Source organism: Calypte anna, chromosome 12, assembly GCF_003957555.1.
Source record: "Calypte anna isolate BGI_N300 chromosome 12, bCalAnn1_v1.p, whole genome shotgun sequence".
Lineage (NCBI taxonomy): Eukaryota > Metazoa > Chordata > Aves > Apodiformes > Trochilidae > Calypte > Calypte anna.
In genome coordinates this window covers 15,456,723-15,735,794 of record NC_044258.1, presented here as the reverse complement: position 1 = coordinate 15,735,794, position 279,072 = coordinate 15,456,723, and the positions used below count along the sequence as shown (strand labels likewise).

Below are 279,072 nucleotides of genomic sequence, written 5' to 3'. Positions count from 1 at the left end.
CTTGCCTTGCAAGGGCACAGTCAGGGGCAAGGCAGCATCTGGACACAAGGCCCTGAGCTGTGCGAGGCTGAATGGGCCTTTATCAAAAGTCCACCTCATCAGCTACTTAATCTGCAAGCTCGACATGCCAGGGGTCTTTCTGCTTTTCCCAGTGTTTGTACTCCCCAGAACTCTCCCAGATCTCCCAGTAGCAGTCCTGCCTGGAAAGCAGCTGAACAGCTCCAGCAGACAAGCAACTGGTTTGTTGCAAATGACCTTTTAAGATCAACAAAGAATGTTTTGCTCTCCATCCCAGAGATGAAGTGGCTGATAGCCACTGGCTTTTCCAGCTTTCTGCAGGAACTACCCCCTGGTTTCATTCCTGGGAACTGAGTCATGAGCAGAGGTTTGCTGTGGAAGAGTTGTTTTGGTCTTTGTGAAACACAATGAAAGAAGAATTAATAATGGGAGGATTCTGAAGTCCATCCTTTTTTTCTGGGTTTGTTGTGGGTTTTCTTCGCTCCTATTTTTCTTCATCAAATCAGCTTTAAATACAACTTTTCAGCTTTTAGATGGGTCGTTCCATCCAGAAAATAGAATGCAGTGTTTTAAAAAATACATTTCCTTCTAGCTCTCAGAAATAACGTGGCATATGTACATAAACAATACTGGATAGCAGATGAATTTAAAGGCAAGAATAGTACCATCCAGTGCCACCTGACTGCTGCTGCTGTGGTTTTGCTCTCACTTGAAAGGCACAGCTCTTCCCTAGCTGAGCAATTATCAGTGGCATCCAGGCTGCTGTCGATAGTAATGCCACAACGATACAGGAATGATGGAGCCCCTGATGAAGGAGGTGTAAAAGAAAATAGAACTTCACGTCTGCAAATCGATTCTGCAGTTTTCCAATCTCCCCATTCAGCGATGTGAAATTGTCCCCAGGAATGTAAAACGAAGGGAAGGAGAATCTCTCCACTCTTACCTTTTAGCAAATGGCACTGCCTGATGCAGTTCATTTCCTTTGGTGTGGGCACTTGGCCCCGGTTGGATTAGTGTTCAGGTACAGAAGTGAAATGAGGAATGTTTTTAAATAGAGATTCCACGTTGAAACAGTCTTCTGGAACACAAGCTTGTCTTGAAAGAGCTTAGCTCTGTCAGGTTTTTGGTGAAGCAAACAAATTACCACACAAACAGGTTTGAATTCTCTTTAAAAGTCATTTATAGCAGCACTATTTCTTAGTCTGAAGTCTTTCTCAGGTGAAATACTTCACATCCCCCATTGCCCTCTCTGGAAACCTTCCTGCACTGCCCATGGGGAAGCCCAGGGACTTGGCTTTTTCATATAATTTGTTGGATCTCTCAGGTGCAAAATAAAAACCCCACTGCCTGTGCAAGCTGCTCCAAAATCTGTAGCAGTCACCCAGCACGTCAAAGTGAGGTGTTATAAATGGCATTTTCATTGCACACAAACATTAGGACAAATTATTTCAGCAACTGCAAGACGCTTAGTGAGTTCCAGCTCCCTTTCCTTCTGCCACATCCTTTCTCCTGTTGTTGTTTTGCCTGGAAAGAGGAGCAGGCCCAGTATTTTGTGCAGAGAAATACAAGTCAGAATACAAGTCAGAAATACATGTCAGAGAAATACAAGTCTTGGCTTGATGCTTCCAATAGTTCATAGAATCATAGAATTAGCCGGCTTGGAAGGGACCTCAGAGATCATCTAGTCCAACCCTTGACCCACCGGAGCAGTTGCTAGACCATGGCACTGAGTGCCACATCCAGTCTTTTTTTAAATGTCTCCAGGGACGGAGAATCTACCACCTCCCCGGGCAGTCCATTCCATAGCCTGATCACCCTCTCCGTGAAGAAATTCTTTCTAATATCTAACCTAAACCTCCCCTGGCACAACTTAAGACTGTGTCCTCTTGTCTTGTTGAAGGTCGTCTGTGAAAAGAGTCCAGTTCCCACCTCGCTACAGCCTCCTTTCAGGTAGTTGTAGACAGCAATGAGGTCTCCCCTGAGCCTCCTCTTCTTCAGGCTGAACAGCCCCAGCTCTCTCAGCCTCTCCTCATAGGGCCTGTGCTCGAGTCCCTTCACCAGCCTGGTTGCCCTCCTTTGGACCTGTTCCAGGACCTCTACATCCTTCTTAAACTGATCAGATAATTTGGTTTCATGGATTTTGCCTTCCCAGGAGACAATGAGGAGGTGTAAAGCCCTTAGAGATACATTGATACAAATCTCTTTATCAATATACTAATAAGTTTTGGCTGCATGTTTTTTTTTTATTCTTTTTGCCAGCAATGCTTCTGACACTGGTGATACCATTTTAAAATTTTGCAAGACTCTGAAATGTCCTGGTTATTGAGGGACCAGAATGCTTTCACTTGTGCTTTAATTTCACACCTACTTCATAATTTCTGCAGATACAGCTTGAAAACACACAGCTGAAAACACTTGATGGAGAAAATTTTTTTTTCCCCATTTGATATTCCAAAGGTTCAAAAACAAAGACAAAATAATATCAACTGAGAAGGAACACAGAGTCCATGTTTGTCTTTTATAAGTGATTAGAAACATTGCCCCCCCTTTTGAACTCAAAACTGGCACTGTTTGTTCTGGGATTCTTGCCTTCAGAGTCAAGATTGTCTTAGTCATAAATCAAGAAGAGGGGAAGGAAAAAGCTTCAGGAGAAAATTAACAAAATGCACACTTTTTCAGATAATTGAGGACTTAGAAAATAGCACAAAAAATGTTTGAACAAGCAATGAAGCTCCTGAAAGAGTTTACCTTCATTACACTTAGAGAACAAGTTAATTAGGAAACTTTAACTCATCTGCCTTCAATACAGGGACAAACAGAGCATCAAATCTTCAGCAAATTTTTGTTTTTGAGTCTTCTGGTAGGGAACTGCCCAAACCACCCCCAGTGCTTTTGCTGCACAGGAGATGGTGGAGGGAGAACTTCTGAAGGATCCAATTCCTACTACAGAATGCTGGGAAAGACTTCCCATGTTATCTCCTGCTGGCAAAAGGAAGATAATGAAAGGGACTGAAGCAAAATTTAAAGAAAAATATGAACAAGGGGCTGTTCAAACAGCTTTAAAAGGGAACAATTTTTAATCCCTGTAAATATTTCTATTTTAATTTTCTATGTCATAGCAAGGAGGGCATCACTGGAGGCTCTTCTTTTTTTTCTTGGACATTTTGTTCTTTCTCTGAAAAGTGGAGGGCATCATGAAAGGAAGGGCCATTCTAAGCCCCAACAAACCACACCCTTCCAAGGAAAGAAGTAAATTTACAGAAACTTGAAAAGCCTTTTCAGTTTTCCAGAGCAACGTTTTGAATGGTCTCTGTTTCAATGGATCTCTTCAATTAAAAAACAAACAAACAAACCAACACTTATTTCCAGCAAAACTGTTTAACTGTAAAATTTAAATACAAAACTAATAAAAAATATTACTTGCTCTCACCCAAATGTGTCTCAATTACTATAATTTACAATTATTCTGTTATTTGTATGTGTAAGTTCATACAGGGAATCTCTGAGAAGTGATACAGCCCATACAACTGCACCCTGAAAACCCCTCGTAGTTTAATTGGAAAGCTCTTGATGCTCACTGTGGAACAATCTAACCTTGGAAAAACAATTTTTTACCAGTTTGTCTTTAATGCATAAAACACTGCTCATTTTCTGCAGTTCTGTCACCAAGGGGCACATTCATTTAGTTGCACAATAATTTAATACATCGATACATCGACTGAAACAAAGAGGGTTTTTTTTTCTCTGTGTGTGTGTCAGCTCCAAGAAATCACACATTTCTTGCAGAAGCTTTAAAAAAAAAAAAAATAAAAAAAAAAAGAGAGTTCTTGCAGCACTTTAAGTAGGGGGAATTGTGGATCATTAGGGGAAGTTGCCCTTCAAAGCTTATTGATCCTGCCCTACTGAGCACAGTGGGCATTACATCAGAAGAAAGGGAAGGCTGGCAGGGGGCAATTAATGGGGCAGGTATTGGAGTGCCTGTTCTGATTACCCCATACTGGACAGTGGATTTGGCCTTGCTGAGCCAGGCTGGTAGAATCAAGAACCCTGATGAGATGTGGCTCTGCTAATGTCAAGAAGTGCCACTTCCTAGCAGCAGGAGCAACTTTATTGAAACCATCTGTTGTTTTGGAAGACACGTGTGCCTACAGACACACAGGCTTCCTCCTCCCAAAGTGTTTAACCTTTCTTTTTAAGCTTGACTGAAACTGCATGGCTAATCCCTCCTTAATCTCAGAATGACACAAGCTCTACTTGTTTCCAGCAAGTCCCAACAGCTGGGTCCCAAAAATCTGGGTGACTGACACTGTGTAGGTGATGTGACAGTGATCAACTCGGGAGCAGTCACTGTAGAACAAAATGCCCATTCATCCACTGTCAACATCAAGTTTCTTCAGAGCAATCTGCAGTTACTAGGAGCTGACAGAGGAGTCTGAAGACCACTGGATCCTCTTTGCACAGGAAGAGGAGATTGTGAGTTTGGTCCCAGTGAAACCTCATTTTTCAGCAATCTCAAAGGAAATGGTTCTGTTTGGCTTACAGCAGACTCAGAATATGAGCCCTGTTACAGTTTCCCAAGGCTCTGATCATATTTTTATGATGATTCTTCCTCAGCACACCAGGACCCTCAAGCTTCTCCTGGCTGTGTTCCAGAGGTGGCAGCAGAGCCCCAGTTGCCAGCAGAAAACGTGGCACTGCCAGAGCATTCACTGAGACTGAATTTACTCCAGCCTCTCTGCAGCTAAAGAATTTCTGTGGGTATTTCATGCACAGCTGGGCATTTAATTTCTTATTCCTAAATGCCACGTTTAAAAGCACCACTTAAAAAGGAACTCCCCAGTTAATCTGGAACAAACACTAAATACCAAACCTGGAATCTTCAAAACCCCTCTTGCCAGCAAACATGACCCATATTCACCCAGGTTTCTTGGCCCCTGTGGAAAATGAACCACACAGAAAGGGGAAAGGTGCCCATTTTAGCAGAGAGAAGCATATTTCTGACCTTGTCTCCAGAGCTGCATTCCAACAAGTAGTTTATCTCTTCTCCAAACCCTTCTGCCTACCTCATCCCTAGTTCCAGAGAGCCCAGATCAAACAGACCTTTGCAGTGGTGGGAGAGGTAACAGAATAATGACTTCTTGCTGTCCTTTCTCCATCCATTTTTGTTTCTACCTATGTCATTAAAACTCTGCATCTTCTATAGAAAAACCCATCCTGACCTCCAAAGAAATTGGTCACTCACTGTTGGTCTGGCCAGGTCTGCCAGTTAAGAGCTGGGACTTCAATGAATCAGTGTAGAAGGAAACCAAGCCTGCCACAAATTGTGATTTAGTCAGACTGCAGTCCCACTGCAGGAAAAGTGCAAACACTTCCCCAAGAACAAGGGGGAAAAAAAAATAGTGTTTCTTCTGCTTGGAACAAGCAAAGAAAGTTGGGAGAAGCTCATTTTCCTTCTTACCTGGGAGAGCTGGCATAGCTGCAGCCACATTTGTTTCTTTCCAGGGAGAGTACAGTAAACTTGAATTACTCAACACCATCCTATATCCCTGGGCCAGTCTGAAGTCATCACTCAGAGCTGCTGTGTCTTTCAGTTCTCTCTTCTGTAACTTTTTGTCTTTTAAAGAACTTGAATATGTAGCAGACACTCCCTGGAGGCACACCAAGAAGGGAAGAACCTCTCCTCGTCGTACTTCAGCCTGAAGAACATTGGAAACTTAATACACTGGAGTTATTTTCATAACTCAGATAGCCTGTTGCTTAAAAAAAAAAAAATTAAAAGTGTCTCAGACATCTAACTTCCAATGGCTGTTTTTTAGTCACCACTATCTGACAAGATGGGGCAGCATGGTGTTAGACCTACTCATCACTCAGTGCAGAAAGGTAACCACCATAAAGTCTTAACATCCTCAAAGGAGTAATGGATATCGTGGTTATTTTTAGAAGTACCCCTGTATTTTTATATAAGGAAAAGCCCCAAGTGTCAGCTTTCATAGGGAAATAAGTTTAAAACACAGTATTTGTTTTTTTTTAACTATTGGGCTGCAACACAGACATCTAATTACCTGCCTGTATCTACTTGGCCCACCCAAATCCAATAGCAAAACCTCTATTTTATGGATTGGATTCAATTTGGAATATTTGACTGTTTATAAAAATTTCCCTGTACATCTTTCTGAACACTGGCAATTTTTATTTTCAGTTTGTGGTCTTAGACCCTTTTCTCATCCTGGTCAATAGCTTTGTTATTGAATGGAAGGACACTGAGCTGAAGCCCAGGTCTTCTGCTCCTGACTTTAAAAGTGTATTTATTGGTTGTGTATTAAAAAGACTGCAAAGTTATTTCCTCTAAAATGTCTGAAGAGAATAAATCAGATAACTGGAGGCCAGACAACAGGTGGATTCCTAGAAATTATTAGCAAACACTAGGTTAGAAAATACATAAAGGAAGATCACTCGCACTGGAGTCCAAAGCAGTAAAATGGACAAGAGGGCTTTTTCTCCTCCCCCATTTGACCCCCACCTTCCAAAGTAAGGCCAAACAGGTTTTGCTCAGTCATTTTTTTTGCCAAGTAAGACTGTCCAAGTGCTGTCACTCAGCTTTAATATTTCTCCTCTGAAAGTTTGTCTTGGTGATATATCAGAAATAACTGCCAGCTTAAAAGGCCATTTTTAGACCTGCCTTTTTTGAAATCCTGGCACGTGGTACAGCTTTAAAGCCTGGAACTGGGTTCCTTATACAAGAGGCCCTAAACTCTCCCTGAGCAGACCACTTTCATATCCTCTTGGATGGAACACTTTCATATCCTCTAAGCTCACATCTCTCATGGCAATAAGCTCTGAGATTTAACTGTGCTAAGAACATGCCTGCTCTAACCTAGTAGAACCAAGATATTCCCAAGCAAAAATGGAAAAGATAAAACAGCTCTTATGATACTTGGAGTGAGCAGGGCATTCACTTTTTGCTGTTGGGTGGGAAGGGGGAAGGGTTACCAAGGTTTCAAATCTGATCATTTAAGAGTTCCACTGATATTACTATCTTGACTACTGAGCATTCCTAGGTTTGTTTGATAAAAAGATGATAAACTCACATATAAACTAAAGTAGAAGTTAATACATAGATATCTATTATCTTGCCATAACATCTCTTCACATTTTAACTTAATTCTTCTGGTCTGTTACACAAATAAGTACCAAAGGCCACATTAGAGTCAAACCCCAGGGTTCTTATTTGCCAGGCTCAGGATTGGACCCTGCAGCTCTGAAATGCAGAAACTTCCAGCTGTTCAGCTCCCCAGCCCCTCATTCTGCATTTAGCACTCATCTGAGCTTCACACAACCATTTCTGTTTCAACCACATGAGTTTTCACACTCAGCCCTCCTTAGGAGGAAAAAAAGAAGCAAATGAGAGGTCAGCCATCTGGAATGAGCTACATCTTGGAGAGGTTGTGAGCAGCACATGGTAAAAGACCCTTCCAAAATCCATGGATTGAGTAAGGAAGGGAACTGCAGGGTCTGCCAAGAGACTGCCCAGCTGGTGAGCCAAGACAGAGATCTGGCATCTGGGGCTCACTTTGAGGCCACATCTCACACACAGAATTTTAAGAAGCACTTTGGCACATGGGCAGATGCACAGCTGAAGTCCAACCTCCTAAACTGGGGCTCTCTCTTGGTTTTTTGTTTTATGTATAATTGGGATTACCAAGTATTTTGCATAGCATATGCCCACCAGCACACAGAAGCTTTCCCTGCCTCACCCCAGGACAGGGCATTCGTTCCCAGTGGAAAGAAGTAGAGGGCCTGATTTCCTATCATTTTTCATAGAATCATAGAATTGGCTGGGTTGGAAGGGACCTCAGAGATCATCAAGTCCAACCCTTGATCCACTACTGCTGCAGTTCCCAGCCCATGGCACTGAGTGCCACATCCAGTCTCTTTTTAAATATCTCCAGACACGGAGAATCCACTACTTCCCTGGGCAGCCCATTCCAATGTCTGATCACCCTCTCCATAAAGAAATTCTTTCTAATCTCCAACCTAAACCTCCTGGCACAACTTGAGACCGTGCCCTCTTGTCTTGCTGAGAGTTTCCTGGGAAAAGAGACCAACCCCCCCTGGCTCCAACCTCCTTTCAGGGAGTTGTAGAGAGTGATGAGGTCTCCCCTGAGCCTCCTCTTCTTTAGGCTGAACACCCTCAGCTTCCTCAGCCTCTCCACATAGGGTCTGTGCTCGAGTCCCTTCACCAGCCTGGTTGCCCTCCTTTGGACCCGCTCCAGGACCTCAATCTCCTTCCTGAGCTGAGGGGCCCCCACCCTTTGCATGCACTTCCCACAAAACAAAAGGCTTTGCCCCAAGTCACATGCCCAGCAAGCATAGGAATAGAGTTCCTATGGAAAACCCAAGCCAGCCACCCTGGAGACTGGGAAAGAACTCACCCTGGAGGATCCCTCACTGCCACATCTGCACTTCTTAAATAGCCTGAACGTGCCTCCCAGACTAAACTACAAGCCTAGAAATGTGACTGCAGGTATGGCTGGGCCAGCTCAGGTCCTGCATGCCCTTCATCTCCTGGTGCAATCTTCAGGGTATCCAAAACACCTCCTCAGCAGGCTCAGCAGTCTTGGGAAGTGCTCCTCCTGCTCCTGAGGATCCCTCACTCCTCCTGTCCCAAACCAGAGGGCAGAGATGGCCAGCAACACCAGGAGTATGGGGCTGAAGGGCAGAGGAGTTCATTCCTTTTTCAGATTGATTGTGCTTGCTTATCAGAGGCATGAAGAACACTCAGAGCTCAGTTCTTTCCCTAATCATAGCAGTAGTAAAAATGCTGAAAGGAAAGGAAAGTCATTTTAATGCCACTTTCTTCTTGCAGAGTCTGTTCTCATTTCTAGCAGCCAAGATCTCAGGGTAGTCACTCTTATTCACTACTCTTTTTACACTTCAAATGAGGGGAAATTAAAATTTTCCTCTATTTGCCAAAGAAAATAGCAAGTGCTCTCTGGGGACAAGATAAGACAATTAAGTGCCATTTTTAGCAGCTAGCATATCAGTTCATTTCAGCTAAAAGATTCTAATTTTATAAATAAGGATCTTATAAATTCATACCTGAATAAAAATTCATCTTTTTATTATTAAAAACATTTAAATCTCATTCTCTCAGTCAATATAAATGTCTCTTGGAGGCCCAGGGAATGCTGGCAGAAAACTCAACCTGAGCCAGTCACTTCTGCTCTGAGTAGTGGAAGTGAAACTTGGGGGCAGAATTTAATTCTTTCAGTGACAGAAAGATCAACAGTTGGGAAGGAAAAAAACATGTGTTTGCTGAGGTTGGCTCCTGTCTTCTAATAGCAATAGTTTTCTATAGCTTCCTGAATTTATATCCAGACTATTGATCCTGGCATTACAGCTTTTCTGTCAAGAGTAATGAACCAAAACTTACACACACTAAACAGAATACAGAAAATTTAGACATCCAGGTAGTACACTGTGTATTGCACAGACTTTGCCTCAAATATGTAGCCCTGGCATTCAGCTCAACAGAGGTACAGCTGGTATTAAATACAACACACATGCTTAAGCTTAGGGCATCTGTTTCCTTTAATGTATTGAAAACTTTAGCTTTGAGGCAGAGGCCAAGCTAAGCTCCCCATCTCATTGTTCTCTTCTATCTAAAGCTGAAATGTGGGATTAGTTCCAGTCTCTGAGTTCAATAGACAGCTAAGTTTACCTGATGTGGCTGGAGGAGAGCTCAGCAGGGAGGTTGGAAACTTCCCAGTGGAACAGGAACACAGAAAACTCCCCAGCAACTCCAGGGCAAGTGAAAGCTGGAGCTGTCATTTCTACCTCATGGCAGCCTGGGAGCTGTGGACTGGCTCTTGGCAACCAGATGAGAATGAGATGCAGCTCCAGGAGAAGAGGCTCTTTGGAAAATTAGCTGGATTTTTGGAAAACTGGTGGCAAAGTCTGGGATAGAACACAGCAGTTGCTTTTAAACTCCCTTTGGTTTTTCAAGAGCATCCTGGTTTTGTTTCCCAAACGTTAGGGCAGAGAGAGGGGAAGAAAAGAAGAAACAATGGTAAAGAGGAGAGAAGCCAGTTCTAAGTGCCAGAAGAAGCTGTGAATGTCACACCAAGTGCTCCATGCACTGCCTTGGGTAAGCCCAGACTGCCAGACCTCACCTGGTGTGTCAGAGGAAATATCAGAGTGAAAGAAAGAGCACGGAAAATAAATAAAGACCACAAGAGTGGGGAACTGTCTGGAGATGCCTTGTAGACACAGGGAATTGGTTTCCCATAGTGGTGATCTCACTCCAACCTCTCCTTCTCCAAATATGTCCACAGAGCTCTCTGTACACATCAACATTTCTGTTCAATCTTTCAGGCTGACAACCCAAACACACTCCCCTTCAGTGCCAGACTCCTGCCAACAAGACTTGGCTGATGCTGCCTGCCAGCAATTGCAGTTTGCTCAAACATTAAGGGCTGGTGTGGATGCACAGACAGTCAGAGGAGTTCTGTCACTGGGCTAGTGACCAGAAGGAGCTCCTAGCCAAGGTGCCAGACTGGGTTCAGGGGGCTGCCTCCTATGGTCATCCCACCAAACCCCTTGTCTTAACTCTGTTGTCCTCTTGCCCTCCGGGATACAGGATGGATGCTTAATGGGATTGTTAAAGCAACCTTTTCACTTTTAATTTCAACAAAACCAACCAAAAAAAGCAACCCCAAACATTGCTTTGCAAGACCCCAGGAGAAAAGCAGAGGAAGGAGACCCCCAGCCCTACATTTGCCAAGATTGGCACTGCCTTCTCTCTCTGCTTTGAGCCAGAGCTTTGGCTTTTGCCCCCATCTGTTGCTTTTGAGGCTAAGTATTCCTAATAACTGGGGTTGTGTCACTCAGCATCACTTCAGAAGCCCAGCAGAGCTTTGCTGTTTCACAGCAGTGAAGCATCCCTACATGAAGCCAAAGTTCAGGAGACCTCCAGTAGGTAATGAATTCAGTCCAATTTCCAACCAACAATATTAATTTCAAGGCCAGGATTTTTCAAGCTCCCTGTGCTGCCACACATTACCTGCCAAACCTTCCCACACTCACAGACTGGAATAATACCAGAAGAGTTGATTAGTAAGTAACATGGGATAAAAACAAATTAGGTAGTAAAAGGACCTTTGAGAAATTAGGAAAAAGGCTGCACAGCCTTTGAACTTATTCATGATTTACTAGAAAGCTGTATAATGTAGCAGGCCTAAGATGCTAAAATGCTTCTTAGGCCAAAATAGCCTCATTTGAATAGCTAAGTTATGTACTGAAAGCCTGGGGAAAGAAAACTAATACTCTCCCTCTCCTCTACCCCAAACCTTTGATTAAAAAGGCAACAAAAATGCTGATCTTCTGTGGTTAAGCAGAAAGGCTTAAAAATTGGCTAACATAGGACATGAATTATTCAGGAACAGGGTTAGTGATATTCTCCACACATCATTCCAGAATGTGGGTGCAAAGCCACACAAGCACATTATTTCTATCAGTGTTACAGTAGCAAAGTAGTCTCAAATAACTTCCATTAATTGCATCAATCTAATTTAGCCCTTCTGGATTTTTTAGGATCCATAAGAGAGTCTCTAAAATGGAGAGCCTGTTCCAAATCTGAACAGGTTTTATATATAATGAGACTTCAGTGAGAGAAGGATTGCTTTATGTTGGATACGGTCAGAAGCAGCCCCATTCTTGAATCTGATGTTGGGTAAGCATCCAGGAGGGTTGAAGATTAATAATCAGATGAACTGTTTAGCATTCACAATCATCATCTTCCCTAAATCCAGAAGAAACCTTGTCTCCTTGCAGGCTGGTGCTGGATACACATGTGCATAGTCACACTTCTTCAAGAAGAAAAGGAAAGGAGGGAGAAGCAGGGCTGCTTCAGAGCTGAGGGATCAGAGCAGTCACCCAGATTGATGCCCACAAAAGGGAACCTGTGCATTAAACTCACTGCATTTGGCTGGAAACAGAGAAGGCTTTAGTAGCCTCCAAAAGCCTCCCCTTGACCCTGATTCCAATCAAGATGTCTTGGGGTCTTGTTTATAAGCATGGGTATTCCTTTGGCTGGGCTGTATCTTACTTTGCCACTCACCTGCAGGTCCCCTGCTTCTATTCTGCAAACCTTTTGGCTTCCTGGACAGCAGAGCTCAGCCTGACAGAGGGAAAGAAAGACAAGAGATTAATCAATAAGCTTTTCCAAGATGGTTTCATATGACCCAGCATCTCAGAAGCACAAGGTTTGGGAAGGGCAGCAAATCCCTGTAAGTATTTATGACCATACACCCAAGGAACCAGGGGCCACACAGAGCCACATCACACAAGTTCTGTGCTGCTGGAAGTCAGCAGCCCCAGAAACAACCAGAGATGCGAGTAACTCTGCAAGGAACTGGCTCTTTTCCCAAAATACATAAGACAGTCCTAGAACTTACCTTGAATTTCTCTACCCCCATTGTACTGCAAGAATTGCAGTCCAGCTGAAAAGCTTTTTGGCCAAAAAAGCCCTTTTATTGCCACTGATACTGACACAGCTGTGACTACAACCTCAAGAGATACAACCTGGGGCTGGTCTCACAAGGAGAATCACCTGATGCTGCAGCACCTCAGGTTGATGAAGAAGCTGACTTGGTAGCAAAGAGCAATGCTGTTAACTGCACAGCTGTATGCAGTTAGTTGTTTACTGCCAGTGGCTTTTGGGAGGGGATGGGAAGTAGAAAAGGAAAAAAAATCAGTCACAGAGAAGTTCAGTTATGAAAAACCAAAGGTAAAACTTCCAATTAAACACATAGCAGTCAAGTTAAAATTATAGGTGACAATTACTGTAACTTGATTAGGCACAATAGCAAATTCACTTCCCTAAATCACTTTCACAACTCTCCTAGGAGGTCTGAAAGATGTAGTATATGAGGTTCATTTAATTTCTAATGTAGTAATTATCACTACTGAATATAAAAAAAATAGTGGTGACAGACCCAGCAAATAAATTTAACACTTGAGGTTTTAATAAAATTTTTATGTGCAACCCTGTTGGTTAGAAATTGTTTAATCAATCTTATCTGGTTCACAGACTTTCTGCTGAGCTTTTGCTTCATGTTATTACAAGGCAATATGCTGCAGCACCTCCTTAGCATCCCAAGCTGCAAAACCTCAGTTCTGTTGCTATCCAAGGCTTGTGCAAGCTCCTCTTTCAGATGGGAACACCCACAGCTTTGCTCAGGTGCTGCTGGTTGTTTCCCAGGTTTTACAGCCAGTCCTAAACTCTGGGAACTCATAAACAGGGTCCAGCCCCCTCTGCCTGGTTGCCATAATGTGGTCTCTTCTCTAAACTTATTTCTCTGGCAGTTACCCAGTGAGCTTCATTAGGTTTTCAAGATATGAGGTGTAGGAGATGCTGCCAGCCTTTTCTAGAGGGGCTCCATGTTCCAGGCTTTAGTATAATACTTCTAGAAGTATCCATCCCAACCTCTCCTGGCCCTTCCAGACTCATCCCCACTGCAGTCAGGACACCAGGAGACCATTCCAGCACAGGGGGAGTGGAGGCAGATGAAGAAATTAAATCCAGGATCCACAACTACTGGCATTTCTAAGATTTTCCTGACTCCAGAGGTTTTGCTTGAAATTTGAATTTTCCCAAGCTCCTGGGCACATGTAGAGCTCAAGCTGAACCCAGATCTCTGTTCCTTCTACTCACAAGGCCACTACCCTGCATAAATCAAGCTGAAATGGTTGATTTCTGTTTGCAAACCAGGTTAGTGGGAGTAGCAGAGAAGTTGAAATGCAGATGTTAGGATCTAAAAGAAAAAAAGACAGGAATATTAGCAGGAATCCTGGCCTGTTTCTTTATTTTGCTTATTTAACCTAAAAAAGTCCATCTCCAGTGTTAAACAAAATTACTCTCACTGCCAGGCTGCTTAAATTACTGTTTTAAAATGTGCCAATATGGGTTGCTTGGTGCCATTTTAATTGGTGACTCAGAAACCCTCAGGAGGAGCATGGCCAGGCAGCACCCATTTGCCTTTCTCCATTTCTGGCCATCAGAATCAGGTCCTCCCACCACCAAGGGGATTTTGGTCCATTCTTTCTCTTTGCTGACATTCTGCCCAAATACACAGAGCAATCAATCATCCACATTGGGTTGGGGTTTTTTTTTCCTTTTTCTCTTTGCACTTAGTACACTAATAATTCCTGGGGTGACCCGGTGGCTAACAGGCAAATTGATAGCCCCCAAATCAATAAGAAAATCAATAAATATTTGGAGGTCATCATAAGCAAAACTGATTCAGGAGATGAAAACACTACAACATGGTAATTTGAAGTAAGAGAATAAACTGCTGCCAGGAGAATGAATGTAACTTTCTTCAGTCGATTCATTTCAAGGAAAATAAAAGAGTGGAGTAAGCAATATTTTGCCCTGCTGCATCTTGGTATGGATCATAACACGTCCTGAAAATCTTCTGAGAGTCAGGCAATCAAATCAAGCCATCTCCCTTTGACTTGTGAGGATTTTTTCCTCTGCTTTGCTGCTTTGTAATTCCCCTCCTGTGCGACTCAGACCCTGCACCCCATCTCCCACTGGGGTGCTGGTGGCTGAGGTGGCTTCTGCCTGGGGAGCACTGTACAGAGTCCCATATTCCCCACCTGCAAAGAAAGTCTGATGGTCAAAAATCCACTTTTGGATGCAGGTGTGTCCTCCTGATCCAGCTTTTGGTGTCTCTGCAAAGGTTTTAATGCAAACCCCCCAGAAAGACTTGGCAGGCAGGACATGCACCATGGCACAGTGGGCAGGAGGCTCTGTCATGGTGCAACCAGGACTGATCAACACCTTCCAAAGCTTCTTGAGACCAAGATGTGGGATGCCATAAGTCCTGAGTGATCAACCAGCTCCTTAGAGATGCTCAGAGTGAACAATCACTTTCAGCAAGTACCCAAAACTCTCCACGACCTTCAAAAATCTCTGCTTTCACCTGTCAATGCAGCACCGCAGCTGCATCAAAGCCATAACAAAATGATTCATTAAAGCAGAACTGAAGGGAGGAATTTTCTTTCCTGACTTTCCAACTTGGAGTCTGTGTCATTTTGACACACTGGCCAACTCCAGCCTATAGATACTGGGTGCAATTAGATTTTTGACAGCCCATATAGGGGGGATGCTGCTTGAACCCTAGTGAAGGAGAGCACAGGGGTGTCCTCGAAATTCCCGGGGATGCAGGAAACTCCTCGCCCTCCTCCTCTAGTACTGCTGGGATCTGAAGGCCACTGCTGCCACCTGGTGTCACTGTCACCCGGTGGAGGAGAGCTGGGACTGAGCAGGCTGGGGATGTGTTCGTTCAGACTGGATAAATGAGAGGTGACTTGGTCCCAGACACTGAATGAGGACAAAAAGCTTCCCTGGCAAAGGACAGCTCTGCACTGACACCTGAGCTGCCTGGTGTCCAGCTCTATCTAAAAGGACTCAGTTTGTGTGCTTGAAGATAACAGAGAGAGATGTAAGAAAGGAGAAGAAAAGATGCTTAAAAGGTTTTCCTGCTAAGAGGAGATGCAATCTAGCAGCAGTGTGAGTTACAGATCAGCAGCTGAGGTTGTCCTGCTCCAGCAGAGCCACAGGGCAATGCTCATGGAAGGGGAAGGTTTGCAAAACTGGGGAGTGAAGGGGCAAGTTTCTCCCCCATGTCCATTTCTCCAGGGAATTACCCCTGAATCAACTCACAAAACATTACAGACCCCAGACACAGATTTGCAGGAGGAGAGATGCTTCAGGTTCTCTCCTGAGGAGTAGTGATAAAGCTAAGTTTAAGGATATTTCCTTATTCTCCAGGATTCTGATTTTTCTGCTCACTCCAGGGCACAGCTGGTCCTGGCAGCTTCACAGGGAAAGTCCCAGTTATTGAGCCTGTGTCCATCTCAGTCTCTCACCTAAGACCACTTTTCCCACAGGCACCCTGATACCCAATGATGCCACCTTATTCATCAGATATGCTTATGGCTCCAGTTCTTTTTTTTGGTTTTTTTTTTGCATAGCAATCATGGTGCAACCTAAGAAAAACACCAAAGGGGCTGTGGGCTTCAGACCTCATCAACAGGCAGGGACCCCAAAAGTGGCTTTAGGTTTAGACAGCTGTCCAGTAATCATAATCTGGGTTTTTGTCCTCAAATCTCACATACCCCCAGGTTTTTGTCAGCCCAATAACCACACAGACCCATCTGTGCACTTGCATAGGTGTAAATGAAAGGAAACAGTAGCACTGGTTTAATCCTACAAGGACTTAGACATGGGCTTGACTTTACACATTGTAAAGAGCTCTGGAAAAATTGTGGGAGGAAGATAAATGGGATTAGGATGTTGGCCAGGGGTGTGGGAAGAGCTGTGGACAATTCCCTGCTTTGGCAAAAAAACCCCTTTGCTGTTGTGATTAAATCACAGAGGTCCAGTTGCTCAAAGCCTTGTGGGATTCACTCTTTTACATCCCCAGAGACTTAGCCTGAGGGCCACAGCTGTAAAATGAAATTCCTGTGCCTCTCAAAGGTGCTTCCATGTTTCATCTCATCATGGGATTCAGGTGCAAAGGTAATAGGGCAAGAGGGATCTTAAGTCAGGGAACAGATAGTCTTAAGGGACACTGGAAAGGCAAACAGCCTGGACGATCTGGTTTAGGCTATTTAATCATGGAGAAAAGAAGAAAATATCTCCCAGGGGAGTTGGTGTGGGTAGAAATGGGGATTTGCATTCAGTTCCAGATGCTTTCTGCATCATCCCAAGTCTCAGTGTGGACAGAACCCCAAAGCATCCCCCAGCTCAGGGGTCCAAGAGAGCTCCAGTGCCTCAGCTGTGGAGGTCTCCACACTTCTTTGGATCCAGCAGAGCCAAGGAACCCCAAGAAGTAAACACAATAATTTTCAAAACCTTCAATTTGCTGCAATTTCTGTTCTTCAGACAGTGCCCCATAAAAAGCAATCCATAGTTAAGCATGAAATAAAGGCAGCAGTAAGGGAATAATAATTATTTGATCAGCTCCCAGAGTATCAAATAGCAGTAAGCTGAGCTTCAGTTTAAAAAGCAGACAATTTTCAGTGTCATATCACTACATTTTCAAAGTTAATTTACCTATTCCATTAAAAAACAAAAACATATTCAGATTAAAGCACTCATAAGATATGAAAGTGGCAAAAAAAGCCTCATTGTAGAGAGGACATGAAATGCATCAGTAATTTCCCATCAGGCTCCAGTTCCCTTAACTGACCATGACAGTCAAAGATGAAATAGAAATTTCTATATCAAACAAGAACACAAAGGAGAGCTGACCTTTGATCAGTTGTCTGGTTGGAGCTTTGACAGGGAAATTTGCATTAAAAAAAATTTATGCTGGACACTTACAGGAGAACTAAACTCCCAGCATTTAAAGGAAGAGAGAGGTCAAACCATCCTTAACCAGTCTGTCAGATGAAAGCCACACTCTCCTTGCTGCAGAGCGAGGTGAAGTTTTGAGCTGTTCAGGCTCTTTTTCTAAAAACCCAACACTGCAGGTTTTGCAATGTGATTTTTCAAAGCAGTGTTTATGCAGGAGTGGGGAGAACCTGTTTCAGGCAAACAAAGGCTTTCTCACACAAAGAAAACCAACTCCCAATAGAGCAGCAGAAGGTATATTTAAAACACAAACCAAAACAAAATGCATTCATTAATTCTAATATTTAAGCTGCAGATTTAGCTGATCCTCCTTTATTTCCAGGAAGAAGAGAGGATTGAGAAGGGAGGTCTGGGTCTGTTTGGGTCTGAGTACTGAGGTTTTGTTTTTATCTTGTCAGGAAATTATTTCTGCTTATATGGACTCACTACAAACTGCACAGTGACATTTTTATACAGGTAATTTTATATTATTATATAATATAATTGTATAATTATATGGTATAATTTTTATACAGATTTTTACAAAAGGTTTCATACTGTGCATCTAAGAGATCTACCAGATTCCTTCAGCAGAAGATGCCCTTCTCAATGAATGTTTTAATCTTTTGGATTATTTCTTTATTTCTTTAATATTTCCAAGGTCACCCAGTTTCCTTACAGACCTGACTTTGAAGCCCTTATTTTCACTCTGAGTTTTTCTCCAGTAAGGATTGTGGGATTGGGATGGATTTTTGGATCCTTCAAGGTCTCTCTTGTCTGAGATCCTCTACTGTGATTTATTACTGCACAGGCACAGTAATTTGTTAATTAAAGATATCAATGAAGATCTGGATTTCCCCAAAGGGCTGCCTTGCCCCTTCTCTAACTCTCTCTTTTTTCTTTTTTCTTTTTTTTTTTTTTTTCTTTCTTCTTTTTTTTTTTTCCTTTTTTTTCCCTTTAAAGTTAAGCCTCTTCCCACGGGAATGCTTCCCCAGGAAAGTGTTCAGGGCTCCTGTTTTTCCAGCCAGCTGAGAGATGCCTGGTGCAGCCCAGCCGAGCATCCTGGATCTGGCCAGGAGAGGTCAGTGAACACACACCGAGCCCACAATCTACCAGTCTGGCAAGAAAACTCTTGCATTTAATGAAAATAAGCGTTTGGAGTTTCAGACTTCAGAAAGAGGAGGCATCATCCCCAAGTACCAGAGGCTGGTACCAGAATCAGTGCAAGATTCTCTTTAGGGGATGCACCAGGGCAACAGCATGGCCTAAACCAGGAAGACCTTTCAGGGGAGACCTCATCGCTGTCTACAGCTCCCTGAAAGGAGGTTGTAACTGGGTGGGGGTTGGTCTCTTTTGCCAGATGACTTTCAACAAGACAAGAGGGCACGGTCTTAAGTTGTGCCAGGGGAAATTTAGGTTAGATATTAGAAAGAATTTCTTTACAGAGAGAGTGATCAGACATTGGAATGGGCTGCCCAGGGAAGTAGTGGATTCTCCATCCCTGGAGATATTTCAAAAGAGCCTGGATGTGGCACTCAGTGCCATGGTCTAGCAACCGCAACGGTGGTTCAAGGGTTGGACTCGATGATCTCTGAGGTCCCTTCCAACCCAGACAATTCTATGGTTCTTGATTCTATGACGAGCTGGCAGCAGCTCAGGCTACCAAGCCCCCCAGATATGCTCCCCAGCCCAGCAAAACCAAAAAATTTCTCCTGGAAACATGCAGGAACCAGGCTATAATATTTAAGTGCAGAGTCCTGCTAGGGCTGCCAGCAGTGGTGGTGAAAATCTCACCCAGGGTCTTCAGGTGCCCCTGGAGAGAAAAGCACTGAACACTTTGTGTTTGGATTGCAAGGCAGACATCTCAAACTGACTCCTTTTCCACTGGGCTGTTTTTCTGCTTCCCTCCCTACCTCCCAATTAATTAATTTGCAAGAGCCCCAACATCCAATGCTTGGGAAGGGTAAATGGTGTCCTCCAGGCAAGAGGGACATGGTGACACCAGAAGGTTTCCTCTAGAGAGTAGTGGGAATGGGAAGAGAAACTGGAGTTTGAATGCAGCTAAATACCCAAGATGGCTAAAACTTGTCCATAATAAATGCATTTTCACCCTAGTTCTTGACTGTGGCCTAAAAGAAACCAAAACCAGCCTCTGAATTGCTACTTCTTCTCCTTTGTGACCAAAGATCTTGCTGTTGCTGGAAAGCAAAACCATCTGGAGCAGAAGGCTGGGAATGGTAAAGCTAGCCAGGGCCAGGGCATCTTTCTGAACCAAATCCCACAGAGCCACAGAAAAAGAGTTGGTCTGCTTAAGGAAATCAACCAAACAACCCCAAAAAACAGAAAAATCAACACTGCATTGAAGAAGCCATTGACCAAGCTATGTTTATGACACAGAGCAAAATATTTCATCTTAGTAAGTAGGTGGAGTTCAAAGCAGGCTTTGCCTGAAGAGCTCTGGGGGCAATGAACAATGTCACAAGCAAGAGTGGGTGGTGGCCACAGTGGCCACTAGTTGCCCTTGTTGGAGGTTGCCACACAGGCTGCATTACATTGCTGTTAATTAGAAAAGAGGATGCCAAGTCAGATGGTCAAGACAGAGGCAGAACCCCAGGCACTAACATCTTACAAACTGAGGAGAGCAGCAAAAGGAAAAGACTTCTGGCAGGAGCAGCTGGTCTGGAATGGGAGAGCAAATTGCTCAGACAATTTGTGCTGGAGTTAAAAGTGAAGTCACCCAAACACCAGGTTACAGCTGAGCTGTCATTGCTGCAAACACAGTGGATGGAGCTGATGGGGAAGCAAAGGAAAAGTGAGAAATACTTAGAGGAGGATTTCTAACTTCAGATTTATCAAAGGTGTCTTAAGCTGGCAGCCAGAAAACCCCACACCTCCCCTTTTAGACTCTCCCTGCAGGTCTGGGGGAGGGGGGAGAAAGAAACTCCAGCTCCCCAGATAACCAAACCCTTAGAGCCATCCCCAAAATCCCTCATGCACACCACAAGGTCCCACAGCTTGGGCACAGACAGCCCAGCTCCATTTGCTGGAGCAAGCTCAGAGCAGTTTATTTTTGGGGTTGAGCTGACCTAGCTCCCAATATCCAAATGTATCACTCTAGGGAGGTGCTGCCTGCTCTTTTCTAATGCCCTACATACTCCCTGTGGCTTGTTTGCCACCCAAAGCTACAGAAGGTCTGAGTGAGGACAGAGGGATGTGCCCATCTTATTCCAAGGGCACCCTTCTGCCCTCCCAAGAGGCACATCATGAATCCTTTCAGCACTGAGAAAAAAAAAAAACAAATGAAGTTCACAGGAGGTGAAAGGAAGCAGGTGGCTTTCTGGCCTGGCCATCCCTCCCTCCTCCACCACCATGACAGGGACACCAAAAGCCAAGGAAGTGTCAGAGCCACTTTCATGTCCTGCCAGCCCACTCCTCATGGGCTCAGCTCCCTCAGGGGAAGAGGTGGGGGGTGGAGGGGCCCTTTTTGCTCCAGCACCATTCCTGGAGACAGGACTGGGGCTCAGCACCCCTTGGCAGGGCTGTTTACCTACTGGTGGGACTTGTCCCCACTCCATCCCTTTTTGCAACCTCTGAAAGCATTTTATTTTCCTCCCCTGGATGGTCCTTGGCTGCCTCATCTCTTTTCCTTGCACGGTTAGGAAGTCAGCCAGAGGCCATCATCACATAGAAGAGGTTCCAAATAACCTCAAAAATAAAAGATTTTCAGCACACACACCCATAAGAACCAGTTGGGAAGAACTTCATTATCCCAGAAACTATTCAAGAACACACTTAAGCCCCACTGAAGCTTGTGTTCCCCTGCAGAGAGGCCACACTCCTGGATAAAAAGGTGGAAAGATATCACCTGGCCCATGGACTGTATTTCCAGCTTTTTTTTTCAGTTTTTATTTGTTCCATTTCACCATCATTCCCTTGGTACCAAATTGTGCTGAGCTCAACCAACCCTCAGTCTCTCACCTCAGTCCCATTCAGAGCTTGGCTGGGGCTGCCACAGGCATCACCTGGGTCATCTGGAGAGGAGGGAAAGCATCAAAAACCCCCAAATAAATGCATTTTGTAAGAAAAACCAGCATGTTCCTTGTGCTTTGTGAGAAGTGGCTTCACCTGGAGGAGCACAGAAAGCTGAACCTCTGCCAGAGGAATAATCTGGTAAACTTCATAATGAATATTTCTGCAACACAAAGTCTCCTGGCGGATTTCAATTAATCTAAAACACATTCATTAATTCATAGCTAAGAATTGAATTATATTTCCTTGCTGACCTCCATGTTGTTTGTCTGTAACTAGATTTCCCCTAAAAGGCAGCAGCTCTATTTAATCATCGTGCCAACCTTTGGATCTACTTCAGCAGCAATTACCCTGAGCTTTGACTTTGATATAATTTATATTTCAGAACACATCATAAATAACTCTTTCTTCTCCTTTCAGTAGGGCTGTGTGAATGTGTGCAAACCCATGGAAATATGAACCTCTGCCTTTTTCATCCCATTCAGGCTGTGTGAGTGAATGTTGCTGCCTCTGTCACACATCCTTGGCCACCCCAGTCTGCCCCGTGGGGACACTTTCATGTTCCTCTGGTGTGAGTTGAGCATCGTGTGGGCTCATCGTGGAGCTCCAGCTGCAAAACCACTGGGCAGAGCACTCCCAGACGTCCCATAAGTTGGGACTGTTCCAGCCTCTGGACCACAGATGAGAACCTCCTGACCTAGGACATGTCACTTTACTTTCCTGGGACTCAGTGCTCAAATATATTTTTAAAAGGAGGAAACTTTAAGGAATATTTAGTATCCTAACTGATTGTTAGGATATCCATAGCCCTTAGGCTTCCTGGGGTACAGCCAGTCATCTCCTGTTCTGTTACTAGTAGCAAATCCTCCTGCCTCTTTTCTGTTCCTTTCAGTAAAATAATAATATTTATTTATTTAATGGAGAGCAGTTCAGCCCCTTGCTAAGCTGCAGAAGATGAGTGCAGGTTTCACTTAAGAAGAGCCCAAAGACAAAGTCCAAAAGCCAACAGTATTAGAATCCCAACCACCCTAATAAATTTAACACAAACCATCAAAATTCCATGAGATTTCTGCCATTTTGGGTCCAAGAAAACACCTTTAAGTAGGTTTGCTCAGCTACAACCCTGGTAGCCACAAAGGTGCTGTTAGAGCAAAGCTGGTGGCAATGGGCACTTGCAGATACCATGTGTTTGCACCAGCAAGGAAGTGTGAACCCTGAACACCCTGAGAAACACCCCATGCATGGTGGCAACACCATCTGAATGCTCCCATCCCTGGGAAAACTCAACCAGGGACTTCTGCATCATGTTGAGCATTCCAGCTGGTGGATCAGGAACTGACCCTGAAGGCTCCAAGCATGAGAGAAGCTACTAATGTTGATCCCTTCAAATTAAAATTCCTGTTCAAGCAAAACTCCTGCTTCTCAGTCTGAACACGGCTCCACATCCCCACTGGGACATCAGTCCTGCCAGGTGACCCTTTGGTGGCCACCTTGGGCAAGTTGCCTGTTGGCTGATACCACTGCATCCCACTGTCTGTAGGCACAGCCCTCAAGAACTTTTCCCTCTGTCTCTCAGTAAAAAGCCTTCGAGTTAACAACCTGCATTTTTTTCCATCTGATTATTCTTCACAGGGACCCCTGCAAGTGAAGTACCAACCAGAGATAGTGGCCATGGCCCACAAATTTAATTACTAACCTTTAATTCATAGGTGGCAGCAACAGTTCTTCAAGCCTCTGAGTTAATCAGGCTTTGCTGACAGTGGCAATCAATTGTTCAGTGGTCTACTTTTTGCTTAATTACTCTTGGACTCCATTGCATTTTCAAAATGTCAAGCATCCTCTTTTAGAAATGCAATAAATCATTTCTACACAGCGTGCAAGACTGAAGTAGGAGACTATTATTCTCTCTCACCTGACCTTGGCTACAAGGAGCAGAAACTGATCATTTACTGCAGCAGTGAAATATCATTTAGAGAAAAATGAGTCTTAACTAAGAACTTTAGCTCACTGAAAGGAAGGAGAGTTACTTTCTGGCTGTGTAAGGAAGATGCTGGCATGGGGATGTGGATGTCTTAAAACTCTTCTGTTAAGAGGCAACATCTACACTGGGGTCAGGTTTTGGAGTATCAGTTGCAGCAGGAATTCACTTTCCCACAGGTTTGCACCGTGTCCCAGGGAGGGATACCCTGATTCTTGCTCCTCCAGTATAAGAAAAAATATTTATGTCAGCCAGGGGGTCATTTAGTCCTCTTGGTTTCAGAAGAGGGTATCTTGGTGGAGGCAATGTAGTCAGCCAGAACTTGGACAAGACAAAAGACTTGACCATTGCATGAAGTCAGAAGAATTAAGGAACTTCTCAGAGGATGGCTTTTCCAAGAAGAACATCTCTGGGGCCCACCAGCCCCACCTCTGCCCTCTCACCAGTGCCAGATGGATGGGGATCTGAGTGGGAACAGGTGAAGGGGACATTTTCTGTAGCTGTGGCCTTCATGGTGCCTGAAGCTGAGATGGACAGAGGTGTCCTCTCCATGGCACAGCTCCACTGCCACCTCATCTGTCCCTTACTCTGCCCTGAGGGACTTCTGCAAAGGGTAAGCCCATTCACATGCATCCCCATCTTTAAGAAAATTTGTTAACTGTGTGCATTTACAGCAGCTTACACAGAAGCATCCTGCTCTCTGCTCAGTCCCCAGAAAGTAATGGGGTAGAAGCAATAAGTGGCACCTTCCTTGCTGAGAAAAGAGAGGCAAATTCAGCAGCAAATCTGTGCTCAAGTCTGTGTTGAGTGTGGTGCATGGATTGTGGCTGGTGTCAGCCAAGATGATAGGAACATAAAAGACATCCTCTGAGGATGCTGCCAGAAGTAAGAAAGAAGAGGCTGTGGGGTGAATCATATGGATTGAATTTCCTCCCTCATTGTGAGGAAAAAGCTTTTCATCTGCTCCTGAGGGTACTCATGAAAATTTCATTCTAACCAAGAGTAGGATGGGGAGTTTTTGGGATTTTTTTTCTCTTCAGCATTTCCAGCGATGTCCAAAGGCAGCAGCACTAGAGGGCAGTGCCTGCCCGCACTGAGGAAGGGGGATGGAGGGACACCCAATTTCCACTTTTTCCTGGCCCCTTCCCTCCTCACCTGTGTCCTTCTGTAGGGAAAGAAATGGTCCCGGTGGGGCCATGAATTTTGTTGGCTGCAAATGGGGTTGGCAGGAGAAAGATGATGTGCAAGATGACTCCCAACAAAAGGTTCTGGAAAAATGGAGTGAAGCATTATCAGGCTTGTTTGTTACAGGCACAAACAGTGAGACAACTGCACTGATTTTTAGGCCAAAAGATGAACTCATGCTGGGAGGTGTCCAGCAGCACAGGGCAGGCAGAGCCCTGCCAGGATCTTCCCCTGGGATGGTGCAGGATCTGCACCCATCCACACTGAGGGCATCTCACTGCTTCATCTCTATTCCAAACCTGTCCTGTGGACAGAAATTCCCTTCTGGGCTCAGTCACACTGATGAATACTGCTCCTCACCCCGTGTTCATCCTCCTGCTGCATCAGAAAAGCCCACGGACTCGTGGCAAGAGAAAGCAGTGGAATTAATTCAGATTAACCCAAACTGTGTGAGCTGAAGCCTTCAAGCAGGGGAGACTTCCACGGGGCTGGCCTGGGCTCATATCAGTCTGGGCTACAGGTGACAGGGGAACTGACCCCATTCCTTTGCCAAAAGCAGCTCACACAGCCCAGAAGCAGCTGTGCTCCAGCTGCCTGGCTTGGCACATGTCATGAGTTGAAAGTCCTCAGCACTTCAGCTTCTTTTTCTCTGTGCCTCACCTCTCCAACAACCTCACCTTTCACTGGGTACCTTTCAGAGGTTCCCTGGATAACACCCTCCTCACCAAAAAGCCATCATCCCTGGACACTTTGCAGTGTTAGATAAAGCCCAGACTGAATCAAACTCCTCTGAGCTTTCCTCTGGGCCCCTGTGCAGCTGAATTGACACTCCTGTGACTGATTTCTTCCAGCCTAAAGTATTTCCCTTGATGATCTGCCCTAGTGGAAAAACAGCTTTTCCACCTTTCAAATGCAAGCAAGATAAAAAATGCCTTCCTGGTTCAAAAAACACATGGAAGCACTGCCAAAGAATATGCATGTTAATAACACATCCTTTGTGTGAGAAGATGGCACAGAAATTTCAAGTGATTTCCCCAGAATACTGACAATACCCAGAGTATGGCAAGGAGATTAAAACAATCCATGGGTCACCTTTCAGCTTTCATGCCTTTTGTAAAATAAGTAAATAAGTACAAATTAGCAGTGTATTACAGTTTCTCAAAAGCTCTTGTTTTCACCCCCTAGGATTCCTGCTCTGCAGTTAATAAAAACCAGTTGCCTAGATAACAGTTCCCTGAGGCTGAGGTGTTATTTCCAAAATAAATTGCTTATTTGAAAAAAAAAAAAAAAATTGCAGGGAAACCATTGCCTCTGGGAAGTTTGAAGGCTTCTCTAATTAATCTGGGAGCACGAGGGATCCTGCTTAGCAAGCTGGTATCCTGAAACTTCTGCACTCCAGAGGGGCTGCTGGCAGGGCGTGAAACCGAGCCTGCAATCCAGAGGCTGATTTGCTTCAGAGGATGCTGGTGATGTCAAGCTACTTTTTCACCAATATGTAATCAACCAAATCAACCAGCTGGTTGTTCTGCTGGAATCGAGATCAGGGATGCAGCTGCCTTCCAAAAAAAAGAAAAAAAAAAAGAAAAAAAATTAAAATAAAAAGCTATGTCTGTGCAGAGGTGGCCAAACCTCTCTTTTCTGGAGAGGTGCAAGGGCTCTGTCACAACAGCTTCAGAAATCTGCACATGCTTTACACTGAAGCTTTCTTTTTCTTTCTTTCTTTCTTTCTTTCTTTCTTTCTTTCTTCTTTCTTTCTTTCTTTCTTTCTTTCTTTCTTTCTTTCTTTCTTTCTTTCTTTCTTTCTTTCTTTCTTTCTTTCTTTCTTTCTTTCTTTCTTTCTTTCTTTCTTCTTTCTTTCTTTCTCTTTCCCTTCCTTCCTTCCTTCCTTCCTTCCTTCCTTCCTTCCTTCCTTCCTTCCTTCCTTCCTTCCTTCCTTCCTTCCTTCCTTCCTTCCTTCCTTCCTTCCTTCCCTTCCCTTCCCTTCCCTTCCCTTCCCTTCCCTTCCCTTCCCTTCCCTTCCCTTTCCTTCCCTTCCCTTCCCTTCCCTTCCCTTCCCTTCCCTTCCCTTCCCTTCCCTTCCCTTCCCTTCCCTTCCCTTCCCTTCCCTTCCCTTCCCTTCCCTTCCCTTCCCTTCCCTTCCCTCCCTTCCCTTCCCTTCCCTTCCCTTCCCTTTCTTTTTTCTCTAAAAAGGATTTTTTTTTTTTAATTTAAAAAACCACCACACACTGGCATTGCCCAGATGAGGAGGTGCCATCCTCTCTCAGCAGACTCCTCCACTGTGCTTTGTGACATCCCAGTGCTCCCCTGTGAATTTCCCCCATGGTGTTTGCAGCTCTGTGCCCAGCTCAACCCTATAGAAGGTCCTCAGGGCTGTGGCACTTCTATAGAGCACCGAGCCACACAGCCAGATGAAAACTGAGGGAAGGGAGCCCTGCAGCCCCCCTGAGACAGGGCTGTTCCTTCAGGCACTGAGCCACAATGCAAAGGCCCAGGACATCCTTTTGGCTTCACTTCATTGAAAGGAGAACATTCTGAGCTAATTAAAACTAAAAAGCAATAGTCTGTGGTGGGACTGCCATAAGATATTCCCCAGGATGCTTTTGCTGCAATGGGCAGATTTGAGGATCAGTGAAGTCCACACAGAAGGACAATGTCCCCCTTTGGCCTGGAAATGGCCACGTTCCCAACATCCAGCCCTTTATCTGCTGGAGTGAGGCTTCCTTTGGGATTTTGGCCTCGCTGGGCCAAGTGGCTATGAAGGAGAAAACTCTACCATGAAATACAAGGCTGCATCTGGAGACCCCCCGTGTTCCCATGCAGCTCCTGTGGGTACAGGTTCTCCCTGGCAGGAACTACCTCTCTGGTCCCTCCACCACCTCCTCCTACCTGTGAACTCAGCCACCTGGAAAGCAAGCTAAAAATGATGTGGTAACACTTGAAAACTTCTGCAAAATGGTAATTTCAGAATTCAGAGATGTGGAAATCACTGTGAACTCAACTGCATTTATTTTTCAAAACATAAAATCAAGTTCCCCTTCCTTAAAGCAAATCTAATGAAAAAATATCTATGGGGCCTTGCTTTGAAAATGTAAATTTATAAAGACCATCCTCTCATCTTTGCCAGACTAAAGGAGCTGCTTTAACTTCTTCTCTGACAGACACCCCATTGCCTTACAACCTTCCTGTGCATCCATTTCAGCTCCAAGTCTCTGAACATGAGTGACCACAACCATATGCACTCCTCTGGATGGTGCCTCAGCTTCTACAAGCTCAGAACACATCCCTGCTCCTCCTGCAAACACTTCACCTCCATCATTTTCAGAGCACGTTTTGTGCATCATAGACTCAAACTTTTCCTCAAAAGTTTTTCCAACACTTTGGCAACTGAAAAGGACATGAAGGGCTTTGGTTTGCATCTTTCCCATCCTCTTGGTATCCTTCTGGTGCCCATTCCCCTTTCATACTGGTGACAGCTACAAACAGCTCATCACAGGCAGAGGTGCAATAGTAGAGTGCACCTGGGTGTGTTGATCTTCCAGGCCCTGGTGTTTCTACCCAGCTGATGAAGGTAGGCAGAGAGAGCCCACCTTGGTCTGCCATGGATATATATCATGGGAGAGGTACAAATGGACAGATGATGATCTCAGACTTGTCTGTATTAGATGGAAATCCCACTGCTTTGCCAGTGCATCTTCTATCCCAGACTCCAGGTCTTGTCATCATTTTCCTGGCTGGCTGGACCCAGCCATGGACAGAACCAAGTACTTAAACCACCACCTTTCACTCATCCTGATAACACTGGCTGTACTGGGATTTCTCAAAATGTTTTTAAATAAGGGAGAGAAGACACTGTATGTGTCTTACTGTATGCAGTAGGTCCATGGCCTCCTTTGTTTCATGGCCCTTGCAGTAGGCAGCACAGTATATTTTTACTCACTAAATCAAAGTGGCTGCTCCTTGCCCTTCAAGTCCCCAGAGAGCAACCATTCTCGATAACATCCACTCCCCACAGACTCATTAAGCTTGCTTGAAGCTGTTTGCAGAGGCAGGGTGCTAATCTATGAAGATAAGAAGTCAAACCTTTCACTATGAGGACATTTTTTATTACTTGTCTCGTGCTCTCCCTTGTAATTTCATCAAAGGCCCAAACTAAAAACCTATCTAATCTGTCAGAAGGGCCAATCTAATCGATCATTATTAAACACTTTCATGGAGAAAAATGGATTGCAACATTACAGGGCTTGTGATTTTGCACATGAAAGAGGTAGAAAAACGTCTCTGAAATGACAAACAATACCAAATCTGCTTTCCTAACAGAAGAGATTAGCTGGTGGCACAAATAAATAAGTAAATACAGTTAAAACTGCTTAGATTTATATCAAGAGGTGTAGAAAAGGCCTGGGGCTTGCCAGTGATAGCCTTTTATGGCAAAAGAAAATTTTAGTGCACATGTATGGAAATGAACCTTCACCTACTCTGCAACTTTCAGGACTTAGAGCCAGGAGAGCAAACCCTGCAAGGTCTGTCACAGAGAGACATTGCAAAGTGATGGGTGCAGAGGGGGTTGGTGTTTAATGTAGGAGATGTGATGGTGAGAAGATCAGAAGCATAGTCAGTGGAGACAATAGTCAGGCTTTTCCAGGAAATAATCAAAGGCAGGGACCAAATCTAGCCAAAAAATGTCCTTGTGGAGCAACCCTCAACCCTTCTCTCTCCAGGCAAAGACATAGGAGAGGTGAGGCTTTTCCCTCCGGACACAGAAGCAGCAGCAGAACAATTTTTGCTCCATGATTTACATCTGGACAGGGAAAGCAATGGTCTGGATTCAGGAGCTTCAGCAGCTTAAAGAGTGGGGATTTCAGTCAGTGAGATGCAGAGCTGCTCACAGCCAGCAGAAGGGCTGAAGGACTCTGGATGCCATTCTGAGCTCAGGACTTTCTACTAGAAAAAAAAAAGAAGTCTGATTTCAACATGAAGAAACTTCCCATCATCCCAAACAGATTCATCAGGCTTGGCAGATTTCTCAGTAATTGGAAACGAGATCAGTTGCCATGAAAATGCAGGGGGAAAAAAGAGATACTGGATGATTTGTACAGGGTTTATATTTGTATATATATATTTGCATGACTCCAGCAGGGTGCCAAGGACAGGACAGGAGCTGAAAGTTAAGTGATCAACTATCCCTTGCACTGCTTCACCATGTGCTCAGCAGATTAACCCAAGCTCTGCCTCATGTTGGCTGCCAGGCCACCAAACTGTGGCAAGAGCCACAGCATCATCTCACTGCAGAGCAAATGCCCTAACAACAGGGAAGGGATGCAGAGCCTGGCTGTGCCTGGAAAACCCCAAAAAGATGGACATCCCACCTGCAGAGCAGGATATGTGCCCCAACCCCTCCACTGACATCCAGGCTCAAAAGCTGCTCTTCAGCTGTGCTGAACACTTCCAGATTTCCAGCATTTCAAGGGAGATTTGGCAGGGTTTTCTTGGGCTTGATTTTATTTCAGATGCCATAACATTTGGGCCTTTTTATGCAGCTTTTGGCTGGTGTTGAAGACATTTCTGTCTGTTTCTTCTTTCTCTTCCCCCACCCCTTTGCCATCCATGGTGGGAGGCTGACAAAAGTCAGTGACTCAGCCCTAGAAGAGAATGGAAAACTCCAACAGGGCTTTGAATTGAAATGCGGGCAAGGAAGGATGGATGCAAGGGGAGGCTGGAGAAAGGGAAGGAATGGGAATGAGAAAAAAAGCCAAGGGAGCAAATAAGCCCTCTGCATTGAACAAGCAGGCAAGAATACATTCATATAGGAAAGTCACACTCCACAGACTGGGTAAAGGTAGATCTGCACACAAGCAAATCCCAGACTACTTGAACAAATGAGGAATTTCAGGAATTGTTGAACAATAGCCTGATTAAGCACAAATTTGTGTCTTCTGTCCCCTGTACTCTCACACGTCTCAGTACCTCCTCTCTCCCTCTGTCTCTTATGGCCTCTCACCAAGCAAGCAAGAGACTGTCTTGGCAATAAAAAGGTGAGCAGAGGGAGAAGCTGGCAAGAAAAGGAGTGCTGAAAAAATTCATGGTGTGCAGGAGACATAATACTAAAAGGCAGCATCAGGCTTTTATCCCAGCCCAAGTGGCAGCACAGTTCTCCAGCAAAGCTGAGGACCCCCCTGATCCCAGCCTTCCCCAGCCTGCCTGTTCTCTTCCCCAGGAGTGAGGGCAAAGACCACCAAGCTGGGAAGGTATCTTCCAGCACCCACAGACATGGGTTTGTCCTGAGGACAGCAAAGGACCACACACAGGGTAGTGCCTCTGGTTTCTCTGCAGCCACGGGGATTTATAGCCTCCTTTCCAAAACTGGAGCTGGCCCTATAGCAGTAACAGGGAACTCCTCCAGAAAGCCAAGTGTTGTCCTGCTGTCAGACCTGCACATTTCACACAAGGACTTCCCAGGTCTTTCAGCCTCTGGACAACAAGCACACTGCCCCATGGGCTTGTAAGGAAGATGTGATGGATGCAAAGATACCCATATACTGTCAGGCTGCCCAAGCACCAAATCAGCCATTTTCTCTTCTGGGTCCTTGACACGTTTGTGCAACACACCGTGGAAGCATTTCAAAGGCAAAAATCTGCCATTTTGGGGTTGGGATTCTCCTTCAATGCCTCATTGTGGCGAGAGCCAACGCATTGTGCTGGGAAGCGTTTCCCATCTCACCCAGGCCCTGGGTAAGCTGGGTCCAGTCTAAAGAGCTGTTGTCTTTTGCCTGCTACCACAGCAGCACAACAGATCTCACACATCCATGGCAGCCTACTCACTTCCCATTCACAAATTCCTCCACTGAATAACACCAAAGAGTTAAGGCTCCGTCAAAAGGTTGCGTTATGGGAAGGGAAACTGAAGGGGGAAAAAATGGCTTTCAATGCGACGCGAGCACAAACAATGCTGTTTTGTAACCGCTCCGTTTGATGTGCAGTGACAGGAATTAATCATTTCACTTAACAGAATTACTCTTTGTTATGTAAACTTTGTAAAGTCAGTCTCATGTGACCCCTCTCAATTAGGAACAAATTGTTTAAAACTGTCGTCTCGCTGAAGGCGCAGCATTCGTAGGAGCGACCTCAGGGATGGGTTGTCATTTCACCCTGGAGGACTCACAGCTGTGCAGTTTGACACCAAAGGGAGACTAAAATGTGCAGAATTACTCTTCTTATTTTATTTTTTTATTATTATTCAACGGAACGATCAACCCTTTTGCACTTATCTGGGGTAAACATTTGTTTCCCATTTCGTTTCTGTCAGTTCTGAGAGAGCTGGATTTGCTTTTGTAGATTCCTCATCATCTTGATCTGTCAACTTCAGTGGTGGAGAACAGACATGCTCCCTGTGAACCCCTTAGAGAAAAGGAAGCATTTTCCACCTACCAAGAGACAACCCAAACCAGAAAAGATGAAGGCCCCATCCTCAGTGAATGAAAATCACTTGCTTTAGTATAAAAAAGTAGAGGGGATATCACATGGAAAGTCAGTAGCAGAGCCAAGAAGATTCTCCAAAGGTCCAGAGTTTCACCCCAACATCTCACAGAGTCACAGAATCACAGAAAGTTAGGGGTTGGAAGGGACCTCACAAGATCCTTGAGTCCAACCCTCCTGCCAGAGCAGGGTCACCTACAGGAGGTCACATTGGTGACCAAAAACCTCCAGACAGGTTTTTAATGTCTCCAGAGGAGACTCCACAACCTCCCTGGGTCTCCTGTGCCCGTGCTCTGTCACCCTAACAGTAAAAAAAATATTTATATGGAACCTCCAATGCTAAAGCTTATATCCATTGCCTCTTGTCCTGTCATTGGGCATAATTGAGGAGAGCCTGGCACCATCCTCCTGGGTCTCTCCTTTATGAATTTATAAACATTAATGACATTTATAAACATCTCAGCCTTCTCTCCTGATTCTCATAGCCTCCAGAGCTGCTACGGCTCCTTTTTGCTGCCAAATTGTTTCATGCAAACTCTTTGACCTGCAAAGGGCTGGAATCCTCCTGTTACGTACAGAAGTGCTCAGAGTCTGCTGCTTTTTGCTGGAGTGAGACTGGGGTTAGCACTACACTTTCCTTTTCCAAGCTGCTTGCAGAAACAGGGCAGCAGCAGCAGCCTCAGGTTGTGAGTGCCCTGAGAGTGCTGGGGATAAGTGAGCCACAGGGATGGGGCAGTGCATCCCAGCTCTCTTTGGAGATTTCATTTCACCTTTGCTGCCCAAGGAGGAGGAAAACTCATTACACCTCATAACCTCTCTCAACTGCATCAACAAGTCCAGTTTTGTCCTTGTAGTGCCACAGTTAAGCTCATAGCCAACCCTGATTGCTCTGGCTGATAAAAGCATTTGCTCTCCATGTTTCCCATGCATGATGCAAGGTTTAGGCTCAGGTCCATGCACTTTCAAAGAGTGGTTGTGGGGCTTTTATTTAAGAGCCCAATCAGAAGATAGGGCACTCAGCTTGGAAAGGCATCAAGTGAACTTTGATCTCATTTCCCTGCCTGCCCTGCCCAGCCCCATTGGCAGCATTAAGGAAAATGAACCAACCTTGGCCAGAGGAGAAGCCTGATGATCCCACATCCAGGAGTTTTGAGTCAAACTGAGCCATTATGTCCATCCCTCCTTTTCAGGACCACAATATAAAGTGGGGAAACTATAGATCTGCAAAAGCAGAATAAACAGCTGGGGGCACAGTCATGCTAAACAGCAGCCCAGGTTTGCCTGAGGAATGAAACCACTGCAGTAGGTTTTTCTCAACATCTTCCCTTAGGGGTCCTTAGCTGTCCATAACTCCCAGTCCCAATAGTGCCAAGTGAAAAAGCTGAAAGAAGAAACTCAAGGTGATTAAGTGGGTGCAGGATGGTATCCAGGGAGCCTGCAGCACTGTTGATGTCACAGCTGACATCCCCCAGGATGCCAGCCTGGGATTTGTAGAATGGCATCATGACATGGAAACCATGTGGGCCCCGTGCTCTGCCATAAACCAAACCCTATGAGCAGGATTTCTTTGAACAAGGTGGGCTGCAAGTATCTGCAGGCCCTAAAAACAGTGTCTTCTAACAAGCTCATTAGATTCTGGACCAGTGAAATAATCTCTGGAATATTCCTCATTATTGCTGTGTCTATAGGTAGGCTTTCTATCAAGGCATTTCTAATAGCTAATATTCACTCAATGTGGCATCTCAATATGGAATTTACTCCACTTTCTGCAAAATAGCCCTGTTCAGCCCCAGGAAATAAAACCAGCTATCAACACTGTTAAGCAGCTGAGAATTTTTCTCATCTGGTTGTGCCAGTCTTTGACATAATTTAACCAGTTCTTTGTAAAAAGGAGCCCTTCCTTGTTCCCCAGGACAAAGCCAGTGTGTGCTGAGGCAGCATCACCATCCCAGGGGAGCTCACACCAGGCTCAGCTCAGAGTCTCAGCTTCATCTGAAAGGAAAGCTCCTTGAATGCACTGTTGGTGGAAAGAGGCTTTTAGCTGGCACTACCATGAATATATCCCTGGAAGCAACAGTCAGTGCTCTTCAGCCTTGTGGACCAAGGAAATCATCCTCATGGCAGGGGACTGAGTGGTGATCCAACCAGTGAGACCAAACTACCTTGCAACTGAAGCAGACAAGAAGATGCTCAATCTGCAAAACCACTCCTCAGCCTTCCAGATCTTTTCTCAGTCCTTCCCTGGTCTCTTTATCTGATATTTATATATCAAATACAGGCTCCATGTCAAATACCCACAAGTCCTGACATTTTCCTGGGGAGTAGTAGGCAACTGAGCCAGCACTGCAGTGCCTCTTCTCAAGTCTCTGCTTTGTATCCCTGGAAAAGCACTCTGTGTAATGACAGTTTTCTTAAACATGTAAAACCCAACAAAAGAATTTCTAGCAGCAACTTCTGCTGAGCACCAATGTCCTACCACCATCAACAGGTGCTGCCAACAGCAGCAATCCAGCTCAGCCTTCAATAGATACAGATAAAGGTAATGAAATGGAAAGATTGGATGTTAAGAAAAAAAAAAAAAAAAAGGGTAATTGCTGCAAACTATATTACTTTTTTTTTCCTGAAATTCCACCTGATTCTGTTACATCCTCACTCAATAGCAATAAAGTTTGAAGAGAGGACACCAATCCCTGTATCACTCAAGTCTAAAGGATGGGGCAAGCCAGGAAAAATTAGCAGGTAGAGTACATTTTCTCCCCCTTGGTTTTTCCATGAAAGCCCAGGAATTTTGACACCCAAAGATAATGCCTGAAGTTTGGTTCTGTTTGAAAAAAACAACATCAGCAATGCATGGGCCAGGCTTTAGGAGCAACCTGACCAAAAACTGACCCTGGGGTTGTTCTGGGAAGATGTGCCCTACAGCTTGTCTTGGCTATGAAAGAAGCTGGAGCTCCATCTGCAGCCCAAAATGACTTCCTGGGACAGAACCAAAGGCAAAAGTCCAGTTGATCCCATGCAGGGTACTATTGCAGAACATGGAGCATGCATTTCACTCAGTGGAAGCCACCAGTGTTGCTCAGAAGTTACAGCAGGACCATATACACTGCAACATATGACAATACTTTTATTGCCTTCATCCTGCAGCACGATTCAGTGACATTGACAGAAATTGTGGATGCTCCCCAGCCCCAAAATGGACTCTGTGGATGAAGCCACCAGTGGAGCCTGTCATTGTCCCAGCCTTCTGCCCTGTTTTCTGTAACGAGCTCCATTCCTCCAGAGTTTTATTTTCACTAAGAATTCTTCATAACTTGTATTTATTTGCTCAGCGTCAGTTAGATGTCTGCCTTTCCGCCTGAACTATCTTTAGCTTCCAAAATATTTTGCATTTCAGGGAAGTATTTGAGCAACTTTTCTGAGAAGAAAGAACACAGAGCATCAGAGCAGAGACACCATGGGCAGAGGCACCCTCAGCAGCTTGAGCATTGCTCTGTCACCTTGGAAACTGTCCTGGTTGCTTTTTCCTTGTCTTTACCAGGGGATCCACAACCTAAGGAGAAATGACTGAGATTTGAAGGATTCATGGAAATAGGAGGATGGGCCCCAGGGTGGAGAGCAGGGTGCCCAGAGCTGCACGAGCACACAGCCTTGCTCAATGCCTGCTGCAATGAGGGGCTGGGAGAAGTTTTTAATTAAAGAAGGATTTCCATCTAATGCCCAGGGAAGGAATGTGAATAAAAAATGATCTCCCAGAAAACCTGCAGGATTAGTTTTCTCTTTTTTGTTGACACTGGGAGTGCTGTTTGCCTGTAATACCTGCCTCAAGGTTTGGGTCCTGGCTTTCCCTCTCAAGCATTTTCCTGTAAGAACCAGAGCTTGCACCATTCCCAGGTAACCATTAGCATGTTGATCTTCTCCTTGCATATGCATATAAGAGCTATTTGCCTTCCAGCTTTTAAGTTTAGCAGGTAAAAACAAAAGGAAAAGAGAATAATAGGAAAAACACTATGGGATATTTTGGGAAGTGTTCTGTACATGCAGGTGTGCCAGGTAGCATTAATTGTAGAGAGTTTCCCTTGAGAGAAGTGAGCTGGAGAGATTTGACAGGATTGGCCCAGGACTGGGATGGTCCCCAGTCACCCTTCCATGCAGAGCAGTTTTGGTGACTGCAAACTGGGGTCTATTTAGAGGAATTCTGCCCCAGGAAGGGGGTCAGCCCTGTGTTTTCCACAGGGTTATGCAACCGGTTTGCTCCCAAGTAATCTGAGCAGTGTTCTGTTTAAATTCATCCCAAATCTTGTTGATCTTCCTTCAGTTTTGCAGAGAAACCCCCAGTGTGACATTTTGCTGGGGTCTGACAACCAATGGCCATGGTGTCTCCTCTCAGGTATTTGGGGGATGTCACAGCCCTCCAGCCCCACACTCGGGAGGGTTTTTTTTCCCCTTTGTGGATATGGTCTCTCAGGTGACCACAGCTTGGGCTGTCTCAGGAAAGGATGCAGAGCTTTGTTGGGCTTGTTCAGCTGAAGGGGCTACAGGAATTCCTTCGTGGAATTCCTTCCTTCCTTCCTGTAGAAGGAATTCCTTCTCCTGGAGAAGGAATTTTTTACTGGGGTGTGTAGCAACAGGTAGAGGGGGAATGTTTTTAAGATGAAAGAACCTAGATTTAGGTTGGATATTAGGAAGAAAGTCTTTGCTGGGATGGTGGTGAGGCACTGGAACAGGTTGCTCAGAGAAGCTGTAGATGCCCCATTGCTGGAAGTATTCAAAGCCAGGTTGGATGGGGCTTGGAGAAACCTGGTCTGGTGAAAGAGGTCCCTGACCATGGCATGGGGGATGGGATGAGATGAACTTTAAGGTCCCTGCCTACCCAAACCATTCTATGATTCTGTGAATCATAGCAGCTCTCCCTTGACAAAACTCCATTGCCTGACCTACAGCAGCATGGAGCATGGATTGTGGTCTGATGGAAGGACTCCTCCAACAAGTCCTAGCAGGAAGACCCAATGCCCAAACTACAGAACATTCCTCAACCTATAAGAGACTTTCACCTCCTGTTAAGCCCTAAAGTAAGCAATATACCTACCACTACCTGATCTCATCAAGCAGCTACATTTCTTTTTTTTTTTTTTCTACAAAAATACAGTAAAATGCCACTACCCAGCTTTCAGAGAAGAAAAGAAGGTTCATGTAACCTCTCTGTGCTCTTGCTGCAACAAAACCCATGCTCCTGTTAAACACAGGTACAAATCCAATGCCTGCAGCATGGCTGGAGGGTGCAAGCAGCATCCCTGCATGGTCACATATTTTCACAACTGTGTTTTAAAAGTCTGAGCCCAACTGTTCAACTACATATTTAGGACAAAACTGCAATAACCAGAGAGGCTTTTGAACTTGGGAACAATAGGAGCTATTTTCAATGGGTGAATAATGTTGAAAATCTGTCCCTTAACGTCAGCACGCCGAATCATCATTTTTCCCAGTAAATAATATAAAAGTTTAATTTTTTTCTCAGTGGATTTCAACGCAACATTTACTTTGAGACTGTTTATTCCTTGTCCAAGAATAGCAGGGAGACAGGCTGTAAAAGAACAAGATGATCTTTATCATTTCAAACTGAGTGATTCCAATATTTTGTTTAACCATCTGGCTGGAGTTTTCCTCGTTTATATCGATCCCATGAAAACAATTTAGGAAATCCCTCATTTTCGTGTTTACATCATGTTTCTTTGATGAGGAGAAATAAAAGTTAAACCCACACAGATATTGCTACTGTTGGTGTTAAAAAAAAAGCAAACAGTTTTCTGTAAAAGAGCAAGGCATGTCCAGAACACTGCAGTTCAGGAGGGTACATTGAAAGGAAATGGAAGCATTATTCACTTGGATTCTTTTTCATTGGAATAATTTCTAAATGCTCATCAATGGCTTACATATTGTGGGAGCTACATATTTTGAATTGCATAATGTTTTCACACTACTAAAAAAAAAAACCTCTGAATAGACATGCTTTAGAAATTCAACTTGGAACAAAACCTAATTTTGAAATATTGGAATCGCTCCGATTTCAGTGTAGGTCTCTTCATTACTCAGTACAAGTATCTCTTCTTAATTAAAAGAATGGAAGCATTTTTTGTAGCCTGGCAGCAGTGTGCTGGGCAAATAATTAATCTTGTATTGTCTTTTTGGCAGCACAGCACTTTCCTGCAACACTACTTGTGCAGTAGTTTATCCCTGTATGAACCAGGAGCAGGCTATGCTAAAATAAGGTTCTGATTCAGATGTATAACAACGACTGAGATTTTATAGCTGTGAAAGCAGCTGTGCACAACACTTAAAAAATAGCAGTTTATCTAATCCTGTGTTTTATGAACGTGAGTCTTTTATTATTTCAACTCAAAGGTAGCTTTTTCATGTCAGACTCTGTACTTGCAGCATTTTGTTGTTGCGCTTTTCTTGTTGTGTACTTGCAGCTTTTTTGTTGTTGTTTTCTTGTCGTGCACATTTAAACATCTATTTTCCACAATTAACCCTCTGAAACATGGCTTGCCACTCTAGGGCAGGCAAAAGCACTGAGGATGGTCATGAAAAGCTTTTGTTCAGAGCAGAGTTGCCAGATAAGATTGTTTGAGCTGACAGAAAACCAAAACAACCTCAGGGTCACCAAACGTTGGCATTCTGGCCACTTCTCTTTATTAGATAATTTTGGCTAATGGGCTTTGATTGATCTTGATGCTGTTGTAACCTCCTGCCCAGTGATGATTTCATCTTCCTCTTGTCACCATTCTTCTGTGATTAGAAATGATCCTCTCTGACAACATGTCTGAACCAGAGAGGAGGAGGACAGGGTTTCCAGACACAATTAAATGAGTGGTCAGCACACAACGTGCTGTGACATCTATTTCTGTGCCAGCATCCTCTGACACCAATTTGGCAAGTGGAACAGGAGCGTCCTCGTGCTCGTGCCATGGTGTGCCACTGTGCATCACCCTCACCTTACTGGTGAAAAGAGGTTATTGCCAATCTGAGTTAGGAGGAGGAGGTGGCAGCAAGGAAACTAAGGATGTTCTTCAGTGATCTGCTGTGGGATGGAAATCCTTTAAGTTGAAGCAAAAGATGAGGATGATAAGCAAAAAAAAAAAAAAAAAAAAGATGAGGAGATAAGCAAAGCAGAGCTGGAGGAAACTACATTTTCCCCAGAGCAATGAAGGCAGCTGCTTCCCAAACTCAGCTTCTGGATGACTGCTGTCCTTGAAAGCCACCTGCTCTCCTGGACCAGGGCTCACAGCATGTCTGACTTACCCACACATGAAGTAATTTCCTGCCAGATTTCCACTGCCATAAGAGAAGGTCATAAATGATGCTCAAATAGCTGCTGTTCTGCATTAATTAACACCGTAACTCTATATAGTCCTATTTTGGGCCAGAAGTTTCCCAGGCTTTATAGTCCAAACTCTCCCCTGCCTGTTCCTGCACTTCCTTCCCCTCCATGGGGACAGGGGCTGAGTCCAGTGAGCAGTTTCCACCTCCCCTCTCAAGGCACTGACACACTGGCAAGCAGACACAAGGTCCCTTGAGTTTAAACTTGAACAAAACTGAGTGAATGAGGGCTGGCTTTTACCATGAGTTCAAGAACATGGAAATTTTTAATGCATGTTTTGATATGTCCTGGGATAATCTATGACCTTTTGAGTCCTTTTTTATCCAAAAGCAAACTTCAGAACATAATCCTGGCAGATTTCTTGGAATCGTGACGCTGAATGATTCTACAGATATCCCAAGTGATGCTCTGAGAGGAATGAAAATATCTTCAAATTACCTCCTATTTACCAAGGGATGAAAGTGGACAGTAAATGTGGAGTGCTTATTGCATGGGGGGCTGTCAGAGGAGTCAGTCTCTATGTCTATATTGTGTGTCCTGGCCCCTAAGAAATTCCTTGCATATTTTTGTAATATTAAAATAATTCTCACTCCTTGGAAAACAAACTGTTTCAGTCTTTCATCAGCTTTTCACAGCATTTTGGGGATAACTTCATCTCTTTCTCAGAGTTGCACAGTTTACCAAATTTGCCCATTTCACCATCATTCTGGGTGCACAGCTGAGGCACAGCTCACTCAGCACATCACAGCCCTTCCATGACTTCATTCCCATGGCCAGAGCCACAGGGCCAAGCACCCTCCTGTACTGTGTCCTTCACCCAGATGAGATGGGATTTTTCTTGAAAACAGCCATGGCTGAGAAGGTTTTGCTCAAGGACACCAGAACAATAAATTACCCTTGAAAAGTTGAGTTGTTCACTGTGCGTGCAGAGCATTATTATAAAAGCCAAGAATTATTTTCCCTCCCAAGTTACAGCCTGTCTAAACTCCTTGAGGAATTCCTCCTGCAACATTTAACATGGAGCAGAGAGTACTTGGTAATGAGCCTCCCAAGAAGACACCTTAAATATCCTTGCTCTCTTGCACCAGGAGCAGAGTTTCACCCCTAAATGGGTAAACATTATGGTGTGGTTGCACCTAATCCTACTGATGGCCAAGGCCAGATCAGTCAGAGTTTCTTCTAATGCCAACTACCTATTTAACATGTTCAATTTTAATTCCACTCTCTTTAGCAACTCTTCAAACACCAGCCACATAGTGATCTACCACCTGAAAGCTCCCTGATTTTAAACAGAAATGTGCATTTATGTATAGACACAGCTCAGCACTTTTCTCATTGATCATGTTTCTGGAGTGTTTAAAGGATTAAGATGGATCTCTCCTAGATAGCTGCTAGCTAATAGTTTGGGCCAAAGCTTTATTTAGCTGTTCCCTTCATCATTACTAAGGGATGTTCACAGGTATTTTGCCACAAAGAGCAGGAAAGGAAAGCAATTTGAAACGACATAATTGAGATGTATAAATGCAGCAACATCCATGAGATGTTGTCTTAGGAAAGGCAAGGTTTATGTGTTTGTTTACTTCAAAATTACTTTGTTTAGCTGCCAAGAGGACATCTCATGAGGAACTTCCTTTCCAAACATTGTGCATATGCCATTACCCTCCACTATTTCCTACTCCAGACAAACTTTTTGCATGTGTTTTCCAAACAGAACGACTCGTTGAACCTCTGTCTAACTCCTTCTCTTTCCCATGATAAAAAACATGTGGTCTTGATTCTAGAGAGGACAGCAGCATGTGTGAAAGTCCATCCTTGTTCATCAAAACACTTAAGCTCATGCTTAAAGCTAGGAAAACACTTAAGTGCTTTGATAAAAAGGGAAGATCCACTGAATTGGGACCAAAGAGATGCTACAGTTAATTGATTTCCTTTGAGAACAGCCTGTATTTTCCCCAAAGGGCTAATACTGTAATTCTTCTATTCAACTCAAAAGCTGCTGCAAAGCTGCAGCAAGTTTGATAGGGTTGGCATTTCTTAGAAGCTATTTATTCACCCATGACCAAAGTATTAAGACTGGAGCTCTGTAGTAAATATGCACAAGTGGACACACACTGGGAAATTCTTTGTCTTGTCCCATTCTGCTGCTGAAGGAAGACACATGGTTTCAATGATGTCTTTGTTATCTGATCAAGCATCCAGTCCAATTTGCAATTTTAATGAAAATCAGACACCTGCACTGCAACTGATCCCCACTCCCAGGATTAACAACAACAAGAAAGAGAAGCATTCCCCCTTATCGGAAGAACTGAAGCCACCAGTATCCTGTTACCCAGACTGTGATTTCAGATGTTACCCAGAAGAAAGGAAGCCTTTATCCCTCTTTGGACAGTGAACTTCTTAGAAAGAGAACCCAACCCAAATGACTGGCTGTGGTAACATTAGCTCAAATGAAGAAGCACAAGCTGGGGATGCCACACCACATCTCTGCAAGCTTCAGGGCTAAGCTGAGGCAGCACAAGTATTGCACTGACCCCACAGCCAGCTCTTATACACATAATTTTACCCAGAATCTTTTGGTGTTGATTCAAGTTTTTTTCCTCTTTTTAAATCTGTAGAAGGTCATTTTTAAAGTGGCCTGTCTTGGACCTGAAGATGTCCTACTCTGTAGCACTGAACAAAATACTGATGTGGTATGTGCAAAAAGTGGGAAACCATTTAATACTGCATATCAAAGCAACTTGCTTCACTCCAAGATGCAAAGAAACCCACTTCCTCAGTGTTTTAGCTAATATTTACTGAAGTACATTCCAAAATGTTTCATGATTTCTCCTCTAGCCTGAAGCCCATTTCTTTCCATCAGCTGGATTGGTGTGTGTTGGTGTTTCTCATGGAGGGGGAGACGGATAAGAGAAGGAAAGGAAGAAATAAAAATATTTGTGAATATCTTCAATGAATAAACTTCAAAGACTACCCCAAATCAAGAACTTCTTGAAAAACTGGAAATTTTTCACACAGCCTTTGGTTGTTGCAAGAAATGTGTTTCAGTGGAAAGCCCCCCAGCTGTGGAGATGCTCAGGTAGCTCTGCCCAGACCAGGGAAGCTTCAGGTGCCAGATTGGAATCTTCTGAGAAGCAATTCTTAACTATTACATAGTTTGTCTTCTTGTCGTAGCATGAGCTCCCTCTTTTGCCCTTTGGAAGGTAAATCAGGCAGCTCTACAGAAAGGGCTTGTCAAATAGTTTCAAGCCGTGCTTCTCTTCCTGTCCTAGAGCAAGGCAAACAGTTTGGAGACCCCAGGTCAGCAAAGCATCACAAGTATTGCTGAATCGAGCTCTTTATGTGCAGGGAATTATGTTCCAGAGAGAGGCAATGGTGTTTTTGATAGCAGGACTCTTTTCTCTTCAATTCTGAGCTGAGGTTTGCTTTCCCAAAAAGGATTTTTCACCCCATTTTGCAAAGGAAATTGTATTGTTGTGAAACTACACCCAGCCACCCCAACAAAATGTTCTTGAAAACATTGTGTGCTTGAACCTACCACCCATGAAATAACTGGGGGAGCTTCTTCCTCAGGCTGTTTCTCTTTCCATGTTGTTTAGGGGCAGCTTCTTTACCCCATGGCTAGTGGATCATGTCCCGTTGTAACAGCCCCAAGCTCAGTGGGCTGGGGCTGCTGCTGAGGACGTGCACACTCGTGATTCAGGGCTCTTGTAGGTTGATGGAAAAAGTCTTCTGTTGATTCCAGGAGAGATGAACACTTCTGTGATGTCCCTGCATGGCATTTGGACATATCTGTACAAGGGCTGCAGCAGATGTAACTTGAAACAGCTCCTTAACAAATCACCTGTTCATCTGAATTACATCCACAGCTCTTATCTCTCCCATCTTTTATCTTCTTGCCCCCTTTAAATCAGAAGAAGCTGTAAAACAACCATAACAAATGCTTAAAGGCCATGTTCAGGTCCATGTTAACTCTCACAACTCTTCTTCATGTCCCACCATTCCTGTGTACTTTGGTCAAGGAGCAATTGGGGGATGACAGTCACAAGCATGGGATGTAACCAGGCAGTTTAAAGATGGTGTTTGCCAGGGCACCTCCAGGTGAGGTTACATGAGTAAGTGGTGAAAACTGAATGCTTGAGTTGTGTGCTAAAGCTCAGGGCTGTGATTAGCCCAGTGAGAATGTCTACAGTGCACAACTCTCCCAAGAGGGCTCTTGGAAGCAGCTCAACTGCATTAGCTATTTATCCAGCCAGGAGCCATTCTGCTGCAGTTTTCCTAGCCCTGAAGCTTGATCTTTGAGAGCTTCCAAGAGGATCTGTGCCTGTGATGTGGTGCAGAGGTACCTATATCAGCTGCTTCTGCCTAACTTATTTCAGTGCTCAAAGTTCACATGGTAATTAAAGTTTTAGGAAAAATATATGCAAAAATCATGGGGAGGTGCAGGGGATGGCACAGGGCTGAACACAGCTCCTGTGGTTGTTCTGCTCTGGGGAGGGTCAAAGCAGAAGGGACTTGATCCAAGAGCTGTGCACACATCCTGGGTACCACCTCTGCTTCCTGCTCACTTGTCACTGGACGTGCCTGACATGTCCCTGCAGGCACAATGGGCCATCTGGGCATCTTCTTTCCACCAGAACCTCTGGGGACCATCACAGTCCAAAATCCAATCAGCAACAACAGCTCTGCCTCCATCCAAGTCTTCTAACAGTTGTGGTTTAACAGTCAAGGGAAGGGGGAAATTTAAAGTTTTGTTTTCATCTTCCTCTCTCTTTGCTTCTTTTCTTTTTTTTTTTTTTCTTTTCTTTTGTTTTTTAAGCAGGCAAACATCTGTGGAGCACTAGAAGATAACCATAGCAATGACATGAGGACAATTGGCAGGCACTCTCTGTGCTCCTCAGCTGCATGCTGTGATTCACTGGTCCAGAGCCCGGAGCTGCTTCCAAGAAGTCCAACAAGGAGGGACCTCTTCACATCATGACCTTGTCCTGGGGTCAGAGATAGAGCATGTGAGAGCTTTTATTGGAGAGGAACAAGGGGGAATGCAGATATCAGGGGATTTTCAATGGAAATCACAGGTGTTTCTTCCCTGCCTCCTCCCTGCGAGAGGCCCCTCTGTGTTCTGTTACAATTTGTTTTTCTGGCAACCAGCGTGCTCTATTTTTCTTGCCTGTGTATTTATGAGTTATGTTTGGTTTCTGCTAAAACAACAGAAAACAGCACAGGGCTGGTTTTTGTTTTCTTTGGGTTTTTTTTTTCAGTGGGTTGCTTTTTGGGGTGGTTTTTCTTTTCGGTTGCATTTTGGTGTTTTGTTGTTTTTTTTTTCTTTTCCTTTTAGGAACCATGCAAAGGGTCATTTGGAAGCCCTGATTCCAGTAAAAGTTTTCAGAAGGATTGATGGAGGTTTCGGATCAGCTGAAGGTCACAGGTCAAATGTTTTAACCCCCCAGGAGGGCGAGAAGATGAGATTAGCAGCCATGCAGCCACAGCTAAGCTGTGAAAGAGGACACAGGGCTCCCCAGGACACTCACCACGAGGGGAGGAAGAAAGAGGAGGAAGAAAAGCTTTTAGCTGTGGGCTTGCAAATCAGGGTTTTAAAACATCTCACTGAAGAGACACCCTTCAACCCAACTCCAGCAGAGAAAGTAAACTGCAGCTGGCCAGAAGTGAGGGATATGGAGAGAAGCAGCCACATGGTTGCACGAGTGCAGGAGAACAAATATCCTGGGTTTTAAAAGAAAGAGATTTTTCTCATTTAGTGGAGGACTGAGGTGGTGTGTTTTTTTTTTTAAATATCTGGTATTGTGTTTAAAAGCAGCCCCAATGGCTGAGCAGCCAAAGATCAAGCAGGGAGAAAGAGCAGGTGTTTAATAAATCTTTAGAGAGTTGCTTTAAAAGGTATCTGTGCTTTGCTCTGGATGTGAACTGTCGGTATGGGTAAAATGTGTTATCCTCACACCTCCTTGCAACCAGTGGAAGGTTTTGGCTGCATTGCAGAAAAAAAAAACTGGTGGCATGTGGTCTGCATAAAGCATAAGCATGACTTGTTCTTTCAGTTTGTCTTGGCACAGGGGAGGTCATGAAATTGTCTTTCAGAAACCTCCTCCCCTTTTCATAGTTCTCCCTACCAAGAGCCTTATTCATAACCACTACCATCATCATCATGCCATGCATCTTCCCATGACCAAAAATTTGCTTTTCTAAATAGAGAAGCTTTTTCTCACTGAAGAAAGGGATGGAGATTAAAAAAAAAAAAAGAAAGAACACAACAAAACAACAGCAACCAACAGGTCTTATTCCCTGAGAAATGCATGTAGGACCTCTGCATCTTCTAACATTTCAGATTACTCCCCTCATCCATCGCTGTCAGGAGGAGACCCAGCTTGTGTTGCAGCCATTCAATACTCACAGGAGCAGTTGCTACAGGCAGCACATCACCAGGCTGGGAGCCCTGCAAAGGCAGGAGGTAACCAGCACCCCCAACTTTCCCCCAGTAACCCTACCTGTGAGACAGCCATCAGGGGGAGGAGGGCGGTGGAAAGACTGGAAACAGGATATGGAAAAGAAAAATTCAAGGCCTTCATGTTACATGAGATCATGAAGCTGAGCTGCCTGCCTCTGTAAGCCAAACCAACAGTGCTTATTTGCATGGACAAGCATCCTTTCTCTGCCTGCACAAAGAGTTTGCAAAGGATTCATAGTCTGGCAATTCCAAATCATGCAGAATGGACAAACCCTATCCCTGCGGTCCCCGAGACTGAAGAAAATATGCCAGGCACCTGCCCAGCTGAGAAATGTGTTTGCCTGGTGACCACAGCATTTACATAGCTGGGAGCTATTGCACAGGGCTGCTTCCTCAAAGGAAGAAAAAGAGCCTACACTGCTTTTCTTCTCTGCACAAAACAGTGATTTATTGAAAGCCAAAAGGTGTGAAGGATTCTCTTTTGAACCTACCAAGCTGGCTGCAGACATCCTGAAGAGCAGATTTTATTCTTTTGTGTTATATTATTTTTATAAAGAATGAAAGCAGCTTTGGAAGCAGAGAGATGAAAACTGGTTTGTTCCTCAGATGAAGTGTGTGTAACTGAATGCTGCAAACACCCCACTGGCCATTGCAGAGGTGTTAGCTGTAGGACACTGCAGCATCCGGGATGTAATTTATCTCTCTCCCCACATTTTCACCCTCAAACATATGTGGCTCATCATATTCTTTGCCACTGCTGGACTTTGGCAGGATTCCAGCCTTTCAGAGGTCACTGGGTTCCCGAATGGCTGATTTGTCAATAGCTGCTTTTGCTGTGTTTACTCAGGTATTACTCAGCTTCGTACCACTAAGACAAGCTGGTACCTGCTGTTCTGTTCCATCTATTGTTTATTCTTTGATGTTTTGACCTTAGAGTTCATCTGTGAAATGTGTCCAAGCAGCATTTCTAGAAGGTGTGGTGAGACCGTAGGGATGAGAACAGGGATAGGATAGGATAGGACAGGATAGGATAGGATAGGATAGGACAGGACAGGACAGAAATGGAACTATTGTTGGGGAAGACCAGTTAGAGCAAGGTGAATTTGACATTTCTATTAAACTTGATGTCTGCAAATTTAATACACAGCAAATCCATCACTCTAAAACTTACACCATGAAGGTTGATCACAGCCTTGCCATACCTGTTTGGAATCCTACTGAGCACAGTATTAGGATACCCCAGGAAGGTTCATTTTTTTTTTTCATTGTTTTACATTTAAAGATCACAAATTTTATCCCAAGGGGGAAATTTGCCTTTTGATCTGCCATCCAAGTATAAGTCTGGGGGAAAGGCAGGCAGGTAACAGTTGCAGTCCTACCCTGATGTCTTCGGAGTGGCAGAACTCTATGAAAAACCATCTTAGGATGTCAGTGGTGCCCCACCAAGCCCAGCCTGCACCTATCAAAGTATCTGCTCCACAAAGCCCTGCAATGATTTAGTCCACTTGCAGACATACATTTAACAAGCCAAATTTTCAGAGCATGCCTATTCAAAGCTTTCTGAAAACCAAGACCTTTAGAAGTTTCTTGAGATGGACACCCAATAGTTAAGGCATCCCAAGTCCTTAGCTATTTCTGAACATCTTGGCACCCGGTGCTGAGCAGAGGAAATGGGTGAGATTAACAGCTTCAGCTCACACATCGAGCAGGGTATGTGCTGTGTGCATAGTATGTCCCTTTTGCCAGTGTCAATCAAATTTTAAGGCACAAAAAGGACATTGTACCCACTTGGAGAGCAAATATTTCATTTCTTTGGATCAAAACATAAGGGAAAAGATCCTAGTTCTTCCTGTCCTCCTCACATCATATGGAGTGGAGAATATAACCATCTGATATGAAAAATACACTTAGTAAACCAGCAAATTTACAAGCTGAGCACTCAGAGGGAACTTCTTCCTCTCCCTGAGCTGCTTATGGTTTTGGTGCCTGAGAGAAGATGGAGGTTTTGCAAAGGTGTACTCCAGGATCTCACACAACCATGTCTGCAGTAGACATTTCTTATCAGCCTCAGATTGTGAAAGCTGTGATAGGAAATGTGCCATTCATTCCCAGGGCTGCTGGTGGGGATTTTAGGCATATCTTGAGCATGTTATCACATGCTTTGTATTGTCTGCTCCATCCTGAGAAAGAAACACTCTAATCAGCCTGGAAAAAAAAATCTGGAAAACACCACCTCGTTTCTCTGCCTTTTGCCTTGCTTTGATTAAACACCTTCCTGTTCAAACAGTAACTAGACAGCCACAATAGCAGCAAAAAAGACTGTGAAACTTGGTATCAGCTCCCCATATTCCTGTTCTCTTTCACGTGAGAACAGAGTTATTCTGAATGCATGGGTGGGGAGTAGGTGGGGAAGGACTGAAAGATGGAATTTTGCTGCTTGGTTTCATAATGATCACCTCCTTGTGCTCTTCTCTACCTACACACAAAGTGCTCTTGGGGTTTGGATGGTGGTACCATGCTTGACCACCAGGAGCCCCTCTGCAGAAGATCTGCTGATGATAGTCTTTCTTCTCTGATCAAAGTCATACATAATGAAATACTGAAGCCAAAAAATTGAAGCCTGATCCCGTCCAGATATACTAGAAAAATTACAGATCACTAAATGTAAACAAGACACCTCTGAATTTTTTTTGTCCAGCAGAACCTTTTTCCAGTTTTCTATGGGAAAGGTTTTCCTTCACACTATCTATTTAGATCTGTTCACTCTGATAAATTCCAGCATTCCAAATAATTTTAACTGTATTTCCCAAGCATAGGATATTTTTTCTGTGCCCTTTTATATTAGCTAAATTTTAAAAGGGTGTTTTCTAATAGGGAGGAGAATTCAATCATTAAAAATGTACACAGAGAAGCCACTAAAGCAGAATACATGCAAGAGTAGTATTTATCTAATCACCCTGATATCAGTTTAGTGGGACATTGCCTCCCAGAAAGGGGAAAAAAACCACTAATGTCAACATTGCAATAAGATAAAGGGTCTTTTTAAAAATGTAATTATACCCATTCAATTACCTTCTAGCACTTATGCTTCTAAGCTGCCATATTCTGTAACTGTCCTCTCCTTAAAGGTAGTTTTTAGCTCCTCACCTCACCAAAATCCAGTGGAGGAAACCCAAAACTGCTCATCTGTTCTATCTTAACAGGTAAGTGCATAGGTCTCAGGCTGCTTCTGTGAAGAAGAAATGATGCTAGCTTTGAAATCCTTTCTGTATGGTAAATATTCTGTGGATACCAAAATATTCCCCTTAGTACAACACTAACCAGTCAAAAGAAAAGAAATAACACAGTACAGAATTTGTTTTCTGTTCAGAAAACTCAGAGAAAAATTTTAACTGCATGAGGAGGATCCTTAAACTTCTCTTGCTTATGAGGTTTAAGAATCAATTGATATTATTGATACATTATTGATACTATTGATATAGTATCAATGACCAAATTTCTCTCCTTTCTTAGAAAATACTGCCTGAAACCACATCAGTCTCTCAGTTGCAGCTCTCTGATCAAGGTCCCTTAGTGTAGGGGGTTCCATGGACCTTATGAGTTTGTGAGGCAGTGATTTGCACCGAAAAATCTGGGTACAGAAAACCTCCCTTGGAAACAAAATGGCAATCCCAGCCATCTTCCACAGAAACCACTCCTCAGCTCAATGAGGACATTCAGGTGTCCTGGCAAAGAGATATCTCAAAATTAGATCCTCTCAGACTTCATCTCAACTGTGGTTTGGATCTTTTCTTTGATCAGAGATCATGTTTCTTAAACCCTTCTTGCCAGTTTAAGGTTTTCACAGTGGCTATAATAACACTCTCCCTGGGATTCTTGAAATGGCAATTTGGGAAGAGCCTGTTTAGTTTGGGCATCAACATTTATGAAATATACTAAAATGAAGACTCAAAATGGCCCAAAATAGCAAGTGACACGGTGACATTTCTTGGTCAAAAAACTTCTAACCAGGCACTTTAAATCTTTACAAGAGTCACCTTATCCAACACCTTGGCTGAAAACTCTCATCAAATTCCACTCAAATAGTTTGCTAAGCTTTGCCTAGCAGGGCCCTGAGCTGGATGCTGAGCAGGAGGACAGAGCTGACTGATACAGGCACATGGAGGCATCCAGGGAAGATTTAAGAGCCACTCTGTGCTGCAGCTGGTTTCATCATTTAGACCCAATGTCCTTACTCATTGCACGTAGTCATATCAGTCAGTCTTAAAGGCATGAGGAAGACCTAAAGATTAGTTCAAACCTAAGCCCTCCTCATCCATCTCAGTCATTTTACAGGCTTATAGCAGTTTTTCTCCCAGAAGTGTACATACATCTGTGACTTTCCTCGGTCAAACAAGAGCTTGAATTTATTGCAATTCAGCCACTTTGGACAAGGTGACAATGTGATGAAAGCAAGGCTGTACCATCAGTCTTTCTGAAAGCACCATGAAGATAACTTCTTTGATGTTTCATGAAACTCAAAGCTGCTAAAGAGCACACTGGAGGAGCATTAAAAAAGGGGATGAAAGTTTAGTACGGTAAGAATGACACAACCCACCAAACTCTTGGGACCTTGTTATCTGCTTAATTCTTACCCCCACCTGCCTGGCTTCTGGCTTCCAATAGTAACACGTTGCCTGGCATTTATTGCCTATAATGCCAGCAAATCTGCTCTCAAAATTATTTTTTTTTCTTACACCACATGTAATGAATTCCTGCACAGAACAGGGGCTGTAGGTGGGGGTAACTGCTCTGCAGAAGTCTGAGCTCACTAGCAAGAAATCTCACAGTAAAATTATCCCTTTGATCCAGCATTCAAGATCAATCCCTAATGTTACTGATAAGCTTACATGTAGTTTTGAGAGGGAGAAAACCAATATCACAACAAGAGGTGGAGCACCACATAGAAGAGAGCCTCAGGGATGAAAGTTCAGCTATCTGTGGTCTGATCCATTCCCATTTAGAACTGCTGGGCTTTCCTGGGAAATTCTGACCCTTAAGACATTCATATAACACCGAATCCCTTCTTTCATTTCTTCACACCTCTTGATCCTACTTCATCAGTCATGACATTTTATTTTACAGTAACTTCCAAATGCTGTCTTTAGTGAGGTTTGGGGGATTGATTGGTTTTTTTCTATTTGTCCACATTAGAAACACTTTTAATGTGTCCACACACCTCTGCAAATACATGGAGCATTCAGCCACCAGTGATTAGGGATGAGAACAGCTCTGGAATAGCTGTCGAAGAATATACGAGGTGGCTGTAGCTGAGTACAGACATTGTAAATCTAGCCCTGACCCAGACAGGAGAAGCTGGTGCACAAGACTGGGTCTCATTTCTTTTTTAGATCACATACAACAAAAGGTTGCATTATTGCTGCATATTCTGATTACTTCTGCAGTTGTTCTAGGTCCTGCTGGCCCGTAAGTCAATATGTCCAAGATCTGAGCAGGATATATCGATTCACTGCAGCATCTCCTCTTCCTTCTCTAAAAGGAGGCATTGTTTAAATGCCAAAGTTACATGGCTGGCTTTCCAAAGGCACTTACCCTTTGGATAACTTTGTTCCCTCTGATACCACAATGAACTGTAGCAACATCAACCCAAAGGTCTGGCAAACTGAGTGGGAGGTGATTTCTCCGGCAAGAGTTTGCTCTTAGTGTAGTAAAATTCACAGATCCCGTGAAAAGCAGGCAAGATGTCTCTGTGCTTGGACATCAGAGTGCTTGGACTCTGAAGGAAGTTCTTCCATCCCCATCACAGGCATCCCCATCACCTCCATTTTTCACTGGCTGCAGAGGGAATGGAAGGGACTGAACCCCTAATTCCACGTACCAGCATTAGCTGCCCACGTCTTCAGAGGGAATGGGACATGTCATGGTTTTCTTGCAAGATGCCAAGAAAAATCCTCATCAAGGACATTATCCCATCCTGCTGTTTTTGCAGCTGTCATTTATTTTCTTCCTAAAATGGAAGCAAACCTCCGCAGGAAAACACATCCCTGGTGTAAGTACACTGAAGCCAAGTTCAGTATCAATAAATCAGTGCCTTCATCAGGAAAGCAATTGTATGGTTGTTTTTATCTGCTATTATCTGTAAGTTTAATTGGAGTACAAAAGGTAAGTAAATTTTTAATGACAGCTGCATTCCCCATCCCAGCCTGTTGTATGACCTTCTGATATTGAAAACAAATGAATAATTGAAAGCAAAGCTTCCATCATGCAAGTTTTAGGTGTTTTTGAAGCTTGCCTAAGAGACCTCGAAGGACTCTTTGTTCCTACCAGAAAGCAAATACTTCAATCAATTCTGAACTTAACCATTTCTCCTTTCAAAATAATTAAAATCTATTTCTGTACTTCACTAATATGGCCAAAAAAAATCTATATAGAAGCTAAATTCTGCTGGTTTTCCTGTGGCTTAAGTCAAATAAATTAGTGCAGATTTACACTGCACTGTCTTTATTTTTGGAGACTTCAGCTTCAGGACTGATAATTCTCATCTAGAAATACTGGAATTTTATTTTATTTTTTTTATAGAAGGAGGAGACATTTATTTTCCCACAAATTAATTAAACAGATGGGATCAAAGGTTCTGAACCATCCCTTGGACTGTTTTAGCCAATAGTCTCTGCATTTCTCCCAGGGTAGCTCAGGCTGCCCCAGAAACGAAGCTGCAGAATGGGCCACCCAAGGAGGAGCCCCAGATGCAGTGACAGTCAGGAGACACCACAACCATTCCTGATCTCTGTAACACAGAAACCAACCTAACACCCATCTTGGAGCTGTGCATCAGAGAAACAGGCAGGCAGTGTTCAGGTAAACCCAGCAAAATATACCAGTGACCACTTCGAGGGACAAGGGGATGGGGCAGAGCAGCATCCCAAAACCCATCCTCCATCACATGCCAAGCCAGCACCCCCAGCAATGTGACTCTTGTCTCACAGATACACCAACTGTGTGGCTACATTTCTGCCTGTACCCTTCTTCTTCAGGGATTTGGCAGATACAACTCTCCCCATGAATATCCTCCCAAGAAAAGGAAAAGCCAAGCATTAAGTTTATCTTCTGGATGCACCCAAAAAGAAAAACCCCACCTATATAGAGAAATCCTCCTTTGCTTTTTGCTTTGGCTCTGCCACGTTCCAGCATGGAAGGTGATGGGTGATGACCCAGCCCAGCACCCCCAGCTCCTGCCTCAGAGCTTGTGGCACATTTTCCAGTGATGGGGCTGAGCTGGTGTGAAATGCTGCACATTGCAGGCCTGGGTCACTTGCAAGTGTTTTAGAAGAAGCCCCAGAGATTTCCTTAGTTGGAAGAAAAAACATTCTCTGAATTCCCTGCTTGGGGTTTTGCTTTGGCGTAAAGGAAAATAGGGAGGGAGAGGTCTCCTGTCCATGCTGCACTCGAGAGGCACTGCAAAAAACCATCTGTACTTGAAGCAAAGGGTTACAGAGAAATGCAAAACCTGGTGACAGATGAGCAGCCAGGAGGATGGGCTGTTGACAGCAGCACAAACTTGTGCTTTATTACAAGTGCAGCCTCTTGTTGCAGACAAACCCTCATCCCCAGCTGCCATCTCTATGCCCAACTCCCTGCTCAAAGCTCTCCCTCAGCATCGCCCTCTCTGGGCACCATGGCCACTCAGCTTTCCTGTTTCTGGAGTTTTCTTGGGTTTAAAAGTCTCCTAGGAAGATTTTAACTCCCTGCAGGTTGAATCTTTCCCACTGCTGCAAAACTGGAAGTTGTCCAGGGTAAAATCCAACTGCAAAGGTGCTTCTGGAAAAGCTGACATTTAGTTTTCACTTTCTGTATTTTAACTGTGGGGTTTTAGAAGGAAACGGTGCACCCAATAATGCAAAATGTTTAATTTCTATGGGATTGGTTTCATGTTTCTTATCAGGTAGCAATTCAGTGTCAGGGAGAAATCATTCCACAGGGCAAAACAACTGGAAACTACTCATTTCTCAGTGTGGCAGAAGACATATCTAATATTTGTAGCAAACTGGTGTGCTTTTTTGTTTGTTTTGTTTACTCCAACTTTATGCCAGAAAGTGCAAATCCCCTATTGAATTTATCATGGTCCTTGGCAAAGAAGGATGGGTTTTTCACAGGGAAAAGTATGAAACTGATAAGGTGTTTTTTTTTCTTTAGAGTCAGTAAGTTTTAAACTGAACATTAAATGAAGTAAACAACTGGTATTCCAGTTATTATAAGATAATACACTATTCTTTTTATCTACCTGGAGCTCTTTATGAAAGAAAATAATCTTTGTATATTAGCTAACTCAAGTGGCATTTACCCACAAAGGAAAATGCCACATATGGGTTGTGAGTGATCAACAGCTTTTGAAATTAATAGAAACCAAGAGCTACATCTCTAAAATATCTTTGCAAACCTCAGACTGAAACCATGTTCATATGCCTTGACCCCTGTCTCAGTGAGGCATCCAGCCATGATTTCTCCCCTTAACCTGGTTTTCATTTGGAGTGTGCAGTTTAAAAAACTTATCTTTTAAGTATGAATTGCTTTTCTCAGATGCCTGGCTATCATAAAAGGCTCTAGACACTTCCAGGAATGAGATTACAATGAGTATCAGTATTTGTCATGATTTGTCTACCCCGTTGCCATTTTATTTTATGTTTCAAACTTGAATAATCTAGGCCATGCATATTAAGCACCTGTGGCTCACACGAGCACAGGCACACTGGGAGGAACCAGGCCAAGCTGTATTTTACAAGTGCCCAGCTGAAAACCCAGCCCACAGTTCCGGGAGGAGTTGTTCCCATCTGTTCACTGGGAAATGTCCCCCTCCTTTGTTGGATTTTGAGGGAACTTGGAATTCCCGATTTTCATAGAATCATAGAATTGGCTGGGTTGGAAGGGACCTCAGAGATCATCAAGTCCAACCCTTTTACCACTGTTGCAGTTCCCAGCCCATAGCACTGAGTGCCACATCCAGTCTCTTTTTAAATATCTCCAGACACGGAGAATCCACTACTTCCCTGGGCAGCCCATTCCAATGTCTGATCACTCTCTCCGTAAAGAAATTCTTTCTAACATCCAACCTAAACCTCTCCTGGCACAACTTGAGACCCTGCCCTCTTGTCTTGCTGAGAGTTGCCTGGGAAAAGAGCCCAACCCCCCTCTGGCTCCAACCTCCTTTCAGGGAGTTGGAGAGAGTGATGAGGTCTCCCCTGAGCCTCCTCTTCTCCAGGCTGAACACCCCCAGCTCCCTCAGCCTCTCCTCACAGGATCTGTGCTGGAGTCCCTTCACCAGCCTGGTTGCCCTCCTTTGGACCTGCTCCAGCACCTCAATCTCCTTCCTGAACTGAGGGGCCCAGAACTGGACACAGGACTCAAGCTGTGGCCTCACCAGGGCTGAGTACAGGGGCAGAATCCCTTCCTTGGACCTGCTGGCCACGCTGTTCCTGATACAGGCCAGGATGCCATTGGCCTTCTTGGCCACCTGGGCACACTGCTGGCTCATGGTCACCTTCCTGTCAATCCAGACTCCCAGGTCCCTTTCTGCCTGGCTGCTCTCAGCCACTCTGTCCCCAGCCTGGAGCTCCCCATGGGGTTGTTGAGGCCAAAGTGCAGGACCCGGCACTTGGCCGTGTTGAACCTCATCCCGTTGGAATCAGCCCAACTCTCCAGTCTGTCCAGGTCCCTCTGCAGAGCCCTCCTGCCTTCCAGCTGATCCACACTTCCCCCCAGCTTAGTGTTGTCTGAGAATTTGCTGATGATGGACTCAATCCCCTCATCTAAATCATCTATAAAGATATTGAACAGCACTGGGCCCAACACTGATCCCTGGGGGACACCACTAGTGACCGGCCGCCATTTTGATGCAGCCCCGTTCAGCACCACTCTCTGGGCCCTGCCCTCCAGCCAGTTCCTAACCCAGCACAGGGTGCTCCTGTCCAAGCCACGAGCTGACAGCTTTTTCAGGAGAATGCTGTGGGAGACGGTGTCACAGGCCTTGCTGAAGTCCAGGTAGACCACATCCACAGCCTTCCCCTCATCCACCAGTCATGTCACTCAATCATAAAAGGAGATCAGGTTGGTCAGACAGGACCTGCCCTTCCTAAACCCATGCTGGCTGGGTCTGATCCCTTGCCCATCTTGTAGGTGCTGTGTGATTCCCCCAGGATGATCTGCTCCATAACCTTGCCAGGCACTGAGGTCAGGCTGATGGGCCTGGAGTTTCCCAGGTCCTCCTTCCAGCCCTTTATGAGGTGTGCTGCTCCTCGCAGCCATTTCTATCCCTCTCCGCAGTCCTGGGTGCTGCCTCTTTATCAGCTGATGATTGGCCTCACCTGAGACCCCCAGCAGAAGGTTGAGACCCCCAGCAGAAGTTTTTGAGCCCATCTAGTGAAAAAGCATCCTCCCAGTTTCGAGATTGCAGCCTGCTTTGGATAAAGCATTGCGAAACCCCTGTCCTTGGTTGGGCAATGGGCAGCCAGCAGCATCATTGTGTGCCAAGAAAGAATTGCAGCCTGGTCCCTGCAGCAGCACCCAGGGTAACTCTGCTCAGCATCCTCACCCTTGGACGATGCTACACACACATCCCCACCCATAGCCAGGGCACAGTTTGCACGTTGGTCTGACACCATGCCACAACTTCTGGGTCAGAAAGGCTCTGAGCTGCAACTGGCTGAAGGCTGGTGAGCAGAAATCTGGGACTCCTCCATGCTCAGCCCATCCTGAGACAGGCACCAGCCCAGTGAGGCATCAACCTGCACAGCCCAGCTCTCTCAGACTGTGCCCGCTAAATTCAGGAAGAGTTTCTCCGACCTTGTTGATAAAGATAATATTTGGGTTTTTGGAAAGCAGATGTTGTGCAAAACCGTACCAAACCCTCCTCCTCCCACCCTGCCTGCTGGCCCTTGCTGGCGTTTGGGCGGTCTTGTTTGTACACATTTGGTCTGCTACGCATTTGCTGTGATTTCTCTTGATTGAATAAAGCATTAATAAGATAATAAAAACAAATGCCGCTCTTCGGCTGTCCCTTAAGCATGTCTGGAGCTACATAAATCATTTGATCTGACTGCTGGAAAATGGAAATGGTGTAAAACTGTAAACACGGTGCCATATGGCCTACACGCAGTTTCACAATCAATCAGCATCAAATTAAAAGCAGGAATTATTATTGAAGTTGAAATGAAGTACAGATAGCAAATGTGAGTACTTAGAACTTCTGGGTCATGCTTGAGCAAGGAAATGATGCTAAGAGCTATAATAGGTTCTCTTTCAAAAGATCCTTTAGTAGGAGTTCAAAATACTCTTAAAAGAGCCATAGCTTTTCCCCGAAGACCAGAGGAAGGCAGAGAGCTGAGGGGGTGCACACTGGGGTCTGGCTTTCCCCACCTGAGCTGGGGCTGCTTTAGTTTCTTAAATCTGTAAAATGGGTTAATATTCCCAGCAGCTCTGAGGCTGGATCAAAGCAAGACACTGGAAGGCACCAGCAGATCCTGCATGATCCACCTTTGAGGATTTAAAGGATCCTTTTAGCAGCTTGAACCCAACCATGGCCATATGCCTTCTTCTCACTAGATACTCTGCTGAAGGAGGATGCCAGAGCAGCCACCCCATTGCATTTCTCCCCTTGATTATTTTAGCCTAAGGGTGTTGTTCCCAACCCCATCCCCACCTTGCATTGTACTGGGGCAGTGATTGTGTTAGAGGCTTTCCAGGAAATCTCCTTGCCAGCAGATTAACAAATCCCTCTCCCCACCCTCCCACCCCACCCCAGGGTGCCCAGCAAGCCCTTCCATAGCACCACAAAACCCAGAGCAATCAGGAGGAGTTTGGGTTGGGTTTGGCTTCAGGGTGAGGGTTGACACCACTGCTAATTTAATCCTCTTTTCCTTTTGTGACCACTGAAGGTCTCAGCATCCCCAGTGCCCACTCTCACTTATTTTATTAAAATTGGAGAATGTTTTCTTGTTGAATTAAAATATCTACCAGTGTCTTCGGGCAGTGCCTTAGAACTCAGAACTCTGAAAAGCAAACAAAGCAGACAAAGCCAACAGCCAGAGATGTTTTGGGGGTGTTATGGGGATGTTTTGCAGGCTTTGAAGGTTTAGGGCTTTTTCCCAGTATTTCAGATTGGACTAAACTGATCAGGACAAAATTAAGGTCAAAACTCTGTCAAGAAAATTACCTTTTTCATACAAATTTTTAAAGGGACAGACCTGCCTAGAAGAGCAGAACCAGGCTTGAAACCTCGTCAGTACAAAGATAGGGAGAAACACCTATTTGCATTTGGAGTTAACATGGAGCTTTTGTATTTTCTCCCCTCACTTCTGAAAGCAGTGGAAGGGCTTTCTTTGTGATAGCTTGCTTGGCTTTGCTGGCTTGCATTAACCTCATTAGTTTCTATGGCAAAAACTGCAACCTTAGGTAACCAAGAGAGCACTGAGACCTACTGCCTGGCTGAAGGTGGAGGAATGCTCTGACTGAAGCAGAAAACCTTCCTCCAGGCAGCAAAGCTGCTCCCAAAGCCAAGTGCTTGGCTGAAATGGTGCCTGAAAAAAACTGGAGCTGCAGGAGAAAGCAATCTGTGCTCAGCCCCTGGTACCCTTGGGCCATGGTGTTTGTTCTGGTGCTTTTACCAATGTGAATCAAGGCAGAAACAGAGCAAAGGAGATCCCAGTACTAATTATGGTTGGGAAAACCCTGGGACTCACTGCTGCTCTCATCAGCCTGTTTGTTTAATTATTAAATTATTCTCATTAATAAAAGAGATACAAGAAACACGAGCTTCTGCCCCCTGGAGACCCTCTGTGTCCTTACATCACACAGGCACTTGCTCAAAACCCTGAATCCCTCCCACCCTCTTTGGTCTCTTCACCTCCATCAACCCCAGCAGATTTGATCCTTTCAGCATCACAAACCCTCTGGTTTTCTGCTTGTTTACATCCATTTGCTCTGCTGCCAAAACTCATATTGTGGTGGGTTTGGTTTTTTTTTTTTACACTCAATTATTTTCTGAAAACATGAATTTAACTCTGAATGCCATGTCCCTTCACTTGAGTCGTGTTTTGACAGCAACACTGCAGACCCCTTGCCTGTCAAGAAAATGCTTGTCTGACTTGTAAAGTCCTATTTCAACAAGTCCTGCAATTGCTCCATCAAACTGGGGGAGGAGGAAAAAAATACAAGTAAAGCAAACAAGGCACACTTTTGCCCTATCTTTCAAAGAGAAATCCACCCCACGCACCACACGTTGGCTCAGGCAAAATGCCAATTTGGGAGTTCAGTGAATTATCACCTTTTTAGCAGAGTCTCTTCTGTTCATCACCTTAGTCCTGCAAGACCAGGACCTGGCCAAAGAGCTCCAGGGCAAGAGAGCTCATGTGGTGTCCCCACCTGGGGATGGAGCCACCAAGGAACCACAGCTTCTCCTTGCTCCCCATCTGCATCCAAATGTGGCTTGGGACTAGGAGGGAGGCAGGGAAGGGAGAGGTTTTTTTAAGTAATAAATGAATAAATAAGGAATAAAACTAACACTGCCAAGGGCCATAAGTCAAAGAAAAAAAAAAAAAAAAAAGCAAAGCAAGCTGAAGAGTTATGAAATCCAGGCAGAATATGGAAGTGCTTCCTTCACTGTTTGCATTACAACCAGCACCCAAAAAAGTTCACACCTGTGCTGGGAACTTTGCCTAAAAAAAGCCCAGCCAAGTATTTGAAACAAACACATTTTCAGACTTTTCTAACCCCAAGGCATTTTTGCAGGGATTGCCAAGGCTCTGAGTCAAAGCATGGAGAGGAGAACAAAAAACCAAAAAAAAAAACCAAAAAAAAACCTCAACCCTCAGCCAAGCCCAGCTCACCTACCTTGTGCAAAGCCACCCCAGGGAGATGACCACCAGTGGAATGGGGAGTTGGGTCAGGCTGGGAACACGTTTCCTAAAGAAAAGGCTCCTCCAGTATCCTAGTCCCACCTCCCACCTTGGGCATTATAGGGAGGAGGGTTACCAGCTCAGCATCCCCAGAAAGAAGGAAAAAGCACCCTGATTTCAAGTGTCTCTGGAGCTAAGCAGGACTAGATAATGACATTGCATGATGCTGCCATAAAATGTAAAAAAAATGGGTTTGAAATGACGAGCTGTGAGTTCAGGGAGGTAATCTGCTTGCTTTCTCAGAAAGGTTTGACAGTAGCTTAGTAACTCCGTGTCACCAAAATATTGATAGGGTTTCCAACCTGGCAGAGCCTTCCTGCTGCATGGAGACCAACTGCATCAACAAACAAAGCCACCCCTCCGTGCTGCTCTCTGTTTAGTTAAATGCATCTTCCTGAAAGAAATAGAAAGGTAATTCCTGGCCTATTTATACAGCAGTTTACAGAATGAGTTGCCACAAACAGCCCTCTTGCCTTGGCTGTGTCCTGCAGATGCCAGGGCTGTGTTTTTGCAGCCCACCTTGCTCAGGGTGCAGGGCAGACACAGGCAATTAGCAGAGTCCCTCATTAGACAGCTGGACTTTCTGGGTGGTCCTGCTCTTCAAAGCAGGGAGCCTCAAGCCCAGATCCATGCAGCACACAGAGGAAACCCTGGTAGGTTGTTTGTGGAGAAGACAAACCACCCCCTGGCCGTCCTCCAGAGTGGCTGAACCAAGCTGAAAGCCACTCTATGAGTTTTCTGCTTCTCTGGAAAAAGGCTCAGGGAAGGGGAGCTGGCCCTCATCACTCATCCTGCCAGATGTGTGACATCCAAGTTGACTCGACCCCATAACAAATAATCCCTTTTGAGGACCATGGAGGTCCCACTGCCAGATAAAACTATGGTTCAAAGCCATCCCTGTGATGCTCTGATGGATGGCAGAGCCATGGAGGCTGGATTCTAGTTCCACCATGCCCAGTGGGGCACTTTGGGTTCAGATCTGTCCTGCTGATAGGTGGGACATCACCCAGAGCTCACAGTCCTCTGTGGAGGATGCTGGTCCCATCACCCCAGCAATGCTGATGGGCACTCCTGGTGAAGATAAACCAGAGACAGTCCCTTTGGCCCTGTTCACCCAATGGAAAATGCTAGAGTGAGAAAATGCTGTTGTTGTCACCAGTTAGGGGCTTTTTTAACACAGGACACCAGGCTGTGAGCACATTTATACTGAGTAAAATCAATGCTTAAGTTTCAACCTTTGGATTTAAGGATGGAGAACCAGGAAAGACCTCTGAATCCAGTCTCCTTCATAGAATCTTGTAAGATCTCTTTTAAAAAGCCAAAAATCTCTTTTTAGAAAACCAGATGATTTTAGCTGTTATTATTCATCTCAGGATTATAGGAGAAGAAGGTTTCTGAAGGCAGAGCTCAGTCCACCAACATCCACCTTCCCTGGCAGGCTTTGGATGCTCCTGCTAAAGACAGGGAAATGCAGATGCATTCAGTGTTGTAGAGATCCCTACTGCTGGGAAAACTCAGAAAATGTGGGAGTTTCACTGCAATGTTCTAGGGCTAACCAAAATTAAGGAGAAAAGTAGAGATTTCAGAAGTCCCAAATGAAGGTGCAACAGGCAGATCCTGGGCTGGGATAAGCCAACAAACAGCTCTTGTTTGTGAGGACAGCTTTTGTCAGCCAAAGAGCTGCGTCAAGAGCTGAGGGTGAAAAGTAGAGAAGTAAACATCCTCATCTATTGGTATGCCAGGGAAGAGGCAATAATACACCTCCAGACCTCCAGTTTCTATTTATCCTGGGTGAGGATTCAAAGTCTTTGCTTGAATCTGCTAACATCCAGACCCCATCTTCACCTTTGAGCAAATCTGGATTTTTAAAAGTAAATGCACTCAGGAGGCAGCACAGAGGTTAAAGGCATTTTACAAGTGAACCTCAGTTTAATCTGCTGATTTTCCTGCTGGCATTTCTCACCTTGACTCCCTTGCAGGGCAGGATTTCTCCCTGCCATTTTTCCAAAGGAAAAGATAATTTGCAGTGTGTTGCTGACCTTCATCCACTGACCTGTCCTGTTTTGGCTGACTTGTGGGCCACATGGGTCTGGCTCTGCATCCGTGCCCATGACACTGTCCCCAGGGCAGCTTCCCTGCACCCAGCATCATCTGCTCTTTTTCTCTCTCTGCACAGGGAGATGTGACTGCATATTTGTGACTACTGCACCCTCACTGGAGTCTGAACAGCTCTGCTAGTGTCTGGGCTCCTGAGGGAATAAACAGAGAGGGGAAAAAGAGCCAAAACACCAGGGGAAACAAGAGAGGAGATGAGGAGCTGCCAAAAAAGACTCCCTCCTGCTTGTTCAGACAAAGCTTGTCCTGCAGCCAAAAGTGCCAGAAAAATGCTGCCCTATAAAAACAGGCAGGAAGCAAGTAAATCAAGAGATGCCCCTCACAGCTGGCTGGACATTGGGGTTTGGGTTCCAGGGGAACAGGGCTGGTTCTGTTGGCTCTGCTGAACCAGGCTCCCAACTAGGGGCACACCGAGTCCTTCTGTGTGGGTAGAGCTGAGGGGGTGATTTGCTCCTGTTGTGAACAAAGGAAGGGAGAAGCAGTGAGAGATGCCTAACCTTCTGTCTTCTGAAAATGCCCCTCCTGACATTAAAGCAGAGAAGGTTCTTTCATAAACAGTCCTTTTTTTAAAGCTTCTGTCTCCATCTTTTCTGGATTAAATCACGCCGTCTGTCTCCAATCTCAGTGTAAAGTCCGGGCGGCTCCGAGGGGGCTGCAGAAGCCCCAGGTGGAGCCTTGGGATTCTGTCTAAGTTTGAGAAGACTCCACTTGAGAATCCCACAAAGTTTGAAGCTCTTAAAGCAGAGCCCACCAGAGTTGCTGATAGACATCCCGCTCCTTCCTGCGGGCTTTTGGCTGGATGCTGAGCAGGAATGCAGCAGATAGTCCAGAATTTTGGAGAAGACCGGGTGGCCAGGCAGAGAAGAGACACAGCTGCAAGTCAGGAGACCCAGACTGAGCTACCAGCTCCATGACTCTGGACGTGTTGTGTCCTTTCTCCATTTATTGCTGACAGCATGATAAAGCCTTTTGCAACATCAATCATTTAAAAACAATAAAACCCATAAAACAGAGCAAACATCTTGCTTCCAAACACATCAGCATTAGTGACTTCAGATCTGTATTGGCTGCAAGCACAACTTGATGATGATAAAGTAAGGTCTATTGGTCCAATACTCCTAGCAAAGGCTACTTTAATAAGCTGGAGTTTATTTTCCTGGCAGTCACACATGGTCACCACTGAAGAAAACAGAGAGGACTTGATTGGACTCAAAAGCACACAGATAATTCTTTGCAACTTTAAAACTTGATTTCTTGTTTGCACATACATAACAGTCCTGGATGGTTTGAATTCTGAGAAGCTGCTCAGAGGTTTGTGCTTAGGATGTCCAGTGGAAAGTTTTATGTGGGTAATTAAAACACAGAGGCAACCCAGCCTAACCAGTGCACTGAAGCTGCTTTGCAAAGACCAAACTGAGTATGACTTGGGCTTGGTAGCTATTGCCCTTTTTGTACTTGGCATCCCAGCATCCAAGCCCATGACAAAGTCAGCTTCAATTTCAAGAACCCAATTTTCCTGCCAGCTGTTATTAAACGATGACCTGAATATTTCTCATCACTTTTTTGGTTTTTTTCCCCCTTTCTTTTTCTGCTTCTTCCCCTGCATGGCAATGTGAAGTTCAGTTTCTACAAATACTCATGCAATGACATCCTGGCTTCAATGCTTGCATGCTGCTGCCAATAAGACCTGATGGAGTGATTATCAGTGAAAAGTGGATACAAAGGGTGGGATCACAATTTTAATGTAGAAATCTCAATGAATATTCATGACATCTTTTGGCACTGAGCCACCAGCTTCACTTTGGACTTCTCCCATCAGTATTGCAGCCAACTGTGGGGAGAGGGAAAAGCTTTGCTCTTCACACAGGAGTTATCAACCCTTCACTGCTAACACAGAACCAACACAATTTTGCTCCAAATACTTTGCAGCACTTAGCATAACGTATAAACATCCAAATCACAACCCTCAATATAAGATACACCCTCCAGTTATCCCTGATGTGTTTTACCCCTGCAGTTTCCAAACACAGGGCTCCCCAGTCACCCCAAACAATTTCAGATCCTCTGCTACAGACCAAATGGCAACTGGGCCACTGCCTTTCTCACAGAGATTTTACCTTTCCCAAACCAGCTCAGTTTTGGAGAGCACCTGGCACGGGGCAAAGAATCTGAGCTCAGTCAGGTCCTCTGGGTGCTGATAAAATGAATGCTGCTAATAATATTGTCTCTCACCAGCTAAATCTGGGGTTATTTCTACTTTATTTGTGGAAGCCTTGCTGATTCTGAAATAGAGAGCCCATTGTAAGCAAAGAGCAGCCACATTTCCCTCTGGCAACTTCAATACCCATCTGAAATACCCACCACCAAAGAAACATCTTCATCAAGATAGATAGGATGTACTTTTTGCAGTGACCATGACAGTAAAACACATCTAAGCACACAGGAAATGGTTCTTCCATTACATCATGGCCACTGCACTGGTGAGGAACTTGATTTGTTGGATCTGTGAAGCTTTAGCAGGAAAGGCTCTTAAAGTCCAGTCAGCTTGTGATACTGCAAGATACCAGATCTTGCCCCTAAAATGTGTCATTTCCTTGTGGTTAATAAACCAGCCATTGCTGCAAGAAAAAAGATTGTGTCTTTGGACACCACCACCTCAATGTGCTCCTGCTAGGATGTGAGGACCCTGGTTGGGCTTGGTCCCAAACACAGAACTTGGTTACAGTTATCAGATCTCTCCATTGGAGGTTGCTGGGCCTTATACAGATCCACAAAAGTTTCTCCTATTATTTCAGAGATAAAAAGGCTCTCAGCAACCCACCAGGCAGGATTTGCTTTGCTCAAAGAGAGGAGAAGCTTGGGCAGCCTCCAAAACCCTCACCAATCATCAGCCAGCTTGAAGCTGGGCACACCAAAGGACTTGGTGACCCTTCCCAGGTACAAAGTGTCTGCACTGCTCATCTGCACACTTACACAGTCCCAAACTGGTCAGAGGGCAGTGGTACCCAGTGAAGGATGTTGGGAGGAGCAGGAGCCTGAGCCCAAACACCTGAACACAGCTGGGAAGCACAGACACTTTTTTTGGGTGATAACCTGAGTGTTTTTTTCCTGTCATGCATTGCTGATACCACTGACACTTTTTTTGGGTGATAAGCTGAAGTTTTTTTCTGTCATGCATTGCTGATATTTTTAACAATCTCTCCCACCTCATCGAGCACTCCAGTTGATCTTAAATTCAGTCCAAGACTGACCACAGCCTTTTTCTAGTCTCCTCTGTGGGACGTGATAAACTTGTGCAAGTGAAAATGAATGTAAATGGCTTCAGTCTGACCTGATACAGCTCCTCTTGGCCAATGAAAAGACAAATAATTCACTCTGCACCCAAAACAAGACAAAGCTGCAAAAAGTTGTTCGACAGCCTTTTGTCATACAGAGGCACTCTCAGAATTGTCAGGACATGAAAGAAAGCACCATTAAATAATATTTGACTTTGAGTATTATGTCACATGAAGTAAACATCATCTGTTGCCCTGATGGCTTGCTTCGGGTTGGAAAACAACCACTACTGCCAAGGCACCCAAGCAACTTTCTAAAACAGACTCTTGCCCAAGTGCTCAGAGCAGAGATTTTCAGGCTCTGTGCTGCAGCAGAGCCAACCTCCCAGATCTAGGCAGATGGAGAGACAGAGGAGCCTCAGCATCCTCAAATCCCATCAGGCTCTATCAGATGAATAGAACTGCATCCCAGCTTAGCCCCTGATTCCCAGCCCTGGGAGGAGATGCAGACCTCCAGGAGCAGCCTTTGAAGCTGATGCCTGGTCTCCAGCTCCAGCACAAACCCAGCCAGTTGCTCAGATGGAGACAAAAGCCCCACGGCCATGGCAGATGTGGTGCTGAGTGGGCAGAGCCACAGGGAAAGGCAGAGGAGATGCATGGAGGCTTTGGCTGCAGCAGGGCTCAGGCTTATTCTATATTTATTATTAGCAGAGAAATGAAATCAGCAGAGGAGCAACTCCAAACATCCACCCTGGAAACTAAATCAGAAAGATGCAGGGGAAAGAGTCAAAAGCAGAAGGTAACATTTTGCTTAGAGGAGAAACAGTACCTGATGCATCCAGGAGAAATTAACCCCAACCTAGAAAATATTCCCCTGGGTGAAAAGGTGCTGCAAAGAGCAGTCTGGGGCATGCATGCAGCAGGAAAGATTTCTGTCATCCCCTAAGGACATCCTCATCCAGGAGATTCTGGGAAGTGCAGAGGGGCAGACACCATCCCCCCTCGGGTTGGCTCTTTCCTCTCTACAGCACGAGGAGGAGACATGAACATCACTGGAGTGATGGTCTGTGCAGTGACACAGGCAATCCCTGGAGCCTGTCAGCCCCTAGATAGGATGCTGAGCATCATGGTCACCCAAGGAAGGCAGAAAACATGGTAGATAACAGCACCTTCATCTGAGGACATGTAAACAGCACTTAAAAATATCAGTTTTCTTGGAGAAATTCCACCCAAGTACTGGTGAAGTTATTCCAGCCCTGGGGAGGTATTGCACATGCAGACTCACTCCTGAGTGGAGAAGTTACAGTCTGGGGACTTGAATGGATTCCCCCTGGAGATCTCTGCACCACAGGAAACTCCTGGTGCTCATGGAAACTGTCAAAGAGTCTGAGATGAAGCCAAGACAATGGGGTTGGCTTGGGAATTGCTGTGATTTTTACAGTGCTAAGTTTGATAGATTACCAAGATGGATTCTGTTTGTTATTTTAAGGAAAATGTTTTATGGAACCCAAAAATATTTTGCTAACAAAAATAAAAAAGCCACTTACAGCAGTCAGCCACCACACAGACAAATGTTATTAAGCACAGTGTTTAAACTGGGATTAGAGACATGGACATGAAATACCAAGAGGCAACTCAACCTCTAGCCTGACAAGTGCCCAACTCATTGAGTGTCATGAATCAAAATTACTCTCAAAGTGGTATCAGATCACACTCTTGCCTTGTTCTTAGACTTTTCTCTTGGCATCTGCCACAAAGTCTCAAACACAAGGAAAGGCTAAACTGGTCTGACCAGAAGAATGGTCCTGAGCTATGTGCAAACACCCACCACACACCCAACTCCATTTTGTGGTCAGATTGCAAATATCTCCTAGAGATACCAGGGGTTTTTTTCCTTTGGAATAAGTACAAAGGCCTGGTGGTGGTTTACAAATAAATGCCTTATAGATAAATGCAAGAAGCTTTTGTAGGAAAAGATGTTCCTGCAGGAAGTGGAGGAAAAGCAAATGTGAGCTAATCAGGGCAAAGGCAGAACAAACGAGGTCATGGCCAAAAATCCCATAAATTCATTGCCATAAAAGACAGAAATTGAGTTGAGTGATAAGAGCACAGCTCTGCCACAAGGAGAGGAAAACTGGATAAAAATTCAGAGGTCTTTTCACCAAACAAATCTCTTCTACAGGAGAAAAAAGGGGAAAATATAAGAAACAACAAGGATCCATCAACTGCTTCGCCAATTTTCTCTTGGTGTCCTGTGTAATAAATGCAATTTAACACTTTGGGAATACAAAGGGAGAATTGTGTACAGGACCTAGCAAACACGTGATGGACATTAGTAATGGAAATTCAAGTCTTCCCAGCCAGGCAGACATGCCCTGGGAAGGGGCCACATTGTTACTGACAGGGAAAGGGGAGAGAAGGAAAACAAAAAGACAACAAAAGGAAGTCATCAGTAAACTTAGAGGAACAAAAAAACTTAAAAAAAATAAAAACCTTAAATTGGGCTTGGCTTCTCTCCTTTGTGCCTTTGTGCTGGGACAGAGGGACCTGAGAAGTCTGAGCTTTCCTTCTAGGTGTGCATCAGCAGGGCAGGTGGGTATCAAACTCTGCTATTGCTCCAGCTTGGTCCAATCTCTGCCAGTGCCCAGCCTGCCCTTGCAGCAAACCCTGCACATAGGTGGCTCCACATCTGTGCTCTTGGATGTTTTGTTTTGGTTTGTTTTCTGGGAAATGACATTTTTAAGGGAGATGAGGAGAAACAAGCAGCTGCTAAGCACAGTAGAGATGGAGTGAAGGGGATGCTGGCCAAGCCAGGGCTGGGGCTGTGCGTTGTCATCATCCCTAATACTTCCCTGGATCTGGGGAGTGGAGCTCAGCTGCAGGCAGGCTGTCCCAGTGGCCCCCAAACACCTCTGTGAGACTGTAGACAGTCCCCAAGCAGGGAGAAAATCACACACCTGAGGATATCCTTCCTCATTCCCTCATTTCCACAGCCTCCTCTGCAACCTAAATGATTTCCTTGGGTTTATTTTACATAGAGCTTTTCAAGGGTTACAGCTTTCAGATGCTTTCTGTGACAAGACACTGGTTTTCCCATTGCTGCTGCCAAAATTCAACTATTGGGGCTTACATCTTCCAAATGAGCATCTGCTTGAGTCCTCATTTTGGGGGGAAAACATAGCTTGAAATATGTCTTGTGCTTCGTGGGATGAGCTCATGGAAAACAGCTTTGTTTTGTCTACGTTTAAGAATCTTCACTGTTTCACAGAGCAACGTGGACCTTTCCATATCGTAGAGTCAAAGATTAAAATTGGCTGGAGGAGAAAAGAGTTTGCAAGTTGAGAGCCAGAAGGAGGAAAGCATCACTGCTGGGGAGGTGGAGCAGTGGCCAGGACGCTCTCTCCATCGCTCCAAACAGAGATCTGCCCTCAGACTCACTCCTGGGATAAACCCAGGACCTGGAGTATTTCCTAGCCAGACCCTTGCTGGATAGAGCAGACTATCCACACATCTACCTGCAAGGCTCTGCAGTTGATGCTTGGCCTAAGCAAGGGATTTTTTTTGCAGGGTGAATGCAACGTGGTCACGTCTGGAGAGATTTTCAGGCGGGCTCGTTCAAGATGCAGCTGTGATTACATCATTCATTAATTTGTGGTAGAGAGAAGTATCCCATAACTCAAGAGCAAGAGATTTCTAGTGCTTTGACACTAGAAATTAAACAGAAATAAACACGAGTATCAGTAAAAGTGACTGCAAAGTACCAGAGAGGGTAAGTGGTTAAGAAGAGATAAAAATCAGTCATGTTAGCCTGTAATGAGGATTTAAGTGGAGAGAAAAGGAGGGGACAAGAAGGGGATATAGGGATCATGACAAATTGACAAGTTCTTCACTGTTTATGAATAAAGAATGTATTTAGAGGAATAAAGAGCATTTTTAGAACAGAGAGGTGTGGGCAGGAGTATATCTGTGTCCATTAAGCTGAGTGTGCTGCATTTTAGACTTATCTACACCTTGAAACATAGCTCTGAGGTACCAGCATGTGTTGTTAAACCTAACAGATTAGTTAATACTTTACTGTCCAAAGCACTCTTTAGGAGACTGTGATCTTTCCACTAGACTCAGTAGCTGCCTCCCAGGCACACATGTATCAGCAATGAAATCCTACTGCTTTCTAAATGTTTTGGAAAAAAAGTACACAAAAAAGGCCCATAAACACAGACAGTAGCATTTGATACATTCTTCTGAATCTTTATAGCCTCTTTTGGAACAGTTACATGGGGAATCTGCCACGCACTCCACAAGGGATCAAATCTTATGCAAAACAATGCCAAAACCTTCACTGTTAACTTGGGACCTCAGAGTTCAAGGAATATTTGAGGGACTGGCAAATCTCTGTCCCTTTAGCAGGGTCACTGGGACCATAACAGCACTGCCCTGAGGACTGGGGCCAGGAGAATCTGCTGACTCCAAGCCCCCCACCCTGCTCTGCCCATCACCCACTTTTTTGCCCTTTTTAAAGAATTTTCAGATGCACTTGATAATGCCTCAAGTGTCACTTGTTTGTATCAGCTTGGGGGAAGGACACAACACGTGGCATTCTTGGCAATAGCATCTCCATAAGCTAAGTATCAAACTGAAGATGCCACACCACTGCTTTAGTAATGGAGCCAAGAAAATAAAGAGTTTTAAAGTCAATGAGTAACTAAATAACATTTTTAATACCTGTTAATCTTAAACTAAAAGGACTATTTCAATTCTCCCCCCTTCCCTTTGAGAAACTTCAAATGAAGTCTTCAACATGTAACATGATTTTTCTTGACTCTAATTTGAATAGACCAATTCACTTTTTGGTTACTCAGACACCTTTTGAAAAAAACTATTCTGTGTGTGAAATTTCCTTTTAATGCTGACCTTAAAACACCCCCAAACCTGAAGGATGTCAAAATGAAGCACGATGATTTTTAACAAGTTTCAGTAGAAAAAGATTCAGCAAGTTCAGTCTCAATTCACAGGAGCTCCAAACCTCCCAAAACTTTATTTGAAAAACATTTATGTCCTTCCCTTCAATGATTCACCTTTGTAGCACATTGTACCTAACATGACAATAACAAAATGCAGAGGATGCTCCAGCATCTTGTATCTCCAGGTGTTTGTGTTTGTAGGACAACTTCTCCTTGCTGAAGGAGCACAGCCAGTGGTACCATGAGTGACCACCAGCCTTGACATCCTGCAGGAACTTGCCCTAACCAAGAGAACACTTTTCTGTAAGTAAAAGCAAATGCTTAAAAAAGACTCCAGAATTATGAAGGAAAAAAAAAAAACCTCAACATAAATGTACATTGGCCTGGGGAGTTTCATAGAACAAATTGGGCATATTTTTATGACAAAGCTTCTGAAGATTTTTTTTGTGAGTGTAAAAATGCCCAGAAGCATCTGTTTGATAGGAAAAGCCTCTGGTGATTGCAGTACCACGAGCTCCATGTCTTGAAGAGCTCAGAAAGGATAAGGCCAGAGGAAGGACACAGATGATTCCCTGGGCTGTTTTTAAAGGGTATTTTAAAAATATGGCCAGCACGTGGTAAAAAATTGGGAACAGCTTTCATAAAAAATGTTTTGTTCTATCTGCTCAAGTGAAGATATTTATGGTGTCTGCTGTGTCATTCCAGATTTGCCATGGGCCATTAAATATCCACCTGGATATTGCATCATTTAACTACTGGAATGCGTAAGCATTTCTGCTGCTCCTGAAAGAGCAACTATGAGCTGTACAGGGCATAAGTGCTCTGCTATACTTCAACAAATAAATCACAAAGTAGAGCAGATAATACACTGTGTTCAGCTGTGGTAGACTGACAGCTCTGTGTATTTATTTTTTTTAACTGATCATGACAAGAATGCAAGTAGGGGCTGTATATATTATTTCTGGCCTTCCCTTGAGTTTGTTAATCTTCTCAGGGTGTCAGCAGCATTTGGGAGATCCTTTCTCAAAGCAGACCCTGCACAAACACTATCAGAATGAAGATCCTGCCCTGGCAGCTTCACACACACAGGCATCTGCCTGGTATGGGCATTAAAAAAAAATTAAAATCCTATTTAGCTTCAAAAACATGCTCCAAACTTCATGCATCTCTGAAGGTAGAAAGCCATCCCCCAGCCAAACAACTCTGAGCTGTCCAGAGATGGAAAAGGATTCTGAAACCAAGTTTCAAACACTGCGTTTGTGCATGAAATGTCCACACAAAACCCCAACCCTACAGACAACCTCAATGCCTTGGAGATGTGTCCAACCTTTGGCAGTGCTTTTCAGACTCACACTGCCTGGTCCAGCTGCTTCACACTTGTGTTTGAGACCCATCCACCCCTTTTCAGGGTGGCTGGTGATGCTCATTGTCCTCCAAAGGGGACTTTGGGCTCCATGCAGCATCACTGGAAACACCAGCACAGTGTTGAAAGTAAAAGGTAAGACTCATGGTTACACAAAGCACTGGAATGGATATTTGCTCAAGAGAAATCATCTCCTGATGTATCTCATGCCTACAGACTGCTTTGGTGGTCCTGGTTTATCCAGGATTTTAAGGTTTTGGTGCCTCATGCTGAAATAGTGGCAATAAGGTGATGCTGTAGCCATACTGGCATGTGATTTACAGATCAAACAGGCAGGGACAGGGCTGGAAAGGACTGACTTTGCATTTGTAGCACCCACCTGGCCCCAGAGTTACTGATGGAAGGAGATATCTGCCAAATGATTATGATTATTAATAATCTGCCAAAAGATGTTATATATTATATGTAAAACACATAAAGATGAACTATAAGGAACCTAAGACCTCTCCAAAATAAAAATTTCACTGTAGAGTGTTATTAGCTCAGTAGGAGGGATTTAGCCAGGCTGGGGGGGAGCTGGGGTGGGGATTTGGGGGCCTGTGAGCCCAGTGCCTTGCTCAAGGGCCAGCAACCCCCCAGCCTTTGGCCAAAGCTCACATCATCTCACAGAATCCCTGAGGGATGGGGATATTGGGAGTGGGTCAGAAAGGTCAGAAAATCTGGCAGGTCTCTGCCCAGATGACATCACTTTTGGAAAAACTTGGTAGGAATCAAAAGCTTGCTGGGGAGAAAGGAAATGTCTGCAGATCAGCAGCTGCAAGAGAAGAAGAAACTTTCTGCAGGAAGGTTTTCTGGTTTGCTCTGCAAAGTCACCCAACACATCCAAACCCCATCAGACACCACTTTAATGCCTCCTGGTTATCACTAGAGAGCAGGTGAAGAGGTGCAGGTTGGTCTCACATAGCTTCTTTCTCCCAGAGTAGGTTTTGGTTTGTAATTGCACAGGATCAGACCCTAAATCTTCCCTGTGTCCTCTAATAACCCAGGTGCCCCCACCCGATGCCAGCAGCACAGAGTGGTGAACAGGTGGACGAAGGAAACTGTGCAAGAATGAGTTCCCTTGCAGAATTTTTTTTTTTAAATTTTCTTTTATCAACAATTTCAGAGCCACTTTATCCATCCCAAGCCCAGAAGAGGCAGGTGTGCATGGTTTACTGGAAACCACAAGAGAATTGTGGAAGAACTCCCAGTGTACTTGGCCATGCAGGTAGAAAATCTCCCTCCAGGACAAACATATTCCAGATAAACCCATACTCAAGACACACTCCAGGCTTAGGAAAAATCAGGTCCTGAACAGTAAGCTCAGTGGCAGTCAGCTTTGGAAGGGAAAGAGGAGGGAACAGTGGAGGGAAAGGAGTTTTCCTTGCTATTTCCCATTAATTTTTGCTTCAGCTGCAGAAAGGAGGAAGGCAAAACACACTCAGGGTTCCCAGGACAGTGATGTGGAGAGCAGAGGGAGAGTTTGCAGGCCAGGGATGTTGTTAGGATGCTGTATGGCTCACTGTCATAAACAGGAACAACAAGCACCAAGGTCCTCCTTGAGAAATGGATACTGGAATGCACAGGAAAGCCTTGGTGAAATGCACAAGGAGCAGGAAACCAAATAATAACACCAAATAGAAAAGTGATGGACCCAAAAAGCCCCTCGTAACAAAACTATGGTCTCACAACTGCTTTGCCCACTAAGATTCTGTTTCCTGACTTTCTCCAACAACCACAAAAGTCCATAGGGTGCTTAAAATTGGTTAGACCTTTAGTTTAAACACAGAAGAACTCCACATCGTCAGTTATTATAGAGCAAGTAGAAACATCAGTGGTGGGACCCACTGTAGAACAACCTGTCCTGAGAGATAAATGTCCAAAAAGAGCAACAGGTAAAATTCAGGGGAGTCAAGTTGATACTTGCTTTGCTTCTTTCCCAGACCAAGATCTGACTAGTAACAGCTGCTTACTTTATGGCTGTCTTTTTAATTACTTTATTCCCTTCTGTGTACACCCCCCCACCAAAAAAAAAAAAAAAAAAAAAAAAAAAAAAAAAAAGTGGTGGAAAAAAAAGTGGCTAAAATTTATGGCTAGAAGAAACTGATTACTGTTGGCAAGTGAACTGAAGGGATCAATTGTTCCATACGGCAAAAGCCAAAGAACTCAGGGCTCTATTCACAAGAAAAGACTGATGTGCTAAAGGGCATGGAAATGCCACTTTTATTGTGTGGTGGAGAACTTTCACATTTGAATCCAAATTCCATAGGCAAGAGTGGTATGCAGGAGCCCCAGCTCCCAGGGCTGGCCAAACAGCTTGTGTGAGCAGGGCCCATGTGCAAAGGGAAAGCATAATACCCTGAGCACAAAGGTTCTGTGTTCATAGCCTCCCAGCACAATGTTGGCCTTTCACACAGGCAGGGAATTATGTGCAAAGTGCCTGGAAGTCAGCACCAAACGTGCTCTGAAATGGGCAAAGCTGGAGCAATGTTCTCCCCTTCCCCACTTCAGCGTGGACTCTTAGGTCCATCGCTGGTGGTGGTGCAAGAAAACTTGGCCCAACATATGAGAATTTAGGTTTTAAGGGTGGGAGAATAAAACCCTGATGTTTCTGTCTTTCAGAAGGAGCAGAAATTCCTCAGCAGAGTGGGATGGGGCCAAGTGCCCAGAGGTGGGAACAGGGACTCAGGTCAGGGTGATGGGCACAGGGATGGGTTATGGCACATCAGGAGGGAGAATGTGAAGAAATATGAGATGATTGGCTTGAGGACAGACACTGTCTATGTATCTGTACATGCTGACAGAGCAGTTCAGTGTGATGGAGCCAAAGAAGCCAATTCAACCTGTATTTTTGGATGGGCATCCAAGGCAGCTCCCAATAGGGAAGCAGAGTGCTGCTCCATCAGGACATGCTCACTGGGACACTGTCCTCAGAGGCTTTGGTGCTGGGTACCACACAGAAAAAGGGGAACAGATGACTCCTGCTCAACACTGAGGACTGGTATTCACTCCCAAATGGTTGGTTCTTTCCAACAGACATCTGTGCAACAGCAGAGATTCAGAATGGAATTTGATGCTGCAGTTTTTCAAGCATGAAAGGGGAGTTGGGTCCAAATGTAGTAAAAGCTCCAATGACAGATAGGTACCTCATTCCACAGAAGGCCTTGGAAATAGCAGCCCTTGCTCAGTTAAGTGGAGAAGGAAAGAAAATGGTTTTGGAACAGCCAATTACAAACTCTTCTAAAGCAAATGCCAACACGGAGATTTCCCAAGTTTTGTTTTGGGATGCTCTGCCTACCAGCATCTGAAACTCAGGACACACAAATCTTTCTGCATTCAGAAGGAAGCTCGTGGCTAAATTTGAGCAAAGGTTTTTTAACTGGAGGAGGGGGAAAAGGACTGGGAATGACTTGGGCTTGTTGTAGCACAGACCCACAGATCAGCATTAGCAGCACAGCTCCCATCTGGGGCCAGGGAGGTAGGAGTGGGTGGTACTGATGGCTCCCTGGATGGCTGACAGCACAGATGTGCTGCAGCTCAGCCTGTGACTAATTTTAACAAGCTGCTTGCATGGTTACAAAAGGCAGATCTGTTGGCATTTTTACTTTCAACCACCTGGTCTCGACAAATATTTTCTGCAAATAGACCATATGTCATGGGGCTGGATGGGGGAGAGCTGCAAGGCAGAGAAGGGTTTAAAGCCTGAGGATGGAGGGAGGGGATGGAAGTGGTCATGGTCAGAATGTCCCACCAAACAGTGCAGGGCAGCATGACCAACAGCAGTCAATGGGCTGAAAGGCAGCAATATTCATAGGAAGAAGTGCAACTTTAATAGGAAAAATTATCTAGATTGAGAGGTCTATTGACCACGATGGACACAATGACTTCTCCAGGTATGAAGCAGAGGAGGTAAATCCACAATGCATTGACTTAAGCTTTGTAGTGATGCCTGTCCTTGCTGGTCCATCCCTATTAAATGCCAGCCACAGCTCAAGAGGGAAAAGCCCAGAAAACAGCACAAGTTTGACCCTTTGAAGAAGAACATTTCAAACAGTTTTGCTAAAAGGTTTCTATTTAAAATAGCTCCCTCTGTGCTTTAGCCAGCAGGGAGGAACCAGCCACAGGGATGTGATGCTTCCAGGGGTACCCTGGATCAGTCCAAACTCAAACTTGATGCCTTTGTGTATCTTGGGCTGCTCTTCTTCCATGAGACTCAAAACACAAGCTGCTTTGAGCAACCTTGACATGCAGCAGTAACTACCACAGCTCTTCTTCCCTCATCCCACAGTAACATCCACAGCCAAAATTTAGGGAGGAAGGACTGGCACAAATTAGTGTTCAAAATAAAGATGGACAAGTTCAAACATGACTAAGCACAAGGATAACAAAGGAGCTACTAACAGAGTCTCCATCCCTTGACATCTTCACTGGCAGGCCATTTTGGAATAGGAGTTATTGGGCTCATTGCCAGGGTGACTGGGTAAATCCCATCATTCATTAAATGTAAACTTGCAGTTGTTGATCTTGTGATACTCTCTGCCCTTCAAACTAACCCAGCTGCTCACAGAAGTTTCTTCTGGTTTCCTGGAGCCTGGCACAATGAGGGAGATGAAGTACAGGAGAATAGAAGAGTATAATGTCAAACCACTGGGGCCACATCTTGACTAATTCATAGGTCTCTTTTTTGCAGATGGAGAAGTTGAGGGACTGCTGGAAAGCTGGACTTGGATCAGATGAGGGAAAGGAGGAGGTGCAGAAACAACTGCAATGAAATCACGTTTTCTGTCTCTTAGGAGAATGAAGCTGGTTCTTCTCTCTGCTTTTAGAATTAATTTCCTTCAGATCAAGCAAGGAGGAATGAAGAAGTGGGACAGCCCTGGAAATCTGCAGACCCATTCTCCTGTTGAAGTGTGTCTTGACTTGCAAAGCTGAACTATTGCTCCAGCTCCCTTTCAGGGTACACTAGAGCCATTTTCAAACTTTAGAATAAACTATAAAATAAAACAAGCAAACAACAACCTAAGAGCTTTTGTGTCAGATCAGCTGAAACGCCAGGTCTCTCCTCACCATAAAATGTTACATATTTTTTCTGCAGTGTTGCCCAAAATGGATCTCCACTGACCAGCTACATAAAGCTCATAGCCAAAGCCAGACCATGACAAACTTTCTTCATGCAGAAAAAAAAAAAAAAAAGTCACTCAAGATTTTCACTAGTTGATAAAGCACACATTTCAAATTGCCTACACAAAGCACACAAACTCTTTGCAGCTTGCTTTAAATCAGTCGTGGGACAGCAGAGAGGAATGAGAAGGATTTGAAAAGACGGAGATTTGGGAACAAATGATAATTTATGTCTTCCAGAAAAATGCAAGTCAAACCTTGCCTGTTCTGGCCCTTCAGCACTCCCGAGGGGAACAGGATATGTATTTAGCATATCTCCAAGGTATTCTCATCTGAACATGACAACCGGGTGCCTACTGTGAGGACAGCTATAACAAATCACCCACATTCTTTTCAAGCCAACCTCTGCAATTGTTCTTCTCACCAGATCATCTGGCTTCAGTGTGGGCTCCCTTCAGTTTCTAACACGGAAAGTATTCCCAATAGTTGACAGATGTCTTTCCTCGCTTTACACTCCTTTCTTACCCTCTTCAGTGTTGTGAGCCTTACAGGAAATACCGAGTTAATTGGCAAGATTAGAGAAGGTCTCCTCCAGCTATCAGAGGAGAAAATGGGAGCAGACACAATGCAGTAAAGGGAGAATAATTCCTTTAGCATTTTATTTTACTATTAAATGTTAAATATTAAGCAAGAGGAAGTAAGGGCTCTAAAATGATGTTGGACGTTTGTTATCACTCAGCACAAAGTAAAGGGATCACTCATATAATAATTTTAAACTAATAGTTTAATTCCTTGCTGAAGTATAGAAGACATTTTCCAAAAAACAAACTTTTGTAAACACTGACTAGAAACACGACTGGCTCACACTGTGCAATACTACAGTGTGAGGTCCAGCTCACTGGTTCATCCCACACACAGACCTCAGGTTTTTTGCCTTTTCATTTCTTTCCTGGGGAAGATGTAATGTTAATTCTCAGCAGCAAAAAAAAACATGTAGAGCAATTTTTGGAGCATGTAGATAATGAAATTTTCTATAGAAAATGAGCTCACTGGATTTGGAAGGAAGCAGAGTTTGACTCCAAGAGTTCTGAAGGGTAAGGGTTCCTTCCAAAGGATCCAGAAGGGGGATCCAGGTTTTCAGCCCTACTTTCTCTCCCCCATTTCATAGACAATGCTGGTACCAGTTTGATCTGGAATCTGATCTGCTCTGATTTACAGGCTATATTCAAGTCTGAGTTCTCAAGTGGTTCCAAAGAGAATTTTTTTCCTGAAAGGACACTAAAAACACCCTGTCATAATTATTTTCCTAAATGTACTGGGACCCTCCAAGCTGTTGGGACAGCAGGACCCTTCAGTCATAATGGAGATATTTAAGCACCACTGAGCTAAATATATTATTCCTCTGGTAGTGCTGCTCTTGCAGCATCAGCCTCAAAAAGAGATTTGTAATCAGACAGAAAGGGAGGAATATGGACACCTCTGTCCTGCAGGAACTGCAAAATCCCTGCATGAAGAAAACCTACCAAAGGGAAAAAGCTCTGCATGAGTGATGGTGAACATCCAGCACTCAGCTCCTTATCTCCAGTGCAGGAGGACACAAAGATGAGACACGTCTGGAGCATGGTTGTATGAGCAGATAATAAATTAAAATGAAAGGATTTGTGTTTCAACCTCATTGTTCATAAGGAAGCATGGACAATTAGCATAGATGTGATAATGGAAGATTCAAGTCAGTGACAGTAACTGCAGGGTCCTGGCAGGAAATCATTTCATCAAGGTGCAGGTCTCTGAGCTGTTACCACCATTATGACTGGTGGAGATAATTTGGGATAATTTTCCAGATGGGTATTATTTGTGTCATGCCAGTCAGCATTTATCCTGCAGGTCAAAAACTCAGCAGTCATTTAAAAAACATTTCAAAGCATTACCTGCTCAAGCATCTGGAAGTACTTAGGCACAGAAACCTGTTTGCTATTTATGCTGCTTAACTGTTCCCATGTTGGAGCGTGGTGGAAAGTTGGGTGATAGCAAAGAAAAGAGTGAAATGAAAGACCCAGGGAAGACCCAGCACCTTTCCCAGAGCAAAGGGATGTTAAAAGGCCACTGGCAGCTTTGTTTGCTCTCTGGTATCTCCTTAACTCATGCCTCAGGAGTCCTGGGGAGCAAGCAACAGGAAAAATGAAGAGTAGCCATGACTTCAGATGAGGAGGTGTTCAAATGACACATCAGGATGAAGGCTGCCAAAGCCTGGTGGGGAACAGGAGCTTTCAGAGAGAATCTGCAAGGAACAAGGCCTTAATGAATGATGCCTCAGCTGAGGACACTGAGCAGATGGGATCCAGTGAGGAGGCTCTTCCACCAGGACCTATAGAGCCTAAAGAAAGCCCATGAGAATTGTGATGAAGGGCTCCAAAAATGCTTCATTAGCACTGCTGAACTGCCAAAACCAAGGTCGTAGGCCTGCAAGTCAGAACAAAACTATCTACAGCATATCCTGGGTAATTCTGACTTTAAGTTCAGTGTAGTTTTGCATTAATGTACCATACCTCCACATGTGAGAAGGAAAGAGAGAAAGTACAGCAGAAGGCAGGGGCACAGTGTGTGAAAGCTCCCAAGCAGCCCTGCTGCAGAGGAAAAACCATCACCTGCCACAACCAAAGCAACAGCAACCAAAGTGCAGTGCTGAGAGAGGCAAAGCTGTACACCCTGGAAGGTGCTGACATTACTGCATAGGGCAGAAAAGGACCCATAGTTTAATGCAGAAGGGAGAGGGAAGGCCTCAGCTGAACATCCAGGCATGGGGAATGACACATTCCTGGGAAACTTCATCATGGAGAGCAGTGTGGACATAAGCAGGGATGTGCACTTTGCTACAAGACACTTCATCCCTGGAGGCCATGGGGCAAGGAGGAGTTCAGAGGTGCTGACCAAACACTAAAGCAATAGCAGAGTTCTCCTCCAAGGAGCCAGCACGAGTTACCTGGAAAGGAAACTAAAAGGAAGAGACAAAGGAATCCACCATCTATGATTTGAAGCAAAGTGATGAGGAATATCTTTTTTCTTTCTCCTGTGACTCCAGAACTACCAGAGGAGCCAGAAGCATGGTTTCATGGCACCTCACCACTGGGAGGCGGAGGCCACTACTGTAAAATGTCACTGAAACTGAAGCTCCCAGCTTCAAGAGGCCAGTGCAAATGGGACATGCACAAATACCCTGAATTATTATTAAATGCCCAAGCTGAGCAAAAATGCTGCATCTTGGAGTTATTATATAGAGCAGTTTTGGAGATGCTATGCCTGGATCTTTGAAGTTTTTCAAAGTAAATGATTAGCACAGGGGCAGAGATGTGACAGTGCTCAAGGTTGAAAGCTGCCTCAGTGACACACGTGGAGCTGTGTGGCAATGTGAGGACAGCCACCTGCCAGCTCCCAAAGCCAACACATTCCTGAGCCAGCAGCAGGAAAACAAAGACAACAATAACTTGCCCCAACAGCAACTTGGGGCAGGAGTCCCAGCTTGTCTGAAGTATCAATAAATTGTTCTTTGGAAGAGCATGAAATTTATCTGTTCTGAGAACACCCACACAAATATTTGGGGGTGCATATTTCTCCTTGGCTTTAGACTTGAAGACTTTGCCCTGTTACCAGCCCTGGTTACACATCCCTAGGCACTCCCCTGCCAGGCCGCACCACTCTGCCTGCCACAACATCCCCAAGGGACCTCCAAGCCAAGGAGCTCATCATCCCACATCCAGACCATTTTCCAGCCTGGGAATGGATGCAAGGGGCAGCCGAAGCTCAGGAAAACTTGCAGCAGCCTGATCTCCACAGCAGGCTTTCCATTTTCATCCTTTGTTGCACATCATTCAAATTTCTAATCTGAAGGTCTCTTTTTTCTTGTTTTGTTCTCCTCAACTACTCCACAAGATAACTGTTCACCTTTCTTTTTTTTTTTTTACCAGGTCAGTTCTTGTGCTCTTGTTCTGCCAAGGCTTATACTCAAGTTTCACTTCTCCTTTGAATCCCATCTTATAATTACTACTGTCATCTAATTCTTTAAGAGAAAAGAATGCCTCTTGGTCTTTGAATTACCTCAGATTTGTGACCTGACTTTAAATATACTCAGCTGAAAGCCATTAGCAATTATTCAATTGCCTTTGCTGTAAAATGCCTTAAATTACTCAACTTTACTCCATTATTTGAAGAAAAAAAATATCAATTAGACCTTCAGGTACAGAGAACTTAAATTTATACATTAGAGGCATATAAAAGCATTTGGTACTAAAGTTTTTCCACCAGCTTCAAACAGAGGTCTGATTCAGAAGACAACTTTCTCACACAGGAGTCTCTTGCCCATCTGAGATGCTGCTGGGTCTGTAGCAAGCTTGGACCTGAGATGATGCTGTGTCCAACATCATGCTTGGCACCACAGCTGAGCTGCCAGCTACAGGGCACATAACCCCTGCTCCAGGCCATGGATCTGTGCCCCTCACCATGCAAAACTCCTTCAGATCAGTCGTGCAGTAAGAGCCTGGTTTAATTCCACTGAATTCTTTGCTGAAGGCTGGAGGCAGCATGGTTTCCTCCAATGAAAAAAAAATTAAAAAAAAATAAAAGGGAAATAGTCAAACAAATGGTTCAGTGGCAATGCTGACAGGAGCGTGGTTCTGAGTTTATCCATCCTCCCTACTGCCTTTTGACAGTGAACAAGGGCTCAATTTTCTCTCCTCCTGCTCTGAATTTGACTTTTCTTGAGGACCTGAGATGTTGAAACACTCAGGTCCCAGCCGTGAGAATCATCAGTTGTGCAGAGCACACCCATCTGGCACGGGTCACAAGTAAGGGAAGCTGTAATTTCAATGCAATCAAACTGATTTCAGGAATTCAGTTTTTTAACATCCCTAAGAAACCTGGAGCTTCACTTCATCTCTATAATCCATAGGAAGAGGTATCAAAATTTGCCAAAAGAGGGAGCATTCCCTAAACATTTGGAGGTGGAGTGTTCCTCAGTTCTGCTGCCTCCATCCCACCCAAAGCCTCTGAGGCTTTGCAATGGGGGGAGCTGACAAAATCCTGCAGCTGGACCCCATAATGACCCTACATTGCAGCTTGTTCCTATTGCAGGGCACCAGCTCATTGCCCCACAGGGAATGAAGCACTGTGTCCCTGCTGAATTGGGTTTTCAGGCAACAGGAAGTGGATAAGGGGCAGGGGATGACTCCCTGCCTGAGGTTTTAGATCTCAAGTACCTTATTCAGGGAGTTGCTCTGAAACCATGCTGCTTAGATAGTAACTTTCCCCTCCATCCATCATCAATACTGCCCAAAGGCTGAAATTGTCAGTGGCCCTGGTCCAGGGCTGGTGTTAAACATAGTTTGGAATGGAAAAAGATGAGGTACAATGCTATTACTGATGCCACTGCAGAGAAACACCTGCTGTACAAACATCTCATTCTACCACCTGGGCAAAGTCAGATGTGGCTTCTAAGTGGCACAGATCAAAAGACATTAACTGTTGAGAAAGAGGGAATTTCAGGTTTGCAAACTTCCCCTCACCCTCTCCTGCCAACTCCATCTCAGATATTTTCTGAACAGCCTTTTCTGGGGCTCAGAGTCAGAGCTGTGGAGGAGCCCAGCAGGAATCCCTGCACCACAGTGGTGGGTTGGCAGCTTTATGACGTTTTATATCACTTCTGCAAACACCACAGCTATAAAATCTGGAGTTTTCCTAAACCCCCAGAATCCATTTAATGAAAACAGCCTGGTGGCTCCACCAGGGCATTATGGAAGTACAGGGCTGCTTCTCCTTCAGCTGCTGGAGGAGGAATTTGCTGACAAATCAAGTTTAAATTTTCAGTTCCTTCTGCTCTCCCCAGTCATTACATGCTGTTAAGAAAAAATTTCAAGTTAATTAATTCAATCTCAGGAGATGAAAATACACCCAGAGTTTCTCTAACATGGTGAGTCTATGGAAGGAGAAGGCTGAGTGTGTTTACTGCAGAGCAGAGAACTCTTTTCATGTTCTTTGAAAATCTTTCCTCACCTTCTGCTGCACAGGATGTTGTCATGGGGTAGCCTCCTTGGACATCATTCCACTTGAAATTAATTTTTGGATTTGCACTGCTAAAACCCTTGATATGTCCAAGTTACATTTTGTCATGAATTTTGTTTTCTTCCTAGGAACTGCCTGTGTTCACAGCCCACAGCTTGGCAGGAGCACCAGGAACCCCACCTTACCTCCTTCCCAAGCCAGGAACTGGTAGACAAGCAATACAGCCCTATAAAACACAATTAACCTTTTCATTTAACAACAGCTCCCCAAGTGAAAACCAGGCTGTATTGAAAGGAATGAGACTGCTTTATGTTAACGGAGTGTCCCAAACCTTAAAATAAAATATTTGTGCTTACATAAATAGTTGGAAAGGTAAAAGTGTCATAACACTGGGTGTTTGTTATTGGAGCTGGAGCTTGCCTCCTGCCTGCAACAAAATGTCATAACAAAACCCAGGCTGGGCTTGCTGGGTTTACTCCTCACTGCAGTGTTTAAAGTCAAAGACAACCCTGAGCTATAAACAGATGGGGTGATGGCCCATGCAGAGTATCCTGTCAAAGAAGGTCTTATTTTAGTGTGATGCAGACCCAGCATCCTCTCAGGGCAAAGCTTGAACCTGAGATGATGTTGGGTCCGAGCATGCTATGGACCTCAGGGTGGTGCTGGTCCCAGCCAGGCCATGGACCCAGGAGCTCTGCAAGATTTGCATCACCTGAGATGATGCTGGGTCTGCAGCATGCTTGGGACCATGGACCAGCTTTGTCTTAGACCCATGGCATGTTTGAGATGAGGGCTGAGCTTGGGACCTGGACCATGATCATCTCAGGTCCACATCATGCTTTGACTTAGCATCACCCAGGTGGTGCAAAGCAAAGAGCATGATGCTGAATCCTTGACATCCATGGGACCAAGGCTGGGCTGCCAGCTCCAGAGCACTCTACTGCTCCTCAAAGCCTGCCCTGAAACACCATCATCAACAGAAAGTCACTTGCATACCAGCATGCTCTAAAATCAGCTTTTTTTGCAGAGCACACCTCCAGCTCCAGCAGAAACTAAGCCAGGCTTTTCCCACCTCCCCATCCCAGGGGAAGCTGCAGGAAAACTTCTCACACTTGGCCAACAGCAGCAGCTTCCCAGCTGCTCACAGCACTGGAGGAGCCAGGGCTAAGAGCCACGAGTGCTGGTTGCAGCTCCTCTGAGCAGAGGGGCCCACCTGCTGCAGCAGGATGGTTTGGCAGTGTTTCAGCCTTGGAATCTCTTGATCCCACACCCGGGAGAGGTTTCAGCCCAGAGGGAGACATATAACTCAGGTGCACTGCAGCATGGGGCAGGGGATCTGGGGGGGGAGTCTTAGTGGATGGTCAGTGGAATTCCTATTCCAAGGAAGAGGAATTGGGCAGTGCTGGAGCAGGAAGTAGCCCAGACAGGGTTTGCTCACTTGATTGGCTTTAAAATAGCTTTTGAAGCTCTAGATGAACTGCTTTAGCAGGATTAGATGATCTCCAGATGTCCCTTCCAACAGTTTTATGATTCTAGTTCTGCCCTGATGTCTGCTCCAAGGCAAGGACCATCCTCAGGAGTTCCCTGCCTCTGATGACAGCAATGCCACCCCTGGGCTCAGGGGCACCCATGCCACAGGCTTGGTGCCTGTCCCTTGGTTTCTATGCCTTAACCCATCCTGGTCATTCAAAGCCTGGGTAAAAAGCAAGGAGAGATTTAGGCCTGAGGCAGGAAACCCCATCACAGGTGGTGACATGGTGTGACTGGGCAGAAGGCAGATAAATTAAAAGGCATCTACATGCAAGAAGTGGACTGGTATCATCCTTCCCCTGTAAAAATGCCTTCAGTAACTTAAAACTTACAGCCTGCTGAGCTAGCACAGGTCACTGCCTTGTGTAAGCAGCATGCAAGTGGTCTTGGAAAGCATCTGGCATTTTCCATGAAGCTCAGAGCAGGGACAGCCCTCATGGCCATGCCTTGCCCTGCAGCAGAACCTCTCCTTAGTGCTGTGCCTGACCAATTCCCTGCTGCAGCTGTGAGCAGCCAAGCGTTAAAGTTTAGCACAGAGCAGTATAATTGCCCCAGAACAGCTGTAGAAATACTTTATGTTAAATTAAAGAAGCATTACCATAGCAGCTAGGTGCTTATTTACAAAGACCTGGAGGATGCAGCCAGACCTGCTCAGCCCAGTCCCCACAGACCCCAGAGCCAAGGCTGAAGGCTTGCAGGTTCTGCATGGGGATAGGACTGGAGAATGGGGTTGGAAGACCCTCTCCATAGCTCTCTGGAGTGATTCAAGAGATGGGTGATGATTCCCAGATCTCCAAAGCTTAGGGAAACTTTCCCTGAAGGGCTGAGCCTGTGGCAGAAGCCACCCTCAGGCTGGTGGCTGATTCTGTGAGCAGGGATGGTGTCTTACACAAGAAACCCCATGGACAGGGAGATCCTCCCTATGCTGAGGCACCTCTCCACCATCAACAGAGAACCCCTCTCCTCTCTCCAGCACCCAGGACTCTTCTCTTTCCACCACCCCCAGGCCTAGCCAACCTTGCAGGTGCTTTCCCACGTCCTTTCCCCTTGCTGCTGCCCTTGGCATACGTTTTCAGAAGCAGGTGTTTATCTGGAGGCTCTCAAATCCACACAAAAACCCCTTTAATTGCCTGATTTCCAGAACCTCTGCCCACTCAGCATATCTTCCCCAGCCCCTGGAAAGGCATCAGTTGTGGGCAGCCAGGATCCATAGTACAATCCCTGTGGCTGCAGCCCTTCCCTCCAGGAGAGCCCTGGGGTTTTTTTTTATTTGCCTCTTATGGTCTGCAGCTGACCCATGGAGCTCTGTTTGCTGATCCCCTGGATGGGCAGAGAGGAGCAGAGACACAGCAGCAAGCAGAGCACAGTTGCAAGATGTGAGGGACAAGCCAAGGTTTCTGTTGCCCCCTCCCATCCTGCAGGGACTGAGAGATGCATTGTTCCCACAAGGAGAGGACTCCCCAGCTGTCCTCCTGCAGGACTTTCCTGGTCCTGAAAACCTGCCGTGCTGCAGCACCACTTCAAAGGATTTCACTCCTCACTGCCTGCCTGGCAAAGGGGAGAGAGAGAGAAGCTGGGATCCCAGGCTCCAGGTCAATATCCCAGGGGAATGGAGGGAAACCCAGATTTAAGGGAACACCAAGAGCTGAAGGACTTTTCCCATTTACTGAGCTCAGCTCCCACCTCCCCACCACATCACCTGGTGCCTTGAGGTTTCATAGGTGCAAGGCTCCTGGCACAGCACCCAGGGGACTCAGGGGGAGCCCCAGAGCCAAGGCAGGCACAGGTGGGCAGCACAGGTGGAGACAGGGGGTGCCAGCAGCTGCCAGATCCAGCAGGCAGGGAGCCAGGGATGCTATCATGCTGGAATCAAACCCTCTTCTGCAAAATGCCTGGGCTCCAGAGAGCTGGCACCTTCCCGTGGAAGAACATGCTTGGAAGCTCTCCAGCCATGACTGCTCCAGAGAGTAAGTGGTAACCCTGCTGCCAGCCAGAGACCCTGGGATCCATCTTCTTCCTCTCCATGGGGAAAGGATGGTTCAGACCCATTTCCTTCCAGTCCAGCCTTTCAGTGCCTTCCATTTCTCAAAAGAAATTCCTGCACAGCCAGAAGATTTTACCACTTTGTTCTCAGAATATCATAATATTTTCCTTTTTAATTAAAACGCATTCCTCATCTGCCTTGCATACATGTTTTGGGTAGTCTGCTTTTGCCAAACATAAGGTCAACATCCACGCTACTAACGTTCTATAAAAGCACAGAAATGCTAAAACACTGTTTTATCTAAAACTGATGTCTGTTCACAATTTTGACCACACCCAGGCCAGGGCTATGGAACTTCACTGCCCTCAATTCCCATCAAGAGCCCTTTAACACAGCTCTGCTCATTTAGCAGCACACATTGTCCTGCTTTCTTCATTAGCAAACTGGAACCTCACAAGGATAATTTATAATATTTCCATAACGAGGAGGAACTTACAGAGAAGGGTTGCTGTGTTTGATTCAAGCTGCAAGCAAGTGAGCAGGGATCTCTGGACCTTAGCTTTAAAGCTCCAGACCTGGCTGAAATCAAGGGAATTCAATGGCAAGAAGTTAAAGTGAGGGCATAAATAAGGGAGGCTGAAGGGAAGACAGCCAGGGAAAGCAAATCCCAACCTGCAGCACATAGACCAAAGAAAGAAAGTCTATATAGTTATCCTGAAAGACAAACCACATAAATATAGATATAGATTTAGATATAGCAGGCCTTCTGTGATGAAATAAAAAAAAAAAACAAACCCTACCAAAACCCAAAAAACCCACTGCACTTCTACAGGCTTTTTTCCCAGAGTTTCCAACCTTTTCCAAGGGAGTTTTAACCTCCAGCTCTCATTTTACAGAACCAAAGCACAGAGATCAATAATTCATACCAGCTTTCATCTATATTCTGCAGTATGGGAAGGCCAGAGAGGAGCACACACTGGCCAGCACATTACACAGGTCCAGAAGCTCTGTTTAATTCCCAGGGGAAGGAATTTGGACAAGAGGTGACCCATTCACATGCTGTTGGGAAGCACAGTGCTTTCCCTCCCCATCCTAAAGCTGAAGAGAAGATTGCACTGAGCTATAAATCTGGTCTAAGATCTGCAAGGCCAAATCAAGATAAGCACATAGCAGAATGCCTGCAAGTTTAAACTCATCTTCTTCAAAGCATTTCAGGCCCCAGCTGCAAATTGGTTTATTCCGAGAACAAATTGTTGCTCAACTACTTGGAATCTGTCTTCCCAAAACTTCAGGCTAAGCATCTTTGATTGAAAAGAACATAATATCAGTGATAAATAATTCCACGTGAGAACACAGGAGGGGGCCTCAACCTCCCCCCAAAGTGAGATAATTAACTGCAAGGCATATTCTATCACTTACTGCTCCATAGCAGCCAGCAAGTTGCCCAAGAGTCTTCCCCATGGTATTGCACAGTGTCCTTCTTCTGGGCAGCTCCAACCAACCTTCCTCCACCAAGATAAACTCACAAGAAAAGACAAATAATCTGTCTTTTTTAACAGAGGGGTGGCTGGCCCAGGAATTTGGAGTGAGATTCAAGGATGCCCAGGCAAAAAAAATTAAAATGTATCCTGCCAACATTAATTCCTCTTCTTGCTAAGGAGAGCACAGTCACATCTCAAGAACCTCCCATTCTTTGGGAAAGGAGATGTTACACAAGGACAACTCGAGTCACCCATAAATTCTCCCTCCTTTTGCAGGTGGGGACACTCTGGCTTCAGCATCAGCAATGCTGAGACCCTCCCTAAAGCCCATCCCTTCCCACCTGCACAGGCAGGAGCCCACTTGAGCAGGAGAAGAGGTAGAAACCATTCCTGTTCTCCTATTGCCTCACTCAGTTATGTCCACTGGCATTTTTTGAATGTGTGTTTGGGGAGTAGCAAGGCTGTGCAGTCAGATGGCACTGTGCTTTCCCAGGTTATTTTCCCCTTTATTTTTTCCTGCAGACTTTGAAAATTGCACAAAGAATACTTTTCCCTCCAGCATTCTAAGTAGTTCAGGGTAAACAAACAAGTATCAAATCTGTTCCTAAAAAAACCAGCTGTCTCCTTCCTACTCTTCCATTCCACATGTGGAAGGGTACATGAGAAGGAAGGACAGACAGAATGAGGGATGACCACAGGGGGCAAAGAAGGGCCAGGAGAAAGACAATGTGAGAAGTCAAGAAAATAAATAGAAACACATGAGGTAAAGCATCCCTCACTTCATCACTACACAGCTCAGCAGCGTCACAGATGACATGAAGAACAAGCCTAGCAACCTCAACAAAATACCTTCCAGGTTGTGTTAGGACAAGAGACTTCCCCCAAAGCCCATCATGAACTTGGATTCACCACCATGTTGGGTTGGTTGGAGGTGGTGGTGTTGCTTGCTTAGCCATACATTTCCCCAAAAAACAGAGCACGGAGCTCACATGAAGCCAGGGAGCTCAGGTACCCCAAGCACTCACAGGCCCATGCTCTGGGGCTACCTGCCCACAGCTGGACTTGGCCCAATGGCTTCTGGGCCAGCTGTCCCCACAGATGTGCAAGATAAGGGATTTGAAGGTGGGACTGCAACTGAGTGAGCAGTTTTGCTGCTTGGCATTTCTTAATTAAAGAAAATACACAAGGCCATGTCTTTAAGGATCGGGCTAGAGGAGCTCTCTGGAGCACCAAAGCATCAGTTCCTTGAAAATATTTTGGTTGTTGGTCAGGGAATTGAGGGACACAACGGGGCTGAGTGGTCCCTTGGTGTCAGGGTGAGGCCAGGTAGCCACATCTGGAGAGAAGCATCCACCTGCACTGGATTCCTCTTCTGCACATTGACCTCCCTGGGGCTCTCCTGCTCTGCATTTGCAGTTCTGCAGAATCAAACTTAGCAAGGTCCATACCTGGGCTGCAAAATATATGTCCCAGGGGTGCTTCCTCGGCCAGCCTGGCTTTCATTAACCACGTTTCTCCACTGTCCTGTTTTCACACCCATTAAACAGCACCAAAGGGAGCTGGCAATAGATTTTCCTTTGCCCTTCTCTTTTGTGCTCCTCCGTGATGGATGGCTAAAGCAGGCACACAGTTGTCTTTGAAGGCTCTGGCAGATGAGCATGTTGAATCAATGATGGATTGGACCAAATGAATCACAGTGTGGGAGAAAGCACGAGGCAATGATTTCTAAGTGGCCTTCACATCTTTACACTTCAGAACTTGCTTTAAAAGCCTGTTTTCGTCTTTTTATCTGGTTCCAGTTTCTGCAGTGCCTTTGCATATGTTGAGGGAGGTAGGGAGGGGGAGGAGGGAAACCTTTACATATAAACAGAAGATTCCACTTCTCCATCAGACAATAATGAAGCATTGTCATTTAGGGAGTTCAAATAGCTGGGAAACCACTTCAAGGCCATGCAAAACAACTGGGTAGCATCAGAAAGAACAGCAGTTGGCAAACCGAGCAGCAGAGCTTCAAAACTCCAGTATAGCAAAACTAGCAAAAAAAAAAACCAAAACCCCACAGCTGGTTCAGTGGCCCTCACTGGGACTCAAGAGTGCTTCAGAAAGCAGCTTTAATGAAACAACATTTTTAGGATATGGTGAATTGCCAGAGATTACCGGATATGTAACACTGCTCCTGGTTCCCAACCAAAGCCCTGAATGCTCAGCCAAGTCCCATGTGTCCCCATCCACAGTGAGCAGGAGGTCTCCAATACCCAGAACATCAAGTTGTTTCCAGCTTGGCTGCTCCTATGCCCTCCCTCCTGTGACTGACAATATGATTTTGCCCATTAGATAGATGTATTCTTTTCCCCACACATACACCAGGGAATCAAATTCCCTGATTTTGTGGTGCTGCCTTCCTGGGCACAGGAGAGAAGCAAAGTGGGTGGAAAAAGGAATTGGCCTTTTGGGGCTGACAGGGAACAAGAGGGAGAACAGGCACATACACACGCAGTTTCAGGCTCAGACATCTGAAAAATCCCCAGCAAAACCCATACCCAAGGCCAAGTATTGATTTTTATGATTAAGCAACACATCACACGTGTTCACCGCCAGCTCTCCACCATGCTATTCTGCTAAGGCACTTTGTGCCCAGACAACACTGCTCCAAGGAGGCGACTGGTGGCTGATCTCTGCCTGGGAAGAGGTCTTCCCACACTCCAGTCTCTGGGGGATCTGCTTTAAGTTGCAGCTTGGGATGATGCCACATGTGGAAATACAAGTGGCAGCTTGTTCAGAGCACAGAATTCGCAAAGCCTGTTCACTTAAATCAGAGCAAAACACAAATGGAGGGCAGCTTGGTTTGACTTTCTTTCTTTTGGCTACCCCACATCAAGTGATGCAGCTCCCACAGGGGCACAGAGAGGTTGTGGCAGTGGTGTGGGTGCTGGGATGAGTCCATCAGGGAGAGCTGCAGTTGGCACAGAGAGAAGGATAAACTGGAAGCTGCTCCAGAGACACTTCTCAAGGATTCAGTCCCAGCAGAAAGCAGAGAAAAAGCTTTCTAAGGGCTTAGTCCTCCAGCATCTTCTTCTCACAGCATTTGCACAGTTGCTGCACACCCATGGGCAGCACCAGCATCATCCTGCATCCCTCTGCCTGCCTCCTGGCCAGCAGTACCAGTGAGGGACTGATCCTTTCACTTCTCAGATAATGGATTTGGATGCACAAACTCCCCTGGAAGGCTCAGGCTTGCCCTCACCCCAGCAAACAACAACTGCAGCACTGTGGGCAGGGATGGATCCAGCTGCAGCTTCCCAATAAATATTCAAAACCTCTGTGGCCTGGCAAACAAGGCTCTGGAAAGTGCCTGTTAGTCTCTACACGGGCAATGATATTTATGAACTGCTGTGAGGTTTGGAAGTATTATTTTATCCACGGACAATGGAAATAGAGAGGAGCTGAAACACGATTTTTTTTTTCAGGACCATTTCCCAAGAGCCAAGTTTACAGGGAAAATAGTGGGGAGGGTGGTACGAGCCCGGCTGTGGCCAAGGAACGGTACTGCAGCCGGCTGGGAAGGAAAATGTGTGAAAAAGAGGTGCTGAGGACAAAGGGAAGTCTGTTAAAGTAAGAAAAGCCTGAATAAACAGGGTTTGGGTTTTTTTGGTTTCTTTTTTGTCGTCCCCCCCCCAACCTCTAATACGACTTTCAGCCAGCCAGAGCTTGAAGATTAAAAGAACAAGTAGCTGCTGGTTTTCCAGTGGTGGATTTTTCAGCTGGTAGCTTCAGGGATGTGTTTATTAAGCATCATACCAGCACAACTGATCCCACAACTGATCCCAGTGCAGCAAAGTGCTCACAGGGGTAACTCTTCCCTTACTTTGTGGACCCCTGAGACATTTCAGGAGAAACTCTCCAGCTGGAAACACCCAGGAATACCCATGCCCCAACAGCCTCAGCGACACTAGTGTCAGGTTGAGCCAGAGATGCTGCAAACCCCACCCCCGGGGTGAAGCCCTGTAAAACATAAAATCTCCATCCCAAAGGACTGTTTGCAGCCACCCCTGTTGTGTTTGTCACCAGTTCTCAGCACACTCAGATGCACACACTGTAACCCAGCGGGGTGCAGCCTCTGCTCAGCAACACCCCAAGCATCGGCTGGGCCATGGGGCACTGCGTGCTTTGAAGTTTTTCCTCCTCCAACAGGAGTGCTGGTGGGTACAAGAGCTCACATACTTATTAGGAGGTGAAGATGATTAATTGCCTCTCCCCTGCTTCCCCTTTGAGGGGGGGCTCCTCAGTGTTTTCTCCCTGACAGTGATTTTTCAGGACCATATGGTGCTTCCGTATCCCATTAGTAACGCGCCTGCTGCACCCCGGCCTCTCCGCACCGAGTTTCATCTTTCACTGGGTTGGGGAATGAGAAATACCAAAAGCTCTGGCTGAAAACTTCAAGGTCAAAAAAGTTTAGGGAGATAAGTTTTTATGGAAAAACCCAGCTGCTTTGCTGCAACTCGAGGTGCACCAGCAGGCCACCAGCATCACCCAGAGAAGCATCCCAGCTCCAGAAAGACATTCCATGGGCATGATGCTGGGATGCCCCAATGGAGACACAGCTCTCCCTGGCTAAAGGGGCTGGGTTTTCTCCATCACTACAATGTACACTCAAAAGCAACTGAAATGCTACTTTTGGCTCTCTTCTCTCTGCCCCCACATTACAGAGTTTCCTCTGTGGTACGTGGGGATATTTTTGCACTTTCTGGAACTGGTAACAATCACAAGGAACATCCTTGATGCCCACACTCTCAGGGAACCTGTAGGCTTCTTGGCCAGACACAGCATGGTGAGGCAGTGCTGAGGCACATGGTGCTGCAGAGCTACAGCCTGAATTAACAGGTAGCTCCAGATGAACATGTCCCCAAGTTTTTCAGATTGTTGCTTTTTCTTTGGTTGTTCTTAACTCCGTGCACTTCACTGTTTCAGGTCCCCAAACCCCTCCAAAGGAGCAGCATCATGCTCATCCCTCCTTCCTGCTTGGGGTGGGTGCATTGAGGTGTCAGAGGACACCAAGGGGGGCAAATTGACAGCAAAAGCAATTCCCTCTCCCTGCATCTCCTCCCCAGAGCCTGAGCACACCTCAGGGACATCTCCCAGATCAGCTGCAGCAAAGCAAAGCACCCTTTGCAATCAGAGCATCTGCAGAGCACTAGCATGGGTGCCCTGTTCCCCAGGGGGTGACAGAAGCCAAATCCCCTGGGGAGAGCTGGCTCTGCTCCAGCCAGAGCCATGGCCCAGGGTGAGGAAACACTCAGGCTGGGTGGCTGATCCAGGCTGCACAGCCCCCTTGGCAGGCAGCATGGAAAATGCCAGAGCTTGCAGATACGGTCTCTAAGGAGGACAGTTTCCAAAACCAAAAGCCAAGCAGGAGGGGCTGCCCCAGAAGCCAGGGGCCAGCACCCACTTCTCCAACAGCCAGCAGCTCCCAGAAGCCGGGGCTGTGACACCCAGGTCCAAACCCAACAGACACTTGCCCTGAAAGTGTTTTGTTCGCTTATCCCCTCTCTCTGGTTGCTTTTTTTACAGCCCAGCCAACTAAAAAATAAATAAATACAAAAGCCAAGCAGAGAGCAGCTTCCAAATGACATTATTTCACCCGGTCGTTCAGTTCTCATCACAGAAGGGAGTTGGTTTTTCTTCTGGGGAAGAAGCATTTGTTCACCTCAGCTCCAGCCTCAGTCTCCCCAGTCCAGGAGTTGGTCAACAGCCAGAAAGAACCACCAGGTCTGGGACACAAAATGGCTCTGAGGATTTCTGCAACCCCAGCAGGGTCTGGGGGCTGCAATGCCAATGCTGCCCCAGAGACCCAGGTTGGGATCTGCACCAGGATCTCTGCCCCATGCTCACCAGGAGAACCCATGGTTTCCTGCTCCAGTGGGACAAGAAAAGAGGGATTTTCTCCTGCCAGGCACCTGGCAATGGGTATAGACCCCTCTGCCAGGATGCTCTGTTGAGCCTCCATGGAGAAGCTGCAAAAACCCCTCCCTCAAAGACCTTCAGAGCCATGTAAGGGGAAAAGGAGAGAAGAGGATGAGGAGAAACCAGATCCTCACTGAACTGCAGAAGATCCCCTCAGCTGAGCCCCAATGCCCACAGGACACATACCTTCCCCAGCCCCACGAACATGCCAGCAAACCTTGCCTCTGTCTATCTAATGTATTCCATATGGAGCAGGCACCTCTGAAACATTACTTAAAATGGGAATAAATCCTTCACGAGACCTCTGCATGACAGATACCACTTGATTGAATTGCCAAGAGAGGAACTTTTATTTTAAGGAAAAAAATCTACAATTAACCTATTGTCACTCCTCAGCAGGGGGAAGCAGTAAACTGTATATGTCTGCTTTCTAGCCAAGTCTAAAAGGTTTATCCACAAGCCCTTCTTAGCAAATCTCCTCCACGAGTTCCTTTGATACCTTTTTGGATTTGTTAAACATTTGTAGCATGAAAGAGAGAATATTATACACACTGCCCTGGTATAAATCACAGGTCTGATCCTCTGTATACACTGGCAATGGAAAGGGGATCTGGAAGGAGTAACAGGGTTCTAAGCTGCAAGGTGAATAACTGGAGAGGTTCTTCTCATGGGTCCCATCCAGCACTAAATGCACAGAAAGGGATTATAAGAAGCTGGTTCTCCCCCAGGCCCTCCAGTTTTTCAAGGTTTACACCTGGGGAAAGAAGAATGAGCAATCACTGTTAGACATTGGTGAGGTGAGAGCACAGGACATTTTAAGAAGTGGAAAAACATCTGTTTAGTCCAGATAGAAACCAGATGGAGGTGAGGGGGAGGTGGAGGATGGAGAAAGAGTCAAGAGGAAAAACAGAAACACAGTCAGGAAAAAGGCTGCAGGAGAAGAGAGACACTTCCAGGAGGCAAAAGTATCACCCCATGGAGACCTGCACCTCCTTCTTGGTGTGGTGGGCAAATGGCTCTGGCATGGCTCTTGCTTCATTTGAAGTGGCTGATTGTGAAAGCTCAAATGCTGCCAGGCTACCCAGGACAACTCGTGCCCACCAGCTCTGGGGATGGCACATCCCCAGGTCCCACTGCTGGGAGGGATGGAAAACACGGGCTCATTTCTGGGTACCAAAGGGCCACAGACCTCCCTAGGGGTCTCTAGGTCCCCAGCTCTGCCCCTTCAAAATGCCCCAGTGGAGCCTGGACCAAAGATGCTTCTAAAAGGGATGCAGAAGATTCCTTCTACTGCAACTGTAGGATTTTTAAAAGGTCATTTGGCACCAGTCCCCAATCCTCCTTGTCCTCACGTTCTCAATAGCAAGCAAATGCTTCTCTTCTGCCATGGCACAGCTTATTCCAAGGCTTTCAGAGACACCAGTGTGAAGCTCTTATGGGTGCAGTAAATGAAAGTGATGCCTGGCAGAAAGAGTGCAGCAAGCAAAATGCAAAAGGGTATGGCAGGAGGCCACAGCAAGGGCATGTGGATATTTTGGGAGATGCTTGTATTGCCTTCAGGCAGAGAACAGCAAGTAATTTCAGCAAAGAGGGCTGGAAATCCCACTGGCACTGAACTTCCAGGATGCTGGGGAGAAAGAGCACCAGGGAGAGGTTATCTGTGGATGTGCTTGCAGTGCAGGCAGCCAGGTTGGAAAGATCACTAAAACAGGACAAGATGCACTGCAAGAGTCTGTAAGCTGTTTCCAAGCTTATAAACTTTGTTTCTTCCTGGTTTTGTGTCTGACTTTGCTCTCAGATTCTACTTTGGCTTAGAGAATGAATGAAAAAAAAAAAAAAAAAAAAAGCAATATTTCTTTTCAAGCTGTAAAAGACCCCTCCAATAGTATCAAATGATAGAGTTCCCTCACTATATAATATTTTCCCACAGAAAAAAAATTGTCAAAACAACCTTTTTTTTTTTTTTTTTCAGGAAATGTTTAGTTTTGAGGCCATTTTGATCCATTTTTTAAGATCCAGATCAAGTGTCCCATCTCAGGCTACAGAAATGCTAAAATTTAAGGCTTTTTTTTGTGTTGCTGTTAAAAGTTCATCCACTCCCAAAGTCACAAGTAGAAGAAGGATCCCAAGAAAAACCAAAGTGTTTTAACATGGTCACTTCTCAGTCTAAGAGTTACATTTTTCAGAGGTCTCAAAAACATTCCCAGGCTTGGAAAACTATTTCCCACTCCATTTGAAAATAAATGAATTACAAATGTCCACAAATACCTCTCCGCTTGATGAAATGCCCTGCATGAAAGGAGACCCCAAACACCCAGAAATCATTTGGAAAGAGGTGACCAAGCCCTGCAGAGAATCAGGTAGGACTCCTACCTGATTCTCCAGGATGAGGGAGAATCACAGAATTGGCATGGCTGGAGAAGACCTCTAAGAGAAGGAGGAAGGAAACCATAGAAGTATCCCAGAAAATGAGCAAAACCCAATTCCAGACTTGCAGCTGCTGGCTGGTGGGAAAGGACACCCAGCGAGGTGCCAGACTCTGCTTCTGAACCATGAGCTGGACAAAGGAAATCCAAGTTCTACAATTTTGCAGCCTCCAACAGGCACCCACCCTACCTAACCAAAGCACATCTCTACTCCTGTGGAGTCCTTCTTTGCAGACACGATGCTGCTGGGCATTTATTCCTTCTTTACTAGAGGTAAAGCACAGATGGTCTCTCCTCTGCTCTGCTCCTTACTTCCACAAAGCCTCTGGAAACCCAGAGCCCTGAATATCTACAGAGCTGTTCTCCTGCCAGCTTTCTCTCCAGCCAGCTCACAATTTGTCTGCAAACCACAAGTTTAATAGACTTTGGCAAGTGTTTTGACTTAAAAAAAAATGTCTGTAACACCTGGAAGACAACACTCAGGTTTAAGGAGGGGGGGCAGGGAGAGGAAACAGGATAGTATCCAAATACTATTGTCACACGCTCAGATGGCTGAGCTGGGAAGCAGGAATCAGGAGCTGCAGGGTACAAGAGATACACAGGCAGCTCTGCCTTCCTCCAGCTTCATGCTGAAGCAGACTTTTGAGTTCTCTCTAAAACTAGTTAAATAAAAACCTTTCCCTCTAAAAATAAATAAATAAATGCACACAGCCTGTATCATTTGTAGGGGGAAAAAAAAATTAATTTTAAGAACTAGGAAGAGATGGTGATGTGCCGTTCCCAGCCTAAAGCAGAGACCCTGGACCAGACAAATCATCCAGCAGGTAAGGGCAGTAAATAGGAAAGACTGTTCTGTTGAGGGATGCCATGACGGGGGAAATCCCCCTGTGGGTTCCTTCAGCATCCTAAAAACCTAGACAGTCAGTTTGGATCAAATCCACAGTGGTGCAAGTCTCCACGCTCCATTATTATTCTACAAGAGGCAAGATCCAGCTGTCTGGACACCAATTTTGGGAGAAAATCATAGAATCATAGAATCGTCTGGGTTGGAAGGGACCTCAGAGATCAAGTCCAACCCTTGATCCACTACTGCTGCAGTTCCCAGCCCATGGCACTGAGTGCCACATCCACTCTCTTTTTAAATATCTCCAGGGATGGAGAATCCACTACTTCCCTGGGCAGCCCATTCCAATGTCTGATCACCCTCTCCATAAAGAAATTCTTTCTAATGTCCAACCTAAACCTCCCCTGGCACAACTTGAGACTGTGCCCTCTTGTCTTGCTGAGAGTTGCCTGGGAAAAGAGCCCAACCCCCCCCTGGCTCCAACCTCCTTTCAGGGAGTTGGAGAGAGTGATGAGGTCTCCCCTGAGCCTCCTCTTCTCCAGCCTGAACACCCCCAGCTCCCTCAGCCTCTCCTCATAGGAACTGTGCTCAAGTCCCTTCACCAGCCTGGTTGCCCTCCTTTGGACCTGCTCCAGCACCTCAATCTCCTTCCTAAACTGAGGGGCCCAGAACTGGACACAGGACTCAAGATGTGGCCTCACCAGGGCTGAGTACAGGGGCAAAATGTGTGCAAAAGAGCTCGTCAGCTGTCATGGGAAGCTCTGCCCTGGGAAGGTGTGCTGGGGGTCTGCCTTCTAGTTTTTTAGAAACTTTTACCTAAAGGATTTCAGTGCCCACTGCTCGTTCGAGCTGTTGCAGGAGGAGAAGTAACAGAGCCAGCTCCCATCAGAGCTGCCCCAGGCACACATGGGAGTGTAGGGTTGGACATCCAGTTTAATACTTTTTATGCAAGAAATATCCAAGGCCACATCTTGCTGAATCTTTTAAACATTGGCTTAGGAGGAAATTTTAATTGCCAGGGGCTTTACAGTAGTAGAGGGTGGAGATTTCCCCCTCATTGATATGTCCTTGCAATTCTGATCAGTGATCAGAGCTAACCCTACCCTTTCTCACCATCAAGACACAGCTGAAAACCCCTACCTCTCCCACAGCTTTAGATGTGACAAATATTAACCCTTAGAAGAGATCAAAACCAGGATAAAACTGCTGTGATGCAGAAAAATTCTGTGGTGACACTGTGTTTTATCACATTCCATAGACCTGAGAAGAACACAACCCCTGTTTGTCACCAAGTTTGTCCACCAAGTTTCACCTTTTTTTTTTTTTCAGATATGACATTGTTGAAAGTCCTCCTAGTTTTTTCAGGTCAGTTTGTCTTCATGTAATTAATATGTAGGATGAAGAGCACACAAAGTTTGAAAGCCTGATAACAAAGGAAGTGAATTGGTCATTTCTGCAACTCTTTCACTCAAGCCATTTATCAAGTATTTAATAACAGGCACTAACATATGAGAAATGTTAAGAGAGAATTCATGTTACAAAAGTAAATGCTTTGCAAGGTGCCTCAACTACAGCCTCAGAGATCAGTCTGATTTGTGCAACAGATTTCCTTCCTTTTCAGGGAACTGGTAACTTCTGCATCCTCAGTGCAAAATGATACAGAGAGCTACTGACATTTTTCTGGCACAAAAGCAATGCACATGAGTAGAAGCCAACTAGCTGTTTTATTTTTACCCCATGCCTACACAAATTGCATCCCATCCTTTTTTTCCCTTGCTGTGTACATGAACTTTTTAAGCTGTTCAGTTTTACATCCAGTGACTTTCTTAAAGCTCAGACAAATTCTTCTGAGCCAGATTTCAGAAGCAAAAATAAAAAAATAAAAAAAAACAAACCACTTTATCTGGAAAATCTGAGTGCTTAGTAAGATTGTGACACTGGCATGATTGCCATGTGAAGGGATAGACAGTTTTGTTCACTAAAAAACCCTAAAATCTCAAGAACATATGCAACCAAGAGCAGGTATAACAAAAGCTTGCACTGAGCTGCCTCCTATGAACATTGCCCATCAAACAAGCCAATCCAACTGCTTCTGCTTTGCCTAAATAAATGCCTGGATCAGTCATCAAAGTAGGATTGTTTTCCACAATACACTTCCAGATAGCCTTTGTGTTGGCCCCAGTAATGATGTAATGGGAAAAACTTACACTCACTCTGTCAAAGCCCTGCAGATTGCTCAAAATACTATTTCCCAAGGCTCCTGCTTTGCAGGTGTGGACTCAGCAGCCATGAAGACTCATTATGATTAATGACTTTTTCCAACGTGTTCCCTTACATTAATACAGCAAGTTCACTTTTATTAAATCAGGGATGATCTATTAGAGGATTCCAATCACCTGCAGGCTGCCATATGGAAGGAAGCTGTTGAAATCTCTGCAACCAGGGTATCTCAGAGACAAGCCAGCCTAAGCTTTTTATTACCTATATGCACAGTGGTACTTACAGACCTTCTGTCTATGCTGCTTTCTGTCCATTTGCCTTCCACCCAGCTGGTAAAGGAAGCCATTAAGGAGACCTACTGCTCCAGACTCAAAACCATCAGCCAAGGAGCCAAGGGAAACCATCAGTCCTCACAGAAAGCATCTGAAATCACTCTGTATCTTGGAACCAGCTCCCCCTTCTGAACACTTCCAAAAATCAGGCACCAGAGAAGGTATCTGAAGTCCCAAGGAAACTTCACACAGAGGCAACAGCTCAAACAAGGCACTTGCTCAGGGCCACTGAGCATTATTTGTCACAACTGGAGGCAAACGAAGCAAAACAGCACTTGATAAAATATCATCTCACAGGAGAAGCAATTCCCATTCACTTACCCCTCGTGCTGGAGCTTGAGACCACCACAGGAATTCCAAGTGCCATGAGGTCCCACCACACACTTGCAAGCATCCAAGACACCTCAGGGTTTCTTCAGGTCTCTTCTGACTGAAACAAGGACAAGTCCTACAGCCAAGAGCAAGGAGTGCTCTGAAGCCCAGCCCTGGTATTCCTGGAAAAACAGCCACCACGTTCATCCTGGGAAAAAACAGCATCCCTTGCCTGATGTTTCACCCTCAAGGCTCCCTCAAAGGATAAAAGCTTGGGCAGCAAGTGGTGTGTGGAAGGTGAGATTGGCAGTAGACAACTTGCAGCTGATTTTCTCCCCATAGGTGTAGCCCATCTGGAAGAGCTGAGGAGCCCCAGCAAGCAGGCACCCAAAAAAACCCCCCATAAATGCTGGAAAGAGCAGACTATATCACTGCTGGGGACAGCCCTGCCTCAAAGGGGAAGAGTTGTACAACCAAGGTCTTGTTTATCATTAGGGGGCACCAATGGAGAGGAAAGGAAGGAGCTGGGCTCCCCTTCCTCCTCTCAGCAAACCTTATCTGCTGCATTGCTGCCAGCTGGAATCAGGGACTGCAAACACCTCTTCAAGAGAGAGAGGTAAATAGGAGGCCACAGTGAAATTTATTTTTCTTTTCCTCTTTACCTCTATGTTCTTATGTGTGGTTTCTTGCTGTTCTCTGAGATGTCCTCAACAAGAACCCACTCATGGTGCCCTAGGAGCATCTGAACTTGCCCTAGTGAGGAGGTAGAAGTAGGTGGTTGATATGGCTTTATCTTCAATGGGCCTGGTTATGTCTCTTGCAAAACAGAATAAGTGATGCTGTAGCCCAAAGTAACCAGAACAGAGGCTCCAGACAATTGGGATGGAAGGGGAGTAATCTAGCTTTCTTGGAAAAAATACAGAAGTTAAAGAGCAAAAAGAAATCCTGGCTGAAATTAGCTCCTCTCTGGATCACACCCCTGGTGAGGCTGAAAGCTCTGTGTAATTTTCTTTAAGAGAAAGAATGTATCATAGTAGGGTGGGGGTTTTGTGGGTGTGGGGGGGGAGTTGGGCTGTTTTTTTGTTAGTTTGGTTTGTTTTCTCTTTATAGTTGGGTGGCAGGGCATGTGAGGCATCTTTTGGTGCTTCACACAGTGCTGCCTCTGGATCATAAGTTGGTAATGGATTCAACCTCATTACTTGTGTGGGAGCTCTTACATTACAGTGTGTCTTACTGCCAAGGAGATGGAAGCCTCCTCTCAAAGGCAAAAGGATTGAATCCTCCTGGGACAAAACAGAAACCCGTATTGTGCATCCTTGCAAATTCCCATGGTTGCTCACATCTTGCAGGAAGATGAAGAAAGCATGGGAAAAATGGGTGTCACCCTAAACACACAGAGTTGATCCAAATCCCAAACACCCACCACTGCATCTGTGGACAAAGTTGTCCAGCTACTGCAGGATGCTGTGATACTGGAGACTCATTCATATGTCATGGCAAAACTCTGAGAGATGTTTGAGACAATTCCATCTATTTGCTCCCCTCCTGTTTCTAATTAGTGATGGCATTGGCATTAAAAAGGATCTGTGTCTATTAAGTCTTCATCTGCTCCTCTTTATTTTATGAAGTCATAATCCTTCGTTTCATCCCAACTGTGCACTAGGGAAGTGATTTAGGATGTCTGGAAATGGAGGATGATGACCTCAGGTACTGAATAAATAGAGTAACTGTGGAGGAAGGCAATCCTTGTGTCACACACTGCTGGGGAGAAGTGCACCCATTAGCAGAGAGACAGGGAGAGAAGCAGAGGAGAGGCTGATGTATTCACAGAGGAATTTGAAGAACAATCATAAGGTTTTACACATGGCAGATGTTTAAGATATTTTGAGAGATTCTTCTCGGAGCCTCTAAGCCACAGCTGGGCCTTGCCACATATTTTGGTCTTAGGATAATGAGACTGTGCCATTTGTATTGCACTATTGATGCACTCCCGGGTGGTACCAGCAGGACAAGAGGTGTGGTTAATAGTTGGCTTCAAGGGCCAAACAGAAATATCAGGCTGCAGTTCAGTCCCCAGCCAAGAACCAGGCACTCAAGAGCAAAGTTTTCTTCTCTAAACAAGGGATCAAAGTATGATGAAGCAGCAGGCAAATCTAAATATCTTCTAGCCAGATGAAGCAACAAGAGGCAGTTTGGTAGTGACAGCCCATGATAATCATAGAGGCTGTAACTGCATGCCAATAAAAGTCAGAAGGTATCTTGCCCCATTTCCAGTATGGATGAAGATCAAGTACAGAAGTTGGAAAAAACTGGCTCTGACCTGTAAGGCAGTGCTTGCTTGCCAGATCCTTCCAAAGTCTGGCTGCTCTGGTCATTCTGCAATCCTCCTTTAATTGTTGTATGTGAGCTGGACCTTTGAGCACAGCCATGACCTGTGCAACTTGCAGCTAAACTGGCCTTGAAAATGCTGCCAGGCAGAGACCACCCTTGCTGATGGTGCCCTTCATCTGGAGTATGAAGTCTTCACAGTGAGCTGTTAGCTAAATGTGCATCTTGGCAGCTGAGGGGGCACCCTGCACTTGCACAATTTGTTTTTTTTTCCTTACCTTCCTTCTGAGACCACAGAAAAGTGTGGGTTGTTTTGTGGGGCATGAGTTACTTTCATTTGCTGTGAAAGTCAACACCTATCAGCTTTCTTCTGGAAATGATTTGGACCCTGTTACTTTATTAAGTGTGTTAGTGGATCCTATTTACTGAGGCAAGGGTTTGTGGTAAAATAAAGCTTTTACTGTTTTTCAGGTGCACCTGAAGCCTCTTCTCCTTTCTAGAGGAGGCTTGTCCAGAGTGATGAAACAGCCTTGATTTAAGCATCCCTATCTGAAAGAGAAATTAAACTCCACCTCTTCTGATGTTTCTCTTTTTCTATTATTCCCCAAGCAGGGGCAGGTGACTCCCATTTTAGCTGTAACAGGATTCCAGCTGCTTTGCTCCACTTGCATGATTTCATCAAACACATTCCTCTGGGGCTGCAAGAACTTCATGCTCCCATCTCAGCCTAGAGGTGAAAGCAAGGAAAAGAAGTTACACCATATAATTATAGTTATTATGCCAGTTAATAGAGCTCTTCACAGCATAAACACTATTAGTGCTGCTGACTGTCGGGAATAGCTGTGTCTCCAGCTCTGCTCTTGCTGCTGGAGGCTTGGCACAGAGCTGAGCCCAAGCTCAGATATGAAGAGCAAATCCTCAGACCTGCCAGCTTGCAGACTGGGCCAGACTTTTCCCTGGGTTTGGAGAAACTTCAGGATTTTGGATCTTGATCATGATTAAGGGAGAGTAATGTCATGCTGAGATGTGTAAACCCAGCAGACACGTGGTGTTCAGACTCCTGGTCTGCTTTCTTTCTTCCTGTTCTTGGGAGTTAGTCCATGGCTTTGCCTACAAAAACAAGTTTTAAGCAATTGTGATCTCTAGGTTTGAGTATCACAGGTTTACATCCAAACCCTCTCTCTTATTGTGTATTTTGCCCATCGAAATGGCAGGCAATATTCTAGTGCTAGCAGTCTGCTTTCTTTCTGCCTTCTGCCTTGACAGTAAATCACTGTCATGCTTTTCTGAGTGTTTACCCTTCAAAAAAGGAGATAAAACTTGGGTATATCTATGTTTATTTAAAACAGCTCCTTTGGGAAGGAAAAAAAAAAAAAAAAAAGGATCAGAGGTGGCAATGTTGTGACAGAACACCGATCTGGTTAATTGGATCTAAGTATTTGCACCATCTTTTGCTGACTGCCTGTGCTAGTTCCAGCCTGAGAAAGCAATTTAACTCATTGCCTGTGAAAAATGAAATGACAGCAGCTACTTGAGTGAACTTTCACATAAATGAAGCATGATCTGGTCTTGATCAAAGACTTTATGTTCGTGGAGGACCAGAGTTCAAGCACTGATCTCAAATTTTAAGAGAAGAAAAGGCTTATGTGTCATTGCAAGGCAAACTCTCTAGAGCTTAAATTTTCATGTCAGCACTACTAGTGACCCTGTCCTGAAGCCTGACTTGATCATCTCTTCCTTTAATCCTCACTGTCATGTGCTGCCTTCTGCTAAGCTGAATCAGCTTCACCCATCAGAGGAGTGAGAGGTGATGTTTGTGTTACCCATTGCTGCCAGGCACTTCTGGATCACGTCATCCATTTCACAGGTTGTTCCAACAAAACCAGCTCTGAGGTGCAGGGCTGGGATCCAAGAGAGAGACCAGCTCGAGGTGGCAAGATGCCGTGAAATTGTCCTTGCAGATCTGGTGTAACCAGATCAACTAATAAACCTCTGGAATGTTGATGCTTTGGTTGATCTGGTCATACCAGAGGAACCATTCTCTTGCAATTTGGATGCCAGGAGTAAAACCATGCAGCTCTCCGTGAGCTACTGATAGCAAAGCCCCCTGCTAGCCATGTATAAACGTGGCTGTTACTGTGCTGAGTTAACAAGGCATCTGTGTACACCCTCCCCACAACACACCTCCTGCAACCTTTTAAGCCTTTGTCACTGTAATAATATTGATTGACACATCAATGCACCAGGGTGAGAATATAAAGCATTGTAACCATGGGTATCAGATGTTTTACAAACCTCAGCACCACCAGTGGTGGGGAGAAAGCCATCACAAGCATCACTAGAAGAAGATGGACTGTGTTAAAGAGAGATCTGTGACCCACCAAGCTGGAGTGGAGGAAAACTGTCAAATGCACGAATGATCCATGTGAGCTGAGGTCCATCCTTTTCTGTTTCACTGCCTCCAATCTTCAGTCTGCCCCAGAAGCCTTAGGAAGCCTGACAGCATTCCTATCATCATCCCTATCATCATCCATCCAGGGTGTGTCCTCTGCTGAGTGCTCTGCAGCCTCACCAAGGCTCCCATCCAAAGCTGGGGCTGGGTCTGAAAGCCAAAGAAAAGTAGATCCTAGAGGGTTAAAAGTGATTTTAATATTTAACAGTCTATCTCACAAATCAAATTACAGTGACTGACTTTTGTGGGAACCAGGAGATAGAAAATAAGCTCAGGATGAAGAGGAAGGGTGCCCTGTGCTCAGGGTCACCTCGGGTGACTCCTCTGAGGCTCTGGTTCCCCAGCTGTAAAATAAGGCTGATAATTCTTCTGTTCTCACCTCAGTTTGTCTTCTCTGTTTAGATTTCAAGCTCCTCAGGGCTGTGTCTTGCTACATGTATGTACAGTTCCTAGCTTAATAGAGTCATGATCCAAACTGAAGCCTCCAGGCATTCCTGTATATTATATCATTACTAATTTCACAAGAGGTTGTAATCAAATTCCTTTATCGGGCAAAAAACAAAAAAAAGAAAAAAGAAAAAAAAAAAAAAAAAGCAACCGAAAATGATGGAGCAAGCTATTAAAAGTGAGAAACATTTTTGCTGAAGTGGAAATAATGGTACTTTGTCCCAAAATGTATAAAATATGTATTGCAATTAAATGCTCTATTGGCAAATTGCTCTACAATTAAAAAACACAGAAGCTTGAGTGAGGCAATTAGAATAATAGTAGAGTGTTAATTATAGCTTGATGGATTCTGCATGCTGTCAGCAATTACCTTCCAAGTGTGCCCTTCTGAACTGACTCCAAATCCACAAAAAGACACCGGCAGAATTACAAATACCTTCCTTGTTGGCATGCCTTTGCCTTTTTAAAATTTGCTTTCATAAATACTTTTGTAAGCTATTTAATTAGATTTAATGAGGTTTGAGGCAGAAACATCCTCCACGCTGTACACAGCCTCCTCTCTAGCAAAGGCACTGGCTCGGGTAGGAGGGAAGAGCCTCATTTCCTACCAGCTGCCCTCACTGAATTATTTTCAGTGCACGGTGGTCTTGTGCACATGTGAAGGGACTCAGCCTGGTTTCTAGGAGAGCTGCTTTTAGGAATCTTTTTAAAGAAGGTTATTTAAAGCTTTAGGATCTCTCCTTCCATGGGAACTCCCATTGCCAGCCTTGTCACGGGGCAGGGGAAGAGCAGAGGGGCTCTGGGAATGGGCATTGCTGGGGATGGAGTCCTGCTGGCTGAGGTAAAATCAATGGTAAAATATTAAAATTATTTGTTTAAATTAATTTGAAAGCTTGGGTGTCAAGCTTGAAACCACTAAAAAGAACCAAACATTTTTTATTTTTACTATGCCTTCCTCCAAGAGAAATCTGCTCCATAAAAGTACCTTGAACTTCAGGTTTCTAACATTGAAATACAAAAAGGCATATTTTAAATTGGCTATTTATATAAGATTGCACTATCTTCTGTATTACATTTATTCTGTATTATTATAGATATATTATTATATTATAATATTATTATACATATCTTCTCTATTACATTTACTCTTCTTGCCTCAAGTTCCCTCCAGAGGGACAGGAGCTCTTGCTTTTAGTTTGCAGACAACTTTTAAATAAATCAGGGAACTAAAGCATTTCTCCCATGTTCTCCCATTCTTAAAAGCTGAAATAAGACCCCAAGCCACAATAAGTTTAATTTTTCTCCTCCACTCTTGGCGTAACAAAAGCCTAAGCCCCAAATTTACCTACTAAGAGTCTCTGTCCATAAATAATGCTTTTTTACTCTTCCCAGAAAGACCCCACAGTGTCTCAGTGTCTGTGCTGAAATGTGTCCTTGGTCCCTGGGAGGAGTGACTCTGTGGGATGGGATACCTGAAAGTCCAGTGCTGAGCAGGGAGAAGATTTATCATTAATCTCTGCAACCTGATGCCTTCAAAGTTGTCCCCCAGCCCCTGCAAGTGGACTGTCACGAGTAAGTAAGTAAGGAAAGAGCTGTGCCAGTAACAGCTCACACTGCTTCCTGCAGTGTATGGTCAAGCTTCCAAGTGGGAATGCTGAAATCATAAATTTTTCACCCCAGAGCAAGACCTTGCCTCCTTGTAAAGTCATCTTCCAAAGCTAAATCCTCCTTCCTGAGGATTTCCAGCCTCTTTTCACCGATGCACAGTTACACATACTGATCCCAGAAGCAGGAGTCATGGGGGTTGGTCCTCCCCATCTTGTGCTCAGGTCTAATGGATGAATTAATTGCTGTCTGTGGCAGAAAGCTGTCCACATAACCTGGAAGATCCCAGTGCATCAAGTCAGATGAAATTAATTGTTCCATTGGCAAATCTGTAAGAAATCTGGAAGAATAGAAGGAGAACAGGAAGGAAAAGTCCTCATCCATAGCTGCAGCTTCCAAAAATGTGTTTCCTTTCCTCACATCACCAAAGTAGCAGATCCTCATCATCCTCACCAATGCTGGGGTGGAGGAAAAAGGCCTCACAAGGTCTTTGCCCAGTTTTGGGACCAGAGGCAGGAATGCTGCAACTCATCCTTAAAAATCCCAAACTCTTGGTCCCTCTGCAAGGCTGGCCTGTCACCTCTGTTCCTTCCACCTCTGTTCCTTTCTCTGTCAGATGATGAGGATGATGATGAGGATGAGGATGATGCTGATGCTGCTTCAACATGGTGTTTCCCTGTGCTCCAGGTTCCCACAAATGGGTGTGGAGAGCAGATGTGACTTTGTGTTCCTAGGGAGATCTGGGGAGCTGCCAAAATCCGTGTCCCCACGGGGGAAAGCGGCACTTCTGGCTTTGTGACACAGCCCACGGGGAACCTGTAAGCCAAACCCAGCTTGTTTTGTTGAGCTTACCAGCGAATTCAACATCACCCCCAGCTTCTGATTTTTCTCAGGATGCCACCAGTCCAGGGTTTGATACCTTTCAGGAGGAGGCACTTGTGTACAGCTTGGGTGCTGCTCTGGAGTTCCCCGTGTGTGTTATTTTAAATAAAGAGCCAGAGGACTCTGTGAAGATGCTCAGGTGTGATTGCAGCGTTCTGTGGAGCACCGCCCCGTTCTGTTCCGAAAAGGGGTCTGTCCAGCAAAGATCCGCAGGGCAAGGCTGACAGAGGGGGATGCTCTCTGCCGAGCTCAGCCTCTTAAATTCATCGGAGGGCACCGATGCCCTGCGATTGATTTTCTCTGTAATCATCTTGCTGCGGCTCTCTAATTAGAGTCACGCTTCAACTCTTTTCGGACTCTACTGCTGGGCTTTCAAAAAGCGGGGGACATTCGGGACGCGACACAGCCGCTCGGGTTAAAATATGTGCGTGTAATTAACCCACGGGCTCCTGGCAGGACACGCGTGTCCCGGGGCGTGCAGGGAAGGGCACAGCGGGGTCTGTGAGCGCCCTGGTCACGCAGCGGATTATCCGCATCTACGTGCGGGAGAGTTTCACTTGGTTTGCGCGGGGCGGAGGGGCGGGCGCGGCCCCTTTAAGAGCGGCAGCGCCGGAGGGCGGGGGGGGGACGGGACCGCCCGCGTTCACACCTGGAGTGGGAAAGGGAGGCGGGCCGTTCGCCCCTGATTGACGGGCCGCCTCCACCAATGAGAATCCGCGGTGCCGCGCCGGGGGGCCCCTCCGACCAATGGCGATGCGCGCGGGCCCACCGCAGGGCGCCCGCCAGCCAATCAGCGTGTGCGCGGGGGGCGGCGCGGCTACATGTTGCGGTGTCGCCAACGTGGGTCCGCGGCGAGAGGCGCTCGGGCCGGGCGGGAGCGGTGGCGGCAGGGGCTCTGAGCCCGCAGGGAACACACCGGGAAGGGGAGGCTCCAGTCGGCCGCCGGGACGGAGCCGTGCGGCGTGAAGGAGGAGGCGCTTCCCGCGGTGGGGACGCGGACCCGAGCCGCCCGGCTCTGCCCGCCCGCCCGCTGGCGGGTGGATGCCAGTGCCGTGACCGCCCCGCGGAGCCGCGCCGCCGGTGGCCGAAGCGATGCTGCGAGCGGCGGAGCAGCGCTGAGCCCTCGGGGGAGTCCGCGGCGTTATCGCTGCGCTCCGCGCCGGGGCTGCTCCTGCTGCCGCCGCCGTCTCCTCCTCCTCCTCCCGCCTCGGACCTTCTCCGGTGCCGGATACAAAATGGCGGTGCCGTCACGGGCGGGCGGCGGAGCGGCGGCGCTGCTGCTGCTGCTGGGGCTGCTGGGCTCGGCTGCCGCCGGCTGCCCCGCCGGTTGTGTCTGCGGTGAGGAGGTGCTGAGCTGCGGTGGGCTGGCGCTGCCCGCCGTGCCCCGGGACCTGCCCCGCTGGCCGCGGCACGTGTGAGTAACCGGGCGGGGGCGAGCGGGAAGGGGCTGAGGGCGAGCATAGGATTTGGGCAGCACCGCTCCGATGGGAGCTGAGAGCACCGGGGTAGGGGGTGGTGTAATGTGTTATAAAAAACCCAACAGAACGGAAAAATAATCCCTAGGCTGAGGTTTGGTTTTCGTGATTGCTGCCGTCTCGGTGAAACTTCTCCGGTGTCTCCTCGGTGTTGTCCCGAGGAAAGGATGGAGGCGGCGGGTGGGATGCTGGTCCCGGGAGAGAGCAGCTCGGGGCTTCCCTGTCCTCTTCCTCCTCCTCGGTACCGGTGTCTTGGAGGAAAAAGAGCCGGGAGTGGGTTGGCTCGCTCTAATGATGGGGATCAGCTGGAGGTAACGGGCAGCGTGGGCTCCCGAATCCTTATTAGGGCATCCATCCCGATCTGCTGCTCCGAACCGGGACGCCCCCCAGCATCGCCCCCCAGCCCAGGTGCCCAAATATGGACCCAGAGAGGGGGTGCTGGAACTGCCAGCGGGGAAGGTGCGAAAGCCGGCGGGGTAGTAGGCAGTATGGGTCGAAATGTAGTCGTGGGCTTTCCTAGTGCTATCGGGGTGTTTTGAGGAAAAAAAACCCAAAAATGAACAGGTGGTGATTTCTGATAAAAGCTGCGTGGCTGCTTTATTTTTTTTTTCTTTTTTTCCTCCCTCTAGAAGAGTGTTTTATGGTCTTCAGGTACCTGCTCAAGTGCAGGATGGTGTGATTGCCCTTTACCGTGCAGCCCAGTGGGTCTGCTCGGGTTCGTCCTGATAAGATCTGAAGTAGAACATCAGACGTGTGGAGTGGGGGAGATTTGTGTGTGGGGGGACGGACAGGACACTGTGTGGCTTTGACAGCTCAATTAATTTGACAGTGACGGTACAGGAGGGCTGAGTACACGTCTGTGTGTGTGGTTATGAATTTGTAGAAAATTAAATGTCCTCAGCTAGTAGCTGACCTTGGGAAAGAAGAATTCGGAAAGGGAGAGGGAAAAGAACCTCAGTGCTTCTGCTGCTGGGCCTTTCTGCTGTCTGAACAGATTTATAGATTATTGAATCTATAAAACCCCTGGTTGTAATAGATACTCCTCAGCTCTGCCAAGAAAGAGAACGGTCAGTGAAGTTTTGCTGGAGAGGGTCCAGCTCCTTATTAAGAAGAATTATTAGAGGTTTGTCAGGTTCTCTGGGTGTTACTCTTTTTTTTTTTGGTTTTAGTAATGCCTTGTTTTACATGAAATTATCAGATGATGTACCAAGAGGAATGGGTAGCCTCTGAGTTAAAACCCTGACTCATGTCTTCACCTGTTGCGATGTTCTCTGAAGAATCCTTCCTCCAGCTGTGGGCATCTTTCTTAGCAAGATTTTAGACTTTTCCACATGATTCCAGCATTCCCATGCACTTCTTAATATAGGGCAGGGTATAGGATATCTAGGATATCTTTCTTCATGCAGAGAAGCACATTAATAGCCCAGTCTGCACAAATTTATTGTGGTGTGTTATTTTGGTTTTTTTTTTTTTTTACAGGAGTGCTAATACCCAGGAGTGTCTTTTTCATATGGAACAGTTTTTTGAGTGTCTCGAGTTTAAATTTTATTGGTGAAGTAATAGCCTGTGTAAATCTACTGCTATGGACCTGTGGGCTGTTGGTCTTTTAACCACTCAGGCAGAATATGGTTTGTCATTCTGTAAATTGTAAACTAACCAAAGAATTAGCTAAAGAGGAAGTTTGTGATGGCTTTTATATCCGACAATTCAAAATCATGGGTTTTTTCCCTTCTCCAATATAAAAAAAATATTAAAACTATTGTGGATACTTCTGTTTTTAAAGTAAAGCTGTGTCTTATAACAAAAAAACACATCTTATTTCAGATTAGGAACACAAAGCTAAAGCATGGTTTTTATGCTTGGTAGGTTCATAAATACTATTTTTCTGGTGCAGAGAATCACTTTTTAATTTTCATGCCTTCTATAAAAGCGCCATAAACTGTAGAAAAGTTATCTTTATGCAACTATCTCTGTCACTTTGTGTTGTTTTTTTTTTTTAACGTGCCCTTTTAAAGCAGCAGAAAGTTTGCAGTGACTCGGGCTGCTGTGGGAGCACGGTCTGAAGGTGTAAACTGGGGTGAGACTGGGGATACTGGAGCTGTGCATCCTTCCTCCATCGCTTCTGGGCAGCGTCTCCCACCCAAGGTTTCAGCTTCCCCGGGGTGATAAGCTCGGGCATGTTCGATCGCTAATCGGAGACAAGATAAATCCTGTGCTCATTGCTGGCTGGGCTTTAACTTTGTTAAAGTGCTATTGAAAAAAAAAATCCCTCTTTAGCAGTTTATCTTTTATTCCTAATGAGTGCTCTGAGTCGATTTTCAGAGTGTTAAGAGATAAAGCTTTTTTGTTTGTTGGGCTGGAAACGCAGCTCTGGGGAGGGCTCAGGAACAGACTTAATCACTCCGCGGATTTTGTCAGTCAGTGCTGAGCAAAAGCATCGGGAGCTTTTGAAACTATTGTTATTTCTCTGGTGGCAGCAGAGCTTGCAGTTGTGATTTTTCTCCCTGGCTTTCACAAGGCGTGACTGATAGGCAGAAGGGCCGGAGCACTGCAGTTGCTCAGGGTTAATGCAGAGTGGCACAGATGATTTTTTTTTTTTTATTATTTTTAATTTTTTTTTCTTTCTTCGTAAAAGCAACAGGCAGCTCAGTGCTGCCTGCCAGTTCTCTAAGTGTGGAGGACTTGCTGAGCAGCTCTGCCTAGGGCACGTTGCAACACTCTGGCATCACCCATGCTGTCCTGGCAGAACTGCAGAACTCAGGGCTCTGCAGCTGTGAGAAGTCCCTGGTCTGCAGGGGATGCCAGGAAAATTAAACTTTACTGAGCAGGATTTATTTGCAGGATTCGACTTTTTTAAGCTGCTATAGATTCTTCCTGTTTAAATCTGAAGGGTTTTCTTGCAGTAGAGTGCAATACATGGCAAACTTTTAGGGCTGATCTTAGGGTTCATGCCTGGAAAAGCTGGGTGCAGGGCTTCAGCAGTGTTGGTCTCCCAGCACATCCCCTGCACTTTCTGTCTCTCTTCACATATCAATTTTTGAGGAGTGGTAGAAGAGAGACTTCTAGGCATCATAGTTTAGAGAGGTGTTTTTTTCTACTTTTTCAGAGGCAGAGTAATAGCATATTGAGTGCAAATCTTAATGGTGGGAAGTCTTTGGGGCTGTGGAAGTGCAGCTGGAATTTATTGCTGGTGTGGTCTGGAGGAATGAATATCTTAAATAGATGTGGGTTTTGTGACCCAAATAAATAGGTGAAGATTTTGATGCTGGGCACCTGTGTACAGAACAGAACCTTATGCCTCCGGGTCAGTGTGTGCCTGGCATGGCTGGCAACAAGGAGAGACCCTGACAGTGCCCAGAATAGATGGGTTAAGAGCTGCTCTCTGTGTCCCAGAAGGGTTTTAGGGTTTGGATGTGCAAATTGCCCTGAGGCATCATCTGGGCAGATGCTGCTGTTCTCTGGAGAGAGCTGGGCAAATAGTCTGGATGATAATCCTCTGAGAGCCTGCCAGTGTTTTTTAGGTCCTGGAAGTGCCTTAAGAATAGGAGTCAGGAGCAGGCTCTTTCTGTGTATGCCCACAAAGATTTTGTTGAAGGCAATGAAACTGAATGTTTGTTTGTGCTCAGAATTCCCTATTAACTTAAATTTGTTGCCAAACTGGGGTTTTAACGTGCCAGGTCTTGTTGCTCTGCTCTCACATAGCTTCTCCACTTAATAGAGTGGAGTGGGGCTCTTCAGGGGATTTGCTGTGTCCATGGTGCTCTCTGGAGATGGGCATTGGTTGGCTCTCAGGCTCCAGAGTAACTCATCCTCATCTGCAGAATGAAGAGAAGGTGTTGCTGATGGAAATCTCCTGCTGACAGTTCTGGGAGGAGGGGGAGTGCTGCTGGCAGGTCCTCCCCTGCATGTCCGACTTCCAGCCCTGCTGGAATAGTGGAAGAAAGATTAAGTAATCATCCCCCTGGGCTTGGGGTTCTTGGCCCTGTGCAGCTGCAGAGCCCTTACTGTGTGCTGGCTGCTGAGAGGGCCACTGGGCTTGGAAGAGGTTTGGGAGAGGGGATGGTCCCCATCCCTTCCCCCTGGGAAAGGCAGTGAAAACCCAAAGAAATTCTTTAGGCCAGAAGCTCCCTTCCAGGTGATGGACCCAGGGACAGGTTTCTTGCTTAAGGGAGACAGTGTGTGGAGCTTGTGGAAGAAATTGTGCTCAGCTTCTAATGACACTCTTGGGTTTGCTTCCTGAAGCATCCTCCTCAGCAGTGGCCTTGTTCAGGCTCTGTATGGGAAAAGATCTCCAGCTCCAAGGCTGTAGGTTGGCCCTGCAGTTTCCAGGGTTGCAGTCATTGCTGAGGAGCTTGGCCCCATGGGGTAAGAGCAAAGCTTCTTGCCAAGCAGTGCCTCTGGGCCTGCTGCTGATGCACAGATAAATACATGTGCTTGCAAATAAATCCACCCTTCCTGTGAACATGTGTCGTTGGATTTGCTGACCACCCCTCAGCATGCTGTGGTATTTATTGATGCTTGCTGGAGAACAGCAGTTAACAGCAAGCCCTTTGCAAGTGCTGTCTGATCTTCTCATCTTAATCCCTGACTGAGCCACAGCTGGGGCAGAAATTATCTCAATCGGACTAGGATTAGAAATGCATGTGAGATTCATAATGAAGACTGGGTGGGATAAAATATCCCCCCCAAGAAGCCTTCCTGGCTCTTGCAGAAGCCCCTGGCTTCAAGTGAATGGATTTAGAAGCCCCTCAGCCTCCTCTGCATATTCTTCTCCCCTTTTGAGAAACTTCATGGTATTTAATCACTTCGAGGCTTTTCCTCTCCTCGGTGGCTGCAATTTGAAACGCAGGGGTCCCATACAAAAGGGGCAAGTGCTCAATGGGCTGTGTTAATATGCAGTGCCATTTACAATGGGTGCAGTTTGAAAAGGGGAGAATGGATGGTCTGGGAGCTGGGGGAGGAGGAACTGCAGGGGGAAAATTCCCAGGGCAGGGGAAGGAGCATCTCAGTAGGCAGGCAAAGAAAATGAACACACATTCAATTGTTCTCCAGGAAAATCAACCATTGTTATGTGTGAGGTACAGCTTAATTTTTTTTTTTCTTTGCTTGTGTAAACGGCTCTACAGTTTTTGGGGGTGGCTGAGCCTTGCAGGAGTTCCTGCTTGGGAGTTTAAAGGATGAAGGAGCAAATATGAGGTTGCTTGCCTTCTGCCTCCTCTCACTCACTGGCATCAAGAGGCTGGAGGTGGTAAAAGGTTAAGTTTGGGAGCCCAGATGCTACCACACAGCACTTCAGGTACTTAAATGCTTCCTTGAGCATGGCTGAGATTTCACTTCCCTGCTTAAAATTAAGCTGGTGCTGGAGTTTTGTCTCTTGAGAAAATGAGGCAGATGCAGAAGCACTTTACTGAGGTAGGGCTTTAATCCATGTGAGCCCCACCTGATAGAGGAAATTCCATGAGCACTGGAAGGATGCTTCCCATGCTGGAAGGCTTCAAGGTGGCTTCATGTTGAGGCATTTCCCCAGGTGCTGACCCTGACACCTTCCTGACCCTGAATAGCTGGACATCTGCATCTCCCTGGGCTCAGAAGGGTGGCTGGGAATCCCTGAGTGCCAGGAGGTCCTGGCTATGCCCAAACAGTGCCTGCCTTTGGTTTCTGCTTGCTTTGATCTTCTGAAGAGGGGTTAAAGTTTTGTTTTTAAGTTTTAAGTGGCTGCAAAACTGGCTGGTGCCTTGCATTCCTCCAGAGCCAGCTCTGATGAGAACTTGGGGACTGCCCCTGCCTCCTGTGTCAACCACACCCAGAAACTCTTCAATTAGGGCTGCAGGGCTTTTAATTGCTCTTGTTGGCTGCCCCGGGAGACACCTTGGATTGAGTTATCCCAGCTCATCAGCTCTTAACGTAATCATTTTGTGCTGCTAACCTAATCGCCCAGTGTGACTCCCTTGTTTTGCAACGTGGAGCTGGATGGGATCATGTGGATGAATGGAGCAGAGATAATTCAGGCTAACACTGCAGAAAAGCCAGGCTCATCAGCTCTGCAGGGCCAGGACTGGGCAGGAATTTGCACCTCGTTCAGGGCAAGGAGTGGGATTTAGCCTACAGCATGGCTTTGGTGAATAGCAGTGAATAAACATCCCCCTTTAGGTGTGGGGGTTTTTGTGGGTTGGTTTTTGTGGAAGCCTGGGAGGATGGGTTCCTGCTGGCAGCTCTTTTCTGGGGTCCCTTGCTGGTTATAGTGACTCATGGAGGGAGAGGCCTGAAGCTGCAGGAAGAAAAAAAAATTATTTTAAATAAATCCTGTTTCCTATTTCCTGGTACATTTAGCTATTACATGTGCTGTGAGGTATTTCTTTCCCTCCTGTGAACAGGGTCCCAAGTCAAGGCCCAGGATGCTGTTGTGCCAGCACAGAATACATATTATTATTTATTGTAGCTGAGTCATCCATTAATAGTTAACCAAGTCCTGCACTGTGGACCAAGTCCTTCAACCCCAGCCTTTTCCAGCCTCAGAGCAGGACCACAACATATGTAACAGGTTATGCTCCCTCATTATATTTTCAGCATGTTGTCACTCCAGCCACAACCATATAATTTTGGAGAGGTCTTGAAGCAAACCCGGCTGTTTTGGGGGCACCTCTCAAGACCTAATGACATATCATATCCAGTTCCAGGAGTGTGGTTGCATTTTTAGGTCTCTGACTGTAGTCATCTGCTTAACTTTTATTTATGTTAACAAATGTTGGACGTGCAGGTAGGGTCATTGGTTATTTGCACTTGTTTTGTAGCTTTGCATGAATGTCAGCAGGAAAAGAGTTGGGGTCCCTTGACGTTTTTAACAGAGCTACAGATTTATATACTTCAGTGTCATGCATTGGAGTTCCATTTAAAAATTTATTAGTTGGTTAAAGCTTTTCTCTGGAGCTAAATTTTTTTGTGCAAGAGAATTGGTCATGGATTTTTGGGGGGAAGGGGTAGATAGTATTGATAGTTGGCCAGAGGGATGTTATTTGTAGTGTCTGTGGCAGTGCTGTTTGGTCACCACTGCAGATGGGTACCAGTGTTGAAGGTGCTGAACTGGATGTGCCCAGGACTTGCTGGAAGATTATCAGATGGAGATGGCAGGTTTAAAGGGTGTTGTCTTTTGGGTTTGTTTAGGGATGCAATGCTGAAGGTGTCCAGGGTATGTAGATGCCCCATTGATGGGGATTGCTGGGGGTGATGTGTCTGTAGGGCTGGGAGACCTCATGGAGGGGGAGCTGCTGGTCTGTGGGTTGTATCATGGATAATAAAATAGCTATCCTAGGAAACCGCCTGGCTGGAGGCCCTGTGAAAAATTGCCCCCTAAATGTGTTCCAGTTGTCCAAACACTGGTGCCTCTCCTTCCTCCAGGGTGTGTGCAGGGGGAGGCTGGAGCTGGCTCTCCACCTCTGCTGGCTGGGGAGCAGCCTCTGCTTGCTTTTTGTTGCATCTTGGTCATCTTCAATCTGCCCAGGTTTAAGAGCTGTGAAACCCCAAAACATTCCTTTAGCTGAGACCTAAAAACTATTTTGTAGCATTCTGTAAAGCATGGGATGTTCCTGCAGCAGCCTGGGCAACCTGGGTTTGGCTCTTCCTCAGCACGAGGTGGTTAATTGAGTTGGAGCTGGAGGAGCCACCAGTTTTCCTCCTTTCTCAGTGGGCTTTGCATCCTGAAGGAGATGTGGAAACGTGGGATGCATATGTGGCCCATGTCAGCAGTGAACTCTGTCATTTGCAAAGGCTGAGGAGGAGCTATCTCTTGATCTGACTGGCACCTGGATCCTCCCTACCCTCCTCTCCTGCCCAGTTACTTCATCACTCCTGTGCCTGTCTGGTGACTTGGGCAGTGCAGAGATGCCAAGTTCTGCAGACACTAGGTGGTTTTCTCCTTGCTGCCTTTAGTCTGTCCTTGCCAGTGATCAAGGAGAGCATCCTGTGATCTGTTTGTCTGTCTGCCTCCCTCTCCAGAAACCTTTGTCTCCCTCTGAACCAGGGGGCAGAGTCAGATCCACACTTAAAATTTAACTTGTTTCGGCAAAATGGGGAGATCTCTCCTGTTCTAGGAGGTTTGAACAGACCATCTGATGTTTTATTTTGAAAGGTGTCAAAATACTTTCCGCTTTTCCTTTGCTAAGCATATTTTTGTGCTGTTCCTGTCTATGCTGGTATATAAACTCTGTTCCTCCTTTTTCCTCCTTAAACAAGTCTTCTAAGTCGGAATTCTTGGCTTTTAAATACCTTTGGATTATTTCTGAAGTAGGGCACACATGCTGCATTAAATCAGTAAGTCCACACTAATAAGATACTGTGTATTTTTAGACCTCTCTGATTTGGAAGCATTTCAGAGATATGCTGTCTCTTATTGTTTCACATAGTTTTAAACCTATTGTATATCCTCCTTGCCACTTTCCAGACTTTGTCACTGAGGTGATCAACACCCAGAAGCTCTTGTGATTGATGGATTTAAGGGCTTTGGATTACTCTGTTCAGAAGAACAGATGAATGAACTTTCCCTGTTCTAATAGGTCAGAAAATAAATTAAGGCCATATAACAGTGCCCAGGCAGCCTCCACCTCTGTGTGAGTGGGAGAGAAGTTTTCTGGCTTTCAGGTCTGCAGAGCTGAGGCTCCACCACTGGTTTCTGAGCACTTCCATGTCAAGAGGTGTCACCTGGCTTGTTGCCTGCTGAACAAGGAGCAGCCACTGCCTCTCTGCTCCCCAGGGCCGGCTGTGGGACTTGCTGCAGCACCTGCAGTGTAAGTAAATACATCTCTTGATCTCTGTGGGGATGAGTCCAGCTCTTCAGCCAAGCTGCTTGGCTTTTGACTTGTTGGGGAGCGCAACCCCTTCCAGGATCTCTTGTTTTGTTCTTACCAACCTTCCCAGCAGAGATGTCTGCTGGTCTTTGAGTTAATCTCCTTGGACAGAGAGTTGTACAGCTCTGACAGGATGTGTTTGGCTTATACAGTCTTAAACCAGCAGCTGGCTCTGCTTCTCCCTGATTTAATTATCTCTCTGAAGCAGGTACTGCTTTTTACCCAGGTTTCCTGAGAAAGGAGGCTGTGTCATGGCATACTTGGCCATTTTCTCCCCCAAAAATTTTCATGCTGTTGGCCAACTTGAGTCCAACTCAAATTTGAAATGCCAACCTCTGTCACAGGCTGTGGGCATGGAAGAGTGACCGTGACAGTGTCCCCACCCAGGGGAAGGGAAGCCCCTATGGCATGGTCCTGTATGAGACATTAGAGAATCTCCATGGGGCAATGCAGTGCCCTTAAACCATTCCTGCAGGGAAAAGAGAAGCTAGGTGAAGGGAGGGGGTCAGTCTGTCTGGGGTTGGTGCTGGTGTTAGCTGGCAGCCATAGGTGGGAGTGGAGGTGCTAGGCTACCCCATGAGGAGGGGATGGTGTGGAGACACCCCCTGAATTCTGACCTCTCTAGGGACCCATTTCTCTGTGGATGAAGTGATGCCACCCATGTGGTGGGGCAATGTCTCAACCAAAGCAGCAAGCCTGTGTGACTATCACAGCCAGAGCTGGGTATGGGTTTTGGCAGCTCACTGATACCCTCTTGGAGCAGAGTTTCCAGGATGCCTTCCTGGCCTGATGGTTGTTGAGCAGTTGACCATGAGTGGGAAGTGGTGGTGGTCCTGGTTGTCCACATCTCCTGGCTCCCCAGCAGCACTGTGGCAGGGGGGTTGATGGCTTCCTGGGGCTCCTGGCTGCTCCTGGGGTCTGGGCAGCATCCTTGGGAGATGCCAAACTGCAGCCCAAGGTGTTTACCACAGCATTTATCTCCTGTTTCCTATCACTTGTATCTCACTTTGTGGTCTGCTGAAGAGCTGCCTGAGGACCAGTCCTTTCAGCTGGCAGGGATACTGGGACTATGCTGCATCCTTGTATGTCTCCCAGATTTGTTCCAGCTCTCAGAATTTCCTTTTCAGATGGTGTGAGCTTTTCCCACCACCTTCACTGTGTGCCCCTTTGCCCACCCCAACTTCAGGTGATGGTCACTTTCTGCAGATGCTCCAGCACTGTCTGCAGGCTGTGGTTGGGCTCCAGTTACTGCTGTTGGATTGTTTGCTTCATCTTCCATTTGTGAATATTTGGGCCAGCTTGAAGGCAAAGTTTTCAAGCACTGTGTAGTGCCAGTTGTGATGCCAGCATGGGGCTTGCTGGGGAATGGGCTCTGTGTAATTAAGCTATTTAGGCTTAATTTTTAAGGTCGAAACAGCACAAATCCACTTTTTTTGGGTGGGGGAAGGAGGGAGGAGGTAGCAGCTGAACACTTTTGGGGGCTATGTGCTAACTCACGTTGCTTTGTTTGAGAGAGGCGTGGCTAAAGGAGGAGGAATTCAGTTTCATTCATTTGGAAACAAAATGGGGAAGTTTCCCTGTCCTATGATTTCCAATTGCTTCCTCTATGGTTTCCTGAATAATTCTGACTGGCAGTTATGAAACCATCTGCCTTGCTGCTGCAGGGGTGCATCATCCCTCAAATCTCCCACTGTTTTCCTGGGTTGCTTTGTCCCTTCCCTTTGGGCTCCTTGTGCTGTTTGCAGCCATCAGCAGGAAAGCTTCCAACCCCTGGGAAGTTTGGTTTCCTAATGCTGCTGTGTGAGAGACAATAACAGCCCTCCTGGGACTGGGGTGGGATTTGGAGCAGATTGAGAATGTGCCTTGAAATCTTTTGGGGAGGATATGGTCTGTTGCAGCTGAAATGCCTTGCGATGGTTTTCCTGCTTTTTGGGTTTCTAACTTAGTGTCCCTCGTGGCTTGTTTGGATGACTTTGGAGCCACCCTGCCATGCCTGCCTGGAGGAACAGTGCTGGTCCTTCTGCGGGGCATCCCTGTGGTGTGGGAGAGGTGGCTGCAGGATGCCTCCTGAGGTCTGGATCCATGGGGAGCCAAGGCAGAGGACAAACCAGGAATGAGCCCTCTTGGTACCACTTCATCTGCTGGGCTTGCACTTGCTGACTCCTTTGCTGTTCTTTGGCCACCTCCACTGAGGATCTTCAAACCCAGACGAACCAGCCATATCCCCTCTGGGTGTGTGTAATATCTTCTGATGTTTGGGAGACAATATGTAGACAATATGTGGCTGTTTGACCCCAGCCCAGCCTGCTGTAGTGGTTGCTTTCCACCTTGAGTCTGCATTTTGTGCCACAGCCTGGGTTGAAAGCATCCTTCAAGCCCTCATTTCCTTGTCTACTGGGACTTGTTGGGGAGCAGGGCATAAATAAATGAGAAGCTGATGTAGCAGCAGTGTTGTCCCAGCAGCTTGGCTTCTCCTGCCACCAGCAGACTGCTGGCTTGGGCAAGACTCCTTGGCTTGACAGTCCTGTAATGAAAGCAGTGAAGATCCCTCTCAGGTGCTTTAAGTGGATAAATATTAGCATTTATGGATTAGCTAGAAGTGTAGTTCTCTTGATTTAGTGGAATGCAATGATTGTTTCCAGAGTACAACTCCAGGGAGCTGTGCAAGCAGACTAAAGGCAGGCTTGCTCTTCAGTGCTTGTGGATGGGGAGGGATTGGGAAATGGGTGGATTTTGTCTGGGGAGAAGAGACTCTTGGGCTCTTTCACAGCATGGTTGTCTCTGTAGAGGATGAGAAAACTTGATCTGAAAGTCTTTTATTTATTCATTCCTAACTTTAGCCCTGCTTTGAGAGGAGCACTTGGAGGCCACCAGCCTTGCTAGGCATGGAGGTTGTCCATGGTACCACCATGTTCCTGTGCTGTTTGGGGTGAAATTTGAAATGTAGCAGGAATCCCACACTTCCTTTAGAGTTTTGACTCTTGCATTTTTCATCTTGGGCAGACTTTTTCTGCAGTGTTCAAGGGAATGATTTGGTTTTTCTTTGCCTACATGTCAGCATTCCTGAACAAAGCAGCCTCAAGATTTGTGGAGCAGATTCTTGAAATTCTGCAAATGTTTTGAGCCAGATGATGTTTCCAGAAACTGCCTGACCTAACAAAAAAAAGTTAGTAGGGCATGGGCATGGCTTGGGGGAAATTAATAAGGCATTTTTATGCTTTGTTTCTTTAGACAAACATGGTTCTCATCTGCTCTTGGGAGCTCTTACACTCTCCCACCTTATTGCTGTGAAACCACAGCTGTGCTTATTTGAACAAACCAGATCAAGAAGATGGGCATTTTAAAACTTGGATTTGTTGCCCTGCTCTTGCACTGACTTCCCTGGTGATCCTAGCAATGTCATTTAAGGCTCTATCTAGAAGGGGGTTTAGATACCTCTGGATGGACTTACTGAAAGGGAAGTGTGTACAGCATCTCCTGGACCTGCAGTCACTGCCAACTGGTGCTAAATCTCTGCTTAAACCTCCTAGTGATGTCCTGAGCATGTCCAGAGGTGGTTGTCTTGTGGTCACCACTATCTACACCCCACAGAATCCACTTGTTGCTTTCCTGATCTGTTGTGGATACTCCAAATACACATCCAAGTTAAGTTTTTGTGGAAGATCTCAGTGGGAACTGCTGCTTTTGCCCAGAAACAGGGAATTGCTGCTGCCCTTTCCCTGGGGGTGGGTGGCAGTAGAATTTCAAACAGGGAATGTTCAGCAAGCTTTGCTCACTGCCTTCCTCTTCTGATCTGTGATTTTTTGCTGGTTGCTGCCCAGTGCACACCCAGTGCTATTTTGACCCAAATATGGGTTCTGTTTTTTGTTGCTTTTGGTATCACACTTCTGGTGTGTTCAGGGATTGTGGTATTGACATTTTCTCTGCAGAGAAGAGGTTTGACTCAAAAATTGTTGATTGATTCCCTTTTCTTTTTGCCCTCCCCCTTTTTCCTGTTGAAGTCAAGAACCACTTCAAAGGCTTCGATGTGTTGGTGCCAGATGCCAAGCAGTTATTGTTAGAAGAAGCTGAAATATAATTGAAAACAAACCTTTGTTCAGCCAAGTGTATCTGGCTCTAGGCTTTCCCTCCTGAACAGAGATGGGTGCTCAGCTTCTAGATTTGGTGTCTCCCTATTTCTCATGGCAAATGAAGGCACCAATTCCAGCTTCCCTCTGCTTAGCAAGCAGAGTTGTCTTGCTTCTTTCTGACTTTTCTGTGAGGTTACAGGGTATTGGTTGACATAATACTGAAAACACTTGTAAAAACACAGATAAGACAGATAACAAAGTACTGATTTCAGTTTGGTTTGGTGTGAAAGCAGGGGCTGGGCTATGAGGTTTCTGATTCAGCTTGGTTGACTCCCCTGGCAAAGCCCATGAGGCTGGAGGCTTCTGAGGAGGCCAACAAACATTTCAGGTGTTTTTGCAGGTTTTAGCCCTTTCTGTGGCCTGATGCTGAGCACAAGCTGTTTGCAGACAACCTCAGCTCAGGGGCCACCCCATGCTCAGTACTGTGCTCATGCTTTGTGTTATGTCTTTGTTCCTCCTTGCTGCGAGTCCCTGGGTTTGGTCCTGCCTGGTGCTGTTCTGCTAAAGTCTGAGAGATGCTAAAAACCATGAGTACAGGAGCAAGGGAGCCCAGTGGGGTGCAGGGAGCAATTTCTTTGTGGAGGTGACTGCTGTAGCCTGACTTGAAGAAATGGGTCCAGATGAAGTTTAATCGGTCCTTTAAGCTGTGTGGTGGTTGCTGAATTTGGCATTTCTTTTCCTTTTAATTTGCCTCCCCTACTGTAAGCACTACCCTCATTGCATATGGCTGTCTGTCTGTTGTTTATTATCTCTGTTAGGCTGTGGTTAGTGCTCACACATGATATTTCTTGGGTTTCAGTACAGACTGAGAGGGTTGTCGGCCACTGGATCAAAAAAATGCAAACTATTTATAAATGAAAAATACTCCAGTTTTGAAGTGCTGTGTTGTTTCCCTCTCCTTCCAGCATGTGCACATTTGGCTGATCTCATGTAATCCTACTGATGTAAATCCAGATCTCTAACGATTTATGGGACCAGGGACTGCCTGGAGAAATTTTGATGTGACCTTGTGCTCAAGGAGGGGAGAACACAAAACAATAGTGATTAAAAAGTAATGGAAAAATGTTGTTTGGCTGTGTTGCATCCAGCACAGATATGGGCCCAAACCTTCCTTCAGAGTTTAGGGATTCTTGATTTTGGTTTTCCAGTTGGGCTCATTTCCATGGTAAGCAAGTCTTGAAAAATTGGGGCAGAAACTTATTAATGTGGTTTAAAATGACCCAAATCAACTCGAGTGCTTTTTTAATACTCCTTACAACTAAACTGTTTGTTCTCTGTCTCTCGAGCATGTACTTGGTTTTATATTGAACTAATAACTTATTTTTCTTCCCTGAAAGATTAAACATAAGTCAGGATTTAATAAGGTATTTAGGGAGGCTGGAGTAAGTTTTCTGTGCCTGTTTGGAAAGCAGTGCAGGAGGTGATGCTGTGTGGGACAGGCTGGACCAGAGGCTGAAATAGTCAAGCTCAGGTGAAGAAGAGGAGGCTGTGAAGTAAATACAGGGTGTTTAATGGAGGAGTTCATGAGCCACAGTGACAATAAATAAGGCAGGGCTGTCCTGCTTCTTGCTCAGGTCTGGAAGATGAGAAAAATTAGTGGGAGCTCTCTGGGGGACTGTTCACAGCATCCTAGCTAGTAATAGTTTTAATAAAAATTGTATAACTTTCTCATCACCATTGCATTAGGCAGCCTTTGCCATGTAGCTATGATTAGTCAGTCTAAATTGTGAAAAAAGTTGTAGTATAACTGGTGTGTAAGGGAAGTAAAGCATGAGAGTAAATCCAGTGTAGCGTCCAGGTTTTCTGACACTATTTGCATTGGTAATTATAATGCCTTTTTTTTGTAAATCCAGTTTGTAGGAATATTGGGCTTTTTTTAAAAAAAAAAAATATTTAAGAGCAACTAAAACCATTTGCCCCTTGGTTCTCCACAAGACAGCACTTGCTGGAAAAGCCTCTTGCAGCCTAGATGGGACTGTGGAATGAACCCTTTAAGGTACTGATTGCATATTAATGAACAGCCAGGCAGATGGGATGGTGCCAAAAAGCAATGAGTGAGAAAGCCAGCAATATCAGCACGAACTTTGCACTCTGGAAAGTGTGAAGTGATGCTGGTGAAAGGAGTTTATTGCACAAGTGGAACATTTCGGCCCTCTTTGATCCCCAAATTTCTCTGCTAGTAAATTGAGGAAGAGTAATTGGCTGGTGGAGCTTGGTGGGTTCCCATTACCCTCTCCTGCACCTCCATTGAAGTGTTCCCCACTCTCCAGTGGTTTTTGGCAGAATGGGTGCTTACCCTCAAGTGTTTGGTGTGCTGTGGCTGGCATATGAAGCTGTAATACCTCTTGGAGTGTGTGGAGTTACTGTCCACATCTGGTTTCTATCAACTTCAGTGGGCTTTATTGCAAGTTGTAGTACTCCATCTGCACCTTTCTCCTTGCCCACTTGTGTCCTACAGCACTGGGCAAGTGAAATCCCAGCCTGGAAAAAGCTCCAAAATAGGCTGGGGTATGAGTTAAAATAATGGCTACTGATACTGGTGTGCTTTTTCTGGCTATTTGGCAGAAATTGCATATCTTGGCTCTTCATTAAGCAGGCTTCTTAATGACAAACTCATTGCCAGGTCCCTGGGGGATGTTTTTAAGGGCTCCCTGCTTGCTTGGAAGGGGAGACTCAGCCCCCCAACACCCTCAGAGACCAAGACTCACCATGGGTGAGAGCTGGTGGTGGCACCCATGGGGCACTTGGGGACAGCCCAGCACTTGCATCTGGTGGGTTGTCAGTCACCTTGAGTGCCTTTCTGCTCCATGGCTTCCTCCAGGAATGTGGAGTATTTAAGATTTGGGCTTGGGTCCACTGTATTGCCAGAGACTTTTCCATTGGGAACACTGGGAGGATTTAAGATGATCCGGCAAATATTTTTAAAGTGTGTGTGTGGTTTTCTTGTTTTGTTTTGTTTTTTTTTTTGTTAATTGTCCCTGGGCCAATTTTTGCTTGTCTGTGATGCATAAAGTGGGTTTGCAAAAAATGTTGTTTCTCCTTCTGCCCCCATTTAAACATTTCAGGAATGTCAAGTCTTGTCAGCCATGGGCTTGCTGGGAGAGGGGAAAAAAATCCCTTCAGGAGCTTGGAGATTTGTTTTTTATTCCATTTCAAAACCCTGAGGGGAGGGTACAGGAGGGAGCAGGTCATTAACAAAAGCATCCTTTATCCCAAATGTTAACGAGGCATTGCCATTAAACAGCAGCAACCCCACACAAATTCAACCCCACCTGACTTGGTTCTCCAGTGCTTGGCCCCTTGATTTGTCTGGTGCTCTCACTTTCCTTCCCTCCTACAGTTCTTTCAGTGTTTTCCAAGGTGGCTAGAAACCAAATTTGTAGTGTTGACCTGTTGGGAAATCTGGACAGATTAAGAGGAAGACTTTTCATCAGATTTTTTTTGCTGCAGTTACTCCTGCTTGCCAGTAATCCCTGTGGGGACAGGCAGATGAACTCTGGTTTCCTGATGAATTCTCTCTCGGGATGACTGAAGTTTTAATTGACTTGCAGAATTTTCCTCTTATGTCTGCATTGAGTTTTAGTGTTGCTCTCCTCTCTTCTTGGCTGTCTGGGATGTATATTAGGAGTGTAGGGGCTGCCTGTTTGCAGTAGCCATGGGGCTGGGTGATCCCAGGCATGGGATGATGGATGCCTGTCAGCCCACCAGGAGCTTGTTCCCCCTTCCCAGTTTTCTGGTCTCATCCTGGTCTGAGAGAATTCAGGATGAGGACACATATCTTCACCCTTGGCTTCCTTGGGAGAAAGGCTGAAAACAAGTTTCCCTAGCTCCATTTTTGGTGTGATAAACAGAAATTTGGTGACTTTGCATTTATCCTCTCAGTGCAGTGGTGGGAGAGGTTCTGAGTTTCACACAGCACTCTCCTGTTTTCCAGCTGTTTTTTTTCATGGAAAACAAGTGGACACCTGTCCCCTGGCTTTCCTCTAGCTTCTCTGGGTACAAGGGGGTTGGTGTCCCCTGTCACCACCACCAGCCACCCCCATGGGCACTTTTGAGGTGCTGTTGCATGTGATGGGGAGGATGCAGAGCTCTCTGAGCTGCACCTCAGCCCCATGCCTGCTGCTGGGATGGACTTCAGAGCCAAGCTCTGGATGAGGGGTGGGAGGGGGAACTCCAAAGAAGAAGGAGGAAATGTTTATTTAATTCCTGACGTAGTGTAAGGTTCAGAGTGGGCAGATTGTGAAACAACGTGGAGCTGGGAATTGCTTTCCCCATGGTTTGCAGATAACACGTGCACAACAGGTAGCTGAAGTGGGGCTGCAGAGGGCTTTATTTGTGTGTTTTTAATGGAAATAACCTTTATCATCCCCCCCCTCCCTCTGAATAATAAGTGATTCCTTATTTGTAAAGGCCTCCCCTTATTATTTGGCCTGAAACACAGGCTGTACTCCAGCTTTTACGATTGGGATTAATTTTTTTTTTTTTTAATGGGAGCAGGCAGGGTGAGCCCCAGTATTTCCTCTGCTGTTGTGGGGCTTCAGGTTCTCTCTGTGCTTGCCCTGGCCCCAGGGCCAGCAGACTGCTGCCCTTGTGACTCTGCTGCTATAAATGAGGCAGCAATGTGTTCCCTGCTGGAGCAGAGCCCAGTAATTGCTCTGGGCAGCTTTATGGTGGGGAAGTGTGAAGTGCCCACTGTCTGCCTGCCCCCCATGGAAGTGGGATCCCAGATGTGCTGGGAAAGCAAGGAGTGTGGGAGAAAAGGGATGCTTTCTCCCCTTGGAGGAGTGGAGCTTGCTGGGGAGGGAGGGAAGCAGTGGTGTTACCCATCCCAAGAAGGATGCAAATCATGGGAAATCATGGGATGTGGAGCTCTGGGTGCTCAGTGGGTGCTTGGTGAAGCACATGGGGGTGTCAGAGTGCATTGATGGATTTCAGACTGCTTTTTTCATCATTAGGAGGGGGGGAAAAATAAGGTGACCAGAGGGAACCACTCACAGGCTTCTAATAAATATCATGGGAACTTCACAGCAGAGCATGGAGCTGTTGAAGCTGTTTTGGGTGTACCAGCAACTTTATGAAATTGGTGGGTTTGGTCAGCACTTAAATCACTCTCAGACTTGTTGGCTCAGTCTGTCTCACCCTCTCCCCAGTCCTGGAGGAGCTGGGGTGCAGGATTTGGCCTTGCACCCCTTGCTGCTGTCTGTGCATCTCTCTCAAATGGGTTGATGGCCCCTGAGAGAATCTGTAAATGCATTTCTTTTTAATAAGCAACAAGGGTGGGGTTGCATGCTTCACTAAAATCTCTTGCTAATGTTGCTTTTTCATCCTCCTCATCTGAGTGGCTTCCTTGCTGCTGGTTGTCCCTGATTTTGGTATTTCCTAGAGGTCTCCTCTGTTTGGGTTCAGAGGAGCTCTGTCTCTGCAAGGGCACACACACAAACACATTTTTTTTCTTCACCCAGGTTCTTCCCAGCCCAGAGCTTCCCTGCTCTTGCACTGCCTGGTGTGTCCAGTTTTGAACATAGGATATATATATGTGTATATATATATATATGGTTTTTTCTTTGTGCTTGCTCTTTCCCTAGCAGAACTAAGCAGAAAACTTAACTTGTAGGTAGGAGTTTCCAGTTATTTTCATGAAGCTATTGGTGAAGAGGAACAGAGCATTTTCAGCAGCAATGCTTTTTAAAAAGTTTGCTTACAAGCAGTTTATTGATCTAGCAAATAGGTGGATAACACAAGCCTGGAGGTGTATGATAGTTAATGTGTAACAATTAAATAGACTTTTTGGGACACTTTTTATGTGTTGGCATAGCAATTAAAGCTTATAAACCTGTGGAGAGTGTGTTTTATGTGGAGAACCTTTATCCCAGAGGTGTTCATGGAAAAGGCACAGTTTATGTAATTGTATTCATGTGACCTGACCTAAGTGTGGGGCTGCAGGAAAAAAACCACCCAACAACAAACCAACAAAAAGCCAACAAAACAGCTTCTGAAGCCTAATTCCTGAGGCTGGTTGCTGTATTGCTTTATATTGGCTTTCCTCCCAGTGGGCAATTTGGGATATGGCATTTGGTGTCATTCTGTGTGGGGCATTTTTTGGTGAGCCTTCTGAACCAAAGGTTGCATCCTTGCTCTGTCTAGACAGATTATTTTTTGGGTTTTGCCCCCATGTGTGTGGGTCTTTTTGTCTTGGAGCAACCTTGGTGGTTGTGTTGAATTTGCTGAAAAAAAAAAACCCATAAAATGATTTCCTGCTGGCTGACCTGATCAAGCAGTAAATGTGTCCCCTGGCTCTTGAGCTCTGTCCTGATTAAAGTTAATTACACGGGGACCCAGGCTTTGTGGGAACGTGGAAAGCCTTGGTTTCCTTCCCTTTTTCTTTCTCATACAGCATATTTCATGGAAAGCAGAGCCTGTATGAGATGTTGGGGATTCAGAAGATGGAGTGCATGTGTAAGCTGTAGATTCCTTTTTTTGACTAAAAGGAATTAAGCCTGAAAACCAAACATGTTTTGGGTCTGCAGCAACACTTTCCCCACACTGAACCATGTGGATAGGGGGGGGGAGGAGGAAGATGGAGGGGGCAGCCTGGCTCAGTTTGTGTAATTGTGATTGCAGAGCTCCAGGCAAATATTGACAGCAGATTTCTTGGCAGAAGTGCTGTTCCTGAGATGCTCTGGCAGTAAATGATCCCTCACTGGCTCTTGCTGTTGCATGAAGCAGCCCCTCCTGGGATGGTGGAGGTGGTGAGGAAAGGGGGAGAAGCTCAGCAAGAGTGGTGGAGCTGAGAAATAGCTTGGTTTCCCCCTGAAAAAGGACAGTATCACATTCTGAGGTCTTTTAAAACCCAGATGGATAGTCTGGCAGAGCAGAGGGAGATGTGACACCTTGGTATGAATGCCTGCACTGCCAGTCTGAGTGCAGGGGCTGCATGAATCTGCTCTGCTCTTTGCACCACAGGATAAAAATAATAATAATAATACAAAAATCAACTGCCAGCCACAGAAAAAGGAAAAATGTGAAATTCTGGTTTTCATCAGCACTTGGCTGCCTGGGCTTTGTGTTGTGGCAAGGGTGTTTTGCTGAGCATGTGTGAGATAACCTGCCTCCTCTGCTCCAGTGATGGGGAATACACCAGAGGATTGTTAACATCAGCCAGATACCTCTGTACTATGGCTTTGTAGCATAGTCTGGACAAAAGGTTAAATCAGGCAGTCATTTCTGCAGTGTTGTTTCCTATGCAGCACTCTGGAGAAAGTTCAGTATCACTTAGTTAACTTTTGCAGAGCCATTTCCTGTAGGTTTTGTGAAAGAAAAGCTAGGTTATGTGTTTCCAGTTGCAGCAGAGTTATTTTCCCCTGTAAAATGCCCTACAGTTTATTTTTACACAATTCTCAGTGGTTTGCAAAAGACTTTGGGGAAGGGGGAGCCCGTGTGTTTGGAAGACTTGGAAAGTTTATTTCAGTACCTCACTTGCTGTGACAAATTGAGGAAAATCTGTTTTAATGTGGAGTTGCTGTAGTCAAGCCAGGGTTTGGAATACAGAGGTTATGTTGGTCCATGTTCCCATGAGCTGGTGGCCTGTCTAGCCCAGGTTGGATCCTTCTTCTGACAGTGCCTGGTTTGAGGAAGGTCTCAAAACTGTAGAGATGTGACCTGCCCAATGGAGGAGCAGTCTTGGTGGCTTTACAGACGTGGCAGTGAGTAGCACGAGTGTTTATTTTTGTGATTATTTTTTTTCCCCTTTTTTTCCTTTTTTTGACCTGATGTGCTATTATTATCCTCTGGTCTCCTGGGAAGTGTTCTCTTTCATCTCTCCCATAACCCTGCTGGTGGGGTGCCTTGGGTTCTCCATCATGGTTCATCTCAGGATATTTTCATTATTTGTGTCAAGTGCTGCATTTCTTTTTCCTTTGCTATCTGTACTTAGAGCAATCTGTGAACCCTCAAAGTTCTCTTTTTTTCTGACTGGCATGAAATAGTGACATTTCTTCTCTTTATGCTCATAAAGATCATCTTCTCTACTCTCAGTAGGACGTGGTTTGAATTCTCCAAGCAGTGAGCACACCTGTAGCCCTCCCCATGTAATAACACACCTCGAGGAGCACCTTCTGCCTTCATGGCTTCTCAAATAATTGCTTTTTGGAGTGGAAGGGGTTGGGGTGAAGCCAAGATGCCTTTCACCCCAGGAGAGGTGCAGCAGAGCAGTGAATGGTGAGCTCCTTGGCACAGTGCCTGGGCTTGCTAGGACCACTTGGAAGAGGGAAAGAGCATTTCTGTTACTGGCCTAATTGTAGTGTTAGCTTTTCTATTTTCAGTGCAGCCAGGCAGCCACCCACATGGAGTTTCATTAGGGGACTTTTTTATTTTTCAGCCATCCTGCAATTTTACGACAGCACCTACTTTGAGTAGGGGTGTGTTTGAAGTAGGAGAGAGGGAAGGATCTGGCTGTCTTTTAGGGTCTTCCTGCAGAATTTGGATGCAGCCTTCCTTTAGATGAAGGGGTTCCTTGTGCTTGAAGCTGGGACTGGAGCTTTTGTTGGCATGTGCACACCTTCTGGTGGGCAAAACCTGAGATGGTTATAATTAAAAGATCTCAAATGCCAAGTGGGAAGAACTATGGTTCCAGTAATAGTTAAAAATTATTAGATGATCTTGCCCAAATACCTTCTGAATCCAGTAGTTTTGCAGGAGATTTGATCCCTAATTGCCTGCTGGAGCAAAATAATATGGAAATGTTCCCTTTTCTATCTGTCTAACCCTCTACAACATGGAAAAGGTAAATATCTAGAAGTGATAGGTTGCTCCTTGATTCAACTTTAATATCATCTGCCCAACCTTTGAATGGGATGTGGTGCTTTTAGCTGAGAAATGCACAAATCTGAGGGAATTAATTGAATAAGGCATCCATCCAGTGAAGTACATCTTCATCTTCTGAAGTAGATGAAAAAATCCCTTCTTCATCTGGAGGCAATGGGCATGCTCAGCTTTGTTGCCTGACTGATGCTGATGCGGAGTTTGAAGTTGGCTCAAGTGTCCAAACCAGGAGCAAGTCTGGTTCATGAATTGGCTGCTTTACCTTTGCTTACAGACCTGTTTGCCCAGGACTCATAGAAGTTTGAGAGACCTGAAGAGCAGAAAGCTGCAGCTACTGTAGATAGAGGTTGTCTTTGAATCCTGGGAAGTCTTGTTATATCTGAGTTCAGGAAGAGAAAGCTCACTTGAACAACTTTATAAAATGTATCTGGCTGTAACTTCCTTCTGAGTCTTTCTGCAGTTTGAATTGTACTAATAAAGAAGTCTGGCTTTATAAGGAGTTGAAAACCAGCACCAATTAGAATGATAAAGCCCTCAAACTTTTTTTTTTTTTTTTTAAATAGTAGTTCTGTAAAAGATGTGGCATCATTCTGGGGTAGAGCATAATGATTTTTTTAATAGTGCTCTTCCCAACTCAGTCATAGGCTGTGCAGCTGTCCCAAACTCTCCTGTTAAAGCCTTTCTGCCTGTGTATATCAGTAGATGTATTGACCCATGCAAGTATGATCTGTGCATGTTTGTAGCTGCATACCTGTAAATTCACACAGGGAAGGTCATGTACATGTGCAAGTTACTCAGGCAAGAGTATATTCTTATCTGTGCCATTTGGTGTACATAAATGATGTAAAGAGTGGCATATAACTGAAAAGCAGCAATAAATACAACTCGCCCATCTGTGATTTAGGGCAGAGATTGACCACAGACTTAATCTGCTTTGAAATCCTTGCTGTTATCCTCCTGCTGTCCCAGCAGTACACACTGATACAGGGGTTGTGCCAAAAAAATATGAATGGTTGTCCTGTTGAATGGCCCTGCTTTAAATGTTGAGGTAGGAATATAGTTTTCTATAGTGGTTTATAAAATAAAGAGCATCTTCTGGAGGAATGTCCTATTTTAGGTCATATTTATTGTTATTACAGTAGTTGCTTACATGTAGAATTAATGTAAGTAAAGTGTCTGTAATGTCAAATGGTATTTGGCCTGGATGAGGTATGGTGTGGAGCACAATTTGGAATCTCCTGCATCATGCCATGGCCTCTGTGATCTGTTCTTCAGCTTCTTGCTATTCCAAGATGATAATGCAGCTGTGTGCCATCAAGTGCTATTGGTAAGATGAGGGCAGAGGAAGATAAATTCTGTTCTCAGGCCATGTGCAGAGAAAAGTTTATTGAAGAAGATCTCTCTGCTTAGGACCTAAAATATGGAGTAAATTAACTTGAAAGTCCCTTCTGGCTTTTCATTGTCAAGTGAAACGTAGTCTCCTGGTAGATTTATTTGCCATGTTTCACAGCAAATGCATTATATATGGCTTGGCTTTTATTTCTCTTGATCTAGGTGGAAATGGTTTCTTTTAAATGCAGCTTTTCCAGCTTGAAGGTCAATTAAAACAGGTTAGAGGTCAGATAAAATAAAAGGACAGAACATTTGCTTCTTGGTATATCTATTTCTGTAATGTTATCATTACATGTGGTTATATTTCTAGCATTTTGTTCCAGGACTTCCTCTAAGACTGAACAAATTGAGTCAGTTGGATGCAGTACAGCTTCCAATTTGGGGTTAGAAATCCATTAAATTGCTCGGTGCTTTATTGGCAGTACAGAAGTGCTTGGAATGGAAGTGCATTGAACATTGATTATTTGAGAGAGGGTGGATGCTGGTGTAAACCACACACCTCCAGCAAGCCTGGCCAGGTTAAGTTTTTCTTCTCAGCTTAAAATTTGCATGTTTTGCCCTTATAATGCTGTTCTTTATTTCAGAGAAGAGCTATTTTTAAACTTTAAAAATGGAGAGCTGCCTGCAATGTGTGTTTCACACCTCTGGGGTATTAGAGCTGGCTCTGCCATCAACAGTGCTGCCAGCTGCCCCGTGGGTAACTGGTCCTTTAGCTGATGTTTTGGGGTTGAATGCATCATTCCTTTCCACACAAAAATTCTTTGGATTTGGTCAAGCTTATTATTTCAGTCCATGGCATTGAAAAGTGCCAGAAATGTCCTTGTTTGGGCAAATTTTAAATTGAGTAAGGCATGGCAAGGAGTCCAGTGTTGTAATTTCACTCGGACTGCTGCTAGGATCAGGAATGGATTTATTTCCACTGGAGGAAGCTGCAGAGTTCTCAGGGTTTTGTGAGACTGGAGTTACTGCCATGGGCTAGGAAGAGGGAAGCAGGGCCAGGAGGGATGCTGATGCCCAGCAGTTCTTGCCAAGAAATGTCTGGTTTTGCCCCATTCTTCTGGGGGCAGGAGGTGATGCAGCCCATCTCTACCCTGTTAGAAGTGCAGGAGAGGTAAGAACAAGCTGAAGGAAGAATCTCATGTTGTTTTTCTAAGGTTTTTTTCTCTCCCCCAGCCCCACAACTCCTTTCCAGTCTGGTTTGAACCAGGGCACAAATATTCCTGTGTGCCTCTTTGGAGCAAGCATGGTTTTTTGGGGGGTTGTGGACATGATTGGGACCACTTGCATCCCCAAAGAGACCACAGCACATTGCAGCTCTGTGTTTTAGGAAAAAATGTATCCTAAAGTACAGGTTATTGCATATTACTGAATGATTCTTGACTCGGGTAATCGTGGCAACTTTTAAGCAGAGTTTGGGGAGTTTCTGAATTGCTTCTCTTCTATCTGTACTGGACTTGTAACCCACAGCTGAATTTTGCAGAGTTGTGGGGAGGTGGGTTAGGTTGCCAGCATTTCAACATACAGCTTTAAGGCTTTCGAAGCATCTGAAAAAGCCAAAGTTTTAACATGGTTTATCTGCTGTGAGTGCTTGTGGAAAATTGTGCAACTTGGAGATGAAAATATTTACTCTGCAGAAGTAGCAATTCTTGAAAACGTAAATAGCATTTAGTGCTGGATCCCTGGAGTTCTTATCTGCTCATGGAGGCTTCCCAGTTGTTCCAAGGTAGATATCTATAGTTAATCCTCAGTAAATTAGTTTAGTATGTTGAATATACAGTGGGGAACCTTAATTGAGAGTGTTAGTAAAGAAGTCATGGCCTTTATCGATTTACTGGAGAAACCCAGTGATGATGGAAGCAGGAGCAATTTGTTTCTCAAGTATTTTTTTGTTTATGAGCTAGGACTCCAGCCCTTGCTTCAGCAGCTTGAGAGCAAGTGTGCTTTGCCTTGGGAAAGTGGCTGAGCAAGAAATTTGCCATCAAATTTGAATAGGGTGAGAGTGCCCTTGTGCACTGGAGCAAACAATGTGCAGCATTTTGGTTTTAGGATATGTCTTTCTCATTAGTAGGTAGCACTGTTAATTAAAACACTAAACCCAGAACAAACCCTGTGGGTGTTTTGGTGGATGAAGGGTGGAGTTTTATTTGTGGGTTAAAAACAAACCTCCCACATCCTTATTTTTCCTTCCAGCTTCTTCCCTGTCACAGGTGGCAAACCAGGGTTGCTTTATGCTAAACAGCTATTTTTATTTAGATGTCTGTGCCCTTCTAGAAATGTGTTTTTACTTTGAGGCAATCCTTGTGGCTGATAGCTCAGTGTGTTTGGGAGAGGATCAGTCTCCAGGCAGTGCAGTTTAATAGAAGCAGCAAATAAAGTGAAAAATTGCTGTAATTAAATACTGCCTGCTCTAACTCTTACAGAATCCCCTGTTTCCTGCATACAATGCTGCTTTTGACTGGGCAGTTCTTAGGAGTCCAGGAACATGCAATCCTAACGGGAGGGTTTGTAACCTCACTACCTGCAGGCTGTGTGGCTGCTGATAGTGTTTTTTTTTTTTTAAATTAGCAGAGAAAGCATTGAATACCTTGTCACTTGTCATTTATACTTGCTTTCTTCTGCTGCCTTCTGTTGGTTTGGGTCCTCGTCGTCAGTCTGGTTCTGTGTCCCCAGCCACTGGCACTGCTGGGGCCATCTGTAGAGACAAGGACTTACAGTCTTCCCTCTGCCATCGAGGCCATTGGCTGATTTTCAAATTACTTCACTCCTTGAAATCTCAACTTTAATTTTTGTTGGAGTGTGAAGCAATTGAAATACTGAGAAAACTCTTGGTGAGTGGAACAGGATCAAATCCTGGTGAGTGGAGTATCCTCATCTCTGCTGATGCTGCAGAGGTGTAGGAAGAGGTCTGTAGGGACCTGAGTTACCCAAGTGCTTTGGTGTGGTGTCTTTCTGTTATGTGTGTGATTATGTACATTAAAATGAAGCTAACCTATCTATCTTTAAAAAAAAAAATTAAAAATGGGGGTATTTGGAGGTGATGGTTTTCCAAGCAAAACAAAAAAAGCAGAACTCCAATTTTCCTAAGGCTATTAAAAGAGGAAATGGGATCCTGGGTTTTGTCAAAACATATTTGTATAAACTGAAAAGGGCCTAAAATAACCTACACTGCCTTTCTTAAAGAGACAAATAAGCCTGTAAGAGCTCATTGCTCTAGGAGCTGCAGAAGCCCTAGCAGCAGCATGGCATTGCCCAACTCTCCTGCAAATGACTTCTCTACTTTCCAAGCCACTGAGAGTAAAGTTGCTCTCTTATGCTGCCTCTTGGATCTGAGGAGCTGACAATGCTAGAAATATTTATTTTCAGCCTTGTGTGAGCAGGCAAGCTCTGGTGGCCACCTTCCAGGCTTGTAGTTTTGTGTGAGGTGTGTGTTCTCTGCATGCTCATGAGCAGGAACAAATGGGAGGAAGGGCTGGGGCTGAAAATGTGTCCCTGAAAGTGACTTGAAGATAATTCCTTAACTCCTTGAACTGCATCAACCACATGCTAAATGAAATTGCAGTCTGGCACAGTGATTCTCAGTGATGTGGTTTTAATTAATATTCTGTGCCTTAATGACTGCATGCATCTGCTGGAATCAGCATGGTATTGATTCTCTTGGTGATCATGCTACAGGAATTTCCTTTAGATAGGCTTGTTGGTCATGACTGAGAGTGATTCATGGTGCAGTTTTCTTGGTGTCTGGATGACCTCTCAAAGTTTGTCTTCACTGTCAAATTAGCTCATATTATGGCTTGAGGGTTGCCCTTAAGTTGACTCCCTTCTGCACATAAAGCCCCTTATGTGAGCAGGCTATTAACCCCAGCTAATGTGATGCTGCTGCTGCTGCTAATTTGAGCTAGGGCAGAAGTAAAGCCTGAGTGAGCACATTTGCTTAGCTGCTAACAGGACCTCTCAGTGATGGGGAACAGCTTTCCCCACATGGGTGCTATGTGTCCTTCCTGTGTCCTGCAGAATCCCCTTCTCTCCAGAGCATTTACCTTAGAGCAGCAAGCTGGGACATCCATCTCTGTGCTGCTCTGTGCTTTAATGCCTCTGTCTCCTTTCAGAAGACCTCAGTTGTTAGTGCCTATCAGTTTAGCAGGCAGATTCAAAGGAAACCCAGGAATGGCTGTGGTGGGTTGGGTGAGTGATTCTCCCAAGTCTGCACTTAGGATCCTGGCAGTGCATCAATCGCTTCAAAGTAATGGGCAAGAAATCCTCCAGAAGGAAAATAAGGACTGCATGTCTAGTATGTGAGAAAGCTCCTTCTGACACTCATCACTGTGGTGGCTTATGCAACTCCATTTAGTGGCCATTTGTTCTGGGAGAACTAAAAACATCCCATGTAAGGTAAGGTGTTGCCATGTAGGAGCTGTGGGGAGCTGGCATTAGCTGTAGTAGCTGTTTGACTGCTCTTGGCTCATGAGAATAAAGTTTGGACTTGTCCTGAGCCCAAGAAGAAAAAAAATGATGAAAGCTCCTGCTTTCTGTCCTTAAGAGTCCATACAGACACCTGAATCCTTGGAGTCTCTTTGATCTCTTTGTGCTTTGGTGTTAAACTTTGCATTTCACTGCTTACAAGGAGTCTGCCACATCTCTGAGAGCTCCCCAGCTTGTTTAAAAGAAAAAAAAAAATCATGTGCTTTCTTCCTTGCACAGCTGTATGCTTCTAGCAAGGGCAGAGTGTTCCCCCTCTGGTTCCCCTGGCCCCCATCCCCAAGCTAATTCAGCTGCAGCCATGCTTTTCATACCCAATCAAGTGTGTATGGGGCCTCCATTCCAGCTCTGTAAAGCTATCTACAAACATGTGGGAAGAGGATGGTGCCTATTCAGTAAGCTGCAGAGTAGGCAGCTATCTTTTGACAGATTAGCCAGAGGAATTTCTATTGCAGGGCTCGATTGTTCTGGGCCCTCAGCTCCCTTTTGTGCTGGAGCAATGAAAAGTTGTGTTATGACAATGGTTGACAAAGTGTTCAATGAAAGGCCGTGGTTGGCAGGGCCAGAACATGAAGCCATCCTCCTCTTCTCCGGTGCCTGTCATCAAAAGGTGCAGAAACACTTTTGACACAATCTTCCCCACTGACAGATAAATGGTTTTGACTTCAACCTTCCCCTTTGCTGAACAGAATTCAGCCATCATCATGGTGAACAGAGACCAGGAGCCACATGTCTGGCTATTCCTTTGCCTGGCGAGTCACCAGGCACCTGTTTTCAGAAGAGGTGTTCTCTCTGTTGGCCACGTTCCCAAAGCAGAGCCAAAACTCAGCTCCCTGTCTACCCCATACCTTGCCCAAGGAGGCAGGATTGGCATCTTACGGTTCAGAGAGCTGACTGATCCCTCCTTGCTGGCAAGCAGGTCTCTGTGACAGCATTATTACCTTTGGGAGGTGGTTTCAAGGTACCTGCTTCTATTTAACAAGGCTTTCCTTTCAGTCTCTGCAGTGCTCAGTGATCCACAGTGCCACTTGCACAATGCTAACTCAAGGCAAACACTGCTTTCTTATTTAGAGACAGAAATGGATGAATAGACAAAACAGGGCCTTTCCCATATTGGTCTTACAGGCTCCGAGTTCCTGATTATGGGCATCTTAGTGGCAAGAGGGGAAAACCCTGCATTGTTGGATAAACCAATACAAGGAAGACTTGAAGTATGTAAAGGATAAATAATGTGCAGAGCACTTCTCATGCCATTAGGTCAAAATAAAAACTCCATGAACCTCAGAGTAGCTTCTACTCAACAGGGAAAATTCAGTATGAATGCTAGGGGCTCCTCACATTGGTGGCTCTGCTGTCTTTACCCCCTACAGAAGTTTTTAACCTTTGTAGGATGCTTCCCTGAACTGACAGCCCCAGCTCTTGTCCAGGGTTTATGTTGGTTGTCTGTTGAATTCTGCTTTCTCTCCACAATAACCTTGGAAAGATCAAAATACCCTCCCATGAGTAACTCAGAAGCAATGTGTACCCATGCAGACAAGCAGGCAGGACACTGGGCACTCTGCTCTCTGTGGGTATTCCCATGTTTGGGCTTGGCTAACCCCATCTGGAGATGTGGGTGCCAGGAGATGGGGTGACAGCACATCAAAGATGTGGTCTCTTGGGACTGGAATCAAACACTGTAGATGGTGCTTTTTAATCTGTTGCTTTGAAGAGATGCCCAACACCTGAGATGGCTTAGGGGAGTGCTCATTTGGGAAGGGACAGAGTTTTGGCTTGGGGTTTTTAGGGTTCTTTTTCTTTGAAAGACATTTTAGAATACTGGTGGCAGAAGCATTTGCTCTGTGGGCTACTGCCTGACATCAGACCAAGTGGCTCCCCAAGAAGGAATGGTTTCTGTGCTATGGGACAGCAGAAATGTGACTGGTTCCAGCAATAGGACAACTGTGCCCCCAAGCTTGGCATCTCCAACCATCTTACATTCCTGGTCTGCTTGGTCTGCAGAGGCTGAGCTTGAGGGGATGTTCCAGTCCCCTGCTGTACACTGGGGACCTGTGTCTAGTGGTGTGGGACTGCCATGCACCCATGACCTCAAGTTTTGAGTTTCCTTCTTTATTTGCATTACTGGAGCCCAACCAAAATCGAGGCCTCATTTCATCAGCATTGGGCAAAGGGGGACAATACCTACCTCAATTTTATTTGCAGTTTAAATAGACAAGACAGACAAAGAGTGGCTGTGGAAACAAAAGCTGTGGAGAGGTGATGTGACATGACCCGGTCACCCAGCAGGAGATGACAAGAGCCAGGAGTAGATGGAGGTTTCCTGACTCCTTGTCCCAATGATCTATCTATTGGAGCACGTTAATTTGTTCTCCCATTTGAATGCTGTGACTTGCATGCCAAATAGTGTCTAGTGAGGGGATCTGAGTTCTGGGAGAGAGATCCTTTGATTGCTAATGCTTCAGGCTAAAAATCCTTGTGCATATTAATGTAAGTTAAAATACAGCTGTTCCAGAAATTGAGTGAACTGTGTATTTTGGTGTATGTTTAATTTCAAGTCTCTTGTTTGTTTTGCATTGAATGTATTTCTAGCTTTCATTTCCCCATTGATTTTTTTTTTTTTAACAGTGTATTGTACTTTTGGTGAGGATAATTAGCAGCTGGAGTAGATAGTGTTGGGAGAATTAAAGATTTTGACATCCAGGAAGGTGGAGTTCTGTGTTTCTGCAGCAACTACTGGGAAGTTTTTCTGATGCTGGAGTAGGCAAAACAATGACTGGGCTATCTGAAGAGCCAGTTACAACTTTGATCTTCAAACTTCTTGAATGGCAGCAACACTTACCAGGAAGTCTCTTTGGATGAGAAACTGTGGCCATGAAATCCTTTAAATTATGAAGACCTTTGTTTTTTCACTTGTGGACTTCTGAAGCTCATGGCAGCATCACTCAGTGCTTGAGCTCTGGCTAAGCCAGGGTTCTGGTCCTCAGTTTGGTGCCTGTAATTCTTGGATTCATAAAATATCCTCCCAGTCTGTTGCAGAGGAATGTTTTGAGGATAACTACTTTACCTTTGCAGCAGTAGAAGGCATAGAAATACATGAAAAGAGCTGGATTCATGTACAGTCATGACCGTGGTTGTCTTTTCACCCCCTTAAAGTTTGTCACTAGTATTTCTGTGTCAGCTTTATCTTTTATTATGTTGAGCCTGTAGGACATTACCTGTTGTGTTTTCTCTTTTTGCCAGTACATCAGGCAGGGACAAGCTCCAACCTGATCTTGCTGTGTGGTTTTAAAAAAAAAAAATTGGTAGTAATGTAATCTGTGGGCAAATTGCACTTTAATTTGTAATTGTGCTATGAATATGGACTTGGCTTTCAAATACTCTGAGTTTAAACTGCAGTTTGACTTTTATTTAGATAAATGCCTTTGTGCTTATAGTGAAATGGGTATCTGCTGTAGGCTGGTATTGATTTAAAGGTCTCTAGAGTGTTTTAAAAGACAGTAGGGGCTTACAGGACAGTGTATTTTAAAACTAGATGCTTGGTTAGCTTTTACACTCCTGTGTAGCTTCAGGTCTAAATTGTATTGCATGTCAGCCTGTCCTGTTGATCTGTTGAACCTGTTTTCAGTGCAGGTATTGGGAAAAAATTGAACATTTCAGGCAAGATGTAAGGAGCTGTCTTCAGACTTGACTGCTCTGAAATGATGCACTTGAACTATTGAATGGACATGAACTATTGAATGTGTGCAAAGAAAAGCTTTGAGGATTTTTCCATAAGTGCATTATAGGAGACCAGGTGATCAATAACAGCTTTTTAGCTCAAAAAGAGGTCTTCATCTCTTCCTACTAATTGTAGGGTATCCTAATACTAATCAGGTAAACTTATTGTATGACCTCTTGGGTCACAGAGCATGGGTGACAGTTCAGTAAGTGCTGGGATGATCCTCTTCGGGTTCCAGACCTTCTTGAGGTATGTGGGGACAGCTTTAAAACAAATAAACAAAAATATATTAAAATAGTGAAGATTGGCCAGCTTTCTAGTCAAACTGGCTTGGTGGTTTGAATAAGCACCTGAAGGTTTGAGAGCTTATCTAGAATCAGGCCACAATCTTTTGGGTCATGTTCAGAGGTGCAGTAAGAGGGTGTAACCTCCCTGCAGAGGAGACAGGAGGGTTGAATTTTACCCAGGATAATAGCCCAGAGCAGGGTGTGGAGCAGGGTAAAATTAAAGCAAGTCCCCCCTCAATTTCCTTACAACTTCTTGTGGCTGCTTTTCTTGCTACCACCCATCAATTTGCCACCTCCTTCTTCAGATTACACACTTTCAAGAGCATGCCAACACTGCATACATCATGTTAATTAGACCATTTGTTAATTTCCGCATCATTAGTCACTTGGTCTTAATTGATCTGTGCTCTCCAAGTTAAGTCCCTAGCTGCAGGTTTGACCTGTCCTGTGGCTTTGTGCTGATAGTGCAAACCTAGGAGACAAAACTTTGCATTGCCTGATGCTACAGCAGAGCATGGCAGAGGTTTTGCTTGTGGTTTTCACACTCAGCAAGCACTTCATTGGCATTTTTTTGTTTGCTTGCTGCCCCTAGCAATCCTCACTGTGTGTTCCTTACAGAATGCTCTGGCTGTGTTTCCAATCAGGGATGTCCTGTGAGGCAAGTCTGCTCTCTCCCGCTGGGTTATTTTCAGATGATACTGCACAGTTTATATGATATGTACAATTTATATTTATATTCTATTCTGTCCTCTCCATCAGTGAAATGCCAGGATCTAGATTTGTAGTGTCCAGTAGCTGGAAAGCTTTGGTTTAGATTCTTGAAGAATAAAGTATATACTAGTTTATGACTAGCTGGAAGATGTAATCGCAGTGATTTTTTTTTTAAAGCCCCTGTATTTAGTGATATACTAATAACATCATCTTTTTAGAAGATGTATGATGTACTTAGTTTACACATAATGAGTGTATGTACCTGTGTGCATTTTTGCTTGTGAATAATACACAGTGGTGGATAAAAAAATGCCCTATGTGAATGTAGCTATAAAATATTCAGCAGACTGTTTGTTGATTGTTTCGGTTCAGACTTTAATTTGTCAGGAAATATCCTATTCATCTGTGATTAGTTTTGTGGTTATGAATAACCAATAGAAGAATAATAAATGTAATTGTGTAATATAAAGGCAAATTAAAACCACACTAATGCAGAAGAGGAAAAACTTGGGGAGAGCTAGATAACATTTTGATCATGGACCTAAACTTGTGTATTCAGCAGGAAAGTGCTGCTCTGTCATGTTTAAGTGCTCTTGTTAAAAACAAACCCACCCACCCAGTGCAGTCTGGAATAATTAAGATGACTTTTTTGCTGACCACAGTAACTGCAGTATGCTGATCCCATTGTTTTTTTTTTATTTTAACAGAAACCTGAGCTACAACAAGTTGACAGAGATTGATCCTTCTCCCTTTGCAGAGCTGTCGAACCTCCAGGAAGTGTAAGTATTCTTTCAGAGGTTTTAATTTTATTTTGTCAGAGCAGCTTGTGGGCCAGGAAGAAATTGTATATAGTTTCCTAATATAGTATCTTCCTTAAGCTAACCCATATGAGCAGATCTGACTTGGTATGGAGGTTCGTTTTGGTTTTTTTACCCTCCATATTGTACCTGTGCTGGTTTGTGTTTTGGTTTGGTTTTTTTAAACTACTCAATTAACAGAACACAAAATCCCAATTAAAACAACACTGCTGTTATTGGAAATCATTGGAGTTTGCTTCCCTCTTTCTTGTGCAATGCTCTGAAGGAGCAGTTCAGCTAACACACCTGAACATACACACAAAGCTCCTTGCTGAAAGGATAACCCTGAAGCAAGTCAGAACAGCCTGGATCATGATACCTGATGCCAACCTAACTCAAATCTCTCAGGAAACAAAGGTGTAGTGTAGTGGGTAACAAAGCACTTAACTGTATCTCTTCCTCTCTGACATTTGTGCTCCTTTTGGAACCAGAACAAATTCTGTTTCAAGACAGCTGGGAGAGGCTAAACCATCATAGCTGTCTTCTGCTTTGGTGAGGAAAGAGAAATCTGGTGAAGGTCTGAGTGGCCATGCCAGAACTCCCCTGTTGGTAAAGGAAACCTTGTCAGGGAAATTGTAGGATTTCCTAGCTCCTGCTATGTGTAAATGCTCAGCAGTTACACTGCCAGAGGAGCTGTGCTTGTCAGCTATTCACAAGTGATTCCCAGAGCCTGATTTTGAATTTTGAAAAACGAAAGTGACAAAGATTTCAAGTGGTGGGTTGAGGTAATGAGCTCACATTTGAATGCTGAATTGCTGGCATACTTGAGGTTTGGGCTCTGAAGAGCTACTGATGCCTCATGGGAAACTGAGAAAACATTTCCTTTCAGAAACAATGCTGTGCTCTGTGTATATCGTGCATTTTCTCTTGTCCTCTGTCTGTTTTCATTAAGTGTTGGCTCTCAGGCTCACGGAGGGGCCAGATCCTGTGATTCTTAAGTAGGCAAACCAGTCTGCTGCAAGTGGGAGTTCTGCCTGCCTAATGTCTGCAAGATTGGACCATGGGGATTAATGTAGGATCTCTTCCCTGCCTGATTGCCCCTGGCTCTCTTGCTTACACAAATAGTCGAGACTTGTTAGGGGTCACAATTAAGTGAGGAATTTGCATCAAGAGTGACTGCAGTGCTCTGCAATCAACTTCATCAAGATTATCCTAGAGAGCAGTAAGGGAAGGGAGAGAAGCAGTGCAGGTGGGCAGACTGCTGCCTATATGATCTGTTTTCTTAACTTTTCTCTAAATCACAGAAAGCCTTAAATTGCTCTGTGCTTAAAGAAGAGAATTGCAGCTCTGATCCCATGAGACTTTATAATTATCCTAACATGATCGTGGCTTAGCAATAGCTTTTATTTGTGGAAATGCCTGAAGGCATGTGACTTCAGGGGCTGTGGAGGAAAAGAGGATGGCTTCTGATTCCTTAGGTAGCTTCTTGTGCAGAGCTGCATGTGTTGAGGGCAGGGCAAGCCCTGCACTGAACAAGTCATCTGCTAAAAAAAGATGTCAGGGTTTAAGTGTAAAGTAATGGTGCAGGTAAGAACTGCTTGCTGTGTCAGAAAGGCAGAGTTAGGGAAAAGGAAGAGAGCAGAGGAATGAGTAGGAGGGAAAAGGAGAAGTCAGAAATGGGTGACTGGAAGGGAGCAGAGCCTGGAAGGCAGGCTCTGAAAAGTGTGAGGGAGAAGCTCTATTAAAAGCCCTATCTACCAATCTGTGTTGCTTTTGAATAACAGCTAAACCACAGACCACTGAAATAAACTGCATTTCAGAAAGAGAACCACATCTGTACTTCTGGAGCATCTCCTTCCTGAGGTTTTTTTTTAAACACTTTACGAACATTCATGAAATAGGCATCGTGCTGTGGCATGTCTTGAGAGCAAGGCAGTGTTTTGTGCTGGGCAAATCAAGTCAGCCTCAGGGATAGAGATTGCCCCAAATAATAGATGCATTGATAAGACCTGAAACCTCCCATGATGCTTCAAACACTGCCTGTGCTTTCTGAACATTACAGATGGGACTCAAAGCACAATGTGTGTGTGTGTGTTTGTGTGTCTGCATGTAAATAGGTAGTACAATATATTCTGAAAACCTTTTTTTCTCCCCTTAATTTTAAGAAAATTTCGGTAAATTAGAATATTTGGATACAGTCTCTTGCTTTATTAATAAAATACAATGTATTTACCCTAAATTTTTCCCTTTCCCTGGTTTTGGGCAATTGTGGCATTTCTTTAAGAACCCCTTTTTTTCCTGTCAAAAGCTTAGGTCTGTGTGGGATGAAATCTAGAAAGCCCATGATCCGACATCCTCTGAAATAAGGAGCTTTGTGCTGATGGAGTCTCAGGTGCAAAGGGCTCAAGTGTCACATAGCTTTCCTCCTTCAGAACACCTACAGCTTTTTCTCATCCCCTTTTGGTGGCTCTCTCTAATGATGCCATTCTGAGGTCCATCCATTCTCATACCTTGGTTGAACGGGTGGATGGAGGGTGCTGCTGCAGGATAGGGCCCCATGGCCCTTTCTGGGGTTTCCTCAGGTCATATGGAGCATGGGATCTATGGAAATCATGGTCCCATGGCTCTATGGTTTTCCAAGCTCATTGGTAAAAAAGAAACAGTAACTGTGCTGAAATTCCTCTCCAAACAACTCACCTTTTCTAAAGTGCCTTTCACTGAAAGCTCTGGAGAGCTGTGCTATTTTTGAGCAGGCTCCATTTCAGCTTGACACCAGCCTGGCAGCTGGACTGTAAATATTTTATATGGGTGCCCCCCTCCTCTGCTTTTGCATCCAGAGGCAGCAGGTTTGTGTTGTCAAAGGGGAGGGCTGGGGAGGAGAAAGGAGACTACAATAAATTTGAGTCTAGCTGCTCTGTTTTGGGGTTGGCTTTGCTCTTTGTTTGGGATTTTTTCTCATTCCTTATCATGGGGGAATATGAGAGGGAAATCCCAGGCAAATACTCAGCTTGGCTGCCTCCTGCATCAGCAACTGGTGCCTGTGAGAGAAAATGAGGTGGGAGAGCCACTTCTGACCAGACAGGAGGCTGAAAAATGAAAACCACACTTATGTCAGAGGAGGCTCTGACCAGTCTCTAGGTGCTGGTTGGTGTTACCGCTTCTAGCCAGTCTCACAGAAAGTGGGATTAAAAATCTTTCTCCTATGCCTTTCTCCAAGATGCTCAGTTGGATATTAATGAAAAGAGGGCACAAACAGAAGCTTTTCAGTGCTCTTTCCATCTTGCTTTGTACCTTTGAAAGCTCTAGACCTTGCTATAATACGAGCAACAATGAGCTTTTAGTTGCAAAGTGGAGCTCCTTGCTGAATTGCAATGCAGTTGCCTTTCCCCCCCCCCCCCCCCCCCCTCCTTGCATTTTGAGATCCGGGTGTAATGTCAGAGGCAGAGGAAAGCTTTTATCCCAGCAGTGCCTGGAACTCCTTATGAAATCAAATACCTTGCCTGCTCTCAAGAGAAGCCAGAAGGAAGTTCTGGGATGGATGTCACGCTGCCCTCTCCCACCTGCCAGAAATAGTTTTAAAGGAAAGAAGAAAAAAAAAAATAAATTGCAACTTAGGGTTGTCCCCACTCGTGCCCAGGGTTTAGCATGGCTCAGTTCCACCACACTGCTCTCCCAGACTGCCAGGAAATGTTGTTCTTTACACACCTTTGAGGTGTCCTGTGAGAAGGCAGCAGCAGTGACAGACCCAGCCGGGCTCTGCCTCAAGGAGCAGCTGAGAGAAGGGGACAGGGAGGCTCCTGGGGAGCTGCCATAGAATCATAGAACTGGCTGGGTTGGAAGGGACCTCAGAGATCATCGAGTCCAACCCTTGAACCACCGTTGAGGTTGCTAGACCATGTCACTGAGTGCCACATCCAGTCTCTTTTTAAGTATCTCCAGGGACGGAGAATCCACTACTTCCCTGGGCAGCCCATTCCAATGTCTGATCACCCCTATGCGATCAGCCTGGGGCGGCCTTAATGGCTTTAGCGTGCAGTGGGTGGGGAGTGGGCAAGATGGCAAAGAAATTAGGTGATTTTCAAGCTGCCAGACAAAGGACTGTTACAGTAATTAATTGACTAATTCACCATACAAACAAAGGCTCTTTAAACCGAGGATGAGCCCGTCACATGGCAGGGATCTGTTGTCAGTCAGAACAACACTTCATGCATTAGGGGGATATTTTGGTACTGGTGTTTCCAGGAGCAAGGCCCCTGCCAGCCTTTTAGCCCTGGGGGGCTTCACAGTGCTCCCCAGCCATCTGACTGGAGCATGTCACCTCATTTTGGTTGCATAACTGCAATTTTGTGTGTGTTTTGCTGCCTTTGTGGGGCTGCCCTTGCAGGAGCTTGGCCTGGTGGAGAGGCCTGCTGGGCCCTCGTGGCCTGGCCTGGCAGGGTGAGCTGGGGCTGCTGCTTGGGGAGGGAATTAAATTCATTGTCTTGAGACAACGGGGCCCTTTGCTTTGTGGTTGTGGGTGCAAAGAATCTTCTCCTGTATCTGTTAGGCTTGGGGGATCCCTGATGGCTCTGGAGACTTAGCTGCCGGAGGGCTGTGGCACAGTGCCTGCCTTCATGGTGCTTGACTTGGGTTAAGGGAGTGGGTGGAAAGAGAGAGGGGGAAAAAAAAAGCTTTGTTTTCATAAAGAGGATATGGTAGGACCAGTTATGGTGACTCTCATTTATTAAAACATTCGTGAGGTAGGGTGGGAGTGTCTGCTAGGATTCTGTTCCCAGAGAACTGGAGGGGAGGGGGGGATGAGGGACAGGTGAGGAAGCCCCATGGCTGTCACCTCCTCTCATGTGCTGCTTGCTTCAACAAATGATTTCTGTTTTCTGCAGGCGACTGAACAACAACGAGCTGACCTCCATTCCCCCCCTGGGACCTGCTGCCTCCAGCATCCGCTCCCTCTACCTGTAAGTTGCTGCTTCCTCCATTGGCTTTTGACTGTTTCTGGCTGTTTGGATGTTTAGCAGTTACTGACTGACAGTTTCATATATGTCACACTCATTTTTGCTGACTGCAGATTTCATTATCAGGCTTGTTGGAACCTTAATTAAAAAGCATCTTTTGGAGTAGTATGGTTTGTGTGGGCTCCCTGTTGTTCTTATGGTCAGTGGTAACATGTCAGTAAACTTCATGGGTTAGCTGTATATTGACTAAATATTTTCTCATCTGCCTTTGGGTTTCAACCATTATGTCATACTTATGCTATTGAAAGAGTATGTAATTTTACTTTTCTCTTTTCTTTTTTTTCCCCCTTTGGCCCTGTCCTGATAATTTCCTGTCTCTTAAAGCCAGAGACTGTTCACATCTCAGTCTTTCAGGGAACTCATTCCAGACGTGTTTTTATGGTCTCTTTCAAAACTCTTCTCTCTTTTTACTTTTTCTTTTCAGAAGGTGATTGGTGATTGTAAGGCTGGGTTTGCAGAAGCTTTGATGTTCCTAACTTTGGTAGTTTAGGTGTCTGCAGAAGTGTTAGACACCCCAGAGTCTTTGTACCACAGAGGGTCTCAGGTTGGAAATGCTGCTGAAGGGAATAAAGACATTATAACATCAAACTACTTATACTTTAGGAGTGTGGATTTCTAAAATTATTTTTGCATGTGTCTGCTTGTAATGCACACCAAGAAGGAATTTTGCTGAGGTATGCATGATACCTCCCAAGTTTCTGTGAAGGGGAAGTGGTTATGGCTAATGTGGACTCCAGCAAAGTGCTCGAGCAGTTCAAGCAGTGGTTTCCAGCATGCATGGCAACGCAGTGCACATCTGCAGGCAGGTGTCCTTATTTAGTGTGGATTTACTGCTTCTTGTAGTGGAATATGTCTGTGTCCATACCTCCAGGTGATTGGCCTCTCGTGCTCCTGAAGCTCCAACTTACTCCAAGACAACCTTGATTTGTTGACTAAAAATACATTCCTGTTACTTAAATCAAGGACAGAATTGAGTGAAACAAATTGGCACTGTTCCTGCTCTTCCATTAGGCAGTGTTAAAATACTCAAAGCAGAACTCCCTCACTCTTTTAATTCAGTTTAGGGATCTTAGCTTCAAATTGGTGTCCATATCTCACTCCTGGTGTGAAGTGAGTTTAGCTTTTGTTTGAGATATAGTGTCTGATATTCTTTGGGGGGGGGGGTGTACCCTGTTCCTGCAGAGCTCACAGAGAGTGCTGGATCCAGCAAGTGTCTCTTACTCACAAGCAACCACTTCACCTCGAGGCTGGAGGGGGTGATTTTTGTCTCAGCAGTGACCCGACCTATCAAATGTGTTGCATGAAGTTGGTGTGAAACCATCTTGGTTGATTTCTGCCTCCTGCTGCAGCTTCTCCCTGCATTTGAAGTCTGGATGTGTGATCTGGAGGCTGCAGAGCAGGGCACTGACTCCTCCTGAGTCTTTTTTTAAGGAACTTTCCCCTGACATGAGAGACCATCTGCCTGCCTCTTGAACTGAGCTTACCAGGGTACTGCATAACCTGGTGTGTTATGCACTGGGATTCAAAAAAACCCCAGAAATCTGATTTATGGATGGAAAGCTTGCATACAATTTAACATCCAGGATATAGTTTTAGCCCCTCCACCCCCCAAATCAGCTTTTGTTTCTCACAAAGTCTATAAATGATCCAGGTTTCACAACCCCCTGTTATTTTTGCTATTAATTTAGCTGTTGGCAAAGGACCAAATTGCTAGAGCTTTAGTTTTCTTACTCCTGAAACAAAATAAGTTGTTTGGGAAGAAGGAATAATGACTGGTGGAAGGCAGTAGATTTACAGCTCCTCTAAAATTTCAGAGTGGTGCAGAAGGAAGGGGAAGGTACAAAGCCAAATGATAAAAGGATGGTATTCTAAACAGACCTGCTTAGTATCACTTTCCAGAAATCTGTATTGCTTTCCTCAGCTGCTACACATAAATAACTCTGATAGTGGGATTTGTAATGCTGCTGTCATACCTCTGCAAGAAGGATCTCTTTTTTAGCTTGTTTCAGAGAATGCCACTTTTTCCTCGTTTGTATTTCCTTTTAATTTTTATCAGAGGTAAAAAAAAATCTGAAAGACATTTTAAAGTACCTACTTTAATCAATGTTGCTGACTAACTCACATTGGAATGATTTGCTGAGGAAGTGAAGCTTTCTCCAGCCTTGGAAGTCTTTAAATCAATTGGATGGCTTCCTAAGAGATGGCCCTTTAGTTCAACTTTAGGTTAATGGGCTTGATACGCAAATTATTGGGTAAAGTTCCTTGGCCTTATGTGGTGTAAGGAATCAGATTATATGATCATACAGGTTTCTTCTGGCCCTTCAAATCTGTGAAGTAATAATCTGGGAGGCTGCCAAACCAAACCCATGGTGAAGACTCATAACGAAGACTGTGTATCGAGAAACTGGTTTATGTTTAAGTATATAGTGTTACAGTGTATTCTTACTGCTGAAGAAAAATAAATACATTTCCTTTTTGGTTTTTTCCACTGTTTAGAAATGTGTGAAGTGTGTTTACCTCACAAACCTCTGAAGTAGGTTTTGTGTATTGCATGTGGTTAAGTATTTCCAAAGGGTTGTGAATGTATTATAAAAACAAGGGTTGTGTATTTGTCATACAAAACAGCCTTTTTGAATGATTAAGTAAATCTACTCTTCCTAAACTGGAGAAGAGTCTTTTTTTTCTCATTTTGGTGCTGGGAGAAAATAATCTGCCATGCTGCCAAAATCAAATTTTCTATAAAGGTTTTTTAAGGTGCTTGACCACTTTGCCTTCCCTATTTTTGAGTTTCCCTTACCTATTTCCATCACCCAAAACTTTCTTGACCCCACATATGTGCAGACCTTGGCTAAGTTATGTATATATGTAAGCATGTGGGAATCTGTTGGAGGGAGAATTCTCAAGGCTTTCTTGCAAATCTTTGTTCCAAGCTGCAGATGGGTGCAGGCATAACATGTGTATCAAACATGTGATGCCCTAATGTACTGCCATGAAGTTAAGTTTAATAATTCCTTGAAGAGTCAGTTTGTTTGCCTTACATGTTGAAAAGACTGCCAAAGTCTTCCATCTCAACAAGAGCAAACATAAGGGACTTGATAAGGCTTTTAATAGAACAGAAGGGAAAAATAATCTATGTATGGGTTACCAAATAAAGACAGATATTAAATGCAGACATCTGTTAGTGCAAAGAAAAGCCAGGAAATTCAGCTGGGAGGGGGAGAGAGAGACTGAATCTGGATTCATTCCGAAATTACGTTGGAGTAGCTGAGAGGAGAATCTTGCCTGAAATTCCCACAGCATTTGTAATTTAGCTACAGTTCCTAGACTTGGACATTTGGGAGTTGATGGCAGGATGTTTTCCTTGACATGCTTTTGGCTGAGGATTTCCCTTCCCAATGTTCTGCTGCAACTCTAGTGTGTTAACTCTGAAGGTTCTTGAGAGGACTCTTACCTGATCTGGTGGGGAAGGGGAAGATGGAGGAAACCATTTATTTGCAGCAGAACTGAGCCTGTTTATATCCAGCTTCCTCACTAACTTGTGTGGAGAATCTGAAGAAACCTTTCTAGCATGCCAGTGAAGAAGAAGACCTGAGCTGCAATCAGCTCTGTGTTAGTCTGCTACTACAGGTTTCCTACAAACCTCTGTGCAGGTGCAAGCTCAGCCCTTACTGTGAGGCCTGTCTGCTACTGCTTCATGCACCTCCATGTGAGTAAATGCATCCTGGAGAACTTCTGGGATGTCTGCATGGGCTGATGGAAGTGGATCCTTGTCCTCTGCCCTGGCTTTGGGGTGGCCAGCCTGATTCAGTCAGCATCCTCCAGTACACGAACACCAGCACAGGCTGTAACACGGGTGGAGAGCCTGCTAACCAGATCACTGAGACAAGCATGGTAAAGAGAGCACACTGTGCCACATCCTTAGCTGGCTAAGAATTAAGGAAGTTACCAGATTAAACACTCAAATATAACTTCCATGTCTTTCACCCTAAGTCTTTTAAGCCCCCAACCATTTAGGAACAAAGGGGACAGTGACCCGAGGCAAGTAGCTGTATGTTAGCAACAGTCTGTTTGAGGTGTTTTGGCCCCATGATCTTGTTCTGAATAAGCACAGATAACAAGGAAGTCAGAATAGGGATTTTTGGAGCAAAAGAGTGTGAAATAGGATTAGCTGATTCACAGAGGATGCAGTGACACTCTGCACTGTATTAACTGAGGAAAGTGAAATCAATAGGACCAGCCTGCTGCCAAACTGAGCATAAAAGTCTCTTGAAGAAAATCAATCTTCTTTACAGGCTCATTAATGTAAAGATCAATTCACATTAAAATGTAATTAAACAGAGAGGGCTAATAGGAGAAGGGTAAGTGATCTACTGTGCCACAGGCAAAATACATCATGGATATATGGAGAATTGGAAACCGGGAGTGGCAGGGAACACACTAGGTCTGCTTGAAAGGACTGGGAAGCTCAGATGCCAGCTGGGGCAATGTGGTCCTCATGAAAAGGAGAATATTCTGGTATTCCATCTGATGTTGGCAGCAAGAGGGGTTAGAGACTGCAGCCAGTAATTTCTCCATCAGGAGTAATGTTTCCATTTGAATTGCATGGTTTCCTGGGGAGGTCCCCACCTCTTAAGTGGTGGGGATTTCATTATAATTCTGGTTAAATGAGGCATTGTTAGCGACCCTTGTTTCTTGTTTGACTTTGGCATTAATTTTCATTGCATCTCATTAACCTTTGTACAGGTTTAGGCTGGTCTTGGAGATCCCTAATATGGCAGAATCATGATTGTGCTATCACTCCTCCTCCTGGAGCTGTTCTTCATTCTTTCTTACTGAAGGTTTGGAAAAACAGCTGTTGTTTCAGTGCTATTTGCAGTACTGTTAAATGAGGTTTTTAGAGCCTCTTTCTAAAGACCCATTGGAGTCTTTGAGCTGCAGTTCTGCTTCCATCCAAGCCAGACCTGTCTTACTGTGCTCTGATCTAAGTGTGATGTAGCAAATACATCTTTGTTTCCCCAAGTTTTTGCCAGAGGCTGAGGTCGTGCTGAGATGTGCTACTTCAGTTTGTCCTTTCTTTTGAAGTGAAGATGGTGAAGACTTAGTTGAGTACCAGGAGAACTACAGCTCAAAACTGTGCATCTGTGCTGTTTATAGAGTACATCTGAGCCTGAGCTGTGTGTGAGCTCACTTCATGTTCCTGACTAGGGCAGAGTATAAACCTCTGTGTAGGCAGTGTTGGTAGTTGGAAAGTTTGGGCTTAAATGAAGAACTGTGGTTTGAGCTCACCTGATCCTACACATGGATGGATGGATGCAGTGATCTTTGTGGCCTTTTCCAAGTTGTGTGATTCTGTGTTGCAGCCTCAGAGGACACTTGTGGCCTGGGATCCTGCTGCTCTAACTGCTGTACAAACAAAACAACTGCCTTGACCCCCAAGAGACTTAGTCTGCAAGTCATCTTTCCTGGAGTCAAAAAGGGATGATCTAACTATTAGAAATAAGGAGAATACTCTGTTAATTCCATCTGGGTCACAGCAAGCAGTTTTGTACTCGTAAGCACAAAATCCAGATGACTCAGATGCAGCCGTGTGCAGGGTCCAGTTGAAGTCAGCAGGCTCTGCTTGTGTGCAGGACGTGTCTTGGGCAGCTCAGAAAACCACACTGCCTTCTATGCTGTATAATTAATTACTTTCACAAAGAAAGCTTTTTCTGGTAAGTAAGGCAAAGTGGTGTATGCAGGTGGAGACCCATCAGTGGGAACAGATTCACCCTCCACCCCTGCTTGCATCACTTCTGTGGTATAATGTCTGCAGGGACCAATTCCTCAGTGTTTACTCAGGCAATTCCCCTCAGAAGCTGGAGTGAGTGTTGCTTTCTGAGTATTCAGTCCATGCTACAGGGTACAGCTTCTACTTTTGGATGTGAATACATCAGTGTGGAAAGGTGAATAGAAAGAATGCTGGCAGTCAGGTTGTTCAGTATGCAAACAGCATACGGGCATAAGATATTCTGAAACCCACCTTTCTTGTTTGTTTTTGCTCAGAGTTCAGAGTAAGGCCCTGGTGTGTAAAGTCTGCTAGTTTTTGAGGCCAAAGACTGTGAGAGCCTTTCCCAGTGGAGGAAATTCTCATTAATCATGTGCTCCCAAGCTCCAGAAGAGATGCTGTTTTGACTTCATTTGGGCTGTTGTAACTGTTCTAATCACTTGCACGTCCTTTTCAAGCTTTCAGATATAATGTGAGTGCATGGAAATGGCAAAGGATATGAGAAGTGAGTTATTTCTTCTGGAAAAGCTACAGCAGTAAAGCACACAGTCCTTAGACTCAACAGAAGAGCATCAGAAAGCAGTCTGGGCACATGTAAAAATTGGCCAGAGGAAGAAGATAGTGAAAGTTTGTGGCAGCTTGTGGAATACCAGTTATCCCTTGAGGATACTTTATTATGTGTTTAGTAGAGAGGAGAACCATCTTATGCAGTCGTGGCAGTTTCTTCTGTGAGTATAGAGTTGCTTTGAGTTGGGTTATGTCTGCTCTGACATCTCTGTCTAGCAGGCCATGCTAGGAGGATGAGATAAGGAGCTGGAATACTGGAACAGTATCTTGTTTGTTCCATGTATTGGTTATATCCTAAGACCAAGTGCATTCCTGTGTGGGTAGATCTGCTTCCTCTGAGCTACAGAATAGATATGGCCCCAGGACAGTTGTAATTTGTGAACATAAAGGATCTTCTGCTGTGTTGTCATTGGGCAGGTGTGTCATGGACAGTGCATGAGATTTCCAAGTTCTGTCCCTCTCCAGATCAAGCCTTGGTTAGTTGTTTAGGGTCACGTGTGACCATGATCTTTTGTTAAGGTCAGTATGAAAAATAGCCTCATATTTGAGCCTCAGAATAGCCCAAACTTACTATTAATATCTGTGGTAGATTGACTGTCTTATTTAATGGCATATGGCAAATAAAGGACATGTCCAGAAAAGCAATTCCTTTATTAGTCTTCACAGATTGAGCAGATTTCAGGCATAACTGATTTGTTGAGTTGAATGTTTTTAGCATATTGGAGTTTCCTCCCTGAAAAATGCTGGTAATGGCAACTTAGCTTGGTGAGGGGTGAGTAAAAGCAGAGCTGCATCTGCAGTAAAAGCAAGTCAGGTTATTTCTGGGTAGAATTCTCTACCCATTTTTCTCTCTGAAATCTTGACTGATTCAGTCTTGTAACAAGATTACACAAAAGCAGGAAACTATCAGTATCTGTGCTGTTTATTTCTCTGCTCCCTTCTGAGATTGCCCAGTTAGTCCTCCTTCCTATGATTCTTTATTCCAGTTGTTAGACAAGCAGTGCTTGCTCAGAGTAAGATGTGCCTAGCCTACCATTTGCTTCCCAGCAGCAGTCATAAATAGATTGTTAGGAAAGAGTGAAAAAAGAAATGAGGATAGAACTGTGAATTTTTTTTTAAAAAGTAGAGTTCTTTAAAGCACTTTCCAAATCTGTTTTGTTTACTTTCAAGTGTCCTGGAAGGCTTGAGAACAGTTTCTCTGTATATAACAAGGCTAAAGCTGTCTCAGCAAGGTGTTAAAAGATGAATCCTGCTTATGTGGTTCAAAGCCCAGTGAATAAAACATCAGTTTTGCTATATACCTTCTGCTCTGTATGATGTTTAGCACTTCCATCAGTGCTTCCACTGGCACCATTAGGAGTAGTATGTAATTCAGGGTAAAGAAACACTAGGATGAACAGTGTTAGCTAAAATCTAATCCTGCTATGTCTAGGCTGGAAAGGATGAGAAAAAACTCTAGGAAGCTCACTTCTAACTGAAAATCCAGCACATAGCCAGCTTATATTCAGTTATTTTTAACCCGTGTTGAATTCCCACTTAATTGCAGAGACAAACAATAGAGGTCACAATAAATACTATGATCTTACTCTTGTAAAATAGCCCCGTTGATGTATGTGGGGTTGAAAATCTGATTTCTGGTTAAGGCAGGTGAGAAAGTGATCAGTCATGCCTTCAGATGAAGTGATCACTTAAAAAGCCACCCTCCCTTCCAAGTGTCTGCATAACTCTTGCTTGTTAACAGGAATTCCACGTGAATATTGATTGGAAATAAGTGGTTGGGTGAGTACATGTTCTGCCTGTCAAACCATTTAATGTTCAATTGCACGTCAGGGAAAAAATAGCAAAGGCAGCTGGAAAGTGCAGCAGAAGTGTAGAGGTGTACAAATTAAAAGTCAACTGTTTTAGTGGTCAGATCTGAGTAAAGAAAAAGACATTGGAAGGCAAAAAGAGAATCTATAAATGGCTTGTTGTTGTTAGACTTAAAATATCTTCCACTGTCCAATCTGTGTACCACACATCACGTGCTGTGTAGAAGCAGCTGCTGAATGGAGGGGTGACTAGCAGGAACAAGGGAAAGGGACTGGACTTCTGGAATTTTTCAGGTGTCCTGAAAAACAGAATACCTTTTGGTGGTCTTAATGAAGATGTTTTTATTCCCCTCCAGTTTGTACTTGAGACAGCTGTCTTATTTTTTGAAAATAAGAGGAGATGAAGAAGTAAATGATCTTACTAAAGAACCCTGAAGGACTTAGTGGCTAAATGTCAGTAAATGCTTACCATTTATTTTACAAAATCTGCTCTAGGGAAGCTTGAACAGGTAGTGTTTTATTCCAGCCTGGCTTAGAACAATAGTAGTTCTACTTCAGAGCTCATTCTCTATTCCCTGAATCTTTTGACACCTGGATCTGCAGTTTCCTGAAGCCATCTTTCCCACTTTATTAATAAACAGGAGGGCTGGACTTGTTAAGAAGAGCTGTTTTGTTGCTTTTCCACAGCAGAGCTATTCCTTGCAGGCTGAGCAGAGCTCACAGTGAGGTCTGCCCAGAGGCTATCCCTGTTCTGGCCACCTTGCTGACAAGAGAGATAAGCCCTTTCAACAGAGCACAAGTGTGTGTCATGTTGGAACAGAGGAACCAGCCAGCCTATCTACATCTCTAAAGTGTTAACAGGAGTTTGACTGGCCAGTCAAAAATGTTTCTCCAGCTGCTGCCTTCTTCAAGGGGCAAATCTTTTAGCAACTTCTGCTGTAAGTTGCACGAGCCTTAAAGAGTTTGGTCTGAAGAGTAAACATAACTCTGGTGTTTTGTCCTTTATTTACCTGCCTGAGCATCAGGGGCACAGAGCTCATGTTGTTAAATCCACATGTTTTCATTGTGCTCCTGTCAAAGTTGGGGGAAAAACCCCTTGGGTTGCATCATGGCTTTCAGACACAAGCAGTGCATACTATCAAAAAGTCTGCTTGTAATTACAGTTTGGATTAATGTCCCAGCATCATGGGCAGAGTCATTACATTTGGTTTGCACTTAAATTGCTTCTCAGCTTGTGTGTTTTCCCCTCCTCGCTCCTGCGGAGAGACAAACAAAACAAAACCACCCACAAAACACATGCACTCACTAGGCTGTGGTGGATCATCTTCACTTTGATCATTTATTACACAAAGAGAAACTAGAATCAGCATCAGGATTTAGGGATAAAAGTATCTACATGCCTTGTGATCCTCGGACCCTTTTGGCTTTCAAATTAAAATGCTGCCCTCTTTGATTAGAAGCACAGAACTTGATTATGATGACAATGAAAAGAGGATGCTGCCCCTGCTTGGGATGGGACACAGGGAACTGCTCCAGCTTCTGCGCCACATTTGGACTGGAGCAGGGTCAATGGTTGCAGTCCACCAAGGTGAGGGAGAGGCAGAGGAGTTGGGTCCTGTGGATGGCCACAGGGTAGCCCTTCCTATAGATGGTGAAAACATAGCCCTTGAGTCACACTGGTCTCACATGAATAGTCCTGTTGACTGCAGTGAAACTATTTGTGTGAGTAATGGTTTGCCTGGGGGAATAAAGAGTTCATAATCCAGCCCTCTGCAGTGTTGCTGACTTGACTTGCAGGTGGCTGCTGCTCTCAGGTCCAAAGGGATGAATGAGCAAATCTCATCTCCCAGACTGCTATCTGACTCCAAATGTCCATGATTTGGAACAGAAATGCAGATGCAGTTACTTCATCATGAAAAGTTGCATTTCTTTTTCTCCTCTTAAAAAGGAAGGAATAATAAAACCACTTTTTCTTGAACCCCCTGTTTGTCTCAGTCTGTGTATATGGGATGATTACTTCATGCTTGTCCATCCTAACCTACCACCACAAGGCAAGAACATAACCTGATGGATGAAAGCCTGAAATGTATCAATTTTGAAGCTGATGTACAGCAGCTGGGAAAATGTCTTTAGACCTTCTGCCATAGTTTGGTATAGTAGAACTATCTCTTCTCAGCCTGGTCTTGTTTTATACTTATGTATGACAGTTTTAGAGGAAAAGAGTGGATCCTAGATTTTGTTTCCTACATCCTCAAAAGGCTTTTTTTCTGAAAGGGCAGTAGGGAGAGGGAATATGCTCACACACAGTCATGTAAAGCATGTAAACCTTTACCTGTAAAAGTTACACAAACATGGGGGTTTTTTGTTTGGTTTTTTTGTTTGTTTTTGTGTGGGTGGCTTTTTTTTTTTTTGTGGCTGACCCCAAAATGCAGTGACTGCTTGGGCTGCCACTGCTCTGCTCTTGTGTGTGCAGCCTGCACCTGAACAAACAGAGCTGTATCCACAGCAGCCTGGGAATCCGCCAGGGTTCCTCAGGGAAGGAGTGATTCAGAGCATCTGAGAAAAGTGGGGGCTGCTTCCATGCATCCTTGCTTCCTGCCCAGACAATAACCCATCTGCAGCTTTACTCTGAAAGGGCAGTGGGGCTCTTCCCATAAGCAAATGCAGCACGTTTTGTGTTGGATAAAAATGTACATTCTTGTTTGTGCAAAATCTTGAGCCTCCTGAATGACCCTGGCAAGGCTGACAGGACAGTGCCAAGTGTCAGATAGCTCTAGGGTGTCTTTCCCAGAGCAGCTGAGGAGCTTGTGCACTTTGGGAAGTTCAGTCTTTCAGGAAAGGTCTTGAGCACAGGGATGATGTGCCCCAGATTTCCAGCATGCACCTGCTTGCTCATGTTATCATCTGCTGCAGAGATAACTTCACTACTCCAGAGTTTTTTCACAAATACCAGGACAGCAGAGGAATCTTTCTGAAACAAAAATCTTTGGAAGCAAAATTTTTTTATAAGTAACATGTTAATATCATACAAAAAAATGAGTATTGACAAACCATGTGAACTTCGAGTCAAAGCTGATTGTTTGGGTCACAATGACACTTCCTTTTTTTCCATACATTAATAGGAAGCATTTGGGATGGATCTTTAGTTATTGATGTAATAATATGATCAGAACAGTAAGTTGAAAAGTTACAACTCCTGTTTTAAACATGAACACATCTTCCAAGTTACCAGTTCCCAAGTTACCATCATGTCAGGAGAATTGCTCAGGCACTCCACTCCCCTCTGAAATGGATTTTTTTTTTTAATTTGTTTTTTGTATGTAGTAAGTGATGAGCTAAAATCAGATGGCAAGATTATCTAGGGTGAGAACGTGGGAACCTGTTTCTTGAATCTTCTTGTGTTTTTAGGAGGACCAATATTGAATCTCCTCTGACTTGAGAAGGTAGAGGAGGAGGAGGACAGGTAACTCCAGGCATCAGTTAGTCACAGTGTATGTGATCCTTCTTCTGTTCCTGTGCCTTTGATCTCCTGTGGCCTGTCTCTGACACCAAACCTTGCCTGTCCTTCAGTAGAAAACCCCATAATTCTTTCTGGCTTTAGGATTTGGTTTCCTCAGTACTTTCCCAGTATGGAAATCCTAACCAAAACGTGAACAACTTAATCTCTCTATTTCAAGTCTTGTGATCTCCCTTGTATGCTAATTTTTAAAATGTGCTCCCGTATTAATAGAACCCTACCCGAGGTGCAGAGCCTCTCTTTTGAAGCTCGATTTTATTTTTGATGCCTATAACAGGTGTTGGTTTAATAGGTTTGCTGTATTATGTCTTGCCTTTTCTTTTTTTTTTTTTTTTCCTGAGCCCAGCAAGCTCTGTAAACTGACACGACATGAAGGCCAAGCATGTGACTTCTCTCTGCCTTTTGCCTCGCTTCACACCAAACATTTGCTCCGCAGACACCCAGCAGCCCAGGCAGCCTTAATTCAAGCTTTGTCTAAATCAGGAGGTTTTGTGCTGATTGTATTTAAATGGATCCAACCAAAGCCCCTCGTACATTCCCATCTAAGGGGCTGCTTGCTTTGATTTTCCGCTGTCAGCTTTCTAAGGGGCAGCTGCTGAGGGGAGGTGAATGTGGCTCAAGCAACAAAGGAGTGTGTTTGCACTGCTCTCTGCATCGATTTCACACAAGTCGTTTGAAGCCACGGTCTAAATTAAACTGATTAGTGTTCTCCAAAGGACGGCCTTGCTGCACAGAGGAAGGTGAATTCTTCTCCCGTTAGATCTAGTGGAAAACGTTTCACAGCTTGTTTATCAAATAAATATTCGCAAAGACGCTTGGAAGGAGGAAACCCACTGGGATTCAAGTGTAATTTTACCTCTAAAATACAAGCTGAGATTCCTGGAAATGCTGCAAGCTTTTGACTTTGTGACACCTGTTGTTTTGCTGCCACCCCCTTCAGCTCCCTCCTGACTTAGAGCAAACCCAAACACCCTTTGGCTTTGCGGGAATATTTCACTTGTTTTTCTGTCTTGTGTTAGCCCAGAGTAGCATAGAGCCTGTGTTTGCTTCCTGACATGGTCTGGTCAGGCTTGGTTCAGCAAAGAGCTGGCTGAGGTTGGTCTGAATCTCCTGGAGTCCTGAGGGGCCTGTTCAAGAGTGGTGCAAAGTGCAAGGGCTGAGATGCTGCAGCTCCTCACAGTGTTGGCCCAGGGTGCAGGGGGGTTAAGCAGTGGTGGCTGGAGGGTCACTACCCTGATAGCTTTCATCTCCTTTACTTCTATAACGGGTACTGACCTGAGGGAAAAGCAGTTTCTGAGCAAGTGCCAGATACATGCAGCTCAGGGCAGGAAAGCAATCCACTGCTGACGTGGAGTTGCCTTCATTTGGAACTAAAGTGTTGCAGTTCAAGATCTGCATTAGCTGCAAATGGGATGTCTCTGGGTATGAGTTTGGATACAAACTGGGAAGTTTAACTGGTTAGCCAGATCCTCCCATAATCACAAGCTAACCCAAATGGACTTGGACGAGCTCCTTGGTTCCTGTGATTTCTCTTTTCACTTCAGCTGCTTTAACTCCAAACTCTTAAGCCTCAGTGAAGGCAGTCCTGCATCATCATAGTCTGATATTACAATCCCATCCAGATTTATAAACCAGAGGTAGAGAGGGGTTAAGAAACTTGCCCAAGGCAGATGAGTCAGTGCCAGAGCTGGGAATAGAAACTGAGAGACTTGGCTCCTGCTTCAGGCTCTAATTGCTCAATCTCACATTGAAGCTCTGTCATCATACACTCTGGAGGTAACTGTTGGCTACAGTGAGCCAGGGAAAGCTGTTTCCAGGCTGTGATACCTAAGGAGTTGGGGAGAGGAAAAGACACTTGGAGGTGAATTGGTTGTGGAAGCACCTATAATTTGTACTTTAAAGCCTGGTTGCTGCAATTGGTACTAAAATCTGATCTCTCACCTTTGAAGCCAACAAAATGTAAACTAAGGAGCTAGCTGGGAAAATTCCAACCCTTTCCCAGTCACCACTAAAGGGGAGTGGTAAGATCAGAATGTCACTGGTCTTTTTTCTCTGAAACACCCTTGCACTGAGATTAGGAACAGAGGCAGACATCCAAGTAGTAACAAGAAGGGTTAAATCACGTTTCTCCTCGTACTGAAAGAATGAAAAAATAGAATTAAGCTAGTAAAAGGTTTGGGCTATGTTGTGTTCATATCACATGCTGTGTATAGGAAAAGTCAGTCGGGTTGCTTTTGTTTGAAGTGCAGTGCTTTGAGAGGCTGCAGTGCTTTTCAGCAAACTGTCTGACATTCCCCAGCTGGGACTGGCTGGGAATGGTGTTTGGAGCCGAGAGTTGCATTTGGAGTCAGCCCATGTTTGAAGGAGACTGAGAGAAGGGAGAGAAAGGAGCCTGGTTTTTTCCTGTGTGAAATAATACATCCATCTAATCTGCCAGCTGTAGCACATGAAAAGCAAGAGGCAAGTGGACAGAAGTCACCTGGAAATTGTGAACACAGCTCAAATAAAATAGTTCTTTCCTGTCATTTTCTTCCCTTCTTAAAGTCTGTCTTCTGGGGCTGGCTGGGAGATCTAGCAGGCATGCAGATGGGATATATGTTGAGCAACTAAAGCACAGAAATATTAATACTCCAGAAAAAAATAACATTGGCTTCTGAAGAGCAATTCATGTCCAAACTCACTCTGTGCTTTCGGTTCCTTGCAGACTTAGCTGCCCTGCACAGGGATTGTCAGGTAATTTATAGTTTCTCCACCTTTATTTGTACAAGTTTTCATTTCCTGTTAATTTACAACCAGATTCATCACAGCCTAGATGAGATCAGAGTTGAACTCGCAGCCCCTGTTTCAGGAGAGCTCCAGAAAACATGCTTGGGGTTTGCTTTCATTTAGGTCTGTGTTGAGGTACTTCTGTGAATCAGGTTCACACACAAGTTAAATGGACTCTCTTCTTTTGAGGAGAAAAAAAAGATTGACATTTTGGAACTTGTTTATTCTACTGATCAAGTTCCTTGCAGAAGAAACTGGTTCTCGGGGAAAAGAAATCCCCTTTGCCCATGTGTTCAAATTATGGAGGTCACAAAATTCTGGGTATAGCAAACTTTTTTGCATTTTAGCCTCACTACAGTATAAGTTCACTGGAGCACTGTTCCTCTGTGTGTATGGATGTGAAAATTCAGGCTTTATTCCTACCTATAAATGAATATTGGTCATTTGGATAGTTGCTATATCATTGCCTTTTATACACTTTGTGGTTGCAGGGATCTGTATGCCTTTAACCTGTGGAGTAACCAATTTGGGAACATAAGTTATTACTTTCTTTTGATTTTCTTGACACTTTTTTGCATCGTATTAGCAGCACACTGCTATAGTGGTGTAAAATTCATCCTTAATGTCTTGTGAGCCTGCACTGAATTAAGTAGCATTTAAACACTTCAGTCAAAGTAGCATTTCTGTGAATGTTTCCCAGTAAGGGTTGTGTGCTTGGCTGCTTTAAGAGTGAGTCTCCAGAAAATAAATTGTTCTGAGGATGCAGTTTTTACCCTCATCCTGTTACAGATACCAGTAAATGTATTGTGAAACAATCTGGTTTTAATAACAGGGAGAGTAATGGTGGAGATCAGAGTGTGGGAATGGGTCCCTTGCCATGAACTATTGGTACTTTCTTTTGAGGAGAGATGTCTTCTTTGAAAGGGGCTTGTCTGAACTGCTGGGAGAGCCTGAAATAGGGGTGGGACTGGAGAAAATGGGTTCCTAGGCACCCATCAGCTTCAGTGCCTGGAAGGCTGTGGTCAGCTCATCGCTCAGTTTTTTGTTTCAGAGAGCTGATGCTTTGTCGGCAGAGCTGGAACGACCCAATTTGCATTCAAGAGTGCTTTCACTGGCTGCTGTTTCCTCTTCTGGTTACTCAGTGGGTAGCTGGCCAGATTAAGGCACAGTACTTGTCTGAACCCTCTCTGCTATCTCTTATTATTCAGCAAGTTCTCAAGTGTCTGGTGAGCGTTTCTGTTTGGAGTGCCTCGCTCACAGCCTTGCCAGTAATATCAGTGACTGCTCTAAATTCACATCAGGCATGTGCTCTGCTTCTTGTGACTAATGCACAATGTTGTTTTTTTTTTTCTAATTGCTTACTGTTCTCTCTACTGATTCAGGCCAGAAGACTCAGGGGATTTTTAGTTAGCCTTTGGTGAGCACAGATGAGGTCTAAAAGTATTTAACTGTTTGACGGCCGAGGAAATCCTGAGGAGAAGCTTGTAGTAACTTCTCTAAAGAAAAACATGAGTTTTAATCCTTCAGGCTGGTACTGGTAAGGCAGCAAATGCAGGTGACCATCCCTTCCAACCTCTAACAGTCTGGGATTCTGTGATAATCTGATCCTGCAGCTGATGCTTGGGCAAAGCCTTGGCTCTGCAGAGTTATCCTAATTGCACAATAGGACAAAGGTAGCAAAAGATGAGGAAACATTTGCAAAAATGTTTGCAAGCCCTCTTACAGTGTTAAGTTACAGTGTTCTTACAGTTCATTGCAAATCATTGTAGCATAGTCCAAAGCTCAGAGTTTTCAGAAGAATCCTTAGGAATGAAGGAAGCAATGTTTTAGAACTTTTGGGTAGGTAATATGTACTTAATTTGTTTCCTTGCTCTGAAAAACCCATCTTCTCTGTAAAACATTGGCAGGTTGCTTAAACTGATGATCAGCACTCCTTGTCTGCAGGATAAAAATCCAGCCCTGCAATCCTTACATATAATAAATCCATTCTGGAAGTGCAGGCCTGTAGGAGACTGAGCCAAAGGAGAAGAAAAAACTGATGAACGCAGTTGATAGCTCTGTCGAACGGAAAAGTCTTGTATCATGACCAGAAAAAGTGTCTGGAATCTTGCAAATATTTGTGAGCTCATCTCTCTATCCATAGGAAGAGCATGGGGATTAGGGAGGATCTTTCTGGTGTTGGTTTCTCCTCAGACAGCAGTTGAAGAAGCACCACGATTCTGAGAATATGAATTCAGGGGCTAATCTGTGGGCCTGCTGCCACCTTGGATAGTCTTTTCTGTTTCTGAGAGAACTAAATTGTCTCCATTTCTCCCTCTGACTGTTTCAGGCATCACAACAGGATCCGCAGCATTGAAGCAAGTCAGCTGAAGCCCTATGTTACCCTGGAAGTGTTGGACCTGAGTTTCAATGACATAACAGAAATCCGAAACGGCTGCTTCCCACAGGGACTTCACATAAAGGAGCTGTGAGTTGGGAATGGCTTTTGTTCAGTTACCCATAGCAAAGGGCCTCAAACCTCCTTAAAAAAAAATAAGTGTAAAGGAGAATTAAAAGGTAGTATGTTGTCCCCACTGTCAGGTTATTTTTCCAGCTCTGTCCTTTTTTTTTCTGTTGTAACTGTAAAGAATGCGGATTATTGGTAATTGTGTTGCATGGGAATGTTGCAACAGAGAAAAGGTATCCTACATTCTTCTGGTGTGGGTGTCTTTACAGCTGGAAACCTAGAAGTCTGAAGAGCTGCCTGTTTCTTTGCCCAGTGGAATGTATATACAGTGTCCTAGGTCAGCCCACTTGCATCTGGAAGAAGGGGGGGGCAATGAGTATTTCAACATTAAAATGGTTAAGAACAGACATTGCTTATTGGTTACTTGAAGAAAACCAGGTGTTAAGCAGAGTAACACCCTCCCAGTAGAGATGTTTGCCTGTTCAGGTGAAGATAAAATAATCTGTGTTTTAGGTAGCTTTGAAGAGATGCAGACAGATAATCAGCATGCATTCAAGTTTGCACCAAAGTTTCTGCCCTTAGTTAAAAGAGGATGTGTAAGAGACTGGTGTTGTGACTGATGTTTGCCTGTTATCCAGTAAAAAACAGCTTCTGTGGCTGAGAGTAGGGTCATTGTACAGAAGAGCCATGAGGCAGATGCTGAGGAGAAAATGGGGACTGAATAGAGTCATCCTGCACTTGGAATATTCTCTGGTTTCTTGCTTCCACTCCTGGTTGCCTGGCTGAAGCAGGAGGACATCAAGGAGCTCACGGGAAGTGCAGAGCATTTTCCCACATTGGTCACATGGCACTATGCACTTTGTTCAACCAGAAACCCAGTTGATTTGAAGTCACCTCTGTAATGTCACCAGCCTGTCTGGAGACCAACCAGATGCTGATAAAAGGAGATTTCTGACAGAACTGTTCATTTTTCTGCTGTGATTTATTGCAGGTACCTGGGGAGCAACAGAATCAGCACCCTGGAGCCTGGTGCTTTTGATTCTCTGTCAAGGTCCCTGCTAACACTTCGTCTGAGTAAAAACAGGATCACTCAGCTTCCTGTCAAGGCATTCAGGCTACCCAGGCTAATACAACTGTGAGTACAAATGTGCATTTTAAGCTTAGCCACACTTTATGCCACAAAACATCCCTGAGGATACAGACACCAAATGTCAACCTTCTTCACCTACTGTGTATAAAACTTAGAGTACGTTATGCAGTAGTCTTCTGCCAGCATCTAGTAAAACGTGTTGGTAGAGGATCCTTTTTTGCCCTGTAACTGTTGGCTTTTCAGGTCATTCTCTTGACCAGGTGTGAAGGGATGGATGCTGCACCAGACACCAGCAGCATCTTGTGCACCAGACAGCTTGAGACAAATCTGTTCCCTTGAAAGCTGGTGGTGTCTGTGGTGCAAGGGAGGTTTGGAAGGTGTTTCAATAGGGAGTGACAGAGCTCAGCTTCCATGTTAGTTTTTCAGGACCACACAGGTGTCTTTATGTGGCAATAAAAGAGCAATGAGGGAGAGTTGTTAAGCTCCATGGTGATATTTGGGCAGAGAAAACAGTGCTCTGGAGGAGTTAACACACATCGTTGTTGTCCTGCCTGTGGTCCATGTGGCAGGAGCTGTGTGGGGACACATAGACATCTGCAGCTATAAATATGCTTTATGTGTAAAATAGTAGCACTAATGGTTTAACTTTTCCCCTTTGCTGCTGTTGGAGAAATGGGTCTGGCCTGAGGCCCATTTCAGTCCTTCAGTCAAATTTGAGAGGCAAAAGGTCAGCCTCAGACTGTTAACATCAAGTCCACAAAAGCTGTTGGAACTCACACCTTTTAAGTGGCAACCTCTTGACTGAGGGACAAAGCCTTAAGCCAAGATGTGTCTAAGAAATGGGTCTGCTTTTGTGCTTGCATATGTGTAGGATTTAAAGCCAATTGGGGATTGAGCAGTGTGACACAGTAGAGTATGAATTTTAAATGTCTGTTACCTCTCAGTTGGAAGTTACTTTCTGTTGACTGAGACCTTGTAATCCACTGCATTCATCTGCATCAAATGCACAACTGTAATAAAAACGAGAATCAACTCAGTCTGTTTAATGACAAAGTTTTCTCTGAAAGCTGGAGTGAGACAGTCTCCCAGCTGGTTGTTTTACCCTATAGATAACATGAATTAATTGTAAATTGTACAGACTTGATGTGTTGCAGAATTCGTTTACAGTCCTTTTTCTGGCAAATTATAGTTCATGAATAGCCTAGGAAGTGCAGCAAGGGAGAAGTCTTTATACCTGCAAACTTTTTAATTGTTTGCTTGACTTTAATTACACTCAGCTTGATTGCAAGTTCCATGGTGGGCTTTTTAGGCAGTTAAAAAGCAAGCTTAAAGTTTCTGTGGCTTCCTCATCTTTTCCAAAACTTCTGATGTTGTCACCTCCATGATTTTCTTCAACACAGACACTCAATAGGGAACTGCCCTTAGGTCGGTGTTGTGTGGGCAGAGAGATATCCATTTTAAAAGCTCCATCTTCAGCTCTTGGTGCATTTCATCAATGAGATTTCCAGCTGTCTTTGTGGAACTGTTTTTACCTGGTGTGTCTGGCCCTAGCAATCCATAAGACTGTTTGACATGGGTTGGTAAAGTGTGCTGTGATAATGTTCATGCTGCTCTTCAGAAGAAAGTTACTCTGAAAATTTAGAAGTCCCTCCTCACCCAAGGGTGGGGGAAAAAAATAGAATTTAACTCTGTGCACACAAAATACTAAGATCTAGTGATCTTTGTGCACACAATACCAAGACTGCCTTGTTATTGGAAACAGCTTATTTCACTTTTTATTAGTTTCTTATAATAGGAAAAAATGTGACATTTGTCAGGGACACTGAAAGCTTTTCTTTCAAACGTAGGCATAATTTTTTCCTCTTGGGCTCCCAGTTCTTATGGAACCAGCTTGTTTCAGAGCCCATTTTTACTGGGTGGCTGCAGGTCCTGTAAAAACAATGGAGTTGTAAGGGAAATAATGCTGGTGTCACTTGCTTCAAATGGTATCTCTGAGAGAAGGTGACATTTGAAAATCGATGAGAAGAATGAATGGCTTAAAAGAAATGCAGAGAGAGAGGAGGGATGAAGAGGAATTGCTGCCCTGTCTTTGTTGTTTCTCTGTAGTGAAAGCCTGTCCCAGGGTGAGTTTATTTAAACACTCACACCCAGCTGACTGCCCCAGCCAGCTCTGGGCTTGAAAGTTTCCGGTGTGCTCCTGCTCTCTCCTGGGAAGCGTTGACAGAGGAGGTGCTGGCATTGCTGTCCCCATTGTGTGCTGCTCAGATGACTTCATGAGAAAGGACTGGGATTTAATAAACTTGTATGGCCTTGATGATTTTAGGGAGCTGAACCGGAATCGCATCCGCCTGATTGAAGGTCTGACATTCCAGGGGTTGGACAGCTTGGAAGTCCTGAAACTCCAGCGCAACAACATCAGCAAACTGACTGATGGAGCTTTCTGGGGTCTAGCCAAGATGCAAGTCCTGTAAGTTGAAGAGATGGGCTCTTTTCCTTTAAGCAGCCTAAATTTCACCTGCTATCCTGTCCTTCTCTCCATTCTAACAGAGAGTCCCATCAGAGACTGTGGGCACCTGTGCCACTCCTTGTTTCTTGCTGTGTCTTGCATGCACAGAACTCTGCAGTGCTACAGCAGCTTCTGTTCAGTTGAGCCACAGTTTACTAAAGCTCATTGCTCTACCAGGTGTTCAATAAAAGAATGTCCTGGTTTTCAGATTGTGGCAGTATTCCTGTGAAAGTTTGGACATTCAGTAAGATCTCAGCTGGTCTTTAAATAAAAGTTCATCTGGCTTCTGCAGATTTGTTTTGGCTGATACATGGAAACCGTGGGTTGGAGGCCTGATTATTCTGCTTCTTGGGATACTTAGAAGCCAAGGTGGCCTGTCTCAGTGAGGTGTTCTTTCCATGAGAGGGGACAAATTGTTTAGTCATTGCAAAGAAGTGCTTGAAACTTCCACCATGATTGGCTTTCAAGTGTGTTTGCAAGGTCACAAGTGATCAAGGCAGCACGTTTCTGGACACTGCTGCCACACAACTGAGACTCTGCAAAAACAGGCTTGAATGGGATGCTTTAAGCCCAGTTTACCTGTACCTCTGCAGTCACAGTTCATTCTTGGCACTTCCTTTGTGTTGTCCTTGAATTTCTATCCTTTACTTGCACAAAAAATGCCCAGACAATCACAAATCCACATGAGGACAAGGAAGATTGCATAAGAACGGCTAAAATCCCAAATCTTTGTTAAAAAATTCTTCAGCATTTGACCAGTGCTGCTTATTTGTCAATTCCTTCTGTTTTTTCTCCACAGCCACCTGGAGTATAACAGTCTGACAGAAGTAAACAGTGGTTCTCTCTATGGTCTTTCATCTCTGCACCAGCTTCACCTCAGCAACAACTCCATATCCCGCATCAACCCCGATGGCTGGAGCTTCTGTCAGAAGCTGCACGAGCTGTAAGTTGGTTCCCATTCTGGTTGGTTGGGCAGGGTTTGATGCTAATATAATAGTGCCATGAAAAGGGAGTAAGGATTTTTCCCAGTCACTTGCCTGGCAGCTCCTGCTCTATCAAACTGTAGAAATGCACAAACTGCAGCTTCCTAAGTGATGCCCTTACTATTGGTGATGTTGTGACCTTCAGAGCACCTAATGAATACATGTTAACACCAGAAACAAAGACTGGAACCCTCTTAAAATATATAGCACCAAAAAGACCCAGAGAGTTTGTGATCTGTGGCTTGCCAGTGCTTTTTAGCTGACTAGTTAGAGGATGTGCATGACTTGCCATATAATGACTGCACAGCTTGAAGGAAGCTTTGCTTTATCCTCTGTGTTTACAAAGAAAAATAATTTTTTTAACCACAGATTTGGCCCCTTTAGAGGCAGTTCTCCTTGTTTCTCCTGTTGACACTTCACCTTTCCTGTAAGGCTTGGCTGTTTAAAAGTAAACACATTGACTTTGTTTTCCTAAGATTTTCAGCTGTGAATACAGTCTCTATGATAAATGAAAGAAATCCTTTTTGCTGGGGACAGCCCCACAAGAGTGACTTTTGGGTCCCAGCCACTGCTTAATGCCTTTTTGCAGAGAGACACACAGGGATGCTTGCAATATTTACAGAAGTAAATTGTCATCCCCTCACTGTGACTGTGGAAACTGAAACACATCAGGATTGGCACCATGCTCTGCCCTTGGTCTGCTTGAATCTGAAGCATCAGGGAAGCTGAATCTGCCTTCCCAGGCCACTCACAATTGGGCCCCTGGAACAGCCAAATTCAGATGACCACTGGGTTGGCAGCAGAGTTCCAGGAGCTTTCTGCTCTCAGGGACCCAAGATCTGATGATCTGTACCCAATATCTGGCAGGACCAGCAGCAGAACTCTTGTAGGGAGAGCTATGCTTGTCCTTTCTACCTGACACTGCCTTTTCAAACCCTCAAAGGTTAGATAGGAGCTTGCATGTCATGTTGAGTCCTTTCTTTGTCAGGTATGGATTGGGACATCTTGTGGCATATTTTCTGCTAACAAGTAGTGCTTGTGGTGAGTTGTCCTGGCTTCGTGGCCATCTGCAGCAGTAACTGCAGAAACCCAGCACAGGATTTGCTTGTTCTGGTGCAGAATGGGGTAGATTTGGAAAATAACCTGATGCTGCAAGGTGGTAGGAGCCACTGGCTTGGCCTGACAGACAGGATTGTGCTACAGTGTGAGGCCAGAGACAGCATAAGCTGAGATTCAGAAGGTGATTATGTGGGTGTTAGCACACATCTCTACAAAATATTACAAGCTCTTGCAGGTGTTGCCTTTAGGGTAAGGCTGCTGCAGGGAACCATCAGATACTGCTAACTGAAACTCTCACAGCCAAAGAGTACTTGTAGGAGAGGTGGGCTCTGAAATTGAAGGGTGAGGAAAGGAAGCAAGTAGATACATCTAGACTGTCTCTGTATAGGTTTCATTCCTTATTAAAAAGTTCTTAGTCACCTCCTCTGTTGCTACATCTAGTGGGTTGCAGTTCCCAGAAGACACTATCTCTGGTTGTACAGGGAATGAGTTTCAAAATCCTTGACCTGAAAAGGGGAGGTGGACAGAGCCCTGCTGATCTGTGCTAGGGAAGGATGAGTTGCCTCTCTTTCAGCTGGTGGGAGAAAACATGACCCCAGGACTCTAGTCTGATGCAAGAACTAACAAGGAGAGCTCTTGCCTTGTTACAGACATCAGAAAGGGCCAATTGTATTCACCAGTCAGGTGATAGGGCATCACCATCATGGAAAAATCCACAGTGGGAGCATAGGATTTCATCACAAGTGAATGATAACTTGGCTGCTGGATCTTTCTTTTCACTTTTTACCTATAATTTGGTCAAAAGGAATGAAAGGGCAGCAGAGGGCCCAGCAGCACAACAGGTTTCTGGTTAACCCCTTTAAGTAGCACTTGTGTGTGCTGCTCTCCTGCTTCCTCACCAGGCCACAAGAGCACTGTAGACAAATTTCTTCATTCCAGTGATTTCTGGTAGAAATGAGAAGGCAAGGGAAGCAGCAGAGATCTGCTGACTTCTCTCAACACAAACTAAACTGCTGAGCAGGGAAACACACTTTTGGGAATGGGTCTGTCCCACTGGCAGGGAGCAGAGCCTCTGCATGGTGAAGGAAGCCACTGCCAGTGTCTCTTGAGACCTTCCATCTGGGTGGAGCTATTGAGAGCGAGCCCTCTAAAGCCTGCTGCTGTCTGTCCATTTTGAGGTGATGTCAGGACGAATGGAGGGGAACATGCCTTCACCAGTTGTGGCAGGAACTCTTCTGTATAGAATCAAAAGGAACTATTTTTTTTTCTCAGTCAGGTTTAGGATTACTTTTGAAACCTTTTTTTTTTTTTTTTTTTTTCCTTGAAGCCAAAGTCTTTAATCGCAGGTGAGGACATAATTTTGACAGGTTGCCAGTTCTTCATAACTAACACTACAACTTCTTTAGGAATGAAAGTATGTTGTCCCATACCTTCTTCAAACTCATTAATCTTTGCTGAATTTTTTCCAAAGCTTGCCCTCTGCCCACTCACACAGCTAAAAGATAGGCAGCTCCTTTGCCAAGTAAATGACACTCTCAGTACTTTGGAGTATGAGTCTGTTTTAACTTAGGTTTTGGCTTTGCAATGACTTTCCTGCAAGCCACAGACACATTTTTAAGCAGGCTCATTAACAGGCAGTACTAGAAGAGGAATTTGGAGGTTTGGAACTCAGTGCAGTTTTTTTTCATGTTGTCTGTACTATGAAGTATTTCAGTGCATGTTTAAAGCTGCATTACTCCACTTTTAAGAAGTTCAGCAGCCCAAATCCTGACATCTTTTGAAGTGACTTGTGTTCCCAAGGCACTAAGGTATTTTCAAAAATCCTTTGTAAAGAGGTAAGCCTGTAGCTGAATGCCCCACACATCAATGTGCTGGCAACTTTAATCTGAGGCTATTGCTGGTCACACTCACCTTCCAGTAGCCCTTGCAGGGTTTATCCAGCTGTAGTGACATCCAGACAGCAGGAAGCAGGGAGCTGTGAGTGAATGCTTTGGGATGAAGATCATTGACCACTGGTTCTGCCTACTGCTCCCTCAGCTGGTCCCTCTTTTGATAAACCAAACTGCCCCTCAATATCAGTAATGCTGTGGCTTTCCTGCTTGCACAAAAGGGGATTGTATTGTGTGTGAGGTTTCTGCAGTGGTTTGTAGCTTCCCATGCCCTGCCCTTGGTGCCAAATCTCAGTAGCCTCATCTGCACCCTGGCTGGGAGAGAAAAACAGCTTGCTTCCTAGCAGCTTCCAAACTTTAAAATGTCTCTAAAACCAGAGATAATATTGGCAAGGGGAATAGATGGGTGGAAAATGAGGAAAAAAACAACCCCTCCAGTATTAGTCACTTGTAAATGGAGAAGATTTGAAGCAGACTGCACACTCCTTGACACAGGGGAGCGGGAGGGAAGGTGCCTGGTTTACAACAGGTTTACAACAGAAACCTCCTTCCTGTGCATGAAAGGAAGCATTCAGTTGCCTTGTGCTGAAATGCTGTTGGCTTTTGACTGTGAAGACACCCACACCCAGGTGCCTGGGGCTTGCTGTGCACAAGTGCAGAATGATAAGACACCTCCTGAGTAGAGAAGTCTGGACCTTGCCAAGAGCACGTGTGAACTTCAAAATCCATCTGCTGGATGTCACTCTTCACCTCCTAGGGTGTGGGGAAGGAGAGGACTGCTTTTTCCTGTAAGATAACAGAGGAAGTCCAAATCAGAGTGAGGATGGAACACAACCAGGACTGATAACCTTAATGTCACCTATACACTGGGGGACTGAGGAGGGGTGGTTCTCCCAGACCCTAACCTAGCCAGACAGGAGAGAGTAGCATCTCCCTGCCATGCCTGACAGCATATTGGTTATTGTACCAAATGCCTCCTGCTCCCCTCTGGTCATCCAAGCTGCCCCATTATTTGCAGATATTTGGTGGGATTATTTGCAGACTACAGTCTCATCTCCTAATCAAGTTATTATATATCCACCCATACACATCCTTCCTCCTAAGGTGGTTTTTGGGAGGCAAGAATTGGTTGGCACAGAGGAGTTTTGAAAAATCAAGGTTGGACTGACAAGGGGGTGTTGGTTTTGTGTTTTTTTTTTCCCCCAGAATACTCTCTTACAACAACCTGACCAGGCTGGATGAGGGAAGCCTGGCAGACCTTGGGGGACTTCACGTGCTACGACTGAGCCATAATTCCATCAATCATATTGCAGAAGGTGCCTTCAAGGGACTCAAAAACCTGCGTGTCCTGTAAGTTGCTCTCACTTTCTGCCAGCTAACATCTACCTTCCCTCCACAGTTTGTGTTCTGTCAAACTGTTCTGCTTTAGAGTTGCTTTGGGTGCCTGTGTCCTCGGTGTCAAACTCCCCTATAGATTGTTCAGTAGTTGTCTTCAGCAACTGTTGGTTTTACTCAGTTATTCAGCTGCAGTGAACTTGTATTTTTTAGATAAGAGAAGTTAGGAGAATTGCAGTTGGACTGTTTGGTGTTGTAGGGTGTTTTCATAGTAGAGGGCTCTGGAGGAAAATCACCAGAATGTGGGACAGGGTTCTGAGTCTAACCTAAAACTGAGGATAAATCCCTGAGGTTTCAGTCCTTCAGCTAATAGTGTAATTTCTGTTGCCATCATATTGACTCTGAAATTCTTCAAAAAATGCAGTTTCTGTTGGGTCATTCTGCACTCAGGAGGAGCAGGGAATGGTACCTTCCCGTGACAACTCTGGAAATCTGAGTATCCTCTTAAATGTGCTATTGAGCATTTTTGTGGGCTGTTACTTTTTGGGTTTAATTCAATAAAAAATAGAAAATCTTGAGCTAAGAAGTTGTTGAGAAGAAAAAAACAGTGGCCAAACAAATTAGAGTTTGGGGATTGGGATCTGATTATACCAGAAGTGTAACAACACACAAAGCTTCACCCAGTCTTGGGCCCAACCATGGGACCAGGAACCTGCTACCTGTGTACCATTAGACTGACCAGAATTCTTCAAGAATTGGGCTCACTTGGGCCATTAAATGTTGCTCTATTTTTCTTCATAACCTCTGACCAAGGAAAAAGTTGCCATGCTATCAAGAGAAAAATTTCATGTGCCCTAATACTGAGCTGCAAAATGATCTATATTAGATTGAGGGATGTCTGGGGTTGCCTTAGAACCATCAGATGGAGAATCCAGGTTTTAATTGTCCATTCCTGCAGCTGTGTGAACCTGCAGAGCTGCTGCCTGCTCTCCTTCTCTCTCCAAGGAGTGTGGAGGCTTCATCTGCCTCCGCATGAAGTTCTCACGGCCTGTGTGAGCACTCTCCAAGCTCCCAGGATGGCTGAGTTCAGAAGTGTGATTTAATTCTTCCTGCAAATTAAAAAACCTCCACTTTGATACTTTTATTCCTCTTCAGAAGCCCAGTCTGATCCAAGTAATTAAAAGGAAACAGGAACACAAAGATCTTCTCTTTTTACAGGACTTTCTGTATCTTTCTCTTTCTTTTATTGAAGTTCACAGTGGAGAAAGTTACTGGAAAGTGAGCTTGGGTTTTGTTTGCTTTTTTCCCCCCATTTTTTTTTTAAACTTCAGCCAAAGTCTTTCAGCCACTGGGCATTCAGAAAGGGACCTCTCTGAGGCAGCTGTCAAGACCGGAACTAAAGGTTTCCAAAGAAAAATGGAGGGGAAGGGGAGCTGGTAGTTCTCTTTGCTCTGCAGTGAATGTGGAGCCTCTTTTATGTCTGGGGCCAAGGGGGGAGGTGGAGAGGGAGTGTTTGAGTGAGCTCTAATTTAATAAAGAGAAAGGCCTATTGGGTCCTGCACCTGGTGAAAAAGACCCGAGCATGCTTTAATTATGGCCTATTGTTGGGGAGCCTTTGGTGGGTGTGAAACTGCTGAAATGTGGAGCTATTCAAATAGAGGTCAGGCCCAGAGACCTCGGAGCACAATGATTAACAAGGCTGCAAGCATTCAAGCTCAGCCAGCCAGAAAGAATAGGAAATTGGCAACAGGGGCTGGGAGAGGAGTTTGAATACAAAGAGAGCTAGGCCAAAATACCCTGCTCTTTTTTCCCTCTCTCTCTATTTTCACTCATTTGTTAAAAAGGTTTTTATTCCTCCTTTCTAACACTAAACCTTTGAGTTGCCTCTGGATGAACAAGCAATACCATTTTCTTTTCCTTTTTCAAGAAAACACAATGTGTGGCAGTCAATTAATACAAGTGTGTGTCAGAGAGCTCCTACAGGCTGTTCCCACTTGTCTGTCTCTGCCATGGGAAAGAGTTTGCTGGTCCAAAGACTGGTTGCCCATGGTGGAACTGAAGAGAAATGTCTGAGAATGAATTTGCCCTTAAAAAGCATACAGAACAATGAGCATTGACTTGGCAACCATGGGGGAAATGTAGAAACTTAGCTCCAGGAGGATGTGTTTGCTCATGCCCCGCACGGATAGCACTGAAAAAGTCAGCACATCAAAGCATCTCCTGGCCTTGTCTCCTGTGCCACCACAGCATTATGTGTGCCCACACCCTGTGGGGACATTGGGGTTTTTATCCATTCCTTTGGCACAGACCTGCTCACAGATCACCCTGACATCCACCAGGATGCTGGCTAAGGCCAGGGCTTCCCAGAGACTTGAGATTCAGGTCTCACGCTGAAGGCAGCTGAGAAACAGGAATTGTGGCTTTGGGCCATCTCCCTCCTCATTGTTCACACACTGAAGCTGAGAAAGAAGCAAGTAAAGACTGCAGCCAGCTTTAGGTACTGGGAGCAAGAGTTGCAGTCCTGTCTCAGCTGAGGAAAACCATGCCAATATGGACACTACAAGAGTTTTTTTTTAATTCTTCTTTCTTCTCATGGGTTATTTTGTTTTTCTGCTGCATAGCCTAGGAGCTGTGCTGCCCATGCCTGGGGTGTTGCAAAATTCATGGGGCTTTGGTTTGGAAATATTTTTATTTTCTAGTCTTTATATATTTAAATGGGAAATGTTCTGATAATAATCTTCAAAAGGTGTGAAAGGGATACCTGAGGGTTCAGGGGGTTATCTGGATGTTTTAGTTTGCTTTGTTGTTGGTTTTTGCTAGGCTTTAAATCAGAGTGATGTAACAAAACCAACAAAGACTATGCACTTTTTTTTTTTTTCTTTTTACTTAACATTAGAAATGATAAATTTCTGTCTGTTGCTAGGTATTCATTGCTAGGAATTAAAGCTAGGAGGGAGGGATTTTTAAACAGACTGTTTAAACAGCTTTTGTGGATTTATCTGTTTGTTCTAGGTGCTTGTTTTTCTTCAGACCTCTTTGAATCTTGCAATAGATGGTCAGTGTGAAAGCCAAGAGAATCAAACTGAAAAAGCAATTCTTACTTTTTTTTTTTTAAGTGGTTATATGGAGAGTTAGCTTTGTATAGTGATGATAGTCCTTTCCTTTGCTGAGCTTTCAAGTTCATTGCCAGGAAAAAAAAAATGCAGCTACATAGAAAATACAACAAATCATCTTCCAGAGATACAGACAAACACATGTATACAATGGAGTAGCCAAAGTTATTTTAATTCATGACAGCAGCATTTAAGGAGAGCTGTTTCTCCCAGTTTGGTTTTGAGACTTCACTGCTTTTTTCCTCCTTTTGTTCAGATGCACAGAATTAGAAAAAGTCTGAGACCTGCTTGTTAAATAACAGTAAAGACCTCCAGTCTGCTACTGCTGCTGTCTCAGAAACCCAGTGTTTCAGCTAGGAAAAAGCCAGGGTTCTGCTTGGAATGCACCATCTCAGCATGGGGCACTGCAGGAAAAGTGATTAGTGCTGCTTTGCTGCAGGACTCTGCTTTTTCTGATAACTGTCAGGAGAAAATGGGAAGCTCTTTGTGTGGCATTCTCAGACTTTTTTCCTTTTGTTTTTTAACGATGCACCTAGGATTAAGACCCTGATTATAAACTCTCTCTTGTTCTCTCCCCAGGGAACTGGACCACAACGACATCTCAGGCACCATAGAAGACACCAACGGAGCCTTTACAGGCCTGGAAAACCTGAGCAAGCTGTGAGTATCCCTGGGTTTGAAGTTCTGCAAAGCAGTTGTGTTGTGTCCCTTTGTGTGGTTGGGGTTCCTCCCTTCTGCCACAGTCTTCCTGCATTGGAACAAGACAAAAATCAACAAAAAAAAATCAGAGATGTGGTAGTTTTGTAGGCTCACTGCAAGAGTGTGGTTATCAAGCACTTGTGTTTGTAAGCAGATCTGAGGTGATTATAATTTGAAAGTGATGAACTGACAGTGCCACATACTGCAGTGCAGAGACACAGGAGAAAGAAACTTAAGTTGTTTCCATCTGTCAGATTCAGCACAATTGTTCCTTGCTTCTGAAAGCAATCAGCACCAAAAAAGCCCCTGCAATGTCTTCAGTGTGCAGCCCTGATTGATGCAGCAAATAACAATAAACAGAAGACAAGTATCACCCCGTTTCCTGTTACAACAGAGGGACTGAAACAGGATTCGTTTCTGTGGGATACTCTGTCTGAGAGTGATCTTTTGGGCTTGCTTCCATGTGCAGTGACAATAAAAAGCACCACGGGGCACAGGCTCTTAAAGAGATAAAAAGAAACCCAAGGCAAGCATGCGCCTTGCAAATGTTTACAGCTTGCTTGGCCTTCACCAGGATTTTCACATTGCTCTGGACTTGTCCGTGTTCTGTTTGAAATCAGCTGTATAAATCAGCCCTGTCAGAAAAGGCTCTGATGGCTTGTGACAAATCAAGAGTCTAATCATTACCTCTTGCCTTTGTTTAAGTTCTCAGCACTCCCCCATCACGCTGTCTCTGATGCAGAGATGGCACAGCCAGAGGTGCAGTAAAAGTACCTCGATGGATAGCAGATGGCTGGAATGAATCCTGGCAGGAGGTATATTGTCACCATCTCATTAGAGGCTCCTGGGGGAGTGGGAAGAGCCATGGCAGGATTTGTGAGGACCTAATGCTTAGATGGAAAAGAAAGATTTTGAAATCACAGATGTAGCTGGCATTTGGTGGTTGTTGAGGGGAGTCACTGGAATCAAAAAGAGGGTAACTGAGTCGTAGCTGTGAGTAAAGGGAGGCAGAAGGCAGAGAAGGACTTAAAGATGTGCAGGGAGGAGGCCTGGGGGTGGAAATGTGGGAAAGATGTTGGTAGGAATTGCACGTGAAGTGGAGAAATCTTCCCACAAGGTTCAAGAGAAAAGGCAGAAGAGAAGATGGGGTGAGTGGGAGGGTTCTTGGCTGCTATTGCTGAAGTTTTTGGGTTGTCTGAAGAAAACTGAAACCATGTGAGCAGCTAGAAGGGGGGTAGTGGGAGCAGAGGCTTTGTCCAGGGGGATTTGCAGGCTGAGAGAGAGAGCTGTCCTGGTAGGACATCCACTGTCAGGCATCCCTGCAGTGTCACCACTGTCATGGAAGCAAATACGGTGGTGTCAACTGCTGGGGTTATATGAGAAATGCTGGATGTGTCTAAAAGAGATGAAAAAGTAAGGAGACAGCATAGAGGGAAAGAGTTCAGCCAAAGGATTTGACTGAGCAACCAGAAGAAATGAGCACTGATGAGTTGTGCGGGTCAGGAGAGATCCAGGAGGTGTGGTAGGGAGCAGGAGGAGCCAGGATGGGAGCAGAGTGCAGGCTGTGGGGCTCTCCCCTCTGAAACAGCCTCTGAGCAGGTTGCTGGCATCGTTCATTGTCAGCCAGAGTGTTTCAGGCTAGAAAAACCCTTGGAATATGAGAGGATCCCATGATGTTTCTTGAGATGTGTTGGGGACTTTTGGCCACTTTTAAAGGAAGCAGCTCAGATCTGTTTTAGCTCATTAGCACATAAATCCCAAACTTGTAATTTCATCTAAGGGTGAAGTGAGTATCATTCTCCCTGGCAGGATTTTTTTTTTATTATTTTTTATTTTTTTTTTTTTTTTTTATTTTTTTTTGTAAATAAAATAAAGTATCAGCCTTTGCAGCAAACATTCCACTGTGTGATTTAGGGCCTGTGTTTAAACTGTCAACCATCTTTAAATGCATTAGCATACAAAAAATAAATGGGCACTTCAGAGGAGACCTTCCAATGAATTAATAATCACCTCAGCTCTATGGAGATGGCCTTAAAAGCCGTTCCCCTTTGATCTGGCACAGATTAGCCTCTGAAAGGATTTAGCACAGAAGAGGGTTGTTTGCAGAAACGAAGGTGTTAAACTAAGAGGTGGGGAGGCCAGTCACTGAATTATATATGAAGCTCTCCAGGAAGAAGAGCACAGCCCTAAATTAAAATGTTGCTTCAAGAAGGAGAGAGTTGAGAAGCATCGAAGCATAAAAAGCATCAGTGGAATCACCGGGGAACAAGGACTTTCCTAATTATTCAAGCTGCTAAACGTAACCGGTTTTTTGATGGCTCACTCAATGACCGAGATCCTTCCTGCAGGTGCAAAACTGGCTGGAGGAGAAAATGCCGCTTTCTAATGAATTGCGTGCCGAGCCTGTAATTACAGTGATGCAATCACCGGGAGAGCAATGCCTGTGCCCGGCTCTGGGCTGCAGCACGCAGGCTCCTCCTGGAGCTGCATTCCCCTGCCTTTGCATTCCAGCGGGGCCACAGCCCTTTGAAGGGGCCGCTGGGTTCAGACCCTTTCGGAATGGGAGAAGTGGTTTGCTGAGATTAAAAAAGGCATAATGATTTTAATGAGTTTGCTGGGGCATGGTGTTATTTCCAGTGTGTTATGGATTTCTGGTGTATAGCTAGAAATGCACCTATGCAAGTGATGTGGATGTTGTGTAGTCACATCCCCAGATGGAAGTAATCAGATATAATCAGTATCTTTATATTCAAAGTCCAAGATCCACTGTAAATAATAAATAGAAAATCCCCAGTTTCAAACCCAGGCTCAGCAGAACACCTGTATGTAGGAATGTGGCTCCAAAAATCAGTCTGTATGGATGCAGCCATATGACCAGGGCATGCATATAGTGGATTACTTACAAAGTTAATCATTCTAATAGATTTTTCAAAGCCTTCATTAATGCAGCACCCTTTTCCAAATGATGGTACATGAGTGCACACAGCCTTTGGTGTTTGGGGTATTTTACCCAGAGCAAAAAGCCACACACACTGATGCAGCAAATACTCTGCTGGTGTAATAGGCCAAGGAAGGAAGTCAGTACTTGCTTTGGTGATCCAAGAGACAGCCCTCAGCCCCTGTGTGCAATGTCTGTTTAGGCCAAGCAGCAGTGACTAAATTACCACTCTCTGACTATCTGGGAAGAAATGAAAAGTGTTGTAGGGAGAGAGTAAAATCTGAAATTGTCATTGCACTTAAACCTGTCCACAGCCGGGCTGCAAAGAAGAGAGGGGACCTTCTGTTACTCAGCAAGCTGGTTTCCAAGCAATGGAGCAACCTGCCCTTTTACATGATACAGCACATTCCCTTTTGTGCTGTCATCACTATTAAATTCTAATACAGATAAAAGGATTTAATTTCAGGAGCAGGAAAGTGAATGTACTTCTGCCCTCTTAATCTCTGTGCAGTTCAGATTTCCCAGGACTTACACTGAGCACGTTTATCAGATAAAGCCACACTAATTGTGTTTCTTCTTTTTCTGTCCCCCTCTCTCTGTTTTATTCCTGTTTATCTGGCACTGGATGTTTGGAAACTGCAGAACTCTGTTTGGAAACAAGATCAAGTCAGTGGCCAAGAAAGCCTTCTCAGGGTTGGAGGCCCTGGAGCACCTGTGAGTAACCCACCATGCCTCAGAGTTTGGGAAGGGGGGGGGGTCTGCCAAAAGTAGCTGCTTGAGAGATCTGCAAGCAATTTAATAGTGTCTTTGTAAACTGAGAAGCCAGTCCATTTGTGGGGGCCACCTGCTTCCTTCTCATTATAAGTCTGCCTCAACTTTGGCCTTTTTTTGTGCCAGGAACAAAGTTATAGAACATGTGGCAAATCTGCGTGCTCTTAATTTTTTGATTTGTTCTTGGATAAATATTGCCTGGACTTGCACATTGCTGCTTTGCAGGCTGTTAGCAACGAAAATAATGCTTTCAGATGGAGCCCTCTTTCCTCCTCCCTTGCCCCAGCTTCCTCCTACATCTAGGCCCTGGCAGTGACACATGTTGCAAATGGTGAGTGCTCATGATGCAGGCACCAAACACAACTCTCTTAGAGTGATTTGCAAGAAGGAAATTTTGGCTCCCACTACATAGTTTTTTTCCTGTGTCCCAAGGCTGATGAATCCAGCAGTGATTCATGAATAACTTCCTTTCTGAATTAAGACAACTTAAAGTATATGTGATTTTGCTCAAGATGTTTTATTGGCTGTTGATCGTATGAAATGTTGCAGCCACTGGGAGCATACTGCAGGGTTTGGGCTGCCTGAGTAGGGGGGGACGTTCCTGGATAAAGGTTCCCTTATTAATGATCTGCTGAGATTCCCTCTGACAGCAGGACTAGTCTGCCCTACACCTCACTTGGTAAACTTTTAAGCCTTTAATCTGACACTGGCCTTTTTCAGAAGACAAGTGAAATTTTTAATTAGCTTTAGCTATGAGGGAAGCTTTGAAGAATCCCTTCTTTTGGAAACATGGCAGTGTTTTTCAAACACAATAATATCCTCTCAAAGTCATTTTCAAATAACTTCTCAGATGCCCTTTAGTGCAAGTGTTTGCTTTCTTTATGTTTGCTGAAGGTCTAGCCTGGCATACGACATTCCTGACTATCTTTGGTTATCAAGGGGGTTGAGGAATTTCTGAGCTATGGATGATGGAGGTAGCTGGGACTGAGAAAGCGTAGTGAGAAGATGGGATACAGAATGACTTAATGACTTAGTCCCAGAATTTTTGCTGTATTGCTCAGCAATACTTACTCAGTATCGAAGTGGTTCATGGGAAGCCGTTCCTGTGAACCACAAGTGGACGTGGCCTTGATGAGGAGCTACCAAATCTTAAGCAGTGGAGTCATTGCTGAAGTATGGAGAGACTTTGTCACAGCCAGGGCACCCCTCGTGTTCACACCACCTTTGGTTGTGTTCCTGCAGGAACCTGGGGGATAACGCCATCCGCTCCATTCAAGCAGATGCTTTTGCCAAGATGAGGAGCCTGCAGCAGCTGTAAGTAATTGGGCTGTACACACCATTAAGGAGGCAGAGATCCATCTTGCCCTGGACGTGAGAAGTAGCACGTTGTTTCCAATGGGGTGTTATTTGCATTACCACTCATTTATTTCCTCCTCCCCCTGTCCTCCTCTGCAGGGTATTTTTACACTTGAGTAGATGTCATGGGGAACATCGTGCGTTTAACAGTGAGTGAAATGAGATCATTGGAACAGGTTCTTCCAGCAGGTTCACATCTGTGCAATTATTCATCTCTGCTCAGGAAGTCCAGCCCTGGTCCTTTCAGCCATCTCTCCTCCTGCTGCCACTGATTTAATTCCCAGTGGCTTCTGTGCTGTACCTGTGTTCAGGGCTCCTGTGCAGTACTGACATTTCAGTGATAAGCACCATTCAAACTGGATGCACTTGTCACCCAGACTTCTGGTGTAAAAATATGGATGTGTTATCAGAGCTGCTGCTTGTGCTCCAGGCAGGGGCTCTGCACTGTTATCAGACACTGTTTCCAGTCTTCCCTGGTTTCCTTTTCTCCATAAATATTTAATCCACTGTCAGTGCATTGCTACACGCTGGAGTAGTGCAGTGTCTGTGGAACAAGAAATGACTTTGTTGGGTTTTGGTCAGATTATTCTTGACTTTGGAAATGGGAGTCAGGTGGTTGATGTTAGTGATGACATTTAATACCAGTGAGTGGGGAATGAATAAGGTGAAAGTTGCATGTCTGTTATTTTTTAACCACCTTATCTTATGCACTGGCTCTTGACAAAAGTGAGGCAAAAGATTGATCTTACTAGAGAAGAGCTTGTGAGATCCCAAATATTGTGAAGAAACCTTAATAACATGGAGAAGGAGGCCTTCAGATAGGGGACATTAAGATGCAGAATGCATTCTGTAGATGTTAAGTTACTGTTAAGATGCTGAGAAATATTACTGGTTTTTGCTTTACAACCCAGTCACTGTTTGGTTTACACAAACATCTTTGCTTATTTCTCTTCCACTGCTCCTGTTAATCAGGAAACACAACTGGAGCTAAACCTCTTACCCCTGTGATGCTGGGGACTGGCAGGGGCCTCTCCACTTACCCCTCTGGGACTGCCCCTGAGGGACTGACAGCTCTTACAGGAACTTGGCAAGAATCCTTCAGTAATTAAGCCCTGAATTCAGTTGCCACCAAAGAGTCTCAAGGCACAGAAGCAGAGGAGAAGCACGGGTGGTGACTGGATAGGAGAAATAGGAGCAGGATGGGCTGTACTTGTGCCTCTGCTGCATGTCTCCTTTGTAGATGGTCTGCCTTGGTTTCTCTCCCTGCTTGTCTGTTCTTGGGGATCACTCTGGAAGTTGGTGTTAATAAACATAAGGTTCTAGGGAGCATCACTGGAGCACAGGAGTGGGTTGCTCTGTGTGGGGATGAAATGCTGTTGAAATGTGTTATGTATTTAACATCATTAGTGCCTCGAGGACAGCCCTGCAGTCCTTTTTCTTCTTCCACCCATGCTGGGGGGGGAAAGGAGGGAGGAGGAATGTGTCTAACATGAAAGGGCTGTGAGCTTTCCAGCCTTCTCTCCTTGTGAGACTCACAGCAGGCTCGTGTTGGTTTTGTTTCCCTGCAGCCACATAAACAGTGACAGCTTCCTCTGTGACTGCCAGCTGAAATGGCTGCCCCAGTGGTTAGTTGAGAAGGAGCTGCAATCCTTTGTGGTGGCCACCTGTGCCCATCCTGAGTCACTAAAAAGCAAGAGCATTTTTTCCATCCTGCCAGAGAGTTTTGTGTGTGGTAAGTCTCGCCTGTGTGTTCTGAGGTTGTATGAAGGGTAGGACTCACTTGGGAAACATTTTCTTTGACTACTAGCATGTTATTACGAGAGGGTTTCTGTTTTGTTTTGTTTTTCAATGGGATCAAAGGAAGCCCAAGCCTGTGTTTTAAAAATTTGTCATTGGCTTCGATTTATTTCCCACCAAAACCACAGAGCACATTGCTTGCATCCAGTGTATTCCTTACAGGGCTCCTTGAGTGAGTATTAAATCAAAAGGGACTGATGCTTGTTCTTGGGGCTGCAGAGACTTCCCCAGGCTTCTCAGTTTGATACTACCAAGCCTGCAGCTATAATTATTGTCCTTCTGCAGTGTTCTGAGCTTCTTCTCTGGCTTTGGGGTCTGCACTCATCTTAAAAAAATGATCTTAACTTGTACAAATAACAAAGGGTTAGAAAACCAAAAACAAACAAAGAAAAAAACCAAAGCGGAGGAGAATCTCTCCATCACAGCTCTTTTACTGGGACAGTAAGACATTACACAACCAACTGCTAACAGTTGCATTATAATACTGTTTTCTCCTATGTTTTTTCTTCTGAAGAGCACCTACTCTGTTGACTCTGCCCATGAGCAGTGGTTGCAAAGCAGCTTTCCTTAATGCCCCACACAAACCTCTGCTGCCTCTCTTACAAAAGAAAAAAAAAAGTAAATTGTCATAGGGGTCCAAAGTGATGCTGCTCATACATCCAGCTTTGGGGCAACATAAAGGCCTGGTTTGGTGAGCCAAACCCTGTGCTGTGGAGCCAAGTGGTGTGGATCCTGGGGGCAGCTGCACGAGACTGTCACATGAAGGAAAAAATGAGCTTTGGAAAATCCTGTGTAACTACGTTGAATGCCAGACTTGCATTGAGTACAGAGAAAAGGCTTTGTTCCAGCTGCTGTCCCATGTCCCTCTTGATCCCCCAGTAGCAGTGTTCTGCCTTGGTGGCCTCCATCTGAGTGAGTCTGAGAGGCTTGCTGTGCTCCTCTGGAAGAAGAAATCATGAAGGCTCCATCCCCACAGCAACATCACAAAGTGAAGACAGCTTTGCTTCTCTGGTGTCTGCCAAGTCCTCCAGGCACTAGTACTCCTGGTTCCAGAGGCCTAGCTGTTTAATTAAACCTTAGTCAGATATTTAATTACACCATTTGTAGAAATCTAATATATGAATCTGCTTGGAATCTTGCTAAAACCAACAGTCTTAAGGGCAGAGAGAGAATATGCAAAGATTTCCACCCTAGATGGATGACAGACAAATACAGTGCCTGCTTCTGCTTTGACAGTGTGTTCTTTGGTCACCTTGATCAGGAACTTTGATCATTAGAGGTGTCATTTGCAAGTCTTTAAGTGTCCTGCTCTCCCCTCCTGCTTCACACTAATACAGGCCTGAAGGTGAAGTTTGAAGTTCAGTATTGCTCTTCAAGAGTGGCTTGTACAAGTAAGGATTTATTCTTTAGATCTTCCTGAGGATCTTTAGGTCTTTTTTAGATCTTCCTGAGGTTTCAGCTGCATTGGTGAAGAGAGCATCTTTGTGTGTGTCTGAGGTCACCAAGTGACCATCTCAGTCCACTGGTTACAGAAGGAACCAGAGGAGTTGTGCATGGCACACGTGGACAGTAAAGAGAGTTTTGATGGCAGACTGCAGACAACAGTGGATGTGAAAGCAGATGTCACTTAGGCACTGTCTATTTGTTATTGCATCTCTCTGCTTGCTCCTCTGTTTCCTCACAGTCCAGAACTAACCCTGCCTTCTGTTTTAGATGACTTCCTCAAGCCACAGATCATCATCCAGCCCGAGACAACCGTGGCTGTGCTGGGGAAGGACATCCGCTTCACCTGCTCGGCCGCCAGCAGCAGCAGCTCCCCCATGATGTTTGCTTGGAAGAAAGACAATGAGATGCTGCACAATGCTGAGATTGAGAACTTTGCCCATGTGAGGGCAAAAGGTGGGGAGGTGATGGAGTACACCACCATCCTGCACCTCCGCCACGTCACCTTCACCCATGAAGGGCGGTACCAGTGCATCATCACCAACCACTTTGGCTCCACCTACTCCAACAAGGCCCGGCTCACTGTTAATGGTGAGTAGGAAGCTGCTTCCTCATTCCTTTCCTCAGCCTGAGCTCGTTCTTTGGGTCCTGCTTTTGGTGGGTGGTTCCTCCTGAGGGTCCATTCCTGATGGTGAGCAACTCTTACATTCTTCACACCAGCTGCCTGCAACTTGGTAGATGCTGAGAGATGCCATGTGGGGAGGACATGCCAGGCTTGTGGCTGCCATCCAGCCAAGCCCTTCAGCACATTCCTAACAGCTTTAACCACCTCTCTCTGTGAGGAAGGGCTGAGGGAGCTGGGGGTGTTCAGTCTGGAGAAGAGGAGGCTCAGGGGAGACCTCATCACTCTCTACAACTCCCTGAAGGGAGGTTGGAGCCAGGGAGGGGTTGGGCTCTTCTCCATCAGTAAGACAAGAGGCCATGGACTTAAGCTCTGCCAGGGGAGGGTTAGGTTGGATATTAGGAAAAAATCATTTACAGAAAGGGTGATCAGGCATTGGAATGGGCTGCTCAGGGAGGGGGTGGATTCTCTGTCCCTGGAGGTTTTTAAGAAGAGACTGAATGTGGCACTCAGTGCCATGGTCTGGGAACCACAGTGGCAGTGGATCAAGGGTTGGACTTGATGAGCTCAGAGGTCCTTTCCAACCCAGATGATTCTGTGATTCTTTGGCTGTTCCAGTAGAGTCCTTGTCCAGTGAAAAGAGGAAATGAAAATTGAAAAACATACAAAAAAGAGGCACTGGAATGACTGAAAGTTCTCTGTAGGGACAGATGATGGGGTTTGCTTCCAGGTTCATTGCAGAAGAAAATTATTTTTGATGCCAGCTCTAATGCTCCTGCAAGACACATCTGTGCTCTAGAAACACAGGGTTAGTCCCCAGCAGTGTAGTCATATCCTGCAAAAGGACCTTGTCTGTCATCCTCTGACCCATGGATAATGACCATATCCATCTCCTGCTTGGAAGGAAAGGAAGAACCGCCCAGCAGACGATGTTTTTCCCGCAGAAAATGCTCGTGCGTAAAAAAAGTCCCTTTTTCTTGTTTTTTCTTCATCAGTATTGCCTTCCTTTATCAAAACTCCCCATGACATCACCAGCAGGACAGGGACAACAGCACGGCTGGAGTGTGCAGCTGAAGGACACCCTACCCCACAGATTGCCTGGCAGAAGGACGGGGGCACCGACTTCCCCGCCGCCCGGGAGCGCCGCATGCACGTCATGCCCGACGATGATGTCTTCTTCATCACAGATGTCAAGATAGAAGACATGGGTGTCTACAGCTGCACAGCACAGAACTCTGCAGGGTCTGTGCTTGCAAATGCCACCCTCTCTGTGCTGGGTAAGATGCCTCAGTGCCCTCAGAGACAGAGCGGGTTCGAAGTGGGAGCTGGAAGGGTTTGCTGCTCATGCTCTTCAGGAGGTGCAGATAAAGGGACAAAGAGGCAATGCTCTGTGTTAGTCTTGGTTTACTCTTCTACACTGTAGTTACCTAATGAAAAATACCCTGCTAATTAAAAGAAGGAGCCATGAATTCCATTTCCTCTTGTGCCAAGGAAGCCCCTCCATTTCCTGTCTGGGAAAATGACTTTAAAAGGAAATTGCACTGCATCTCTCCTGCCCCATGAAATAATTAATGTGTGGTGGCCGTTGCTCCTTGTCCTTAGGGGTTTCTTTCTTGGGAAGACTCAACACCACCTGGTGAAGGAGGGCCCTGTTTGTGCTACTTCTGTTGTGCTTTGCAGCTGCCCTGCTCCAGGAACATTCCTGTTGTTCATGTTCCTGTTGTCTGCAGGACATGAACCTGCAGGAGCATTCATATTCCTGTTGCCTGCAGGAACATCAGTTACATTCAATTCTGTTAAAATTTGTTTTTTGAGCTCTCCTCAGGTATTAATTTCTGTGTTTTTCTCCTGCAGAGACACCATCTTTGATTCATCCCCTGGAAGACCACGTAGTGTCTGTGGGTGAGACTGTGGCTCTTCAGTGCAAAGCCACAGGGAGCCCGACTCCCCGCATCACCTGGCTGAAAGGTGACCAACCCCTGGTGGTGACAGAAAGGCATCACTTTACCTCTGGCAATCAGCTGCTGATCGTCAGGAACGTTGTCTTGGAGGATGCTGGGAAATACACCTGTGAAATGTCCAACACCCTGGGGACAGAGCGTGCACACAGCCAAGTCAGCATCTTACAGTCCCTTGGCTGTAGGAAGGACCGTACCACGGTGGGCATCATCACCATTGCTGTGGTGTGCAGCATCGTGCTGACCTCTCTGGTCTGGGTCTGCATCATCTACCAAACCAGGAAGAAGAGTGAAGAATACAGTGTCACCAACACAGGTACCTCTGCTCTCCTGCTCTAAGGCTTTTTCTGCCCTTCAGTGCTGTCAGACTGCAGCTGAATCAGCATATCAGGTAGTCACAATCACACTGTCAAAGCAGTTGGCTTATCTTGGTGGTTCTCTTGGCTCACAAAGCTGGAACCAGCTTTTCACTTGCTGTGGAAGCATGTTCAGAGCTGCATTTCTCCCCTTGGCTGGCTCTTCAGAAAGGTCTTTTCCACTTGGCAGCAGTTTCACCCATTGCTTTGCTACTTTGATTTTCCATGACCATAAATGATAATTCTTGAGACAGTCTGGATCCTGTCCACAAAACTGGGAACCTTATTCTTGGGAATCTGTATTTTCAAAGACTTGGTATCCAAAACATTGAAAAATCAGACTTTTAGGCTGGAAACCCTTTTTCCATGTTGCCTGGAAGAGCTGTTGTAGCCCTGCTGATGAGGGACATCCTGCACTTCTTAGGGAAAGCATCACTGTTTATTGCTTCCTCCTGATACTGAAAGGGGATAATTTGGTGCTGAAACAAGGGCTGAGATAGAAAAATGAAAAAAAAGCTCTTCTGCTGCCTTCAGTGTTTGGCAGCCTCTGAACAGAGGTGTGGAAGAACCAGCCTAAGGCTTCCCCACCCTGCTGGGATTTTCAGCTTTCCTATATTGCATTTAGATGTAGTATCTTTAGATGTAGTACAGCAGGATTTTAAAAACATGGGCTAGGCAGAATGTCTTGGATACCACATGTGGGATACCATATCCATAACAGTGGGATTTTTATTCCCTTTTTTTCAGTCTTGAAAACCTAGGGCTTCATGCCTGTTGTGATTCAGTTTCACTTGATATTTGTATGATGGGGAACTTGAAATTGCCTGATTCAGACTGGAGCTTAGGGTGGCTGAGGAGCTTTGACTTAGTTTTGCCTGCTCATGAGACTCAAAGACCTTGTGGTACTGGTACTTGTCACTGTGGGAGAGAAAGGATTTGAGTTGAATGAGGTACTCTTAATTTTAGGGGAAAAGGAAGGATTTCTTTTGAAGAGAGAGTTCCACCTTTACCTGGTGTGTGCTGACTGTGCCACATGCAAACAGCCAAACATGTTTTTCTCAGCACTGTCTCTCACAGCTTCAAGTTTTGAAAAATCCGCAGTGGGGCTCTGAGGGGCACGGAGTGTTTAGGCAGTTCCCAGATCCCTCTTGAAAACACAATTTTTCCTTGCCTTTGAAAACAGAAGCCTTTGTATCTGACTAGGAACTGACATTTCTCTGCTCCCATTGCTCTAGATGAGACTATTGTGCCTCCTGACGTGCCAAGCTATTTGTCTTCCCAAGGGACTCTGTCGGAGCGGCAGGAAGCGGTTGTCAGGGGGGACACCCAGCAGCCTAACGGGCACATTGATGGCAATGGTGAGGAACACTTCCATTCTTTCTCCTGGGATGCTGGATCCCAATGTCACACGAGGAGGGAGAAGGCAGATTACAGAGGATTTCTGTGCCGTGTTAGGAGTTCTCTGAAAGATCTTCATGTAGTTTTCGAGCTACTGCATTTCTACAGAACAAGGATGTGTCTTTCACTTCACAAAGGTGCCCTCTCCCCGTAGTCACAGTGTTCACACACACTGCTTCACAGGCTGCTTCACAGACTGCTCAGTCAGGACCCAAGGATTATTTTTTTGCTAATTTTGAATTGGTTTTTTGGCACCAGAGTTACCATAGTTAAGTGCTAGTAGAGAATACATTAGCATTGCCTGTCCCTGCCTTCAGGCACAGAAATTAAATGTTGGGATTTTACATTACTTGAACGTAGCACATTAGGGAGGATAAGTTAAACATTATGCACAGAGATTCTCCTGAGATTGTACAGTATTTATTCTGCTACACATTAGCTTAAAATTATCTGTTATCTCCACTGCTATTTTTTCTGCCTTTCACAGCTTTTACAGTAGAAATAGTCCTATTTCTAATTTGTTAGTTTTAACAAGTCTGAAAGCAGATGGTTGTAATCTTTAGTCAGATGGTTCATTTGTTACAGGTATGTGTCAGACTGATGCTGGAAGGTGTCCAGATGTTGAAGCTCCCACTGGAGGTTGTAGACAGCCAAAACTCTGCACTGGGTATAATAAAGACACTTGGAAAACTGAAGACGTGGCTGATGGAATGCTTGTTCCAGATAAGACAGGTACAAACCCCATTAATCTGGAAAGGTATTTCATGTCTGTACAGATCAGAAAGCCCTCCAAGTCAGACAGCATTAAGACAAGAAACTGTTACCTTTGGAAAAAAATAGCCCAGACTGATTCTCAGGTGTGAGCACAGCAACTTTACCTTCTGCTGCTTGCTTTGATCCTCGCTCAAGCCTGGATAGCTTGGATTTGAGGAACTGTTAGAGAGAGGCAGACCAGAGCTGACAACAACAGCCATTCCTGACAGCTGCCTCATCAGCATTTTGATTTGAGCTGTTCCCAAAACAGGAGAGCACTTGCAGACTGAAGGTGTTAATGTTTTTCATGCTCTAAAGGGGTTGTCAGCTTCAATGCTCAGCTTCTATTTTATTTTCAGGATTTAGAGGTTGTTTTGGGCACTACACCTGCCTCTGCTCTTTGCCAGTTTCTTGGGTGTTACACTCATATTTTCTATTTTTAGGATGTGTTTTCTGTTCTCATGCTGTATTGTAACATCCACAGAAAAAAAGCCAGTGAAGCAAATTTTCTGTCTAGGAGAAACTGTGAAGTTTCATAATGGAAATTTCTCAAGCACACTAAGGAAATTAACTTTCAGCATTAAGAAACTCCTTCCTGCTTTGAATTCTGGTCATCTGTTATTACCACTAAAACAGTTGTAATATCTTGAGGGAACAGACAGTGGTCTCTGGAAAGCAGCAGCACAAAAATAAAAAGGGTAACTTGGTATTTTAAAGCAGGTTCAGGAAAATTCCACTTTCTGTTTCTGGAAAAGGAAATAAATGCTGATTTATTTTTTTAAAAAAAGAAAGTCACAGCTTCTTTGGAATAGGGAAAAAACCCACAACCCTACTGAGCCTATTAATGGGAACTATCTTCAGTGATAGCTAGAGTTTTGAAAAGCACAGGTATTTACTGGCCCTGTATAAACCCAAGAAATGTCCATGATGTTTAGTGAGGGATTCCCACACTGCTGAGGGACAGAAGAACTACACAGAGCTGCCTTCTCCTTCCACAAGTTGTGTGCTGCAGTGCTGACATTTTGCAGCTGGTTCATCTTCATTTGTTGTGGTTTTTCCCTTCCTCCCTGACAGGCTATGGGCTGCCCGTGGTGTGCACTGACTGCAGTGGCAGCACAGACAGCATGAACGTCCACATTTACCCCAAGGAGCTGGAGTTCTACTCCGAGAGCCTCAAGACTCTGGATACCACCTACCCTAAAGCACTGAGCAGCAAGGAGCAGAACAGGAAGAGGGGTGCAGGCACCAGCCTCCTCCAGCCCCAGCCCTGCAATGGGATTGCCAGCAGCAAGAGGATGGAAACTGATGGCACCCTCTACCCCAGCAACCACGACAGAATAAGAGCTGTGAGCACCACCAGCCCGCTGCTTGCAGACCAACAAGGTACGTGGTGCCCTGGGGATGGTATTTGTCCAAGATTAAACCGTCTGGGTTACACCAGAGCTTTGTTTTCTCCTATCAGCTTGTTTTAACTGGCTCAAGGGCATGAATGACAGTGATTGGTTTTACAAGGAGCATCAAGTAACCACGCTGGGCCTTTGGTTTCTTGCAGGCTCTTCACAAGCAGTAACAAAGCCTTTGGAGCTGAACAACCTTAATTTGGTGAGAGCTTCAGCAGCAGGAGGGTCATTAAAGCAACTGAACGTGCTTCCTGAAATTTCCCCAACACTACTGGATCTGCAGAGTGAAGCAGAAGCAAGGCAGGCCCTCCTGTCCAATGGCTACACATCCAAGCCCTGTGACTCCCTTCAGGAGCTGAAGCCACCAAACAGATCTCTGGACTGAGAGAGGACAGACTGCCATCTGCAATTTAACAAACACACTATTATTTTTTTTAATTTTTTTTTTTTTTGCACAGAGTATATATAGGCTACTTACTTCTACCTCAAAATCTTGAACTGTCAAAGGCAAATTAACTGAGGTATGAGAAACAAGCTTGTATGGGGAACAAACTCCTGTTCGAGCGTCATCTGTTTGTACATAGTTTAAAACTTCCCTGAGAAGTATGAAGCATTCAAAAGTTGACTTGCATATGAAGCACATAAATGCAAGGGATTATTGTGTAAAGAGAAAAGTATTTGATACCATTGTACATAAGAGTTTTCATATATAAATATATATATATAAAAATATATATATATATATCTTTTACAGAGGCTATTTTAATCTTTAGTGCATGGAAAACTGAGTGAAATTTTACAATTTTGGCAATATTGTTTTCAATATCAGGTTGCTGTTAAACTTTGTGAGACAAATAATTCTGGTGCCTTAAATGCATAAGCAGAACTTAAAAAAGCCAGACTGTTCCAAAGGGATTGTCCTCTTTTCAGTGGAAGTTCCCTTAAATTAAGTATCAATTGGGTTACTTAGCACAAATTTCTTTCCCCTTTGAAATTTATTGCACTTACCACATTTAAACAGAGATCTTCACCTGTTTCTAATGAAGCTGAAAAACATGCAGTGATAAATTACATAGCAACCTGATTTTTTTTTCCCCATTGGTGGGAGAACTTAAATTCCAAAACTTTTCAAAACTGCATCAAAATTAGGATTTGAACTGTGATCGTGTGATACGTTACGAGTGGACCACACAAGAGGCACTAAATAATTCAGCAACAGCACAGAGCCCCAAAACAACCAGACAAAAAGGCTGTCATGATTACTGAGCAGTCCTTACCAAAATAAAGAATTCATGCAGTAAACTGTGGGGTGGTCTCATATATATTGCACCATTCAGAAAAAAACATCATAGCAGGAGGCGTTCCCTGGCCAGAAACCCTGGTACAGCACAGATCACCTACAGACTGGTTGCAAACGTTTCCCCTCCCACATGGATGCAGCTTTACCTGTGTTCCTGTTCAGCAGGAATAACCAGTGCCACTACACTGCATTTTCACACCTCCCAAACACTAACTCTGCTCTGGAGGGGGGGGTTTGAAACCATAGAGCTGTTTTGACAACAAAACTAAAATTGCACTCCGAAGCTGACAGCTGTACTGTTAATTCCTCTGATAGTTGTGTTTTGGTTTTGGTTTTTTTTTTTTCCCCTGCAACACAATATTGTGCTTTCTTGTTGAACACCATGAACCCCCCCTGCAGCCAGACTCTTTTTATGAAAATATCTGCTTCAAATGGTTTCTGCTTTGTGTAGCAATTTTAGGCTATTCAGAACCATACTGATTTAGAAGGGAAACTCTGTAGTTAAAGTTGAAACTACTCTGCTAATATCCCAGATGTTTTTTTTTTAAGTTCATCCATATATAAGGGGAAAAGAAATGTCCATGTTGGTCAAACAGATCTTTTGTCACTTCTAACTTCACTATGGTTTCTTACTTATAGAAAGGCTGCTTTCTGTTGGTGTTGGTACCTGTGGATGGAGGACTTCCTTCCAGTTACTTGTAATTTGAGTTCTGCTAACATGAGGTTGCTAACTCTGGTGATGACTACTTTGGGGAAAGGTTTATTTGTGGGTTTTGTAACTTTTTTCCTTAGGAGCAACTCAAACACCCCAAACACCAGTTCCACTGAAGCCGAGTCTGTTGGAAGTCAACCTTTGCTACTACTGTGGCTCAAAATAAGGGCAGAAACATTGAATTTTCTGGTCAGATCCATCACTTGGGGATCTGTCTGAGTGCTACTGTGTCCTGTCCAGCCTTACCTAGAGGAGCCACCAGCTGTAGGGGAAAGACCTCTTGCCTGTTGCCCTGTAGCTGATGGTGAGTTTCATTGTAGGCTCTGCAGCTGCCCCAGCCCTTGGAGAAGCACAGAGTAATTCTGTCAGGTTCCTGTCTGGATCACCTCCTGACTATTGCCACGTCTGCACTTTTGAGACAGGTGATGAATTACAGAGATGGATTTTTTTTTTTCAAGGACACAGGATGAGGAGCAGTGGTTTCAAGCTGTAAGCAAGCAGATTCAGATTAGATTTTTTTTAGGAAGAAATCCTTTCCCTCTGAGACAAGGATCAGGTTGGATAGGGCTTGGAGCAACTTGCTTTAATGGAAGGTGTCCCTGCCCCATTCCAGGGGTTGGAACCAGATGAGCTCCAAGGTCCTTTCCAACACAAATCACTCAGTGATTCTGTGAGTGCCAAGTTTATTCAAAGCAAAGGAAATGGATGTTAGAAAATTATAAACTGAGCATGCAGTTCCCTTCACTCAAGGGAAAAATATGCTGCAGGACTGACTCCCAAGGTGAAAACAGTGGAACTGGGGAAGATGGGAATGATTTCACTGACTCATTGTGCTGGCAGAAATAGCATCACCATTGCAGATACAAAGCATATTTGCCACATTAACATTTGAAAATAAAAGAGTTCCTGAATAAAGTTAACTGCCTAACATTATGACTTCCACTAAATATGTGAATTTGCTGCTTCTAAGAGGCAATGTGAAAGAGGAAGTATTACTTTTGTGTACAAAGTTATTTATTTATTAGAAAATTTGGTACAATGTTGTACATTGAAAAAACATGTAAGATATTGAAGTGTCTAACAAATGGCATTGAAGTGTCTTTAATAAAGGTTCATTTATAATATTACAGCTGTTTTGTTGAGAGTGAGCATTTGGGAGGTTCAGTTGAAAAAATTAAATAAAATTCTAATCCATTGCTCTACTCCTTTCTGTCTTTCTGTGATGAAAATGCAGAATTAAGTACAGACATACCCACTCCTGAAACCCACAGCTTTAACATCAGGTACTGTAGAGTATCAGCACTGACTTGCAGATAGGGGTGGAGTTTAGGGGATGTATTTAAAAATACAATAAAGAACTCACAAGAAATACTTTTCTAATATATCAACTTACTGATGTATCTGGCAAGCACCCTGATCTTGGCACTGAGAACAGAGCAGAGGGGGTGTGCACGCGTGTGTGTAAGTTTGTCAGGAAAATGGGGCCAGGACAGCACCAGGCTCAGCTGCAGCTGTGAACACCTCTGGTTTTCTCAAGCCCCACCCTGCATGGAAATTCCAGAAGCAACTTTGGAGATAAGCTGGAATTCTTGCTGTAACTGAAAATCTCAATTATTTTTCTGTATATTTAAAGAAAAAAATCTTTCCTCCTCCAAATTATAACTTTGCATATAAAGCAGATTTTATGGGACTACTCGGATAAATCCCTTAACAAACGTAGGAGTTAAAATACTTAAAATTGGGAAAAAAGCTTTCAAGAGGCTGGTGCCTCATCTGAGATTCAAGTTTTGTTCTTCCCCATTAGCCCAGTAATTAATTTTTCCAGTTTTGGTAAACGTGAAATAAAACTCCGCTACAACTCAAGGCCAACAGGCAGTAGGAGAAAAACAAACACGTTTTTAGGTCTTTTCCCCCTCTTGTCCCATAACTCAAAGTGTAATTTTTCAGCAGGATTAGACAAATTGGTGTGTGCAGAACAACCCTGGCTGCCTGCCAGGGCCCTCACTTGCCTGGTGCTGTTCCTGGGAGACCGGGTCCTTCCTGCGGCGGTCTGGGGTGTGGAGCCAGAGTCCATCAGCACAAGGGAGGGGGGAAAGGAGCACTTGTAAAGCAATTTTGGTAGTTGCTTCAGTTGCTTGGTTTTTTTTTAAGATGTAAAAAAAACCACACCAAAAAACAGCAATGACAAAAACTGATGTAAACATGAAGTAAAATCAAGAAAAACGCAGCATTTGGCCCCAGGAACTTCTGAGGCGTGATTGTTTTCAGCTCAAGTTGTGAACTGCACTGCTAACTCATCATGTTTAAAGAACTTTAATAGAAAATATAAGTTAGCTTTTAAGACAGAGTAATAAATATCCTCCCCCCCTACAAGCTCTAAAACTGGTTCTGCTATATATAAAAGTTCATAAAAGAAACAACCTTAAAAATGGGGGGAAGCACAGCTACACTGTGCCATGGAAACGGGCAGAATTAACCACAGCCACTACAGGACTTGGCTGCAATGCTCCATTTTAACTGAAGATTATTTTAAAGAATTATTCTCTTTGTTCTCTGTTTTTTCACTCGCCAATTATTTTTAAAGTTGAAAATTTAGAAGAAAGTCTTACTGCTATGTCATGGAACAACAGTGTAATGAACCATCCAGCCTCAGTAAACCTGGCCTGATGCTCAGAGCAGAGGCTCAGGCTTTGCAGGTGCCCTCTCCCTGTTCATGCACTGACCTGGTTTGTTTGGCATTTGTTCTCCTCACCCCAGGCTCCCTACACCTGTCTGTCTTCCTAAAGAGAAGAACAACCTCACAGTTAAATTCCAGCACCCCAGGGAAGCACATCAATCACCACAGGTGTGACTTTGAAACACAGGAGTGCTGCCATGACCTGGGAGCAGGATGCACAGACCCTGCAGCTTCACCCCTGGGGTGCCACCAGGCTGAAAAGCTGATGGCCTTGGGGACACCGTGGCTGCACAAGCTGAGCTCTGGGTCCTGCTCAAGTCTGACCATGGAGTGCATGGAGCCCCAGCACCCAGCTGCCCCCCAAACCTCACACGGCCCCTGTGGCAGCCAGCACCCAACTCCTCACCTCCCTGCAAGGAGACCCCCACTCAGCCTTCCAGTGCCATGGCTGAGTCCAGGGCACACAGGGGACCTGACACCACCTGGCCCAGCCCCTCCTGTCCCCCCACACCAACACAGCCCCAGGAGGGCTCAGCAGCTCAGTTTGTCCTGCCCAGGTTGTCCCCATGCAAACATCCTCCACATCTCAACATTTTCAAGCACCATTTGGACAACCTGCTGAGGTCAACTTGGGGCCTCCAGCCCAGACTGGTGATAATTTTGAGCAATTTCAATAAGTTTTTTTCACAGGGCCCATCCCTGCACCATTTTGGCCACTATAGTTTCTGTCTCCTACCACGAGAGCTGGAGCAGAGCTCTGCTCTGCCAGCCAACAGCACCCTGAGAGCCCTCAGGATCCATCCAGCTGTTGGCAGAACTTCCATGCTCTCCCTGACTTGCCTTCCAGCCTCCCTCCTGGGCTTCAGCATTTCCAAGCTCCTGCTCCCTTCAGCTGCTGAGGGAGAAAGCCCAAAAGAAGGCAGAGCTGCGTGTCTGTCTTTGCACAAGCACAGCTGTAAAAAAATACAAACCCGTGCTTTTACTGGAGAAATATGAGTCTAATTAATAAAGCTGCATTGGCTACCACACAGGAATGCTTGCTGAGCACCTGTAGGTATAAACAGGAATATAAACTTTCTCAAATAGTGCTCAAGTCAGAAACAAATGGATTATTGTCTTTTACAAAGAGCTCTCCTAACCTGGAATACTTTCAGTGCTGTTGGAGGGCAGCAGGCTGTAACTCTATCAGCCCCTTCCCCGACTAGAAAAACCCTCCCTGTGTTACGAGGCAGGTGCCACTGAATTATGAAAACTTGCTTTATTTCAGCCTCCCCACTCAGCCCACAATCTGGAGGTTTGCAAAACATTTCCCCTGCAGGAGTTCTAATAACGCCTTTCTCAGCCACCATAATTAGCTGTTTACCCCCCAAACATTACTTTTTTGGCACGACTCTCACAATGACCTCACTCACTTTCCATGCAGGAAAAATTTCATGTTTGGGAAATTGGATTATTGGAGGATTTACTTCTCTTCACCAGTGAAAGTGGCGTTCAGAAGGCTGAGCAGCTGCTCCAGCAGGCGAGGGGCGGCAGGAGGAAGGCTGTGCCCATGGACTGACTCCTCCTCCTCCAGTTCTTTGGTGGCCACCAGAAGGAGCAGCCAGGCTGGGTCAGAGCAGCAGCTGGCGACTCTTCTCGTATGTCCCCAGGAAGATGAAGCCTCCCAGGCTGATGGCTGCCATCCGTGGGACAACACCTGCAAACAAGCTGAAGGCAAAGGGAAGGCGGTTTCAGAGGATGAAGGAAGAGTGGATGCTGCGCGGCTGGTGCAGAGGCTTCAGAAAACAGAGCCAAGAATAATTCTCTCTTGCTGGTTTTTTTAAATCCCACCCCACTGCTGACTCAAGCAAGAATATCCTTAACAGTACTCCCAAGCCTTGGGATTTTTATCCCTTCTCAGGTGCTTCTGAAAAACAAAGGTGCAGGAGGCTACAGGCCACGCTGTGGGAAGAGGAGCTCAGACACATCCCAGCAAAGGGGTGCAGGGGTTCCATCCTCTGCTGTCCCCATCCATCCTCAGCAGAGGGAACTCTCTCTCTGCCAGGAGTATCCCAACCTGAGGCAGTCCTGATCACCCGAATAAACCCAACAGAGAGGAAGCAGGAATGGCTGTTTCAGGTGTCTGATCCTAATAGTTTTTGGAAGTTACCAAGAAGTTCATGCAAAACCAGTTGCTTGGCACACTTAAGCTCACAGTAGGTTTAACAACTTCAGGATAGCCCAATGTATCCCCCCATAAGATTACAGGCTTCCTGATTCCCTTGTCACAAGGAAGGTTTAAACATCAGGCTCGAATCTGGTTGGCATCTCCCCACGGATCTCTGGCCCCCGTGGCAGGAGCCCCTCAGCAGCCTCTGACTGAGCCCTGTGGGGTCACTGCTGCCCTCAGCTTTGCAGCCACCAAAAGCTGCAGAGTCCTTGCTAGGAGTGTGTCCACAGGAATTCCTGCTGGGACCTGGATGCAGGCATCCCCAGGGCTCCTCAGGAGCTCTCAGCTCCCTGCCCATGCCCGGCTACTCCTGGTGCACTGGGGAAACCTCTGGCTGCAGGAACTCGGGGTTTTGGTGTAATGAGCTTTGCTAAGGAGCCTGGAGCACACAGGCAGACGGAAACATTTTATGGCTTTACTAGACAGCAATTGGGTCTATTACCATAATGACAGCTTTAAAACAGAGTAATTTGTACAAGGCATGTATGGGCAGAATGCTGATAGGGTAAATCCTGTGGTGCAGCATCCCTCTGGAAATGCACCATCCCTCTGCTCCCAAATTAGGCAGCATTACAGGAGCAGTGGCAGGCACTCAGTTACACAGCAGCCCGCTTGAGACCCAGCTATTACACAAACAGGGGCAAATAACCAAGTTACTCAGAACCTGCATCCCTGGCAACCTCTAGTACTAACCATCACTTCCAAGAACCTTGGTTCTGCTCCCTCCTTTATCCCCCCCTTTGACCCACACTTCTCCCCAGGGCCCTCCAGCTGCAGAGCTGCACAGCTCTGGGGCTGCCCTGAATTCACAGACCTCATCTCTGCTGCAAGCCTGATCCAGACTGCTCATCCCTGGGTCACAAGTGCCCTCACCAGCAGATGAAATCACTTGGGTTGTTTTCTGCTGGCTCCATGAGACACTGCTCTGGTGGGCCCTGGTTTGCTGTCTGCTGTATTTGCACAAATTTCACCTGGCACCCTGCCTCTCCTCCCTCCCAGCCTGCATTGGAAATCTGGGAATCATGTTTAAACCTGCACCATGTGTTCCCCCTTTACCATGTGCACACCCTCTGGGGTGCAGCTCTTTGTGTCAGGGTTCCCAGCCCAGCAAACACTCCTTGTCCCATGGTACCAGCAGCACAGGTGACATTTTTTGGGCAACAACATGGCAACCCACAAGCAAGTTCTTGCTCAGATAGAGACTGACCAGGATCCCTGAAAAGACACTGCAGTGACTGGACACAGCAGAGAGAGGATAGTGCTGGGAAAGGCCAAGGTGCCACTAAACCTCTATATTAGGCTTTGGACAAAAGAGGTGGCCATGCTGTGGCCAATATGCTGCTTTCTCTGACTACAGCTCCTCACTAAGCTCACTCCTGCTCTTCAGAGCAGCAAGCCCTGGGCACAGGGCTGATCCCTCCACTTGCATGGGCACAATCAGGCTCCATAGAGCTAATGCCCACCACACCACATCCACCCCAACCTGGAAGCTCCTCCAAGGAACCAGACACTTGGTGCAAACCACCAGCTCCACACAAGCTGGGATGAACCATCTCACCAGATTTATCAATTAAATAACTCTTGTCTTTCTCAACAAGATATTGTGAAGCTCCATCCATGGCTTTCTAACACCACCACCTCCTTGGGTGAAAAGCAGTCAGACAAGACATAAACCTGCTTCCATGTCAGCAGCTTGTCTACTCCTCTGGCAAGAGCAGAAAAGGCACACAGATCCACTCACCCCATCCTTCCCCTACCTCCTGCCACATGCCTGGCTCTCCTTGGACAGAAAGTGATGTGAAATATCTGGGAATGAAGCAGGGGGATTTACTAGGTGCAGACCAGGAAGCAGAGCCCTGCACTCTGGTTTTAATAAGGTGGCAATAAGCAAAGCGTCTTTCTGCCCTCTGAATTCCTTCTCTTCAAGTATAAGATTTATTAGAGGAGCCATAAATCATTTAATGTTACAACTGGCCAAAAACGACCGACGTTTTTATTGGTTTTGATTAATAGATTTATAATTGGCAGCAGGCATGGCAACCTCTGCATTTATTTTTCCCAAGACTTTCTTCCTTTCCCTCACAGCTGACACAGCTTGGCCTCCTTTACATGTTACTTTTTCTCCAGATCACTTATTGTTTTGATTTCAACTGAATTGTGTTCCCTTTGGTCCTAGTCCATGGGTACTATCTTTAGGCAGGGTTTAATTTTGGGTTATTTAGTGAAGGGCACTGCTGAAACACCCTGAAAAGAACACAAACATCCATTTTTATTTTCTGATGTTGGCTGGGGAAAAGGGGGAAGTTTCCCAAGACAAATCTGTGCCTCTTCACACCCTTCACAGCTCAGCTTCCATCATCATCATCAGACATGGCCTCACTTCTCCCAGACTCTTTCAGAACATGCCCTAGAGTCCATCAAACCCTGTAGGACCCAAAACTCATCCACTGCCAGCTCACCTCATCATCTCAAAGAGCAAACCTGAGACAACCCATCTCTGAACACTGCCAGGGGGCACAGCTGGACTCCTTCCTGCAGTCGGTGTTCAGGAACTTCCTGCAATTTGTTTTGAATTATTTTCCACATGTGTAGAAAGAAGACTGAACGTTTATTAGTTGTGTGAGCAGAGATCAGATGTTAAGAGAAAACTGTCTCCTGCAAAGCTGTGATGTGCATGCTGCTTCAAGCAAGAGTTTACAAGTGTTAAAACAGCACTCTGAAAGCACTGGCCACATCAAGTGGATTAAAAACCTATGAGAAATTACAGTGAAAAGCCCCAAGTGAAGCTTCTAAAAAAACCCTGTTTCTCTTCCAGGCCAGGGGAAGGTGGAACAGAAGCCCTACCAGAGGAAACAAAGGCTGAACATGATGGGCTGGAGGAGCTGTTTAAGATACATATTCACTACAAGTGGCCAATAGCTGGTATGACTCCCACACTCAAAGAGTGCAAGGTGGAATAAATGAAATAGATGTTTAAAAATCAACAATGACACCATAACACCTCAAAATGTTCTACAAGTGCTAGGAGAGGACTTTTTTTTGTTCACAATGATGCTCCAAGGCCAGAAGAATAATTCTCTGTCTCAGGAATGGGTGAAGTGAGGTAGCCAAGAGACTGGACTGACAGCAGACAGCCCAGAACACATCTACACCCTGGTCACAGGAGGAAGCAGCCAGAAATCTGCAGCTGCTCAGCCTTACTCTTTGCACTCAAAAAACTTATATTTTTGCAACAAGTGCCTCACTGGAGAAATCCAAGCAGGCATGTGCTCAAGCCCAGCCCTGACAGCTCAAAGGAGCAAGGGAGCTGATGATTCCCTGCCCTCTGCTTCAGCTTGTCCCTGCTGCCACCACCACACTGGCATCACATGTTCCCATCACGTTTTGATGTAAGAATATAACATCAAATATAAAGGAACAGAGAAGCCCTTGCTGGTGTTTCTAGATCAGTAGGAAACTGCCAGGAGGAAAAGACTGTCCATAAGGGACATGTGGGTCCTACCACCTCGAGATCAAGCTGTGGCACTCACTGCCACAGGACAATGGGTGTGCCCAAAGTTTAGAGGGATACAACACATAAATGCACAGATTCAGGGAGAAAAGTCCATGAAACACAGAGCCACCATCCCCTCCAAAGCCTAGAGCTCAACTTAAGAGATCATCCCATGGATAAATCCCCAGTAATGCCCCATTTCTGTGCTTTTTCCTGGACAATGCTCACAGCCAGTGCCAGGGCAAGGACCTCAGACCTCCCTGAAGTGACCTGAAGCTCCTTGCTACCTGAGAGCTGCTCCCTGGCTGTGTGTACAGCAGTGAAAAACCTTTTCAGTGTGACAGGATTTAAATGTAAGCAGACTACCCCACCCTCTCCCACCACACAACACAGAGAAACAACACATGAAATGTGCTTCTGCAGCATGTCCTTACCCTGCCAGGCCTTCTGTCCTCCAGATGCCACCAAGGGCAGCCAGAACGTTCCCACTGGCGTTGCTGGAACCAGCCTGCATCACAGAGAGAGAGAGAGACTGAAATAAACTGTTGGCAAAGAGGTTTATTTTTCTACTGAGCTCCCTGTCCCTGCTTAGTGCTACTTTCCAGCAATTACAGACACCTTAGTGACTCCTTAGCCTTACAGGCAAAAGCTCCTTGTCTCCAGGAATAAAACCAAGGCACAGAAGAACAAAGTGATGAGTCCAAGGTCACAGCTGGTTAGTTCAGAACTAGGAATCCAGTCCTTTATGAACTACACTCAGCCCTACATCCAGAAGCTGACACTGGAGTAAGAATTTAATAAAAACAACTCTCAGAGCACCAAAAACTGACTTTGCTGTTCACCACAGGAGGATTTACTTAAGAAAATGCATGAGTGGTATATTGCATGTGAAAATTGCCTTGAGGGCAAAACAGAGGGCAAACAGCAGGGTTACAGGCACTTAAATGACACGTGTGATCTAGGTAGAGAGAGATCACTAATATAAACTGCTGTCTGAATGGTCTCAGAACACCCCAGAGCACCATGGTTGTTCAGCCCATCAGCAGACAGAAACAAGTCAGTTCTCAGTTTTATCACCCACATCATGCAATGGCAAAGAAGCTGCCCCAGGTACAACACGTAGCAATGAGAGGTGACAGAGCAGCACTCAGACGGGGAGGTGCATGGCATCAGCAAGAAACATCCCCCTGCTGAGGGACATGAGCAACAGGGTAAAAACCACCCACAGCAGCTCCAGGATGCCTGACCTTTGCCAACACAACAGCTCTTTTCAGGAGAGGGAAAGGCTGAGAGCTTTTAGCAATGTGGCCACTTTGCTCTGCTCTGGGGTCAGCAGGATATGATGAGAACACCAGACTTAGTAGCAATTTAACTACTTAGTAAACTCACTTTCTTCCTCCTGCCCTGGCTGGCAGTTGTAAACCATCATGATCTCTGTGCCTTAATATTTTAGGACAGAAAATCCAGTGCCAAGCTCTCCTCCAAAAAGACACGTGCACTCAAGCCCCAAAATCAAAAAAAAACCCAGAGGAATAAATCCCTGATGGGAAGTTTAACTCTGGGAATCTGACTTTGAGGATTTTTTCCTAAAGACCTTAGCACTAGCACCAGATCTTCTGACCAGAAGAGCAACACAAGAAAAGGAACACAACAATTTCATTGGTTCTGCATGCAGTACCTGTTCATATTAACGCTGCTTTTGGGGACAAGAGAAGAAATCATTATGTGCTGGGTTTCATTCTGTAGTGACCATAGAGGAACTCTGGAACTACCCAAGGCATTCACCTGTGTGTCTGCTGGCTGCCTTCACTCTTACCTTTGCCAACATAATTCTTGTCTTTGCTACATCCAGAGGTGTGGTGACTGCAGCTGCAAATCCACCTGAGCAAATTAAAATACCAAACACAAGTGAGACATTGTTGGTTGAACACGAATGCCACACTGCCTCTAACTCCCATGGCTGTGGTCAACACTGCTCCATTCTTAATGCCTGCAGCACGTTTCCTCACATCAGAGCCCAGGTAAGGCTGCTGAAGGTCTGCACACAGAGTGTTTTATTCCTCTGTGTTGACTTAAGGAAAACAGCTCTACACTTCTTAAGTGTAAATCCAAACATCCCCTCTGAGAGTACTGTCCTTTTGTTTTGGACTCTACATCTATGAGCATAGGAAGGTTGTAGGGATAATGGATTCCACTTCCAACACCTCTGGTCAAGTCTAAAAGGAAGAACCACCTTACTCCTTTGCAGAGATCAGAAAATCAGCTCAACTCACTATGCTCTGCCTGGAGAATTAAAGCCTGACCACTGGAATGCTAAGAGGAAAGATGCTCTGCATCTGAAACACACATGCTGCAGGGGCAAAGCTGCCCACGAGACACAGACAACTGGGTCTGGATTTCAGCTGTTGGACCTGGGTTTCTGTTTCCAAGGAAAAAAGATGAATCAGTGTTTGGGGTGAAGCTCATCTCCAGTGAATGAAATCGGCTCCATTCTGGATAACAACAATGTGAAGTTGCAAAAGGGTCTTTGGAAATTGTCACAAGTCTGCTGCTAGAGGTGCCATCTTCCCCTCAGGGGCACTTTCATTCTCTTTAATCACTCCCAAACCCTTGGAGTTCAGGACTTTCACTCGGATCACGCAGCTCAGCTGTGGCTTTCCTCCTGAAAGCCAGAAATCTTCAGCTTTATGCATCTGCATGTCTCACCCACAAACCTATGTTTGCCTCTCCCCGTGGCTACAGCCTGGCCTCTTGTGCTGTCCAGGGACGAGCTTTGCTGCTTTTTCTCCCAGGAGCTTATTCCCTTTGCCTTATATTTCCCCATTCTAAAATTAACTCTCATCTCTTTCTCCCTCTTCAGTTTGCAATATTTCAAGCAAGCAATTCATGTTGAGGAAGAGCCAAAGGGAAAGCAGCTCTTAAAATGCAGGAGCAGCCCAGCAGTAAGTGACGCATGAATGAGGAATAAAACTGATAGAGAATTATCCTGAAATCTTTCTTCTTCCTCCTGTTTTTTTCTCCTCTGAAGCTTGTCTAAGTCCTGTATCTGCTACAGCAGGGAACAAAGTGACTCCAAACACTGAAGCCTACATAGTGTCCAGGGAATAATCTAAAAATAATCTAATTTCTGTTTATGGAATGTAGAAAAAATGATCTCTCTTTCCTTGGGGTGGGAGAAGCATTTCTTCTAAAATCTGTAAAGTAATAAAAAACTTCATCTTCCCCACTGACTCATGTTTTTACCTCTCTCTACTACCTTAGCTTTAACATAAGAAAACCCTGCTGTATGTCAGAAAAGAGGTTGGGCCAGCTGGCACCTTACACTGACTTCTTACAGCTCATCAAGGAATGTCCCATGACATTTCAGGAGTAAAGAACATGTGCAGTCCCCTGGATTTCCAACAGGAGCAGCCAAGCCAAGCCAGAGAACAGCCCCAAACACCCCTCTGAGCAGTAGCTTCTGCTCACCTGAGGTCAGCCCATCCAGTTCACTCTGCTGGAAGCTTTCTAGCAGTGATACCTCACTAAAAAGCAGAAAAATGGGTTGTATTCAAGAAGCCAAAGCAGAAACTGTGTGCAGTTTAAACTAAATTCCAGTCCATTCTTGGATCTTCTTTAAGGTCAAAAATCTTTTTATCATGAGCCAGTTTTTGAGTGAGTGACCCAAAGGCTTTGAGAGAGTGGTCTGGATAGAAACTTTGGTACTCGTGTCAGTGCTGTATTTTTAGAGCAGTAAAAATAATCTCCATGGAAAATAGTGGCTTAACAAGTCTGGATGTAGAAGCCCTTCCTTTGCTCACAGACCAAGACAAAATTAAACAGTTAACCACATGGTTGTCAGGCCTCTATCAAGCAAAATATCTCAATGCATTACTCAGCTATAGAGTTGATGGTAACACTTTAATCACACTAACTTATTCCCCTTATCTGCTCCCAATTATTTCTTTTTTATGTCTTTGTTCCTCACAGTTTCTTACTGGCAGAAGCTTCAGTCTTGGCTGATTAGAAAAAACACAATTTATCCTGATATGTTACTAAATTCTTATCTGAAATCTTTAATCAAGGCTGATTGGTGCTCATTTTTTCCCCCAGCTAACATCTGGATCTTTCAGACTCTTTTGTTATTACTATTTCAATGTTTCTTTTTCCATCACTGGGAAGTATTCAGTACAGATTTACCAATCAATTTAGAATGACAACAGCAACAATAAAATGCTTCATAAGCACAACAAGCAGCAGGATAGGGGCTAAATTAAAAGCAAGTTTGTATATGCTTGACAAAAACACAAGATTAAAGCTAACATTTACTGGGAACTGCATTTTATTGAAGGCAGTGAGTCTGACAAAATTAATTTACTCCAGTTTTAACCCTAAATGTCCAAGGCAGTTTTAGACCAACCTCTTCAACATCAGTACACAGACACCTAAAAACAGGTTACAGCACTAGCAAGGCACTGCTGAGTCCCACCTACTCTATCTGAGTAAAGGAACTGCAAACATGACTGTTTCCAATCATCAAATTAATACAACAGATAAAAGCCACTACAGCCAGACTCTACTCATTCAAAACAGGAGGGCTGTGTACTTCACTAATTCACAGTAAGGCCCCACATATCTTTAAATCTCTCCTTTAATCTATTCCTGCTGTCACTGAATTCTCCAAGAGCTGCCACACAAGCCTTGGAGTCTGCTCAGTTAGTCTGCAACCAGGAAAAGTGGGTATCAAAGTTATCAGGTGGGCAAAAAGGCACAGACACATCCAGCCTTACCCTCCTAATCCTTCTGGCTTCCCTGCAGAGCTGGCAGAGAACAAGGCACCTTTGCAGATGGTCTGCATCCAGACTCAGTAACTCATTCCCAGAGAAGGCTACTTGCTCCCTTGCCCCAGAAAAATCTGGTGATGACTTGGGCATAAAGACAGATTTTCAGGTGGGAGAAGGCTCTTGGCTTGTTAATATTTTGAGCAGAGTGACAAGCTCCTTTCTTGGGAAAAGTTCAAGCAGTAGTGGAAAATTCATCACCTGTCACCCAAGAAGTTACAATGGACACTGTGTATTCACAGGTCAGCTGAACAGCTAAAATTTACCAAGCTCAGGGTGTTAAACAGAAAATCCCTCTGCTGCTCACACTTTCCTAGTGACCAGTTTCTTGATGGAAGTGCTAGTGACAGACATCTGCACACAACGATTTACCTCTATTTGGCAGTAAGACTAAAAAGTCTTGAAGACTTAGGATATGTCCCAGCATTTCCTATCCTTTTAGGTGTCATATGCAAATGAAAATCAAGCATCAGAATAGTTAAATACTTCACCTGAACAATACACAACCCTAGCCCTTGCAGTAAGGGGGCTCAATGCAGAATTTGCTGCTGCTACAGGAAAATGTTTCCCAGGTTCTTTGACACATTCCTGAAGTATGGAGGAAGACAAGTTCTTCTTCAGTCCCTGTATCTTTATTTTCTGTACCATCTTAACTTCTTTGCATGCTTTATAAAGGGTCCAAGGAGCCTCTCTGACCATCACAGGGGCTCCTCCTGATTGTGTTCCTGTCATTTAGTCAGACCCCTGACACTCTCAGTAGGTCAAGCTCATTTCAAGAGATAGGAACTTGTGCTTGACTAATGTCCTTGACTGAATTAGCCCACCTTAGGAAAAGAGAAAAAAACCAAAACAATCAGGTTGAGCTGTAGTATTCCCTCTGCTTATTCTTATTTTCTATACTAACATCTGAAGGTTACCCAGGATTGATTCAGGATTGAATCCCAAGTCTAGGCTGAAAAACTCAGTTGCATAGATACAACACTAAACCTCACATCCTCTTACACTGATCTTCAAATTCACAGTCTTTTTCAGAACTTGTCAATCAATCAGTTCTTATTTGAACTTCTATTTTTTTTTAAAGAGGAAGTTTATTCTGGTCCTTGATCACTGTGGGAACACCACCTGCCAATGATAGTGCAAAGTGACCCAAAAACCTTTTCAAAAAAGCTCCAGCAATTTAACCAGTTCAGAGTTAGAAGCATGGTCCAAGCAGACCCTGCAGGAAAGTCTTGAGAACTTCTCAAAGATTTACTCAGAGCTATAGAGTTAAAGAGGCTTTTAGACACAGTGTGCAACCTTGTCAGAGCTGATTAGGTCAAAACAAAAGAGATGGGAAGTCTTCCCTGTTAATGTGCAAAAAGCTTTTGTTAGTGCTTTATTGTTCACTGGACTGGCACCTCCAGTCTTGATCACTTTGTCACCACAGAGCATTAATTATTAATGTTAAGCCACACCTTTCTTCTGGTAGGGAAAAAGAAGGTGTCCTTAACAGAGCCATCTTTCAATTCCATTAAACAGACACTCAGGTTCTTTGACAAGTTGGAGATGGCCTCACTGTTCCAGTACTTTGCTTTCCCAACAGCTAATGCCCAATGGCAGGATTTTCTTGTCACTGTCCCACCTCTGTGGAGGACTCACAGCACTGACCCAAAAGCTCTTCTGGGACAGCCTGTCCTGGTACTGGGGTGCAGTGGTCCAGCCAGGCAGCCTAAGCCCAGAGAAGACTCCACCATGGAGTGTACCCACAATCATGTCTGCACCCTGGGACACGTTTCCCTCCTCTGCCTCCAGCCTGCCCAAACCCAGTGCCCAAATCTGGGCTGATATCTAAAAAGCTCAGACATGATTCAAGGTTTGGTTCAAAAGCAACCTCAGGCTGAAAATACCATGATCTGCCCTTGGGTTCATCCCTGCTGGCTGCTCAGGTATCACCTTCTCTCACTCCCTGACTTCTCCAAACATCTTTAGTTGAAACACCAGGGATGATGATAAAGTTGGACAAGGCCTCCAGGGATTAAATTAGTAACAGATGAGACAAAGAGGATTCCAAATCTCCAATATTTATGCTAGTGCCTATTACATTTCTATAAAAAGCCCATGGATTGCATACATACATCTTAACACATGTGCACTCAACAAGGCAGAGTTGGGCCTCTCACAGCACTTGGGCTGAAGTTTTGCTGTCATTTCACAGGCACTGAGGATGAAACTTCAATATATTGTTGCTCTTTGTTTTGTCTTCAGCAGATAATTATGATTTAGCTAGGAACTAACCAGCACACATATCTATGTGTGTGCATGCCATAAAGGGAAGCCAAACAGAACCTTTCTTTCAGTTTGTTCAGCTTATTACCCTGCCCCTCAGGACCTCTAATGTATTTTTAGAAAGTATTGAACTCAAGCAAATAACACAGGAGAGAAGAATGTCTCTGTGATTCCACCATGGTGGCATTTGCTATCATCTCTGCTTTGAAGATTGTTTTTTGGATACTCTCCTTTTAAGGTTTATAGCATGATTTTAAAAATCAGGACTCCAACTCAGCAAAGATTCGTGCTTGGGAAATGCTTCACAGCCTCTGAAGACAGCAAGGCTGAACTGTCACATCTACCACAACCACAGACCTCAAAGTCTCTGGGCTGCTCCAGGACCTGGTGTCTTCTCCAGTAACAACTGTGAGGTCTTCCCAGCATCTGCCAAAGGGCAACTACACCTTCATGCACAACTGTGCCTCTGGAAGCTCCTTCTACAATATTTCTGCTAGAAAGTGAGCAGATGCTACTGAATATCCATCAAAGAGGAGCAAGTCCAAGCACAACTCATCAGAATCAAGACATACAGAGAAGGAAATGGAGGCACTGGGATGGATTTCCAATTGAGGCACCAAATTTGACTTCAGGAAATTATTCCACAAGGCCTTGGGTTAATCAGATAACCTTTCTCTGAACATGCCTGAACACAGTTTTTGTATCAACCTGACTGCAAAGAAATCAGAGTTAAATTAATGATCCCATATCACACCTGCAGACATACAAATCACATTTGAAAGCATTTTTAGTCCCATTGCTTGCCCTGTTTCAAACCAAAACCATTCCTTCAGTCGCTCTGATTCTGCCAGCACTGATTTGATGGTCAGTGTAAAATCCAAAAACAGAGCAAATTTTAAGCACAGTAAAACTTCCAATCACAGAAAATACAGCTGGACAAGACCACAAGACAACATCTAAATATCCCTTCTGACCCAAAATAGAATCAATTCCCTCCCAGACCACATCCCCAATCTACTAAACTGTGTTTAGTTACAGCCACACACTCTCCCTCAGTTGTGCAGTTCCTGCACCCATCAAATCAAAGCCTCAGTCTCTGCTGGAATTCTGCTGCTATTAATACTTCAATTCCCCTAACAGAGCTTATTTTTAAAAAAGTTAAATACGATGTAATAGCTCTGATTTTGTAAATCATCAAAGACCAAGCTTTGCTTTTGATAATCTCTATTTCAAGAAATGCTATAATTTCTCTTTAAAAGGGATTTATTTTTTCCACATATTCTGTTACTGGTTTGGAATCTCCAAATGTATTTTATGTCCTTGGGGAAAAGCTTTGGCTATCCATCTCTTAACTACTAAGCTGTTTTTTCTATTAAGACAGTGAGTCCTCCCTCAAACTTGTCAGCTATACTGATGAGTCATTAAATGATTTTTTTTTCTTCTTTTCTTTTTAAATATCTACAGTAGGCTAAAATCAAGCAAGAAGCCTACTGAAGAATTCAATTAACTTCTGGCTTGTTTGGTAATAAATAGTGTACTATTGTATTCTGCCACTCTTTATTCTTGTCCTAGTGTCTGGAGATTGCCCAGATGTTTGGTCCTCTTTCTGTTTTTTTTCCTGTGGAAGGCTTTTGCCTGCAGGCTGTGCAGTGGTAGCCTCTGCTCTCCTGCCTCCAGTTAATCTACGTGGCTGTCAGAGCTGTCACATGAATGGTGAATCACTGCCTCTCACTGCAATCACTTCAGCCCCTGGGGAAGTGCTCAGAGCAGGCAGCTGCACAAACCCCCACCCAAGCAAAGTTTCTCCTGGATGAGGATTTTACAAATCAACTTTGAAATAATTGCAAAGCCTGACTGACAGGCCCCTGGTTTTTAAATAACAGAAATTTGTCAAAAACAAATTGGTTGTCTTTCAAACAGACACCCTCTTTGAGGCTTCCTCCCCCCACCACCACCACCTCTTTCCTTTGCTGACTTTCCTATCTCCAAACAACAACTGGATCCGTTTTCTTCTAAACAAACTTGAATTACAAAGGAATGTTGTTCTGCTATACTTAATAGATTTGCACATTTTTCCCTTTCTTCTTTAGTCTTTCCCAGTATAACATATAATCCTTTGCACCTGCAAAAGCTCCACAGACTGCTGACTGCCAAGAATCCACCACGTGACCCTGCTTCCATGACCAGAGATCCTGTGTTTAAAGAGAAAGGAAAATAAAAAGTTATTAAATGTTTGAATCTATCTGATCCCCATGCGAGTTAAATCCGAGGATGGGAACTTAAGTGAAAAGCTATTTTTGTGGCATTTTTCAGTGATGTAATAAGTGATTTTTCCCAAGGAACTTATACTTGAACGAGCAGATGGAGTGAGAAAGATGTCTGGAACTGAGAAAGGCTTGGAGCAAATTGCTTTCAGGGATTTCATATGTATGTATTTAAGCCTGTGGCCATGCAACTTTGCAAATATTTTGTGAATTTGTTTTCTTTTTGGCAGATAAAACAGTGCAAAGCAAAACACTGAGCAGGGGGTGGTGTGCAGGAACCAGTATCAGCTCAGCCTAGATGTACCAAACACTCCTATTTGAAACAAACAGTCCCCAGCACAGTGACACAGAAGCCCTGTTTGTCCCCACCCAAAAAAACCCCATTGTTAAGAAATTTCTCTTATCAGCCCCATTATATCCCACAGCAGGTGTGTCTCTGTTTTTCACTTGGCATCACTAGGGACCACACACCCTTCTCTCCACTGCTCCCACACACCATGCTCCACTCCATTAACTCACAACATCATTTGAACATGGCACATTTAAAACACCTACAAGAAAGATGCCTTCTAAAACACTCCTAAAATCAAGAATCACAAGAAACAGTTTGATAAGTCTGATTGGTATCAGCAACAAAGGCCAGTGGGTGATGGAATAGTTTTTATTCTGCCAGATAGAGTCCCTTGTTTTCTCTTCCTTCACTCAGCTCCATCCTCCCCTGTCCCATACCCTCCAACTCCTAACCCTGGAAGTTCTCTGGAGTGGTTTCTGGTTTATGAGGTGAGGATCAATGCTGAGCACAAAGGGATGGCACCCATGGCCTACCACAGGGAAATCAGTAATTTTAATTTATAGCTGTGGCACTATCTTTTTAAATCCATGTGACATCTATATCATAAAATTTTCTTAAAAGCAACCTGATAGCTGTGCTAGGTTGGGATATTGCTCTCAGACTCCTGGTCTGCAATACAGCCACTCTCCACTGGGGCAAGAGAACTCATTTCCTCATTTCCCTCATTTGCTGACTCTTCATTTAACACAATGTCCTTGTGACTTGCTTCTTCCAACTTGGCTGGTGGTTATATTTCAGTTGAATGTTTTAAAAATCAAACTTTTCAAGCAACAATGGCCAGCCACAATGTTGTTTGGTATCCTGCCACAGCTAAATAGCTGCAGCTCTGCTGTTAAAAAGCACTAAAGGGATTTCAGTCTTTTTAATGCTAGCCATTCTTTTCCTGGTGTTTTCAGTATGGGCTTCTATTCTGCTGTCACCCACAGCAGAAACTGATTTTCATTTCATAAATAAATAAACTGGGATTCATAATTCTTCAAACCCATAAAATGCTTTCCTGGAATAATTTACACTCTTTGGACACACAATTTTCTTGCAGCTCAGTCCTGCTGGATGAAGGACACAAGCCCCCTAAGACAAAAGGCACTACCTTTCAAAGCATGTAGGTATCATCAAAGCATAAATCCCACATTCAAAACCCATTTCTGAAATGCTTCAAGTGCTTAAGAAACCTTGAATTTAAAGCCAGGGTTCAGAAATTTAACTGCTGGAGCCATTTGATAAATACAAAATTACTGTATTTCTTTCATCAAACGTTCTCCAAATGTCTATAAATCTACAGCTAAACCCAAGAACAGTTACTTCTGTCCTGCAAAAAAGCCCTAAAGAGGGTCTGCTGGAGGATTGAGAGGAAAACCAGCACATACAGACATTCATGCCTTTGCCAAAAGCCCAGCCTATTCTCAGTCATGATGGACCATGAACATAAAATGTAATGTTAATGACATATGTTAATGACATGGTCTAAAGAAGCAGGAAAAGGTCATTCTTATTTCTTGTCATGTACCTCTGAAATCTGGTTTCTGATAAAGCCTGGCTTCCCAGCACAGTCGTGCACAAAGAGCCTTTGCCAAGCAAGACAGTCAGTCATGAATTCCTATCTATTATGCCTGCAAATTGACACCAGGTACTTGCAGCAGTCATGCAATATGGAAAATTGGTTGGAAGGGTGGAGCTAGGAACAGTTCAATTAAATTAGGAAAAGGAGAAGTGAGGCTGGAGAACAGGAAGAACATTCCCCAACAGTGAGGTCTACTAAACAGCAGAGCCAGCCTCCCTAGGGAGGAGAGGAAAGCCCTCTCCTTTGAGTTCTTTAAAAATAGACTGGAGAAGGCACTCAAGACTGTACTGTGGGGAATAATCCTGTGCTGGCAAGGGCAGGATGTGATGACTTCATGTGTTTCCTTCCATCTCTGATTTCAGTGATTCACCCAGAACACCAAACCTGAACATGCAGAAGAGTGAGAGAGAAGTAGGGCAGGAGGACATCATCCTGAGGAAGCCAAGAGGAACAAGTGTCAAAGAGCCAAGAGGGCTAGCAGGACTCTGGTCCAAATTCTTTCTAACCACACTTGTGCACTGGGCCAAGCTGACATGCTGAAGGTCACACATTTTCTCTAATAGCCCAGAGCCCCACTAATTGATAGGGCTTTGTGCTAAGCTGGGCTTGTAAGTTCTTCAAAAACATTAGAAACCTTGGTGCTGCACCAAGCGTGGTTTTGATACTACGTTCATACCACGGCTTGCAGATCACTGTAAACCTTGTTCCACAGGCCTTGTTCCTGGAAAGAACTACAGAATTCAAATGCATACCTACCCAAAACACTGAGTTTGGACAGAATTGTTGGTTATTTGAAGTGACACAAGACTACATTACACTCTGCCTTCCACTGGGGGGGATAACAGGGAGAGCTCAGGTCAGGCAAAAGATGAGTGGCAGAGTCAGGCTCAGAGCCCATGGGTCATGGCTCCCATGAAGAGCTCAGGCTCCTCAAACAGGGCAAAAGAGCCTTCAGCTACACTGCTTTTTATACACATGCTCTTGCATGATAAAACATCAACTGGGAACTAGGAGCAACACAACTGGATCAGCCTGGATTCTCTCACCACTGTCACCGAGTGGCTCCTACCTGCTTACACCATGCTCCTCCTGCAGAAGGCTGCAGGAGATAAGGAGACTTTTCCAGGGCAATGCCCATTCCCACCAGTATTCCCAGCCTAGGAAAGCAAAATGACAAGGAGCACATTACATGAAAGCAGGCCGCCATGCCAAGCCTGTGTCATGTGTATTCTATTAAGCTGAAGGCTGAATAGAAGACTTTGTTTTCCACTTCAAAGGACCCCATCCCAATCTCTCGCTCTTCCCTTATGAATAACAAATTGGAAATAAATCTTCTGGCTGAAACGCACGGAAACTCATAGAGTTGGGGCCCTCTGCAGCTTCCCAGCCCAATCACATGCTAATTTTTTTTGTAAACACTTTCATGTGATATATATGTAAATCTCCCTGTGCATTGCTGCATCATGTAAAGCAATCCAGTGGGTGTGTCCTGAAGGGAAGGACACAGTGGGAAGCCTGAATGCACATTTCCAATTATTCACAGGGATTGATGTTCACAGAGAAGGGTCAAGTTTTATATGCGGGGAGAGCCTGACTGTTCTTCCTAATGATCCCATTTCATTCTCTTCTATAGGTCAGTGTCCTCTACTTCTCACCACAAACACTATTTAGCTCTTTTGATACTGAGATTACAAGTACACCCCCTTTTGCTGGACCTTCTGCACATCAGAAAAGTTGCTCTTATGCTATACTAAAGGCCTTTCAATCCTAAAAAATAATAATAATTAAAGAAACAACAACAAAAAAAGAATGAAAAAGAAAAAAGAAAATACTACCATTGCTCTTTAATACAGAGGAGGGAAGTATAAGATGCCCACACATGTGGGTTCCTCACATGTTGTGGACACCTGGGCTCCACATGGCCAATAACCTTTGACCAGTTCACACAACTCCTTAGCTCTACGTTTGTGGTAAAATGCTCTATGTTTGGGGCAGGAAACATCTCTCAGCTTTGTGCTCACACACAACTGGGTCTTGGTCCATATTCAGGAGGCCTAAGCTCCAGTGATCCTGGGAGAGTACAAGACTTGCATCTCTCTCAAACCTGGCGATCAGACCAACACCTCAGACGTTGCTGAGAATGAGACATCTCTGCCTTGGCCTTGCTGTTCTTCAGGCACTAAAAAGCAAGCAGAACTCAGAGCATACACTTAACTTGAGGCCTGCAGCTGAATAAATATTTCAAGTCACTCCATTGATAAGCACCTATAGTATTTCTACATACCCCTGTGTTCAAGGCAATGTTCAACTTCATGATAACAGAGGGGAGAAAAATCTTTCTGAATTAATCATATGGATTTGTGTGCGTGTGTAGTCCTGCAGACTGAGGAAAGAAAAGCAATTTCCACTCTTGCCTTTGCTACTATGTATTTTTCTTGCAACTGCATGGCTGATCCTTACAGATGCATGGCACATTAACTACAGGATAAGCAAAAAAATCATAAACTGATCCCTGTTTCTGTATGTAAAATCAAACATAGAGCATAGAGCCAAACATCCTCCCTAGTGAATTTTTATGTGCATATGTGCAGCATATGTGCAAGTACATGTGTATATTATCTTGCAGGAAACATGCAAGCCCAAACATGGGAAAAATTCAACAATCTAAATTCATTGTTGACATAAATGTTGAGACTCCATATTCACTAATGGAGTTGGGCTCACTTCTGCCAGTACTGAATTTGGCCCTAGAATTAAACCCACCCAAATCCTCGATAAACTGAGGGAAAAAGAACAAGAGTTGGCCCACATGCAACAGCATATTTTTCATGTTAAAAGCATTCATTCCCTTTTTCTCCCTATATAATACTGCATTGATGTCTGTGACCCATTTGGATGTAAATCAAAATGGATGTGCTAAAAGCCTGGTTAAAGAAAATGTGTTCCCATGGCAAGGCAGAACATAATATGCCAACTACACTCAGTTTCCATGGCACAGAGAGCCATATATGTGTCTGGGGAGGAAAATGCATTTCTGAAAAATTACTTCAAAGTTAAGACAGCTTTCCCTGGGCATCTGCATTGCTACTGCCTGCTAATAAATCTGCACGTCATGCACACTTGTGTGAATAAACTACATGGAAGAATTACACGAGTCTTTTAAGGTTCCTCAGCAAGAAACGAGAGTCCAAATCAAATGGTGAGCCCTCCACACTGATTACTTCTATATTCTACCAAATGTTCCCAAACATCCTTGGCAAGTTCACCAACTTCTAGAGAACTGCTTGTGGTCTAGGCATGGCCAAGAGCATCACAATCTGGCTCTCTATCTACAGACTGCATGAATCTGTTTTACTTCTGCCCTTTTCAATGCTGCATTGATGATCCAAGACCATCTGACTTTCCCAAACGTGTCTGCAGAGCTGTAAGTAAGGACTGCATTTGTTTCCTTCTCTTGGGTGCAGATGGCACACAGCATTCCTTCGACTGCTCTTCAAGACTGTGTGAATGCCACTTATTGTGACACTCATAAAGTGAGGGCTGTTTGCTGAACAGCTGTTGGGTACATTGTTCTTTTGTGAGAAAAATGCAGCCGTTATGCTGCTGGTATGCACACACCACACTGCCCACCCTTACATCACGCCTCAAAATGCTGCTGTGCAAATCTGTTTCCCTGAGACAGCACCTCAGCAAATGGCAGACACGTTTGCATGACTTAACCATGAGGAATTAACCCCTACATCAGCTTGATTGTTACTCAAAGAGGGAGCAAGGTATGGGAGAGCACTTATGACACTGCCTGCAAGGAAGTGGGTTAAAAGCTGGGCCTAGATTTCATTGACTCTTACAGGCTAGAAATACTAGACTGCTTCTCTAGGAAAAAAAGGGAAGTTGTCACCTACCTGTAAGAGCAGGGAAAGAGCCATTTTAGGCCCAATTTGTCTATATTCCTCTATTTTCTACTTACCCTGTTAAAAAGCAACAGACTTGATTGTAAATTTTAGGAGGGAAATAGCATGTCATTTATTGTTTCAGTAGTGGAGATTTAAACACCTATTACTGCCAAGAAGCCCAGCTGCCTGGGCAGAGGCATTTTGTAAACCTTTCATTCTTACTAACTTTAAAAATCAGGTGCAACAAGCTCCAAACAAGACTGGAGTCCTCAGCCTCCACAGAAACCCACCAAGCAGTCTTTGCACAGCATGCTTCATGGTATCCCTCTCAAAGGTAAAAAAAGTAAAAAAAAATAATCTGCACTGGCACCTACAAGAAAGGCTGAGCCCACCCTCAAATCAGACTTTTTCACACACCATCCTGCTATACCAGCCCCTAGAAGTTGGGCTCTCTGGAGGAGGCAACCAAAAGAACCAAGCAAACAAGTACAGGTGCCAATGCCTCTGTGCAGATCTACGGTTCAGTCCATGAGCAGATTTCTCAAGCTCTGTTCCTCTCAACAGAAGTGCTCTGTGGCTGGGATGAGAGCTGAACCTGGACAGAAAACAAGGCAGCTAAGGAAGTATAAGCACAATCCTCAGCCTGCTCTCCATCATGTTGGCAGAAACCAGTTAAGGAACCACACAAGGACCTTCTGTTATGACCCAACGAACCTTCTGATACTGCTCAGCTTCACAGGGGAATGGCTGGAGTCTCCACATCCTTTTTACTTCAGTGCTTTTATTTCACAGGGTAGAAATGTGCCTCTGTGTACACTTCAAACCATTCTCTTCTCCTGAAGACACCAAAGCATTCCTGTTTGGTCAGCATTTTACAGGATTATCAGGTGCCACCACAGTCATTAGAAAATCCCACAGAAGTGACCTGCCTGTGTATCCTGGTTCCCTGTCTCTAGCTATTGCCTCAGAAGCTGAGTCCAACCAAATCTCTCTTTGTAAAACATCTGTTAAGTTGTGAGACTTAACAGATTTGAGAAAATTATCTTAACTGCTAAAGAGAGTGACAAAAATATATGTGGGCTCACTATAGCTGCAGGAAGTTTAAGTCTCTAAAGATTTAATCTCTAGACATCATCTTGAGCATGGCTAATCCAAGGTTTTTACCTTTGCTTGCAGGTCTGGGCCAGCAGAGCAGCACAGTCTGTGCCAGCCCTCCCAGAGAGGTTGCATGAGCAGGAGCTGGGCACACACACATCCTGGAGGATGAAGTCAGCCTGACCCTGACATTACACACTCTTCACAATCTCCACATGCCTCATCTCAGAATCTGACATGTCTAAAGAAAAAGACAAAAGGTTCCCAGGACAGTAGGTTTATTTATCCTTTACCTTTTTTTTTTTTAATTTATCTTTAAAAAAAAACTCCTACAAAGCAAACAAAAAACCCCTTATTTTTCAAGTCTACTAATCTGAGACTTATGTCCTCCTGTCCCACTTGCTCCTTCTCACTGCCTACCAGAGCCTGTTCTCCAGACATACAATACCTTTGGTCTATAAAGGGAGCATTCTCCATCTACAGCTGTGTTGGAGTAACTCTCAGGGGCTCTGAAGCTCAGCCAACATGCTGAAATATAAAACCCAAGAGGACTGAGTCTTGTTTCACCTGAGAAGGGTTTCTCTTACACACAGCACTGTTCTCCCAGGGCACTGACCATTTCCACTCACCCATAAGAAACAGGAATTTTTGACAAGATGTTTCTGAATGCAAACCTAACTAGAGGCTCTTGATTCTGTGGGCTTTGTTTAAACTATATTTTATTTAAAAAAGTGATGCCCTGTATTTCTGCAATATCACAGCCAAAATTGAGGCTTTTTTTTCCTCAGATCTAAAAGAGAAAAAATATAGATTAAGATGCAACATGAAACAAATGATAAGTGCTGTTGGTTGCTACTCATATATGATAATTAGAAGGGGTGAATATAACTCCTGAACAGAGAAGAATAGCAGATTAATAGAGAAGGGATGAACTTCACAGTGCTGTAGTCATCTGAATGGAGACTGCACACCCCTGGCAGCAGGGCAGAAGCACAAGAGATGCACCAGACTCCCTGCAACCCACAATATTTTCATGCCAAATATGCAGCTCTGTAATTTGAAATTCCCACGATGAAGAACACACATATAGTGTTTCCAAAGCAAGTTCCAGAGGCACCCTGGAAATTCCAGGGCAGCATACAAGGGAACTGTATCTTATGTTATTCCAAAACTTGAACTAATATGGAAGGCAATGTGCTCAGCTGGCATTTGGGAATAACACCACATCTATGTTTTGCTGCCTTTCTTCATGGCCAGCAGGGTTTCAGATGGGAAGCATTAGCTCCACCCAGAAGAATCTAAATCTGGTCAAACTGTCACAGTGTGACATATCTCACGGAGATAAGCCATGGTGCTTCTCTGAGGGCTGCTGTAGTAGAGAGTGAATGAGATTTGAAATGCCCCTTCTTTTCCTGAGCTCTTGAGAATTCAATTTTTTTTTAGCTGTAAGGCTTGGGATAAAAAGACAGAAGTGCTACACTAATGTACCCCAGCAGAGAATTACAATGGCTGTCCTCAAATCTGATACAGCACAGTTTCCTTCTCTCCTTTGGTTTTTATCAATAATCTGTGCCTAAATCAAAATAAGGAAAAACGAGGAACTGGGATGGGAAGGGACATTAAGCATACATGATAGCAGTAAATGCTACAACCAAAAAAAAGCGTTTTATGTTTTTTTAAATGGAAATCACCATCATTTCTTTACTGCTGTTTCTCAATTCATTGTGATCTACAAAAGGAGTCTATTCAGTTTCTAAATTGTGTGTTCACCTGAGTAACTGGAATCAAAGATTGGATTGGAAACAATATTTATTCCATATTCCTATGGTACTATGCCCCCTTTGTCAGCACCCACGGAACATGTCATCTTACAGTTTAATAATCCATACAATGCTCTCTCTTCTTCTTCTAACTTGGTTTAATTCATGATACACAAATTTACTGTCTTACAGGACAGCTGGTGTACATTCACAGGCAGAAGAAAACTGTGCCTGTAAACTATGTGGCTGAAGCCAGATGGAAGCATAAGGAGTAATCATAGCAGCTTGGAACAAAGCAGATAAATGGGATGGAGAAACACCTGATTTGCTGCCTAAGACAAGCCCTTATTAGGCTTCTTTAAGCTTAACACCCTGCTGCAGGCTGCAGCCAGCATGTATTTGAAGGAAAAAGAAACTTTTTTCTTCTTCCATGTGCCTCATTAACTGCCCTTTGCAATGGAAAGGTATTTTTCCTCATTTTTCTGGTGATTAGCTTCTTCAGGGAATTACAGGAGTGTATCATCATATGTAACTTTGTACTAATGGTTCTTCAAATGACACAGCCACAGCACTTCCTCTGATCTCCTCCACAAGATGATCCACACACAACTGCTCCCACCTTTACTTTTCTCAAGTAATCCCATTAGCACAGCACAGAAGAGCCCCTCAGGTTCAGTAAATTCTTCTGTATTCAGGCTACATGCCACTGGTCTCCTGTCCTTTGTGTTCCAACCTCTTCTTAATTACAGTTTCTTCATGCACCCATGAGAAGCTCTAGCTTGAATCATATTTATTGATGCTACTGGCCACGTTCAGCCTGTTGATGGGACCACAATGTTTTTTCTCCTTTGTTGTACTTGTCAGGGCAAATTTTTTAAGAGCTTCATTCAGATAAACAAAACCTATTCTGCTTTTACTGCCTGGCTTTGATGTGACAAACCTTGAGCTCTCTCCATGTGCTGAGCCAATGTGACTGGAGCATGCAAGGCTGATTTTTGCCATTTTCTACTCTTGGTTCCACAGTCAGAAGAACATACTGCAACTGGTTTGTGGAGCAAATTAATCCAGTTTTGTTTTTTTTCAGACCTGCACTGACCTCTTAAGATTAAACGTGATGTTTCATCCCTAGTGACTCACTCCTGTAGCAAGCTAAATTCAAATGTCTTCTTTAAAGCCTGTAATCTAAACAATAAATTTTATTGTCACAGCTACATGGACATTAGTTAAAACAACTTTACATTCTGAAAACAGCTCCATGATGTTGCTGTTTTATGTGGTTTTGGCAAGAACCCTGCACTTCTTCTCTTCAAGCACTGCCACCTCTTGCTCCCAACCATGGCTGCTGCACTAACAATCTGCAGCTCAGACCAGAACTGCTGCCCAGGAGCTTACAAAAAGCCATTCCTAGACACTGGCAGGGAAACAGATTCCTAAAAAGGCAGCCAAAGTTACCCTGTGCACTGGGACAATACCCAGATACCAGATCAGGCTGAGTTCATGAAGTACCTACAGATTCTTCTGTGAAACACAGCTCAGTTCTGTGAAAGCTCTTGATCCTCATCCTTCATCTCTTGATCTTATGCTTCCCCTGCCCATGGACTTCCCTCTCCTCCCTGAAGCCTCCATATTGAAACATTCACACTGTGGGTCCAAGCCCTGACCACACAGTGAGAGGACAAGATATTGTCCAAACAGACAAGAACAAAGGAGAACCTGAGTCCTTCTGCTTCTATGGAGGAAGCAGCAAGTGGCAAGGAAGATCCATCACTGGTTTCCATCCTTCCAGTACCTCTGGGTACCAGTTTGGGTCTTGGTGCCAAGTTTTCTCAGAAAACTCAGAAGTAGAAAGCTCCTCTCTAAACAGCTCTTCTCTTACAAATACTGTATTTTGCTACAACGCTTGCATTGATCTGTAATAATTTTTTATGTTTCCAAGCCAGGATTTCAAAGCAAATGAAAAATCCTGATTTTCCTTCATCTTTTGCAGTGAGTTAAAGGAAAACACAGAGGGACAGAGAAATTATATGACTTTGAATCCAACTCTTTGCTCAAAAATCTAGACCCTGACTTCATCCTTGATAAAAAAGCAACCAACTGGTGGGAGAACACATAATTCTGAAGACTGTACAACTGAAATATCATCCAACTGACACCTTCTTTACATGACCTTTGAAACAGAGTACATGCAGCCAATCCAACTGCCTTGCCAGTGATGCATTCAGAGTTTTCATGTCTACAAACCCAGGCTCAACCAACTGCCAATCACCTTGACCAGTGAAATAATAAAAAAAAAAACAACCTACAACACAAGATGGTTCCCACCCTAAAATCAGTAAAAATAGCTAGGGTAGCAGATAAGATTTCTGCCATGCTGGGGAGTCAAATTTGGCTCTGATCTGCCACATATCAGCCACCAGATGTTTCCTGTTATTTTTCATGCACAGGTAAGGTTAGTACAGACTTACTGATGCTTGGGTGTATCCATAATTGTGATAATCAAGTTAGATAAGTTACCATGGAAAGCCTTTGCAAAATATATATTTCTATCATTAAAGAGGACTTACCTTTAAGGACTCCCACAGGGGAAATTGTACCAGAGAGAAAGGAATCTGGAGAGGTGGGAAAAGAAAACAAAATAAAACAAGATCATAATGTTACAAAAGCAAATTAGGTTGGCATGTTCCTCAACTGGCTAAATTAGGAACAGTTATTGTTCACTCAGAAAACTGCAGCTTATTACATTTACAAATCTTTAAGGACACTTTATGTATGGTGCCATTAAATGATTGGTTTCACTAAAGCAGTTTTACTTTGTTTATCACATTCCCTGCTGAGAGGTTAATGTATTGTTACCAGGGTGGCCTAGAAGAGCAATAACCAGTATGATCTAGTGCAGGGACACTCTTGGTTTGACATTCAGCCAAGAAAGCCACGAGGATGGTTTAAGAAACACGTTCCTAGGGCCAGGACCACAGCTTGGCAAAGAAATACTTTTGGCAATACAGACTCTCCCAAATGCTGAGCTGAAAACAGTTGTGCTCCAACCAGAGCTTTGCAGTTTGGGCATCAGCTGAAGAAGGAAACTTTTCTAAACATCTCCCAGAGAGCTCACACCAACAAGCTCCCTAGAAAATTACAAGCAGGTTATCAAGTGCTGCCACAATCCAGCCAGCACCCAAGGGAGATCCTTGGTGGTTCTCATCACCTGTATCCAGAGGTTCTGCTGTGCAGCAGCAGCCTGTATCTCTACCTAGGCTCATCCCAGCTCCACGTGTCCCCAGCAGTGCCTCTGCATTTCCAGTTCCTTTAGAAATTTTGGCCTGATAAATGCCTCATGACCAACTCTTTTAACACACGGTGAAAAAAACAAACATCTGCCTCTTGTAAAGCTCTCTCAGCTGTGCAGGACTAACACATGTAGTCAGTCAGTCCATAGTTTCTTCTTCCTCCAGTCTCTCCACTAAGTTCTTCCAGTTCTTTCTCCTCCACCAGCACTCTGACAAGCCCAGACAAATACCCACCTCTGGTACCACCCCTGCCTTTGCCAAGTCCAGCCCAGGTATCTATCTCAAAGCATCCTGGAGGAAAGAGACCCTGGAAAACACCAGCCTGTGCCAGAACTGCCCTACAGCTTCTATCTGCAAGTCTGCTTTGCCCCTTCCTAAATGCTCTGCAGGTATCTCCTCCACTTTGACTGTCTGCTCCAGTTTCAGATCTTCTTCTGATTATCTATTTTCTTCTCCTCCTTCTCCCTTCCCCAGGCATGTTGGGTTCTCTTCCTCCTTACTTAGGCTGCTGTTGTAGTGTGTGAATCCTACACTTACTTTCTGTCATGAAAAGTAAAATATGCTTGAAATGGATAACAGACAAATCTTTACTCTTTGTGATGTAAGTAATGTCAGGATAAAAACATTTACTACAGAGATATGAAATGTTTATTAAATCCAAATGCAAGCTACACAAAGGAATCTGAAGTAGTACATCCATTCAACATCACAGGAGTTAAGGAGTATTGACTGCTTCACTGTGTTGCAACTAATGATTAATGAATGAGTCTGTTAAGTTAATCTGCCCGACAAAACTAAGCTTGACAGACACCTGCCACAGAAAATTTGTTATCTATTCAGGCAGGAAATGGCAGTGAGAAGAAATCAATGTCAGTGCTGTACACTGAGCTGACAAACTGAAATCTCTGAGGAAGTTTGTCATCTTGAACAATGAGCAATATCCCTGGTGGCACCTCAGAGCCCCACAGTAAAGGTCAGACACGGCTCTTGTTTATCAGGGCCTGGAAACTGTAGTGTAGCGATTAAATTTTGGTTTTAATACCAGATGAACAAGTCCACCTCTTTGCCAGTAATGTTTGCTAATATGAGAATATACATATATATCCACATGCTGCTGCATCGTTGTCTAATTGGAGTTAAATAGCATCATTTCTTTGCAATGTAAAATGAAAAGCAAGACAGTCTTCTTTTATCTAGGCCAAAAAACAGGGAGGGGGGGAAAAAGAAACAATACCCACTACATTTGCTTCAAATTTGTTAAAAGAGAGAAAAGGAAACACTCTTTATCCAGCTGTACACCAAACAAAACAAGCTTTCAAATTCGGTCTCCAAGTTTTGCTTTTTTTACACTCGCAATGAGTGGTAAAATTATGCAGCTGTTAATAAGACAACAAGGGAAGCTTTTGACATAAACCCCTTTTTATCTCCTAGCTAGAAGCATTTCAATCAACAAGGAAATTTGTTCACGGCTGCTGTTTGATTTTCAGCATTAGTGGTGTTTGCTTTCCAGATCCCACTCCCTGGGGACCAGAACTGGACGGGGATTATAGGGTTTCACTTCTCCCTCTGTGCCTCACGAGATGCTACCAAAAGTCCTGGGAAGATTTCAGATGTCTGTCAGTGGGATCTGCACAGCCACAGGGCTCCCCCCTCTTCAAGACACCCACAGGATAAGGGCATAGACATTTATAAGTCAAAATTCAATAGAATTTGAAAACTTGGAACTAATAAAACCAAGCAGAGCAGCACCTTTGCCTGCATTAAGGAGATCCTAATGAGATGTCCTCCATTTCTTGCAGTTGTCCATTGGAGCCTGATTGAAAATATCTGACTTCAAAACAGAACCCACACAAGCAATTTCATGGGTGCTGGAATGAAAGGGATTCTGGCTTCCTGTGGATTTGGTTTTTGTCAGCAGATTCTCTGAAGCCAAATCATTTCCAAGCTGGGTTGGATGATCTTCCCAAAACAGGGACCTCCATCACATTTCCCCTCAACATTTACTCCACAGCCCCTGTCGAAAAGTTCAGTTCCTATTGCAAGCCTTCCCTCATACTCTTTACTCTCCTTCACACACATATTTTCAAGAAACTTACTTGAACTTATAGGAAGTCTTTACAGCCTCTGCCTTTCAATATTTCCATGGCCAAGATGTTCAAGGGCTTCACAGGCTGCTATGTGCTCCTGTGGGCATACACCCTGTTTGCATAAGCCTTGTTTCCCTAAGAGACCAGACTAAACAGCCCACACCCAAAAGCAGGATTAATATATGCAAAAAAGAAATATCTCTGCAATGGTAAATCATCCAACAATGAAAAAGCCTTCAGATGGCTTATTGCCCTTTACTCTACCACGACAGACATCACAAAATCTTGCAGTCTGGGGACACTTCTTAATTTGAACATTTCCAGCATTTTATTCCTTTTCATATTTTGCCTTTTAAAAGAAAAGCTCTTCAGCAATGAACAGAATCACACCCTGCCAGGCAGCAATATTTATGCCTGAAATAGGCTGAGGCAACAATAAAAATGTGGTCTGCACATGTGCTGGCACTTTCTGCCAGCAAATATGAAACCCTGGTGAGCTCCACCAATCTCTGATTCAGGGTTATAATAAAACAGACAGAGAATACCAGTTCTGATGTCTGACCTAATGTTATATAATGGTGCTGTTTGCTCAGAGTCAGCTCTTACAAAAAAAAAAAAAAAAAAAGTTTAAAGCCCCTCAACAGCTGTAAATCATTATTTTACAGTGTTTAATAGGTTAGTGAAATTCTCATTTACTCTGGTCCCTGTAGTCCCTACCACCTGATGCCTAATTTCATGTCATGAACACTGCAGATTTCTATTTCTACAGATCTATTTGATCACCCTGGGCACAGAAGGATTTTTAAAGATTATTAAAAAAAAGTTGCTTCTTGAAACAGTTGCACCTCGCAGCCAGAGCAACAAATACACCTATTTCCACTTCTAAAAGAAGTATTAACCTGCAAGTACTCCAGATTGATAGCAGAGCAAAAGTTTTCCCATCAAATACTGGTTAATTAAATAGAAGAAATTTATGGAAGACCACAATGATACTCTTTATAACAGCAACACAACATTTTAAAGTAACTCAAAATTTACCAGTTCAGTACCTGATGTTAAATTACAAACTGACAGGGAACCCAGCTGCCAAGGAGCAAGCAAAACTTGCTGAAGGAGTGGTAAAGAGGGGGGGAGGAGGAGAACCAAAAGAAAAAAAAAAAAGAAGGAAAAAAAAAAAAACAAAAAACCTCATCATCCTCTTCAGAACTGGGATTCCCTTCCAAATATGAGAATTCTTTCACACAAAGAGGAAACAGATGTCCCTGGCTGGAATTTGCATGTGGCTTTATTCTTTTCTAGGATACAATAAAACTACTCTTCATCTCATCCTCCGAGCTAGAAATTAAGCAGTGGCATGTCATGCACAGTCCAGCTGTGCTTTCTACCTCCAACCTTTATTACCAATATATTTAAAAAGAAGAAAAGAGACAGAAAGAAAAGGAGACACAAGAACAGCATAAGAAATGAAAAACTGTGGTATGTGTTCTCAAAACAATATAAAACCTACAGATGTTCTTACTAATCTGTGGCACATGTTTGTTTATTCAGGTTTTCTCTGTCTCCAGTTCAGGGTCTTTGCTCTCCAGAAGAGCTATGTGTTTTTACAAATGTTAGAGTAAATATTGAAGGAGAGATTGGCATAAACAGCCAGGGGAAGAAGAAACAGGCTCACCTTGTAAGAGCTTTCTCAAACATCTCTGAAACTGTAACTCCAGCCCAGAAATTGCTCTCACCCTGTTCTTTACATTAACACCCTGTTAGCAGGAGAAAAGCCAACAGTTATGAAAAGGATTCTGATAGTACTAAAATCCCAAAGGCCAGTGGCAAGAACATCTGTCACCTTCAAGGAGAATGTCCTGCAGTCATCACAGGGCACTTCTCAAACTTGCACCCACCCTGTCACTCGTGTGCACTTTGACAGGGTTCACAGAGATGCTGTCACCACTGAAAGCTGCATTTAGGAGTGGCTGAGCTGCAGGTGCCAAACTGTGCCTCCTCCATTGTAATTACAAAGAAAAGTCTAATAATGCACTTCTGAGTATCAAAAAATACACTGTTTTCTAAGGGTAAATAAACCACAAATTCCAGGAGAACAATCTTCCCTAAATCCCTTTTTACAATCCTCTTTTTTTGTTGTGGTATTTTTTTGTTTTGTTTTTTTTAATTTATTTTGTTATTTTTGTTTTCTTGTTGTTGTTTTGTTTTATAAACTTCCTTATAAAAGTTGGTTCTTTCCAGATAGATTCATGTTACAGTAGAATAAAACAATCCTGCCCATCCACTGGTTTTAGCAAAAAACAATTTCATGAATACAGTAAATCTGATTCAGTATCTTGTCCTCCTAAAATTCTTCACACTCTTATCCAATACATCTGGATTATGTAAACTGATGTTCCAGCTATAAAATATACTTTCCCCATGATGGGATTTGAAAAGACAGCACGAAATGTGGTAAAACTCTCCCCTGCTCATAAAAATAGACATTATTGTGAAGCCCTGTAGCTTCCCACAGTTCTGAGCAAAGGTGTAGAGGAGCTCAGCACAGCCACCACTGATGGCGTGCCCCAAAGCTGACAAAGTAGACTCATTTTCCAGCAACACTTGAGTTTATACTGCCTCCCAGATCCTCCTTGATAAATTGCCAGCTCCACAAGGAACCTCATGAAGGTAATTTGTAATCTGAACATTAATGAAAGGCTGTCAAAGCCATCCGCTGTGTTCTGCAGCTCTGAGAAATGAAAGGTGGGAGCACGGTGAAAGAATGGGTAAGTTTATGTGTTAAAGAAAGGATGGAAGGTTTTGCTAATAAACACTGCTGCAATTAGAAGCAAAACTTTTCAGGCAAGCATGCCAATGCTGGTATAGCAGTGACCAGAGACCATTCCACAACAGACAAATCACAGTCCACGTACAGCACCTTCCCATTAGACTGCACAAAGCCAGAAAGGTGGGACCACCGTGGGCATAACTTTCAATTTGTATTTGCAAAAGACAACTTTTCACAACTCTTCAGTGCTGAATGTGTGGTTTTGAAGCACTGCTGGGGGCAAAGACACAGTATTAGCAGTGGCAAAAACACTGGTCTCAACAGCATCAAGAGTATAATGAAAAAAAAAGTTTCAGCCACCTACTGTAGTCAGCAATTCCCTCATTTTCCAGTGAATAACATGAACCCTGTGAGAGAGGAAACTGCAAGCTACAGATGGAAAAAAATAAAAATTCTTGAATTATAATTTTTATTCTTATTCAAGCATTCACTAACTCTCAAATATCAGGATCTTCCTTCCTCTGTTTCCCCAGCTCTAAAATAAAAGTTATTTCCACTTGTCACCTGGTGTATGGGAATGTTTGAAAGCAAATTGCTTTCTGAGACAAAACATCATGTGCTCCACAGGGCTGCTTCATTTGGTTACAAGAGATTCTCAGAGATGCCCTCTGGATCTGTGTGGCAGAACTTGACACAGAGCAAGGCTTTCTTATAAACAGCACCGCACCCTTGTTATAGAAACAACATATAAGGGATGTTATGTAGACACAGATCAGATCCAGTTTTCCCTCCACTAGAGAAAGATTTTATTAATAAAATAAAAAATGGTTTTCCTGGAGGGGCAGTGTTGACCAGCAAAGGGGAAAGACACAGTCAGAGCCTGGGATAAGTGCGTGTTCCCAACACATGGGAAAAAGAGAAGCACTGAGGCAGATGCACAAACTCAATGCTGGCTGGATTGATTTAAAAGAGCCTGATGATCACAGAGCACCAACTTCTCACACATGTGAGACCATCATTGAGTTGTTGAAGGCTTTTTCCTCAAAGAAACAACAATAACAGGCTTCAAATCCTCTCCCCTTTTGTACCAGCCCCTTACATTGCTGGGAAGACAGAGTAACTTACAAACTGTGTAGGGTTAGCCACAGAGGTGGACCTCAAATACTAGCTGGGCTGACTGGCCACTAGTTAGCCAAATAATATCCAAATAATATCCATGCTCTCCCATTTTCTAGCAAATAAGCACTAATGGAGATGCCCATTCCTTTTTGAAAACATGTTTAAAAAAACCAGCCCTCAACAAGAAAACGAACATGCTGACACCAATTTGTCCATGCTAGGCCCAGATGAAAATCTTGTAGGATAAAAAGATGAGTTTAGCAGCTCTGAAAGAATGAAGGTATTGTTTAACAGGAAGCAGATGTATGTCAGATGGCAAACTCATTAAAGTGTCCCATCGTTAAAGGAAATGGGATAACAACGAGCCATCTGAAAAAACCTGAACTGATCAGGAAATACACAAGCCGCAGCTAATCTCCTATTTATTGGTAGGTAATGCCTTTAAGTCATGCACATGCATTGAGTTTAGGACCATGAAGGACTAATCTTTGTTCTCATGAAAAAAACAGAGGAGTAGAACCCTAGAGCATGGAGTGAAGCATTTCTGGAAAAAGTCTTCTGAGGAAAAAAACCTAACATTTGGGGAAAGCATTACATCAGGACGTGGGTGCACACATACACGCAGGGTTATGTGCTGCTGCCTGGGAAGTGCCTCAGTTTGCTGACTTTAAAGGCATTTTAATTTATATGTTACATGTGTGTAGCATTGAAAATGTAACTGTAATTCCTAAATGCCTTATGAAAGGCACCTATCAAGGGAGAGCCTCTTAATGCAAATTTTTAAACTCTAATCAAACTAAAAAAAATCATATGCAGACACTGGGCTGATGGATTCGCACTGTCACACTTGAACAATTCCTTTTCGATGAGAATGTTGGAGGGGATCCAAGGACCTAAGCAGAAGGAATAACATATGCAGCATGTTCTGTTCACAAGGCAGGTGGATCTGTGGAAAGGAGTGAGAGTACTGCTTCATCCAGCAAAATTCAAAGAAATGTGACAACAGTGCAGCTGTAATCGCACTGACATAAGCACAGGAACTCTTGCCCTCAGAGAAAGCCACAAAAAAAAAAAAAAAAAATTAACAGTCTGGGAAGAAACATGTGCTTTTCTCTTCCTGGATTCATCTCAACCTATAGCAGTTCTGTTATAAATGTCTTGTTTCTACATTATGGTAACAAATATAACACAGCAGCTCTCGCCATCAAAATCAAATACATCTCTCACCAGGAGATTTCTGAACGTCACTAAAAAAATTTCCGTGAGAAAATCCATCTCTGCCTCTGCAAATGGGGCAGATCCAAAGTTATTTGAAATCACTGGGATTTTTACACATGTGGCTTCACTAGCTTTTGGATCAGGACCCAAGCTGGAGAAAAGAGAGAGTGAGTGTTCTAGCATACAATACTTATTCAGATCCTACAGGATCCCAGGATGCACAGACTCCAGGTGAGTGCAGGCTCTAGGATGTGCTCTTTTTAACTTCTTTAGCAGGAACTGGTGCAACTTCTCTGCTTTTACAGAAGTGTACACAACAGCCCTACTACTAGTTGTATCTAAGCCCAAACCATGTACACATTAGTACAACTTAAAATCTCAAAATAGCTAATGCAAGCTAAGAAAATTATCCTGAATGTTTTACTAAATACAAACCTTTGCTGCATTGTTTGCCTTGATTATTTGGCAGGGGTATTTCTGCATATTTGCCTTTTGTGGGGAAAAACAACAAACAAACAAACAAACCAGACAAACTCCAGATCAAGTAACCAAATGTTGCTTTAAGCAAAATGTCCCACAGATACTATAAGAAAATTACTCCGTGGAGGTTACTGCAAAACTAATATTAACCAAACAACTACAATAAACCACCAAGTTGAAATTTCTTTCTTTGAAGTGCATGAGCCATACAGAGCTGTTTATATATCTCACACCATTATCTCCATCATGTGGCAGAGATAAAAAATGCAGAGTAATGTCCAATTTAGGAACTGTTGTTCATGTAAAGGTATTTTACTTATCTTACACACATATCAATACATACTTTGTTGTACACACATTCAAAATTTTGTCAGTGTCTCACGCAATGGGGCATTGCTATGCTTCCTTCTGTGACTCCCATTTGCAGCTCTACAGGAAGAGCATCCCACAGGTAAAAGAAGTTCTGGTGCTCTGGGACCCCAGTGGGTCCCAGAGAAATGGAGATGAAAGAGAAGAAACCCAGGGTGAGCAGTTTGTCTTAAATGGTAAATCTGAGAGGTGGAGTAAAAGAACTGATCCTCACTGGCTCCAAGAAGGAGTTTGCCACGTGTGATCTCTGTTGGTGTAAGCTGGGTAGGAGTTGGTTCTGCAAAGCACTGAACACATCTAATTTCCTACCTCTTTCCAGAGAAGCAGTTGAATAGGTTCTTAAGTCCTGTACTGACTACTCTGGCTATTCTGTGTGCCTGAAATTAAACTGGATTATTTTCTCTCCCTCTATCTTGTTTAATTTTTAATGGAGTTGCATTGCTTTAGCCCAACAGACCTGGTCTTACAGAAGTCACTGAGTGAAACAACTTGCCTGTGTAGGGGAACCTATTAGCTTATGACACTGATCTTTTCTAGCTTTTATGTATTAAAGCATGAACTTTCCTGAACTGCACTGCCAAAAAATTTAATCTGGTTCTACATTATAAAAAAACCTGAGCTAAAACTCATTAGAGGGAACTGAAATATTGCAACACACATTTGATCAAACCCAAATGAGCAGTTAGGCAATGCACATTCAGATACAGGAAGGATAGTTCCTTTGTTTTGTTTTTTTTTAACCTTCTATAATATTTTTCAAAGTTTAACCAATTCTGTGGACTTTTTCACTATTAAAACAGGAAGCCCCCTGGACCCTGCAGACTTCCCTGCCTGTGGAGTTGGAGAGCTACTCTGCTCCTAAGGGAGCATTTCTTGCCCCCCACCCAAAGGTAGCAGCTGTACAGTGTTGGGTGGGACACTGCAGGGCCACCTGGGACTCCCTGCCCTCCCAGGTGTGGAATTGCAGGCTCATCCCTGGCAATTGAGCCCCTGGGAAAGCCTTCTGGCTGCCTGCATCCCCCCACTTCCTGCCTGTCAGCAAGCTGGGAAAAAACTTTAGAGGAGGCTCCTGCAGAGGCAAACCCAGCGTGAAGAGAACAGGGAAGGGTTTGATTTCCAGAACCTCTTGCAAGCTTCCTCAGAGGAGTCTAACCCTGCTTGCACAATGGAATCACCACTGTAAGACCTGTGGAAATAAAAGCCATGACTCTAAAATTATTTGTTTCAATTCATTTATAGGGAAAATGCTTTCCCCATAAGCCTCTGAATTCATTTCCCTGTCTTTATGCAGCCACCACCCAGCTTGGACATGAGGAAAATGTGCCAAGCTACAAGAGCATGGAACAGGACCAAGAGGAAAAAAGGTGCTTTGGTGGGTATAAAACCAACTGGAATATCCCAGATACACACAGCCCCTCTTATTCTCTATTTACTCATCCTGCACTGCTGTTCACACAGCCCAGCTACAGGTTTGGTTTTGCTTGAGAGCCTGATGGGAACTGAACTCCAGAGGCACCACAGCAGCTAACTTGTTCTATGAAAGCCTCTACTGTTGATCAGCAAAGTAGACACAATTAAGTTTCCACTTTATCAGTATAAATCATCCCCTCCATGCTTGCAAAGCACTTAAGCACGTGCTTAACTTTCACTATTGCTGAATAGGAAGAAGATTCTGCTTTAAAAACATCAAAGACCAGACCCAGACAAGTTCTTAGACTCCATACTCTTCTTCACGCTCCCAACTTCCCATTAATCTAAAAACTCTTCCAGAGCTGCTGTTGGGCCAAAGTGTTTTGTTGAACTGATGCCTAAACAAAACTTTCTGCTAATTTGGAGCTGCAACCAATGTGGTGAATGAAGAGAAAAGCCAAAGAAAACAGTGTAAACTTCTCTGTGGGGTTACTTTAGATACACAATAAAGAACCCAATGACTTCAAACTCCCAGCAGAGGATAAGCCAAGGTAACAATGCAACTGCAGCTCCACCAAGAGGTTTTAGCATCACGACCAGCAGTGGAAAAATCCAAGCAGTCATTGCATCTGCCAGGGCCCCAGGATGTGCTCAGATCCCACCATTTCCAGCACGCTCCTCTCTCACGCAGTCGGTCTGAGCACACACAGCATCTGCTGCACTGATGGTGCCTTTAAGAAACTTCTGTGGAAAACATTGACACCAAAAGGAGAAAGCCAAACTGCACGCCCACTGCAGCCTGGCCTCTGGAGGGAAAGGGATGGGAAATGCTGCTCTCACAGCTTTAACTCATTTAAAGGCCATTTCACATCCAGAAGGTTCCACTGAGATGATTTCTTTTCCTCCTTGGTTTTGCAGCCATGTCAAATGCCCATCACAGCCAAGACTTGACAATTCCCTCTGTCACAGGTAAAGTCATAAAACTCAGTGAAAGGCTGGTGCTGTGTTGCCTGGTTTGGGCTTCTTTGTCTGTGATACATGGTAGATGGGATTTTTATATATATGATCTGACCCACAGTCTTCCCAATTGTTTTCTAGCTGGGAAACAGAAAATCAGCAATAAAATAATTTTATAGCTAGCAGGCATTACTTGAGGGGAAAGAAAATCAAACACAAATATGTTGGCTGGGGAAATAGCCAGACTTTCCCTAACCACAAGGAATATCCAGAAATTTTACCTTTCAGTGTGTCCACTGAATTTTAGAATCTGCTTGAGAAACCTGCCCCTAGGTAGGTCTCCAGAACTGTTTCCATTCCTGCAGCATTTGGATGCCTTATTCTGAGTATCACCCAGAACCCCCCAAACCCATGCATGATGCTCCTTTCACCCCAAAACTGACTTGAGATCTGTCCAAGTTATTTTAACGAAACTGTGAGGCAACATCTGAAGGAAAAAATGCTGAACCTGGTTGAAGATGTGGTGTCCCTGAGGTTTGCACTGCACACAGCTGGACTCAAAGAACTGGGCAAGAGGCAGTGAAGCAAAGAAAAAGGAAAGAAAGCAATGCTATTGCATAATAAAAAGAATGAGCTGACCTCAAAGCAAATGCCTTTTCCACTGTAATGTTAATGATCTTTTGGGCTGAAAAGGAACAGGCTGGTGTTAGCAGCATATAATATATCCAGGTGACTTAAACCAGGACTTTTTCTAATAAGATTAGCAGCTATACATTACAATTCCCATAATGTTTCAACCTCAAGGCATTTTAATGCCATTTGTCATTTATCTCCCCTGGGATTTTCTCATTTGTGCCAGATTGCTTTCTTCACTGAAAACACAATTTTTATCTCAGCACAAGTATTAATAAACCACTTCAGAAAAAGCAACCAAGATCTGTGGAATTAATACATGAACAAAAACCAACTGCAGCTTTCAATCAAAAGATACAATACCATTAACACATTTCTTTCAAGAGTACCACCAAATACTGGTAGTGGCTTTAGGTATGGGGGAAAAAAAAGGGAAGAAACCTGTGAAACAGCTTGCTGATTCTGCATTCACACATAGTTTTAAAAGCTCAGTTGATACCAAGCCAGTGAACGACCTGACTTTGGATGTCTTGCAGTGAATATATCAGTATCTTATACCTAGTACTCATCTGGGATGGAAAAGAGGTTCCCAAATCCAAGCTAAAATGTTGATATGGTGAGAACAAGCTGTTACACTGGAGGGAAATTTCCAGGTGGCCAAGAAAGAGAATCTGAGGCAGAAGGAGCTCTGCTGTCTGCTCACGCTTCCCTTTCCAGCTGCAGCCATAGGGATGGAGGAGGTGGTTACCACTTTCCTCCTGCTCCCAAGCACTTCTTGTAAGCCCTGTCACACATTATTGTCCCTGTCCCTCCCAAGCACTGGTCTGGCTCTTCACATAACTGCTTTGCTCCCAGTTCATGCCAAATAAACCAGGTTAAAGACAGCAACTGGTAACAGGGGGCTGAAACCTCTTCAGCTGCCAGAATTGGATCTCTGAGCATGGCCTAAGGAGCAGAGGATATTGTCTGAAGTTCCAAGGATGAGCTATTTCCACCACCACAGTGCACCCACTGCAGTCACCCCAGAAAAGACCCTGACATGACACCCTGAATCAACAGCCCAGCTGGTAAGCACCTATTTGGAAAGTGTAGCTGAACACTAGGAAGGTCCTACCTTAAGCAAGTCTTTAAGAGATGTACTGATTGTAAAAAAAAAAAAAAACCAACAAAAAAACCACACAAAAAACCCCATCAAAAAGTAAAGAACTCATACCTTTATCACACGTAGCAGCTCAGTAAGATAAATGACAAAAGCCTTTACTGTGGTGGAATAGTTAAATACAATCACAATAAAATTCCACCTGTCAGCTCCAAAAGCACCCCACATGTAGAATTTACACAAGCTGAACTGGAGCTGGTTCAGGGCATGTCATAACAGTCATTTCTGCACAGTGCTCTGTTAAAATTGGCCTCAAGATGAATTGAGTGCCTGTAAAGGGCAACCATATTTCAAGCAAACCAGGACATGCTCAGGGTAGTTGGACTGCCCCTTCAGCTGCATTCCAGAGTGTTTAATTTTTGCCACACAGTTTTCATGAAAAATATTTCCAGTCCACTTCCAAAAAATTCTGCAGTCCAGTAAAAATACTTTGTGGTGAAACTTGGGACAAGAAGGGAGAAGAAAGGTATTAGTTTACACTGAAAGGATTTTGCACAGCATTATTCCAACCTGCACTTCTAAATGAAAAGTAAGACTCACAAGCACTTTTTGCACGAGTTGTTTGCAATCTGTTGGTTTCCATAACTAAAATATGGCATTTCCAGTCCTACAGCAGCACATGAGGTTTTTTGTATGGCAGCCTGTTTTGTTTGTGTTTGTTATGCAGCAACAGCCACTTCTGGTATAGGAGACAACACTGCAAAAATGTAAATAAAAAGGGCACTATAAACTATTTCCCTCCATTTTTCTCAAGGAGCTTTAACTCAAGAAATCTCATTACTGTGTGCAAAAGACTTTTGAATCAAGCCAGTGGTGCTCAGCACTCTCATCCTTTTAAGTCAACTTCAGGCAAAGCAGCACGGGCAATATAATCAGGCACTGCCCTGCCCAGCAGCTCTGCATTACTGAAGTCAGTCTGACACAAATGAATAGAAACCCATTTGGGTTTTCTCAGAAGTTAAAGCACCAGTAATGTCAGATTAATCTGTACTAATGGCACAAGTTTCTTTCATGTCCCACAAACTCCATATATTGAATCTGCACACTAATAAAGCATTAAAGGCAACAAATTATATTGTCAGCAATAAATACATTTCAGATGTAGCAACTGGAAGAGTTGCTAGTGGCAATTTCACAGGGAAGGCTGCAGTGAAGTCCATGTCCTCTTTGCCCACATAGCTGAAATGAGTCTTCAGATGCTCTCATGCACAGGTCAGACACTTTCATAACATATTTTTAGCAGGGTATTTGCTCGATTTCAAAAGTAAATATTTTTGCAAATGATTCACTACTAAAATGCTGCTATTCTCACATTTCTCTGATTGTTAAAAAAGTGCTCGCTCACTGCCTTCAAAAACAGATCTCTCAGGAGTCTTTAAACCTGTATAATTTTTTAAAAAAAAGAGAATAAGATGTGTTTGCTTCCTCTGATTCTAGGTAACTTACAATAGAAGCACTCCAGCCAACTAGTTAAAACTTCCCCTTTCAATTTCTATTTCTCCCAGCACCCAGTTCACAAAATCCACCACTTGGAGACATAATGAGAAATCCAACTGGTCAGATGGGCTGCACAAGCTCCGTGGTGTCCTCCAGGGAGGACAGAGGCTCTTCTAGGGATAAGGCATTAAGCAGGGAATGATGGCACAGCAAGAACTGATCATACATTAGAGAAAGAGTACATGGAAAAGGCACCTATAATTTTGTTGCAGGTCCCTTTTGTACCAAATACTTCATAAACAACTGAAGATTTGCCCCAGGACCCGCAAATATCACTGCTTAATTCACTTTAAAGTAGCACAGCTACTGGAAGCTTAAGTGCCACTTTGGTGACAGTTTATTCTTGATAAATAAATCATTTTTACACCTGACACAGCTCGTTTCTTCCTTTCATGATAATTATAGTTTTAGAAGCCTCATTTAAGGGGTGCAAATTAATTTCCAAATTCCACCTGCTGTCAAGGACTGTATTTTATTAGGTGATTAATTACCTGCAGGAGCACTTCAGGAGACACCTTGGAGGCAAACAAGGATTGCTGTGACAGCTCCTTTAAGATATGGCTCTGTTCCTGAAACCCGATGAGCCCAGAGATAAAATAACTGCATACAGGTGTTATCATCTACAGCACCTTGAGATGTTTCTGCTTCAGAGAAGTCCGTTTCCCCTCTAGACCATGCAAATATTTGCCTCAATGCTTTAGCCCTTGTCAGAAGTCTCATAAACTGCCTGAGGTTGGGTCCATTTCCACATTGAGGCAGAAAGCTACAACAAGCAGACATGGGGCACTGCTCTTCCCTCTACCTCAGTGTACTCCTAAAAATCACCTTTACTCCCAAAACACAGACTGCTTGGCCTTTTCCTGCTTATATGCTCAGATAATACATGACTTGTTTCAAATTTCTGGATCAAAAATGCTTTGTGTAAGTTATATGTGAGTTAGAAAGGTAGCAGAATTTATAGCAGATTTTACCAGTTTCCTGTTGTCATTTTGGACTTGTACAAGGACCAAAGCTTCCAGCAGACCCACACGCTTGACAGCACAGCACAAAGATCTATACTTGTGACTTGTAACTCCTCTTTAAATTCAAATTTGATGCCCAAAGATCACAGTGAGAAGAAACCAACACAGCACAGTTCATACACACCTATGCACCAAGCTCAGGCACCTCACCACACCACAGCCACTCTGACACACCATTTAGGTACCAAAAAAACCTCCACAGGGAAAAAATTCTTCCAGTAACACAAGTGGAGAAACACAGAATTTAACAAATTTTACAGGCTGATTTTATCCACACGATGTACTGAAGTTTCTTATTCTACACAACACCCAAAGCACTGCTGTCACAAGGACAACCCTCTTCCAGTTCTTGCTCCCCTTCTCTTACAACTACACCTGCCTTTCCTGGGAATTTACAATACTATGGAGAAAATAAGTTCCAAAGCCATTGACCAAGGGCAGGGCCTGTTCCCAAGATGTTTGTCTAACCAATTAAACAGCCCCTCCTGATGGATGGACTGCACAGCTGATCAGCTCAGGTGCTGCTTTGTTGGATAGTTCCCCAGAGCAATTCAAGTCATTACTTTTCACCTTCTCATCACAGGCAGAGGAACAGATTTTTCTTTTCTCCTTCACAGAAAATTTCCAAGTACTTGTCTTTATTTATCATTTTTCCCTCCCTGTGGCTTTTTCAGTGCTTTTCCTCCCTTTCACACACAAGGACATCAGACTCAAAGACTGCCAAAGGCAATTCTCACTGTGTATTTTGTCAGCAAGCTTAACCCAGATTGTTAGAAAAAGCTGGTAAAGTCTAAACCAGTATTAACCCCTCAAGTTTGGGAGCAAAAGAAAATAAAGGTGGCAGAATAATCTAAGAGAGATGCATCTAACAGCAACAGATTTCTTCTTCTGATTTTGGGATAGTGAGATGTCACAATCTCCCTTCAGTATGCATGGAAGAAGGAAAATCAGTGCTGAACATATCTGAGGTGGGAGAAAAGAATCAGAGAACTTAAAGCTCTCTAACAAAATAATAATGAAAGACACAAACTCTTTTCAGAAGCATTTTCAAAGCTGAGGAGATGTGGTAAAGGGAGTGATTGTTCTGGACTTGGAAGCCAGAATTCATCTACAGCAGTTGTAGTTCTCAAGATGCAGATGCCTAGTGTGATGCTCTAGTAAGGAAGTGTAAGCCCATGACATAACTCTCAGATAAAACAAGATCACAAAGCTACTTGCTGCACTTTCTTTCACTCTCAAAAAACCCCAACCAAACACCAAAAAAACCCCAACTGCAGCAGCACAACCAATAACATCCAAAACCCAACAACAACACAAACTTCCCAGAAAAACATCAGATCCCAGTGAAGATCAAACTGGAGCTTATTGCTCCAAATCTGCCCTTGATTAAGTATGGTGCCTTTCACCACTCAACAGTTGTTATAAGGTTATAGAGAGAAGCCTCATCCAAAATGTCATATAACCCAAAAGTAATTAACCAACTCTGACAAACACTACTACAAACCTACTTCAATTTTAACCCACGTCTTATGCAGGAAACTTCCAGTTGAACATTCTGTATTTTCTCCTTTGCCCGCATACGTTTGTTATTAAAACCACATGTGGGCACTGAATCATTTCATGGTTCATTTAGAGACAAACACGCAGAAAATTGTGGGAAACAAGCAAACCCCTAAGAGTCTGTGCAAGCCTGAGGAGTCTGAGGCATGTTGTGGTGCAGAAGCTTGAGCTACAGGGCTCTGTTGCTCTGAAGTTCCAAACTGAACAGGAGAGAAGTCACCCTGTGTGTACACTGAATTTCTGAGTAGATTGTTAGCAACATCAGCCAGTATGACAGCTTCAACCTTTGGTGCCGTGCAGAATGCCACATGTGTGCTCAACTCTTTGTTCACAACAAAACCCCCTAAGAGAGCCAGTAGAATAGTCTTTCATTTCTGAAACTGGTCTGGCAATGAGCAAAATTCCCCAACTGCATAGGAAGTTAGGAGCACGACCTCAGGCAAAACACTCAATCTTTCTGGATCTGACATCTGGAAAAAGTGGTAGCCCTGCATCTTGTCCATTGGACTAGAGGGTCATCAACTTAAAATGACCTTTTGCTGAAAGGAGAGTCAGTAAAACAGCAAGGTTTTGCTTCTGATTGGATTTGTATGGATTATTAACATTACAGCAATGGTTGAAGGACTCATAGATAATGTGCCAGCTCAGTTGTGCCATGATAACACACGTGAAGAAGTCCACTTGAGAACACAACCTCTTCCCATTAATGATTAATTAATTCCCTTAAGGGAAAAACTTGTGGATAAGCATTTTCTTGAGAATACATATCACCTATGGATCTTATTCCCCAGCAACACGTGGAACATTAAGTTTGCAGATCTCCAGTTCTGCTCTGAAGCCTAAAGCAGCCATGTCCATAGATCCAGGTTTCCTGTTGAGCCCTCTAGGAGGACTGTAAAAGCTCAGATACTGACACTGTAACACAAACATTTTCAGCCCTCCTCTTACAGGGGTGTACATACACACATACAAGAGATATTTCATGGATCCCAAATGCTTCAGGATAAAATTAAACCATTAAATGATGAGGTGTTCCAGGCAGTTCTAGAGGAGATCTCTCAAAGTCAACTCTGATCAAACAGCTGTCCACTAGAAAGTTTCAGAAAGAGGTTATTTCTGAAGAAAGACAAGGAAGATGATAAATGTAAATCTCTACAAACCACCTGTCCAGATAAGGGGCCCACATTTCTCACACAATCACTGGCTTACCTGTGGCTTTACAAAGACAGTAACACTCAGAAGCACTAATGAAAATACCAGACCTCAGTTTTCCACTTAAGTTTCCATCTTTCTCTTCTTAATGTAAGGCTGTAAAGTAGGACCTCTAACTGGTATTAATGAGGCAGTAAACACCTTCTTTCAGAAAAAAAGAAGCTGCAATTTCAGACAGCCTAATATGTAAAACCTCCTCATACCACATAGCTGATTCCTGAAGAGGCAAAGCAAAGGAAGCCCAGCCAGGTTCTTACGACTGTTGGACCTTACGATCTTGGAGCTCTTTTCCAACCTTGGTGATTCTGTGACTAAGATTTCTGATACTTCTCATGGATGGTTAGAAAGGTAGAGGAGAGGGTGGGAAGGTCACAAGATTAACAAGCATGTAACAAACACAGAGCAATATCCATCAAGATGATTACTGCAAACATTTCAGAATTAGGGAAAGAGGCTGATTGAGTACCAAAAATAGTAAGTTTATATGAAACTTGGTGGGTTTTTTTGACCAAACTTTTGGTACAATAGGAAACTATATTTGCTGCTTTGTATTGCTTTAGGAAGTGCTTTTCATTCCCACCCTCCCTGCTAAGCTGCAGATGTTTGACAATCACAGAATCATCTGGGTTGGAAAGGACCTCTGAGATCATCAAATCCAACCCTTAATCCACTGCCACTGTGATTCCCAGACCATGGCACTGAGTGCCACATCAGTCTCTTCTTTAAAACATCCAGGGACGGAGAATCCACCACCTCCTTGGGTGGTTTCTGAACAGGAACAAAGCTTTTTCCATAAGGAAAATCTGTATCTTTGAAGGGAAAAAACTTTATAGGGAAATTTAAAAAATTATCAAAGCTCTCCTTGCAACAGCAGGAATTTAGCAGAAGGAGGCAGGTGGGGTGAATAAGAATTTATGGGATGTCTGTAGTCATATGAAGTATCAGAAGTACTTCAAAGCACAGGTGACAATGAAATACTTTACAGACAAAAAAGGTTTAAAATATGCACAGACTCAATCTATGCTTGAGACTTTATCATATTAAAACACATTCAGAAGATACTATCTGCTCTTTATAGGCACTGGTAATCAAAAGGGTTTCTGCCAGTGTAAGCTAGGCATGAAAGAATATATTGGGGTAAAGCTCATGCTCAAAAGGGAGCAATGCTCAGCTCCACATCCTTTTGTCTAAAGGTTCATCTGCATCTTTGGTCAGAAAGTTCAGTCAAGCTGTGGCATCTGCACTGTGCCCATACTCATGACACTTCAGTTTCCAAAACCTACAAAATATTTTTGGTCATTAGGATTTTCTAATGGAATAATTTCTTTACTGTCAAAGGACCATTTGATCAGTTCTGTTAGGCAACAGAAATCATCTTTTATCTCCTGATTATTCTCACAGAAAAATACAAGGCAAGAGAAAAGGTGCTGATAATTTCCTGTTAATTCAACATGCTTCATGCAGTAAAGAAACCAGGATATCTTCCATTTAGGTGCCTGGAAGCAGCCTGACCCTGCAAACATCTCATTCAAGCAGTTCATTCTTAAGTTAACAGGAGCTTGGAGAACACAACAGCTCTTAAAACAGAAATGCCAACAGTTTTGTATTTTATTATTTTCTTTACTATCCAAAAATATTTCTAAACACACTTGTACAAAAATCTTTTTCATTCCTGTTATGTGGAATGTTCAGATGTGGTTGAACAGAAAAGCTTCAGGGTCACAAAATGATATCCAATTTTACTGTCTCTGATCCAAACCATAGCCTGAGTATCCATTTTCAAATAGAACTAAAACACATTGGGAGCTCTATGCTCTCTGAACTGTTCTTAAGCTGCACTATAAATTTAATTAACAGCAACACCTTTGACAGTATTAAAAAGTCCTGCTTATAGTCAGAAATAAGACCACCAATGGTAGAAAAAACATTGACAGGTTTGCATAAAACCAGATTACCAGTGCTAAAGCTTAAAATCAGCAAAGTATCAGACATCTCAAAAGAGAAAGACTTCTAAGTTCATTCACGTTCCTGTAGCAGTTATCTGGTGTGAATAATATTAATTGAAAATAAATCAACAATAGTAAGGGCCAGTACAACCCTAAGCACTTACAGCACCATAATATCTTGACTTTAAGTTCCCTGAACCTCCCTTATAAGCCTTTTTTTTAAATTTTTTTTTTTTATTTATTTTGCTATTTCAGGAATTCCACTATAATAAACTATGGAATTCTGCTCATAGAAAGAAAATTCCATAACTAAATTTTCAATTAAAGTCTCATCTCCTGCAGGAAAAGGAAAATGGTCCCTCAGGCCTGTATTATGCTTTGATTAGTTACAAACTATCCAAAACAACTACTGAAAAGAAATCCGTGCTGATGAAGTTTGAGGACATTTTGTACCAAAGCATATTCCTCATTTTTAATATCTGAGTGATAATCCTAGGTGAACATCCAGGGAAGGCAGTATGCATGCAGCTAAACCACCTTTCAGAATGACCTACAGAAAACAGAACCACCCAAAACACAGATATAACAACAAAAACCAAAAAGTCACAGCAAATAAATGCTGAAGCTGCTTAAACCCCAAGGATTTCTGGGTTGGGGTGCTGCATTAGAGAGTAAAGCAAGAGCCTAAGATATTCTACCTGTATTCTGCTCCCAAAGGAAACATAATGCACAGAAGATTAGAAGCAGAGAGAACATCCAGTGTTTGCAGAAACATGTACAAATATTAAAGCTGAAGTGCTCTTTAACAGGGTTCTCTAACATAAAGTGTCATAAAGACCATTTACAGGACCCTGTCCCAAGCTCAGGACACCACTTAGTCTTTCCTAGCAACTAAAGATTATTTCTGGCTGTTTAGGATGTGTTCAGAGTCCTCAGTCCTCCCAAAGAGATGGGGAAATTCGTGAGGCCAATAGGCCAGCAGACATCTGAGGAACAGCTGCTGAGAACTTTAGAAGTTCCAGGGACCTTAAAGTTGATTAAAAATAGAAATAATTTAATCAAGGTCACATTCCTCCTCAGAAAGAAGGAATTCTCTTTAAACACACAGTATTTTGTTACAGTAAAAGTACTCTCTGTTAGCAATTCATGGAACTTGGGAAAATAAATACTTGGGTTGTTCTATGCCATCCCATTTCAGGATCATCATTTCCCATCAAACATTAACCTCAGCAAGTGGTCCCATGCTTCAGTCTCTGCCCTATAATCTAGGGAAGATCTTCCAGGTACCTGCTAAGCATAAAATTCATACTGGATCCTTGAGTTGGCTTCTTCCTACCAACATTACCCATCTCTGCTCCCTTTTTTAATTAAAACTGGGGGGAAATTCTGGAGAAAGGAAATTTAGCAAAGGGAATAGGATCCTTACACACACATTTTCAACTAATATACTTAATATTTAAAGAGCTAAGCCAGATTAAACCACTTAAGCAAGCTTATTTGCTTTTGGAAGTACCAAGCTCCTCCACTGCTAGTGGGAGCTCTGTTAGTCTGGTAATTTTGGAGAAAGTATGAGATGATAATAAAATCACAGGTGAGAGGACACATCATCCTTTACAGGTCCCTTAGTAATACACAGGATTCCTGTGGCCTGAGATACTTCATTTGTAAACTGCTAGAACTGTGAAGAATTTGCATTCCTTTCTTTGCATTCTCTTGTGTTGAAATCGATTAACAAAAGAGGTTAGTTTGTCAAAGTACTGACATCCATATGCTTAGCTGAGAGGCATCACACTTCATGGTCTAGAAATTTTTAAAAGGACAGAACTAAGCATGAGCTGGACAAAATGAGAAAAATACTCTTAGTCACTCTGAGCACAAAATTCAAATGGACAGACTGAATTTTTCTAGCATTAGCTGCAATAAATACCATCCCAGGGCATGAGGGGGGATGGAGCAGTGGAACAAAGAGGTATTCTTGAGTGATTTTGAAGGTTTTGTTTGTGTCCAATTGCTTAAAGAATTTGCCCATCTTCTCTTGAAGACTACATTTGTAATGCTGTGCCACTGCTGGGATGAGTCAGAGGTTAAGTTACTGGACAGATAAATTGTAACAGCACAATTTATGTTCACCTCACCTGGGGATCTCTGCAACATTGACTCAGATATTAGAGCAAAACAAAAGACTTGAGATCTTTTGCATCTTGCCTTTCACCACTCTGAACATGGCACTGCCTCATAGTGTCTTGAATGAAAATCTCTCCCCATGCTTTGCCAACCCCAAACTTCTATTTCTTCCAAATTGTTGGTTTCCTTCATTTATATTATCTTACAGGTGTTTGGAATACCTGGGCAGTGAGCTTGCTCTCCGTCACCATATACAGAGACCATTCAAAAGCCTTTCTGAAATTCCAGATCAAGCACTAAAGATCACAAAAAAGGCCCTAAAAAGTACAGGAATGAAAACAAAAGCATCAGGGCTCTTTTGTTGGCTGGTGTTTGAAACTCCACCACAGCATTTAGTTCACTTCTCACACATTTTTTCCATGGTGGTCAGATGAATCCACACTTCTATTGACATCAGCCTGAAAGACGTGGATCATAAAAGGCACAGCAAGAAGACACAGTAATATCCAAGTTTATCCAGAGAATATTTATCTACCAGGCACATTCATATTGTCTCTCAACAGAGCGTATGACATGTATCATAACATCAGGGAAGGGAATGCTGCAGTGATTTGTAGAGGCAGAGCGAGCTTTATTCTTCTTCCAGTCAATAACAGTTGAGGCCAGAAGTGCCTGACCTGCCACAGGAATTCCTGGGCTGAGTTTCTAATTGCACTTTTTTCAGAAACTACATGTTCTCAAAATAATGGGCAGTGCTATTAAATATTCAGGATAAGCATCTCTCAACCAGCTCAATTTCCAAATGAACTGATTAAACAAGCATCCAGACTTACAAGCAAAGTGAAATAAAAATAGAGAGCATTGGTGATGGAGCCATGCATCCAAAACAAAATTCCTACTCATTACTTTAAGTGTTAACACTCATAAAAAACATGAGTATGTTTCAGACCCTCAAAAGGGGTAAATAAATTGGGGAGAAAAAGAATAAAAATAAATAAAACATAATCTCATGGGATAGAGTTTTAATACAAATACTAGAGGCAATCAAACAAGGAACAATGTTCTTCAGAATCCAATCCTACCAAATCCCATAAATTTCATCTATTAATTCACAAAACAAATCCTGCTGAGATTCAATCCCAAAGGTCTCCCAGAGGCAGCCCTTTTCCCTTCTCAGAGCAGCCCTCATTGCCATTTTGCTCTTCATCATTCCCTATTTGTCAGTTCTGAGCCCATCTCGTCCAACAAGCCAAGCCAAAATTTTCATCTTGAACAACCAGCTGAGCAAACTAAAGCAGCTCAACGATACCAACTGCTTCAGCTAAAGCTACAGAATAAAATTCCACTGAATCATTTCTCTTAGAAAATGCAGTCTATCAAAACTTCCAAAAGAATTAAAAACACAGACAGTTGGTCCCTGCAGTGGCATTCTCTTTTTAAAAGCCACTAAAGAAACCAAAGGCCTTTAGAACTGCTAAGAAAAAATAACCATACTGAAAGCATCCAGAAACATTTCTCATGTTGAAAATTTCATGTGCTACCCATTTCCTTTCTTCAGGGTGTTCCCTCTGCAAAACACAAGGCCTTAGAAGCAGCCAGAGCACTGACAAGAACCCTCAAAAGTCCGTGAGCAATTGCATTGCTCCCAAAGAGAAATCAATAGAGATTAGAGATAAGAAAGCACAAAATCAGTTAAAAACTCTTCCTCCCATTGTCAGGTTTTCACCAAATCAGGAATGAAACACAAGACCTTACACAGCACTAAAAGCACAAATTCCTTCCACTATAACTCAAGTGTTCTCACTGTTCCCACTTCCCAGGTTTTGCTTGTCCTCTGCTCTTGTTGACTTTTTTACAGCAGCTCCAGCTGAATTCTGATATGAACCCTTTCTCTCCTGTCACACTTTATCTACATATCTTAGGGATCTTTCCTTGGGTACAGCTTTGTCCACCTCCAACGTGGATGTGAAATCCTCTGCCAAGCACAGGAGATGTGGGATGAAGTTGTTCCAAAGCTGCAAAAAATTCTCGGGGCACGAATTTCTCTTTCTGAAACATCCTTCTCTGCCCATGCCTTTATTAGATGTTCTTCTGGCAATTATTTTCAGGCAACAAACTGCAGTGTTCAAAAGACTGCAATAAAGGTGAGGGACCCTCATGCAGTCACCCTAGAGAAGCCTCTGCCACACAGGTCTGGGAGACACAGAGTCTTGGGCTGTGCCCCAACTTTTTGGCTCACAATTCTGCTGAGACAGATGTCAGAAGGAAAATACTGATGGGAGCAAGATTTGGCCCACAAAGGCTCTAAGTTTATCTGTGTAAGATGAAGCTTTACAAGGCAGGATACAGAAAGGTTGTTTCAGAGAGAGTCTTGAAAGGAAAGATAAATGAGGAATAGGCAGGAAGGATAATTTGTTTTCCCAGATAATAAATATATGCTGCCCTCCCCAAAAAAATAGCAGTTATTGGTGTAAGAAATCTGAGCCAGCTGCATCCATTTGAAAGGGTTAACACAAAAGTTTAGGATTTAAGTACTACTTCTACTGTAATTTTTCCTGGGGGTGCTGGTAGGAACAAGGACTCACTGTAGGGAGGTTGAATGCCTGCCTTTTAACAGCTGCCAGCTGTGAGGCTGAAACACAGCAGGGCACCTTTCCTACCTCCTCACTTCTTTGAGGGTTTCACAACTTGCCCCAAGGAGAGACAAGATATTGAACTGGACAGAACAAGTCTACCTTGCCTGCTTGGGCTTTCACATCTGCCACCCACAGAAATAAATGCTCCAAGTGTGAAGCATCTGGTGAGGGACTACAAACAGAAGAGGGACAGGGCTGCTAGAGAAGCAGCCTGGTTTTCATCTCAGTTTTAAGCTTATGGGTTGAGGGGCTGAAGGGGCATGGAGGGTTGCAATGAATTTTCACTGAGTACAAAGCTGTATATTAGGAGTTTTATAGGACAAGAACTTTGTCTCAAGAGACTCTAAAGCACTATGAAAACCCCCTAAGCATTTGTATAGAACACAGTTAATTACACTATGCAGGAGGAAAAAAACCCCATTGCACGACTGCTGAACAGTGAACTATTTTAAGGAAAACACTGGGAGCTAAATTAGATGCAATAGAGTTACCCAGCTGGAAAGTTGATGGTAACACACTGAGAAGCTGTAATTCCCCACATTCCTTTGCTACCAAGAAATGATACAGCCCTTTCATAACTAACTGATAAGCCCAGAGGTAGGGCATTCAAATTACTGAAAGGCAATGTTTCCTACTGAACTAGGTCAGCACCTGGGTATATCCTTAAGGAGTCACAAAAGGAAGCTGGCTGGTTATCTCCAGCTACTGGCTGCTAGCTGGCACAACACAGCTCCAACCACTGCAAAATTCAGAACTAGGAAAAAGGCTGCTAAGTGTAAGCTACAGGAATGGAGTTACTGAAGTTAGTGAGTGGTGCAGTGCAAATAAACCTTTAGTGCACTAGTATCCTGCTGAAAGAGAAAAGAAAGACACTCAGTGACATCAGGTTGCAGAGGAACTGACAAGAGACAGGACTTGCTTTTGACTTCATAAAGCATCTGCTGCTGTAGTCTGGGGTGCACATTAAGACAAAGAAATGCTTGCTGCTTCTCTTAAAATACAAAGAATGAGAAGAGCTATCTTTGATTGCTGTCTGTGAAATTCCAAAACATGAATAACTTTATTAATCTGCCTCAAAACTGTAACAAGAGTGAGGTCTATATGTAAAAGCAAAAGTCATGAACGTGTTTGATGTATTTTAAGTAAGGCACTGAACTGCAGTTGTTATTTACAGATCAAAGAAGCTCCAGCAGTGTCCTGAAACAATCTAAGTGAGAAATGCCAAAATCTGATTTCACCCATGTCCATATGTTGCTTTGAACTCACAATTCACAGAATTGGTCACTATATTGAACTAATTATTAACCTTAACGCTTGCCAGTTTTGATGGCTGTGCTCCCTTATAAAAAAGTCAGGTTTGGGGGGAAGCAGGATGATAGATTAGAAGATGTGCAGACTTTATTGAAATCTGGGGAGAGAAAACACTGAATATAAAAAAAAATACCCCCTACTTCCAGAGCCCAAACATAATTTATTTTTCTTAATGGTTGCTGAGACAGATTGGCAAAATAATTTGCATTAACCAATACAGATGAAGTGGTTAACTTCTCCTTCCCCCCAGGAAAAGTTTCTTGTAACAATTAAGTGGAAAACTCAATTCTATTTAAAAATATAATGAATATATATTGTAATGGAAGTAAAATCAAAACAGTTTCACATCACAGTTCAATACATTTGAGTTAAAATACGAACAACAGTTAAAGGGGGGGTTGGACTAGATGATCTTTCGAGGTCCCTTCCAACCCCTAGGATTCTAGGATTCTATGATACAGGCAGGAATATACAAGTGTATCAATAAGGACTTCAAAAAATTACTTTTTTTCCTCTTTAGTTACAGTGGTTGGAAATGACCACAAACATTGGCTTGCCAAAGAAGTGATTTCAAGACTCACACAGCTTAGGTTATAATTAAAAAGCAATCTACAGCAAATAGGTTATTATCAGTATTTAGCAGCTAATTTGTTAGTTAATGCCTTAACAAAGCTCCTCTTTGATTGCAGGGGAGAGGAGAAAAACTTCAAGAGGATTATTTGCTATTAAGACTTGTACTGAATTGTTGAGAATGCTGATGGGCTCCTGCAATTCCAATTGCATAGCAGTCACCAGGAAAGCCAGATGGATTCAGCCTGGGATGCAGCAGAAATTCACTCTTGCAGGGCAAAGTCTGGGCTCTGAATTTTAAGGAGAATTCACAGAGTACCCCCATGAATACGAGTGTTTGCTTATTGACAGAGAGGTGCAAGCTGAATGTTCCTTGATGCCAGTCACAATTTTATTATCACTCACAAACACGTGGGGTGCTTTCCCCTCAGATTCTTTAATTGTATTTCTGCAGGAGCAGTCACGTAGCTGCTGGAAACTCTGGACAGCATTTTTCAAAGTAACATATTTCATTTGGTTTTCCTTTTGATAAGAGTGGTAGCAGAAGGTATTTTTTGTCAAGTTCTATGAAAACCACATTTAAGTCACATAACTGGAAACAAGCATAAGCTATAAATATATTCCATGTACTGACAGGTTATAATGAACTCAAAGGTGCCATCACTTGCTACCATCTCCTATCACAGTAACTATCCTGATGATGAGGGCAAGGAATAAAACACTGACCCCAGACATAACTCCAGTCCCTACCAACTTCTAGGTGAGCACAGAAAAAAATCTAAACTCCCTCAGATCTAAGAATTGCTTTTCCTGCCAATACTCTTACTACTATATTTCAATTGCAAAGACTTTCCTATAGCAAAAGCTTTGAATAAAAATACATTTCACAATGTAGTTGAACCCCAGATATATTTTTAAATAAAGGGTGGTTTGGGGAGCTGTAGCACAATTGACACAGAACCTCAGGAAGCCTTCAGCTGCAGAGCAAAGAGGCTCATTAATCATATTTATCAAGAGTGTCTATCCTGGCTTTCATGCAGTTAGGAGAAATGTGCTATTCTACTTCAGCAACAAGGAGCAGGGCTAAAACAAACTGACCCAACCACATGGGTCACTTCCAGAAATAGCAAGTATACTTGCAGCACAGCTGTACAGGCCAGAAGGCAAAATGCTGGGAGGGTTGGAAAAAAGGGGGGGGAAAAAAAATCCACCCAAAACTTGTGAGGTATGTAGCCAGTGGCAAAATTATTATACTGAGCCAATTTTTGCTTTAATTGGCATTCAGTGCACTTAAAGTCAGCAAGACAAGATTCAGCTCAGTTCATCAGGGTCTAAGATTTCATAAGGATCCTGTGATGTTTTCCTGCACTTCAGGATTTCATATCAGCAAAAGAATGGAGTAGATAACCTCCCACTGAGGTACAAGTACATTATTTATTCTGATGTGTATGGATACCTCTTCATTTGCTCTTTTGTTAAGTTGAGAGACCATACATTGCCAAACAGAAACAATACAATGTACTAGAAGTTCTCCCATGGAAAGCAGAAGTATCCTGGCTTATGTTTCTTTCTTTCTGGGGAGTTTGTTCTGTCTGAAAAAGGATGGAGAGGCCTCAGTTTACACATGACAAATTTATCCATGTCATGTATAGTAAATCACAAGCAGCTTTTAAGTGGGAAAAATTCAAGTCTGGGATAGGCAGATCTGGCAGAGTGACCCAGAACTGCTCTATCTACAGCACGATGCCAAAACATTCAGGCAAAGCTCTACTTTATTGTAGTTAGACCTGTTGGCTTTGAAAAGCAAGAACACAATTTTCACAGCATAAAAAAAGACAAATTGCTGAGCTTATGCTTTATTGGCTTCTATTAAATTAACAGAAAAATAAAAGTGAGATAAGAGCCTGGTTTAATATCACTGCTTCCATCTGAAGTACACACACCAGGCCTGCTTTGCCTGTGTTTCTATAAAAATAATGAAAATCATGTGACCACCCACCTTTCCTTTTCCATCCCCCACATGGATTTCTAACTACATAGGCACACAGTGAGGAAAGATTCTCAAACTCAGGTCTGCACCACCTGGGGATTATCCTGAAGTTTATAAATCTTACTGTTTGTTTGTTAAAAAAAAAACAAAAAAAAACCCACACAGGTAACTAAAACATGCAGAGTCTTGGCAAAATAAATTCTAAATAAATAAATTAGCAAAATAAATGCTAAAATAAAATTGAAAATAGCTTAGTACATAACATCCCAGTATGGATGCAGTAATGTGTCATGGTCATACAACCTACTTTCTCTTAATCTCCCAGGCATTATTCCACGGGGCAAGAATACCTGGGGAGTTTTACAGATGTCTTTTAATCAATTCATATCAAATTAAAAACTCAGTTAAAAAACTGAGAATCTATAACAGAATTCCCAAACTAATTCTCCCTCAATCTACTCACACAAGTTAGTTCTAGGCAATTCAGTGGAACTAGTTATTAATTTTAGGTGACTCTGGAGACATTTCAGAATTTGTTACCTTTGCGACTGAACTGAGGCAGGAAGAAAGCAGAGTTAATTCCAAGATCCAGAGGTCATCCCAAAAAGAGATCCCTTGCTATAGGCATTTCCTTGGACTGGTGCTGCAGCAACTGCAAGCATTGTGTGCCCTCTAGTGTAAGATGGTTTGTAGCACTCAACTTGGTATCTCCAGAGCAAGAAGAGAGAGGAGAAACAGCCACGTGCTCCAGGCTTTTTGTTTGGTGGGTTTTGCTTTTTAAATAGAAGGAAAATTAACATGCCCCAAATTAACTTATTTCCTCTTAACTGGTGGAAAGAAATGTTTACTATACAGGCTGATTTGCCAGTGCACTCCCCAAATTCCCCTTTAAACCAGTTTAGGAAAGTTATTTTTTGTTAGCTAAAAGACCCTGAAAATACTCTGAAACTAGGTTGTGAGTTTTAGTATTCTTTTTTTATTTTACTTCTCCTACAGTCAAAACACAGGAATTTATTCTTTTTGCCTGCAAAACTGACCAATAATTTGTTATATTAGCACTTCCAAGACTTGTTGTTGTAGCAGCCTGTCCCCAGGTACCTTTCTGGCCATGCTTCCAATCATTATCACAGTGATAAATTACACAAGTTCTCCACCACAAATCTGCTTTCTGTTTCACACCTTCATCATAACCTTTAGGTTTCAGATTCAACTTTGCAGTTTCACAGCTTCCAGTAGATGCATAATACTTATTTTATAGAAACCTATAATGTAAACAAGTAACACAGCAAGTATTGTATGCATATATATCTATATATTAAAAATCTCCTGACATGTCAGGGTTGGGTTGAATTATTTATGGTTAAATGGAGGCACAGTTTCAGCTTCAGCAGTATATATTAAACAGTTTTTCTTTTACATTCTTTAGCTACATCGCTCCAATTCTGCCATTGGATGAAAGATCATCACTGAAAATTGTATCTCTGAAAATCTGCACAAATGGTAACTGAAGTGCTAACAAAACCAGCACCACTGACAATCACTTTATTATAGATATCACAGACCTGATTTTTTACATAGAGGATATGGATAACAGATCCCTAGACTCAATGCTAGAATGATTTAAGAGGAAACCCCAACTGCCTGCTTACCCCATTGCCAGAGGTCTCTTTCTTAGCCAAGTGTGTGTCAGGCCCTTTGAACTCCAGATCAAAGCAGCTTTGTATTACTCTGATTTAAACTACTGAGGTGCTAAATTCTCAGCAGAAAGAAGGGGACTGTCCCAAACACATCACTAGAGTTCATGTGTCAATGCCCTCAGACCTCCCTCTTACGGAACTCTTTCAATAATCTACAGAAAATGAAAACATCATCTTTCTGGTAAAAGAGCAAGTGAGATGCCAGCCACCACTCCATTTCTGGCTGGAGACTTCCAAAGGGTCTCAGTCCCTGCCAAGTTCAAGGGCAGGCAGAAAGCAGCCTGGGCTCCTGGTCCCATGCCAGCCCTGTTCTCCAGAACTCTCTTTATGCCCTCAGGTCCAGAAGCACATTTTCTCTTCACCAGAGCTGACACTTGGGTCTTTGTGTTAAAGCAGAAGCGATGGTTGAGATAACGTCATACAAGGAATTTTGGGGAAAAAGCTTTTGATCTCAGATTGTCAACTCCTTTAACTGTGCTTCTGTTTTTTGGCAGATGTAGAGAAACCAGCAGCCCAAGTAGGGAAAGCAGATAATTGCTATTAATACTGACAGCAGGGTGATTCTGCCCGTTGAAGTATTCCACTGTAAAAATCACATTCTGGTCTACTTCAGGCAAGAATTTCATCCTTGAAAGACAGTCCTGTACTTTTAGAAAATTGTTAAATTGCTCGTTGTTGCAGACCAAACACACATTTCTAAGACCAGTTGCTTCAGAGAACAAGATTCTTGACAAGGTATTATTAGAAACCCCACCATATCTTACACATAAATATACCCATACGTCTCTGTAGACAAATTTCATATAAACAGATGCACCACACACATCTCTAAGGTTGAATGTTACCTGACTCAGGACAGACAGAAATTGCTTCAGCCATGAATGCACCATAGACACAGCCCAGTAACCCTTCAGCCATCAGCAGGGCTACAGAAAGAATTTAGACAAGATACAGTTGCCCTTAAGTGGAAGAGAGCTGGGGAATTTAAACTTAAAGCCATCACTCAGCCAAAAATATAATTTTTTATTCTTTCCTTTTGCTTTTAAAGAGACCCAAGTGTTAATGCCAGTCTCATTTGACAGAAGTAGGCACAACTGGATAACCCCATTAAGATATGTAGTAGCTCCCCCTGACTTCACTGTCATGGTGTCCAGCTACAATGACTGAAGCTGATAACCCTTACACAACCTTCCAAAATTAAAACCCTTTGAATATGGATATATAGGATACCAGTGGACCAGAGCACAGATAAAATTTCAGAGGCTTTTGAAAGTAGGCTAAAGGATGAGGTTAGGGAAGCAGAGACTTCTTTTTCAACTGTCCTCACATTGATCACATCACAATTTTTGCACAATTTTCCATGTGACAGAGACTTGGCAGTTTTACAGTTCCTACATCCATTTTACAGTTCCTACATCTTTCATAAGACTGTTGCTTTTCTGTCTGTAAACAACCAAGCTAAAGAAGTCCTGGTTGCTCAGTACAAGTAAAAAACTTCAGTGTTACTGACCCTGCCTGGCAAATCCCTGGTTAAACCTAACCTGTCTAGAACTGCAGAATAAAAGACAGCCAGCTCAATTTTCCAGAAGGTAACAAAAGACAAATACTGCACATATTTCATTAAGGAGGATGTTTACTTTAAAATATTGTATTAAGATAGTGTCCTGTTTGCCTATTTCTATCAGCATCTGCTCTGCAATACACACAGAATGATAGAAGATCAAAGTTTTAATTGTGCAAGTAAAAGAATGTATTAATAACATTCTTTGTCCTACAGCAAGAGATAAACTTAAAAAAAGGTCTAACAGCCAGGAGAACAGGATATTTATATAAAGCTGTCCTAACAAAAGAAAAGCATGCAAAACTACCTCTAGTGGATAAACAAACTACACTCCTGTTTGCAGAATGTTTCCCTATTGAGCTCAGCCCTTGGAGATCCCCTGCCTCCTTCAGTCAGCAGTGTTTTAATATCTGTCAGCTGGGTTTCACATTTTTATACAAACCCTTCTCAGCATCCTTTGTTCACTGACCTTTTAAATTTAAGAAAATGCAACCAGTGTGTCCTTAAGGCTTATTTTCCTGCCACTTGTTTTAAATTCTCTCCTCCAGGTAGTTTTCCTTCAGGTAGTAAGTCATTTAATGGGGGAGGAGTGGGTGGTTTTTCTGCTAGCTCCTTCTTAACCTCCTGCACTGCACAACTTCCATATCCTTTGAATACACACATTCTAACAGGATGCCAGTTCTGCTGTGTACAAACAGCACCTCCTGAAGAGAAATCCTTACTATTTGGCTTTCTGGGACTGAGAAAAGCCTGAATTTGGTGCCTGTTTGTCACACTGCTGCCACTCATGAATGCAACAGGATACTTAAAACTAGCTTTCTTCCTCTCCAAAATGAACAACATACTCCCTCCCTCACTTTAACAAATAAGAGCTATGACTTGTAGTCACTGAAAAAAAAAAATCCCAATGCAGCAAAACAAGAAAAAACCACCCACAACTGTACTAATTTAAAAAAAAAAACAGGGCTCCCAGAAGTGATGGTTGGGCTAGCTCACTGAAAGCAAGATCCACAGCATTCTGCACAAGAGCAGGTTGAGATTTACCAGTAGTTTTCTTTTAAATCCAGAACCCTAAGACAACTTCTGAAACACCTCTGTCAAGTAAAGCATCATTGACACCTCTACCTGAACAAAGCCCACCACAAATACAGCCTGAACAGCCTCAGAAAAGCCTACCAGAATAAGACAAAGCTTATTCTGAGCTACTTGCATCCCAAAGACTGACATTTGATAGTGATTTTCAAGTCTCTTTTCAAGCAACCTGTGAATTATAAAGCACCAGTAGCCCTTCACCCCCTTTGTCTTTAAGCAAGAGCTTAATACTCGTTTTAGCTCTTTTTTAATCTACTTCTGGGCTAGGGCCCAGTCCATCTGCACTGTTTTTAAAAAGTGACAAATGAGATTAAAACCACACAGAACACCCACTCAGTTCTTCCAAACTACAGTAATTCATGACAGGACAGTTAACCATGGCACAGGTTGTGCAAAGCTGCCACCTGCGCACAGACCTGAGGAGAGTGAAGTAACTCTCTATGCTATTGTACACAGGGGAACAGGACAAGGTACTTCCTTTGCCTTTGTATTGTCCCGTTGTTCATAAGCACATCCTTCAAGACATCTGCTAGAGTCTTGTGACATTAATGGAAATGGAAAAGCTCCAATGGGAACTTAGGGGTTTCTCTCTTTTTCCCATGAACTGAATATTATGGAATTCTAACAGATGTTCCCCTTGGTCATAGCTAATAAAATGAACGACGCAGGAATTAAAAATCTGGTGCCATTTGCTTATATAATGTGTCAGCAGAAGAACTACATTCCCATTAAGAAACTCTAGTGGATTTATAGTGCCTTGTTATAAGATGGCTGGAGATGTAACCAATGAATTTGTCTCTGTGGAAAACATGAATAAATTACCTGTTCATTTACTTCTTTCAGTAGCATGATCCAGTATCCACACCCGTGCCTACACAGCAACAACAGTAAAGGACAATTCCCTCTTGGATTTGCTTTGGAAATGACATCATGGGAATTCCACATCATTTCACAGCCTCCGATTTCTGCCATTTATCCAAAGTTTCATTCAGCAGCCTAATAACCATACTCCCACTTTGTGCTTTACCACAAAAGCTTTCCTCTTGGAGCATGGATGCCTCTTTCAGGATATGACTATTACTCACAGAATGGTGCACTGTACCTCACTTCCCTTTTGATTTTATGGTTAGTTCAGCACAACAAACATCAAAGGAAGATGTAAAAGACCAAAATGTAATGGAGATGTGAGGGAAGAGGCACCAAAAAGGAGGTAGGTGAAAAGTCACAGCCAAAACTTCCAAGCATTGAGGTTTACTCAAACAAAGCATACCAAAGCATTATTATTTAGCCATCTTCTTCCTCTTGTAATATTCATCTGTACAAAGAGTATTCTGATGAGAAGATAAGGGGGAAAGTAAAAGACTGAGAATCAAATATTCAGAATGAAACAACTGCCTTGCATAGCACAGCAGCAGCACTGCAACTGATGCAAATTACATGGAGCAGAACAAGGCTGTCTTGAGAGGATCTACTATGCTAGAGATTTCAACATTGCACTCCCTTTGTGACCACTCATTTGTACTTCAAGTTCAAGCAATTGGCAAGATCTCTGTCCAGCCACTGAAATCTGCTTTATGCAACACAGAATTTTAACCCAATGCAATAACAACAACAAAAAAACCCTTAAGTTCTGGCTCAGTAATTTTGCCAGTGTAATAATTTGAAAAGCATCAGTATTCCCAGCCTCTGCTATTGCATTAAGCCTCTCTACCCAAAAATCCCACTCCTTGGAACCAAAGGATTTGGTGCAAGTAAAGAGCATGGAAACAAACTCTCTAGAAGTCAGATGGAATTAAATACCAGTGAATGTATGCTATGCAGCTATCTGGATGTGTCCAATAGTGAATTAATATAGATTTTTATCTGAAAATAAAGACTTTGCTGAAAGGAAGGAGGGTATTTAAAGGGAAGGGAAAATACCAAGATTAAATGTCAGGCTAAATGTCCCAGCTGAAGGTTCAATATGCTGTTCCTACTCGAGCAGGCATTGTAAAGCAATAGTTAGTGTCAAAAAATGCAACAGCCTTAACAGTGTTAAATTCAAAGATTTCAGTGGTTTTTTTAAAACATCACCTATGATTTGTTTCTTTTTGAAGAGAAAGCACATTTCATTTGGTAATAATTTATTTCTCATTCGATTGGACAGATTCTCCCAAAAAGCAATACTTCAACTGAAATCAGTTCTGAAGGATCTTTTATGAATATCCATAATGGAGAGGACCCCCATTAAATTTCCAACAAAGTGCTGCCATTTTGAGTAAACAAAGTTATCTCAGCAGGGTCACACACTACACCATTAATATGGTCTGCAAATTAATTACTACCCTGACATATGTCAAAACAAATTTTAAGGAGAATAACACCCAGTAGTAAGCATGTTTTATCTACCTGTTAGTATGCAAAATCTGTATTCAATGGGATCTAAATTTATTCATTTATTCAGAATCCCTTAGAGAAATCAAAATTATTTGCTAGCCTTTTTTCCCATCTCCAAATGAAAACTGAGTGAATAACATGCATTTAGTGAGCCAGAAAATAAGTAAGGGACAAAGCTATGGTGGAGGCCAGATTTCAGAAAAGCAGGTGTTGTCTCAGCACAAAAACCTAATTTTTTAAAAACAAGCCTGCTAAAATGGACAGTAGTGCACTCTAAGGAACACTATGTTTGGTCCTCATTAGGAAACAAAGTGAGGCAAACAAATCAATTTAAAAAAAAAAAAAAAGAGAAAGAAATGTTTTACCTCTCTTAATACTGTGCTTTTATAACCCCGATAAAGTCCTTGAATACCCTGTAAACCAACAAAAGAAAGCATCAGCTATAGGAAATTAGTTTGCCAAAGATCACAATGTATCCATGATTATGAGCCAAGTGTTACACCCTGAGAGTCAGATCTGAACTTTCTCCAAGTTAACTATATTGATTATAACACTGTGTGCTGTATTTCAAGATTTACAATGCCATATGCTTTCATCTTCATTTAAGAGATCATTTAGCCCTTTAATTATTTAGAATAATCAGAGAAGAAAGCACACCTCAGTTAAAATTAAATGTGCAAGAAGGCATAGAAACATTGCTTCAAAATCTGCTTGTCCAATGTTTTGGTCCAGAAGTATCTAAATATTTATGGGATAGTGGAAACTATTCTTCCTTTTGAAGAGCTCATGCAAAATGAAGACATAAAATGACAGCTATGTCCACCTACTTAGCCTTGACTCAGCTTTCATCAAGACAAATATTTTGTACTTTTAACCAGACAGTAACATTAAAATCCATATTTAATTGTTTTGAAAACACATATGGAATTTATTTTCTATCTTCTTGGACAGTTTATTTCATTGTTTGGCAAGTCTTACAGTTCTCTGTGCAGCTACAAAAAGTGAAAAAACATTTTTGAAAGCACCAGCTTTTAGACAAGAGCAAACAAATCACAGAAAGACATTCCAGGGACCTTTCTTGTGCAGGGTTATCACAATAGTTTTCATTTACAAGCAAATAAAAATCTATTGGATCATTTAAAGGTTATTTTTATGTCTTCCCTTCCTTGGCTTTTACACATGGATAAGTATTAAAAAAAAAATAACTTCCCCACAATGCTGTCAGGAGTCACTCTCTCTTATGAAATATAAAAGTCTAAACACATCACTTGCAAGACTTAGTGAAAATAGTGGTGACCAGATTTTCAGAGGAAGGAACAATAACTACTGCAAAGATAACAAAAGCCCTTATTTCTCAAAAGTTACCAATGCTGAATAAGCACTCCTTTGCAGAGCTCCTAGGGAGGGTCTCTGAAATGGTGCCTTTAAGACACCCTCTCTAAAGCCAGCTTGAAAAACTGGGAGGTGAAGTTTTCATTTCCTTACACATAACATGCCAATTGCTTTTACTGACAGAGGAACAGGGGGAGCACAAAACTGGAATAAAGTTGTAAGAATGCTTCTGTACATGTGCTGAGTGGAAAGAATGAAGGAATTTCTTGCAATTTTGCTGTGAACTCACCTCATGATACAAGGTGTGGGAGAGAATCCGGAAGGTACTCGAGGAAGGAGAAACCTGAGCCCTTTGCTTGATAACCTCTGAGGGAACCCGTATGAGGCATGCAACCTGCAAAAGAACCACATGTTCAGAGAACAATTCCTTTGGCTGCCTTATTCTTCATATAGCTGACACATTTGGAAACTGTTCCAAGCACAGAAACTGGAGAAAAGAGGAAATAATCTTGGAATTATCCAAACTGAACTTAAAAGCTGTTATGAGCAGCTTATGTGGTTACTCAGTTATACACTTTCTGAACACAAAATCATACTAATAGAAAAACAGAAGTACTTTTGAAATTTTTAACTTCCAAACCAGAAGTAAATTTGTGTGGGGAAAATCAAGCTGAACTCAAAATTTAAGCTATCCTGCTTTTTGGCAGCCCCAGGTATTTCCTACACATGCTTTCACAAATCTAAACTGGAGAGTCAGGACAAGAACAAGCTTTTTCCTCTAGTGACTGGCAGCAAGAGACACTCTGGTTAGCTTTACATGAACACAATATATTCAAGGTTTAACTTAAAACATACATTGGATTTCATTCAAGATGAAGCATTGGGTTGATTCTTTCCTACACAATAGATTTGCTAGGCAAGAAAGGCTGCAGAAACTGGATGTAATAACGTGGCCTGCTGCCCCAGAACTCCAGCTTTTCTGAAAAAGCCAAGCCTGGCTTTAAAATGCACACCTGCCACAACAACTTTAGGTAGAAGTTAGTTGTGTGCACATAATTTTGAGCAATGAGGATACTAAAGGATTACAAGTTTCATCTCTCTAGAAAATGCCCATTTATCAGCACTTAAAAGTTGAAGAAGAGCTTGTCTTCAGTTGGCCCCAGAGAGACTTAGAGCAGTGCTAGAACTGGAAGCAAAACACTGGAGACAACACAGGCCCCAAGATTTTTTTGCCATCTGTGGCATCCCACCCTGTGCCAGGCTCAAGAACACACTGATAAACCTGATCCCTTGACATAAAGGTGTTCACAGAGAACTTCAAAGTCAAGACCAACCTTGGGGAAAGCTTTCATCTGAAGTGGCAAAGCAAGCTCCCTACCACATGTGCCTGAAAAAGCTCCAGAAGTCACTGCCCAGCTGCAGAGACAGCAACTTGTGTGGTCATTTGTGGGTAACACAGTACAAGGCTTAAGTTTTATTTTCACAAAGCAACCAAAGAAATATTCTGTTACTGTGTTACATTCCTACAAGTATACCAGACAACAATATCCAAAAAGTCATTACAAATAGATCTCACTCCATATGCTCTTCAATTCTCAGGGTCAAAAATAACAAGTGACCCCAATCTGTCAAGAAAATAAGAACTGTCAAGTTTTTTGATAGTTCAGCATAAATATTTATAGAACTTCATGCTTCATAACACTCCATGTCCTTATATTAGCTTTTTATTCCTTAAAAATATGGAAGGAGGAGGAAAGCTTTAAAAGGGCTCAGATGAAAACAATCCAGTCAATCAAGACCAGACAAAGAGCCCAGGGTGGCTTCCTGACATCTGGGGTGCTGCAGTTTTGGCAGCAGAAGGGTGGCTACAAAGTAATGTCTCCATTTCCCTGGGACTACTTGGGGTCCATTTCATTCCAAATTAGCTTTGATGTTTCTCCCATTTGAATTTGTCTTACAAGGGAATCTGTGGCTGCACAAGAACAAAAACAGTGATTACACTGTGCTGTTCTGAAAGGAAATAAAAGCTTGTGACACCCAGGCTGTGCTGTCAGATTGGCTCCACAGGGCACTTTGGGTATTAAAACAACTGAGCTGCCAACATCAGACTGAAAGGTGACATTTTCACTATGCACCTGAACTTACAACACATTACCTTGTTTGTTCCTCTATGTGTACCTTACTATCAATAACAATTCAAGCAGTCTTTTGATGTCAGTCAAACACTGAAGTATGTGACATTAAGTTCACACATCTTACTAGCCCACAGAGTTTAAAAACCAAACAAACAAACCTGGGACAGATGGGTGCACAGAAATCTCAAATCTGCCACACTCAGATCTCCATTCCTGCCATGCCTCCCAGGTAGTGTTGAAGTTAAAAGTTAAAAAAACACATTGCACATACCCAGTTTGCTCTCTTGGCTCAGGATGTTCAAGCAGCACCAGTGTGATAACACTGCACAGAGAGGAATCACACTAAAATTTTCAGACATCTGAAAGCTATAAGAAAAGTGCACAAGCAAGGGTAAAAGATGTAATTGTGTGGATGGTTCACAGTAGCTGTCCACATATATGCTTTTAACTGCATCAACTACTAAATAAATATACTCAGCAGACAGACAATAATGTGTCCTCGTACAGTGGGAGCTCATTCACCTCCCCAATCACCAAGATCCCAGGAATAAATTGCTTTTTAATCTCCAGGATGTTTACATAGATGTAGTTCAGTGCTTGCCACTGCAAGCCTGGGCCATCCCTGGGGCATACAACCAGTTTTGGACATGACTCTGGGGCAAATTAGCTCTGTTGAACATCTGCAGCCAGCCATGGAGAGAACAGCAGTGCCCCCTCAGCTACCTTGGCTGACATTAAGGCATCAGACAAGGATGAAGCCAGACTTATTCCTATGCTTTGATGGGAACAAAAAGACAGAATCAACATCCTACAGACCAAGTTCAGCAGGAAAATGGGTACTGCCCTACAAGCTCCTTCCTTATCTACCAGGCCTATTAATACAATTCTCTAATTTTCAGACTCTTCCTCATGTCAGTGCATATATATTAATAGGTTATATATATATACACACACACACACACCATAAGGGAAGACAGTAACACTGAAACAAAAGGATGAAGGATTCTTTTGATTTAACAAATTTTACAGCTACAAGCAAAGCTGTTCCTAGTTTTAGAGAAGAGGTTATGTAGTTTCTGCATAATGCAAAAATGCCAGCATTATCATCTTCCTAAACTTTAAACAACAACCACTGCTGAACAAGAGTACAGAGTTTCAAAATCTTTGTCTTTCATCTTTACCAGGCCAAAGGTTGACTGCAGTACTTACATACAAACCTAACTGCATTTTTCATTTACTGACTTGCATTACAAAAGCTAAAAATAATACTATTTAGTTAACATTTATCTACGTATTGCCAAGCCAGTATAACTTCCAATTAATTGAAAGCATTTTTTTTTCTTCTGTCAGTTCGAGAAAGTGTTTCAACTCTTGGAAACTTCCTGCGTGCATCAATGCTGCCATCTCCTGGTGGGATTCATGCTGGAATCAGACTTTCCTCTTGGTTCTAAACCGATGGTCATGGAATAATGTCCAGTGCAATTCAGGTCTCAAAAATGCCTTGAAATCAATGCAAACCCTCTTTATATACATATGTATCTTAAATCTATTCCTACGTGGCTGTAGCCAATAGAAAATTAGATCTTCACAAAGCCTTTCCAATGGATTCATCTGAGTTTATTGGAAACACCTTATGTTAAAGCACTAACTTCTGCATAAGGGTCAATACTACCTACAGCTGGAACAGCTGCTCAGAATTAGGCAGTAATTATCTAATTCATCAGCACAAAGCCACCAAGCACTTTTCTCTAGAAAATAACACAAGACAAAAAAAAGAACAGAGTAGCCCTGCCTAGAAGGGAGTTAGGTGCAAATGGTTCATCCAGTCCTTGATGACTTCATAGCCAGGGTATGACTTCATAGCAAAAGCTGAGAGATGTACACAGCTCACTGCTCATCCAGGGAAACCAACAAACACAGCCAGCAAAATGGCTGAAGAAAAAAAAAACCTATTTTTGTTTTTACATGATTTTATGGTTAACGTGACAGAATCTGAAGTAGCTGGTTGGATTGGAAAGAACCCATTGCATTGGCACTGCAAATTCTGGAGGACAAACTTCTCTGCAAACCATCCTGACACCACTTCTAGTTCACCAGCAGGTCCTTGCTCCTCTGCCTGACATGTTCTACTCTTCAGGCAAAACCAAAGATAAGATAGCCACAGCAGAAAAGAGCACAACTCTCCCTGGTCTTCAGACCTATATTATTATCCAACATTAACATATCCAATGATATGAAATTATTTTGTGGTAACCATTAACATAACCAGGCTAACCATTTTCTACATGACTGGTCTTGCAGGATTTAGCAGAGAACCAAAAAGAACATTTGCATTTGTTTTTAGGCACCTATAGTCCACTTCAACCACTAACAGGCAAGATCAGTTCATGAGATGTATCCAGAAACATATGAAAGAGAAGAGAATATGTGCTGCAGTAGCTATTGAGGACTTCTGCTGGGTATTTAAACTGGGTTGCTGCATGACAAGTTTTTGTCAGAAGTGGGGATGCAGCAGGGACACCCCAATTAGCAGCTTGCCTTATGCAGAACAGCATGTACCTTGCACAGCTGATGTTCTGACTGACACTGAAAAGCTCCCACAACCACACAGGCTGAGCCCCTGCCATCTTTAGCAGGAGACACATAAACAGCCATGCTTGTAAGGTAGGCAAAGAGCAAAGCTGCTCAGATGCCAGCATGTGATGTGCTCCTGGCTCTTGAACTGCTCTGTTCTCTGCACTAACCTGGCCCTGAGTGAGGATCAAGACCAAACTTTCCACACTCAGTAATTAGCCAACCATTCTGCTGCAAGGCAGGAGAAAAGCAGACTGAGCACAGGGCTGTTCTGGAACACATTAGTGGCTGGCAGCTCAGAAGCCTGCACTCAGTGACTAGGAGAAAATCTCTGGCTTGCAAAGCTAAGAGTACTTTGAAAACTGGATACAGAAACATGCACCAAGTGCCAAAGAAACATTTCTCTGTTGCAGCTTTAAACCCTTAAGAACATTTTCTAAAGGATTTTAATTTAAAACTTCCCGAGAAGGAGGCTATTTTTAATGACTTTGAGTAGGCTGGGAAGTTTAAATTATATTTATATTGAAAACCTCAATTAAACACTTAACACAGAACTAAAAGAACATACCTGGGGAGAGTTACTCTTAAATGTTATTTGCATAAATTTATTCTTAATCAAATAAGAAACTCATTTGACACTCTACACTTTTGTATCCAGAGAGCAGAGACTTAAAACTAAACCTCAGTAACTATTCAGTATAATCACTAACCCATTCAGGAGAAAAAGCTGCAGCACAACATTGACAATAAAGAGGCTCTGATTTATCAAAGGACATATATTTAGGCTGCAGAAAATCTGGTAACAAAAATCTCATCTCTCACCCCATTCTTGAAGGTCAGAAGGCTTGCCTGCTTCAACACAATGTAGACAGAGCAAGAAAAACAGCAACTCCAAAATCCCATTCAAAGAGAAGCAGCAATGAAGATGCTTTTGGTATTTCATCTCATTTAATTTTCAGAGGTTTTTATAAGTTCCCTGTGCATTAGCCCTGACCGTACCCCTGCACATAAAAGCTACCTTATAGCTCAGGTGTGTCGAGTTGATTGTGGGGGTTTTGGGTGGTTTTCAGTTTTTGTTTGGTTTGAGTTTTGGTTTTTTTTTAATATTAGAACACATTCCTTCCCAGAACAGGTTAATAAATGACAATCTGACCATCTCAGTTTCTATGATGGATGGTGACTTCAAGTATGAAATTACTATTTTTAACTTGAAACACGTAAAGATTCCTTTTCCATTCCTCAGATAACTGATTGCTTAAAATAATAGATGAATTTACAGTTAAGAGATCTTCAATTGCACCCATTTCCTTTGGATCCTGAAATAGAAGGGAAAATTTCCCACTTGGTTCAAGACAAAGAGTTCTTAACAAGCCCTGAATACAGCACTGAAGCTTTCCACATTTCTCCAAACTCCAAGTTTATGGTTGGGTTCTTTAGATCTCACTGGGATTCCCCTTTCTCACAGAAGAGAAAAAACAGACTTGTTTGATGCATTATGATGAAATAAGCAAAGCATTTCATCCTCCAAATACCTGTTTCTAAACCCTGGTCACAACACTTGGATTGGGAATGTTAAAGGCAGACGTGGGGAGCATGAGATACATTTGCAGATAGAAGATAAACCCCCTCATCCTTTCCACCACTAGAGAAATTAACAAAAAAAGGGGAAAAACTTAGATTTGTCATACAGTTTCATACCTTCTTGGAACAGAGAAGCCTGAACTGCTGCAATCATAGACCCATAACAGTTCAAGCACCAATAAACCTTCATCTAAATAACTGCTGCCCTTTTGACCAAGACTGAACAAAAATATAAGCTTCTATGGTCTGTAGCTTGCTGGAGGTCACAACTCAAGTTGTGACCAAGTCCTTTCACACATGCTTGCCAGCAGGCTGTGCTACCTGCTAAAGAAGAACTGAAGTGCAGAATTGAAGTGCTAACACCTATTTTAATAAGGAAAATGTCTCCAGGGACAACACAAGTCCAATAAGTACTGTGTGTTATCAGTTTCTGCTTTAAGTGCCAGCCCCAGAGAAAGTGTTCATCTTCAAAATAAAGCCTCATAATATGCTAACCTTCCTTTCCCCTCCAACATTCACGCTCAACACAGATGTGCCTCCTTCCAGCCTAGTTAAATTCAGTGCTGTGCAAAGCTGCTGGGGTCACAAACAGGTGACTCCACTCCTAATCTAAGCCCCATGGAAAGAACAAGTTTTAACTAATACACTTTGGATGAGAAAGTTTAGCCAATGCCAAGCTCTTTGTCCCATCTTTTCCTCTGGCTGACACAATAGGGCCTTCATTAATTTAACTGCAGCTCCCCTGCATGCTGGCAGGAAACATTTCTTCAAAGAGCAATCTCACCCAGCAAGATCCCTCAGATCTCAGCACTTCCCAAAGCTTAAAAATGTATTTGCTCAGAGATGAGACTATTCACAGGGACTGTCACAAAAATTTGTAAAAACAGCTTCTGCACAAACATTTTCAACTCCCTCCAAGTTTCCACCTTAGATGACTTCACCTGGAAGCTGCAGAACTGTTTTGAGGTGTTATTTCATCCTGTCATTGTCAAACCTAAATCAGCTCCTTATTGCTTTCCAGTGCTCCCTTCTTCCTTCTCCAGAGCATTATCTGCCCCATCACAAACTTCTTCCTTCACAATAGCTTTGTGAAAGCTGAACCTTTTCAGACTTCAGCTGTCTGAAGTCCTCTGCCAGCTCCTTGTTGATCACTTCAGTAGCCCTCTTAACATGGGCTTCTGCCCCACTCAGACTTCCTTCCCCACTCATGGCATTTGTCCAGCTACAACTCTTGCTGTGGGTTCCCTACTTACATCTCCATCAACCACATCAAATACACTTTGGAAAACTTTTGGCCTTAAACAGGAGAAATTTGGGCTGGATTCTCTTCACAGAATGGAGAAATTGCTACCCAGTTAGATCAGTTCATAGGCAAAGAACAGGGAAAGTTTGTGAAACTGACAGATGAGACTAAACACCTCTTTACAGAAGTATTTCCCACTGCAGATGTTTTGAAGGCTCCTGTGCTGTGCACAAGGAAAATGGCCTTTCACAGGTTCAATGTAGCATTTTGTTAACTTTTTAAAAATAAACCTAAAACTTACCAAAAGGGGTCTGCTATTATGCACATCTCTTCTGTACTTCAGTACAGAGCATCTCATAGATTTTTAAGTTTCTCAGTCACAAGTGTAGGCAAAAATGTCAGCTGAGCAGCTTTAAAAAAAGCAGTGCTTCACATGGTTGATGCTTGAATCATAAATTAGCATATTCCAGCACTGAAAACCTTAAAACCAAAGAAGAGGGAGACCCCTAAATTCAACCTACAGAATTGCCTGCATGATCCAATCCATCCCAACAACTCTTCCACCACTGACAGCCTGTTAAATGTTTTTTAAAAGGCTTAAGAAACTAATCTCATCCACCAGCCAGACTCCTCTTTCAGCAAAAGTAGCATGGTGCATCCCATCCAGCATAAAACTGTTTCCCAGGAGCCAAGTGGGGTCAGGCTGTGTTACAGGAGGACAAACTTATTATAATGAGATTCCAGGCATGAGAACACAGGCAATATTTTATGAAAACACATTAAGTCTCCTGTTGAAAGATAACCAGTATGTTACTAGTTGCTCAGTCTCTTGGGATTACTTTGGCCCAGAACATGGACATTCCAACTCCATTGTATTTTATCAAGTTATTTTCCTTTAATTGATCCCTTACTCTTTCCTTCAGCCTTTTCACTTAAAGAATTACAGGCTTGTGCACATATGGAGCTATTCAGAAATAGCTATTCCTGACAAAACCTGTCTAGAACTTTACTTTGGAAGAATCTTATCATAAACTATCCCAGGCATTTCCAAAGCTGGCTCTGGCAGAAAATGTTGCAAGATAGAAAATCCATCAGGAAATAAAATTATTTCTCACTTATACTCATTAATTCAAATTACCTTTCCTCTGTAGACACTTTGAGCTATTTCTAAATAAGCTGAATATCAGCTCCAGAATTGAAAGATGACCACCATCAAGTTTCTACTCTTCACTGCAAAGTAGCATGTACTCTAAAGCCCCAAATTAAGTAGACAACACAAAGCAATCTAGGAAGGGCATCTGATGAAGGAGCAATGCATGCAGTTAACATGGAGCATACAAAAGATCGGTGTGGGTGGCTGGTTAGGTGTTTGACAGTTCTTCATTTGCTGTTCCAACCTTTAATTGTATGATGAATTTGTCAGCAGCATTTGTGGTTTCATGCTTCCATTCATCTTTATTTACAATTAATGTTCAGGTGCAGCTCTAATTTGAGTTTCCATCCACTCTATCTATGCTCCTTTTTCCATTAGCTCATAACAGCAGTCTCAGCTTCACAACCATCTTCCAGCCACTGCTCAGCTACACTTCTGAATTTGGCAAAAATCCAGCAGCATCTGTATTTGCAGACCTGGCCTTCCCTAAATTTATGAATATTTCAAAATCCACCATGATTAAATCAAAAGACCACCTACAGTGCTGCACTCTCCACCATTACTCATCTTGCCAGAGTTGGCATGTTCCTACTCTCAATACCTATGTGCATCCAGATATGCACAGCACAAAAGACAAAGTCACACCTAAAATGACAGGCACTGAACAATGAAAATAGCAAAAAAAAAAAAAAAAAAAAAAAAAGCAGCTTCAGTACTGTGGAAGAGGTCCCATCACATTTTACTTGTCAGAACTTGGACACTACTTTGAATACTATGGTCTGTCAGCCCACACTATACTGGTTGAGAGGAGACCAGATGCAAAGAAGTGAAGGGTTGCTTTTTTTTTTTAAACAGGTTTCTCTATTAAGTAGTTCAGTTCTTTGAAAAGGGATGGTTAAAAATTCAATGTCATTAGCCTGGAGTCTAGACATAGTAAGCACTGAATCACTTTGTTGCAGCAGGTAATCATTGATTTAGAAGCAACTCTCCTCAGAGTACCCACTTTGCCTGTGAATTGAAAAGCCACATCTTCCAACATGCAAGTTTTGGAGTTTCAAATAGCAAAAACCTTAACTCCACATCTGATGTGAGCAGCTGTTTCATTTCTGTCAGTCTGGGCTCCTGCAAGTTAATCTTCTTGGGCTTACAATGCTGTAAAGCCCTCACCAATTATCCTGCTGGAGAAGCTTTCATATTTCTCTGAGGATTTGTCTGACTCAGGCTTTTGCCTTCTCCTCAGAATAGGCATTAATAGCAACTTTCTTCTCTAACCTAGCCAGTTACTCATGGAATTCACACCATTACACTTTTGGAGATTGCTGTTCTTCTATTAAATTGAAACTACAAACTGCTTTAAAAGATACTGACAGGGCAGAAGGAAGAAGGGGCTGATTTGTGGACAGAGAAAGAGATTGACAACATGATTGACGTGATTGTCCATCATGTCTCAAATCCTTTTCCAGGAAAAAAAAAGGCAAAAAAAGTCATAATATGCACTTTCATTTGAATTAAAAGCACACTCAAAGTGTCATGCTACAGAATGATCTGTAAACTGTAAACTTGCTTACATTTGGGCTTGCTTCTTCTAAGAAACAAGTTGGAACTTGTGGAGAAAGCTAGCTGAATTCCCTTGGAAGATAATTTCTGCATTAAGAAGCTTTTCTACTTGACACATCCCAACAGCAGAAGAAAAAAAAATCCCCAAGTTATTACTACTGAGGGTCAGATGCTAATCACACACAAACCACACACTTTGCTCTTATCACAACATTATCTTAAGTGGCAACACACTGAAATACTCAAGTGAGCTTGGAATTTCACCTTGAAATACCTGTCCTCACCTTGCCCTGTGGAGCCACATGATCTCCTCTGCCCAGTGACAAACTTTGTGATGTTCCAGTTCAACTCAACATCCCTCCTTCCTCATATTCTGGAAGAAAAGTGTGAGGCTATGCCAAAATCCTTCTTGCCCAGCCCAGCCAAGCCTATCATCTTCAAATGCCACCCCTGCCTAACAGAGTTGTCTCCACCAAGCCCCAGTAGGTAGCCTAAGTTTCAGCATTCTTCCAACCACACCACAAACCTTTCTAGACCCAAAGCTTGTCCAGCATAAACCCAGCTCAAGGGAACAAAGTGCAGAGGCACTGAAGCAGAATTAAAACAAGCAAGATGAGGAACCTAAAGCTACATCAGCCTAAAAAACACAGCAGCTACAGCATACACTGAAGACACATCACTTCCCTGCAAGCCTTGGGGGATACACTGCACTGTGTCAACACAACTCCAGTGCTGTAAACCTGAAGTACTCTGGAAATTTACACAAGGACAAGAGCAGCTCAGTAGCTTCAGCTGGTAATCTGCTTCCAGAGCATGGTCAGTTCTGCTGGGATATCTACCTCCCACCCTGGTTCTCAGTCCTCTCCCCTGCATTCTCTCTCTCAAGTGAGAGATCACAGGAAGGTAGCTTGCTTTCCTACTGAGTAGGGGGAAAGAAAAAAAGAAAGAGACAATGTAACCAAAAACGGCAAACAAAAAAATAAAATAAGAGCTCAGAAAGAGTGAATCTGATATTTACAAGCAACAGCACAAAACTTGCACAAAGTATCTTTCAAAGTAACCACAACAATATCTAAACATCAGATGGCAAGGGCTGTTGTCAACTGGCTTCTCTACAACAGGATCCAAAGGACTTTATTCCCACCTCCACAGAAAAGCCAGCAGGATGTAAAATTCACTGTGCTGAATCCAACCACTTTGGCACCTCTGAAGGAAACCTCATCAGTCAAACTGGGACAATCTGAAACTTGTCCCATAAAACTATGTTTGCAGGAGGCTAGTGGAGAAGACCCAGAGGGGAACTTCTCTTTATCAAAGTTTCTTGTAATTAATAGTATATGCTGCCATATTAATCTGACAGACTTTGTGCAAACCCATCTGGAGCTGTATAATTAATTCTGAATCTGCAAGACATATCTGGTCACCAGGAGGTTAAAAATATTGCTCCTTCTCAGAGTTACTTACACCACCTTAGAATATTAAAAGTAAAATTTTAGAACATCTGGTTTTCCTTTCCACTCCCTATGATATCATGTTTTCCAAGCACATTTGGCAGTTCATTGTGAAGATACAGGCAGACTAAACATACAGGGCAATGCAGAGACAAGATGAAAAATTCCAAAGGCCTGGATGCAGTAAGCATGTTTCCTATCTCCAAATTTCAGTTACATAAATGGTGTAATAAGGGTTTTCCCCCCTTCGTAAGTCATGAAACTCTTCAACCTTATTCTTCCTTGATAAGATGATACACCATATATCTGCCCTCTGGAGTTTTGGCTGTGTTTTTGTAATTTTTCATGTATTATGGGATATTCTGAGGCCCTACACAACAAGGCTCAGTTATACAAAAAAATAATTCCATTTAACAGGGTCAGATGTTGCATGTACTTGTCTTTATCTCACTCTGGAAGAAGAGATTAGCCTTCTATATACCCCCTGCCTAAAAGGAAAAAAAAAAAAAGAAAGGAAAGGAAAACAACCAAGCTACAGACACTGCCTTTTCACTGCTCAGCTTTGTACCTCCTGATCTGGAACTGGGAAAGTCAAACCAGTTCCAGGGAACTCTTTCCCATGAATTTACACAAGCTGTAAGCAATACAGAAGAGTGGCTGAAAAACTAAAGAGCTCCCATTTGACCAGGTCCTTCCATATATTTTAACATCTCTTGCTGCCTTTGCCTTTTTCCTCTTAACCATTTTCTTATTTTTACTGGTGCATATTCAAAACACAGATTAGTCAGCATTAATATACCTTTAAGCTTAACACATGCTCATATTTTATTGATTCACAAAAAGGCAGATGATTCATTTATGCTCAGTGAGAAGCAAACCTAGAACTATAACATCACTTTCTTCCTCTATCTTAATTTCTCTACTTTGCAAAAAGATGATTTGGAAATGCAGAGATGCCTTGGGAATCCTAACATGACAAAGTTATGGGCTTACTGTTTCATATTTAAACAAAATTTGTATTATAGTAATTATTAGAGTGCACAAAGAAGGAAAAGTATCTATTACAAAAACTGACAAAACAGTAGTCCCAGTGGTTATGCTCTGATTAAAAGTTAATGACCAATCAATAAAGCTATAATTATAGCTTTCACCCTGATGCAATTTGGAATAGTTTATATTTCTATTGATCAGCTAAGACTTCTTATAAAACAAATGTGAGATGATCTCACTTTGTGCTGTTTTTATTACAGGTTTGTTGCAGCAAATCTCTAAACCCCCAACTCAATTATTTTACAGCTTAGTTCTCCCATCACACCAAGAAGAGAAGAGCTGGCAAAAAGCAGAATCTTATTAGCTGAAAAATTGCTGCTACAACATCAGTTTCCATACCATGAAGTCAGATTGCCATTTCCATGGCTATCACTGTGTATTTTTCTGGCCTTAAGGAAGCAAGAGCCAAGCACATGAGACAGAACTAAGCAACTCATTTAACTATGCTGCACCTCCATCTGTCAGCTGGAAAATTAAAGCAGTAAGCACCTGAGTTTTAAGCACCATGAGACTACAGACCACCTTGGAAAACACAAGCAAAAGGCTCTGTAATCATGCAAGAAGTAATTTGTAGCCAGCTGTTCTTTGGCTGCTGATCATTAAATTGCCTGGTCACAGTTTTCTCACAGAATCCTCACAGGTAGAAGAGTTATTCTATAAATAACCCACTCAAAAAGACTTTTTTCTGTGGATTTTTATTGCAGAACACTGGCACCTTTTCCAGAGCCCAATTGTCATTTTGCTTGATTCTGAAGTAGCACTTAAGAAGTTTAGAACACCTCCTGCATATGCTGTTCCATGAGATACCAAACAAACAAGGAATTTGAGGGCTATGCATTGCCATAGAGGTAAAGAATCTTTTGCTGAGTTCAGTCTGTACAGAACTTCCAGGGAAATAAGCTCTGTTCATTGCCCTTAAAAGTCATAACCTGACAGCACAAGCTCTAATCAAGATCAAAAAGGATCCACCTGAGGCACCAATATAAACACATCCCACCCAGCTCTAAATCTACCTACCTTCTATCTGCCTATAACCACTATCAGCATGGTTGGGAGGTGCTGCATTCACTTATCTTCACATACTTGGTATGTTAAATTAAGCTCCCTGGCTAAATCCCATTCAGTCTACTCAGCATCATTTCCACAGAAGAATAAAAATGATTTGGGAATCAAAGATGAGTCCAGAGAACAGGGAGAGCTGAACTGCTTCCCATGGGAGGTAAGGAGGCTGCACTTCTGGAATAGCAAGGCACCTGCTGCTAAGCTAAAATGGCAGAGATGCCTCTGCACTCCTGGTAGCCTACAAGGGTGACAAAAACAGGAGAAAGCAGGTGGACAGCATGGGCAGGAACAGCAATGGATTGTCTGCAGCTGAACACCCAGCCCTGAACAATGCCAAGGCCCTCTGCCAGCTCTGCAGTTAGAAACACAAGGAGCATTTGAGGAAAGAAGGATTTTTGCTTAACCTGGAATATTTGATTCAGCCAACCCAAAGCCACCTTGCTCTTTTTGCTTGCAAATAACCTCATAAACAGCTGACAGGTCTACTAAGAATTATTACCAACTCATCTATCAACTTTGAAATAATCTTTACAAGTATCCACACTTCATTAAAAAAATAAGTTAACATTTCTGTAAGAACTGTCACAAATACAAAGGTAGTTAATGCTCAAAAAAGTAAGATATGACACCAAGTCTGAGTTCTCATAATTAAATGGTTTCCTCAAACATACAACATATGAATTTTTCTTACCACTTCCCCAAGGGAGGCAGCCACCATGTGTGTTGCTGGAGACAAGTAAGATGCAGAGTCATGGTGCAGCACAGATTTCACATTCTCATAGGTGATAAAAAATGCAGCAGCTGAAATTCAAGAACAGCTGTAGTCATTTAACTGTTCCTCCATCACAGAACTAGCACAAAAACATTCAGAGGTTGATTTTGTCACCTGTTACTCTGCAACCGCAGCTGAAAATAGAATATTTTTGCCCCAAAAGAGTACAACAGTATCAACACCATCTATGGGATAATACTTTCAGTAGTTCATGCTCCTGGTTATCATAGACAAACCTCCCATTAATATGAAAGGTGTTAGGACTTTAGGACATACTTAAGAAAAAGATTTTAATTAGTCATGAATGTCCAGTGGAATTGGAAAAACAGTATCATCCATATTCATAGATATCATCCATATTCATAGGTATCATCCATATTCATAGGTATCATCCATAGAAAGGAAGGGTAGAAAGGAGGTTGCTTGTTTAAATTGGTTGGGAGGTCTTTATTTTGGGGTGAAAAAAAAACCCCAAAACAAAACCAAACAAAACCTCAGATCAGTTAACAGAAAAAAAATTCCATATACTGGATACAAGCCTGCTACCCTGCAACACACTGAACTGTTTCAGTAACAGTTTTTAATGACTTCTTCGTAGCTATCATTAGTTAAGTATTTTGCACATTAGCACCATAAAAAAAGTTACTCTGAGCTTCTGAAGGACTCAAAGTCCTGTCCAGTGAACAAAAAACAAACAAAACTCATCTGAACACACCCACATGAGCTGTGTTTATTCACTGCAACAGGCAAAAGACACTTGCACCTTAAGGGTTACTCCTTCTCCTAAAGATAATTTCAGTTCTCCATCATACATTGGAAAGATAAAACCACAGTTCAGATTTTGTAAATGTCAATCCTAAAAAAATACCTGACATGTCTTCCAGGGAAACAGACTTTAATTGTGAAGAAGGGCTATGTGAATTGCCTTCTGCTAATCAAAAGATGCTTATCATCTCAGAAGGAGATAACAGCAGACAAGATAAAGAACTGAATTTTTTAATATCATCTTATGAAGGACATCAAACACCTGAAGGTGTTAGTGGATTTGCCAGCTAAGTTCTTCTAACATTTACTACTGACAGCATAGCTTGCTGCTTTTTTTTTTATCCCTTACTACAAAGACAAACTAGACAAAAGAATTAGGAATTTTAGCTGCCTTTTCTCTGCAGAAACTACAAGCATTTACTTTTAAAGCTTCATTTTCCAAAGTATTCCTGATGCCTTCTCATTTTAAGTGTGCAGTTGTTTCCAGGGTATAACACTGAATCAATCATAGAATGGGTAGAGTTGGAAGGGACCTTAAAAGCTCACCCAGTTCCAACTCCCCTGCATGGGCAGGGACACCTCCCACCAGACCATGCTGCTCCAGGCCCCATCCAACCTGGCCCTGAACACTTCCAGGGAGGGAGAAGCCACAGCTTCCTAGGGCAATCTGTTCCAGTGTCTCACCACCCTCAAATTAAAAGAATTTCTCCCCAATGTCTAATCTAAATATTCCTTCTTCAAGCTTGAAACCATTTCCCCTTCTCTTCTCACTACACATCCATGTCACAAGTCCTACCCCAGCTTTCTTGTAGTCCCCTTTCAGATACTGGAAGGTTGCTGTAATGTCACCTCAGAGCCTCCTTTTCTCCAGGCTGAACAACCCCAACATCTTTAGCCTGGCTTCATAGGGAAGGTGCTCCATTCCTCTGATCATTTTAGTGGCTCTCATCCTCCTGGCTCAAAAACCTCCAGTGCTCAAGCATCTTGAATTTTAACTAATTTCCAATGCTATGAAAGACTGGGTGATAAAAAAAGCATTCAGCAAGACTCAAGCTCTCTTTGGTACTTAGCAATGCTTTAGGGTGACACTATAAATAAGGACAGGCCTATAAAACACATCCAAGGAGTAAAGGTTGCTTTTCAGAGCAAACATGCAGCAGCTTTCATTCCATGCTTGCTACAACAGATTGTTCAATACCACACAGCTAAACATGGACTCACTGAATCCACAGAGCCACCTGCAGGAGCAGAAGCCATGGACATGAATGCCCTTAAGGAAGAAGAAAAGCACAATCCGTAGAAAATTTACCATTTGGAAAGGATCCTATAGCAGTGGAAGGAACACCAGCATAGATGCCACGAAAGCCACCAGCCTTCCTAAATCCTTGAGGACTCTGCAGTCTTGTTTTTACAGTATCCAGGGGAAAAAGGACCAAGTCAACACAGACGCCAGCAACTCCACCAGCCTTCAAGACAGAACCATGGAGTAAAGTGCATTAATATTCAAAGAGCTGAAGCTGAGGAACTTTGATTATTGACTTAGCTCTTTCAGCTGAGATAATATTCAAAGAGGTGAAGCTGAGTAACTGGGATGTGCCTAAACCAAAGCACTACTGACCAAGTCCTTTCTGAGGTCAGGTTTGAAACTGAATCTTAAACAGTCCTCAGTGGCTTCTATAGCCTTAACAAGGAAGCTTCAAGAAAGTAATAATTTTTTTTTTAAACTATGATTTTTAAGCCGTTTACAAAACAATTTCAATGTTTCGAAGGGTTCAAGCAAAGCAATTCAACACAACAAAGAATGATCAGCAGCTCTGGGAAGCTGTGTGATAACATCAGGGAAAACCAGCATCTTCAGAAAGCACAGTCAAGTTTTTCTAGCAAATGCCTTCATTTCAAGTATCCATTCCCTTAAGCTTATTTGTTGGGCAAAACCTAAAATAAAACTGCTTTATTTCTTCTGCTGACAAAAGCCTATATGAGAAAAAAAACCCAACATATTAAAATGTTTTCAAAAGCAGAAGAAAAAGAGGAAGGTTTTTAATCAAGGTAATTTTAAAAAAACAAGCCCTAAAAATATAGCTTTATAAAGGTCATTCTTTTTCCATTGTCTGTGTTTCTATTTTACTTTTTAATTTTTTTAAGGTTTTGGGTTTTTTAAGTTTAAGGAGATTTGATTTTTTTTTTATTTAACTTCACCAGCGCATGGCTGATGTGTGGGAAAGAACTGAAAAAGACAAGAGGAGAATGAAAGAAACAGAAAAGCTCATTATAAAAAAAAAAAAAAAAAAGAAGAAGAAAAAAAATCAACAGTGAGCATTAATCCATTATAAGAAATTATTTAGATGCATTGCTATTCGGAACAGGTAACATAGTTTGATATCTACCTCATATAGGACAGCATACAAGAAACAGCTGCACAGCTTTTTAACTCTGCCTGAAAATGAATCACATGTGATTTTCCCCCCCTCAAGGCCAACAGAGAATTGAGAGAGGTGTTCACTACCTACTTCTACAGTTTTAATCAATAACTTAATTATTCTTTTAATCTAGTAGCCTATTTTGCATGCCTTGATTCTTTTTCTTCACTCTCTCATCAAAATCCTTATCTGCTGAAAATAAAATTGATCAGATTTAATCTAGCCTTCTGCCAAGACATGAATCAAAAGTTACTAATTGCTTCTTTACTTTTCAAAGTATCTTTAAATGTCATTTAAATGCATGAAGCAGCTATAGAGCACCTGCCAGAGGGTGGCAATCCCTGTGTGCTTATGCCACCTGCAGAAAGCAGTTCATGATCTTTAGACAACAACACAACTAAAAAGCACTTTCTCTCCCACTTCTCAGGAACAGCAGCAGAGGACAAACAGGTGAAAATCCTTTACCAGGACTTAGACGTACACATCCGAGTCCCTTCCAACTCAAGCTACTTCTGCTATTAAATTTCACTCCATTAAAACAGTTTAATTAAAATTAACCCCCCCTCAACTGTCCCCGTAGGGTTGGTGGCAGGGAGCTGCCCTCTCCCCGCAGGTGCAGGCCCGCGGCTCTCCTCAGGCCAGCCCAGGGCCCCGCGTCCCTGTTTTTCCACACAAAATCCCAGACAGAGGGCGGGATAACTTCACGGATACCTGGACGGCTGGATAACTCCCTAAATACGTGAGGACGAGGAGTTTTACCCCTTTGCCCCCTTATCCCCACACCGCCTCGGTTCCTCTTGGCTCCCACTCCCGCCTCGTCGCCTTGGCAACGGGCAGGCCCGGCCCCGCTCACTCACAGCCAAGGCCGCCCAGGACTCCCGCGGCTCCATGCAGGGGTGGCGATAGGGTATATGGGGGGGTGACACAGCACGGCACGGCACAACTCGGCTCCCCCGAAGGCAGAACGGGATTAAACGACCGGCTCCAGCCGTGTCCCAGGTGGGCACATGGGCGCAGCCATCTTGTCTCCCCGCTCAGCTCTGCGCCTGCTCCGTGGAGCCGCGCATGTGCGGAGCGGGGCGGTGAAGCCGCTGCCCTCACGCTCGACCTTGGGTGGACAGTGGGGTTTCGGCTCTCTCAAGGCTGTTAATTAATAGCAAAGCGTTAATTAGCTGTCATTTAGAGGTGATTGGCTGTGCGCCAGCAGCTGTGCAGCTCCCGGGAAGGGAGGGGGGAGTGGGAGACGCTGGAGTTGGGTCCGAGTGGTCCCGAGGGGCTGCGGTGGCCACTGTGGGGTTTTACATGTGTTCAGAAAGCGATAACTTAACTCACTAGGAAAACAAACAAACAAACAAAAAATAATAGTCATTCTGAGGCGAAAACATCCATATTTGGGGTTTTTTTTTTTCCTCAATTCATGCCTGCAAAGCACACACCTGGTGACTCTTACAGCTGATGCTGCCCTGCATGGACTCCCCCTGAGCCTTTCTCGCCAACAGCAATAAAAACGCATAAAAATCTCCCCACCAGGGTCATCTCCTCTGCCTGGTGCCAGGTGTGGTGTTTCTCCCTTGAAGGAAAAATGCTGTTTTTCACTCCCATGCCCTCAAAAACGCTTTTCTGGTTTGCAAGCGTGTTTTGCTGAGGCCCTCTCCACAAAGGGTATGAAAATCAGTAGTGGCTTCAGAGCTTTAAAAGAAGATTCTGGCATAGAGTCCTCACTTAATCTTCCAGCATCAGGAAGACACACTTGAAAATTACCTGAAATTACGGGCAATATGATACTAGGGTAAAGAAGGGGTAAATTTTGTGCATGCAAATCCAGAAAACCATCAGGCTTTCATTCCAGATTTACTTGGCTGCAAACACATCACTTGGGATGACTTTTGGATGGAGCAGCCGAG

General features: G+C 43.8%; 2 protein-coding genes across 4 annotated transcripts; one reads left to right on the top strand and one right to left on the bottom strand.

The window, feature by feature from the left end:
* The first annotated feature begins 108,449 nt into the window (after positions 1-108,449).
* LRIG1 (leucine rich repeats and immunoglobulin like domains 1) lies at positions 108,450-194,806 on the top strand. Of its 2 annotated transcripts, none has more exons than XM_030458196.1 (19): positions 108,450-109,014; positions 142,157-142,228; positions 147,127-147,201; positions 164,010-164,147; positions 165,118-165,261; positions 167,540-167,683; positions 168,522-168,665; positions 172,860-173,003; positions 176,681-176,761; positions 180,381-180,452; positions 181,752-181,823; positions 183,434-183,597; positions 185,376-185,696; positions 186,723-187,004; positions 187,582-188,001; positions 189,277-189,399; positions 190,025-190,171; positions 191,267-191,575; positions 191,745-194,806. In XM_030458196.1, the coding sequence occupies exons 1-19, from the start codon at positions 108,836-108,838 to the stop codon at positions 191,975-191,977; spliced, it is 3,264 nt and encodes a 1,087-aa protein (XP_030314056.1). In that variant the 5' UTR covers positions 108,450-108,835; the 3' UTR covers positions 191,978-194,806. The 2 variants fall into 2 exon arrangements, with proteins under 2 accessions (XP_030314056.1, XP_030314055.1); XM_030458195.1 differs by having other exon boundaries at positions 108,456-109,014; positions 190,007-190,171.
* A 2,718-nt stretch (positions 194,807-197,524) lies between these two features.
* On the bottom strand, positions 197,525-278,221 carry SLC25A26 (solute carrier family 25 member 26). 2 transcript variants are annotated; one of them, XM_008499630.2, is made up of 10 exons: positions 278,026-278,221; positions 276,058-276,214; positions 273,903-274,012; positions 259,695-259,799; positions 258,439-258,486; positions 222,558-222,602; positions 211,191-211,260; positions 203,800-203,864; positions 202,418-202,491; positions 197,525-197,988 (listed from the first exon to the last, which is right to left on the bottom strand). In XM_008499630.2, exons 1-10 carry the CDS (start codon positions 278,056-278,058, stop codon positions 197,892-197,894), a joined length of 804 nt encoding a protein of 267 aa, XP_008497852.1. In that variant the 5' UTR covers positions 278,059-278,221; the 3' UTR covers positions 197,525-197,891. The 2 variants fall into 2 exon arrangements, with proteins under 2 accessions (XP_008497852.1, XP_030314057.1); XM_030458197.1 differs by lacking the exon at positions 276,058-276,214 and having other exon boundaries at positions 278,026-278,196.
* Positions 278,222-279,072: the final 851 nt, after the last annotated feature.

Excerpts from the sequence above, each read along its gene's own strand:
- LRIG1 (XM_030458195.1), top strand. The coding sequence starts at position 108,836 with ATGGCGGTGCCGTCACGGGCGGGCGGCGGAGCGGCGGCGCTGCTGCTG. Across the intron at positions 109,015-142,156 it reads CCCCGCTGGCCGCGGCACGT|AAACCTGAGCTACAACAAGT; the intron begins GTGAGTAACCGG and ends TTATTTTAACAG. Across the intron at positions 165,262-167,539 it reads CTACCCAGGCTAATACAACT|GGAGCTGAACCGGAATCGCA; the intron begins GTGAGTACAAAT and ends TGATGATTTTAG.
- SLC25A26 (XM_008499630.2), bottom strand. The coding sequence starts at position 278,058 with ATGGAGCCGCGGGAGTCCTGGGCGGCCTTGGCT. Across the intron at positions 276,215-278,025 it reads AGTCCTGGGCGGCCTTGGCT|GCTGGTGGAGTTGCTGGCGT; the intron begins GTGAGTGAGCGG and ends TCTGTCTTGAAG. Across the intron at positions 202,492-203,799 it reads CAAGAATTATGTTGGCAAAG|GCTGGTTCCAGCAACGCCAG; the intron begins GTAAGAGTGAAG and ends TCTGTGATGCAG.